Below are 265,332 nucleotides of genomic sequence, written 5' to 3'. Positions count from 1 at the left end.
TAAGGCCTAGTCTACAGGGTTTAAATAGTATCTGTCTATACGGCCTGTAATATATATATAATATCCGGGTATTCAAAGCAGATTTTTACACCAAATGTGTGTTTGAGTTTCCTTCTCATGGGTCTGCACGCTGTGTTTGACATTAGACATCTCTATTCTACAGGATTTTTTTGAATAATACTAAACTCACAACAGTTAAGCTGCTGTTCTTTTTAAACATAGTTTCTCTGCACATTTGCTCTGACGATTACGTTAAGAGTTCTTCTTTTAGAGACTAAGTGTGAATCCAAACTATGCAACAGGGCTCCGTTATAATTTAGAAATTGCATTCATAGGAAGAATTTATCCTTGTATTCAGGGAATTATACTTAAAAAATGACACTGTTTTAATTCCGTTAATATTACAGATATACACGTATATATATGGTAGTATATACATGAGTATAATTTTGCCAGTTATGTTAAAAATACAGTGCATCTCGAGAGAAGCTGCTACATAAAGACGCCAGATGGTAATATATCTATCTATCTAACAGTAATGTGTGCATTAATTTTCCTGGTTAAGGCAGTTCATGAAAAATTAATATCTACGCTTTAAATTGAAAATTAAATTTTACGATGTTAAGCAGAATAATGAGTATTTTTTTTAAAGCACTAGCAGCTTCTGTAGCTAACTCACTACTTTGGCTCCAGTGCCGCCATAATAATAAAAATGCCAAACAATATATAAAAGAAAGCGTAACAGACTGATCAGATCGTTTGCTGCCTGTGTAAAATTAAAAAAAAGAAAAAAAAAAGAAAGAAAAGTAATTGACAATGATACTCTTCGGGAGAAAAAGAATAGTTGAATCGCTTAAGAGAGAGAGAGCGAGAGAGAAAACGTTTTCTAAAGCTTATTTTGTGGATCAAGTGAGAAATGATCTCACTGAATGTTTTGCGATGATCTGCAGCAGCAGCACACAGTCCTGCAGTTGTGTTAAAGAAGGGTCTTTTCACGAAATGTCACGGATCATGTGGTCATCAGCCTCCGTGAGCATGACTGAAGCTCAGTTTAGCAGCCGATACTTGGGGGTCACAGGTCATGAGGAGAGGGGATAAAGCAAAAACACTCAGCCCATAAAAGACACTAAAACTTTGGGAACATGCGTAAAAGCCATTCAGCGCAGTGATAATAATCTATAATTCAAAGAAAGTAAGGACACTTAACGACTTCCGTTTGAGATGACCAATAAGTTATTTCGCTCACTCTTAACCTCGACATTTAGTCATCATTTAAACACACACACACACACACACACACACACACACACACACACACACACACACACACACACACACACAAGACAGTGCAGCACAGCTACTCTGAAAGGTCATATCGAATGGATTTGAGGTGAAAAACCTGATGTAAAATAGGATTCATAGTCGATTGTATTGGGATAAAATGTGTTTTGCAACCGTACAAAATAAAACAGACACGACAGAACGGTTGTAAAGAGAAAAATATAAGCGTTTGACAATATTCAAGAGGCCTTTATTAATTATTATTAATTATCTAAACGGAATGTTAGAAGCATTTTGTCCTTTGATTAAAAATAATAACAAAGATTATACCAAAAAATAAAAAAATAAGTTCAAACTATATCTATATATATATATATATATATATATATATATATATAGATATAGATATAGTCATGTTTTTCATGTTTTAATTTGTAAAATGTGAAATTATTTATATCCCTTCTGCGTGAAGCCTAGCCAGAAGTCTTTTGTCGTCAGTGAGGGAAAGAAAGTTGTTAACGTGTGTGTGTGTTTCCATATAGTAAAAATCACCTATATCACTATTTTGTAATTATGTTTTAAAAAAAAAAACGTTAAAAAAAGACGTTGTTAACCTCTATAAGACAATATATTAGAAAGACTGTCTTCTACCAGTTTCTATTTATGTTAAATGCCAAAAAATAAAGAAAGAAATAAGGAAAATATGCTGATTAAAAGAAGCATTAAAGATTCTGAATTAAAAGCACATAAAACATTTTTTAAGTTATTCAGATATTAACGTTTTAAATTAAGTATTTACAAGATTTCATTAGATTTTTATTTAGCATCTGATATAAATGAAGGAAAATGAAGAAACCATTTATTAGAAAATGTGAAAAAGGACACACTTTGTGATCAACATCACAGTAAATGTGAAAGTGTGAAACTCAATTTCGACTCTTGATCGTTAAATTATGTTTTCGAAATTCTAAGAACAACTTGCCTGAAGCTTGTGGTATCTGCAGATGTGAAGACAGATGTGTATAAAAAAACTAAGTAAAATACAAAAAAAAAAAAAGTAAAAATAAGATTGGTTGGAAAAGTGGGGAGTTTAAGGAGCAATGTAAAAAAAAAAAGTGAATACCTCCCAGGAGGTGCAGAATCTCTCCATCTGCTATTCAGTGTATGGCACAGTGGCTACACTTATCCACTCTCTCTAAAAGGAGCTCCGCTTTCCACCCCATTAAAAAGTTTGGGAACTAATGCCACCCCTGAATACTACCCTAATTAGAGGCTGCTCAGAATTGCAAGGACCTGCTACACAAGAGTGGCTTTGGGAGAAATTCTGCTTTTCCCCTTTTGTAATGACATCGTTTCTTTCTTTCTTTCTTTCTTTCTTTCTTTCTTTCTTTCTTTCTTTCTTTCTTTCTTTCTTTCTTTCTTTAAGCAGAACAAAGCTTTTTATAATTTTTTAAGCTCTTTTGATGCCATCCTACAGATCCAAATTGGTGGTGAAAATCCAGTGATGAGCACACATGATGAGACTTTCAGTTACAGTAACAGCTATAGAGATGGATGAGGTGCTGTTTGACAGAGGAATTAAAGACTCTGGCTCCAGGCCACGTCGCTCCAGACAGGCCAGGGAGGAACTCTGAGCTTTCACCACTTCATGAAGTGCAAGCTTACAAGTCCTTGCACATAATTTATTTAGCTGAAGACTTTTCAGGGGTGTTTTTATTTGTTCTACATCTTGCCTGTCTCACCTCAGTGTGAACCCACCGATCCGGGATCTGCTGCAGAATTATGTTGCCTGCCTCTCACCGCATTTTTCACTTTCTTTTCTTTTTTCTTTTTTCTTTTTTAAGTACTGCACGTGTTTGCTTTGGCACGTTATCCACTCGTGCAAACAACTAGGATCCGTAGCTTATCCATCACGCTTGTGCAGAATGTGATGATAAAATAACAGGCGGCTTGAAACAAACCATTTGTTGCAGAAGGATTTATTATTCTGTCCACTTGAAATAAAGTACAGAGGTTACCTAGACTTCTCCTACTTAGGTTACAACAATAAATAGAACAAAAATTGGCTACCCCCAGCATCTCCGCCAAGTCTCCAATCTTGGTCATTCCAAATACCTCTGAGTCCAGCAGCTGTGTGATGTCACTGCAACATCCGCTGACGGTTTGCATCCTACACATCATTAAGCATCGTTGCATTGCCTTTCAAAGGGAACTTCCAAAGAAGCATTGCTCGCCTACCAGCGTCAGGCCTGATTAGTTACATGCAACAACGCCTTTCGGTCATAAACACTTCACCGAGCTCCAGAAGCCCGTTCATCATCATGACGCCCACAGGTAATCCACACCAATGGCTGCAGCTGACACAAGGCAGACCCCAAACATTTCCTCTGAGCAGAACCTGCCTCTAAACACAGTCTGCCGCTGCACACAGCAAAATATCCCAACATTTTTTGTTCATGTACATCCTGCACTTTTGTATATGCATATGTGTAAATTGGTGGAAGGAGTAAATTTAGCAGGCGGGGGGGGGGGGGGGGGGGGGGGGTGTAGTTCAAACTTTGGCTTCCTCAGGCAGAAAGTTTGAATTTTCAGTCCTCGTTTTCTGCATCATGTCACTGATTTTGCAGCTATGATGGCCTTGTCACTCAAAAGAAAGAAGGAAAAGAAAAGACACATTAAAACTGGAAGCCACCCATGTAGGACCATTCGCTCCTTAGCTTCTTGTCTAAATCTCCTCCCCAGATCATTTTCCTCAGTTTCTACATATCTTTTCCTTCCATCCTCCTTTCTAGCTCTAGCTTCATTGACTCAACCACAAAGTGTCTATAAGGCAGATGCCTTAGATCTCTAAGAGGAACAGGGAGACGCTGGAGCTGAGTATTTAAGTGGTTGATTCAAGTCGCCGCACCCCTCTCTGTGTCGCTGTATCTTCTCAAGCTTTTGGAGGTCTGCCCAAATCTGCCTAAGCATTTGACAGACGTGCTATTCTCACACAGCAATGGATCAACCCCACAATTAGATCCAGAGATGTTAGGGTACAAACACACAAGCCCTGCAACTCATGGATACGGTCCTTGCTGAAATGTATGCCACATGAAACTATCACTCCCTGCAACATATTAGGAGTCTGAGCTCTGATTCCCCGATCACACACTTCATGGTTTTATGAGGTCGGGAGTTCCCTTAAAAAAGGCATATTCTTTATTTGTTAAAGGTCTTCAAAATCACAACTCGGTAAGAGCAAAAGATTGAGCACCAACACAGCTTATGCATGGGTGCATGGGTGTCTCCTATCAATGATATATAATCATCTTAGAGAACTTTTCCGAAATCTTTATGAAATTCAAGAAAAGTTTTAACCAAATCCTTTTCCTTTGTCTTCTTTTTCTTCCACAGGTTTGATTCTCTGAAACAGGGGAATGAAAGTGCATGATCTTTGCGCCACTGTTAAAACTCCCATGAATTTTTTTGAACGGCAAGATCACACCAAAGTAGAAAAAAAATTCTGTTTTATTTGATATTTCCTCCCAAGGCAGCAGGAACTTCCTGTGCTCCGTCACAACATTTTCAGGAGCCTCTATCAAAGTATAGCTTCACCGTCGGGGGTGTCCAGCAACCCCTGTGCTTCAGGGTGGTCAATTCAACCATTTCTGGTGGCTCCACTGGCTGGTAACTGAATACATATTCAGAGCTCAGCAGACTTACTGACATCTAGACTACCGGCATCTACTTCTTGTGTTAGTGCAGGCTAAATTTACCATCTGAATCCTAATGTAGTTTTGCCGCTAATGTAAGCTAAATACACTCGATCAGGGCAAAAAAAAAAAAAAAAAATCTGCTCTGCTACTCAATTCACAAAAAGTGCAACAGTTCACAAAGCAGTGAGAGAGGTCCATCTTGTGTGTTTACTGAATTATCATAATCTCAACTTGCTTTCTGTATCCCATTTGAATCTACAGTTACTCTGGGGGAGGGAGGGGTCCACATGTTTTATCTCCAATGCTTAGAGTGCCTCACTTATGATTCCATTTTGCCCTCTCGTACATGGCTAAGCTGGAAAAGTGGCTTTTACACTCCCACATACCCTCTGTGCACACGCACTCCTAAATGCGAAAACCAAGACTAATTACCACCATCAAATAATGGTAATTCAGTGCGATCATTATACAAGCGGTCTTCTCCAAACAGCAAAATATCTCTTTTACCAGGAATCACTTAAGTTACTCTGTCAGTAACATGCTGATGGCATGGCCACTGGTCAAAGGCACTAATTACCAGCTACTAATTACTTTCATTTGTATGAATTTGTATTTCTAAGCTGTACACACAACAGGTTATAAACAATGATACAGAGGATATACAATAATCATACACAATATTAAAACCACCTCATGTTGTGTTGGTCACCTGTTCTGACCTATTGGGACATGGAAATTGGGTCACTGAGGTATTGTTTGGCATCATGATGTTTGGAGCCAATCCTCTGGGTTCTGTAGGTCCCTCCCTGTAACTAGCTTGTTCTGGTACATCCCATGGATAGATAATTGGATTTGTATCCAAGGAGTTTGGAGGGCTTTTAAAGGGCTTGTGTGCGTCCTTGTGCTCCTTGAACTGTTTGTGAGTGTAGTTGGACACATTGTCCTGCTGGAGAAATCATTGCTAACGTTTTACCTGGTCTGGGAGTTATGTGGTGATTTCCAACAATTTTTCAGTTTGTTATATAGTAACATCCATGTGCACAGTATTACCAAAAGACCTTCCATTAGAATTAATCATAAGCACATCAAGAAGGTGTCAGTGTTTTAAAGGTGGCTGAGTAGTGTATTTATTCTAGTGGCATTCAGAGCACTGAAGACACCGAGGTCATGCTCTTATCGTGTTTTGGAATTTGGTTGATTTAACATCCTGAAAGAGTTTACAAATTAATATGTGAACTCAAAATGTATTTTGAGGGAAATGGAAGAATGGATATCCATCCATGCATTGTTTTAACAGCTTGTCCAACCTGGACCACATACACTCGGAGCCTGACGCTGATATTATGGAGTAGGAGGCGGGGTAAACACCGGACAAGCCATCTGTCTCACAAAGAGACACATGCAGGTGCATATATGAATATTTCTCATCTGAACTGTGGACTTCACTTGTGATATTATTGCTTGTCAAATATCTGAAAACTACATATGAAAAAATACACTTTTAATTAACAAATGGAATGTATAAGTTCAGTGAAAGATTTTTGTGTATTTGGTCAGGTATTCTTACATACTCGTATTATATGCAGCTCTCTGCATATGCCTCATTTCTTTTCTATTAAAAAAAGAATTACTACAATCTATATCTATGCATAATATAAACACTGTGACATGTCCTCATCTTCCTCTAATAATATTTCGGGTGGGCTTTGCTGAACATATGCAACGTTTCACTAATTATGGTCTATTGTATGTGAAGCCTAAGAAAACAACATCTGACGTCTGTATTTGTTTCTTTGGCCTGAGGCAGTTCCTCAAACGATGCCCTGGATGGTCTTCAGTGACTGTTTATTTTTTACTGATTCATGTACAGCTCTGCAGCTCGTGTAGCCAACTCAAACATCTAACAATAATATATGTGGAAACTTTAAACAAAACTGGATTACATGGTGAGCTCTTGCTGTAAAAGCAAAGAAACCAGGTGACAGATAAAAATAGTTTGGAAATGTGATTATAAGTGAGACAGAAAAATGGCTTTAAAAAGAATAAAAGCATCTTATTTCATGTCCTGAAGGTCATCTGAAGGAACCCATGATGCATTAAGTAATAAAAAGTGCAGCTTTATTGTAGTTTTAAAGATATCAAAGAGCCCAGAATGACACTGAAGCATACTGCATGGAGGCCGAGATTCAGCAGTAGCAGCGGCTCTTACAGCTGTGGCCTCTCTTGCCTACATGTGCCGTTTTCACAGTAGCCTAATTGATTCATTGGCTGCTCCGGTCTCCTCTTTTTGATCTCTCCATCCTCTCTCGTCACTCTGCACTCAGGTGGAACAAGGCAGTAGGGGGTCCAGGACGGTGTCTCCACCCAGCACGAGCACATATGTTACACAGATCAGCGTGCTTCCATTTCTCTGCCCGTCACCAGAAGGGATAGAGTTACTGTGTACTGATGAGAGGGGGTGAAATACAGCGCTGGTTGGATGGCAGTAGGACGTCACAAAACAAGCATATATAAATCTTTGCATCTAAACGCTGGTCATTATTCAGCCGTGGGGCTCCTTCTCCTGAACATACTTCATCAGTTCTCTCACACCGTCTTTGGCCACCCTTAAACTGGGTAGTTTTAGACTGGAGTTTACATTTCAGACTATTAAAATGCATAAATGGCTTTCTTCTGCAGAAATCAGAAAGTTGTATTAACAATAAGCCATGAGGTAAAGATAGACCTGGAACTGGTTCTTTAAAATATAGAAAAGGCCATTTCTCTGTTAAGTTAGTGAAATTATGGGCAGTCTACTTGTCATCAAAATGTGACACCATGCTCATCGTCACGTGTTAAGCAGCTGCAGCAAACTTTGTGCATCTATGACCTACAGTGCCACAAAAAAGTATTTGCCCTCTTCTTGATTTTTTTAGTCTTTTTTATATTTGTCACATTTAAATGTTTAAGACCGTCAAGCAAATTTTAACATTAGGCAAAGATTACCCGAGTAAATACAAAATGCTGTATTTAAAAGGCAATTTTATTTATTAATGGAAAGAAGTTTTCCCAACCGATCTGGGCAAATGTGAAAAAGTAATTGCTTGCTAAACTTAATAACTGGTTGTGTCACCCTTGGCAGCAAGAACTGCAATTGAACATTTGCGATAACTGGTAATGAGGCTTTCACATCACTGGGGAGGAATTTTGTTCCACTGTTCTTTGCAGAATTCAATTCAGTTGCATTGGAGGGTTTCAAATGGTTTCGAATGGCCTGTTTAAGGTTATGACAAAGCATCTTAACCTAATTTAAGTTTGGACTTGAGCAGGTCACTCCAAAACCTTAATTTTGTTTTTTTTTAATCCATTCAGAGGTGGATTTGTTGGTGTGTTTGGATCATTATCCTGCTGCATAAGCCAAGCGGCTTCGAGCTTGAAGGCACAAACCTATACCAGACATTCTCTTTCAGGATTTTTTCTTAGAGAGCACAATTCATGGTTCCATCAATTACTGCAAATCGTCCAGGTCCTGAAACAGCACAGCAGCCTCAGACCATCACCACTATCACCACTGTCTTTAACTGTTGGTATCATGTTCTTTTTATAGTTTTATGTCAGATATAACAGGACACAAACCTTCCCAAAAGTTCAACTTTTGTCTCATCAGTCCATAGAATACTTTCCCTAAAGTCTTGGGGATCATCAAGATGGTTTTTTTGCAAATGTGAGACGAGCCTTTGTGTTCTTTTTGGTCAGCAGAGTTTTATTTCCTTGAACTCTCCCAATGGATGCCATTTTTGCCCAGTCTCTTTCCTATCGTTGAATCATGAACACTGACCATAACTGAGACAAGAGAAGCCTGAAGCTCTTTAGATGTTGTTTTGGGTTCTTTTGTGACCTCCTGAATGAATCACTAATGTGCTCTGGGAGGAGTTTTGGTAGGCCAGCCACTCTTGTGAAGGTTCACCACTGTTCCCTCTATTTGGAGATAATGTCTGCAAAAAAGACATTTTGCTGTCTGCTGGGGTCTCAAAGCCTAGAGAAATGGCTTTCTAAACACATTTTCCATCCAAACAGGTTATCTTTGAATAATGTTATAATGATTTGAATATGCAAAATCAACATCAGGAAGAGGGCAAATAGTTTTCCATGGCACCATACTAAAAATTCTAATAAAACATTTGGGCTTTTTAGTCATTACCCAAGTTGTGATGTTGCATTCAGTGGCCTATAAAACAGTGTTATATACACTTTTAGAACATCTCAAATTATTATATAGTGTTTGGCTGTGGGATGCTTTAACTGAATTTAACTTAATTCACATGAGACAGAAACTCTATGAGAAGCAGGGGAAACAGCTTGCCTAAAAAGAGAAATTCTGTCAGCACCCCTGGAGCTAATATAATTCTTTACACTCCCGTGTCCATACAGATTTGAGAGTGCACGGTATCAGTCAAGCAGCACAAAAACTTGAGCAGCAGTTCTGCCCAGGCTAAAACAGGAAGTATGGGAACGCAAACAAAATAAGCCTGAAGTTTCAGTTGTCAAACACATTCATCTTCTCCTGCCACATTACCTCCATGTTAGCAGCTGACTATAAACTGCACGTTTGTTCTTGATCTCGCTGAAGAAAGCAATTCATCATTTAATCACAATCCACTTTATTTAGCTACACATAGGAGGATTTCCATTGTTTTTAGCTCAATTCTCTTTCAGTGTAGCACAAGCTGGCTGTTAAACAGCCTGACAGATTGATACTCTGTCGTTAATACTTAATGACTTTCCCAGTCTAAACAAATAATCAGTCTCTCAGTAGCAGAGCTGGGGGATTCGTATGGCTATCAATTCTGTCTTTAGGGATGCAGGAGGGAGGGCGGGAGGGAACCAGGCTTGATAGCATTGGAGGTGTTCACCAAAGAATTTATCCTCCTGGTTTCTGGCTTTCTGCGTGGTGCTGCTACGAGGGCGGTCAGTGTGGTGACCTCTCCCCAGTAGGAGGGGTCCTCTTGTGACCTCTATATTCCCCTGCATCTCCTTCCAGCCCTGGCTCAATGCAGGCCATTCATGAGTGTGTGTTTATCCTAGTGATGCTCCGCAGGGACAGACTGCTATCCACTGCCATTTTATGGAGCCTGAGGGGCAGAAGGAGCGAGAAAGCGAGAGCAATGGAAGCGTTTAACTGCTCCGCTCACACTCATACACAATAGCATTTCTATTCACCTCTTCTCTATGTGTTTGTTTTTCTTCTTCTTTCCCTAAAATGGTGTTACAATGCACCTGATTCTGGGTTTTCTTTCCTTCAACGAGACACCTTTTGGCCGCATAAATGCAGAAGGATTGATATGCACTGAAGAATAACACAAACTTTCACTCTCTCACACTGCCTTAGACAAACATACAGTTGAGGCGCACCCACAGAGAGCAAGAGGGAGAAAGCAAGGAAGTGCTGAAGTATGTCTTACGGCGCTTAACCAAGTGAACCTTGAAGTTATTTAGCTTCCTTGGAACCACGCATCTGGATCCCCCCCACCCTAAAATCCAATCCCTGCAAACTCCCCCTCACCAAAACCGGCCTCCAGGGACCCGCTGTAGGACAGGGCAAGGAGGAGGAGATGTGTACGTGTTCTGTTTTTACAGCTGAGATCATTAAAGTTGTACGTGCAGGATTAGACAAAGAGCGGAACAAGGTTGGTGATGTCTTAAGGCATATTCACATTTAAGGGAAAGAATCTTCAAATTCATGATGGTCTTTAGGCTGAAATTGTGGAAATATTGCAATAAACAATCAGATCATCCCCCTCTTCTGACCCATCTCTTTTTTAGCCATATGTGAGCTTCTGTCCACAATTTGCACTGTATTTGTTTATGTTTTGTTTCTTGCTTCTTCAATATAATGTTGACTAGATTTTTGCACAATTAATAGAAATACTTTGTGTAAGAAAGATGTGAGAAGGGGCACGTCCATGAGTAAATAATAGCAGCAGCATATAAATGTTATGAGCGGTACAAACATTTACTTTAAGTTGTTTCAGTTCCTTTTCAACGTGGATGCTTTTAGGCAGCAAGATCGTTAGATTGAGGGGAAGATCATGGTTTGAGTTAAAATAGACCCTTTCACAACATTAAGCACATGTTACAATGCTCCATTTGACATTTCAACATATTTCCAAAGGGTAATGAGTCCCACCCATGCAACGCAATGAGACAAAAAGTGTAGGGATCTCATAATTTTACAGCTTTATTGTAAAACAGACTTTATTGTATAAACTGAGGTCCTGAAGACCAAGTGTTTTTGAAAACTTCAGTGTTTTAGTCTTGATTCAGCAGGACTTTGGTGACCCAGAGTGCAGTTTAATACTAGCACAAATACCCAGCATCACTGGGGGAATGGAGGGTGTACCTGTTTACAGGTCAACATGCTCACGCTCCTTTAAGAAAAAAGCTAGTCAAAAGTGATCACAAAGCTTGTGTAGTTTTTTCTCACAGTAGCAGACATAGTAAAAGGAAGTGGGTATTACTGAGGAGTTGCTGGTGGGTAATGTGTTGCCTGTAGTTCTTCATTTTACAGCTCAGTGTATCTGCTCCTTCTAAATCTAGAGCACAAGACCCAGACTTCTCCTACCAATGAACGCTAATCTATGGAGAGGTAATTATATTACTAATGTAAATCCACAGAGTAAAAAAAAAAGATTATGATCACTAATGGTATAAAAAAAATAGGATTTGACGTCATGAAAATTTAAGGGATACTACTTATAAAGTAGGATGTCTAGTTATGTCGGTAGTTCACTGATGATTATAATATCATTTGCAAGAGCAACACAGATGGACAAAGTGCAAAAGCTGTGGGTAGAAACAGAAAAGCCAGTTGTGAATGGTAACATCTTACTGTTTTTTCTCCAGTGCTGCACCTCACTGTGCTGCACTGACTGATTTAACTTCACTTTGACAAGAACACTTCTGCCCACACAGAGTAAACACACACTAATTAAAACATATCTACTTCAGCTGTAATGGCTGAAAAAAAAGTAAAACTGAAAAACTGTGTTTTTCCATTTAGTGTCAAGCTCATATCAGGTATTGGTCATAGGTCCAGTACAGTGTAAGTGTAAAGGACATGCTGTAATGGATTTTTGGGGTGATCTCTGGGGGAGGTTGCTTGTCCGGTGTGTACTGAAGAGTGTAGCTGCCACTGAAGAGAAGTCTTCTGAAAAATACCAAAAGAGCACGCTCACATTAGTCAGCCTCATTACATTGGCTTCCACTTTGGTTTAAAGTCAATTTTTAAATTATCTTACAATTACCCGGCAAAGCCCCCAAGGACATTTTGTCTGTGGTCTACTGGCTGTTTCTCCAACTAAACTTGAAGTTAAAGAAAACAGATTTTGCAGTTGCCTCTTTAAACTTTCCATCTGCTTATTCGTGGCCTTTTCCCACGTACTTTATTGCACAGTACTGTATTTATTTCACCTGCTGTACGTATATATGCTAACATTTTACGCACTAGGTGCATTTGTGTATGTTGCTGTGTTGTAGGTTTATTGCCAGGTTGTCAGAGCAATAAAACAATCTGATCACCCAACAACAAAGCTCTGTGAGTCATCATACCAAGCTAATCACATAGCAGAAGTTCCTACAATAAATAAAGCAATTAACCCATTGTCCATTGCTTTGTAGCAAAGAGTAGGTTGCATCAAGTTGTTGTCATGAATGTTGGGCTTAGTTTAACTCAGAGTTGTGTAAGGAACTTATTTATTCCGGATGTGCCCCCATTTGTCACAAATAGAATTTCGATGAATATATTAACTTAGCTAAAAGAGAAGTGAGGTGGCTGAAGTAAGACACAAAGTAAACACACTGGCCAGCTCGTATACACTGGGAGACCCAGGCAAACTACCCTCTGCTACCCTCTCAGCAAATATTGTCACGGTGTATGTTCAATCTAAAAATTCTGAAGAACTTTTCAGTCAATTAATGTGGAACAGCGGACACCATGCTTTGATATGTTTTTTTTCTACTGGCTAGGTGTGTCAGAACAAAATTCTGTTTATCTGTTAAGATTGCAGTCCTTAGGTAGCAAAAGTTTAGCTCAGTTCCTACAAGCTGTCTAATGAATTTGAACATCCTGGATGAGCCCCCAATTGTCACAATTTCACAATTAGAATTCTGCTGAATACATGAAGTTAGATAGAATAGAAATTAGGGGGACTGAAGAAAGAGACCAGCTAAACACACTGGGCAGGTTTTATAGACTGGAATAACCAGGTAAGTTGAATTTGCTGTTATCATCTTAGCATGTGTAATCAAAGTGCATGTTCAACTTGAAAATGCTGAAGCTGGGTAAAAAGACAGAATCACATATTTACAACAAATAAATTCAAACATAGCTTTTCTGTGAGAAACAGAAATAGATATTTCATTCACAGTTCAATGCTAAAGCCAGTGGAACAGCTATCCTTATTTAAATACATCTCAATCCAAGATAAAGTGGTGGTTGCTGAAACAAACAGGAGATTTGTCATTGTTCCAGGTCTATTATTTGCCAGTCCTGTTATTTTGGTCAATGTGTACACCAAAACTATGATGACTGTAACTTTTTCAACAAGCTGTTTGACTCCATACCCATCGATAATAGTTACAACTTGATAATAGGTGGTGACTTTAACTGTGTGCTTAACATCATGCTAGAAGCATCATTGTACAAACTTCAAGCCCTAATCAAATGTGCTAGAATTATAAATATTTTCATTGTACATAATTGTACAAAAAGTCCAGTCTTCTCATTTATTCCTAAAATTTATAGCCAAACAGGCGTTCCTCTTATAAACCCAGTGGAAATTAACAAAACTTTCAAACAATATTACAGCAATTAATACAGCTCTGAATCTGATGACTCTCTCTCAGCTGCACCATTTCTTTGTTAACTTTATCCTTCCTCCTCTTCCATCTGAATATAATAATCCATTGGGAGGTGAGATTTCTAACTCAGAGATCCTACAGACTATTAAATCCCTAAAATGCAGCAAAACTCCTGGTCCAGACAGTTATACATCAGATTTCTTCAAGAAATTTGGATGAGAATTATGCCCACTGTTACAAGCCATGTTCAACGAATTTCTGTCATAAGGACATCTTCTCACCTACCTCACAACAGGCTGCTATTACACGCCTACCAAAAGCAGGTATAAATCCAATCCAGTGTGCTTCCTGTCTGTCAGGGTTCCTGGGTCGTTGACCCAGTGATTTCAGCTTGTTCATGTTCAGTTTAGTTTGCCACATTTACTTTCTCACTTCCTGTTTTCTGTGCCAGCATACCGCCTGCATATTGTGTTCCAGTTATTTCCATGTATCATTAGTCAGACTAAGTTCAGCTGTGTACTCACTGGTTTCTAATCATTCATCACCGAGCGTGTATTTAAGTCCTCACTTCCATCCGATTGTTGTCGTGTCATTGATGTTAATGTTGATGTTGTGTACGCCGTCCGTGTTTCCTGTTCAGCCAGTTCAGTCATTCCAGTTCAGCCAGCCATCTCAGTTCAGTCAGCCCTCCGTTCCATGTCCTGTTTCATCCGCTCATCTTAATAAATCACCAGGCTTCACCTACCTGCGAGTCCTGCGTTTGGGTTCCTTCTTCCTCGCCACCACGACACCTGACACTATCAGCCAGTTTCACTACTGAACATAGATTATAAAATCTTATTCAAGATTTTGAGACAGGTTTTATTTTAAACTGGCACTCTAGTTCAAATCTTAGAAATCTTTTTAATATTGTTTACTCATCTCCATCCTATTCCCCTGAAATGGTTATATTACTAGATGCTGAAAATGTGTTTCATCATGTCAAGTGGTAATATTTAATTTTTGCCCTGAAAGCATTGGGCTTTAAAGATTCTTTTAACTCCTGGATAAAGCTCCTCTATACCCAGCCTGTCGCCACAGTAATTATCAATGGGCAACAATCTAAATATTTCTCTTTACAAGAGGTGCATGTCAGGGGTTTAGCCTATCTCCTTTACTTTTTGAAAATGCCATCGAACCTTTTGCCACTGCCTTTCGACAATCAAAGGACTTCCTGGGTATAGAATGTGGGGGCCTCTTGCATAAATTATCTCCTTAGGCAGATAAAATTATCTTATATGTTGCAGACCCATTGAAGTCATACCCAGCAATTCTCAACACATTAGCCCAATTAAGAAAACTCTCTGGAGACAAAATAAATTTTGAGAAAAGTGAAATGTTCCCCCTCAATCAAATCATGTCTCAAATTACTATTTCTCATTTCCCATTTAGAACTGTTAGGAAGGGCTTCAAATATCTTGGAGTTGAGATCACACCTGGCTTCGCTTCCCTCTTCACAAAACAATTTGGCATCTTATTTGAAAAATGTAAAAAAGATAAGAGTAGATGGGCCAAGCTTCCTCAATCCAAGGCCGAATTAATCTAATCGAAATGATAGTGTTACCAAAATTCATTTATTTATTTCAAAGCATCCCAACTCTGATATTATTAATATTATCGACCACATCCTCACACCCTCATATCGTAAGGGTTTGATTTCCATTCTTTATAACAGTATATGCAGTATCACTCCTGATTCCTTACAGGATGTTAGGAGATTGTGGGAGATCGACATTGGAAGGGAAATAACAGATGATATTTGGGAGACAGTAATAAAGTTAGTACACTCATCATCCCTGTGCGCCCGGCACAGGCTGATACAACTTAAAATTGTAATGAGACCACATTTGACCAATGCAGGTCTGGCAAAAATCTTTCCTTAGATGGGCTCTTCATGCCCTTGCTGCAAAGGCCAACCAGTAGACTATATAGCAGACGCGTCAAACTCCAGCTCTCGAGGGCCGGTGTCCGCCAGGTTTTACATATCACCCTGGGTCAACACACCTGAATCAAATGATTAGTTCATTACCAGGCCTCTGGAGAACCTTAAGACATGTTGAGGAGGTAATTTGGCCATTTAAATCAGCTGTTTTGGATCATGGGCACATCTAAAACCTGCAGGACACCGGCCCTCGAGGCCTGGAGTTTGACACCCCTGCCATATACACATGTTTTGGTCCTGCCCTAAATTGAATTCACTTTGGCCAACATTTTTGATGCTTACAGTAAAATTTTCCAAAGAGATATTGTTCCTAATCCCATATGTGCACGTTTTGAATTTACTCCTGAAACTGAAACTATTGCATTCACTTCTGTAACGTCTCTAACGCCTCATTCTCCTTTCCTGGACACCCCCCAACCTCTCCAATTTTTATTTTGTTTTGTTTATTTATTTACTTTTTTTTTTCTATTTGTTTAATTATTTTGTATTTCATTGACGTTCTTTTTTCTTTCGACTCAAATGGACAGGAATAGGGTACCTCTGGGCTGGAATGGGCTAGAGTGGGTGGAGTAGATCGGTATGGTGGGCACACCATTTCTTGTTTGTTTTTTGTGATTGACACTTTCACTGTCATGCTGCAAAAAAATAAATAAAATAAAAAAAAAAGTAAGGGCTTTTTTTGTTGGTTTTGTTGTTGTTGTTTTTCTTGTTCTTTTCCCCTCCTCTTCTTTTATTAAAGTGATCAATAAAAATGTTTTAAAAACATTTAAAAACATTTTTTTAAATGCCAAAGAACTTATTCATGAATTAATTTGCAACAATGGACTATAGGCTTTTATGTATACTTGTTTGATGTAATTAATAAATCTGTTAACATTGCAATGTTCAGGTAACAAAAGGGCTACCTGTTTTTGCTTTTTTAATTTGAGTTGAATGTAGCCCTGGACTGCCTGAAAGAAAGCGGGAGCAGCGCCACACTTCAACATCCAACACTGGCTCTTAAAAGCCAGTGAAGGACTACATCATCCTCCAGAGAGCCTGCTGTATATGAAGGTGTTGTGGTGAGTGATGCCCCAGGATGTTTATTTTAAAATCCCCATAAGTGAGGCTGTTGGACAAAGGCAAACCACAAGCAAAGCAAAGGAACCTGCACTTAAATGCTGTTAAAACCCAGGCACAGCACAATGAAAAAACACAAACCTTCCACCATCGTACGCTGCTTTTACGCCAATGTGAGAACAGTGATGAATTTTCTTCTCCTCTTTCCTGCTTGCTGCCATCCTCACAATATACTGTTTATGCAAAACCACAATCATTTTGCAAGATCACATAATTTAAAGGCCCGTGGCCATCACTGTAAAATCAATGTAACACATCTGATATTTTAGGCACCTATCTGTACAAACTTTAACTCATAAGGCCCTCTGCACGTCTGCCTTTGTTGCGCACAAGCTTTTATGTGTACTTTACGGCCCTGCTATCTTTAGTTCCTTGGGAATATCACAAGAATGCCTAAACTGGCTGCTTCCATAAAATTCCTGCTATAGTCCTCCCACTTTGAGGTTTCTGGCTTTAACATGCTTTGACATACTTCAGTAAATATAATTTTCTTTATTTTTTATGATTATTTCTATACCAAACCATGCTCTTCAAAGGTTTTTTAAATCTTTTTTTTTTTTTTTGCCAACCCCCTTTTTTCCTCAGTTGTTGAGTCCATTGCCAAGGAGCCATGACCTCATGCTGTAATTTTAGTCTAATTCAATTTGGACTAGGGGAACTCAACTGAACAGGCCTTTGATTTGAGACCAAAACGGTTAAGAAACTACCACTGGCTAATAGCAGAGGTAAGGATGCTTAAAAAAAAATAAAGATCACATTTTGACCTTCTTCACTTCCTCTTTCAATTGTGGCTCTCAATCATTTTCCCTCCAAAGGGCCACAGCGGCATATGTTTTCATCTATGAGACATTATTATGATGCAGATTTTGCTGTTGCTTTGCAGTCTGGTTAATTTTGCACATTGCATCGGTGCTTCCAGTAAGCATTCACTTTAATGTATTAAAATGTTCTAACCGGGAAACATGAATATTTGGTTTCTTGCTGAGAACTGAATAAAACATCATGTTTCATCAACAGTAGACAGTAGTAGAAGCGAACACCTGCAGCTTTGGTTAGTACATCATTATCTCACCACAACGCTGGATAAAAAGAGGGAAAGAGAAAAACCCAGTGTGTGCTGTGTTATTTCTTGGAGTGTCCACAGATTTAGGTCCTGTACAAAAAATGCAGTAACCTATAACCCAAAACATACACTTTGATATATATTTTTTTCAGCATCTGACATAACAGTGATATTTTGATGTCTCTTTTTTTCATGGGGGTGAATGTGAACTTCTGAAATGACCATTTAATAAAAGTGACTGACAAGAGCAAAAGCGGGTTAAGCATTTAGGTGTGTTTTTCCTGCATCTGGAGTCACAGGACTGTAAGCTGCCTGATTCATTTAGGCGAGATTTCCAGCCATCTTGGCACACAAAAATGGGATGTGTATGAATTGAAGTCTGGGTGTCAGTCTGCTGTAACTGATTCAGCGGTAATGAACCCGCGGCTTGGGAAAAATGCCAGTGAGCACACTGAGCCACTGGCAAATGATCCACTCTGAACTCTTGAGGTTTGCCAAATGATGTGTTTCCTTATTTTTGACAGCTTTTTTTCCTAATAAATGCTTAATGCTCTTGTTATTCCTCTCATCGGGACTCCATCAGTTATGTTGGTGTACATGCTGTCCTCTGAGCTTTGTTGCTGAGAAGTGTGCAACTCCTCTAGGACGCTCGCTTTGAGAGAGCTCACGAGTCAGCACCGTGCCCCCACCCCTTCTCACTCCAAGACAGACAGGTCTTCCAAGCTCCCATTAGCACAAAATCACATAATACCCATAATGTGTTTTGTCTATTTTCATCTCAAACACACATACACACACACACCCCATCTCTGTGACACCACCCTCCTCCCTACTCTTTTTGAGATAGCGGCTCCTCCTCTCCAAAACCCATTCATCTCAGTCTTTTGTCGCCACTGTTTCTCATGCAGTGTGTGTGCCCTCAGCTAACACACCAGGTGAGTAATTCCAGGGCTTTTATCATGACATGAATAAAGTAAGGTACCTTCAGGCCCATTAGGAAGATGTGCAAATGTATCTGGATATCATGAAAGACATGGCAGAGCTAATACTGAGATGTCAAGATGATAATGTAAAGATAACGTTTCTGGCGAAGGAGCGCAGCTAAGGTGCTGTGTAGACGTGTGTGTGTGTGTGTGTGTGTGTGCGTGTGTGTGCGTGTGTGTGTGTGTGTGTGTGTGTGTGTGTGTGTGTGTGTGTGTGTGTGTGTGTGTGTGTGCGTGCGTGTTATGTTTATTTGACTGTGTGGTTATATAGCGAGTCCCATATGAGACATCTCGTGCATTGAGCACACAGGGACACTGAAGCCACACAGAGCATTTGTGAGAGATTATTAGAGCGAAAGATATCGAGTCTGTTTCTCTGGGAGGAGGTTCCTCGAAAGATTGAACCAGAGGATGGAGATGGAGAGCATGCATGCAAACCATAGGGCAGAAGTGTTTTGGGGGAGGGGGCTTTAGAAAAAATATGACTGACATTTAGATGTATAACAGTAACACACACCGCTCTATTGTGACATTAGTGTGGCAGTGATAGATTCAGTGACATTAGGCTACATAAATATACAGATGATGCACTAATAAATCATTTGGGTGCAGAGCGGTGCCTGCTCAGCTTCAGTCTTGAAAACCATCAGAGCACAGTATTGCAGCTGCGTCGCTCGATTCCAAACTTTAACATTATACTAAACAATAAGTACATTACCGGGAAACAAGAAGGCCTATGCACTTTGAAACAGTTTTATACAAATACAGACAAAAATATAACTTAGTGTTGTTTACAAATGGATGCTGTATGTGAGAGCTCAGATTTAATCTCTACAAGAGCACTTTGTGACGTCAACTAGCCTGAAAGCCATTTAAGTGGTACTTAAGTAACTTCCACTTTCACTGAGCAAGCACAACTTTTATCTGGTATTTATATTTTGAATGTTTTTAACATATATATTCATAGATTTCTCGTCATTTGTAGTATATAAAACCTTCCCCTTCCCCACATGTTGCCACAGAGAGTAACTTAAGCTTTCACTTCAGAGTCCTTGTTTCCTAGGTTGTTCAAGTCAGTGTTGTATAATTAAAAATGATCATACGTTTAAGTGTTAACTTTGATGACCATTTGGTGTTAATTTTAACTACTTCATAAAAAGGTAATGGTTTCCAACCTGGGGGTCAGAACTCTTAAATAAGTTGTAAAAAAAAAACAGTGGGAATCTTCTACAGATTACTGAGTAGTCAAGAAAAAAAAATACTACTGAGCTTTAGCACTCTAAAAATCCTTCAAAAATAGCAATCTCACCAGAGAAAAAGCAAGGGCTATAATCCACAACGTTACATCATATTTTATGAGCTCATATTGTTTTAACATATACAACCCTAATCTTTAAAACGCATTAGAAACTATAGATGTCAAATAATATAGAGTAGTGAAAAGCTGCCATGTTCACCTCTGAAATATGGAGGAATGTGACCGGTGGTGCAATAGTTTTGAAACTGGGTGAACTGGGTTTAAACACAGGGCAATTTTACAGTAAACGTACTCACATGCCACTCCTCGCATGCAGTGTTTTTTAATACCTGTGTGACTGCTGGTCGAGAAAAGAGCCACAGTCAGAGCTTTTAATGAAAAGTGGCTCTGCAGTTAGTTGTTACTCCAGCTGAGAGACTGAAAAAAGCAACACTGGCAAGACCGAGGGAAAAGTACATCAATAACACAGCTAAACATACAAAAAACAGCCCTGCTCTAACTCTCCCTCCTTTTTTCTGTCTTTCTCTCTGTCTCTCTCTCTCTCTCACACACACACACACACTTATAAGATAGCACATGCACAGCAATAGTGCCTGTACTCTCCTACATCTCTTAGGTTTAAAAAAAAAAGGAAACATCAGAGAGCAGAGCATGCTTAAGCTGGTGGAGAAAGATGAAGGTGGAGGGGGCCGGGCTGCATGAATGAATGAAGGTAAACGACACTGGAAAACCCAGCCTGAGTCTAAGTGCCCCTGCTCTGAGAAGTTTGCGTGAGGCAGCTCAACGGAACGTCGGGTTGTTTTTCCGCTCCGCTGCTTTCTGGACTGAACCATAAACTAAAGACGACATCCTCTCATTAGTCTGCCCTCTGTAGCAAAGCCAGGCCATTTAGTGTACCCAAAATCCCATTGTTTAATTGTGCGGGTCAAGTCAAAGGTCTAGCAAAATATTGATGAACTTTTTTAAGGAAAAGGAGGAGGAGGACGGCGGGGAGGCGGGCGAGGGCAGAGGTGCGAGGGCCACAAACACAGCTGTACTGAAGCAAAACAGAGCCAGAAGACAGCACGGTCGCAGTTTGCGCAGTAAAATTACAATGCACGGGATCACCAGAGCAGCACAGATACAGTTCACTGGCTCCTCTGTGAAGAGAGAAAGCCCTCTCACTTACAGCAACGCAGTCATAACAGCAAGGGCAGGGGGGAGCATAACGCCAGTGAGACGGCGTACAAACGGCTAAGTGTTGTGGATTACACTGTTTGCTCAAATCCATCTTAGGTGGATTACGCTCCTTCACTAAAGAGGGTTGTTTGGGGGTCAAAGGGCAGTGAGGCAAAGACTGCTAAGAAGGTCCTCCAAACACAGCTATCTCTCTAACCTGAGGGGATTCCTGCAGACACCAATCTTTAAATCCAAGTTTGTTCCAATATATTTAATCCTCATTCCTCAATCCTCACTGTGTATATAACAACTAGCTACCCATTCCATAATTTATACCAACACAATAGAGCAAAGAAATAGCCTGAGCCCAGTTCCCTATATGTGTGCACATGCTTTGGTAAATAAAGCTGATCTAAAACGGCCTAAAGAGGTGTCTGAATGCCTAACAAGAAATAATAATGATAATAAAACTGTTGTGTTTATGCATATGGGTCTATCTCATTCCTTTCCACCTATCTGAGCTTTCAGCTTGTTGCATTATTACAGTATGTCTCTGATGAGGCAGTGAAGTGATTTTAAGCTGAATTTGTGTGGTTTTAATCAGGGCTGAGAGGAAAGGAAAAGGGGGACCCGTTTGGCCCTTTTGGGTCAAAGTTCAAAGAACTGAAATGCATCTTGACGCTATAACCTAAAAATAACATGAAAAAAAACTGCCAAAACTGTGCCAAACTTCTAATAGCAGTTCCCACCTTAAGTGAGCCCATTATTTATTAATGAAATGAGCTACTTTGAGCGCGCTCTCGGTCCCATCAGCCAGCGCAGGAAGCTTCGAGGAGGGATTTAAGCACACAAAACAAAAACAAAGTGGTCACTTTATGCCTCAGGCGCGTTTCTGGTGACATTTAACAGCAAGGAAAGCTATTTCCTTTACCATTCAAAGCCAAACGCCCTTAATTGCTCGAGAAGTCTGCTGCAGTTTGGGAAACACTTTGTGATATTTCTCCAGCTTGATCTTTGCGGTTCACTTGAGTCTGTGTTTATTCCCGTGTGGAGAAAATTGGTTTACTCGAGTTGTAATTTTGATATGACACTAAAATATGCCCTTGAACGCGCACCATTTGGAAAACCTTTGTAGTCCTAATGGCCATTCATTATGGGGTTTCAAGATACGTTTATGTTGCCATTAAATCTGACTAAACACAGAAACAAACACGTCCCAAACGCACCTTATCTTTTTCAGCGGAGTGGCCCGGCAACCACGCTGTTTGGCAGCACAAAACCCCCTCGGCCTATCAGATCACTGCTGAAGTCATCTGTTAACCAGGACCGCATCGACGGGATCATTTCACCGATAACAATCTTGGGAACATTTCTACTCGCAAAAAAAAAAAACTCCAGCAGATCGCTTCTCTGTGAGCGGGCACCCGTGGGCTCCCACAGGGAAAATGGAATTTCCTTCATGCTTTGTCACAGGCTTTAAAACTTAAAATCAGCATGCATCCCCCGAGGGAAAGAGCAAAAAGGAAAAAAAAATCCTCCTTTCTGGACTTCTGTGGGTGTGCGCGCATCGAAAACGTTCACTTTACGAGTTATTTTAACCTCTCATCCACCTCTAAAACTTTATTTAAGGCGAAGAGGGCAAATACACCGAGCGAAGGCTGTCGCTGTCACTTTACGTGTTTCAGAAATTGGAAACAAGTGTTTGACAAATCACTGAAAATCAAGGCACATCACTGCCTTCTGTCAAGAAACACCTGGTGACACTGGTGATAAAAGTTTTTCTTTTTTCGTGTTTTTTCCTTCTCCGCATTACAAACCGTGTAATTACGGAACAATTTTAAGACTGTACTCTAAAATGAAAGCATTTAATTCTAAGGATGATTTTTTTTTTCAAATGACACACTTTCAGTTTTAGTGTAACGATTCAATGCCCTGATTAGAGTCATTTAAAAAAATCAATATTTACATAATTTAATTTCTATAAATTCAAATCCTACTATTAAAAGTATTTAAGTTTTCTACGTAATTCAGTGATGTTTTTCTTAATTTGCTGAATTTACAGAGTTGAAGCGGTCACAGTGCTCTTTTAGTTCAACTGAGGTAAACCTGCTGACTGGAGCTCTTCCAGTTCAAACTCTGCAAACTGGCCTGATTAGAAGGAGTTTAGCAGCTCTTGCCGGAGTGGAGCCAAGCTAGTTGTGATGCCTTTTCATGGATTATTTTCGTGGAATTAATCCTAAACGTAGGGTGTTGCCTGTCCTTGCAGAACTGCAATGTTTTATATCCAAAGGGTCGCTTCAAGAAAGGCTACGTGTACTTTTAGCATCACAATTGCTATTAAAAAAAAAAAAAAGATTTTATTGTGAAAATTCACATCCTCCCTGTGCACAGTATATGGAAAGGTGAAAAGAGCAGATGTGCCCTGCTCGCGAAACGTTTGATTTGTTGTGTTCTTCAAACAAAAACTGTTTAAATAAAGTTTTAAATCGTCCAAAAATTTAGCAGTAATACTTTATTTTACATTATTTTAAAACAAGTGAACATATTTTCCTTGATTTGACGACACGACATCATACATGTCTCTGCTACTATTCAAAGCGGAGAAAGTAGCTTTGAGTTTAAGGTACTTGTAACTTCACTCATTTGATTCTGGGGCACAATGAATGTAGCTGAATAGATTATTTTGACCCAAGATATACTGATAATGAGAAACTGTAGAATAACAGCACACAGCTATTTTAAGCACTTCTTTCTTTTGCCTTTTTACGTGAAACAACAAAATAATACAACAGGCTATCGCTATTATTTGATTGACACTGGGTTTTTTGTTTGTTTTTTGTTTTTCCTTTTCTCCCCCCTTTTTTTTAAGTCATTGGCTTTCCCGGGCAAACACTCATCCCGGAACTGCAGCCAGCATCTCCCATGCGCGACCGGTATATTAATTATTAATCGCTTACAGCTGCTTACGGTTTACAGTTTGGCATCGGCACAAGCTCCTCAGCATACAGCAGACCTTTCCTGTGTCCCTTAATCAGGATTGTGTGTTTGTGCCCTAATTATTCATAATGCCCCGTGGGGGAGGAAAAAACCAAAAAAAAAAAAGAACGAAAAAGAAAAAAAGAAGCAATGCTTTTAGGGCAAAGGGATTGGCAAAAACAAACAAACAAACAAAAAACAAACACACCCTTGTAATTTAATAAATCGACGAAATTCGTTTTTTTCTTCCCTCTCCATTCAGACTCACGCGCTCAGAAGCAAACATATGTGACTCATGGGTCTAAACTGTGTTGCTTGGCTTTATACCGTCACCAGTAAAATATTAATGTCGAACAGTCAAGCTGATGAAAAATCTGTTTAAAAATGGATGTTTTGTTTTGCCGTAGTCTGAAGTGAATATGTTTTGGGGGTGGTGGTTGGGTGGAGGTGTGTGTGGGGTGGAGGGCTTCATGTGGGGCTGAGTCGTGGTGGGAGGTAGGCTAATTGATGAAAGGGACGAGTGTGTTTTGCCCCAAAGCGAAGGAAGCAGTTCTCCTTTCCTTCACTGCCAAACACACTACATGCGACTCACATTTTTTCTCTCTCATCAGATCAAAGACTTGCAAAAGGTTCGAAAACAAACAGAAAAGTACGGCTCCAAGTCTGCCAGACTGAAGGAGCAGAAATGAGATTTTCGATAGAGGAACTTCTTTCCTTTTTCAGTGGAGTTTTATTGTTGTTGCTTTTGGTAACGTTAGAAAAAAATATTGACTGATTGATGTTTTTTATTATTGTGCATGAGGTGAGATTTTGGATTTATTTGGGATTTAATCCAATAATCAAGTGTACACTTGCTACTTGGACTTGGACTCAGTAGCGCGTGTATTTGTACTAAAAATAAACTGCAGGTCTTGTGTCCAGCAGGGAAACTTTTTCTTTTTTTTACTTTTCTGCTAAACCTTTTAACTGAAAAAAGTGACAAACATTATTACGTAATGATATTCTTCCAAATATGTTATTTTCATTTTGGGGTTGCGTGTGCAATAAAATCAAAAATAGGTAGATATTTAGATATATCATTAAAAATAAAATAATAATAATAATAATAATAATAATATTTAAAAATTAAAATGTGACAATAAAGTTAATAGCCACGGACTAATAAGACAGTCACGACATAGGTGGGCTCAGTCTGGTTGCAGGCTTTATCTCACGCATGCCTATTGGCTCAGAGCTGTCGCTGCACGCAATGTTTGTGTATGGTTGCAGGTCGCTTTTTGCTCTGCCTCCTCACTGACTGGTCGTGTTCTTGTAGCTCGGTGTGAACTATGATGTGGAGACCGTGAATGTGGGCCACAGCTCCCCCGAGGGCCGAGAGGAGGATACCGAGAGGCAGAGCCACTTTTCCTGCTCCTCGTGGAGAAAAGCTGAGTCTCTGAAGCTTCTTAGAATGACCCCCTAAAACCAGCGGGTGCATTATGATTAAAATCTCTTCTATCTTCCGATCAACTCTGTATATTTTTGACTGACATTATTTTTTGACAGATTTTTCATATTGATTTGCACAGTTCCCCAAAATTAGCTAAATCTCATTAAATCGGGCCATAAGACTGCCGATGCAAGCAAATGAATGAAAGGCCATTTTTGAGAGCAAAAACAGGCTACACTTTTGTTTGTGCTGACTAATTGCAGTAATGTGGGAACCTGCAATTAATGGGTTTAACACCTAACAGATGGCTCCGTATTTACCTAAAGTAAATTTCCGATAATCCACATGTATTTATTATTGCCTCCCATTAATAATGGAAGTCTAATCACACCCTGCTTCACTGCAGTGCCAGAATGGTGTAGCATGAAGGCCTTTATTGACCTTTTGCAGCTATTCCTTTACATTTTTAACAGGTAGATTACATCACAGAAGAAAATTAAGTTTATGTGATACATTTGTTTCTAAATCACTGCTTTTTTAATTAAAAGTGAACATGTGGCACTGCTCAACATTAAAATGTGAACTACATAATGAAAGGTGATTATGAAAACTCTTATTACTGTGTTCAGAAAATGATCCGATTATAATGTTAATGAAATTCTGCAGACGTGAAACAAAGAAGAAGAAGGAAAAGAAGGAGAAGGAGAAGGGAAAATGCTGCTTTAACCTCTTGAATGGGGTTGGGAACATGATGTCAGACTTCTCCACATCCAAATTAACCTCCAGCCATGGGCATTGATTTGCAAATCACTGCCATGTAGACCTTCAGTCGCTCCCTATGCTATTCAGTGCATCTAAGTTCAACAAGCACTGCTGCTCACCTGCTACTGCTTTGACTGCTGCCAGCTGCCAATTAACACCTATGGCATGTTAATTAGGCCGCAGAGTATACCACTTCAGGAGACTTTTCAGACCCCTCACCACAAGTGCCTTTATTTTCACAAGAGCTCATGTTGCAATCTGCATATGCATCTTGCATGGGGAATCAGGAGGAAGCCGATGTGGGATTCGGCTGAGATGTTTAGCTGTGACATGTGGGGATCAGGTGAAGTTTGGGTTTAATTAAACTAGTTTACTGTTGTGGGCTATAGATTCATGTTTAAGGCAAGAACGAGCGGAAGGTAACTGAGCTAACTCAGTTACCTTCCGCTCGTTCTTGTCATAAATTAATTAACAGTTTAAAGGATAATATAGTGAATGAACACATCAAATAGTAGAACCAAATTGATGTAAAATCAATCTAAAGGCTGAAATTCACCAGCTGAAAACAATGAAATGAAACATCTATCATTAGATAGGAGATTTATCCAGTATCCACATGCTGTTCAGTTTCTGCTGCTCCCTCATACATGAGCACAGATGAGTAAGACAAACAAACCTTGAAAGTAATTAACAAATGGCTGGCTCTTCTCACGCACAACTAACCGTGATTCATCTCCACAAATCTGGAATCAGTCAGCTCTGAATAGCATAAAGAACCTGCCCAAGTGAGTCCAGAGGTAGAGGAATGCCTCAGAAAATAAGACAAATGCACAACATGGCATCATTAGTGCCATAAGGGATACTAGAGGTGAAGTGGGTGTTTGGGGCCAGTGCAGGAGTGAGGGGACTGAGTGCACGTGCTTGTGTGTGTATGTGTGTGTGATTGTGTGTATGCTGGGGATGTTGGTGGTGGGGTGATCATGAAACATTACTCAGAAAAGAAGAAAACCACCTAAAAGGCTTGAGAAACACAATGACACATCAAAAGGGAAAACCTGAAAACCTTGGCATAATAAGACTCATGAATGAGCTCTGATCCCAAAGGAACAATGTGTGTTCAAGTGTGTGTGTGTGTGTGTGTGTGTGTGTGTGTGTGTGAGTGTGATTAAGGTATTACTTAGGTTGTGTTGTTTCTCGTTTCTCCCTTCCTGATTTTCTGTTTTCTGTATGTTTGTCACAGTTAAATGTTTTAAGTGAGAGCCACTATCCACACCTGGCAAAAACACGGAAGATTGGTGAACCTTCCCTGGAGTGGCTGGCAGACCAAAATTACCCCAAGAAAACAGCAACAATTCAAAGGTCACAAAAGACCCCAAAACAAAATCCAAAGAACTTCAGGCCTCACTTGCCTGTTCATTACTCCACCATAAGAAAAAAGATGGGGCAAAAATGACTTGCATGGCAGAGTTCCAAGACAAAAACCACTGCAGAGCAAAAGGAACATAAAGACTCACCTCAGTTTTACTAGAAAACACCTTGATGAGCCCCAAGACTTTTGAGAAAATACTCTGTGGACTGATAAAAAAAAATTGAACTTTTTGGAAGGTGTGTGTCCTATTACATTTGGCATAAAGGCAACACAGCATTTAAGAAAATGAACATCATACCAACAGTAAATTATGGTGGTGGTAGTGTGATGGTCTTGGGCTGTTTTGCTGTCTCAGGACCTGGAAGACTTGCTGTGGTAAATGGAACCATGCCTTCTGCTGTCTACCAAAACATCCTGAAGTCCTGACCCGAATCCGATTGAGATGCTGTGGCATGACCTTAAAAAGGTGGTTCATGCTTGAGAACCCTCAATTGTGGCTGCATTAAAACAATCGCGCAAAGATGATTGGGCCAAAATTCCTCCAAAGTGCTGTAAAAGACTCATTGCCAGTCATTGCAAATGACTGCAGTTGTTGCAGCTAAGGGTTGCCCAACCAGTAATTAGGTTTAGGGGGCAATCACCTTTTTACAGAGGACCATGTAGATTTGAATATTTTCCCCCTTAATAACAAACTTAATAAGTAACTGAAAATAGTTTTTACTTGTATTATATTTGTCTAATATTAAATTTGTTTAATGATCTGGCAACACCTCTGCTGCTAAGCATGTCGGCAGTGTCACACAGCACAAAAATGAGTGTTTTGAATGATGCATGCATTCTTTTAGCATGTGAGATTATTTGTTGCTTTGGTGTTTGAAAGAGAGTAAAAATGGATACAATGAAATAGCAAATCTGTAAATGTTCTTTAATTATAGGGTTAAAGTTATAGTAAAAAATGAAAAATTATCTCTAATAAATAATAATGACTTGCGTGCTGGTACGCTGAATAAACACTTTTGATTAAACTTTGCAGCACCAGATGCTATTGATAAGTAAATACAGAGCAATAAAGTACAGACGTGGAAGAGAAACAGAGTCATCTGGGTTCTGTATGCCCACACAGCGCTGCAGTCCATTAGCTGTGTGTGTGTGTGTGTGTGTGTGTGTGTGTGTGTGTGTGTGTGTGTGTGTGTGTGTGTGTGTGTGTGTGTGTGTGTGTGTGTGTGTATGTGTGTGTGTGATAACCCACTCCTGCTTTCTTACTTCAGTTTTATGATTTGTCAACAAACAGTCTGTTCAGTGTCCACTGTTTCTGAGCTGACCCCACTCTCTGTATATTATGACATCATTTCCTTATTGTTAGGCCATTTCTGCTTTGAATCCAAGGTAAAGTGACACTGTGCCAGAAGTTAAGGGATACAATATAATTCACTTTTCTAAACAACGAGAGGCCAGCTTTGTATAAGCAGAGTCTTTGGACTTGTAAAACAGAGAAAGTTGCTCAACAAATAGAGATTTGTTGAGGATACTAAAATTGTCAAATTGTTCTCAATGAAAAAGTCCTGAATGTGTTTACTGCATGTGTGAGTGACGTAGGTTGTAGTAATGCATTACTCAGGCTAGCACAAGTCATGTACTGAATTGCTTTTAAACCACAGCACTTAAAGTGCATCTGAAGTCCTGTAGTGTCAGAACTACCTTAAACAAACAGGACTGTGGGTCCGGAGAGCTGGTGCAACAGATTAAGGTCACGCCATGTCAAATGTGTTGCATTTTTGAGGAAGTTGTCTTTACACTTTTGTTCTTTTATTTCATGTGATGTCAGTTTAGAAATAAGTGAAGAGAAAGCCTAAAAACTGAAAATAAAACAAGAAGACCCAAGTCTCTCACAGGCACTTGCTTCTCTGTTTTTACTTGATCAGCAAGTTAAATATCTGCTGGCTTCATCGATGCAAGTGGCTTTGTAAAAATGGGTCTGAAAGTTGTGTATTACAGTTTTTAATTGAACACAGCACACAAACCTTAAAACAAACAGTACACAATAAAAGGAGATCACAAGCTTCAAAAACCATACAATTCAAAGAGTCAATATGTCACCATTCAATACTCCAATGACTGAAGTGAAGTAGAGCAGAAAAATATTAGTAAACTGCAGTGAAGTGGAAGAACCTTTTCAAAGACAAAAATGGAAAAAATAATAAAAAAAAAAAACCCCAACAAAAAACAACATTACTTAAAATTCTAAAATGTCAAAGACTAAGTCAGGGGTGTCAAACATAAGGCCCAGGGACCAAAGATTCAATCTGGCCAACAGGACAGCTTTGAAAGATGTGACAAGGAACCTAGATTTTGAACTTTTAACTCTAAACTGGTGAAGAGGTGATGATAGAGACCTCTTCAATGGCATCATATTGCCCCAAAGTAACAAAGTAATAGATAATCAATTAAATTACAGAATAATTCCTGTTTTACAGCATCTACAATAGAAATGTTTTAAGTGTATTTTTTTAATGGTCCAGAATAAAAACTGAAGACAAAAAACTAACTACTGTGAATTAATGTTGACGTTGTACTTCTTTTTTATATAAGGATAACTGAGAGATTTGATGTGTGATTAAACATCTGAACACTGTCCCTGGTCTAAGTGATGTCTCCATTAATAGCTCTGCTTTTTGTCTGTATGTGCTGCCTCATAATATTTTAAATTAGTTGTATTTATTTATTTAGTGGAAAATCAAAATGACAACAACAGTCACATCATAGCTTTATTTGTATGGTAAAGACAGTACACAAAACCTCAACAATGAAATGTCCATATGAGCAAGCACTTGGCAACAGTGGGAAAGAAAAACTCCCTTTAAACAGGAAGAAACCTGCAGCAGAACCAGGATCAGGGAGGGGGAGCCATCTGCTGTAATGGAGAAGAAGGGAGAGAGACAAAACAAAAGAAATGCTGTGGAAGAGAGCAAGAGTTTAAGATAATACTCAAAATATCAAGAAATGTGGTTCTGAATGCAATCAAAAAACTATAAAATGCTACAGTTTATAAACTAAGATTGTTAGACCTTCTGCCCTTTGACTCCTTAGCAGATTTTTAAAACCTAAGGTCCCTAAAAATAAAGATCAAATCATCTATACGGACCATTAATTGATCTGGATGCCAGGGCAGCCAGTAGGACTCAGGCCTTACCCTAGCAGTGCAAAAAAAAAAAAAAAAAGGGGGGGGGGGGGGGGGGACAACCCAAAAAACAGAGCTGGAGCTGGACTCCAGTTCTAACTGAACTTTAAGAGTGTGCTCTTCAAATGATACAGCTAGCAATTTGGGTAATTGCCAGTTCAATAATATCCAAATAGGATTTTAGTAACTCTATATCTCATTTACCTCTAAAAAGGTGCAAGTTGGTATAAAGTAATTTTCATAAGTTTAGGAATCCCTAAAAAAAAACATAAGTTGGATTTTTACCACATTTGGTTCTGATATTATTAATACCCTTATTTTCCTTAGATTGTTGTTATTGTTACTTAACACGATGAAAGGTTGAAAAATTGGTTTATGTTACGGTCTGAGATCTGACAGGGTGCATGGAGTGGAGTTTCCATGTATAAACACACACATACACAGACGTGCACGCACGCACACGCACACACACACACACACACATCTCAAAAGCACAGGACTGGGGACTTAAGTGGCAAACACTCTGCAGGCCTGCCCAATTTTCAAGGCGATTTCCTAACTTGAGAAAGAGCGGGCTGTGAATAATTGTGGCTCTCTTCATGCTTGTGATAATAATGTTATTCTAAAGGGGTGAAAGTGGTACCAATGGTGGAAAAAAAATGCTTAAGAGGAGAAAAAAAGGGAGAAAATAGGATATGTAAGAAACCACACATTCCAACTTGCTGCCAAATTACTCCTTTATCGTGGTGTTTCATTTACTCCGACAATTAGAGCGATGGAGGGACTTTGGTAACACCACACTCTTTCTCAAAGACATCGACCATGTGTTGAGGAACGCTGCTAAACTCTGGTATTTGTTTACTTGTTTATTTGTTGAGCCCCCACCTTTCTGATAAATTGGGTCATTGAAACCCAGACACCAAAACGCTGTCATAGAGAAGAGCTAATTATTTGTCTAAAAGTAATGGTAATGGCTTCTTAATGCTTCTTAACTTGGGTTCACCTTAAAATGCTAGCTGGTTACTTGTTTTCTATAAACTGGTTTTTTGGGGGAGGGGTTGCCTTTTATCTATGATTCAGGATTTTTTTTTTTTTTTTTTTTTGGAGGTGTGTGTGATTGATCACTACAAGGCATAGCTGTAAATCAGATGGTCACGACAAAAAACAATCTATTTCTATGTTTTCATGGACACCTGCAACCTCTTGACTTTTTCCATTTATAGTTGGCTTGTTTTCGGCCAAACACCCGACTCCATTGTGATCTGGATGTGTGTGTATTTTTCTAGTTTGTTCTGCCACCTGCCAGCTATTTTTCACCAGGGCTGTTTAGCCAAAATGCTGGAAAGTTGTTCACAGATAGTATCACACACAGACGTAGTGTCCGAGCCTGAAACGTAAAGCCAACACAGAAATGGCTTAAACCTTGTCACATCTGGCTTAACGTGAGGTGAAACCATAAATCAAGCCGAAGAACAAAAGCTTTTATTTGAAATTAGCAGAACTAAACAAAGTTGCCAGAGAAAATAGGTCAGTCAGTAGTGCTGGTATGTTTGCATGTGTTCTAGTGTGGTGAGTGAGGTGTTGTTTGGGTAAAAAGAAAAACCAAAATAGTTCTACAGCACATGGCAATCAGTAGCAGAGCTGTTCTCCTCTCCGAGGGAGCAAGTGGAGTGAGCTTTTCTGCTGGGGAACACTGGGCCCAATCACTGATCACTATAATACCACACCTACTGAGTACCTGCAACACAAAACATTCAAAAACAACCTGCCAGCCCAGCTGCCAAAAGAGGCAGGGTCCTCATAACCTGCATTCTTTTCAGTAGTCAGCAGGGGGCGATGCCTGTGGCTTGCAGCTGTGGGAAAACGACTGTGTGACTGGACCGTTGTAAACATTTTTTTTGATGAAGTTCATGGGTCAGTCACTCATTTCACGACATACTGACTGAAACTTTAAGTCAATTTTGTAAACTTTGCTAATTTTGCGTTTCAGAAAAGATGATTATCAGGGGTGTGTTCAATGGCTAACAACATGTGACTGGCAGACTGGCAGCCAATGACTGCGTGGTTTAACAGTCAGGCCCACTCCTTTGCTCATCACCTCCAGTTTCAAAACACCAAGATGACAGTGGTCAAGGTGTTCACCTTAAGACTTCAGAATGGGACTTCACAAACCAGTGGGGGCTGTCATAGTAAGAAAGACAAACTTTATGCTGTCTATCAGTACAACACAGAGCCACTCCATGGGTTTACAGCCTATAGCAATACGTAGAGGGTCATTCCAGGAAAAATCTGTGAATGGCTCCCACCTGACCTCTCAGAATTAGCTGGTATTTATTTGTACAGTCAGTTTAGTATATTCATTAAAGCCATGCAAAATAATACCTTAATGTACATGTACAACAGCTTCATAATGAATTTCTAGCTAGGACAAGGACACTTTGCAGAAGCTCAAATAACTGGCAATTTGTTCACATATATTTGTTTTTCTTCTTATGAGAGATGATCTAAATACTGGTGACCTGAAACAGACAGAAAACTGAAAAGTCTGAGCTGTAGTTCTTTGTCTATTGTTCTTCACTGGTCTTTATGTCTGAATGTTGTTTAGACTTTGTGATACTTAGTAATCATGTTACAGCTACAATTACATTGTTACTTGTATTACAAAGATTCTTCAATTATGGGTAGACAGAAAACAAAAAAAAAACATGCCCTTCTCTTCCTGCTCTTGCATTACAAACTGCTGATTTCAGTTTGTGTGCAGAGAGGAGGAAAAAGGTAGTGTACATATTGTGAGGAGTGGACATAGGGATATTGCTTTTATTTTTATTGCATAAAAGGACAAAAGGGTAATGGTAAAGTACAAACTGTATCCAGTTTAGAAACAAGTGCTTTAAACTGCTAACACAACATTGTCCCTTTGCAAACATCTGCACAGACAGCATGCTAATGCAAGACTAACAAAGAACCCAGAGTGAGTGCATGCTGACACCAACCCAGCAGCCAGAGCTGCACCTTCAACAGGTAACAAAGGCAGTGATTAGCAGTCAGTGTAGCATTGTCCATTTCCACCTGTTCATGTTTCTACTGCAGAATCACTGTGACGATCACTTTGAAGTCTCTTCGGGCTGGTTTCCATCTTTGCTTTGTGTTGTCGGCTATGTGTTTATACTCAAACAATAAAATAAAATTGTATGTATGTCCTCATCAGGATAGAGATTTATTTCAGTGTGTGACTGTCACCCATGGTTTGTATTGTAAACTGGTAGTTTGTGATAATGTATTTCAAAGCTGTGCTATTGAGTAATGCAAAAGTGCAAAAGTGTAATGAGAAGCGTAGCAAATTCTTTTCTATGGCAGGTAATATAATGCATAATGTTTTTAATAAACACCTCTAAAACTGGCTAATTACAGATGACACACCAACAAGGCTGATAAGACAATGAGAATAATACATGTAAGACTGAAACATAAAGGTACAAATGACTCATTAGGCATCCTCCATGTCACCTGACCCATCTGACAAAAAATAAATAAAGATGTATGACAGATTTCATAATGGAAAAAAAAGATTCATCAGCATTTAAGTTTGTCTGCACAACTATTTGCTGTTAGTTCCTGCTTATTGTTTCACTAAGTGGACACAACTGTGTGTTGGACTTTGTGTGGGTCGGTGTGTTTGAAAAGGAATGAGGGGAGGCATTTGTGTACACTTTCAATGTTTTGTCTGGGGTTTGAGTGCCCAGGCTATTCTTCCAATCTGTGTGTGTATGCGTGTGTGTGTGAGAGCGAGACAGAGAGAGAGAGTGAGAGAGAGCGAGCGATACCCTAGAGAGTGCTCTACACACTCTCTGTGTATGAAATGAATAGTATGAAATGAATAATGCATCCGGAGATTTCTTTCCTTTCTCTCTTCCCTCGCTTCCTATCCTCGTCTCCGTCACTCGCCTTAATCCCCAATCTTTCAATCATGCGCTTGTTTTTCTAATATTCACCTATAGTTACATGACCCATGTTCTCGTGTCTCATCCTCTGCCATCAATCTACATCATCGCCTTCTCTCACTCCCCCGTGCTCTCCTCCCTCTGTCAGTCAGCCCCTCCCAAGACTACTCATGCGTAAGGCAGTGGGGTGAAAATGCTATGCTCTCGGCGCAGCTTCTGCACGCAACAGTGCTAGGATCGTGTGAGAAGGCCGGCAGACGTGATGCAGCCCCACATGGCTGTGCATGGAGCAATAGAAAAGAGAAGCAGTGCAGAGGGGAGGGGAGGGGTGTAATAATAAAAAGAAAACCTCCGTGGTCGCCGTTATCCACAGCCAGGGGTCTCAGCTCAGCCGAAACCATGGCAACGTTTCACACTGATGAGATTTTTTCATTTGCCACCTTCAGGGTCAATCAAGCAGGTCAAGGTGAAATGGCTGGCACTCACGCAATGCCACTCTTAAAGGGAGGGAGGGAGGGAAGGGGAGAGTGGACTGACAGAATGCACTGAGAAAACAAACAAAGCTGAGTGACTTTCCGTTTTTGTAGGAGGGCTCCTAATGAAAAAAAAATCCCTGGGCATATTTCTTTTTAAACACGTTGATTTAAAGTGGTGATTACTGCAAAAGGCTGAGGGAGGAGGAATGACTCTAAATCACAACCATCACTCATTCCCGTTTGATTTTTCGGGGCTCAATCCTCAAAGGCCAGCGAGCGAGTTCCTTTGACTCCCACTTTCCCCTCGGGCCGCCTGCAGCCACTCTCCACACCTCCACTGATCCCGATCTCATTTCAGGGGCGGGTTGTAATGAAGTCCTCACCCTCTGATGTATGTTCCTCTGAGGCTGCGGGCCGTGTGGGCCGAGCTGCTGAGCAAGCGAAGGCCTCTCCATTACAGACGGGTTAACGTCTTGTGTCAAGCTTCGGTCCGTGCGGCTGCAGTTGTGATAACAACATAATGACTTTCTACCTCTGATTACCAAAGGCTCCGAAACATGCAGGATCAAAGTAAATAAAACAGAGTAGCACCTTCAGCTAGAATAATAAACCCCCCTGAGAAGTGGTGCATGCTGGGAGGATTACTCATATTTTTTCATCTAATTAGGACAATACATCATTTACATTTCACACGGTGGAATGGGGCCAAACACAGAGGCACAGGTTGCTCAACATGAGGTAAGTTAAAATGTGTGAGCAGCCAAGGAAAATGAAGCAAACGTATGAAATATACAGATTGTGTCTAATTATTTTAACAGAAAACATGAACATTTTTTAGTTAATTGCTGTAATTGTAGTCTTAGTTTACATCTCAAGTAATACAAGACCATAAAATCATTCGTGATCCATTTCAGTTTCTTCTTTAAATAGACAACTGCAATGGAAGTGCGTTTGAATGTTTGAATGTAGGGTCCTTGATCTGAGTGCGTGTGTGTGTGTTGCATGCGTGTTTTTTGTGAGATGCCGCAGGTGTCTCTGTGTGTGTGGTCCCGTAGTGGAGGTGCTGGCCATATTAGGGAGGGTCTTTGAGTGAGGAGGCCTCTTGGAGAACCATCACTCGCAGGGTTAATATCTGTTTCCCATCTTTTCCAAGTGGCTCTTGAGGAACTGCGAGTTTCCCCATTTTATTTTCAAAAAGGGGTGAAAAAAGGCTTCTCTTATGAAATTACAAGCACTCGAAAAGATCTAATGTGGTCTTAATTGTCTCACAGCATTTGACAATGGGTGTGGAGGGAGGCCTTGGGCTTGGTGGGGGGGCGGGGGGTGGGGGTGCTTTCAAGTGTGTTTCAAATTACAATTCTTCTATAGAAAATGTGCTCGGCTCTGTTGTGAGGCTTTGTTGTCTTGAACAGGATGAGAAGGTGCAGGCTTTGGTGAGGTACCTATTTAGAAAAAGAACATAGGACATGAAATGACAGGTTTGAATCGAAAGCTTCTTCTGATTGCACAGAATCACAAAAATGAACTGATGCTATCAATACGAGAAAAAAACAGCAGTATTTATTTTGTGTTACAGGATTAATGTTGCTGTATTACCTCTAGTGGCCGTTGACATGCAGAGGTCTCCATAAAGGGGCGCGTCTCCGAGCTAGACACACACCACACACTCCTACCTACATCCTGTCTGTGCCTATTTCATTTGGCTAAAAATTACCCAACTTTAACTCTACCGATAGAAACTGATGCTTTGAGGGATTAAATCAGAAAAAACTCACAGCTGCAAACTAAAACTTTTTACTAAATAAACACTATTGAGGTTACTGTGAGTTTCACAAAGGTTTCATGACAAAGGTTTGATGACTGAGTGCCAAGCTAGGGTGTCAACAATAGGTGGGTGTCAACAACAATAGGGTGTCAACAACAGGTGCTTCATCATAGCACCTGTTAGTGTGTGGAATATATCAGTGAGCAATTGAACATTTTGTTCTCAGAGTTGATGTGTTAGAAGCAGGAAAAATGGTCAAGTGTAAGGTTTTCAGCAAATCTGACAAGGGCCACATTTTGATTGCTACAGGACTCTTCAGAGGATCTTCCAAACTGATCTCTTGTGGGGTGTTCTTGGTCTGAAGTGGTCAATGAATCAGGTTTTTTTTTTTCTCTTTTTACAGGACGTGGATGGTCAGGTGAGTGTGCATCGCTTACCCAGGGAAACACCTGGCACAAGGATGGGAAGAAGGCAAGCTGGTGGAGGCAGTGTGATGCTTTGGGCAATGTTCTCCTGGGAAACCTTGGGCCCTGTTATGCATGTGGATGTTACTTTAACATGTACCACCTACCTAAGCACTGTTGCAGACCATATATACCCTTTCATAGAAATGGTACTCCCTGATGGCTGTTGCCTCTTTCAGCAGGATAATGTACCCTGCCACAAAGCAAAATGGGATGGTTTGAGGAGCACAACAACAAGTTTCAGGTGTTTTACCCATCTGAGCATCTGTGAGATGTGCTGGACAAACAAATCCAATCCATGGAGGTCCCACCTTGCAGCTTACAGGTCTTAAAGGATCTGTTGCTTGGCCCCAGATACCACAGCACACCTTCAGGGTCTAGTGTAGTCCATGCTTTGACAGGTCAGGGCTATTTTGGCAGCAAAAAGGGGCACAATATTGGGTAGGTGATCTCAATGTTATGCCTGACCAGTGTATGATTGAGGGTTGTGTATGAATAATGCAGACATCAATACTTTTAGTTAATGTAATGTTTTGTTTGTTAGTTTTGCTTTATAATAGTTATTTTTGGTAGCTTTTTATGGTTTGTCATTATTAAGAAGGTTAAGTCTGGTATGATAGTTAGAAAAGAAGAGTTGATATTGAAGAAATGCTCCCTTTGTCTCACGCTGAGCTGTTAAGGACATTTTTTGCTTGTCGCATCAGCAGGTTGAATAAAACAATGCCAAGAGCTGCCACTGGCCTGTGGGCTGCTCTTTGAGATCAGTCTCATGTCCCCCATGTTGCATCTACACCTGTTAAAGAGTAACTTTTCTTTCAGACTGTAGATGGAAGACAGCTCAAAGTTATTTTGAGCCATCGCTATCAAGTAATTATTCATGGAAAAAGATGGTGTTATAGAAACAATGATAAACAGTTTATTATTTAGTTAAATGTTAGTTACTTTTCAACCACTGCTGTCACTCTTAAAGTGTCACTCAAGCTCCAGTTTGTCAGCCAGATTCAGTTCATCTAAAACATTGTTGATTTTCGCCACTTTAAAACCCAAAGAATCTTTTTTTTTTTTTCCATTCAAGCGCAACAAGAACCCAATGAAACTGAAGCCAAACTGATCCCCGGGACTAACTGATGAGTTTGACTATGTACGGCCACCCCGGCTGTCAGGTTTCTCCTTTGCCAGCTGCTGTAGCCTAATTAGCCATTTTCAATTTCACCCTGCCAGAAGAGATGTGTTTCGCCGTATGTGAGTTTCCCTCACCAGCCATTCACTTAAACATGTTTCCCACCCTCCGCAGCTAGAAATCTGCATGTGGCGCACATCTGGGCCTTCATTCACGAACATTCAGGGTACTGAGGTGGTTATCTGATGAGAGGAACACACAGAGAAATCTGGCAGGCCTTTTTTGCTTACTGTGTGACCGGCTCAATGTTGACAGAGAGATGGTTTGAGAAATAAATGTGTTTTGGATCCCACGGAGCTCAGTCGGGTTGGTATACACAAGTGCTTTTGTTATTTTCCTGTTTAACTGTGAAAACTGCCTCCACTGCATCTCGTAGCACGAGCTGAAACAATGAGAACAGTTTACAGCGTCTGATTATTTTAAAATGAAATCAAAGTGCAGCCATTACTTTACAAGGGATTTATAGCTTGCAAAAATAAAGAAACAACATGCGCACACGCACACAGACACACACACGAACACACATGCAAACAAACCATCTCTAATTGGATCACGGCAACTCTTTGGGCAGAATCAGTGACCATGGAGGCTCTATTCTCTGATAAGCAGGGATCTAACCAACACTGGCTGTCTGTTTACTGACCTCCACAGTCACTTAGCATCCACTGACACCTAATGCAGCCAGCTTATTCTCCACTGGAGCCAAATGTCTGCTGATGGCAGAGACCACCATCCCCTCTTTAGTTTGGGTGCAGTGGTCCGCGTACACACGGAATAATAAAGTGTGTCACCTTCCACCCACCCACCTCTCATTAGGACGAGACGACCTGTGCAAACGACTCTTGGGGTATTCTATGCGGGTGGTGGGCACAGGGGTTTCCCACTCACTATGTTGCACTGGCTCAAAGATAATAATTAGGCTCAGGGCTGTGCTAAAATACCCTCAGAGTCTGGTTCTGGTTGGATTTATACAAGCATTTAACATTATGTGGCTTTTAAAACAATTTAGAAAAATTATACCCCGGTGATAGTGCTCTTAAGTTGTGGTTTTCCCCATTACACAGAGCATGTGCAAGGCAAGAGTATGTAACAGCATAAACCTGCATGATATTAATAGTATGCACGGCAGCAAATTTGGCAGGGAGGTGGCTACTTCACAGACCTCACTAACAGCAATGCAGTTTTCCCATGCTTCATAAGTCACCCATAGCCTCAGTCATTTCCTCTCAACAGCTTTTACTCTATTTTTGGATTAACCCTTTAATGCCACAGCCAGATTCTGAACAGCATCAGCCCATCAAATCAGAAAAAAATCTAATCATTTGAAAGCACAAAGCTTCACAATTCATGATTTTTTGGAGATACCACATTAATCGTTAGAGTTGTAATCTGTAGTGCTCTAAACTGTTCAGTTACTAAGGGCTGTGAAATTTTTCATAACAAGAGTTCAACAACATGCTTAACAATTTTTAGTCTTTTAAAAAAATGGTTGATACTTAATAAAACTCCAAAAAACTATGAACGAATGATGATTCTTTGACTAAATAAAACTACATGTGTAAATTCATCGACACCAATAAAGGCAATCTAAAATTAAAACATTAATAAATGTAATTTTTAAAATTTCAAAATCCTTTTGAAAATTCATACACGAGGAGTTCGATTTTAAAATACAAGTGGCTGGCTCATAAATTAAAGTAGATCTGGTATCTAAGTGTACATGTAAAATATGTAGGCCTTCCTCTGAATCAGAATTTGAATAGTCAAATTACATTCAGCCATTCACTATAACAGTCTGCATAGTTATTCCTGTTTTGAAGCATTAGCAAAAACACATGCAAAATCTATTTACAAACACCAATTTACACATAACATCGACATCCTACACATAACGCACACGTCATTTCAACAATGTATACATAGCATAGAATGTTAATTTTCTTCTTTATCTCTCCACTATATAAAATTATAAGCATTTGAGAAATTAAAAATAAATTCCAAAAGCTATGTAGCGACTACAATCCCATCAAAGACAGTTTGACAGTAAGTTTCGTTTGAGTAACACATCTATGAAGCTTGAGGGAACAGGATTTTTTGTATAATTATGAAATCAAGCTCTTTTTTCTAATACTAGTCAATAGTCAATAACCACAGGTGTGCTGGGAGAGCAGGGGAGGAGGAGACCACCCCTACCATTTAAACATCAAGGAAACTAAATTAGAGAGAGATGACTCAAGCAAACTTAACTACTATACTTTTACTTACTTATAATTCATGCTATATGAGCAAGGGGAATATAGTAAAAAAAAAAAAAACACTGCAATGAATCCGTCAATCATATGTAGCAGCTATTTTTGCCACTCTCAGTTTCAAACCATTGTGATTACCTGCACTGTTTGGTAGTAAAAACACAGACTGACACTAAATGTTTCAAAGAAGCACAAACCTTGGAAGTTCCTTAATTTTTTTTTTTTAAAGTATTTTACTGGAGCAATGATTGTGGCAGTCTGCAATAATGGCAAATTTAAGTGGGTGTGTTATACAAGGACAACTTTTTGAGTGACTTTTGCTTTGTATTTTAAATCCAACTGCAAATATAACTCTCTGTGCTCTGATGATTATGACTTTATATTGTGTACATATATATATATATATATATATATATATATATATATATATATCTCCATCCTTGTTTCCACCCTCCATGTACCTGTGTGATGCACCTTATGATGATCACCAAGTTCACCATTGGTTGGCATATTACAGTGACAGGTTATAACTATTTGAATACATAATTATTTGAATTCATGTACAATGTTCCTAAATAGGTATTTTTCTTGATCATGATACTTCACCTGCTGGCTGATTGTAGTCTCAATCAAGCTGCAAGTTGCACTCTACGTCTCTGCCATACTGGCCTCTTTCTGTCTCTGTAATTTATATTGAGAACATGTGGCAAAAATTACTTTGGAAGCATATCTGGAGATTTCTATTCACGGGGAATCTAATTGGTCAAACTGTTTGTTGTTCATTTTGACAACTTCAGAAATAGTCAACCAGAGGACTCACACAACATCAAGCACGCCAAGTTTAGATGCAATATTTTTTTTCTTTGTCCCATGGAGGTATGCCTATAGTATGCAAAAATAAGAAACATCTGAATGTTATTTGTCTAACTTTTCACATTAGTGCAGTCACAGTGGTGCCTCAGTCAAAGAGAGCCCGGCTTTCTGTACAGCCTTTGTGTCAAGTGTGCTGTGGAGTTGTTAAAGTTGCAAACACAACAGAAGGCTGATGCTGGGCAGATGTAAAAGAGAAAGAGTGAAGACATGGATCAGCTTTTATATTCTGCAAGGTCTAGGTAAGTTATATTCTCTGACAGCCTCCCATGTCAGCGTATTGCCCTCTAAGGTAGGTAAGGTTCTGACACAATAACATGTGAAGTTATTGCTGGTGTTGGAATTGTTTCGAGATCTATATTTTATGATGTTTAATGGTTCACTGTCATGACTTGGGAAAATGAAAACAACTAGGAAATGAATGTTGTGGAATCTAATGTTCACCAGCAGTAATTGTTTTCAGCTGCCTGGTGTTTGCCTCACAGGTTGGTACAAATAAAAAAATCATCAAACATCCAGCACAACGAGCTGATAGTATAAAGGGCCATCAAAAAGTAATCGACTGCAGCTTTGCATCAGTGTATGAAAGTGCAGCGCACAAGAAAAGGAACAGGACATTTTTAGTTGGAACAGTGGTGACAAACAACCATTGAATCAAAACTTCACAGAGTGGCTGTTAAGTCCTACAGCATGTACACAAACCATCATCAGATGCTGTTTTGTTGCTAGAAATGGGAATTAATCATTTACACTCCTCCTTACTTGAAAATAGCAAGATGCCCTAGCAAGGTTTTAAATGCGATCAATCTGCACATGGTCATCTGACATCGGTCGCGTCCAATTATGGTTAAACAAAGTGGGGATGACGCTCATTACGATGGGTGGAGATGCTTTCTCGATTCCTCTCCTTCACTTTTTGACAGATGCTATAATTCAAAATGTGAGGGGAACATTGGTGCGAGTTAAATACTGAGTGTAGCCCACGCTCTCATTCGACTTAGCTGGTGGTCCGTTTGAATTATGGTTTAGGAAATGTTTTGTGCGTGTGTGTGTTTTTAACTTTTAAAAGGAACGAAAGAGCCGATCTTGACAAAAGCTATCCTTAAAGCATCCATTACGTCCCGCCTCATGTGCTGTCTATGAACACCACATGCTGCTGGTCAATGGCAAGAAAAATATGACTTTCTAAAACACTTGTGGCAAGTTTACAGTACACTTCATTCACTGCATGTCTGTCCTGCGCTCTTTGTGTCTGTTCTTATAAAAACATGCACATAAACACACATATGAAACCGCAAAAAGAAGAACATGCTGTAATGGCTGAGGGACAGCGTTTTACATCACATAAAACGATTACATCTGTCAGCGGTGAAAAAAGCAACATTATTGTATAATATGTGCTTTACATTGTGTTAAAACAAAGTAAAAGGATAAAATGTTCACAGTGGTTTAAGAAATATTCATGTCCTGAAGTTAAGGATATATCAGTGTATCCCTTCAGTGCACTGAATCCCTGTATCGAAAGCTTTTCCTTTTGCTCTGTGCCAAAAAAAAAAAAAAAAAATAACAACTTATATTAGACACACCACCAGTCACGGTTACATAGATCTTAATTTCTACAATCACAGGCCTGGAGTTCTCTTTTTGTGGATCTCAGAGGTATGCTGAAATCAAATCCTGAGGCTGAAAGTAGCCCCAGTGGTTACTCTGGTTTAAGTAACATTTGCTAAAAAACTATAGTGATGATCAAGTTTTTATAGAGAAGATAGTATATATCTTACTTTAAAGATATAAATCCTAAGTGGCAGGTAATGGGTTTTAACTTTAGTGGCACAAAAAGACAGAAAAAAGTTTGTGAAGTTATTCTGAAAAGTTATTCTGACTCTAGAAAACCAGGCCTAATGTTACTACTCCAGCTTTGGTCTGTAGCTTTACCCATTAGCTTTCTGGCTAGCCACACTTCCCCTCTTTTGCATGTATTGACTGCTCCAGTAGGTTAGCAGTTAGCCTTAGCTGAGATGCTGTAGTGGTGTGGGCTTTAAATATACCTTAGCTTTAGGACAATTTCTCTTCTAAATACAAGAAGGCCATTTTGAACTCAACTGCTCCTTTGGCTTTTGGCATGCTAAATACGCTAGCTTTACAAAGACTGCTAAATGAGCCTCATCCTTCTAGGCATCATATTTCCTTGCATGATTCCATATTTTATGAGCTATCTCACCAAAATCTTCGAAATAATTACACCGATCAGGTATTTTGTTACAGGATTCTTTCACCTGTACTTTAACAAATTTTCATTTGCTAACTCTAAATCAGAAAAACGTTTTCTAGCAAGCCCCGTTATTTTACTTACATTCCAAGTGTTGGACAACTGGGACGACTGGAAAAAGCGTTTCAGGTCTGGAGTAATAAGTTTGGTCTTGAAAAGGTGAAGGGCAAAATTAACAAAGGTGTTTTTGTTAGTCTTCAGGTGCACAAACTAATGCATAAACTAATTAGCAACAAGCATGGGGAAAGATTTCATGCAGATATCAGCTGTGTCCCAAAACGTAGGCTGCATCCTTCGGAGGACCTGGCCTTCGCGGTCTACATGGGCCGGGTCCTTCTAAGACCGAGAAGGCTGGAAGTGCGAGGCTGTGAAATGGGACGGTCTAGCCTTCAGATTTGCATCACCGCTGTGTCGGTGGAGTTTAATAAACTTGGCTGTCTGCTCCTTGCTATCTAAAATATAACAGGACACTGGCGTAAATTCTCGACCGTCTCACACTTCTGTTTAATCAGTTTTCTGTTTGACTTTTATTCAGCTGTGTAAAAATCCCGGAGGAAACTACCCGATGGATTAATAAAGTTTTATTTAATCTAATAATCTAATAACTTTGATCTCAGCCAAACCGATTTACTCCGGAATAAATAAAACACAGAAAAAAGCCAAACAATTACATTTTTAAGTTATCCGGGTAACTTATATATCATATTTAACCTGAGTAGCAAAAGACAGCGGGGTTCTGAAAACGATGAAGGCGGGAGTCCGCTGCTCTCGCCGGCTCGAGTGACCATTGAACCCCCCGGCTAGCTATCGAGCGGGTGGGTAACAGACGTCTCCGAAAACGTCGGCGCACTTTTGCAAATATGCGATGTCTTGATAAACCAAGCAGATATTTGAAGTTTACACAGCTACATTCTCGCCTGAAAATATGTTAAACGTTTATTTTGTGACCCAGAAAGAATAATAAGAGTAATATTAAAACTAACTAGCTGCCGCCATTGTTGGAAACTGAAATTGGCTGGGCCGCGCTATGAATTCTGGGATATGGTGGGCCACGAAGGACACACCCGACCCATCCTTCAAATTCGGGGAAATGAAGAACACATTTGTCGGCCGCATTTGAAGAAGTCAACGAATTGGGACAGCCTTCGTCGCCTGGCTGTGACGTAATCGGCCTTCAAATGCGGCCTCCGGAGGATGCAGCCGACGTTTTGGGACACAGCTATCAAGTTATGGAAAAAAAATATCAGGGAAGTTTTAATCCCAGCATGATGGGGGGCTGCTGTTGATTCTTGCAAAGAGAGACAGATGACATAATTTCTCTCTAGCTATTAAAATTAATTACAACTATAGCTATAACATTTAAAGACTGTTCATTTCTTTTTAGGTAAGCAGACTTAATTATTTCCCCCATTATAGTTATATGTTCATATATCCTATCAGCATATTGTCCACCAAATCAACTTTATATGTATAATTGTTGTGTTGCTTTGAATGAAGGAAAATTAACACATCACCATGGAGTGCACTCCTCCAGCTCTGGACTATAAAAAGATGTACAGTTGAGCTACAGTTGCAGCTTCCATGGTTTCTCCAGCCAAGAGTTTAAACTGGTTTCTCAGTTCTTCCTCCCAAAAATTCTCTCTTTCCCCACAGAATAATTCCAAATTTTTATGTTAAGTGTGTGCAACCTCAAAATGAGAGCCAGCCCCACTCATTAAAGAAAAAAAGAATTAAAGTTCAATAAAACTGATAAATCGTCAGTTCAGTTTTACAGCTAAACAATGTTTTGAATCAACCATATCAAAATGAGTACGGCATCTTTGTGATTGGTCCCTGCTGAAAGAGTCAGAGCCCACCGCTACCACAGACCGAGATGGGATTTAAATCACTGTTGCCATGTGTTGAAACACTCCATCGTGAATACTGACCCAGAAAAAAAGAACAACCAAGTGGGTCATATCAAAGTTTGTACCTTTCCCTCGGAGGCAGTTATATCTGTTGCCAGTTATTTTGGCCTCTGGTTGGTGTTTGTGCAAGGTGTTCTGCTAAGATAAATGCCAAGGAAATGTAGGCATGTCAACCATAATGTTAAAAAAAAGAGCATCCAGTGCCTCACGTTACTGTAATATATTAAAACAGCAACATATCAGCATTTCCATAAGATCATCATGAACCTAATAGGCCTTTTTTAAACAGCAGCATTCATTTTGAGTCATGTTCCTCTTAACAAGTGTGAAGCCAGTGCTGACACTGCTGTTAGCTTCAATTTGATATCCACCAGGTGATACTCGGAAAGTGGCATACAGTGGGCTGCTAAATGAAGGCTAGCTTGCTGCTAGAAAGGACTCTCATCAGAGCAATGATAGTGGACTAAAGCAAACACTCAAACAAGCTGGGTGAAACTGGATTGCCACTGCCAGTGACCTTATTTCATATTTTACATCCATTTTGCACTTGCTGATCATTTATTTACCGGTTGTGTTTCTATTGCTTTCTTACAAAGAAAATGCATTTCATACTTAAGAAAAAGTTTTGCAAAAAATGAATTGCATGAGCAGCAGGTAAGTAAGCTGGATGTATAATGCACCCATCAGTGTGGGATTAGCGTCCAACAACATGGTTGCACCCTGGCAGTTGGACTTGTGAAGCTGATATGAAAGCGCTTTTTTTCTTATGGCAGCAGAGGATGATTTCTTTACATAGAAGTTCATGAAAAAGGATCCTACTTACTTGATTTATTTATACCTATTTATTGTCATAGTCCTCGCAGGCCTGCTGTCTTTTGCTTCCTCTCTTTCTGTCCCTCTCTCTCAACTTCTCTCACTGCTTTTATGCCAGTCTGACCTATGATTATGACATCTATGGGTTCAGTGTTCTTCAATAGAGATTTATATTCATTTTGTAATTCATGGCCCCATTTTGAGTAAAATATATAAATATCCGGTCCTCAGGTTTCTCAATGTATTTTTGGGTTTTTATTTTCCGTTTCGAAAGAGTCAAGGCTTAATATTTAATATTTTCAAGTGTTTTCAGTCAGCCTCTCTCTCTTACTACTGCTACACATTTATCAGTGTAGCTATTTCAGTGGCGCGCCCAGTGGCACATTAGACGCCAAGGAAAACTGCAGTTATTAGCTCACAGCTGAAGTTCGGTTTGATCAATCAAGCTCTGATCAGCTCTTTAGGTCATCCAACACTACATTGTGGTATTTCTACTTTCATATTAATTTATGTTTTTGTGAAATGTTAATTATGCTTAGTCGTTTTAGCAAGTGTCAAAGTTTTTACAAGGTGACTGTCTGCTTAGGGAGGAGGTCGGGGTAGATGAGCAGGTCACCCAAACATACGATTTTTAATCTCTCAGGTTCAAGTCATCATCAGTGATAAACCTATCCTATCAGAGTATATGTCTTTTTTTTTCTTTAAAAATAAAATGCTCTTTCAGCTCTTGGCAATAAATAAAAATGGGGCACAGAAAATATTCTTTCTAAATGACACACATCAAAATCTATTTATAGTTTTCTTTTCTTTTTTAAAAAAAGTTGTTGCTTGTCTTTAAAACATACGCTTAGGGTTAGGGTTCAGGGCTAGGCTTGATGCTGTCACTGATGATGACTTAGACCTCAGAGCGACGATATGGTAGGGCTGTATTTGCTTCCTGTTTCCATGTGAGAAATAATTTAAAACGATCAAGTTATCCCAGTGCAAAGGTTATGTGTTCACTGAACTCCTTCTATGGATTGTGTGAGTTATAAAATAAAACAGGAACTAGAGTTGTTGTTAAGAAAAGGTTAACATCTGGAGTATAAATTTCAATAATGACAAATTGATCGGATTATGAAAGAGACTAAGTAGATTTTATTATAGTTATAAATGGACACTAAATTTGCTCGTAGCTGGAACTATGCATATTTCCACTGAACGTGAACTGGAAAATATAAGCATGATGAAGGGAAAATGAAGAAAAGGGACTGATAAAAAGAGGCAATGTATCCCAGCTGAGTAATGCAAGTGGCAGATGAATTGAAAACAATATCCCATCGGCTGGGCTTGCCAAATTCAGTTACGGATTTCGGCTCTAACCTATTGGAACCCCGGAGCTGTTTTGAGGGGAGTGAGCAGGAAAGCAAACAGTATTAATCCTCAAAAAGTTCAAAATATCTTCCTGTCATAACAAAGGATTGAGCCCTTGTTCTGCGCAAAGTCTGCAAAATAATATTAAGTGCAGATGTGAAGGAAGATGGAGGCATAAACACTGGACCCTGTCTTCTATAAATGTTTAAAAATGAGCCCTAATGCAGAAGGGCTGTGGGTATTTGCCCAGCTGTTGGATAAATAAGCAGTGAGATTCAAAGGCTGGATAACCTCCACCAATGCCCATCAAACCAAACAGATGAGAGGCCATAATAATCTGCTCCATCCTCAAACAGGACATCACTGTCTCCAATTAGCATTTTGAACTTGAAATATAAAGGGAACAGTGTTGATCTGCCTTTAATAGCACAGAATGCAAAAATACGTTGCAGAATAACTGATTTTCTTCTATTGTTTAATGATATTTTGCTAACATTTCTCAACACTCTCTTCCTTTTCATCCAGGCCTCAACGCAAGCACAATGTTTGGCCATCTAATGCGAGTTTCCCTCTTTCTGTCCACAACAATTAATAAAAGTAGACGAGCTGTTTCTTTGCAAACACTGACATCACGTTTCGTTCTGCTCAGCCTTTTTTTGCCTTATAGAGGATCTTGAACTGTGATAATGTGTTCTTCTTGGCCAGCTGTTGGCTGAAAGATGAATGATTGCACCCTCGGTCGCATTCAGAGCAAAAGCGCTTTGATGTGCAATAATTGGCAACAGCGTTCTTCTAGAAAAAAAGAAAAAAAATAGGACATCTTTCAAGAGACTCGAGAACTGTTTTCACTGCCTGCTGAGCTCGTTCTGTGCTACGTTGGAGGGGGACGCAGGGTGCGGGGAGAGTAATTAAAGCGAGGTGGAAGAAGTGAGCTGACATTCATCAGGGTCGAAGGAGGAAAGCTGATGCTGAGTCCTGGGCCAAAGCAACAGTCTAATTCTTCATCTCTACTTATTTTCTTGGCCTTTCCACTCTCCGAAGTTTGTTTTGTCATGGTATGGTCTTTTTTTGTAGCCAAATCTCTATTTCCATATTTAATCTGCACTATTTATTGCACAAATACAATTTCCAGAGTTATTATGTAATTAAATGTATGCTTTGCTGCTGGATACTTCAAAAGGCCGGATACTTGTGAAGGCATTGCTTTCTGCTGATGCAATCATTTCCCTGGGATATTGAAAACAAACACATTAGGCCTAAAAGAATTCAAAACCTGTCTCGGACTATAATGCCTGGCTTTTTGATTGGCGTGAGGCACAGAATGCCACTTTTCAGTGGAAAACCAACGGTCGTCTTTAACAGCCCACGTTTTCCAAGCTCCCATGCAGTGTAAATTATAGGATAATAGGGTGCAGGCGATTGTAGACTCTGTTTATTCAATCCATTTCTTCACACAAGTTCCCATTGCCTTTTCCCTTCTTTTCTGCCTTGTGTGTGGCGGTCCTCTGATCCCTGACCCTCGCCATGTGTTTTCACTTTCGGCTCTGATCTCAGCTCTGTGACCAGCGGGGAACCAAATACAAATTGAACAGTAACCATTCACAGGCCACTCCGTTTCATACCTCCGCTAAACCCGCTTTGTCTTCCCAAGGAGGCGCTCGGGGGATAGCTGTCCCCGGTTTGTTCCAAGGCTTTGAGCCTCTCTCGCAGCCATCAGTCATCCGACAACAAATGCGGTTTACTGTAGCTCGTGGCGCAATAGACATCTTCTAAATGGACATCACGGTATTCCCCTCAAAGAATCAACAGACCACAAAACACGGGCTAAAATGAAAATGTTTAAACTTGCTTTGAGAGTGATGAGCGGAGGCCCAGAGAAAACACTAGAGAGAAAAAAGAACAAATCATCAGTGTTTGGGTGGTGTGCTTTTTATTATTTCAGTTAAGGTGAAGTTTTCATTAGACCCATAAGCCCCCTCCTTTGGAAAGCGAGCCCCCCTCCCCACTTTTTTTTTCTCCTGTGAAACTCGCTGGACAGCAGCCGCTCGCAAGTGGCAGGGTATGTTTGTTCAGCTTTTATTGGGAGATGTGGTTTGAAGAAGTTAAAAAGAACCCTTTTGTTGTTCTTGGGGTTCATATTTTTTCTGGAGTTGCTCCACGCTCTGTATTTGCTCCCCCCACCCCCCTCGGCAACCGAAACTGAAAAAGGATAAAACCTGAACGCAATAACTCAACTAAAGTGAAGACAAACTCTCCAAAGACTTGACAGATAATCTCTCAGATAAGATATAAATCAAGAAAAAAACTACCAGCTGCAAGCTTTTTACTGAGAGCGGCTCCCAGAAGTTGTGCCTGGACAGTTCGGCTTCATGCTCCAAATGCCCATCTGAGACTTAGTGAGCAATTTAGCGATCTGACATAAAGTAATCCGCAAAAGGGTTAGTAACTGAACCCAGACCAGACCAAAAGCTTTAGTATTTGATGAAATGATATGGCACAGATAACATCTACGGGCTATTATTGAAATATTAGTCCAGGGCAGGACATGTGGATATGCTACAAGTGCATAAAAACATCCCTACACGTGGGTTTATGATGTGATTTTTTTTTTCCAATAATCTTTTCTTCACCCGGATTCTCCCTCGGAGTCTCTTTATTAGAGTAAAAACACATTCATCACCTGTTTCGCGTTAACGTTTCACGCATGCAGTCCCAGCCTCTTGTATCTTGTAAACTCTGCTTCGTTTACTTAGCCTGGCTTTCATTGCAGCCATTTTGCATGGTTTACCTTTGTTTAGTTTATTAACCCAGGGGGTTACTTAACCTAAACATCCCAGCCGAATGCTTCAGCTTTGTGTTTCAAAGTTTTTAACAAAAGTCTTCTTTTTTTCTTAAACACAGCTGAAAGAGGTGCTAGGTGAGGATGATAGAGGTTCGGTTGCAACAAATAATTTGCTATCTATTTATGTCATCTGGTTACTCAATAAAGCTCACGTTTAAAACACTTGATTCAAATGTGTAACTCAGTGCTGAGGTTTAACGTGCAAGGGTTAGAGTAGTAAGTAGTAGTGCCAATCACATTTAGAATTAAAGCTCTCTCATTTAACTCGGGCATTTTTGTCCTAAAACCAGTAATATTTTACCTCCTATCTGTCTTCAAGGCTGCATCAGTCTCAATATCACATGCCACCAACTCTCAGGGGACTTTCCTTCAACAAATAAAGGCTCAGAGCGGCATTAAACACAAGTACAGCCTAAAACCCAGTGTGCACGCCGAAAGTCGAGGGAGCCTCTCCTCATGTGCTAAACCAAATATATCCCCACAGTTTAAGGACCAGTTCCACGGCTAATGGCAGGACCTGGATTCCCATGCTCCGGCATTGTGTCTCTTCCAGATGCAGCCAGGGGAAAATGGGGGAGGCATGCTCATGGGTGGTCTGCCCCACATGGTCCCACACTCTGCGGTTTGCGCCCTACATCTGACATCTCTCATCTACAGTGGCTCTCAGCTGGGGCGCTCACAGCTCACATTCTCCGTGCCATTTTTACTGCAACAATCTTGAGCTCCGGGACGAGGCTGGAACTGTTTACCATCCTATGTCTTCATCAGGGAGGCACACAGCAGATCTGGCTTCCTAAATACTAAAACTTTCAGTTTTTTCAACAAAGGATGTTGCAAAATTCTTCAATAAGTTAGTGTAGTACTTTCACCGTTAATCAAACAGATGATAGTTCTTAGTGATTATTACTTTTATCTTTTTATCCACTCACCATACGCCTGCATGCTGCCTTTTAAATAATACTTCGACATAATAATCGACACTTTTATCTACTTTTATCGTGCTCAGATAAGTGAGCATTAACTACTTATGCTGCACCACAACCATTACTTTGCGCGCATTTGGCTTAAAGAGACTCTCACACGCCCTTGCTATGGGGGTAACATCGATCATTTTTTAAGCCAGAAGGCTTTAAAATGTTCACACAAATCATGCTGATATTTCAGTAGTGAACACCGTACAATCTAGGTAATAAATGAAGGGGATGTTAGATCATTTATATTGAAGTGGATTTATCCTCAAGCCCACAAATACCACATTTTATTGACTTTCATATGCTGGAAACCTGATGTGAAGTACAGGAGGACAATTAGCGTCATAATAACATTTTATGGGAATAATCGATATAGAGCAGAGCAGAGATTTGGGCTGGGGCAAGGGCTTCAAGTGTGGTCTTACATGCGATGCACGTTGTGAGGCTATGGTTCTCAACTAAGTTCTCATGAGCAGAGAACCCAAATTGTTGCAATCGGCTTTTAACCCAGCCACACACGTAGATAAATACTGACACAGATTTTTGTTTTCTCTGATGAAAAAAATTGTACTCTTCATACTGTTGCACATCAGAATAGGTGACTCTTTGCTTTCATTATGTTGCCTGCTAATCTTACAGATTTTTATTATAAATCACAAATTCAGCATTTTAAAATTTTGTGTATCATAAATTTAAACATTTTAATCTGAATTGTGTGTACAGTGCTGATACAATCTGTTGCATGTTCCATCACAGATGTGTTACATTTGTTACATCACAATTTTGAAAAAAAAAAAACTATAGATACATATATACTGTTATTGCAACTATATATATATATATATATATATATATATATATATATATATATATGTGTGTGTGTGTGTGTGTGTGTGTGTGTGTGTGTGTGTGTGTGTGTGTGTGTGTACCTTCAGTTGTGAAAATTCAGGCCACTGTGCAAGTGCCCTAAATCTGTATTTTATCTAGTGCCCAGCAGGGGGCGACTCCTGTGGTTGTAGAAAGAAGTTCGATTGTATAGCCGTCTATGAGAAAATAACCCTACTATAAACTTGATTTATGACTCTAGTAAACTCAATCCTGGTGAGTTTATTTTCTGAATCATTAGTTTCAAGTCCTGTTTAATACAGCATGGCATTCATTTAGTAAATTATGGCCCCGTTTATTATAAAACAGACAGTAAATCAGAGTATGCTTTAGGGTTACGACTGAGAAATCACAATAAGAGCGAGAAGTGTTGTTGGCTTCGTCTCACTCGTCTTGTCAAGTTTCAACAAGATGATGACACTCAAACTGCTCAACTTGAGGCTTCAGAACCAGGCTCCTTAAATCATTCAAAGACAAAGCAGGGGCTTTTATATATGTTCTGTCCTGAAAACCTAGACTCACATTCTTTCATGGCTGCTTGATCAGAAGCCCTACCTAACAGCACACTGTTTTTAATGTTGACTTTACCTTTTTTCCAGCTCTTTGGTTAGTTAGGTTTGAAGAGAAAATTAAGTTATAGGTTTAAGTACACAATCTTTACACATTTAACATACATGAAAAGGTAAATTTTACCTATGCCCCTTTAATTACAGTGACAGTAAACCTGCCCATGGTCTCATGCTATTTCTTTTAGCCTCAAATTGACTCTATCAGACTGCTCAACATATTGAAAATCTCTTGTAAAAAAAGGATAACCAGTGAGCTACAATGGGATGTCTACAAGTCCTAACAAAACATCAGTATGTGATGAATTGGGAGAGCAGGTTGTGAAGAACATGATCTATAGCTATGGCGAAAAAGTGATGCTCTGTAAATACAACAACTGTGAAAAAAACCCCAGATGCAGTTGTAACACGGCCAAGTGTTTTCGAGTGCATATGTGTGTGTAAAGCAGATGGGCGGTTATAAATTCTTCTACTTCAGAAGCTGTTTTTCAAATTTTTTATGTGCAACATGTTTCTGAGAGACATTCTCAAAAAATGAGCTCCAGAAGATTAACCAAGCCAAAGGTGATATCATTCCTCACACAGTACTGCAACTGTGATGCAGATGAAGATGTTTCCGAGCCAAGAGATGACACTGATTTGGGCTGTGAATATTTCACAACCTTATCTATCTACTAAAGGCATCAACAACTTTGCTGTGAGTCATTTGAACAAGGACATGGAAAAACTCAAGATAACTTTATTGGTTATTGTCATCAGAATAAATCCAGGGCTTACTAGTTTGTTCGGAATACATGTACGAAAGCTACAATTATGGACAGATGGAAGGGATAAAAACATTTTGGAAAATTGCAACAGTGTCATGGAGAGAGTTTAAAACCTGGATACCTTTTTTTCCAGCCATTGTATCAGCTACTAGTATGCAAAAAACTCCAGTTGGACCAGTCAAAAGTTAGTAAACCAACACAAACAAGCCAAATGTGCTGACATGCTCAATGAGTGCAGCAAAAGCATCATCTTGCTTGCACATTAATTCTGCTCGTCATACGCACAGAAGGTTAGAGCAGCAATAATCATAGCCATACAAAATAAATACAAACTATATGCAATTAATCAAATGTAATCTGATGAATGTTAACTGTTGTGTTTGGCACCAGAGAAATATAAGTTGCTCAGTAGCCTCTGTTTCAATTGGGCCTGACAAGAAAAACCCAAGGTCTTATTTGTTACAGCAAAGCCTCCAATTGTTTAAAAGCTTTAACCTTTAAGTTTGGTTAAGACCGCAAAAATAAGAGTAAAAGACCTACTGACATGTGCATATGGATTAAGCACTACTAGTCACTTTAATAGCAACCAAGGGATTTTTATTGATCGGTTGTTCCCTGATACGGTTTCATCTCCGCTGAGGACATCGCAACAAAGAAACCCATAATTAAAGGAACATGCTGAAAAGGGCTTTTTCTTTTTAAAGAGTATTACATAATAAAGAAGCAGGGGAAGATGGCCCCATGCTTGCTGACAGCAAATTAATATCTTCAGCATGAAAGATTAAATGTTGGCATTGTTAGTGGCATTTACAAGAACAAACTTGGAATAAATTTAACGCCCTCCACTTAAACTCATCAGTGAAAGCATAATGAAAAGCAGTGCAGTTAATTCTAACAGAAGTCTCAGTGAATCATTTTGTTGAAGTAATATCTGTACGTATTTAAGAAAAAACATACAACTGCATGTAGTTAAAACTGAGACTAGAATGTTAGAACATTTAAGATTATGACTCCATCGCTGAGCCTGGTTCTGCCAGAAATGTCTTCCTGTTAAAAGGGAGTTTTTCCTTCCCACTATCACCAAGTGCTTGCGCAAAGGAGATCATCACATTGAGGTTTAGAGTAGGTTTATATAGAATGATCTTAATGTTAACCTCGTAAATTTTTAATTTCTAGCTACATTTCTCTTGTCTTCACTCAAAATTTGAAAACAAAATGCCAGCACTGTATAAAACCTGACAAGTGAAGGGTATCGTTTTATACATTGACCAGGAATACATTGTTCTGCGTTGTGTTACAGTCTTTTTACAGGCTTTCAGTAAAAGAAACACTTTCCACCAGAAAAGATTGTTTCAGAAGGAAATTACAAACTTTTTAGTTGCATCAAAAAGAGATGCATTTGAAAGATAATGTTTATAAGATAAGAATGTCACAAGAGTGTACAGCTATGCTAGAGGCTCTCACTAAAGCTGTGCTTAGACATAATGGTGCTTTGCACTAAATGCTAATGTCAGCATATTCTTTAAATTGCAACCAAAACACTGTAGCTACACAAGCACGGGAGCACTAGACTGTTTAAGATACTTCCTGATGGTAGTGATAACCTGCTTTACTGTTAATTATACTAGTAAAAATACTTTAAAATGTTCAATTGCACCTGCGGGAGAAAACTGTAGGTAATTGTCTTGTGAATTCACTGCAAGCGAGTACTGTAGCTTTCATGTGTGCCGCCTGCATAGACTCTGATCAGGCCATAATCTCAACTAAATCACAGTTTCTCAGTAGTAAGAAAAGTACAAACGTCCTGCCTGTGCTCTTTGAGGAAGAAATTAATGTCTGTATCAATATTTTATAGTAATCTAATTGTTGATGCTATCAACCGTTGTTTAACTTGTGGTGCTACAAATTAAAAGTCAAGGGATCCAAACTGCGTGCTACGTCATCTCTTAGAAAGGTTTCACTGGAAGGTGAAATATTAATTAAAGTTAGAGTCCTCCTTTGGACCTTTTTATATCCTTTATCTCCTGTTTATATATATTGTGTATAATCTATACTTCTTGCACTCATTCTACTATCATGACTAAAAAGTACTTATCAATGACTGTCTTATCAGTAGGTTTTATACTAGTTTACTACTAGGTTGCAAATTTTGCATTAATGATGTGTTTAATGCATGAAAAGTCTCTAATTTTTTGCAGTCTGTGTGTATAAGTGTGTGTGCGTATGTATGAGCGTGGGCTTCATTGTACACACACATGCACAATGTTTATATGTGTTTGTCAGAGAAAGCTTTGTTTCTGGGTGTGTGTGGGGCGGGCGTGTTTGATTTCAAAGCACAGCAATTGAAACCTAAAACTTGGGAAAAGCTGACAAAACATACCGATCGCAGGTGGTTAATGGGATGGGAGAAATGACCAGTTGACCAGCATCATAGGCGACCCCATTCTGATGTGCCCTCCTCAGTGGCTGACCCCCATCTGCTAGATATTACTCCTATAAAACTCTTCTGTTTGTCCAACATATGTCAAGGATGGGTGGTCCTGAGATAACACGGCACGGAGCCCTTATGTCATGTTGCTGAATGACACTTTACCTAGTGTTCTCATAACACTGTCAAAACAGTTCTAAAAGGGGGAAAATGGCTGCTGTTGTTGCAAGTACAGGCACAACCTGCTCATTTCTTCATGATGCCACTTAGATGCCAGTTTCTGGAAGGATGCAGGTCTTTGGCAGAAGGAACTTTTATCTCCTTTCAAACTGCCAATTGCACCGTCTCACACAGATGCCTCAAGAAGAAACAAAAAAAGAAGAGTGTCAGAAAGAAATCTATGGTCTGGGAGCTAAGTTGTGAAAGTTCCAGGTGTCAGGGGTGAGAGGTTGAAGGTCCTTGTAATGTGGGTGGTTCTGATGAAGCCCTGTTTGCAGTTAATGAGGGCTAAACAGACATGCTGATCACCCCTTGTAATTCGCAGGGGACTAATCGCTGAATATTCCCTTTGACAAGAGAGATTACACAGAGCCCGAGGCCGGACAATAGAGATTTGCCATGTAATGTCTGTGCTATAGACAGGGGACACAAAAAAAGAGTGGATCAGACCATAGGAGAGAAGAATTAGAGGAGGGAGAGGCAAGGGGGGTGGATGTGACACTGGCCAAGAGGTGCCACCTTTGGAACAATGTGATGACGTGGGTGGAGGGTGGGGTGGGGGGGGACATAACAGCACCAACCTCAGAATCACATGGGTCAATTATGACCTTAAGGAACAGCCGTATGTGTGAGGCATCTTGGCGAACATGAAAAAAAGAATCCTCAGTTGTTCCCCTTTCAAGCAGTGCAGATTCCTTCAGCTCTACACAGTTTTACAGCGTCTTTAATCTTTTTTTTTCTCAGCAAAGAAAAAAGAAAGACAAACCCACTGCCTCTATCTTAGCAACATCAAAGCGCAGTAGCTACACTAAAATCTGATAAAGTCAAATGTCCTCTATAGACTGTATATAAAAGATGAACAGTGTCTCTGTGGCATAAGCAATTGGAATGTGATATCGCATTAAGAAGCCTTGAAACTGAACATACTGGTGGTTTGTTTTATTTGTTTTTTCAAAGCAAAGGGTAATCTTATTTGAGAACTGTTATAAGAAGGTGGAGTGCTAACTTATCTGCTAATGCTAACAGGCCACGCTAGCAAAGTAGATTCATACTATAGGTGCATCTCCTAGATATGGATACCTGGTAAGTAGTGTTACCTAACATACAAATAAAATATTACAATTTCACTGACTAAAAATAGAGTGCAAATGTCTTGAATGACTAGAATAAATGACAGCAGAAAAAGGGTGAAGCTTAGCTTAAAGCTACCAGATAGGGCAGCCTGCATAAGTGCCCTACTGTGAGGATATATTCCTAATAATGCAAATGCTAAGCTTTAGAAAGAAAAAAAATTAATAGCACTTTACTTCCTGGTATAAAATTTGGAATTTTAACATAAATGTCTTGCTTTTGGCCTCGAAATGCAGAGCTATTGCTTAAGCTAATGGGGTTGCAACAAATATGACTTAAAGTCAAAGTTAATATTGCTCTGTTTGTGCAATGTGTCAATAGGCTGTGTTTGTGAGCATGTTTAGCATATAACCTTAATAAGGTGATCACAGACTGCATTTTCTTTTGTCACTTTTTTCCTACTTCCGACTAAAGTAGCCACTAAAAAAAAAAATAGGTGATTTATCAGGATCTACATAAAAAAGGAGAGAATTTCATCAAATAATTTGTTGCCTCATAAGTGTCTATCAGCCATTCGCTCCGTGAATGTCAATTTTGCTCAGCAAGGAAAAACCCAAGGGATGGATCTGGGTCTCAGTCTATCAAACACATGGAAAGCTCATAACTTGATGAGGTCAAGCTCACTTTAGCGGTTTCCAGTAATACAGATGACTTTCACAGGCAAAATTATTCCACACTAAAAGCAGCGTTCACTCCTACATGTGCAAATACACAGTATATACTTACGTTGGTGGTCTGTTAATATACATTACATTTGGACATTTACATAATACTGTGGCCAAATCCAGAGGTTTGGGTTTGTCATCATAGTTTTTAGATACAGCATAACCTTCTGTCTTTATAGAGTAATCTGAGATAGAAACCCATATTTCTGTCAATTCAGAAATTTCAAGCAAGTCGTGTTTCAAATACTAGCAATACTAGCAAATACTACATGTAAAGATATTAATTGTGTGCATAAAAGTGGAACAAATTAATGATGAAATGTTATCGTTAAATAGGAGAGAGAAGTCAAGTGAGGGATAGATAAGAAAGGACGAGAGAAGACATGGAAGCTAATGCAGAAACAAAACAGAGGAGACACGGAGGCAATGTGAACACTTAGAAACATGATAAATGATATCAATTCTTATCAATCAAAGCAAGAACCAAAACTCTAGTACTTGACACCGCACCAGTAACCATGGCAGAAAATGATATGGTTTTTATACTTGCATATAGAAATCCAATGATATGAGAAAACATTATTATTGTTATTAACCATATCATAACATAATCACTGTTTATGCCACACTGTGGAGCCCTAATCTATGTTTACAGAAACATGGATTGCCACCAGTGTAGAATTAAGCCAGAATTTCATATTTACTTTAGCTTTTACATTTTTTTCATATAAAAATCTGTGCCAGTGGCTTTGTGATGCAGGGACAACTCCTAAATGTCGTTGGTGAACTGCAATAGCTACCTAATGCAGTATCAAAAGCCACAAACAACTCAAACAATTGCTCTTTAGGCATTTTTTTAGAGTTTAGAGTGTCTAGCTTTATGTCTTCTGGTCAACATTATCTATAATGAAGTGCAATGTTTATCTCAGTGTAAAAGAAATGGGAATGGCTTTACTTTGACACTGCATGTCATTGCTCTGAAATGGCACACAATTGAAACTCTTAGATGCTGGTGTGATTGTGTACAGTGTGATGTCTCTGTTACTCATTTCAGGGCAATTTACTGCCACGAGTTACGTCCACTTGTTCCCTTAAGAGGGAATAGTAACTTCAGATCAATACAAAGTCCTGAGCAATCATCGTATTCCTGCGATGAATAACTTTGGTCCTGATGGGAGTGATTGCTTCTCCTGGATGAAAATTCCCAAAGGGTTATTAACGGGTTTGATGAGGCTGAAAATGATGTAACTCCTGTGTTTTGGCCTTTGAAGTCACCAGATTTCAACAAGTCTGAGTAACTAAGGGAGATATTTGGACCAACAAGTTAGCACCAGATAGGGAACATCTTTTCACATTTATCATTCCATCCCACCAGCAGACTTCCAGAGACTTCCACCAGTTGTTTTTCCTTTAATTTGTCACTTTGTATCCATATAAATAGTCTCAGCAGGGAGTGTTTGGCGGATTGTGAGAAATACCACGTGACAAAGGTCATGCACAAAATAAGGGTAATAAGTCCAGACTTGCTATTTTTGACCTTGTGTTATTTACAGTGATCTGTTGCTTTAACTCATTTGTTTTCTCACCATTTGTTTTCTTCCTCAGCTTGACGTTCCTATATGTCAGTCATATTCGAGACCTGCGGTTTTCTGTTTTGCCAAAAACATCCTTTGGGGTTTGGCATGCATGTTGAAATGAAAGGATGCATGCAACATGTTGCAAGAGTCTGTGAAGAAGGACAGGATTTTCCTTGTTTTTCAACCCCCCCCTCGCCGTCCTTTAGAAGCTTGCGTGGACCACCAAGGATGTCAGCTCCAAACGCAAATGAATTACAATCTCAGGGATGATCATACTCGTCTGACATCGCCTGCGTGTTTCTGAGCCTCTCATCATGTTTGTGTGCATTTACTTTTAAGCTGTACTCTGCATAACTTCACATACACTGAAAAAGAGCTCGACTCCCAAAGGCTCCATGGTCATGGGAATCTGAAGCTGCACACTGAATATAAACTCCCAGTGGCAGTCTGACGAGAGCCCTTTGGCTGAGAACATGTACAGTATAGTTTGCGAAAGTTGCAGGCCCTGTCATTGGAAGCGTTATCCCCTCTTTCTCTCTCTCTCTCTCACACACACACACACACACAGTTTGGAGATGAAGTACAAGGTGCCAGGTTGGAAAGGGGGGCGGGCATGGATACACTGAAGACGTAAAGGTGAAGATCCTGACTGTGGTGCCTTGATTTAACAGCTGAAGTTTTGAAAGGCCAGTGCATATAAAAGCCTGCCATCAACACATATAATCTCTTAGCTGAGCCCATTGAAAGCTGGGTCCCAGGGGTTAATTCTCCCTTCACTTCATGTTTGAATCAATTCCTGACTCACATTGAGATGAAAGCCACAGAGTCCCAGGACCGAGCCCGGACTCCGAAGGCCCACTGATCCCGGACGACTGGAGTGGATTATTGCGTGTTCATCTCGTCGGACCTCCATTGGGACAGGGAAACTGAAAAGAAAAACAATAATTAGAGATAATTGCTTGTGTCCAAACACAAGCATTAAAGCCCTCCTCCCTCCCATCTCCTTTCGTAGTATGTGAGGTGGAATGAAAGGGACACCCCCCTGTTTTGACAGCTGGGCAGGCGAACATAATTTGTGACAGCTGAACTGAAACGTCTTTAACCGCAGGGAGACAGAGAGAGAGACAGAGAGAGAGACAGAGAGAGAGACAGAGAGGGAGAGAAGGATTTGGTTTGAGAAAGTAATGGTGGGAGAGGGAGATCAGACAGAGAGATCCTTTTCAGCAGAAAGGAAGATGTCAGAGAAGGGCAAAAAGAAAGAGAAAAGAATTAGAAGAAACTGACTGCTGTGTGGTGGGGTGGGATGAGCAAGATTAAAAGAGGGGAAATAGTCCCAGAGTAGGACGAGTTAACATCAAATGCAAGTGTTACAGAATAGAATATTAAAACAACAGGGCTCGGGTGAACATGGTGTCATACCAGGTCTGACACATTGGGTTAATTTGCTGCTCCCTGAAGGTGACCCCTGAACTTCAGGGACACGGGGGTCGCAGAGACCTCAGAGCGAGACAGGCAAAATCATGTCAGTCTGAGAAGCCGGGTCACGGGTCACCTCTGATATTCTGGGTATATAGGCCAAAACAAGGACCATATGTGGACGGAAACACATTTGAAACAAAAATAAGTCACGAATTTCCATCTTCACTCATAACTGGTCACTTGCTTTGTTTCTGTTATTTTTCTCCTCCCCCTCTTCTCCCCTCCTGCCCCAAACATCTCGACCCACCGCAGACTTTCTGCCCTAATTCAATAAAGTCATAAATACCAGCGTAACGGCAAATTGACATAATGTTGGCTGTATGCCCTTTAAATTGTCAGTGACAGAAGTTTTCCCAGAGGTGAAATATTAATACAAACACAGGATTTCTTTTCCAAAATACCCAGCTCCCAAATTCTCCTATGTTTACTTTTCTCCTTGGTCCTAATTTCTGTTAGTGTGAAATGTTATACTTACTGTTGTATTTACTGACAGGGGAGGGACAGAAACCCAGGACCTGGGAATGTGATCTTTATGGCTCAGATTGCTTGGCCAAATAAGGGACTCTCTGTGCTTTCATTTTCACTTCATATAGAAAGTTTGAGCCCTTCTTCCAGCTTCCCTAAAGTATTACGTTACAAAAAAAGAACCTGTGCATTCTGTTGAGTGTCTAAAAGTGCTGTAATTCATGAGGGAAAAGGGCCAAAACATTTTCATTTAAGAACGAGGTTGAGGATCACCACTAGGAACGGGAATTGATAAGAATTTAGCGATTCAAATTCCATTATCGATATTACTTGTCGATTTGATTCCTTATCAGTTCTTTTATTCATTCTCATTGGGTTCTCACTAGCTCCGCTTTGAGAGTTATCACCATCACTAAGTAGCATATCAAAGCATTACATTTGTGCAAATTAATTGCGCGCTGTGTGGTCAAATGTTTGTGCATGTTGGATGTATTTCCTCTCTCTGTTGTGATCAGTGTTGCGTCATTTCTCAAAGTAATGTATTACACATATCACACAGAAAACCTTTAAGTACGGTACTTAATTACCCCAAGGAGAAAACCAGCAGTAAGACACTTCAGGGCGATCACAAACACAAACCTCAACAGGTAGAAACGAAGGATACAGCCTGACTGCTTATCTTTTTGTTACCTGATGAAGTTCAGCAGCGGCGAGCTTCACCGCAGCTCACAAATGACGGCTCACTTGACAGTGGTCCAAGGCTGTAATTGGCATTTACTCAGCTTTAGCATCACTCTAGGTTTTTGGCTAGCTTAGCATTTACATGCTGTCAGCACTCTTGTTTCAACAGGAGTTAATTAAAAAAAATTGCATTCAATACAGAAGTCCTATTGTTCTGTAAGGGGGCATTATGTAATCCTTTATGTAATGTTTTTTGTTTTTTAAATATTTGTATACCAACTGCGACCTTATCATGGTGGAGGGGCTTATGGGTCTTAGCACCTATGTTGCTGTTAGGGTCTCCCATAGCAAACTGGTCCTGGTGAGACAGACAAAGAGTGATTCAAACACCCCTATGAATGAACAGTTCACCCTGCCTGGGAAAGGGTTACCGGTGCCCCACCCTGGAGCCAGGCCAGGAGAGGGAGCCCGAGGACGAGCACCTGGTGGCCGTGTCTTAGTCCTTGGGTCCCGGCAGGGCACAGCCCAAAAAAGGGACATGGGCATCCTCCTGTAGGCCCAACATTCACTGGGTGACTGCAGAGGTGGAGACCCTGGCGGACCCCTGGATGCATTGGTTACCGAGACTAGCGATTGGGACATGGAACGTCACCTCTCTGGTGGGGAAGGAGCCTGAGCTAGACCTAGTAAATACTACCTTATTTTCTGCATTACAACTCCCAGTTCTATCACTAGATATTCAGAGAAAAGGTGTAGCTGGATTGTTGTAGTTCTTGTCTAAATGTCTACTTTTAAAGTAAAAGTGAATCAGTGAATACAAAGTGCAGATTCAATATGGTTTCTCCATTTTTGTATTTGAGAATAATAATGTCAAGTGTTGGAGCCACTGGGAGAAAATATTACTTTTATTTTTAACCTTACGAACGACAAGTTCTGTTATATTTTATTTACTGGTCGGTATTTGAGTCACTGAAACATCTACCCCGAGACAACTGTCTCTAAATATTTACATTTCTATAGCAATGAAGCATAGCATTGTAATCAATCAATCCGTATCTGTATCTGAGCAAACAAAAACAAAGAGTATTAATAGCATGAAGGGAAAGAAAACAAAAATAACATTACAAAAAAGAATTACAAAGTTTGGAAGTCAAAAAAAATTGAAGTCATTTTTTTAACACTAAAACATTTACATTCCACATATTATCCCCAAAAATATAGGATAATAAACTGTTAACATTCCACTGTAAATGAGTAAACACATGATAAAGATCTTCCAAATATATTTTTTAAAAGGACTTCATGATGTCAACTAACTCAAGATTTAACTAAAGTCATTATTATCCTGTAAAGGGATATGGGGATTTGAAAATAAAGGAAAAAGAAAAGAAATTTCTCTGGCTTCTACAATGGACCTTTCCTTCTCACACAAATCCCTGGGAGTTCATTTTGTGATACAACCACATTTTAACACACAGGACTTGTCTGCCTCCATTTATCTATGATAGCCACTATAAAATTTCCCACATCTGGCATCACAATTACTAATGCAATCATGTCATTTTAAAATCTCTGACTTGTGGAAGTAATATAAAATATAAAAATCTTATAAGGACTGCTAAAGCCAAAATTTGATCAAATGCAAAATTAAACAGTGTCCATGAGTGTAATCTCGGGACTCTTTTCCTTCACCACATGATGTGATGTCCTCCTGCTCTCGAAGACGGCACATGTGATTGCACTCAGAACAGAGTCACATCCAGTGCGGTTGGCCACATAACATATACGGCAATTTTCAATAACGCAGCAAATGACCTCGCTGTGTTCTCCCCCAATGAGCTGAACACCTGCTCTCTGAGGTAAGTCAAAGAGGGAGATGGGATTCGTGAGAGAGCAAAAGAAAGAACAGGGGTAGAAGGTTAAACACACAGGGGGGAGGATGGCAGTATGTGGCTTACAGTCAATAAAAATAGCTTGAATATCAAAGTGGATCTAAAGAAGTATGTGTGTATGTGTGTTCTGGGTGCGGTGTTAGCAATTTAGCTGGCTTTGCATACCTCCAGTATAACTGGAGATACCTGTACAGCTCTTTTGTGTGTTCATATGGTGTGGCTTAAAAGTGGACTGTGTGTTTCTGAGCCCAGCTCCACACAAGGATGAGTAAGTAAAAATGGGTTATTATGCTGAGGAGATCTGCAGATGATTTCCTGTGGGCAGACTGTTTATCGGATCTCCTTGAGGCTCATCCCCATGCAAACTTGTGTGTGCATATGTGTGTGTGTGTGTGTGTGTGTGTGTGAATGAATACGAGTAAGAAGAAGTTTGCTCTCCCTGTATCTAAAGGATACAATTAGCTGTAGCTTTGCATTTTTCATCTCTGTCACCACCAAAATGTAGCTGAAACTGACGAAACAGTCAGACCTGTGCAGTCCTTCTGTCTCAGTGGGTGCATGTGAGTTCACTGCATGTGTGTCTGTAAACTTCATGCACAGACACAGATCTGCTCGCCGGGTGGTGACACTGCTGGCGAGCGAACTAAAAACTGCAAACGACAAGAGCTGGAACAACAGGAAGATAATTCAGATTTGATTGGTTTCACGTGTTCTTCATAAACAACAAAAGTTTTTTCCTGCGCCTCCAGCGTGTTTTTTTCCTGCAAACATGGAATCCATTTGTCCCCCCGTCTCCATGCCCTGTAGTTGCCCAGGCTCTTACGCACACACGCGCACAAACACACACACACATGAAACATGCTCAGAGTGAAATGAAAGCAGGCACAGAGTCAGCCCACCACTGTGGCACTGGAATCTTTTGATATACTGTCAGGAACTTACTTTGAAAACAGCCACTTTCAACTGCTAAAAATAATCACAGGGGACTCTGAGATGAAAATGTGAATGAGGTTTGCCAGCTCTTGCTCTCCAGTCAAAATAATAAGAAATGATCTGTCAGACGCTTGTGTACTTTGGTGCCATGTTAGTAAAAAAAGCTTGCTTGAATGCATCCAGTTTCTGCACTTCTTTGTGAGTGACATTTTAAAGGGAACATCCACTAAAATACAAGAAAACATACTTTTAATTTACTTCAGGAGTAAAACCGTTATGGAGGGGTTTGGATTTCTTTAAAATTGAATCAAATTGAGAGATTTGCTTTTGGAGCTCTCATACACATAAGAATATTCTGAAAAGTGTCAGAAGCCATGTTCAGCTATAATATGAAAAATACTCCTCTTTGTTTCAGTGTAAATAATAAGTAAACATTTAATCCATGAGATATGCTGATATTTTAAAAAAGTGTAAAAAGTGTGATTTCAAAAGTACATCTCAGCTTTCTACATGATAAAGAAATGCTGCTGTAGTAAAGAAAGGACAACTCTTTGGACTGAAATAGAAATAAATGTGTAAAATTACAGGAAGAGTTCTGCCAGCTCATTGCCCAGACGGTCCTGTAATTATAAAACAGGAAGTTTTTGTTAAATCAGAGAAAACCTCCTGTTTTTTTCTACTGTAGTCCCATTGTAAAAAACTGAAAAGTCTATAGTACATAGTGAAAAACAGGAACTTTTATGTCACTGAATTGTTAATCAGTTACTTAATGGCCTCTGTGTAGTATGAATGGCTACGTCTTTATTAGTGGGAAAAGTAAAACTTGCTGTAAAACTTATGAAAATACAATTAAATCTCCAACATTTCTTCCTTCATTCATAAGTTCTAAAGCCATTGCAATGGGCTGAATCAGAGTCTTTGCCAGGCCGATGCTTATGTTTCACACACCTGCTGTAATAGAAACTAAGACTTGTATAAGATTGCAAAGATGTCAGCACATAAATAAAAACCGCCAAAACAATCTGAATATAGTTAATGAGTGAATTAGGATATATGAGCCACAGAAGTTAAAAACTTGTTACTGCTGGAGCATGTAATTCAAACATTGCTTTCATTTGTAAAGATTATAGTGCATCAGGATGATGTTTGGAGTATGTACGTAAAATCTTGCACATGATATCAAGATATTTTTTGCTGATTGTGCAGGTAAAAAAAAGGCATGAATGTTGGGGATTTTTTAACTGTTTGAAAATATGATCTCTGACAAAGCTATATCACTGCCCTACTGTTAGCCACAAGATGGAACAAAAAAGGGAAAGTGTTTAAAATGACTGGGGGTAAGACACACAGCTCCTGCTGGGGTAAAAAGCCTCCACTCTACAAACGAGTTCCTTGTGTGTCCTGCACTGAGACAATTTCCATTTCAGCTGTTTTTCTGCACAGAGCTGAAAAAAATCATTTTGGTGGTGGGCGGGAAATTATAAAGAAAAAAAAAGTATTTTTGATAGATGTTGATGTTTTATTTTTACCCAAAACGTTGTTGTATTCTGTTGAGAAGAGAATTGGAGGTAAAAAATTAAATTAAAGAAAGAACTGAACAAAAAACAAAACAAAAAAAGTAGAAGAATCTCCCATGTGCTATTAAAAGCCCCCACAGCTCAGCACCAATGTAATGTTTGATTTAATGATTTAATCATTTACTTACTTAATGCCATTATCCTGGGTTCTTACCTGGATCCATGAATTTGAAATTATCCATCCATGTTTTTAAAACACAGTCAAAATCATTTTTGTATGTGTTGCAATTAAAATAATTGAAATGTCAAAAAAATTACAAATTAAGGTATCAGGGTTTTTTTTTGTTTGTTTTTTACAAAAACAGAAAATAAGTTTGTATAGATAGAAATTGGGGGGTCTTCCTCCCTTCTCAAGATTTGACATAATTTATTATGTCAAATCTTATTTATTTATTTACTTTTTTATTATATACATAATAATAATTATATATATATATATATATACACACACACACATATATAAAAGGCCACATTCAGGCTATAAAAACACTATAAATATGTTATGTGCATTTTTCTACAGTCTGTCATGTGTGCTATAGCTTTTAATAATTCAGTGACATAAGAGAGTTTGTATAAGGAACTGATCTCCAGTTACAGCTTGAACACCAGCTTCAGCTGTGTGTGAGCAGCACAGAGAAAGCCTTCTTTACTCTTATTAGCGCGCCCCATATGGGAGCATGGTGTTGTAACAATGCAAAGACAATATCTCCGTCCACTCACTGCCAGCGTGCAAAGCCAGGTCAGTGCTAATTACACTAGTCTAATGATGATTTCCAGGGATTATCTGAGCCTTTGGTATTTTTTTTATTTCAAAAGGATAAAAAAAATATCTCAGATAGCTGTAGTTTCCAAATCTGTCCACAAATGTTTAGCTGGGAGCGCATTTGGTTTATGAGAGGGCCTCCAGCTCAGGCCTCCTCAAGCATTATCAGACCACTTTAGGGGGCTGAAAACATCACGTGACACACACACACACAAATTCAAATGTAAAAACAATCCGACTGACTAGGAGTTTGTCCAGTCCAGAAGAGATAGTTTTTTAAAAAAGAAAGAAAGAAAAGAAACAGAAAGGAAAAGCACCTGTTGCCTTCAGAGAGAGCTCTACATATTCCAGACTGAGGCAATCAGCTGTTTCATTTGGAGAAAAGTTACAGAAATCATCACGTATTAGGAGATTTTGCAGGCTGCCAAACAATTTTATTTTTTCAAACTCGTGATTGTAAATAATTGATTGTTGCTGCTTTCCTTTTTAAAGACCTCCAGCTGGAATTAATAAAGCGGTCCTCCTTATTATTAACCACAAAATTACTGCTAATAACCCATTCATAACCTTCAAAACTCATATCAGAAGTCATTCTGGGGGGATTTTGTTGGCAAATATAGCCCCTTTTTTTCGCCTCTTCTTTTTTTTTTGTTTTAATTTTTTTTATTGCGGACTTGTTATCGTTCAGCATGTTCCGTAATACTTTCATAAATCGTCTCCAATTCTCCAGAATGGTGAAATAATGGCTCTTGTCGGCCACCCGCATTTTACTGTGCTGTAAAAATAATGAAAGTCATATTGCGCTGCGGTTACAGATCTGCACAGGCAAACGGCACAAGTTTGAAGGAGGTCCCGAGATTTTTTTCCTTTTCTTTTTTTTCTAAATTGCTATGAATTTTCATTTTTGAGACAGTTTTTGGAGAGCTGCTTTGCTGTGTGCGCGCTTTTTTGGAGCAAAGCCGAGTGTAAACGTAAGGAGATGTTTAGCAAGAGTTGGAATAATTATATTTGTACTTATCAACTCCATATTTCCCGAGCTGAGCCTCCAATGGGGAGGAAAAAGCAGAAGAAGTAGGTAATTCAGTTCAGTTTTCACCGCTGCCGAGATTCAGTTTGTGATTCCTGAAGCCGAAATAACTAAAAGCCGTGAGAGACAAATACAGTGGTCATAGGGATACACTAATAAATGGTCTCAACTTTTTATTTGTTTTTAAAGTTTTTAAAAACTCCTTCTAAATAAGCCTTCTAAATTAAGTAAACAAATAAATGAAGGCTTGCATAAATAAAGATCTTTAATGCAATCATTCGCTGAACTAAATTTAAAGTACAGTCTCCCACACAGGGAGACGGTACTTTAAATTACTGCCTCATCTTTAGAGAAACTTTACTGAGTGGTGTTTCCTCTTTTATGCACGTATTTATTAATTTATTATATCATTAACTTGTCCTAATAAGATGAACACCCGGAGATCGTTACGCTTTCTTCGTGGGGGACCTTATATACTTTTCATGATAAGGGAACCGGAAGTGTTGCATATAGTTTACTGCAATATGGCACAAGAAATGAGATATTTAAATAATATTTAACATATTAAAAAACATAGAAGTGGAAAAAAATGATTTAAAAATAAAGGTAAGTGCTGCATATCACACTAAATAAATTTAAGAGGCAAACAAGACGGTTTATTTAAATTCAAATATTAATGTAATACGGCCTAAAATAATAGCAGTAGTAGACACAATAGGCTACCTGCGGTTAAAATAAATAAATTGAGTGACCTGACCCGGCGAAGGTGTATTTGATTTCCTCACCCTTTCTGCCCCCGTGTGGTGCAGTGACTCTTGTGTTTATGCTGCAAACAACAGACATAAACTCTTAGGCTAACTTCAGTGCACACAGGAAAACACGAAAGACGTCAAAGTCGAATATTTTATGATTCTTTTATTTAGCAGTAGAAGAGGAGGGGACACAATTTGTTTGGATCAATTTATTTTGCGCCAGTCACATTTTGCCACAGATGTGTCAAATCTACAGTCTGAGGTAATGGGTTCTGAGGTAACTGTTTCTGAGGTAATTGCTGCTGAGGTAACTGTGTTGGTGAACACCACACAGATATGGGAGTTGTGCAGAATTCGGAACATAATTGTAAAGTCCTGTTTTTCTTCTTCTTCTTCTTCTTTTGATGTTAATTTACCCCAGCAAAGAGCCTGAAGAAAACAGAACTCTTCTAAAGTATACTCTGGTAAACTATCCCCGTGTTTGTTTCAGGCAATAGTTTGCATTTCCTCTGCTAACATTTACAGGGCATGTACAGTGAGAACCAAGCACACGATGAGTGGTATGTGTGTGTTCTGTGCTGAATATAAATGTGTGTTTCCAAAACCTTCGAGCCCTCAGACGGAGGGCTGTCCATAAATCTCGATCTGAATGAGGTTTTCTTCCAGGGAGCCTCGTCTTAGTGGAGCTTGTGATTTCAAACATAATCATTATGTGAAAGCTCCACGATAACACATGTGCCATAAGCCCAGCTGTACTTATTTTGCTGAGGAATGAAACGCCACAGATACTGGGGGTGGCAGGGGTGTGGGGGTTATTTCACAGGACACGATCAAATCAATCGCTTTAACGAATCATCTAATGGATCAGTGAGGAAAAGAAAAATCAAAGACAGATACGACACTCCTGATGTTTCTGGAGTTTCTGGAGAGGTTTATACTCGGCTGCATTTGCCAGAGGAAGGGTTGACGTCTTGGTGCGCAGGTGGATATGAACAGGTGGAGCAGGTCTCGTCACTGCCCCCCTTTTCGTCTCTTGTCTTCTGTGGGCTATGAGAGAGGGAAAAAGTGTGTGTGGGGGGATAAAATATCACACAAAATATTACAGGCAGATTGAAAGGAAGTGAAGCAGTAGTTTACAAATGTTTACAGGCCCAACTGGTGACGCTCAAAGAAAAACCTCAGCGCTTTCTTTAGCTTGTCCCTTGATCGTTCCTCTGTTTGACATTAAAGTTGGGGGTTCATATGAGCAAGGCAACACTTTATGGTTTTCCTAGGTTAAATGTATTTTGCCTGCTGTCTTTTTTTTATTTGACTAAATTGCTTTTCTGGAAGCCTGCTGGGAGTAATTGTCCTAAAACAATGAAAGAAAGTGAAAACTTGTAACTTCCCCGCAAGCCTTAAACTTCAGGCGACCTTTCGGGAATGGAAGGTCACCTGGTGGTTACTGCATGCTGCTGGGATCCTGCAGTTACTTTTCTTTTTCTTTAAAAAAAAATATATGACATATGTATTCTTAAACTGGGCAAATATGCTGACCTAAAAATTCTCACATGACAAAATTACCCATGCATGCTGTAAAAGTGTCTTTTTATCGGATGGGGCAGGAGGACGGTTATATTAAAGGATGAGTAGTTATTTGGGGGTTTAATCATTCCAGTTTCACTAAGACAGTACTAAGTTTACTTTGTGGAAACAAGCTGAAAAAAATCCATCATTTAGTCACTTTTTCAGAGTTACAAAAACCAGCACTCATGTGCCACATTGCTCAGTAATTTCAGCGGTAATCAACACTGAGGTGTCGACTATCAGAGAGACCTTAATTACGCCATAATTGACTTGGGAGTGCAGTGACGGCCAAGAACCACTTTGGGCTGAGAGAAAAGTGATCTTGTGGCTAGTACGAAATGAACCCTGGCACACAGTGTCTGCTTTAATGAGCTCTGCGAGGAGCTGCAAGTTGTAACGCACTGAAATTCTGACATAAGATTCGCTCTGCCTTTTGTTGGTTTTATCCACTGTAGCCTCGACACGTTGCATATGTACCCATCTTCCAAAGCCAGACCTCTAAAATAACAGCATGTTTAAATAATGGTGAACCCCAGCGGGACTACAGCTGTTCTTCTTCGGGTTATATTTCTCACAATAAGCATGGTTTCCTACCTGTTTGCACGATACACCGCATGATATGGAGGCAGTGCTCCATCAATGTCGTTCACGGAGCTGTCAGTCTGGGACCCATTGGCCTGGCGTGCTTCTTGAGTTTTACCAGTTGACTTAACTAGTACTGGCATCGGTGATGTAATTGGCAAAAATGGTAAAACTCGGAAGGTGTGCACCATAGGTGTTCCATCGTCCTGAGCCTTCATATGCAAGAAGAAACCCATGAATAGGAAACCAAGTGCGACTATGGCCAGGAAAGGGCCAATCAGTTGTTTCAGCTCTACTTGGGGATCTTTGAAGTGAATCCACCAATCAATGATAGTGTACAGGATAGCCACTATTAGCATTATGCTTCCAGTGTTCATCAGGTATTCTCCAGCCTTGCTGCACCGCAACTGGCTTGCAGTCATCTTTGTTGGGTCATTAGATTTCCCACTGGGATCCTGTGTAGGATTTCCACCCTGTTTGGTTTTCATTGCAGCCCACTTTCCCACCATGTCGAAAAAATAAAACCCTTCTCTAAACTGGACCACGCTGTGAATGCAGAGGTATACTGGCTGGAAACTGGATAACAGTGAAGACTCTTATAGGGGACAGGTTACAAATTAACTACTGACCCTGACACTAGCCTCTAGAGACCATGACTTATTAACACAAAGAGAGATTCCTGCATAGAAAATCATCCAACCCCGCCACATATCATTTCACACAGACTCATGTGAAACTGGCTCTGCTGTAATGCATTGCTGATAATCAACAATGGCTTGTGCTGAAGTCTTGCATCTTAAGTGGAAAGGCTTACTACAACATCACCCTGTAGTACAAAGATGAGCTAGCTGTCTAACTACTGAGAGTAACTGCTGCAACTGCTCCTCCATACTCTACTTTAGTTGTCCATAAGCTTCAGCAGATCTGTGTCTGTGTGTACTACAGTAATAAAAAAAAAAACCACACCTTTGTTCATAAAATTTTCATTCTGAATGCAAACACAGTCACATGCAAACATGTTTTTCAGTAGAATTTCTAGCAGTCCTTTCCCCCAGAGGGCAGTTTGAATTTGCCTACTCTGAGCGCATCTACGCTGTGTTGCGTGTAACCAGCCTGTCAGTCACAATGCGAGGATAATGCGCCACTGATGGCAAAGCAAAACAAAGGGTCTTCAGTTGGATAACAACGGACTATCAAACACACAATACCAATAGCTGATTAAATCTAACCTGTGTGTGTATCTGTGTCCTCAAATGTGCGTCTGTCTGTTTACCATAGCCTCAGCTCATTTCACTTGGCACTAAAGAACAAGGGGACAGATACAAAGGATCCATATGAGCGCAGTGTTTAAAGAACCTCCCAGAATTTAAGCTGCGCAGATTCTTTCAATTAGCAAACTCCAAATATTTATGGAGTGAACATTTCCTCTCTGGAAGGAAGGAAAGTTTTGTGTGTGTGTCTGTCTCCTGTTGACTCACTCTGGGGTGTATTGATCCCCGGGGCTTATGCTTCATTTCACTTCAGCTCTGCCATCATCCTTCAAAAGCATATCTTTGCAGCATTTAGACTGTCACTTTCAATCAGAAATAGTCACAAAGCGGCAATATTCCAAAAGGCTATCCAGAGAAAAGAGGTAAGAAATGATGCCACGCCCATGCAATGGATTATATGCCCACAGATATAAATAGCCCTAATTCATCCATCCTTCCATCATTTCCTGTCTGAAGTCTAAAACACTTTATAGGGTAGAAAACTGATTCATTTCACCTCTTGGGTCTTTCATTTTGTGCTAATTGTGTCTTCCAAATGGCACTAACATTGCAAACATGGTCAAGAGGTCCAGTTTGGTGACTTGGATACGATGAGTTGACACCTACCACTCCTAATAATACATGATCCTAAAGTTACAGTGTGTAAAATTTTAATAAGTCAGTGACACTCACCTATGTCCAATGACAGCGATACTGAGGTGAGATTTTGAGGATATCCTGAGCTCTTCTGTTGGAAAGCGCTGCTGTTTTTGATGTTGTCAGCTGCTGTTAGCCAATGTTAGCAAAACCTTCTTTGAAATAGATCTAACACTGTTGGACTATGACACTGAATATGATCTGAGAATGCAGAGAATATAGAGAGGTTTATGAGAGGAAACGTGTGACACTCAAGCCTAACGTTAGCTGGCATAATGTTTGCTTATAACTAGCTGCTGTTGTTTAGCTAGCTCGCTGTAAACTGTTTGGAGACGTGAGGTTCGTATGCCTAATCTACTGACAATAAGTCATTTTGACAATACCTTGAATAATACGTAAGTTTATTTACACTAATTAAAGTATATTTATGAGTACAGTATTGTTTTCTTCTTTTAATAATAAATTAAAAAAAACAGCTGACTGTACCTTTAAGTCTTCAAGTTTGTTGAGTTATTTATCAGGATCTGTATTTTTCATACATATTTGCAATGTGTTGGTTGTCTCTTATACCCTCATCTCAGTTACAGGGCTTTTTGGGAGAGTTTTTCTAATCCAAATTAAGGATATACCAAAAGGGACATTTTGAAGATCTCATCCATTCATCCACCAGTTTTCTAACCACTAGCCATTGAGTGAAATTTATAATTTGTGATATTGCCCTATGTAAACTAAATGAGTTTATTTAATCTAAAGGGACAAAGTGCTCCAATATCATTTTTAAAATGTTATAAAAAAGCAAAGAAACTGTGATTGTCCTAGGCCGCTAAAGAAGCACCAGAAGAACTGCAATAGGAATTGAGATGTGACTATTTTTCAGTTTTCCCCTCCCCCACATACACACACTAAGACACACATGCGTACCATGACAAATAGCCTGTGACGTGCCTCTGTGAACATGGCACGAAAGGGCCCACTCCCTTTCCCCAGGGCTAATAAGGCACTGCAGTCTGCTCCTGGGCAGATCTCCCTGCTGAATCCGAATTTTACTACCAATAAAGGAAAAATCTCATGCGAAGCGACGGCTTTATTTCTGTTAGTGTTTGCAGTCGCCAGGTAGCAGAAACACAATCAGTGCAGTTCATTATGTTTTCCTGATCCCCCAGGCCCACCGGTTTGCATGACTCAACATCTAAATGTGCAAAGAAGCAGAAAGGAAAAGGACTCACAATTGGTTGATTGGAATTCTGAAATCGGCCAATTACAAAGCTCAATTATATTACTTCCATCTCACATTCAGGTTTTGTTTGTGAAAGAATGCATCTGTGCGAGATACATAATTGAGATACTAGATACCTATTGTAGCTATACAGGCTCAGACTAAAAAAAGGTAATTGTCTGTTACTGTTAGCTAGATAAAAATTGAAAATTCTTTGTTTTTAGCTTCCTGTCAGATCTGTTATCAAGTTACATTCAATATTTTCTTTGAGAGGGGGAAGCAGTCGACAGAGTTCTGCTTGCTCAGTGGAAAATGTGACAGGTGGCCTCGAATGTGAGTACGACACATTCAGGGTTTGAGTTATTCTTAAAGGTCTGCTGGGTTTTGGTACAAGCACGAGAAGAAGAGGAAAGGAATGCATATTGATGCCGTAAACTTACACCATCCTTGTTTATTCAGATGGCTTTTCTCGTGGTGAAGAGGGAGATCAAATAGGCACATCAATTATAAATTGTGCATAAATGTTACTGATGTGGCTCTCGCTTTTCGGGATACTAGAATAACTCAGCTCTATGGCTCCAGTGGGCCTTTGGACAAACAGAAGTGTGATGGTGGACAGCAAAAACTAAATGCTCCCTCTGGTCTAACGGTTGCACGGGGCTGTTGTGACGTTAAGTTTCTCACAACCGACACCAGACGCAGACAGCTCGATCGTCCAGAGCAAAAAATGTTCTCCATTCTTTTGACCAAGAGGCAGCCCAGAATATAAATCCTTGTATACGCTTGTCTTCTTTCTTTTCCTTCCTTCTTATTTTTCCTATCGAGATATAATATGGTGCCGACAGGGTTTGAGCAGCACTGGTCAAATGCAATTGAGAACACTATCAATCTTCCCATCCAGCTCTTGGTAAGAGAGCATATTTCCACTGTGCTGTTACCCATTTATTTTTGGACCATTGTTTTAAAGGCTTCAGTTTGGCATTTCCACTGCTCCTACTTTGGTTAGCATTTTAAGCCAGATGTGATCATATCTGGAAAAGTGAGTAGAGTTTCTCATGTGATTTCACGCGCACTTGCTCGAGTTGCCCACCATGTTGGACATAATACAGCGTACGGTCACTAGGGAAGTATGTCTACTCCCTGACTCGTTGGCGAATTTTGCTACATCAGGCTGAAGATACTGTTCATGAGCATGGGCTGGGTAAATACACTACCAAAAAAATTAGTCAAACACTCATTTTATACAATGTAGCAACATTTATTTCCATCCAGAGTTGCATTCATTTTTCCATATTGGCGATGGGAGAGTCGGACTATTGCGTAGTCTTCCCCAGCAACTCCCAATGATTCTCAGCGGGGTTAAGATCTCAACTCTGTGGTGCTCAATCTGTGTATAGAAATGTATGTAACAGCTCCTGCTCCCTGAACCACTTTTTTCACTGTTTGAACCCACTGAATCCCAGCATTGACATCTGGGAATATTCCCATGTCATCAGGGAAGAAAAAATCCACTAATGGAAAAACTTGGTCAGTCAATATATTCAGGCAGTCAGTTGACCCAATCTTCTATTCACAGCTTCAGTTAGGTTTGCCAGCCTATATATATTAATCACTAATGAACTATTTGCCTAGTTAAATCCAGGTGGTGACTTTTTTTGGGTCAGGAAGTTTATATAAATTACAACCTGGAAAGTCCTCTAGGCATCACCAGACACAAAGTAATGTGTAATAAGCTAATCACTTTATAAGTGAGCGATGTGTTAATGTGTCCATGTTTGAACTGATCAGATAGTCTGATGGCTTGGCTTCTGCGAATGGTCATTGTTTTCTGGGATTCCAGTGAAGCCAGCACATCTCAAGGCTAAGATTTACATTTTTATCCTCCAAGCATGTTTATGAATAAAGATCTTTTTTAAAAGCATAAAAAATGTCATCAGAGAATAGCTGATGATTTTCCATTGCATTACAACAAATGTCTTCCATGTATTACACTCCACATGGACTTTGTACTTGCATGCAACCAAAGTGTGCTCCAACTATCAATAGCATTTGGACTACAAGTGCACTGCAAAGGCAAACCAGAAAGCTTCAGGTAAAGTTTCATGTAACAAAATGTCAACATAGCTTATTCATATCTATTTCCGGAGATTTGCCATAAACAATTGCTGAACAGGATAGTGCCCACTTTTCAGTCAAAGCTGCAGTGCCTTTTATTTTGCACATTATAAACTTCAATAGAAATTAAATAAATCATTTAAAAAAAAAAAAGACCAAAAGAAAAGCGATTAAGTCAGCCAAACATTGATGTGCCAGGACCTGGAGTTTCTGGGACAGGCTGGCTTCCTTTTTCATTTGGTTGCCACAAATAGGCATTTTTTTTCTCCCTGAAGACATCAAGCTGTTCCCAAGTGCTCTCCCTCTCACATTATTAGTCTTCCTACCTGTTACAGCCCCCCCCCCCATCACACACACACACACACACCCACAGAGAGATCCACTGATCCTCTCTTGCTGTATACATCGTCTGGCCACACACAAGAGTCTACATATGGACCAACACACTTTTTGGATATAATTTCAGATCACATATCTCACTTTGGCCTTTCAGAAAATAACATCATACACAAGAGACCCTAAGATCTTTTCCTCTGTGTCTGAGTGAGGCGGACAGGGGGAAGCAGAGTCAACACTGATGGCTCGCACATGTGGCTGTGAAGCAGGCAGCTCAGAGGCTGTATTTCAAACAGCAAGGAGGAGGTCTTCAGGCAGAGAGACACAAGGGATGACTGAGTGTGTAAATACGCACAAGGTGTTGATGTAGTGTCAAGTGTGTGCGTACAGTCATGCCTGCATCCTTCTAAGCACTGCATAAGGAAGCAATAACGTATGTAACCAGGTCCTTTATCTCATGCTCATCTTGCATCCTGATAGTTTTAATATAAACTTTTTGACATGGATTTTGGTTTTTTCTCTTGCAGTGTTAGATAGATGGGGTAAGGGTTGCAGGCCATTTCAGTCAAAGACTACCTCCTCCCCCGGGCACTGTATTTATCAGTTCAAGTCAATTCAGTGTGATTTTCACATCTTTCAGCCTTCATACTGAGCTCAAATTTCCACTAAAGCACACCCATCTGTCTCAGCACCAAAGAATAAAATGTTCACAGGAGGTTTGCTTATTACTGTGAGAACAGATCATACCCGTCTCACAAGAGGTGTTTCTATTTGGCATTACACTGGGATTTTTCGATAGTTTAATGGTTTGACATTGTACGGTAGTGAAGTTGCAGTAATTATCTAAAGTAAGTACATTTGCCAAATAGAGGCATGCAAATTTAAACATAAGATTATTAAGATTTTCTGTTTTAATTCCAGGAGTTTATCAAAAGCACTGAATTACATGTTTTTATATTTATATATATATATTTTATAATGAACAAACAAAAATAATTTTCATATAACAGTACATTTCTAATACTTGACTGCATTCATTGCAGTCAATGACTACGCAAGCCTAGAAAGAAGACCCAACCGGTCGCAGCAGATGGCCGCCCCTCCCTGAGCCTGGTTCTGCCGGAGGTTTCTTCCTGTTAAAGCAGAGTTTTTCCTTTCCACTGTCGCCAAAGTGCTTGCTCATAGGGGGTCATATGATTGTTGGGTTTTTCTCTGTATGTATTATTGTAGGTTCTACCTTACAATTTAAAGTGCCTTGAGGGGACTGTTGTTGTGATTTGGCGCTATATAAATAAAATTGAATTGAATAGAATCTATTAACATCACCAAATGCTGCATTTCCTCCCTGAAGACATTCTGTCAAGACTTTAATTGAACAGCAAAATCTGCCTCATGAGGCATCGATAGACTGAACTCCTTTATGTCTTATTCCTCACAAATACCAACGCATGACAATAATTTTAAAAAAAGAGAGTAAAAATAACTAAAACTAACTATGCTAACTAAATGCATTGCAAAACCCTACATTCACGCTCACGTGTCAGTTTGAGTAAATACAATAATCAAGAAGTCGCACGGGACACATTTAAAGTAGTCATTTTCATATATTTGTATATGTTCATATATTATACATTTAATACAGGCACAATAAGAAATCATAAAATAGAGACAAAAAGTGGCAGAAATATTGGTAAAAACATATGAGAATCATTTACACAATCTTGCTCTTTTTAAACTCTGTCTGATACAACAAATAAAGAAAAAGAGTGGAAAGTGACCATAAAAGGAGCTTTGTAGGTACAATTTGAGTGTTGTAGGGACAGCAAGAACCAGCTTGCTGATACTGAATGCAGAATCTCCCTACTCTTGTTTTTATTTTTTTAAACCAATGATACAACTAATTCAGAGGGAACACAGTGTGACACGTGATAGTACAATTTCAGGACTTTGTGTAAACTCATTTCAAATGCCTTCAAAATATTTGGCTTATTAAAGAGTCAGGTACAAAATTTATTTCTACAAACACTTAAATGAATGTTTTCCTAATCTATTCAGGAAGTTAATCTTAAAGGCATTAAGAGTCAAAACTAAAAAAAAGATGATTACATGAATCACCCTGGCCAGATATGATGAGTGAAATAAAAGAATCCTTCTATTTCTACAAGTTTTCAAGCGAGACACTTGAATCAAGTATCATCATGAGCCTAAAACACCTGTAAACCAGTCAAAATCTACAATGAACCCGGTTCCTTAGCACTGAGGACACAGTCGTATCTGAGAGGTCAGTTGGCCACGTGTTGCACAGTGTATCAAACTCCTCTCATTAAAGGTTTCAACAATTTTCAATCACAGCTTTCAGGCAACTTATCATTCATTCCTCCAAACATATCACATTCCAACACATTAACCAATTTCAGGACCATGCCAAGGATGAGGTCGACAGGGGAGGGGGGAAAAACCAGAAGAACAAAAGGCAAAATATTTAGTTAAGAAGTAAAACAGCCTCTACAGCACTATCCCTCCATTAGTAAAAGACAAGAATGAAGCACCGAGAGTCAGTTGTGGCCATTTCCCCACACATCCACATGTTCACAGCTACAAGACGCTGTACTTTTCCCCCAGCTTACTCTGGGTGAGAAGCAGGACAGGCCAGTGATGTAAGACAGAGGCAACGGCAGTGCTGTGTGACAGTATCACTAGATTACTTGGTATTAAGTAATCATGATAAGGCATTTCAATCATTAATTTGGCCTCAAGGTGCTACTTTTCACCAACATCGTCTGCTGTGTGGCGAGAATAAGAGATCGGATGAGCTTCAAAGGCTAAAAATTGATAAAAGAGTACACTGATTAAACTCAGTCCAAATGATCATTCGTTTCTGGAAGACACGTTACAAAGCGGAGACGTTTTCCCTTCGATATCCAAATAAAAGAGTAAAAAAACAAACAAAGACACAAATGGCACATTGTTGGTGCTATTCTCAATGACTGTGCTGTAGCATACAAAAAGGAACAGATAAAAGTTAGATTCAGGCACATTTCAATATTAACACAGAAGTATGTTAAAAAATAAATCAGCTCTTACAAAAGCCGCCAACTTCAATTTAGAGAAATGTCCCTTGATTCTTTTTTATATCTATCTATATATAGATAGATATATAAAACATATGACTTTTGACACAATGTTTTACAGTCAATTAAAAGGCTTAAAAAAACACAAGGCATGACTAAAAGGGGGTTTTACAAAGTAAAATGTTCAATTTTTTTTAAATAAGCACACTGACAGCGATAAGGGTGATTGTTCAAAAGGACTCTGTGGTATTCAATCACAGAGAAATGCAGCTTCAAACCCCAAACACTAACAGAAATTTTTTGCCTGTTGTTCCACAGTATAAGAGGAGGCACTGAGGTCAGATCATTATTGGTTTTGCTTCTTTTTTTTTTGCATTTTCCGAAAGCAAAATATTTTATAAAGATTAAGCCTGCGCTGCAAGTCTGCAAGTTCTGTTTAAAGACAGATTTTACCTTCATTGCACCAGTTAAAAAAAAAAAGTGAAAGTGAAGAAGCTGATTTATGAGCCGAGTCAAAGGTGGTCGAGCAGAATATTCAGCATTATTATTTACAGTTTGGACAGAGAAAGAGAGAAATTGTTTTCTTTTATATTCCTTACAGGTTCTTGGAAATTATATATAAGAGCAAAAAGAGCATCTGAAAGGTTGTTAGTGCACTTTTTTTCTGTTTTTTATGATTTCAAATACAACATAGAGCCATAAACTGTTTCTGACTATACAAAAAAGGATTTGATCGGAAAGCATTATTAGACTTATCTACACATTTCCTGAAATCTCATCTTAGTTTTCTTTTCTTTTTAACAGTGTTCAATACTCAGTGCTGTTTAGTTTTGTAGTGAGAGTCTCGCTTCCTGGGTGTGACAGGAGGTGATCCAGAGGTTCAGGGGGCCTTTGCGAGTGAGTCGGCAGGTTTTGCTCTTGGGTTTCTTGGCGACCGCGATGATGGGTCACCTCAGCAATCTGCCATATAACGCCCTGTAGACAAAAGATGTGAAATTTGAGTCATTAAATAGTGCCACCTAGTACATGTAGACCATCAAGCTTTTTACACACCTGTGGCAAATCTCTTCTTGCTGAGGGAAAGTCTGTATCCGGCCCCCTGCAGCTCCATGTCCACTCCTGACAGGGTGCTCCCCTCATTCATAAACTGCACTGCCAGAGTGGAGGGGTGCGATGGGCCATTTGACAGTTCAAACTTGGCCCTCAGGGACCCGGCACCTAGGATCAAACACAAACGAGTAGGCTCACTTACAAGGAACCGATCCAGTTCTAGTGCTTGCTGCAGGATTTTGCACAAACTTTGATGCAAAACATTTATAAACTCAAAAAAGATTTCTTACCATCGTTTTCAGACTTTTCTGAGATGTCAGTCAGCCTCCACAGACACTTACTCTGCTCTGAATTCCTAAAAATGGAATAAGGAAATAACACCCTATAACATCACGCTTTAATGATTGTAGCGTATGTATGTATATTTGTGTGTGTCTTTCTCGTCCTAGATAAGCAGACCAATCTTGATGAAACTTTGCATAAACACTGCCCAGAGCATTGAAAGTGCCATCATCTATATGGTATATACAAATATTTTATACAAATCAAACTATTGTGTATATTTGTACATTGTTTGTTTGTCGACTTTTAGTGTGTGCATGCTACCTTGATTTAGTTTGTGGACGGTCTACGTTTCTTCCACATCGTATTTTCACAGACAATGCAAATTTTTAATCTTCTAATCATCTATATTGATGATTTATCGTTAATTTTACAATAATATTTACATTATTTTGATATATTTTTCATATTACATATTTATATTCTGACAAAATATCCCATCTGACAATCCATGTAAGACTTCTGTGCCATTGCATGACAAAAGTGCCACAACGGTGGCAGTATCATAGCAACAACAGGAGGGGGGTGCAAGTCAATCAATACTGCTGGCCCATAACAATTCCATGTTGCTCTCCTGCTAACGGTGCCAAGAGGCACTACGTCTCACCATATGGAGTTAGGCAGAGACTGCATGTTGGTGACTCCTCCATCAACAGGCACTAAGATCTGTACGTTGGTGAGTGGACCGGGTGAGTCCATGGACTCTGGGTTGTAGCGGTAGTCTATCCGCAGGTCCGTTGTACTTGCTGTACATTTCCAGTATACGGCCAGGTTTAGCGGGGTGGAATGGATCCCATCAGACATCACCTGGACACATCAATAAAGAATAAGTATCAATCTTTTCACAATATTACATCTCTGTGTGTTATCCATTTGTTGGACTGCTATGATGGATGTATGATCATGCTAGTTTTTAAGGAAGTGTTTTTAAAAATGCTCTAAGTATTGGTATGCAATGTTTTATGACCACAGTAACCCACACCTGGGTGACCACCACCGACAGGTTCAGTGGATTAACACTGATCGTGTCGTGATGATGCAATGCTTTGCTGAGAAATGTTGGATTCTGAAGTCTTTTTCTTCTCTTTCAGAAAGAAAAGTCCTAGCCTGAAATACAATGATCATATCTGGTTTATTTTTTTCATGCAGTTCTTGCTGACTGACCTGGTATTTCAGGATGTCTACATTATAGTAGGAAGCTGAAGGACTCTGTTCTGAGGCTTTTCTGAGGTAGGACGTCAGTGCTTGCATGTTGAACCAGAAATCCTTGGAATCTGAGTCACTTTGAGAGGGATCACTAGAAAAAAGCAAAGCAGTCAGAAAGATGAATACACACACATACACACACACAAGTAATAATAATCACAGGCTCAATTATTCATTGCGCTTCTTGGCTTTGTGTGTAGAGCTCCAATAGCTTGGAAAAAATGACTCTGTTATATCCAACCAGCTACTAAATCATGAATTCCATTTGATTCAATTAGTCCTGCCATGTGGTCTGAGGATAACCGAGAGGAACCAGAGCGGGAAATATTCAAATAAACAGAAAAAAGATGTGGTTCTTCATTACTTTTCGGGAACAAAACACTTTTAAAATAGAAGCAACTAATTTGGTACCTTATTGAAGCTTTAATTAAAAAGCTTTGCCTGAGACTGAAGAAGTAAGATGTGGAATAAGATGTTGAACAAATAAAGTGTTGAATGAAGCACTGTCTGTGAACTTTTTTTTGTCCTTTGCCATTTAAGGCATCTTTTTGAAGAGACACAGGCTGCTGAGAACCTGGCTGTTAACGTCTGGTGGAAAATACTTCCCTGACAGCTTAATACTAGGTTCATGTCAGATTACTAATTGAATTTCCTCTCACTGACGCAGACTGCATTTCCGTGATTCTCGCTCATATCACTGAGTCCAAGGTCCTCTTTCACTCCATCACTGTCAAGTTATCGACTCAACAGCTCAGCTAAGATGGTTAATTATAAAGCAAAACAAAATCGGGTTGTACTTTAGCTTTTTCTCGATACCTCACCTGTATAACAGCTGTTGGTTGGGTAGAATCTGCTCCAGCCTGCTGGTGTTCTTCAGCTTGAAGGTGAGGATGGCTGGGGAGGGGTTGGTAGTGAACACCTTGATGATGCCCATTGGAAACGACAGTGTCATGTCTCCAGTGATCTTCACAATGCACCTGTAGAAAACCACCAATGGTTTAGCATGTTAAGCTGAAGTAGACTTTTTAATAGAGACTTTTTCCCAAAGTGCACAACAGTCCCATGTAAAACCAGTAGGACCAACATGGCTCCTAACTTTTTTCATCAAATACTACTATTGTCTTTAATATTTAATTATTTTAAGCTAACAACTTGTTTTGTAATGGTAGTTTTACTTTTAATTAAAAAGTAATTTTATTCATAATTTCAGCTAGCTAATTTACATTGTTTATCCATTAGGTTTAGCAAACTGTTTAATTTGTACACTTAGCTAACAATTTGAATGCTCACCACATTTAATTTTTGGGGGGGAATTTTTGTTTAAAAACTCCAAAAAACTAATGTACTCAATTTCATATATTAAAATTTAAGCTAGCTATTAAATGACTTAAGTCTACCAAATAAAACGACCCAATGTGGTGACCCTTTGCAACAATGGAGCAGCTTTATCCATCAAGTTTAACTAACAATATATTCTTTTTACTCATAATTTTGGCTAACTGTTGATGCCTCACACTACAGTAACAAGGCCCGCAACTTGCGACTATAAAAAAAAATATATTGGTGGCTGCACTGAATTTTTTGCTGTCAGAGACTGACTGCAAAAATCTGTCACCAAAGAAATGCGGCCGACTGCAATCACTCTCAGAAAAACTGGCAAACGTTTGCTGATAATTGCAGTCTATCGATTTAATAAATGCTTACAGACTGCCGATATGTTACATTGGAGTCAGTATGCAGTAATGACTGCAACTCAATAAAGGGACTCAACTCCATTAGTTGCCAAATAGTTAAATTCTGGCTCTATTCCTACAGAAAAGCAAAGCTGCCAAAAAGCCATGTCATTTTGCAGTGAAATTGCAAGTCAAAATGTCAATATTCATATCTGTGAAAGCATACTATTGGCTAACAATTAAAAGGTTGGCTAAATTCTTTGTGAACTATTTAAATCGTTCATTCAGATTTTCTCCACTACATCATTACATCCTCCTAAATAATTCTTCTTGGCCACTACTATTTATTGCTCATCCATTACTGTTAGTTACTATTACTGTTTTTGCTTAGTTCTTCAAATAAATCCACAAAAATGGACCGCACATCACTGCAAACAGATTATGATTTATACAACCATCACCAACACGCCATCATGACAATTATCATTTTAACTTTCTGGTACATAACATTACAGACAGCCCAAAATGAGTTATAAGCTGTGTAGAAGTCCTTGAGGAACATTCATCTTTAATACAGAATTCATCTGTTAGTCTTTTTGATTATTCTACGAGTCACCAAAAAGCTAGAAAACTGAAAAACGAGCAGCCCCCTGGTTTTGTACACCAGCCAAAGATTTTCTATTTATTTTAATCTAATAATATAAAATTTAAAGATACACCTTTGAGAACCTGGAATTAGCGAATGTATTCAATTATCTAATCATTTCTTTAATATAAAAAAAATCTACAATTGACAAATTTAGTCTAGTTGCAGGTCATTCTTTAGCACTAGTAATTCATGTTTTAAATAACCACAATAACTAAAGCTCTATCAAAGACAGGAATAGCTTGCAAACATTTTTTTGTGTAAACCATGTCACAGCTTGGTAAAAGAATATTTTTCTCTTTAATGTATATTCCTGTTGGAGATTTGTGTTTCAGAAATTCTATATACTTTGAGGCTCTAATGTAGAGCCAGTGTAGGGGTGAGAGGTGTATACTTTCAGCAGAAGTCTGGCCTCAGTTGTGGTGGTAATGGCCCACAGTAGGTCTCAACCTTGCACTCCATCTCTGCTGCATTGCTTATGAAATGTTCCATTTGCTAATCCCTGCAAAAATAAGCCTTCTGCACAGCAGCAATTTAACAGCAGTTAACCAATAAAAGGCTGTATGTTTTCTCTGCCCCAGACTATAATCTGCTCCACGGAGGTTATCCACTCTGAAAGAATGGTGTCAGACTAACGCAAAACATTCCACACATGCAGAGCCAACGGGAGATAACACTCAGCAAAACGCAAATCCAAAGGCTCATGGAGTGTGTACTGCACATTTGGCTAGGTACAACCGCGTATACCACTGTGTACTGTATAACTCACAGCACCAACTTGAACATGTTATTGTTCAACTTCAAATAAAAACAATGTCTGTATGACCGCAGGTCCAAGTCCGGGTCTTGGAGCAGCAGGAGGTCATGTGAGACTCACTTAGTGGGATCAGCTCCTTTGAAGTAAGCATTAACCGATTCTGTGAAGGCCACAGCAATGGGCAAAGCATCTTGGGATGCCAGGGTCACAGGGCTGGGACCCCGAGACGTCCCTGAGAACGAGAAAGGCACAGAGTTAGAGGTCTGTTGACTCAGCTGCAGATCAGACTTACACAAGAGTCCCAAAGCTCACATCAGAATTAGGAATTTTTGATCATGCAAAGGTGCACTATAAAATTATTGCATTTCATGAGGTCAGCCATCATACACTGCAAATCAGTATATTTAGTTATTTTTCAATAAGAGGATGGGAGATTGTTTAGATGCTTGTGCTGCTTAAGTTAAAATACTATAAGTAATAAGTACTATTAGGCAGTCAGGACAATCTTAGACAGCAGTCAAGTTATTCCTCCCTATATCACTTTAACAAACAAATATTTATCAGGTTAGGAGCTGATCCTGACAAATGTGAGAATCAGGTTTAAAATGTCAAAAACAAAACTCACAAACAAGACAGAGAACTGCAAGCACGGCAAAGCAAGAGATTGGACTGTCCATCCATCCGGCCCATTCAGCAGACTGGTGTTAGTTTTAGCTAAGAGCCTGCTAATATGAACTTCAACCATACCTGCTGGAGTTTCACACCGCTTCTCAAAGGTAGGCAGCTTCGCTATGAACATATCATCCTCTTTATGCCGAATTAAAGGCATAAAAGAGGGAAAAGAGGAGATACACAAAACCCAGAGAGAAGAAATGTGAGGAAATGATGCAAAGCACACTTCCTATATATGTGATGATGGCAGGTGAGCCCTGAGCTGATCAGTCTGATATAACTGCATATAAAGATGATAAAAGTCAGTGCAATGCATGTAGAGTAAACCCACAGTGGTAGGAGGCAGGAAAAGAAAGGAAGACTCACTTTGGTTTAGTGGAAAGAAAGGAGAGAGGGAGAGCAACTCTGGCTCTGGGGAGGAGAGGGGGAGAGCAAAGGTGTGCTCAGCTCCTGTAAGGAGAGGAGTGAATGAAGGAAAGCGAGGGCGGGGGTGGGGGGATGACAGTGTACACTGTACTGCAAAGACAAAAGAATGTGACAGACTGGTGAGGAGCTGAAGAAAAGGAGGATAAAAGAAAAATTATTACAAGAAAGAGCCTTTAAATACGTGTATACTGAGGGAGCGTTCCTACCGACAGTGGGGGTGTTGCCAGCACTGAGTGAGGCGTTGGAGGACAAAGAGGAAGAGCTCTCTGCCCGGGCGAGGGGTGCAGTCGGAGTAGGGCTAGATGCTTTAGGTGGACTGAATGGCCGTACCTGCGTTAAAGGGATTCAGATAGATGCCTTTTAGAATATATGGATATAATTTGAACAGCAATAAATGTATGCAACACATATGTTTCCATTACAATTTCATTGATTCCTGTGAGTTTTCCAGCCGGGAGTTTGGGCCTGGAGGAGGGTCGTGGAGGAGGTACTAAGGCTCCAGGTGCCAGAGGGGTTGTAGGTCGGTTTGGTACTGGCACTAAACACAGAAACACATATTTGTTCTGGTCAGTGCTACTTAAACTGCTGAAAACTGGGTATGAAAAAGCATCTTTATATGGCGTGAAATTCATACAGTTAGATACAGCAAACTCATGCAGCATGACCTCTTTTTTTTTAAACACACAAGTGCAAAAAAATTAAAATTAAATACCAAAAACAACAGAAAACAAGTAAAAGACATTCCAAAATAAATGGCACAAAAATAAACCCAAAGACAAACAAGCAAACGGAGTCATGAGTTACACAAAATAACAGAAAACATTTGCAAATAACATGTAACCTCCACGCTTAATCATAAAATAAATGCACCAAAAATAAGAACTTACATTTAAATAAAAAGAAAATATCAAAATAATCCAGCAAACCTCAGGCAAAAGGCAGCAGTTTCTAGCAGCAGTTACCATTGAATATTTTGCTTGTTGGAGCTGCAGCCCTATCTGTAATCCCAGAGAAGACATCAGTGAAAGAGAGGCTGCTGTCATCTCGGTTGCTCGCTGCTTTGTAGAAGGCATCAGCAGACTCATCGGACAGGAAGTGACCTGACCTACTGGAACCTGACTGTGGTTTTTGAAGCTCCTTCACAGATGACCCAGAGCCCTGACAGCGAGGTGGAGGTGGAGCAAAATTATCACTGAAGGCAATCCACTGGCTCTGGGCCCAGGAAACAGAGGAGAAGGTGTCTGCGCTCTTTGGAGGGCTGGGTGTGTCTGAGTTTTTGATGGGGTCGACTGGCTCAGTTGGCCGGGTGATGGGGGCGCTCTGGGCCCTCGCCGGTACGGGCTTAAGTGCTTGAAAAGGGTTTTCTGGTGAATCCCAGGGAGAGGACGTAGATGACGAGAAAGAGTAAACATCTTTGGACTGCTGGCTCTCTGCCAAGGGAGGGTAGCGCTCCCGTTGTGGCACTGTCTCAGCTGAAGGGGGCAACGTGATTGACAGCGGGAGGGTAAACATGACAAATGCAAAGTGGTTGGGTTTAGACAGACAGACAGCAGATATACAGTACTCTAATGCACAGTTAACAGTAATAAACTGCCTCAAATTGAAATATTTTAACAAAAATCAAATATAAAATGTTACAGTTAACAGGTATTTGTATTATTTTTCTTATAGTTAGAAACAATGTGAGAATAGGACACACACACACAAAACATACCAGCATGATTTAGTATGTGTTCAAAGTAGCATCAAGTCAATCAGCTGAGAATGGGGACATTATCTATGCATTGCGATCTGAACAATAACTTGAAATTGAGCAAATTTTAAAAGTTTTGTTTTAACTGTTTTTTCTGTCGACTGACTAATCAGACACACTGAGCATATCATTAGTTCACGTTGGACATTAAGTCAGGCTTAGCTGATCACAATCCCAGCCCACATCAGCTGATGGCTCAGCTGATACCAATCAGCATCCAACTGGCAAATCTCATTACGACACTCTGTATAAGCTGCTTTACCATGATGCACACTCCGAGCTGCTTTGCAACCCACCCTGACCCCAGCTCCTCCTTTCATGCTGTGTCTGACTTCATCACTGTCAAGATCTGATGTCATTGTCTCCTTTTCTGTGCTGTACTGTGGCCTTGCTGCTCTCTTCACCTCCAACTTCAGATGTAAGTGCCTGGATGTGTGGGGAGGTCTCAGGACAGAATCAAACCACCAAATAAATTACTGCTGGTGGAAATAAGTAGGTTGTTTTGACTATAGAGGCCCTGACTGAACATTTGGCTGTTTTGTGATGCAATCTTGTTCCTGAAATAAATCTTTCTAAAACTTTGCATCATGTTAATGAGACCACATGGGCACTGGGGAAGAAATATAGGAACAATGTCATTGTACCTGTATATGATTGTTTAACCATACAGCAAAGAATACGGAGAGACTTATTTTGTGTAACGGCTCAGACACCCAGGAGTAAGACGAAAAACAACAACTTTCTTGCAACAAGCAAAAATTGGGGGTTGCACAGCAATTTCATTGAGGTTTTTGTTGCTGTTGCCTGTCTCATTGGAATGGGGGACTCAGCTTAACTGGCTGACAATTATGTGTTTTCTGGTTACCTTCTTATATAAAAGTAAGGTTGCCAAGCTCCTGTGTCATCTTGCCATAAATTTTGGTCATGCCACAGCCTCCTATCACTGTTTTCCATAGTGTGACTGTAGCACAACGACCTTTTATGCCTGCTGTGTGGTCCCTGGCGAGTTGCACCATACAACAGTCAAGTTAACATTAAATAATGTTACATTGGCTGTCACAAGCTACCATTTCAGCTGGTTGCACAACTCTCGATTTTTCTAACCTGGCGTGATGTGCTGCTGCCGACAAAGTGGTGGGTATACCAAGACTTTAATGATCCAAAATGAAAAACTCATTTTAAAGTGTAACCAATTTAAATTTATGCTGTCTCTAGATTCAATGATCTTTTGACACATAACGTATTAACTTGTGAAAGTTAATGCATATCTTTTCTTCTCCTCAAAAGAGGTGATTCATCTGCTTTCACAAGTTAATACATGACTTTTTGTTGACATGAAAAGCATCTACAATTGTTATTAAGAATTACATCTATTTACAGTTGCTTAAAATTTTAGTAAATTTCAATTACTAGAAGACAATCTACTGGCTATTGTTACATTCACTTCAGTGTAGCGCTAAAAGGACTGTGAATATTCACTATAGCTATCAAAGAGTTTTAGTTACACAGAAACTCTGTGTATCCACAGTCTGTAGCCTAGCCTGTTGTCGCATTCTTACAGAAATACCAGGCATATTTGAAACTAAAACATATCCTCTTATTAGCAATAAATGTGCCAGGTGGTGACCCTGATTTTAGATAAGCTTATGGAAGCACATCCTGATTATTATAGGCAGCAGGAGTCACATGTGAAGTAGAATGCACTCCAAGGTTTAGTTAAGATGAAATGAAAAAAACTTATATAAACATATATGCCATGCAAAAAGACAAAAAAAAAGTGGTTGATGTCTGGTGCTGTTTGAAAAAAGAAAAAAAAATAATTTCAGCTTCTCTCTGATGAACAGGGCAAACAAACTTTACCTGATGTCTCTGGCAGAAAGACATCTGAGTCTGAGTCATTCACCAGAAAAGGTGGAGATGGAGGGATTGAAAAGAAGATAGAGGCAAGGTCTGACAAGAACAGGTGAAAATAATCAAGCCAACAATAAAGCAAGTCATTTAAAATAAAAATGTAAAGATGAAAAACAATATAATAAAACAATAAAAGGAGAAAGTAAATGGACAAAAAATAAAAACACACAATAAAATCCATGACCACAAAATAAACAGACACGTGCCATATATATTTACATTAAAAAATAAAATAAAACCCTTTAAACACTTTTACTAAACACCTTTAAACTCAGATTACACTTGTTTAATGTGTCATGTGTGCATATGGGGTTGGTAATACCACTGCAGTGTACACACAGAGATTTAACATGCTGAAAGCTGGGACTTAATTCCCGTCAGCGTATCCTAATCAGGGCACTTTTTGATGCTATTTTGACTTTAAAGCCGAGACCTTTGACAGTAACAAGATTCTGTTTGACAACATACGTGCCAGCGAGCTTTATATCTGACCCTCTGACCCCAACTAGGTGCCAATTAACTGTGGATTATGCTTAACCTAGGCAATGGGTCAACGACAATGTCACTCTCTTTAAACATTGGTGTTGCACATGTAAATCCATGAGAAACAAGCTAAATGTTGGTGAATGTGGTGATGTTAAATGCACTCAAATTTCTTGCGGAAGGGTGGAGTGACTGCTTGATTTGTAGAAAATGGTGAAAAATTACACCGGGAAAATGCAAAGTGGGGAAAAAAGCCTACAAACTCTAATAATTTGGTAATTTTAGGCTTCTGTTTCTGGACTAAACTAAAGGAGAGGCTTCGAATTAAGTAGCTCGGAAGAAAAAACAGAGTGACAAGTTAATGAGTAAAAACCTGAACTGTTGTAGCATAGCTGCTTGTTGAAGTTAGACTACTCAGATTTTCATGTAACCAGAGGTAATATTTGAAAAGCATTCTCAGTCTGCAGCAGGCCCTGGGTTAATTGCATGCAGAAGTTTTACTAAGAGGACTGGCATTTCTCTAATTGAAATAACAGTCAACTGCAACTTTTTTACCTTCGTTATAAAATTATAATATGTTTTATCTTTTATTATGGAAATAAGGCAGTGATAGTCATATGAAGCCAGACCCCACCCCACACGGTGCCCGCTGGACAGCCAACCACTGGAACAACTGTTCCATCACTACTCATTTGCCACTCACTATTACCCAGTTTCTGTAATTTAATATTTGCAGGAAGTGATAAGCTTTAATTATATGCTTCTGCTGTAACAAATCCTTTCAAACACAAGCTGTCTGTGGGTTACCTGCCGATGATGACACAGCGGAGGAAGATCCGATGGCCTGAGCTGGACTTAAAGGATCCAGAGACAGAAGGTCGTTGTTAGTCAGCCTGCCGTAGTTACGAGAGAAAGAGAAAGTCAAATAAACGGACGTCACCTTTCTAATATAAAGCAGCACATTTGGATTCAGAGTAAAACAAGAAGCACTCAGAGAGCGCGAAACCTCCACCAATGCAGCTCACTCTCTGGGCAGTGTTTACTTTTAAGGGAATAGTATTTTATTTTGGATATGTTCATTTTGTTTTCTTTGTTCTTTTGTAGTGCGGTAAAAATCAGATAAGAGCAGCATGACAGATTTTAAATAGGTCTATATAGCATTATTTATCACTTTGATCTTCAGATCACAATCTACTGACCTTGAAGGAGAGGTTAGAGGTCAACTGTGACATGATAGTTTAAATCTTTGCATGGTACTTTCTATATGCTGCCAATACACACTACACTTGTAAGAAGCATAGTTTCTTTTTGTCAAGTTGACCTTTTGGTGTATGTAAGCCAACTTTCAGTGGATGGTTAACATCACTCCACTCTACACTGTTAGAAAGTTTTACAATAGTTCCTTTAACACTTTTCGACCTATTGTGTTTACAGACAGAATGACACAGACATAAATGCTACCAAAAACATAACCTCCTTGGCAGAGGTAATAATAATAATAATAATAATAACTGAAATGTTCACAGATGGCGCAAACATAAAGAAAAATATGATCATTGTTTTACTCCAGTACTCACTCGAATGATGTTGGCACTCTGGGTTTTCCTAGCTCATCACCTGAAGCAAGAGAAAAACAAACAGAAAAGTCAGGCCTGCAGTTCTTAACAAAGTGGTGACAGCAAATACACAGTCACAGCAAGTTACTCAAAATCAAATTTAAAAAAAGATATTTGATAATTAAACCTTAAACCAGATTTTTTCCCCATAAAAAAAAAAAATTAAACCACCACCTACAGTACCACTGAAAAAATATATATTTGCAGTAAGGTTAGATAGAGGTGTTTAATTTTCTTATTTCTGCTTTGTAAAATGTTTTTTTGAACTTTCATCCAAATACTGCAAAAGAGTTAACACAGGAGGTTATGCTGTATGTTCAATATGGTGGTACCACTTTAAAACAAGGGATGAAGCGACTAATCAGGAAATGCTCTGTTCTTTTGTTCCCCTGCTTTAAAGCGCTACCTTACATTGAAAAGATCCATATAAGCGACCTGAAGCAGCACTTCAAGCACTTGAAGTAAAAAGGTACTACTGAGAGGACCCAGATTTAAAACCACACGTGTATGTAAGTCAGGGGTGGGCAATCTCAGTCCACGAGGGCCGGTGTCCCTGCAGGTTTTAGATGTGTCCTCGAACCAACACAGCTGATTTAAATGGCTAAATTGGCTCCTCAACATGTCCTGAAGTTCTCCAGAGGCCTGGTAACGAACTAATCGTGTGATTCAGGTGTGTTGACCCAAGGTGAGATCTAAAACCTGCAGGGACACCGGCCCTCGTGGACTGAGATTGCCCACCCCTGATGTAAGTCCTTCAAATTTAGAAACTGAAAGTTTTCAGTGAGTCAGTGATGTTAGCTGGGGGGTCAGCTGGCTTCAGAAGCTGTATGAAAGGCTCCCAGGAAGGGACAGCGATGAGGGCTGTGGAAGACATTTTAAAAGTGGAGGGGAAGGAAGGGTTGTAGGCCAACTACTGTAGTGAAAAAATACTCACCGAAACCCTTAGTCTTAGACCTTACTGTAGACACTCCTGTGATCCCTGAGCGCATGTAAAGTATACATCTATCAATGCTACTAATTTTTGCAAATTGATGTAAATGCTATCAGTGTGTGGGTTGCAGAAAGCGAATGGGATTATCATTAAGTCTCATACAAACACTGAATATAAAAACAAAGTAATAAAAAGAAAAACAAGATAAAAAGAAGATTAAAAAAAACTTTCTGGGTGAATAATCAGTGCTTTTACGCTTCTTTTATCAAAGACCTCGTGGAGTAAAACAAACACGTTTTCATAAGCTCTTGGGGACATACACAAATTCAGCAAAACTCCCACAACTGTGCCAGCTTGCAGAAGGGAAAAGATCATTTCTGACATGTCCAAACATAAACAGTTAATTAAGCAATTAATCTTATTTGTACCATTGGAGGGAAATATCCCCCGAGCTCAGATTTATAGAAGGGAACAGTTATTTACTTTTTCTCGGGATGTGTTGGTTTTGGCTAGATTTCTGGATTTTCCCTCTTAAAGACAACCCCTTTAAAAACAACCCGGGCCAGGAAAAACGTGGTCGAGGAGTTGTGCAGTCGAGCCCCCCTCCACTTCATCCTTCACAGTCATGTAGCAACACAGATAAAGAAAAGGTCAGGAAGAAAAAAAATACTCACTGGACTGGTTCCTCCGCATCTGTCCCTGAAAGCAAAAACAGACAATGATTAATCAAAGATGCATATATCCCAAAGCCAATTACTAACCGATACATGTCAGAACTTTGTTTACTTGTTAACAAAAGGACAAAAAGGACAAGAAAGAGGTGTTCGCGCTCTTCAAACTGGACTTCACGAAGGGAGAATTGATCTACAAAGTGCAATGCGGTGCTGAATGGATCCCTAACTTTCTCTGGGGATTAAAAAAAAAAAGCAAATACCTATTAAAATATGTGTTAACACTGGTCAAAATTGTATTATTAATTATTCCCACTGGCAAAGGGAATTTTTTCCACTTAGAGTTCAAGACAGTAAATCACAGGACTACTCTCGACTCACACATACCAGACATTAAACCTAGGGTGAAAAATTCAGCAGCGCAAAACCGTGTACGTAATCCCATATAACGATCAGTCAGAGACAGCACAGAGCGTGCCTCAAACTCTTCACCAGCTTCCTTTACAGATTCTTTTTTTTTTCTCCTTTTCCTGCGACATAAATCTTCCCGGGTCCAACTGCGTTAACACAACCTATGTGAGATGCACTCTTCAGGTCCAACACTTTCGGCGAAGAATTTATTTCTTACAAGAATAAAGGTCAGGTTGGAGACGGGGGAGACAAAAAAAGGAAACAAAATGGGTTTAAGGAACATAGCAAAAGCATTTAACCACCGTTGAGCTGTGAGGCCAGGGTTTAGTCCCACAGGCGCTAAGCGGCAAATGGGTTCAATTATGGCTATTGCTGGCCACACACACACACACACACGCACACGACTTCCATTGCTATTTCAATAAAGGGAACACCGTGGAGGGGAAACGAAACAGGAGGAGAAATGAAAAAAAAGAAAAAGACAGAAAAATGAGCACTGATGGGGGAAAAAATCTATCAATAATTCACACCAGATGATGCAATGTTTGTCATCATCTTGGATGGAGTATATGTTTTCAGCTTTGTGTAAATATAAAATAGGCAGAGGGAGCAGAAAATAAACAAAAGGAGGGCATATACAATCTAAAGACTTTGCTGGTATTTCAATTCAAATCAGTAGTGACAGAGACGAGAACGTAATGGTGGGTTTAACTACAAATCGGTGACAGACAAGGTTTAAGGTTAAAACTCCCAATCAAAATTATTTATTTTTTTGCACTTAATAGAAAAAACATCTCTGTAAGCTTGAAAGTTATCTTTATAATTAATGTTGGTGGGGGGAAAAAAAAAGGAAACATTTGTCAAAACTACGTAACGAACTCCATAAAGTATTCATAAATAACCACAACAGAGTCCTGTCTAGAATAAATGGCTTCAATAAAACCCAAAGAGTAAAACCAAAGAAAGAAACGAGAGGGGGAAAAACAGAGTGAGGTACAACGCAAATGGCGAGGAGGAAAAGCAATGAGAGCTGAGGCTGAGAGAGACAGAGAGAGACGGCCAAAGTCGGGAAAGAGGATGCCGTGACAATCGGTTAATGGTGCAGCCAGGGAGCGAGGCGGGTGAAACCCACTAGACCCCCTTAGCAACACTGAGCGTGCCCCTCTCGGCCGCTCCACAACACCATTAACAACAACAGCTCAGTGCACACAGGCTGCACGTTTGCACACAAGCCGTAGTGGTTTTAAAGTTTAACGACAGTGGCTATTTTCATGGAGCGCCAGAGAGTGATTCAGAGACTGAGAGATGATGAGGGACAAGGAGTTGAATGGAGAGCTCCATGACTGAGGTCACAGATCGTGTGTGTGTGGAGACTGCAGAGCATTGCTGTAAAACATTCCCTAAAGAGCTGAGAGTGTGTGTGTGTGTGTGCGCGCGAGAGTAAAAACCAGCAACATCACACACGTAACTCAAAAATTGTTTCTGAGTCTTAATATTTGGAAAAAGCAGATGAAAGAATAAGTGATCCTAATGTTGCTTGATACTAAATTCTAAGAAAAAAAGAAAAAATTGCACAAACATGAACCTCAATGAATAAGAAACCAATATAGCATGTAAAATAAACATAAAGCTTTTCAATGTAAAAAATAATAGCTTCAAGAAAGAGTAACCAATGGGAAACACCTTTGATAAATGGCAGTTTAATCTGCCCTACGAGAGGACGTTTTTACATTCTCGTGATGCCCTCTAGTGTTACACAAGCAGAGTAGCCTCCTTCTGCAGCAGGGCAAGGTAGCAACAAGTTTATCATTGAGGATTTTACTATTTGGTGTGTTATCAGAGTGTCACGAGCCGTACCGAGGTTGAAGGCGACAGGATGATGTTTCCAATGGAGGCCTTGAGCTCATCAATGTTGGCTTGGTTCTGATGAACGCCGTTGTTTGGCTGAACGGGCTTGATCTGCACGTGGAACTTCCTGGGTTCGTCTTCGTCCTCCGAGTCGCTGGACGAGTAGAAGGAATTCTCTTTGGCATGTGAGCAGAGAAGTTAAGGAGGATAATGGCAACAACCTCAGATCAGAAACATGGGCATAAATCTGAGTTTCATTTAGCCTTGTTTAAAAAAAAAACCAACAACTCCAACGTGTCTAACAAGCGAGACTGTACCTACGAGAATGACTGGCGCTGAGACAAACAAAAAAGGATATCGTTTTCATTTACTTGTGGTCTGATGCAGAAACCCTCTTCATCAACTTGAGGAACATTCTGCAAAAACACAAGCAGGATACGATTTTTCTTTCTTTCACAATTTATTTTGAGTTAACACAAAGTTAATTTTACAGGATGAAATCCTTTGTTAACACACCTTTTCTTTATGCTGCTCATTTCAAACTAGATAAAAATAACTTTATTTTTATTTATTTATAGTAATTCATTGTCAATTTGTTCAGAAAATTGCTAAAACTTCATGTTAACTTGTAAATTATACATTTTAAAAAGAAGGTTGATTAATACCTAACTTCAAAAGGCAAAAAATTCAGATTAAGTCTAAAATTGTGTTTTTGCTTAGATATAAATTTGTTGTAAATGAATGGGTACAATCATTTAATGTGTTTGTTCAGGCTTTAAATAATAAAAAATATACTACAAATGAAAATCGGTACACATATTTATAGATACATAAAACAACCTAAAACAAATAAAGACCGGGTTAAAGGGGTGATATTATGGTGATTTTTCACTATCTCATCCTACACAACCAAATTTGAGAGCACTGTAAATTTAGCGGAATCACACAACACCTTATACCATTAGGGACAAGTTTTATAGGATATTAAGATTTTTAATGAAATGCATTATCTATGTCGGTATGAATATTTGCTGCGCATGTGTTAGAAAGAGACACTATGTGTAAGAGTGAGGTTAATAGCTTGCTTACAGCATTCTGGATGTCTGCAAAGTATCCAGGCGGAGCACCATTGGCGGTGTTCTACAAGCACAGAGAGGGATAAATACATGAATACGTGAACAAGCACATCCACAAAAAAACGAAACGAACGGGAACAGAGAGATGGAGAAAGTGACCGGAAAATCATTAAAACAGAACATGGCGATAAACGAACGAAGATGTTTTCCACCTCCTGCTGTCTGAAATCAAGATAACACAACAGGGTGAAACTCAAAGATTATAGTCACGGTCTGCGTTGGTGAAAGTTATACTCACAGCAGCCTCGACTTCTGTCGACTCCCTGGAAGACACAAATGGTCACGTGATCATGACTAAGAAGTGAAGATGAGTGAAGATGCATAAATTGTGCTGTGGACTGGAAATACGAGTCTCTACTCACGTAGAGTCTGTGTCCTTGTCTTTCCTCCGACCTGGGATTAATAGTTTTCTTCTTCTGGGTTTGGCTCCTTAATATATATTAAAAAAATGAAGAGCTTTAACCACAGATTTTTTTTTAAAAAGCATCAGTTTTCAGACATATTTAATATTTGTGTCCCTCAAATGTGTTTCTTCTTTTACAAAAAGGCTTACCTTCAGCAGCAATAGCTACATTGCACTCCTCAAACTCAATGGGTCCTAATGAGACCAAAAAAAAAAATCATTTAGGTTCATTTGACATACAAAGGGTCAATGACCCACTGCTGTGAACGTTGTGAATGTGAATCACGCAATGATCACACACACACAGACACACACACACACACACACACACACACACACACACACACGCAGTCTGGCGTGCAATGCAGCGAGTGTATACAAACAAAGCTAGGCTGCTCCCAGAGGGGAGACCGGGTCAATAGCAGAGTCAACTGTGTGTCTGGTGGCCCTTACAGAGATGGCACAATCCCTCCTGGTTGACACGAAGCCCCACTCTACACCGTCACATAATCTTCCTCACAGAGAGACGCTTCTAAGCACAAAACCTCACCGCAACCATGAACCAATTCCAAATCCTTACAGGAGCTTGGGTATTTTCAGCAAGCGGCAGGTATGAAGGCTAAACTGCGGTGAAACTAAACCCGGCCGCACGACACACGCACAGTTACTAAACCCTACTACAAAAAAGACAAGCAAGTGCAAGATTACATGCGCTGAAGTCTTTAAAGACACTCAGACAAATCTGCTCTTGAGCTTTAAGTAACGCCCTTTTCTCCTTCACTCCCACATGTAGAAAACGGTGAGAGAAAGAACAAACCATAAACAAACAAACATGATCGACTGAAATCGCTGCAACATCCTTGGCTAACAGGGAAATCCTTAAATCGGTTCCAGCAATTGATCAGTGCATCATTTGGAGTGAAACCAGCCATGAATTTATATGGACAAAAACAACAGCAACAAAAAACCAAATAGTTTTTGGCTATTTGGACACATCATTTAAATGATGAGAAAACAAAAAACAACAACGTTTACGCCTAATTTACTCCTCGTCAATTATGCATATTTGCCTCTAAGGCCCTGCACTTTGATTGTCACGCCGAGTAGGCACTCACACACACACAAATGAGAAGTAAGGCATGCAATGCGTGTACGTGTCAATCAGCCAAATCCACTAGATCAGGCGGTGCGTGCCTCTGTATCCGTGTGTAGTTACAATCCATTTAAAAGACTCACGCCTTCTTAGGTACACAATTAAACAAACAGTGGTTAATTAATGATTTTAAATGGCAATGTGACTGTGACTATGACTATTAGCTCTTAAAATGTGTGACATGAAAGAAATGGGTGATATACTGCACATACCTAGAAAGCTTAAGAGTGTACACAAGATTAACAGGAGGCACAGAAAGATATAGAAAGAAAGAAAGATGGGGCAGGACCCTCCGGCGAAATCTGCAATGCACTAACAGGACTTGACCTGAAAACAACAAAGCTAATGATATTTTAACTCAAAATATACACAGCAGCAGTCCAATGCAGTCCCCTGCCCCCCACCACCACCAAGAAGAGGCCAGTCGCGAGCAGAATTGACGCATTGTTCTGAGTGTGCGATGCCGACTGAAGCGCAGGGAAGCGGCGAGTCACGAGAGGCATGCGAGCAAGTGGAGTGGATAAAGCACACCGATGACCGATCTACTCTACTGTGCAATATCGGGCTTCGGCACTGCTGGCAAACACACAGCGGCGGCACGGAGGGCTGTTGTGGGTTTTGAGTGAGTGAGAGCTTCGTGCCAATCAAAGCAGCCCTGGCGTGCTCATTCAAGAAGACTCACAGAAGGAGGCGAGAGATAATTTCATCATCCCTGTTTAATCAGCTTTAAGAACAGGTGAATATATGTCGAGTGTTGCTTTTTTTGGTGTTTTTTATAAGGAGAAGAAGAAGAAACACATCATTAACTTATGACATCAGTGTTTATTTACCCATCAGTGGTAAAAATAGTCAAACAAAAGTAGTGGACAGGGTTGAAAGATTACTCAGTGCGATCTTTACTTGAGCCATCAGGATGTTTTTTTTAAAAAAAAGGCCATAGGAATCTGCATGAGACCCAGGCGGAGCAGGAATTCTTTGCCACCGGCATCCTGCGATCCCATCTGACAATATTTATCCACACAAACAGCCGAAAACGTCTAAACACCAGACGCATGAATATTACCCAAATCTGGACAGACATTAGGAACTGTTTAAGCATCTCCTAAACAGACAGACGACTTTGTTTATACAGGGGAAGATGTTTCTTTTCTTTCTACTCTCTGTGAGGGAAGCATGCAGTCACGCATGAGAGGAAGATGGATTTTTTTTTTTAAATTGCATATGCTTCACATGGCAACTGGGAGCCAGAGAGAGGGGCGGAATGGTTTGCGTGTCTGGCCCGCCGCCAGTTGACAGCTCAGCTGGATATCGTTGAACACTCCGAACCCCCCTGCCTCGCAGCGTGTCACTTTGGGATTGTTTCCGCAATAGAAAGTTTATTCAACCTCTCTCTCTCTCTAAAGGCTCTGGACCGGCCATCCGTTCAGCTATTTCATCACGGGGACAGACGGGTTATTTTTCTGACAGGGCCAGGGCTGGTGAGCAATTCCTAATGAACGCGTTTGATACGGGGAAGGAATTTTCTGACCGTTTTTTTTAAGCGTCAATTAATACTGCTGTCCAAACAAATGAAGGCCACCACTTCTTAGATGCAGCGTCTGGACACAGGGGGTCACCGTTTGTGTACACACAAACACAGCAGAGGTGACCCCTCTGCGCCCGTGACCTGACGTGATGTAGTACAAGTACAAGGGCAACTTGTAATATTTCAGACTGGGTTTTGAGCTATGTTGCATGATGAGACTACAGAGGCTAATGCCAGAAAAAAAAACAATACGTCAGAGACGCTGTAAAAGAAGGAAAATATCAACCAAGGAGATAAGGGAATGAGTGCGTGTGCGTGAATGAGAGGGAGGTGAGGGGGTGGAGCCAAAAGAGTCTGTGGAGTTTTCCCTTGATTATTGTGGCATGGCAAAGTTTACACAAGAGTTATTGTTGAGCCCTGACCTCCTGAAGAAGTTGGTTATGCCTGCTTAGCCTGTGAACACAGCAAAGCCCCCCGTGTGTCACATGCTTACTGGAATGCCAAGCCTGCCTACCTTTACAGCAGATTACTGTGATTGACTCTGATGGCCCTCTCTCCTACCACTAATTGCCCCTCTCTATATACCCCTCCCCTCTCCACAAGCCTGGGTTAGAACGAAGCCCCCCATACCCCTGGCAACAATTTATTAACACACAGTACAGACACTGACAAATATTAATTACTCTAAATAAAACATACAGGACCCCGGCGCCTTACCTGGTCTCTCTTTCCCCGTTCCTTTGCTTTCAGCCAGTTTCTGGATTAAGCTCTCCACTGATGTGTTCTCGATGTTCCTCACAAATTCATGGTGGACCTGGAAAGGTTCAAAAAGAAATCAGATTTACCGATGATCTTAAAATTTATAGTCTTCTTTAAATGAGGTTGTGGTGATTTTTAACTGATATAGTGCTAGAGCGAGAAGTTGCTTGGTTAACTAATGGTAGAGTTTGTTTGTTACTTGTATTATTCAGTGCAACAAATTTTTAAAAGAGGTCATTTGGGACCACTTGCTAGGTAACATTTCTCTTAAAGTGTGATAAGAAGATGATGTGCATATTTAAGTGCTGCCTGCAAAGCCAGATTATATTTTCCTCTAAAATCTGGCCTGTTTTTTCACTGTGCAGTAGCTACAGCTCAGTTACAATGTACTACTTAAAAGTTGAAAAAAAGGTCTTTACCCTCTGCAAGCAAATACCTACACAAATGAAAAAAAACCTCAGTATCACAAGCCAAGCATTGATCTTTACTGTAGCTACAGCACTGTTAGAACCCCCTCTCATCTCAGTGATTCACGTTATTACCTCCATGCAAAATGAGGGGGATGTGAGCGGTTTGCTTTGTCTGTTTGTTTGTTGGCACAATTATTCAAAAAGTTTTGATTTACATGGAAATCTCATAAGACCCGGAGCTTGGCCCAAGTCAGAAGTGACTTTTGGAGCCCATCGGAATGCAGGAATCCAGAAAGCATTTGTTGCTTTTCACATCATAACTTTGCAGACAAATACATTTAATAGAGGGAAAAAAATGGGAGAGACAAGTAAATATCACAGAGGTGACATCCTTTTGGATCCAGAGGCTCAACTGATGCATGCCATGAAGGTTAATTTACTGCCTTGGCAGACGTATGCAATTTTGGACTCCTCTTGTTAAACATTTTCTCTGCATAACTGAATCAATTAAACAAGGAGAAACTGCTCTGTTTGATAGGTCATTTATAATGAGGCACATTAAACTTAATGACTGCTTTTAATGTCAATATGTTTGATTATAACATGACAGAAACCAGTGTCATTCGCTTAATAATCTTTATGAGCACATATCTGACACAAGTAACAAGATTTATGAGACTGGAGGTTTTCTGGGTTTCAGCAGCAGTCTGTTTGTGGTCCGACTTCTACTGACAAGTACTGTATGAACACACCAAGAAGCCTCGACTGAAAGCCCCAAAATACTGACCGCTGCCCCCCAGATGATAGGAATGGTTAGCAATAGGTTAGTGCTGCCACTTGCTTTATGATATACAGGAACGGAGAGCTTCCTGCTGTTCCTCAGTAATATGAGCTGCGTTGCCTTTGGTCGGCATTTAAAACCATTTGTTTTGTTTATTTTGCATGTGGAGAAATACTGTACTTTACTGGCATTCTCTTGTGTCAGGTTGCATCATTGTTGCTGGCACTGAGATACCCTTTGGGTAGTGTGAGAGGAAGGATAGTGTTTGCTTGTTTGTTTTGGATGTGCGTATGTGCTTGTGTGTTTAGTGAGGGGGAAGTGAAACTGACTGACTGAGCCATCTCAACAAAACCATTTAGATTTGCGTGATACTGTAAGCGCAGAGTGGCTCCACTATCGAAAACATGCATACGCACACATATGTGTTTGCCCCCCGGGCCCCTGTGGCGAGGTGGAGTGCATTAGCCTTCTGTGCCCTGGCAGGAGAGGATGTTGGTGGGGGTCGGGTTGAGGAGGTGGGGGCAGGGAGGTTGCAGTGGTGAGGAAGTGTGCTTAGTACAGTACACGCAATCTGTCAGGTGCTGCTGCCATGATGGAGGCTACTAATGTCATCAACCCTCCTGCCCCTCTTGCGTCTCACTCTCCCTATCTCTATCTCGCTCCCTCCCTCTCTCTCTCGCTCTCACACACAGACAAACAACAAAACTCGTCCCAGAGAGTCTTTCGCCCACATGCTCGAAACATGTATCTGCCTTGAAGGTATCCTCGCTCGCACACAAATGCTCACTTACCAAAACAAACACAGCACGCACACAGACAGACGCAACTACCCTTATGTGAGTTCAAAGCTCTCTGAACAGCAAACCACACTCAAATATGAACCAAACATACCTTTCAAATCTCCCATGCCTACCCAGCTTGTCTGAAGAAACTTGTATGTCTAATATTATCACTGCGGTTTTTGTGTGTTTGTGTGTGTATGTGTGTGCTAGTCTCTTTGCTGGCATGATACAATAGCAGTGCCGGTAAAGAACATGGTCCCTTCACCAGGCTTGTACCATCTGCGTCCAATGATGAGCAGGTGGCAACTGTTTTTCTTTCTTCTTCTTTTTTAATTTTTTTTATGTAGGACAGGTAAAAAAAAAAAAAAAAAAGAAGTAAAAAACAAAAAGCTTAAACAATAAAAAATGTATTTTAAAGAAAATGGCAACAACACTAACAACTGTAGTAAGTATGTTAAACACAGACACACGGAGTGCTGTGGAAAAAGTATTTGCCTGATTTTGTTGTTTTGTTTTGGGATTTTTTTAGCTCAAACAAATGGTAAATGGCCTGCATTTGTATAGTGCTTTTACTTAGTCCCTAAGGACCCCAAAGCGCTTTACACTACATTCAGTCATTCACCCATTCACACACACATTCACACACTGGTGATGGCAAGCTACATTGTAGCCACAGCTGCCCTGGGGCGCACTGACAGAGGTGAGACTGCCGGACACTGGCGCCACCGGGCCCTCTGACCAAACAAATTTCAATATTAGTCAAAGATAACCAGGGTAAACACAAAATGCACTATTTGAATGATGATTTCAGTTATTAAGGGGAAAAAAATCTATTCAAACCTACCTGTCCCTATGTGAAAATTAGCCCCTGTGAACCCTTGTGTCACCCTAGGCAGCAGGAACTTGAATAATACGTTTGCAATACCTGGCAATGAGTCTTTCATACTGCTGTGGAATTTTGGCTCACTCTTCTTTGCAGAATTGTTTTAATTCAGCCACATTGGGAAGGTTTAAGTGTGAACGGCCTGTTTAAGGTCATGCCAAAAAATCTCAACTGGATTTGAGTCAAAGACCTTGATTAGGCCACTTTTTGAACCATTCAAAAAGTGGACTTACTCCTTCAGGACTTCCTGGCAGAGAGCAGAATTCATGGTTCCATAAAGGGCTAAGCCTAACCCCTAACCCTAACCCTTATGGAAAACCATCAAAGTCCCAAAGCAGCAAAGCAGCCCCAGAACATCCCAGACCATCGCACTACCACCACCATGCTTGACTGCTGGTATGATGTACTTTTTATGAAATGCTATGTTAGTTTTAGACCAGATCTAACGGGACTTGAACCTTCCAAAAAGTTCAGCTGTTGTCTCGTCAGTCTACAGAATATTTTCCCAAAAGTCTTGGGGATCGTCAAGATGTTTTTTGGCAAATGTGAGATGAGGCCTTTGTGTTCTTTTGGTCAGCAGTGTCAAATTGAACTCTCCCATGGATGCCATTTTTGCCCATTATCTTTCCTACTGTTAAATCATGAACTCTGACCCTAACTGAGACAAGTGAAGCCAGCAGTTATTTAGATATTGTTCTCGGCTCTTTTGTGACCTCCTTGTTGAGTCGTTGATGTGCCTTTGGAGCAATTTCGGTAGAACAGGCACTCCTCGGAAGGTTCACCACTATTGCTTTGTAAGCCTTTCCCAGCTGACGATGCCAATGACTGTGTTTCTCGGCTATTTCTTTTGATAGTGGCATAATGTGTTGCTCTCTGAGAGCTTTTATCTTACCTCACGCTTTGTCAGACAGGTTCTGTTTAAGTCATTTCTTGACCCTAGAGGTCTAGTGAAGTTGAACTCAGCTTTTTTTTCTTTTTTTTTTTAAACATGTGGTTACGGTAATTACAGTTACTTCATGATTTAACAGTTGGGTCAATTACTTTTGCACACATGTATATTTAGATAACCTTTTCCACTTAATAACTAAATTAATATTTTGTATTTACTCGGGTTATCTTAGACCAATAATAAAATTAGTTTGGTGATCTTAAACATTTAATTCTAAAAAATGTGCAAAAACAAAAAAACCTGAGAAGCAGTAGTTTTTACGTCATATGTGCATATCTTGAATAGTTTTACACACTCTTCTTCTACTAGCAGAAGCCTTGTAGATATTTGTGAGCATGTATGTGGGATTGTATACCTGGTGATGACTTTAACAGGCCCCTGATGGCAGTATGACTGGTGGTGTACTAACATAAACAACTGATCAAATCCTTTATGAAAGATTTATAAACACCTGTTTATATTCATAAGCAGGTGTCTGGCTAACCGATGAACTGATAAACATAAAGGTTGCCTCATGGTAGGGGTTAGATTAGTGGAGGTGCAATGCTGCGGTTCTGCCCATCACCTCTGTATCTACATCGTGATGAACCCTAAAGAGGAAACAGTTTCTAACGTTTGACTTTAGTTTTGTGGTTTTCACAAATGTTTGAGGCTTGGTTCAATACTACACCCCCTTTAGAATACAGTTTTAGAACTTCTAACTGAGAAACACTTGTTTAAAATCAGAGAGTTCACAACTCGCAGATTTTTGTCATCGTTTAAATGAAAATGTGAAACAGTTCTTTAGCTGCTGACTTTCAACCACAAATATAATTTTTTTCACTGTCATTAGTAATATTATTGCCCTTTAAGAAAAATTGCTCCAACTAACCGAAATGCTTTTATGTGGAAAAACATTTCGATTTGTAACTTTTTAAAAAATATGTGCGTATTGAAATAAAAATTTTTTATCAAGTTGTCCTGAGGCTACAATGACACGTCAATAAAATGGCATCCAACAACAGAAAATAATGGCACTAAAACAACTTGAACGGCACAAATAATTTCGATTTTAAATCAAGTTATATGCAAACAAACGATGTTATCTGCACGTCTGCTTGTCAGCATGAATCCCTGCAGACCCGGTGAATAAGTATACAGTGATGAAAGCTTATTTCGTGCTGCCTTAAACCTATGAGACAATGTTATTCCCAGCCGTGTACACTGAAGAGGATTTCTTTTTTAGACTGTCCTCAGCTAGACTCTGATTCTCTTAGTGGAGTTGCGTCGCCCTCTACAGATCTTAAGGGAACTACAGCAGCAGCGTTAGCAAAAAGCAGCTACAGATTAATGAAACAGAGCAGCAGATTGTAGTTAGGTATTCTGTATGGCACTGCTAAGTATGAGTGCTAAATAAATAAATGAAAAGCAATCTCTGGTTCACGCTGAATACTGATTGATGTAGTTCTGAATGATGTTTGAAAGCCTTCACAATTGTGCTTGATGCCAAACCCAAACCCAAACACACTGCTCCAGAGAGGAAAAAGAGGCCCGTGCAGCACTTTTTACTACCATACTCAGTATTTGGCAAAGTCTTTGCTCTTGTGGAGGTGCTTTCGATAGACTGAGAGGGAGTTTTGATCTGAGAGGGAGTTTTGATCAGTTTCTAATTGCTCGGCATAAAAGGATGAATGGACCATTTCCTGCTCCTCGGTTAAATTATTAGCGAGATCAAAGACGACACTAATTGATATGACGCACAGTGAACCCAGTGAGCACAGCCTCAGGTCAGCGAGACACCTACTACACCCACAGGAATGTCTGTGCGTGTGTGTGTGTGTTTGTGTGTGCGTGTGTACATACTCACCTCTCCTATCTGAATGTGTGTTTCATCCACATACAACGAGTACGACTGAATGATCTCCTTCATGTGGAGAATGTGGTTTTCTTCGATGTCTTGGAATTTCTGTAAGACAGGGTTATGATATTAATGGCACAGCGATGTCACTTTAAGAAAGCTTCACCTGGTTAAGAATTAGTATTTGGGGGGATAACTATGTATATACAAATATGTGGTCAGCATACATTAAAGGAAATAGGTTCGTGCTACGTCATTTAACAAAAATCTATGGACATTTAGTTCTTTCTAACCAGCTGATGAACCAAAAAATATATATTTTTTGTCTCTTACAGGAATTTGTTTGTGCAATCTGTCTCTATGCAGTAAAAAAAAAAAAAAAAAAAAAAAAAAGCTTCACTGAAAACAAATTAATTGCATGCCAAAAAATCTGTATAAAAAAACTTACAAGTCAAAGGCCAAATGTGAGGCTTTGCTTCCGTATTTGGTTCCTGTGACTTTTGTGTGTGTGTGTGTGTGTGTGTGTCTGGGTGGTCTCTGGCTCAGGAGCACATATAGCTCCTCCCACCAAGACTCAATTCTGGACGTGACATATAGTGATGAGGATTCATTTCAAGTATGGTGTAGACCACAAACTTAAATGCTGGTACTTACTTCCATTTGTGTGTGACTCTGGGCTTTGGGGGTAAACCGAGGAGAATGAGTATAAATAATCATAAACTGGAAAATCGCAGGGGGACCGGGGGGATTGAGCCTTTCTGACCACGAAAACACCGGATAAAGAGCATCCGGCCTCTGCATCTACACTTCAGAGACTTGCATGCAAAATAAAACTGCGCTTTTGTCTTCTGCCACGATGACAGCTCGCGCAGGCTCACACACAGACAGTCAAAGGGAACACACATGTCGGAGACACAGTGATGTCAGAGAGCACATGTGTTCAGTGTTTATAATACACGTCTACATGTGTTGCACTGGAGATGAGCCGTAGACTGTAATTCAGGGGAAGCGGCAATGCTGCCTTCTATAGGGGAAAACAAAACCACTGGGCTAACTGGAACCAGCTCTGGTGGCAGCGCTGCTGCGGTTCAGGAGGATACTGAGACCAAATTCTGTTGATCTGATTTTAATTTGGAGTTTATCTAATCAGCGCTTCAGATGGATTCAATTACACAATGATTCCGTTAAGGGGGAAAAAACACAATCTGGAGATGATACAGGGCTCAAAGCCTGGAACAGACACACACATGTGCGCACACATACAGGACTAACAGATTTACCAACAAAAGTGTTGCATACCACAGAGATAGACAACAAACAGAGTTTGTGAGCATGCATTTGATTAAAGCACATGCACAAAGAAGGAGGGAGAACCAGCTAATAAATACCTGTGCAGTTTCTGTCATCTTCTGTTCAAACTCAGACTTAGCTGTGGCATATTTCTCCACGTATGATTTGTAGGTCTCTGTGGCTTTTTTGGCTTTCACTCCAGCCTGCAGAGCATAAACAAACAGATAAATGACTATCAAGTGTTTGTATATTGGAGACAATGACTGTCAGTCTTTCAGGCTCCTCTGACAAAATGGCAAGAAAACCGATCTCCACTTAACATCTGAAGCCTTTGGGGTTGAACTTTCAGTATAGACTCCTCTATTAAAGCACTTCATCATGCCTTATTACCAGACCATGATTATGTGCTAGTGTGTACGTGCGAGTGTGACCTCCCACCTTGTCTACATCTCTCTGGGTGGCCCCCTCCTTGCGGAGGCGTTCCTGCTCCACAATTTTGGCATTATAGTTCTCCTTGGACTTCTGCAGAGCCTGGAAGATGCTCTGGATGTTCTGGACGGCCTCAAGGGTAGACGCCACCTCTTCTTTTGTCTGAAAACACACGTCGTATAGGGTAAGCCTAATAACAACACGCCTTGTTTAAGATGCGAGTTTGAATGTGTCTGTGCAAACTGGCTGCATGTGCCTTTGGCACAGTATAGCAACTAGCAATTAATAAACTCAAAGCATCTGATCCATTCTTAAAGCCTTTCGTCATTCACATGGATATAAAAAGAGGTCTATAATGGAGGGTAAATGCTTATGAACACTAAAACCACATAAAAAACCTTGCTTGATCATCTGTTTTACTAATTAGCATCATCCCTAAACCCTCTTATGTACTCATTATGACACCATTATGTTGTAATGCACACATCACTGGATAAAAAAGAAAAAATGTAAAGTATTTTATCATATTATGTTATGAACACATTTATCTAAATACAGTCTTATATTGTTTTAGCAAGAGAGCCAAGAAACATAAACAGCTGAGAGGAGCAGGGAGTTGTGGGGAAGTGACCAAGAGAAACTGTGACAGCCTTTTTGTCATGCTCTAAGCACAAACACAACTCCCCTAATGCCGAGCTCCTATTTTACATTGTGCTCCGTGGCTTCATGCATCAAATATGAGTTCATCCTGCGTCTCAACAAAACGAGGAGGCAGAGTGAGGTGTAAAGAAATGCCTCGCAGAACGACACCACGAGCACATCACTGTGGTTTTGTCAAGATGGAATCCACCAAAACTATATCCCCTCTCTTGTACATGGCTTACTTTCAGCTTCTTTGACTCTGAGGACAATCACTAGAGTGTGAAACAATTTGTAATGGTGGAAGGTTAGAATGGGTTTAAATTTAAATAGTTCATTTTGTTCAGTGAAGACGAGTTTGTGTCAAAAGTGGAGCAGAAAACCACTGTAATCTAACTGAAAGAAAAACAGCATCGGTGCAATGCTAGTATCAAACCTCAATTAGTATTTACAGGAATGTAAGTATCAAAAATGCATGGTTCAAAATGTTCTCTTACTGTGCATTCATGCGGTGTCAGAGTAATAGGAAAATACACTTAGAACAACTTGGAAAGTTTGAGAATATTTTGATGCAAGAGTTGGCTGAATGTGACACAAAAACACAGCAAACATGCCACATAAAAGTAATCATTGGGTTGATGCTAAGAAACTTTAGCTAACAGTTTACTGTAACTGCTTAATGTGTGTCACTTTCAGCTATCTTTTAGTTAATGAATTAGTTAATATCACATCAGGTTCCAGTCTCTATTTGCTGTCTGTACAGTTGTGTAGATTAATCAGAAAGTGAAAAGTTGTTATTATTATAAGGAATTCTGACAACACGGGATCTGAAGCAATACTGGAAACAGCTACAAAGGTTTTCTACAAGTGATCTGAGAAAGAAAAACACTTTTTTTGTACTTGTCATTTTTAATGTTCCACTTTAAAAGCACGCAAATAGAAAATCAGAAGACTGACTTCATCATATTGCACTGTATCAGTATTTGGTTTCTCCAACACCAAATGTCCTTACCTTTTTGTGTGCTTTGGACTGCTCTTCCACATATTTCTGAACCTCTTTTATAAGTTCCTGTAGTTTCCTCACTAGTTCCATGTGACAACTGGCCAGCTTCTCTGTTGAACCTTTAAACACATCCCACATCGGAGCAAATGTCCTGTGATAAAGGAAAGAATATTTACATATTTAAATTCATATGAATTCATTCAAGCATCTTCTTTAGAAAGTCATATGCATCGAGGTTATTATATTTAACTTAAACCAAAAAAATTAAAAAGTAAACTAATTGAAAAGATTTTTTGAAATTGTAAAACTAAATAAAATAAAATAATCTAGAAAATATCCTACATATAGTTTTGAGAATGGATCATTTGGTAACATTTATTTTTACAAACTACCTGATGAGGCTTTGTCTAGAACAGGGGTGGGCTCAGTCCACGAGGGCCGGTGTCCCTGCAGGTTTTAGGTGTGTCCTCGAACCAACACAGCTGATTTAAATGGCTAAATTAGCTCCTAAACATATCCTGAAGTTCTCCAGAGGCCTGGTAACGAACTAATCATGTGATTCAGGTGTGTTGACCCAAGGTGAGATCTAAAACCTGCAGGGACACCGGCCCTCGTGGACTGAGATTGCCCACCCCTGGTCTAGAAGAATGTGAGTCAGCTGCTTTTAAAAAGCTGATTGCTTTTTTGCTGAATTTCCTAAATCCTGGCTCTGGCATTTGCCATAAATACAATAATAATTAAAACATAATAAAACTAACACTGAAATGAATAAAAACAAAACATTTTCAAACAATAAAAACTAAACTGAAACGAACAAAGCCACTTTGCAAACGAACTGAAACTAAACTCAATAAAAAACAAAAATTAAAAACGAAATCAAATTAAAACTAACTAGAAAACACAAAACAATGATAATAACTTAACTAACCCAAGCTGAGAAAAGTTGCCAGCTGACTTGGCAAGTTTGGTCATTGACCTGGCATAGGCCTCCTCAATAGTACTCCTAGAAGAGAGCAAGAACAAGAAATTAAACACAACACCACAATATATAAGCATGACTTTAAATAAACTGTTCAAATAACCATGAGTTTATACTATTATCTCAACAATGTCAAAATAACAATTATTCTTCTCAAAACTAGAGGATAGTGTTGTAGAGTATGATAAAGTTTTTCCAATTCACTTGCAACTTGGCTGCAGCTCAAACGGGGCACGTCGCTAAGAATCTGCACATCCAGGCCAGAAACACCCTCTTAGAACTCGCAGCATAAATGTTTGACCACATGCACCGTGTGTGGGCAAATAAATGTGGTTTGGCCTGGGATTTGTTCATAAACCTCATGCGGAAGATGACAGAGTATGAAAGCTAGTGTTTGAACTGCATGCTTCTCTCAATTTCCCTTTTTATTCCTGTATTCTGTAACAAAGTGACAGTAGTGGGGGGAAAAAAACTGCAGCGGTGTTGTAGTGAAAGCGTGAATTTTGCATTTGTGTCTCCCGAACGAGGTCAGCCAGGGGGAAGCAGGTCAAATGTGCACATAGGCAAATGCACGCACCCAGCCTAGGCACACGCGCACACACATAATCACGCACAGGATATTGTGACACTGTCTGCAGCACGGTGGAGATGCCTGCACTTCTTCTTCTGCATCTTTCGATAGCCTGGGTTGGGAATTTGTTTTTTAAACTTTATCATGTTATAAATGCTCCCAAGCATAACTACAGCCTTTACATTAACCCTAAGGAAGTTCGTGTTTGTACTTCTGAAATAGGGCATGTGAAAGGTAATATTTAAATTCTGTGCTTACACATTGTAGATGCATACAAGTTTGACAACCATTACTATTACTGGACAGCTCCTCCACCACACTAGACCTCAGAATACCTTTTAACTTCTTATTCAACGACATACGTCAATGGATTTTTAAAAGTGACTGTTGGTTGATTTTAAGTCCTTTAAATGAAAATGTAGAGCATAAATTGTTAAAATAATGTGTCATACATTTGTGAATAAGTCTACAGTGTTTGACGCTTTTTGTGTGACACACATGACAGGGAAGTGAATTTAAATTTAAAGACATTAGATACTTTCTTTTCCATATTTGATATCCATTCTCTCATGGTGAATAATTATAAGTTAACAAGGGTGCTTTTTGTTTCTCGCTTTACTTCCTCTTCTGCTGAAAATGAGAAACGGACTCCACGCCGTCTCTTTCTCCTTTCCCTCGTTCAGTTTTTTAAGCTCAAACAAACGTGAAAATAGGCACCATATTCAAGCACTGGGACCTAACAGCTGCTAGTAATGGACTGGTAGTATTTTTGAGAGCCAAAATGTGGATCACTCTCATTACTCCACGTGAAGTTTAATTAGCAGACACTGTTGTGTGTGTGTGGTGTGTGTGTGTCCCTTTAAGATTTCATTAACTGACAGACACACAGTGCACATAGCTGCTTTCCCCAGCAGAGGAAGCCATAGTGCAGATTTTGAAACACTCTGTGAAATGTAAAAGACCAAGCTGACTATGAAGCTGGCACAAAGCAGCATAACCACACAGTAAGTAAAACACTAACTGACCTTCTGTCTCCTCCATGAATAATGCATTGATTAATTTTAGTGTACTAAAGAATAGCACACCTGCAGAGTAGGAGGAGTGTTAATATTTAAGCAAAGTCAAAAATCTGAAAGATTATTTATTATGTTTATTACAGGTCTTTGTTGTAAATGAGACATTGAGTCTCAATGGGACTAGCTGTATAAATATAGGTTAAATAAATAAAAACATCAAAGTGAGACTGGATGCTTTAAAAAGTGCAGGTGAGCGTCACAATTGTTGGAACAGCTTGTGGCAAGAAATATGAAGGTGGTGGTTTTCCTATCAGCAAACCTGCCACCAAAGAAATAAGAATAATAAAAAGATGTGGAATTATTGGAAAAACAAACATGTTAAATGACTGTGCTAAGTAAATAATTACTTAATTGTTGTTGAATATGACTGGTAGCATGATTGTTTTAGAGATATTTGGAAATGTTTCCACTGTGAATCTTTTTGGATTAAAATAATCATGAAGTGGGAATCTGATCATGACGGCGCAAATTCTATTTTTATCCTTCAATAAAGTAATCTAATCAACTCAAAGCGAGTTGAGTGCATTCCTCAACAACAGGAGGAACAGACAGTGGAATCCACAGCTGAATTCCAGAGCCAGCTCATCCGTCATGTGGCAGGTTACAGACTCACACCTCTTCCCACAAAGAACTGAGTCATCGTGGAGGTGGTAAAGGATGTGTAAGTTTACAGCAATATGGACAAATGAAACAGTTGGCAACAATTAAATCATTTTCAAATGATAGTCACATATAAATGGCTTTTTGTGAGGTTTCACCTTCACTGGTTTATTTTTCTTATTTGCTTTCGCCAACCAAAAAACTCACTGAACTTAATCACTCAATCGATTATGACATATGAAGACCTAATAGATATTTCTGGATGATTAGTCGAAGCCCTTTAACACCCCAGTGTGGTTCAAGGTTACAGTGTGTAAAAAACTTGCAAATTCAGCGTGGATATTCATGGAAGTGTCAGCAAAGAATGTGGGTGTTATTATACGCACAGTATGAGGAACTGGACGTGCAGGTTATAGCCTTAGAAAGACTTTTAAATACCAAAAAACCACATGGACGGGAAAGACATGTATTGAAGAGCTAGACAGAGTGCAACCAGTTAATTAGTAATGTGTTTAGTGTGTTAGATTAACCATATTGTGCCCTTGATGCGTACCAGAACACTGTGTCTTACCTTTCTCTGATGAAGTCTGTCAGCTCCTTAGTGGAAATTTGACCATGCTTCATGTTATGGTAGAGCACATCAAAGCCATTATTTTTTTCCCCCTGTTTGGCAGACAGAAACAAAAAAAAACGTGGAAGTTGATGCTCAGTCACTGCAAAAACCATTAAGTGTAGCAACACAAAGTCTGCTATTGATTACACATTACCGTTAAGGCTTTTTCTAGCAGCAGCGTTCTCATTTTTTGCATAGCTTCTATCTGCATCTGCAGCAAACTCTGGTCGACCATATTCATCTTGGCCATGTTTAAGAGCAACAACACTTAGAAACTAGCAAATCAACAGAAGACTGGTCGAAGGCTAAAACCTACAATGAAAGACACACCTGAACAGCTTTCTGTGCTGCTGTAACCATGCCACTGGACAACAGTGTCCAGTTGCACTTTAAAAATGCAAAGACATTCTAAATAATTAATCTAGATGAAAAACAGCAGGCTTTATTTTAACCAGAATTATTGTCTTCTAGGGGTAGCGGAACAATCGATAACCCATAACGTTGTGATATTTTGTATCAATACAGGAACACACCAAATATCTACATTTTACTGAATAAAATTAAATCTTATGAACAAGAGGGCCCCTCTCATACAACACCATCCTGAGACAACATTAGTCAGCAAACTTACATTAAATTAGCTCAAACGAAGAACCGTCCAACACTGGACACACTGAGCTTGACAAAGTTACATGAGTAAGAATAGGATGGTTGTCCAAAACTTGAGGGTGTTGCACACTCATTACCACTTCTGATTGCTAAATGATTGCAAAGGTTGCTTAATAAGAGGCAACCTTTCGCAGTCTGACTTGGACTGGGTGCAATCACTCTCAAAGAGATTGCCAAATGTTTGCAAATAATTGTTATCTACTTTATAAATGTAGTCAAGATTGCCAACATGTTGCCATTAGTCTAAATGAGTCTTTGTCAATGAGCAGAACTTGACTCAAGTGGCTGCCAGCTGGTTGTATTCTGGTTACATTCCTACAGAACAGGAAGGTTGCTGAGTGCAACTGTAATAGTAGATTTTCTGTCTATGCAGACAGCAACAAATATCTTTTTTTTAACTATTTATCACAGCTAAATGCTGTATTATCAAAAACCGATTGCATTTAATTACCAAATTGACTCATGTAATTGACATTGAAATGATATAAGACTTCATCAGAGTCCATCTAATGCCAACAGGAGGTTTTATTGACAATCTCATTTTGCAACAAAAAAAGAACTTAAGTGAGATAACTTTAGCTTATTGTATAAAACAGATACTGACAGAGTTTAACTTTGAAGACATAACACACATCACAACACATCTTGAATCTTGAATAATTTGCAGCTGAGGAAAAATCACAACATATGTTCACAATATTGGATCGCCAGGTGTCTGTTTATTCCCACCTCTATTTTCTGTATAATTCCTAAACCACTGAAATTACAGATAACAACTTTCAACACACATCACACCACATGTGTACAGGCGGTTATATTTATAGAACATTTTGCAGGAATAGAAAAGTTCAGTATCTGATCAAATGTAAACTATGTTCGCATTGCCACTTCTATTGCAGACTTATGGAATTAAAACATGCCCGGAAAAAAGGTTCTGTAAAACATTAGGATGTCACAGAGAAGATTAACTTAACTTACTGTGTGTCTAATTCTCCCAAAAGCATAAAAAGTAAACAAAAAAATGAGAATTCATGACATAAAAATGTTTAGTGAGGTCACAGTACAATTCTTTATCTTCATATACAACTATATGAGTCATAAGCTTTTGCTGTCTGAAGTAACTCGTCTAAAAGGGCATCCACACAGGAAGTGATGCGCTCATTGCATATTATTTTGCGGCTCATGGCTGGTCACTAGCTGACCTTCCAGGCTCCGATTGTCTGGACAACCCTCCACCCCCCTATCAAATGTCAATTGTCTGGGACTTGACATTAAAGTTGAATAAAGTTTAAACATGGGACTTGTCCTGGTTATTAATTTCACTAACTTTTGGACACACCTTCAGTGTTTCTGAAATTACTGTTTATACTGTTTCCACTTTAGTGTACAAATACAAATGCCTTCTGAAATAGGATCAGGAAAACATGCATTAAAATACCACCTTATACAATGTGAAGCACATGAGAAAGCTGTATTTTGTAGCTTACTGGCTGCAAATCTTACATGGATTTGTTCACGCAGCTGCTAGAGGATATTTTAAAAATGGAGCCTGGGACAAGCTAGACTCTATAGCTGAACTTGACCTTTGACCAACAAAGTCGAGCCAGTTCATCCCTGAATGAATGATTGTGGCACATGAGTCCCCTCCAGGTGATGCTGAGATATTACATTCATGAGAATAGGATGAACAACCTGGAAACATAATGCCTTTGGCCAAAGCAGCTGTGAGTAACTGGGGTAAAATAAAAAGATTGAACTTGTACTATAATGGCTGTAGTGCATGTATGTCTGTTTCCTATCCCCTCCAAGACACGTTAATCAATCTGGATAAAAACTGATATATCAACTACCCGGGTAGCAGTATTATCAACATATATATATCTTTTGGTAATTATTTTTATAACCCTAAAATCCTTACAAATTACATATATTATGTGCAGTAGCTGATCTCAAAACGAACAACAACATTAAATGTACACTACATGTACAGTGTTGTCGACAATACTTGTACATTTCTGTTTGTAAATATAGTTTGCTAAATTTTAGTGCAGTGGCACTTTAGGGTAACTGGAATGTGTGAAATTTACGAGCAACTGGGACAGTTAGTTAGAGGTTAACACCAGATCAGCCAAGGCTTGTTACACATTACAAAACCATTTGAAACACAACACTGACTACAAAACCTAGCTTTGATTGTACAAGCAAATGTGTGGCTCTTTGAAGCTAATACAATTAGCCACCAACTAAAGAGGGGGAGATTGAAGTGAATTGGACAGCCTGAGAGCGATTCCAGTAGAGAGCATTACAACCTTACAACCCTTTGTGGCAACAGGGACAAAGAGGACTGAACTGAGCTACTGCACACAGTTCATATATCAGCACATGATATCTGCATTAGGAGTGCAGATTTTATATGTTTATAAAACTGCTGTTGTCTGACATGACTTATTTCACATTGGCTTGTGTTAACTAGTTTATAGGAAACGACAATGACGTGTTTTTGCAGCTTCACGGCAAAAGAAAGCTGCACGGGACAGCCACGGCCAATGTCTTACATATGCTTGAGCAAACCGAGAAATGAAATATTAAACACTAGAACTGATAGAAAAGTTGGCTTGTTTAGACCACTGCAAAGGCAGCATAATCAATCAATCAATAATCCATCTGATGCCATCAGATGTGGCGGAATAAAACTGATTATGATGGGTTTGTATTTGCATGATTGGTCTTTGGAAAATAGATCTGGTCCCGATTTCTAACCCTGTGCAGGGGTTGCAAATCTATGGCTACAGAAACATAAACATGAATATGATATGAAAATAAACTATTTCTAGCATTTTAATTTGTTTTGGTTGTTGTTATTGTGGCTTGCAGGTCTGAGTACTTACTGCTATATGCAGCTAAAGAAAAGAAAATGAAGACCTGCTCCTACTGACTTGGACTTCAATCAAAATGAAATTCAAACTAGCCAATGTCTTTATTTCTTTTATTTTTGCCAATTTAAAAGCTATTAGGCCGCTTTTATTTATTATCAAATGAGTCTACTTTTTATTTGATTAAAACATGTGGAGGACAGATTTTTCCTCGACTTCACATTTGGTCCACGTGCCAAAAGATTTTAGTTTTTCACTCCTATTAGCAATGTTGTCATGCTAATTTATAATTAATAGGACATGTCATTCTGTATGATGCTTAAATTTGTTTTAGGGCGTCACAAGCAGTTCTTTGGTCAAACATTTCTATTAAAAGTGAGTCTTTTGACTCCTACTCTAAAGCAATAGCTTTCCGACACTGGTAATAACCTTCTTTAACATATTTAAGCTAAACTTGGGCATACAAATGTGAAAACAGCATAAAGATAGATCTTTTGGACAAAGTTGAATAATTTTACATAGACAAAGACGATAAAGATCCAGACTAGAGAACGTCATCAGATTTATTTTCGATTTAAAAATATCCTCTTTTTCCAGCTTTACTTCCTCATTGGCCTTCTTGATTGCTTCAGCTCAGGAGGACACATGCATTACTAGAAGCCTCAAAGGATGTCAAAGGAAAATCAATAACGGTAACATGACTAAGAACACTTTATTGGCAATTTGTTGTGATATTTTGGGAAATGAAATGAAAAAGCGATAAATGCTGATAAACCCGCAGTTGGTGATGAAACTGCTGTCTGATGTCACATACAAATAAGAAAAGTTTAACTAAAATGCATGTCACAATACGGGAAGACTCCAGTTCACCAGAGTTCACCATCAGTCTTGTATTAATCTGCAGTCCAGCTTAGTTTCCCCTCGAGCCGAGGCCATCGCAGATATTTCCTAGTTCCTGAAGCAATCCACTGTCAGCAGTTTAGCCTAAAGGCTAAAGCATTAACTAATGGCTTTAGTTTTCTTTTTCCACATATGTTCAGGAAGTTTATGTCAAGAAGCTCCAAAATAACTATATACAAATAAAATACACACTAAAAGGAAAGCGTTGTTCTCCAGGTCACAGCTCACTGGCCAACATTTACCCCAGTGAGCAGACCACTGAGGTGTGCTTCCTACTGTAACAAGAAAACAGTTAAAAAAAAAAAAAGTTTAGCTGTTACCCCACTTAACAGCAATCATGACATGCAAACTACTGCATGCATTAGATGTCAAAGATATAAGAAGATAAAGCACAGTTTATGAGACCACATGTTACGCAACACTTTAAAACACAAAGAGAGAGATTTAACAACTGGCCAATCGTACTACAAAACAGGGAAGTGACGAAAGTAAGTGAAAACACAGAGCAGAAAGGCAACAGGAAGAGAGCCCATTCTGTTCAGCTCCTGTGTTCAACTGGTACCTGATATCAATGAATACAAAAGAAAAAGAAACACGGGAAACAGCTAAGGGCGTTTTTTTTTCACAATTGCTAAGGCTGGAATCAATTTCTAAAGCAGTAGAGAGAAATGTAAAAATACATATAGATATATAAATAATATGTACATTTTAGATAAATATATAATATAAGTGATACCAGAGTGATGCAGTTTTTTTTCACACTCATGTCTGTGATGTAATCAATGAAAACACTGTTTGTTTAATATTCTAACCACACATTAAATGTGCCCACCCCAACTGGACGATAACCTACTGAGAATTTAGCATACGTCAACAGTGGTTTGTTTGAGCAAACAGTACAGACGAGCTGAGACAGCTTCCTATGAACTGACTGAATTCATTAAAAAAGGGAAGAGAACAAGCTGTGTCAGCTGGTTGTACCATAATTACAGAAACAGGTGCTAGAATGAGAAAATCGTGCTACACTACACTGCACAGACTACAGGGAACTAAAGAAAAAGTTGTATGCTTTAGGCCAAAAAAATAGGTAATACTAGTTTCACCCATGAGGGGAAAGAAAAGAGAACTATTAAAGCCGGAATTAAATCTAAAGTCAGTGGAAATGAGCCAGATGGCTGATGGAACAACTGCCCAAGGAGAGAATAATTATACAAACATTGGTGACTAATGGTTCTGTGACACCTTTCCTGCACAACATTTTAAACTTTTATTTCTAAACACCAGTTTATCTTTATTTGGGGTTACTGTCTGTGAAATTATATAAAATTTAATCTCACTCAGAAGTGGGCTGCTTTAAATATTTTTGACTTCTCATAGAGCAAACAGCCAAATTGATTTTTATATTTATCATTAATTGCTTATAAAATTCAGCTTTTGTTTTAGCCACCACTTATATCTTTATATTCTGATTCCAGTCAACCAGACTTTGTCATTTTTTGGTCTTCAGTGGTTCAAACTGTTGAGCAACAGTTTGAACGTTTTTCTTTAGACAGTGGCCGTTTTCATTCATTTTCACTTCAGGTTTCGTAACTGACACCTTTCAGAGAAATTTGCTTGGTAAGTCACTTAACACTGACCTATGAATTGTTCAATGATAAAAAGGCACCTAACTCAAAGGGATGAACTAATGTTGTATATACACATGTAACAGACAACTTAGCAAATAACCAATTTTAATTTAATCTTTAGGCACTTTGGCTCTAGCAGCCTGTCCCAAAAACAGATATTCTATTTCTTTACTTGAATCTATGAAAAATGCCAAAGCTCACACAGTTTGACAGACAGAAAATAACATTTTGTATCAACAAGCTAATTCCCAAAGAGGCTTTAGCTAAGAACAGCAGAAGAAGTGGCAGGCAGATGAACGATATGTCAAAGTCATGTTCTTAAGAAACAGGAAAAAATCCAGCAAAGACACAGGACACATCTCGCCCTTCAGGGGATCCAGCTACTGTTCACCAAAGCCTCACCAGAAATGGTCTCAGTTGAAGGGTGACTGTTGAGAAGCTCTTAAGAAAGGGAAACAGGGAGAAAAGGCTGAGGTATAGCCTGACTGGACTGAAAAACACTGGCAACAGATCTAATGGAGTGATGAATCCAGACAGAACATTTTTGGTTCAGTTTGTCCAGTTTTCATTTTTCAGTGTTGGAGTGGTATTGTGAATACAGAAAAGTACCATCAGCTTTTGACCCACCAAGCAATACTACCTGGAAAGTGTCTGATTGGCAACAGCTTCATTTTTCAACATGGGAATGATCCCAAACACAATGTCAATGGAGTAAAAGTATACCTGGCTAGAAAAATACACAATGGAACACAATCAGTCATGGACTGGCCTCCCCAAAGCCCGGACCTTAACATTGTTGAAGCAGTGTAGGATCTTAACAGAGAACAAAATAAAAGGCACCCAACATTCAAAGAAGAGCTTTGAAATGTCCTTCAAGAAGTCCAGACAACGATTCCTGAAGATCACTTAAAGAAAGTACCAGAAAGCATGAGTGCACACTGTGTTTAAAAATAAAGATGTTCATACCAAATATTGACTTACAAGCTTATTAGAACTGCACAAACTATTTTTTATTTTTTTGCTTTATAAACTATAATCGCATTTATGTTTGCAGATATTTCCAAAAAATCACTGCACATATTTCCACCGTTCTAGCAAAATATAAAGAAATAAGAGGTGGCACAAGACTTTTGCAATTTAATGCGATGTAAATTATGAAAGTAAAGAAGAATGGTCAATAAAGAAAAAAAACCCTGTCAGATAGAGTGAAAGAAACTCTTTACATATTATAACAGTTTATGTACTAGACAGAGTACATGGCTTTCTCACCAGCAAACAATCTATTTGTTAAGTCAGTAAGAACATATCTTTGAAAACCATGCTTTATATTTACAGCAATTCAATACTGAGCACTGAACACAAAAAGAAACTGACATCTTTAATCTTAACTACCACCTTAAACAGGAAAGATAAACCAAACCACAGTGCTATGGTTTATCATGTAACATCTGCTGCACAGAGATGGACAGGAATTCATTCTCCTCCAGTCAAGACTACAATGCAAGCTTCAATATCCTTTATGTAGGGAATCAAGTGGTTGTTGCCTATTGTTGTTTGTCATACTGCATATTGTTATACTATACCTTCCAAACTGCAAAAGAACGCTAAAAAAAACTAAGCCTGGGAGTAAATGAATGCTTACATTATTTCAGACTATTTTTGTTCGTAAGGTTGTCTGCCTCAGTAAACACTGATGTTTGTGTGCAATGCTTTTTCAGTTAAACAACATATATGTAGGACATATAATAAATGTGCTTGAGTAAAAACTTACAATTTAAAATTTTCTAATGTGCTAAATGTGTGAAGTTGGGAGTATGGGCAAATGAATTATAGCACATAGGTGCTGAGTGTGTAAATCTTTGGTATGCAGGCAGGAAAGTGGCACAGTGTAGCAGTTTACCTAAGCTCTAGGGGAAACCTATGAAAAAACTTCATAGGTTTCCCATGCTTGTTATTACAGCACTGATGTTGTGCTTTAGGAAGGGGGAAACAATACACAGGATTAGAAGTGTCTCAGCTGACACGACTTCTTCTCCTGTTCCGGTGTGTGCTCAGGTGAGAGCAGTGGAAAGAATTGCACGCTCTCCCTGAGGAATTTAGACAGAGCCAAACAACACAGTGTCTCTCCAACGCAGACTGTAAACGGTGGCCCGGTACAGCCTGTAGAGCACACAGCCATGAGCTGCGCAGACGGCGCCTTGACATCAGAGTGTCTGGCCTCAGTCATGTGACCAGAGAGGTCTGGGAGCGGTGCACTGAGCTATCACAGCTCATCACAGACAACACACACAGCTTTAGTATGCGGTATGCACACAGAGGCTGGGCTTTGTTTGTGGTAGAAACAAACGAAAACTTGACCATTACTTAACTTGTTAGGGATGATAACGCCAAAACAGGTTTGTCTAATGCAACTAAAACCGACTCATTTAAATATAAAGGGAAAAATGAACAATAACCAGCAAGAGGCAGGATGTTTGTTTCACACAAAAACCATAATTAGTGTAATGTTTTCACTCTCTGGTAATCTTAGAAAATTGCTACTGATTCTCAAGGCTGTTGGGTTGAACCACCACTCAATCCAGTTACAAAACCTCAACAAGCCCTTCCTCTGAAGGCAGAGCCATACTGGTTTGATTTGAGAGACAGCTGAAGAAAATTAGGCAGCCAAAAGGATGTGTGTCACTCCTGTCCACCTCTTTATTAGCGTCACTCTTTGCCATGTCAGTTGGGACACTGCGTGTGAAGTGTGGGACAATATATAAGACAACATACTGGCTGTCTCTATACTGCCTAGTCAGTGCTAATCTGTTGAGACTCCATGTTAAACATAAGGTCATCATAGTTTTGCTACAACAATCCAATGACTCAGGCATTTCAGCACATAGGCCACATCTTGCACTTTTGCGCCAGAACTTCCATTGAGAAACCAAACTCTTGCTTAGATTTCGTACAGAGAAAGAAAAAGGAAATGAAACAAAGCCTGCAAATAAATCCAAGGAGTAGAAATGTTGCAGCTGGTGACCAGTCCAGTGCTGCAACTATGACAGATAAACAGCACTGCCTGAATTCCTAAAGAACTTGTATATTCAGCTGAGGAGATCCATTTTGTATAGATGACAAACAAGGGGAAAAAAAACCCCCAATGAAAACATCGAAAAAAAAGTGAAAGAGCATGGGATGTGAATGGGGAAAACCTCTCTGCTTAGCAATATAACAAACAAACTGAAAAACTCAATACGTCTGATAGAGATGATGATGATTTGTAGTCAAGTCAAAAGGGAAATGGATGCATCTCCTCCCAGTGCCAAGTATGTGCGCTCATGTGTGTCCTGCATGTTAAACACACAGCTGATCGCGACCATCACTGGATTCTCTTGTGGCTCACAGCAGGGCACAAAGGGCAGATTGAAGAGTCAGGAGTGTCTCTGATTGCTCCTCTTTTTGCCATTTAGATATTGATGAACTCTCATTTAGGAACAAAAAAGGCATTAGTGGGTAACAGCAGTGTTATTGGTAATTACTTCAAGCACTTAGCTTAATGTAGTTTTCCACAAATATTCATTACAGCCCCTTTATAAGCCCTGGATCACCTCCAGAGTTCAACTAAGGCTAAAACTTAAGGATGTGTTTGTCCACCTTAAAGAAGACAAGAACAGATTCTGATTGGCTGTTTCAAGCTGAGAGTCCTGTTGTATTATATATAAATGAGTAACAGATTAAAAAAAAAAAAAGAACAGAAAAAGAAAGGGGGGAGTTACAACAGTTAGGTACAAATTTACTCATGGGTTTTATTCAAAACTATGTCGCTGTAAGAATTTGTCATTTTAGCTATGACGCATAACCAATACTTGCCGTAGTGTTATAGTGCAATACATACACCGTCTTGACATGGAGGAGTAGCCCTAATAAGGCCAATACTGTTCGAGTTTCACTTCTAATGGCACTATCTTTGTGATTTCAGTGTAGTGCAACAAGTAGTAACGGCAGACTTCTACTTTCCCACCTGCTTTGACACAGCCACGTCAAATTATTATCGGGAGAGAAATGACCTTTAGGCAGTACGCAGAAAGCGCTGAGCTCAGCTTAACACAGCCAGTGCTCTGCGGCACCAGCTGTACGAAATAAAGTATCGCTATTTAGGTTGGTATTGAGGCTTTTAAATCTATTCTAACTTACTAACATCTGGTATCTCACTGAAACTTTGTCACGGAAGAAAATGACGCGTACGACCAACGGCTATGACTGACAGCCGAGGCGTCCAATAGCGTTCAGGGAACTGACCATATACGTTCCAAGCGATCCTGACCGAGCCAATTGACAGAAAACAGGGGTGGACGCTTCGACGTTTCAAGTTAGATTGGTTCACAGAGGCCCAAACCCCGGGGTAGCAAAATATTTGCCGAAGGAAATTAGCGGTGGCCGCGGGGTTGCTGACCAGGACACTGCGACTTCAGAGGGAACTAAGCTTGTGAGCTAGACGACTTTCTCTGCAAAACGAATAACACTTGATTCCTGATTGGCATGAACATGATAAGGAGGGAACATAGCATGATAATAGCACCGGTGTAAACACCGTGAATAAAAAAGCACCACCTACCCAGAAATTCTCTAGGAAGTACGGCGTTATCATCTTGCTTTATTACTCTTCGCCACAACTCTTCAATTTGTTGTAATGCAACTTTTGAAGCGTATATCATCCACCGTCCTCCCCCCGTTTCTCTTGTATCTGCCTTTCCCCGTTTTCCTCCTCTCCCCTTTCTTCTCCCTCCCCACCTACCTACAGACTCCACCTCCACCCGGCGTCTCTCCCCTATGGTTTATTCCCGTAGAAATGTAGACGTTCAGTGGGTGAAACAGCGCTATCAATGGCGAAGAGAGACACCACAGTCGCCGGGTGAAATGCTGCCTTCAAATGCTTTACGAAAATTCCCACATAGAAGGCCGAGATTGACTAAAATACACATAAACCATAACGCAGCTATGTGAAAATAATAGTATATAAAAATAAATAGTAAGATATTATTAGCTATATTACTGTTTGTTTTAGTTAGCATTACTTATGAATTCAGCATCTACAGATATGTCTCCCTGTTTAATAAATCTATGTGCCGATTTGTTGTGCCCTAGTGGGTAAAGATTATTCATACCCGTTTAAACGTCCTTTTTCCAGTGGGATTGTTTATTCAACACACGTTCCACAAATATTGCAAAAGCAAATACTCTTGTTACGGTTGTGATTATTTAAAGCATAAGAAAAGGTCTTCCAACACCAAGTCTATGAATAAGCCTTTACATTTATTTAAATTGATTTAGCAGTATGTCACTTTTTAAGGTTTTGCAAATAATCATCTGTCGGGCAACAAGCATCTAGGTTTTGGAATAAATCGTCTTTCCACGTTAGACAGTTACATTGTTAATTTTTAAATCTTGTCTTAAACACCTGTAAACTGCCTGGCCTTCGACCCAGTGTGAGACATTTATCTTACTTGTTTTTATTGTACGATAGTTGTTTTTGTAAATGATTGCTTTCACTCTACTTATTCACTTTTGTGTACAACCACTTTGCATCTGCTGTGGCTGTTTTAAAGTGCTTTATAAATAAATATTGTATTTAAAGGCCCATTTACAGTCGGCACAGTGGACAGAGTCTGCTATTTGTGTAATTCAAATTTCACAAAGCCTGATAAAGTACCAGTGACATTGCAAAAAAAAAAAAAAAAGCCTTGGAGAAAATACATGATAAAGGCCCACAATAATGTAAACAATTTATTGGAACAATGTACAGATTCAAGCAATGGTAACCAGTCACACCCACTATATCATCTTACAAATATTACAAAATTACTACAGTACAATATAGAGTCTTTGCATGATCCAAAATATTTGGTGGCCCCAAAAGTATTACTTATTTTTAAAATTCAGCAGCTTATAAAAAAAAGAAGAAAAATCAAAACATGTCTATGAGAATGATGTTTTCACTTTCATTAGCAAAAGGATGAAGGCAGACAATCTAATCAAGTTTAAAGGCTAATTAAACTGTAGACTACTAGAGCTCCTTGACTAGACATTCCTTAATATTGATGGGTGCTTTATAAAATACAAATTTTTCAATAAAGCTTCATAGAAAGTCAAACCTATATTTGCAGAGTTGTCAACATATGCAATTGCTTTTAAATCAGCTTTCACCTGCATCTCTACATACAGTGTACTGTACTTCTATTGCAAAACCCCAGCAAAAATCCTCAAAGTATTTGCATTCAAGGCATTGTGCAGAGATTACACCATTTACCTAAGCCTGATAACAATCACGTTTGACAATAAAGATGTAGAAGTAGGAATCGTTCCTACTTCCTGGTTTCCAACTGTAATCCCACTGTTCAGCTAGCAGTGTTGCATGTATTAATGCTAATGTGAATTAACACCCATTGATGATGGGGTGGCTTTTTAAACCAATCTTTCTTGTTTGAAGAGATGTGGAAAGGTGGAGACATGAGGAAATCGATTAAAAAAAACAAACAAATAGAAACACACACACACACACACACACACACACACACACACACACACACACGACAAAAACACAACCTGAGGTTAACACAAAAACATATTCATACATAGTGAAACACAAGTACAATGTATAGCAGCAGTTACGTCAAAATTATAGCACAGTAGTAATTGGGATTGTTGTGTGTTTTGTAGAACTACCATCTTTTGAAGAAAGAACAGAAGTGTGTGCACATCCACCCCGTCAAGCTGCAATTACTTCATATTTTTGCAAGCCAAACAGCTGGAATGTGACAAGACAAAAATCACTTCTAAACACATAATGATGTGACACATACAAGTATTTGCCTCTGTATTCCATGATGCATTATAACCTGCATTCACCGTGTATGTCCTCAAAAAATGTTTAATCTAAGATTAGTAATACATTTCTTAATGTGGCAGTTGAGCTAACACATTAAACTACTTCTACACTCTAATATCCCAATTGGATCAAGATGCTTAATGCATTAAGGTCCACACATTTTAGCAGCAATGCTCAACGACCTGTCAGGTCATATTCTAAAGTGTTTGGCTACATCATTCATTTTAAGCACTTGCTAAGTAAGTAGGTAGGTAAGTAAGTACATTTTAGGTGCATCACAAAGGATTTAAATACTGCAGTTATTACTCTGGCCAGCAGAGGAAGAATGGATGGGCATAAAAAATTAAAATTAAACAAAACAATAATATAAAAATAAAAATAAAAAATAAAAATCCATCATGGAATACATTCAGGCCATCTGCAACTTAAACATATAGATTTAAAAAAAACAAAACAAACAACAACAACAACAACAAAAAAACATAACACTGCAACACAAGAAGACAACAACATGTAATTTCACAGTATTTAAAATCTACATATCCAACTATAGGTGAAAGGTGAGGAAGAGAACACTCCAGCAAGATTACTGTGAAGTCTTTAAAAGTCACAGTGATGCTGAACATAAATGGTTGCTATAAAAAAATAAAATAAAACCAAAACTTGATTGAAGCTCCTGCAACCTTCCCACTTTAAGTTGGGGTGTAAGGGGCCACCAACATGCAAAAGATGAAAGTACCCCACAGTGACAACCACCCAAAACATTAGAAAGTCATCCTCAAGATCATGCTTTTAGCACAAAAATTCCAACAACCAATAACAATAATCAGTACATTGAGAAATTAACATAGTTAACATTGATTTGATGGTTTATATGGTTCTGACGACCAAAGTCACAAAAAAAACCCAAAATTTAAAAAACAAAAAACCAAAAAAAAAAAAAACCAAAAAAACCCCCATCACTGAGACAGGATTTGTGCCATTGTGATATTTACGTCCAAAACACAATGACATAATAATCAACAAACAGGATCTTGTTATCCTGCATGCTTCCCCTTCATTTGTCCTTTCCGAGGCTCAGACAATATAAAAGGATAAAGTAAGCATCTAAAGCTTTGATATGCCTGCAGATGAATGTCCATGTCACATTCACGCCACAAGACCAAACAATGATTCACTCGGACATCACACCACAGCCAAGATTTTACACATTTTCCTAAGTCAGTGTGTGTAAAGCCCGTCATGCTACATTACAGCTGATTGCCGTAAATCTCCAGTAGAAGAAAACATGAGTACTGTAAATACAAGACCCAAAAAAACAGAACCTTATCAAAGCTCAACGACAGCTGTCAACACATTTCACTACAGCTTTTCCACAATGATATACACATGCTACCCATTTTCAGAAAAGCTGCTCATTTAAAAAACAAAAACACCCCCCCCCCAAGAAAAACAAACCCCAAACAAAACAACTATGTGCTCCCTTGTGACAAAACAGCCTTTTCTGTAGGAACTTTAAACCATCTCTGTACTTACAGGAAATGTGTCTCAAAGAACCTTCAGCTTTACTTCATAATACTTCTCGTTTACTCTTATAAACGCATATCTGAGCAGAAGACCTACATTTCTCCTTGTCTAACAAAAAGTACAGGGTTTTGTAAAGATTTCTCAATTTTTTCCGCATTCATTTCTTCTCAGTAGTCCAGAAAACAAGATGTTTGGAGAATAAATGGAGAGGAAAAAGCAAAAAAAACAAAACAAAAACAAAAAAAACCCCAACAACCAATAAACTACAACTTCTGATTCAGATATGATTAGATGAATTTTCCTCCAGTGATAAGGTTGTCATGCCAGTCCCTTTTGCCCCTTTGTCTGCGCATAGGGGCACTGAGAACTGTAGCTATCATCTCCCTCCCACCCCATCCACCAGGTCAAGGAGGGGGGTCAGCACCCCTTCCCCTTCCCTCAGCAGGCAGACCCTTCCCCCCAGTAAAGGGTAACATGCTCCCTGGGATGGTTCCCGATATTGTCTCCCATAGTGAATGACCTGTATATAGAGAAAACCCTGATTAGAATGCAACATTTTGGGTTAAATAATAAAAATTATTTTCAGAGTGGAACCGACCCCAACGATGAGGCACGTACTGTGGAAACAGTTACACCCCATAAAAGGTTGCCAACCGTTCCTTCAGTGGCATTGGAAACTGATCTGCGAAGCGTCTCCAGTTGTCGTCTCCCACCTGGTTCTTAAACCCATGAAGGATCTGAAATTAAACACCACGAGATGTTTATACTGAGGAGTGCTTTTCAAAATAAATCCTGTGCATATTAAAGTGTCAACTGCAAAAGCTGCCATTCCTGAATTTGGTCACTAGGGAGCAGCAATAACTGTTGATAAGCAATAAATGGATTAAAGCCTGAGTGCAAATTCTCAAACCAGGCAAAACTGACAGAATTTATTCAGCGATTTTTATTGTTAGTGTTTTTCAGCTTTTACCTTGTAGAACATGTCTCTGAGGTCATCCTTTGGATTGACCCAGGAAGCCACTGCATCACAGAAGAATATAAAATCCTGTTCCAGAGAAAATAAATAAGGCGATGCTTCAGCTTCCAGAGTCATTAAAAACAAAGTGGCCACACAGTCATCTCTCTACTGCATCTCACCTGCACTACACCTCCTGGATTTACACTAATCATAGTGCAAATTCCTCTGAATGCGGAATCCTTCTCCTCGTTGTCCCTTATATTTCGCAGACAGGTGCACCTGACAACAGGGACGGCCACATTTAACACCACGCTTATCTAAAGAATACTCGAGCAACAACAGAAACCAGCATAAATCTGCAACTATGAAGAACTAGTACAGAAACTCAGATGCATTCAGTATATGTTACTAAACTGACATGCATGTTTATAATACCAACTTTAAATGAAGCCAATTACCTCCTTTGACACAAATGTGTTTTCATTATCAATACTTTTCTTCATATACTCTAAAGACAAATTACATTTTTCAAATGTGATCAAAATGTCCTGCAACAACTAACCCACAAAAATGAAGAACCACTCCCAATTTGCATCTGATCAAGGTTCAACTTCAGTGTTTTCTCTTTGTATGCCTCTGAACTGCTTCCAGTAACACACTGCTGACACCTCCAAACCTGCACTTTTAATCAATGCTAGCATGTTTTCTTGACATTTGCACAGTAATGTATGGTAAAGTCAAGCGCGGTGCAGCTGTCGTACACATAAGTCACTGGGAACTGTTGCAGTGATGCTTAAAACCTTTGTAAGCCTGTTGGTTCTCCACTCAGACTGACCAGGAAGAGTTAAAAAAAAATTGATAATGACTTAAATATCTCTTTAAAAAAAATGACTTTCCCTACATTTTTCATTTCACCAAGGAGATCCATGAGTCATTGCACGTGTGCAAGTGAAAAAAGAAAAGAAAAAGAGCATAAAGGGAATGATTTAAAGGATCAGCAGCTCTTGAAAACTTTCTAGAGGTGCACCAGGAAGCAATGCTGAAAAGGCGATTGGTCAAGTTTGCCATGATTTGTTTGGTTTTTTTAAAGCCACAGAACTTTTTGATCACTTTGCACATTTATCTAAATATGAAATTGTTTCCCGATTTACAACAACACATGAAGCATGCACACAAAAGAGATTCAAGTAAACAAATCAAGCATTTTAAAATATTTAAAACTCAGAAACTCTTCTAATATCTTCACTGATGTCTTTGAGCAGTGTGTTCAGCAAAACCTCATCTATAGCACCTTGAATATAACATTACTTTTTTTATTTTGTTTTCGAAGATCTACTAGAGAAGGTTTGGGGTCGTTTTGGGACAGGCACATGCAGCTGGGTGACTACTAAATGAGAAAGGAATTTAAGAATGCTCTTTCTCATTAAAAGACTGCATCCTTTCTCTGTTGTTGAACCAGCAGGCATGTGACAAAAAAATCTGATCCCATGCATCTTTTAGGTTGTTAGCGACAGTTTACAATGACAAAAAAACTAGAAATTAAACAAATTAATGTATAAAAAACACATGAAGGTGCTACTGGAGGCAAAAACAAATCACAAGTAGGACCTAAAAGAGGACAGGGTTAGTCACACGGTTGGCAATGATTACAAACTGATAGGAAAAAAAAAACAAACAAAAAAAAAAAACTGAAAAAAACCAAAACGCTTTTGAGAAAGGAGAGTGAGGAGGGGAAGAGGAGGAGAGCTACAGGGGAGAAAAAGGGAAGAACAGGCGACAGACGAGAAGATCAGAGGAAAGCAGAGAGAAGATGAATTAAATAAAAGATTGAATAATACACACCAGGGTCTTATAAACTGCTGTAGCATGGGTGCCACCTCTTGAGGACAAACGTAACCAAGACGACCAATTGTTATTGCTAAGGTAACGCAATCACGGTTACACACCACCAAACGCCAACCAAGACATGAGCAATGAGGAGGGGGGAGGAGAAAAAAATAAAGAAAAAACAAACAACTCAGAGACAGAAATCAACAGAATCTGTGTATGATAATAAACAGAAGATTTCACTAGCGTTGATTATTACTGCCCCTTCAAGTCAAAAGGGAGGAATGTAAAAATATGACACTCTAAAAAAAGACATACAACACGTTTAAGGGAGAACACATTGACAACTCTGACAGGACATTCATAGAAAAGGCAAACAATGGCATCTGCTTCCAGGAATTACATGGATTAAAAAAAAAGCTATTTAAATTGATCAATTTGATGAAACTGTACGTGCCAAGACACAGGCTAACAAAAGGTGTAGCATGTGTGACTGTATGGCGTAAAACAAGAGCAGTTCAGTGGGATTTTTTTTTTTTTTCCCCTCTTAGCGATTTCTCCCTTAAACTCACAAATGTTAATTTTCATAAGAAACAGAAATGTTTTTTGTTTTGTTTTTCTTTTGGAAAAGAAATGACAGATTACTCCAAGCCAACTACATGGAGGGAGACTAGTATCCAGCACAGCAGGTTCTTATGAGGCAGAGAGGAGGGAGGACCTAAGTTTAAGAAGACACAAAACTATGCAACATTCTCATTAACAAACAGGCATTTATGAACAGTCCAATGACACATGCAGAAAGCAGATGGTATGCTCATTAAAGTAGAGTTCAGTGCAGGATCAGCTGATTAGAGGCAAACTGAAGAGTGCCGCTGTGCGCGCCGAGAATTTACAGCCACCTTAAACTGTGGTATTATGTGACCTAGTTTAAAAATAGTTCCAGTGGTACGCTGGCTCTCGTGGAAACATCTATGTTAACGGAATTTACACATGGCTGTGTTTGCTAAGGTTTGATTCACTGTGGCGTTGTCAATTTATAGATCGATAACATGCAAGAAACTGTTAATGGAAAGGTTGATGATCTGATACTTCAAAAATTGAAGAAGTTGTATGATGCCCAATTGTTAAGACGTGGTTATTGATTATCATGTATCCTGCATCAAACATTGGCCATTCTTAACAACATTTAACATCTATTGGCAGATATGCATCCACATTTAAAGAACAGTAAATAAAAGCAACAAATAAACTGACAGCAAACAAACAGGAACACATCTATAGAGTCCCTAGTTTTATTGCCTTTTATTTTGGCAGGTCACACTTCACCCTTGCATGCATAATTTTGATGCAATGTTCACTTGACTCATCCAATTCGAATCTCCAATGCATTTGGTTCAAACAAGAGTAGAGTGTGCAACCTAAAAATAATCTCAGCTAGGTGCCCTACTTTTAGTCAGTTTAGGTGTCATTTGGGATTAGTTGTTTAGCTGATCAGTAACTATGTGAGGCTATGCAGTCATCTATCTATAATTCTGTGTAAGCTTTGCATTTGGTTTCATTACAATATTGTACTTCACCTCATAGAGCAAAGTCAGTCGACATTAGTTCATTCCAAGGCAGGGCTCTTACACGGTTTGCTCAGTTGAAGAGTGTTAAGAATTTCACACCAGGGCTTGCTCAAGGCTTCATTTTAATTTTATCTCAACTTACAGGCCACTGTGCCAGGCTGCAAATCAATACCTGAAATATTCAGCATACTTTGGTGAAACAAGCAAAACTAGTAAGGCTCATACCTTGGGAAAGGCTGAAATTAAAAGGGAAAGACACGCAGTCTAATAAGTATAGTTAATCCTGGCTAAGTGGACCTGAGTGAGTGAGTGTGTGTATATGTGTATACGCCTCCCTCTCTCTGTGTTTGTGTGTGTGTGTGTGGCAACCTGGCTGGCTGACGGGCTCAGCACTACCACCGAGTGGTACCTGTGTTCTCCAGTAGTGTCTTTGGGGTATTGGGCCTGTTAATGATCTCCACCAGTTGGTGCAGCACCATCGCAATGTATGGCTGCATTTCAGGCCCTAAGGGTGTAGGTATAAGAACTTAAGTTAATTCAGATTTTAAATGTGTCACTGTACATCGTCTTAAAAGAAAGGCACTCACCCATTTGTATAGATATCTCTCCAATTGCCCATGTTGCATTGTTGCACACTGATATTAACTCTGGGTTTAAATTTGTACCCAGTATGGGCATAAAATCAGCTGAAAGGAGGAAAATAAATATCTTAGAAACTGACTTGGAATTTATTGTCACTGGTGCTTCAGAGTCAAGTACACCGAACGTACCGATGCATGGTTTGACATGCTGGAAACAAGCCTTGGTGAGATCCCCTAGCAGAGCAAATGAACTCTGACGAACTTCTGGCATTTTGTCCTGAACAGTTAGAGAAAAAAGAGAGGACAAGGTGAGACATGCAATCAGTTTACGTTTGTTTTTTTTCATGTTAAATACTTTTACAGGGCCTTACCTGCATGCACTGGTACATGAGGGTGAGGATATTGCTACGAGCCACCAGCTGCTCAATGGTGCCTCCCAAACCTTCTGCCAGTCCACTAAGAAGATCCAAAGCCACAATCATGAAGTCTTTGTCAGGGGCCTCATACTGTTCTGGTTGGGACTGATGAAGCTAGAAAATATAACATGACTTAATTTAACAGTAATAAATATTAAATAAGAAGTTATATGGCTTCCATCTATGGATCCACCCCACTGTGGTAGTGGTTAAATGTCCACTAAATACCTTGTTTACCACTTGGGGCCAGTGCAGCAAATTGTAAACAATACTAACAGATTGTTAACTTAAAAAAACAAAATAAAAATAACCATTTTTGTTGTTGTTTTGCTTTACATCGAGTTCTACTTGACTACGCAGAGTCTTCAGCAGGTTTAAATGTTTTCATTTTGTATAAATAGATAACAGAAAATGCAGAGAAAGTCTTTAAGTTGTCCATTCTAGACATTCTCACCATGGACTGAGCGAGGGTCTTCTGGACGAGGTTGACACAGCGTTGGTACACGGGCTCACAGTAGGGCAGGAAGCCACTCTGCAGTGCTGTGGCTACAGATGACAGACACTGAGGAAGGCAGGAATTGTGGGTTAGATACAAAAATCATGGATATCATGCAGATTTTTGGCACCTTTAAGTGTGCATGAGAAACTCACTTCTAACAAAGGGAAAAGATCTTTGTCTTCATCTTTTAGTTGGTTCCATTTCTGGATCAAGGGTGGCATCAACATCTGGATGTACTCCTAATACATATCACACATTGAATGCACTGATAACAATGGCTGCCAATGTATTCTATTTTACATTCAAACAAATACAGCTTTTTTGATATGCGGTCTACTGTCGTCCTCATTTTACAAAAATAAGTACATGACAACAGCAGTATTAATGTTAGATTTACATAGAAATGTGAAGTGAAATCCAGCAAATGCTTCTGTTTTGCATACCGGTTTATTGAGATGGTGGCCCACTGAATCTGCAAGTGTTCCTATCGCGTCATAAAGAATTAGCAGATTTTTATGTTGGTACTTGCTGAAAGCAAACACCAGTGTGTCCAGGATGAATGCCAGGTAGGGCACCAGCTCTGTACAAGCCTCCTCCTCCAAAGTGGCAAAGGCACTGGCAGGGAAAGATTAAAAATAGGGGGGGGGGGGGGGGGGGGGGGGGGGTTAAAGCAATGTGTGAAAGTAACTACTCTGAAATTTGGATGCATCTGAATCCTTCAGGGGAATATGTGGGAAATACTGATGCAAAAAAAAAAAAAGTCAGAGTTAATGTGCTGTAAAATGAGAGACATGGTTTTATCATCTCGCTCACCTGCAAGCAGCCTCCTGCACACGCTTGTTGCTATCCAAAATGCGTTTGAGCAGCTCTGTCATTAAAGGCTTCAGGTAAACATCCGGAGGCTGGCTGACAACCCAGTGTGCATAGCGGCTCAGTGTCCAACAGGTGATAGACCGCACCAGGGCTTTCTTGTCAGACAAACACTGGATGAGATGAGGGATGAGCTCAGGCAGGTATGGGATCATTCCTTGCATGCAGCCTTGAGAAAAGGGATAACAAAAGTATTGTTTCAAAGTGGTGCTTCTTCTGATTTTATATTCAAAGAGGGACCTCCCTCTCTTCAATTTCTCTTCATTTCCCCCTTCTTACCTTCAGCTATAGCCCCCAGCACTAGGATTCCAGACTCTTTAACTACCCACTCTGGATGGAAAAGCAGCTCTTTGAGAAGAGGCAGAATGTGCATCAACAGATCTTCCCTGAACACGTTGGCCAACACGTCGAGCGCTGCTGCTGAACACTTGCCTAACAGCACACACATACACAGAAACAAAGATCATACAGATGTAACAAGCACAATACAAACAAGCAGAAGACAATTAGTACACCATCTGCTTTTTGGGACTGTTAAAAAGGTGCACGATGTGGCATTTTCGTTCTACTGATTGTAAAGTTACATAAAACCTAAGAAAAATGAGACCTTCCTCTTCTCTATTAGCCGTTTGGACTACAAGACAATGCAGGGCTCCTTTCAGTGGAGTTCATGGATAAAGAGCCACTATGAATTATTTTGAAACAACCATCACAGAGCAATCTAGACAGTTCAATTTAGATATGCACTGAACTCACGCAGGTTCCAGTCAGAGATAGTATCATCATCATCTAGTTCGTCATCTTCATCCTCCTCATCCTCAATTCCATCACCCTCATGCTGTTGGGCAACAGTGCGGGAGCGATGGAAACGTGGTCTGATGTCTTGCTCGTTGTCTGGAATGGCCTCATCCTCTTCAATGTCTCCCTGAAAATGAACGTATGGTATAAAAATTCTTCAGCGTGTAGGCATTAGCATGAGAGTTCAGTCAGCTGAAACCAGAAATTAGCCATGCATTTGTGTTGTAAAATGTATACAACTCTAATTTGTTTGTACATCACAAACAACTTAACTGCATGTCAGCTTGACTCCTGGAGCAGTTTATCATTGTACCTTCACGTAAACATATTAGGCAGTACAAACTGACCTTGAGCAGAATGATGTCAATCTCAGAGTACTTCATCCCGTTGACAAGCACCGGAGTGAGCCTGGAGCAGAAGCGGCGGGAAAAATGATGAGAACAAAGGGCAAGGTTAGGGCAGAACTCACAGGCAATTACTCACATTTGGTCCCTGCTGTGGACACAGTTTAATGTGACAATTTGGTGACAGATGTTAAACCTGAGGTCAACTCTTAATCAGCCACCGTGAGGTGAGGAAAAATAACACCCTAGTACAAGGTATTCGCTGACTTGCTGCCAAGGCTGCTATGAATCAGCTACTTTCAAAACCAGCATAAGTCTGTACATTACATTTGGCTCTGTGTGTGTGTGTGTGTGTGTGTGTGTGTGTGTGTGTGTGTGTGTGTGTGTGTGTGCGTGCGCGTGCGTGTATTTTCTTACTGGGAGAGGTGGCCACACAGCACTTCCTTACACACCGGCTGCTCGGCCAGTGTCAGCCAGAACTCACAGGCCTCCAAGGCAACATTCTCGTCATGGTCCTGAGTCCTCTGTAGCATGTACTGAATTAAAAAAATAAAACAAAACATACAAATAAACAAAAACATTTTCACATACAAATCTGAATATTTCATCCCAAAGGAAGGAATGCAACCAAATCTAAAACCTGCGGTGCAGGTTCAACTATCTTTTCAGAGAATAGTTCATTTCATTCTTGTCTTATTATAATGACCATGGAGTATGTTTGTCTGTTCCCCAACTCCTCTTAGAGGCACTGATCAATCTATATCAAACTTACTACATAAATTCTTATAGTACCAGGATCATCAACATCTATACAGCTTTTGGAAATTATTTTTACCTCACAGATAATATAAGTGTATGAGCTGATCTAAAAACGAACCACAACATTATAGTACATCAGTGCGTGCCTGTGAATTGTCCTCGTCTTTAACGTTCATGAGTTCAGTACACGTTGATTATGTTTTATAAAGGTCAAAGGTTTACAAGAGTCTAAATCAAGCAGTGATGAGAGTAACTGTAACTGGTTACTTTGTCTTCTATAATGAATAGCTCACAAGGAAGAAGAAGAAAGAAAAAGTATTTCTAATTCGTTTGTTTGGTGATTTTGAACATCCGTTTTTGCCATCTGACTACTATGATATAATGAATTTAAAAATAATAAAATGATAAATTCACATAAGGTGTTCGTATTTTAATACATGAGTAAAGAAAGTGAAGCCAGTAACACAACTAAAAACACCCATGCATGTCTATTGTTTAAACCAAACCCATCAGAGAAAAGCAAATGGGCTGATAAAGAGTAAGCAATAACTTTTTATGAGAAACTATCATTTAATAGATTTAGTGGGCAAACAAATAATTATTCAGCAAAGTCATGTTTGCAAAATTGGGGGGGGGGAAATAAATAAAAAACCAGCCCTACTTTATTCGGCCATGTTCATCAGAATGACATAAAACGACCTCCAGTACAACAGAGTTGCTTACTGCTGTGTTATTAATAGAGGTTTATGTCATATGTCATATTTACTCAGGGTTCATGCACATTCTCCATTTCAAAATGTCATATTTGTCTACACTCCTGAGGTTTATTGAAGAAAAAAAAAAAAAAAAAAAGCACCCTACATTTAACAACAAGCTACATGATTTTTAAGTATCTAACATGCAAGTTTCATTTTGAAGAGCACACTGTTATTTTTTCCCCCATTTCCTTTTTACATGAATACATTGGGGTGGTTGTGGCTTCTCCACTAGCTGACTCACTAATGTAAGTGATTCAATCCTGGCTCTTCAGGTATGCATGCCAAAAGGGCTTTGGGTAAAGTGTTTTTAGTATATGTTTAAAAGGTGCTGTATGACTCTCTCTGTGTGTGTGTGTGTGTGTGTGTGTGTGTGTGTGTGTGTGTGTGTGTGTATAAACATGGCTTGTGCTGCAATGCACATTCAATGGTTAAACGGACTATAGTAAGTGCCAAATAAATGATAGTCCATTTATGTTACTATATAATCCAAAAATGTTCTGTCAAGCTTGACATTTGACCATCTGAAATGCAGACTTAATATAATTCAAAGACTGTAGAGGGAGCTGTGTGGAGTCGTGTGCATTCGGGTGCAGGCTAAAGTTGGCCTGCTCTCTCACATAGTAGTATTTTGTCTGAGGTGCCTGCCTTCCCCAAATGCTATTGAAAAAACACTGCAGAACACAGGGAGAATCTAGAATTACGCTGCCTCTCCAAACCTTGAAAACCCATTTCAATACTGCACCGATTCCCCGATTATCAGCTTTTAGGCTTCTCCCTTTTAGTTAATATAGTCATTCTTCATCTTTACAATACACTCACCTCTATGATGTTATGCATGTGTGGCAGGAGACGATCGAGGCGAACCTCAAGCAACATAACAAGAGCTCTACAAACATTCTTCCTCACTTCTGGCTCATCATCTGTTGCCAGTGCAAAGAGATTCTACAGAGGGCAGGGCGACAGCTTAAAGTTAATACCACTGTTGGCAATAACATAAGAATAAATATGATTGAGAGAGGAATAGTCAATACAGTAATGCAGAACATTACAGATAATGTACCAGTGTCTTAGATGTTTGTGAATGTACACAGTTCTGCGATTTACTGTATGTATAATCTGTAGCCATTTGCTTTAAATGTCCTGTTTACTATATCAAAATGTTAAATATATACCCCATATCTTTAAAAGACATAACAAAGAAAGACATACATTGAGTTGCTGCACCATCTTATGGTACAAACTGGCATTACAGAAAGGTACAGCTCAGCCCCAGCTTGACTTCAGTTGAGTTGTCTTCAGCAAAGTACACAAATGTTTCGGACATAAAGTCATAGCTGTTCGATTTATGACGGCTTTAGTTCATTTATTACACTTTTAAACTATTAATTGCTATTAACTATTCAGTTTTTTTGTGCTTCAGCCTCTTGCTATTGCCAAATATCTGACTTCAATTTTCTTATTATTAATCTCTTCTCCCAAGCCCTAAATATAAATAGTATAAGAAAAAGTACAGGAAGAAGAAGAAAAATAATAATAAAAATAATGGTAAAGACTAAACAAAATCACCAGAATTAAAAAAAAACAACAAAAAAACAAAGTATTGTTTTTTTTCTACCAGGATGTTTGTAAACATAATTTTAAAAGGTATTATAAATAAAGTGAAATAATTTGCAATAATTTGCATGAGGCTTGGCATATGCGGCGACTGATTGCAGAAAGCCACAAACTGGAGAGGTAAATCCCAAACTGTCAGAGGAATAGCTCGCCTTATTGAAGTGACCCTATAGTAACTTCTGTTTCTTTCTTTTGGGGCCAATGATTTGTTTTGCATATAGATACACTTTAAAAAAACCAAAAAAAACCAAAGCATAATAGATAATATAAAGGAGTATTAGAGTCTGACTTGCCTCAATGAAAGGATCGATGTGAAGCATAAGAGCCTGAGTCCTGCTGATGATGAACTGATTGACGCAGGCGATGGCATGAGACCTTCAACAGAGTAACAACCACATTAGTCACACCGACATGTTTTCCTCACATGCTGCACACTGTGAATGTAGCCTCTGTATTATTATTTGCCCCATCTCCTCCAATCTAACCTCCAAATATGAGAAACCTCTCTCTCTACAGGAGTTTTACACTGCAACAGACACTCGTTGTGTGTCGTCTCTAAGAAATGTAAGACAGACTGAAAATGTACATACTGGCTGTGTATTCAGATTTAGACTAGACATTTTATTGTATCCAACAAATGGAGAATAGTTCAGGCAAGACACAAAGTCACACAGTTTTGGTACACCAGCTGATATCAGCTGGAACGTCAAGTAAGTCCCAGTAGAAGTATTTCATAAATTTTAAATTACTGAGGAGGAAAGGAACAATCTTCATTTGCTTACAGTAGTTTTAACTGAAAAGTATGCACCGTCACTAAACGGGTATAATAAACAGCATTCACAGACAATTTAAATGCAATGCCATGCACGTTGTAAAAGACTGTAACAGACTAGGCCATTTCAAATAATAAAACATCCATGAGTAAGTGAAAGGTTCAAAGGACAGTGTAACTTAAAGTCAACTTCAGTCAGCAAAATTGGAAAAAAAGAAGTATTATGATACCTAATCTTAGGACTGCTGTGTTTGAAAAACTGCAAGAACTTGGGGATCATGATGTTCAGAGGACGGTCCAGCATGTCACTGTCCAGGATCTCAGCAGAGTCCTCGCAGATCTTCTGAAGAGCTCCGAAAGCTCCCTGAAAACAAAGAGAAAAAAAAAATGGCATAAGGAAAAGACAGCAAAGTAAACAATGAGAAAGAAAGAGACATGATGGAAGATTTAATTTTTCTGCTAATTTATCAGGAAGTTAACCCCAAAATACTGAGACACTGAAGTAGACAGTAGGAATAAAACGTGTTTGGAACTGGTCTTATTTGCCTGATTCTCATCTAACATTGAGGCAACAATTACTGTATAACAACATAATTTGCTTCATTGCATAGTAAGAATAAAGTCTGCAATCGGAAGCACTCATAAGAGCCAAAGGCTTTACATGCTTTAGAGCCAAATATGACAGGTACAATGTATGAGGCCATTCTCCACACAGTGAAATAAATAAATTGCCCTTACACTATAGTCATATTACAATCATGCATATTTAAACCCAAGCCCAAAACAAAATCACCCTGGTTCTATAAATCCACATACTGTGTATAAGCTCTGTAACATATGAGACATGGAGGATCATAGTGCTAGTATTTGCACAGTGAAAGCACTAAATAATACATTCCACCTTCTCATCCATGATGTTCAATAGGATTCATCCACTTCTGCTCTAATAACCTTCAAACAGTTGGCAAGCAGTCACACACACACACGCACGCACGCACGCACGCACGCACACGCGCACACACACGCACACGCGCGCACACACACACACACACATTAATATAAGCTGCTTGACAGATGGTTAGTATGCATGCTCACGATATGCTGCAGACTTCAGTCTCTCTCACAAAAAAAAATAAATAAATAAAAAAAATTGCAGCCTGAGAGGCAGATACAAGAAACGGCACAGCACTGACACCAACGCTGTCTGAAATGTGTTTCTATGGAAACCACTCCCATGTCGGCATTCCTTTTAGAGGACAGATACAGAGCCATCTCCACAAGAAAAAAAAAAAAAAAAAAAAGGGGGGGGAAAATATGCTCAGAACCGCAGAGGTGACACAAGACGAGGAGGCTAAGGTTAAATCAAGGTCACAAACAAGAAGGGACAAAGGAAATTTATGAAGGAGAAAAAAAAAAAAAAAAAGGCATTTCTTTCATCAGACTGAATCTTGATGCCAGCAGGTAATCGGAGACAGCAATGGAAATTTCCTTTCGGAATTTGGAGATGACATTGAGATAACTGCTAATGGCACCTAGAAACAGACGAAAGAAGACAGTTGGGAGTTCCTTTAATTGTATAAGACATGCTGCTATTTAAGCTAAGAATTGGAAATACAAACAAAAAACCAAAAAAACAAAAGAGATGTAATATACATAAGTCATGATGTAAAAATCTCATGACAGCCCCCAAAATGTCAGATTTATCTTAATGTTGAAAAACATGACTGGGTTACTAATGAGCTATTTAGAAGAAAGACTTGTTCATTTTTTCCCCTGCTATCCATATATATTCAGGATCACTGGGGTTTAAATGCTGGCATGGCATGATATGTTAACACACATCACGACTAATCAAGAATAATGACCAGATTAACTGATAATGCAACTGCTGGTTGCGAACCTGCGTGGGAACCCAAACAAATATTTCATATTACGCACAACTGTGCTCCAGCGCTGCACACAGTGACGTCAAAACATAATACAGGCATTTGTGTGTGTCAAGAGAGAAGTGCAAAGGAATGGGAGTGGCCTGCAAGTGTTTCAATGATATGCAAGTATCTAAAGTGTAATCTTCCTTTCAAGTCCTGCTACTGAAGGTCGTTCACTGTGAGAATGCAAGTCACGCAGATGGCTATGAGCCAGGGCAAAGAAGAAAAATAATAATACACATGTAGTCGACTAAACGGCTCCTTCAGAATCCTGCCCTTGAAATGTGAATAATGCTACAAATGAGCACTGAGGTGGCAGAGCAGTATCATAGGTGATCGTTTTCCCCTTCGAGTGGCATCAACACCGTTATAGCCACTTGTCAACCTCTATTAATCAAAACACAGCCATAACCTATATTAAGCCGTCCACCAGCATTAAACTTGGCATCCGACACACCTGCTTGTTTCTTTATATAGAGCATGCAGAGAAGGGCACAGCGTGGTGACACGAGGAGCTCTTCCAGCAACCACTCGTCTTAAACCACAAACAAGGCAGGACTCACTGGTAGGGCAGTAGCTCCTTATGTTACCAAAACGGATGTGTGTTTTGATTTTTCTGCGTTTTGTTATGTGCATACTAAGCTTAAAAACAAACAAACAATCTATGACATCATTACTTGAGAACAGATTATTTAAAGCTAAAAACAGCATGCTGCAGTTTCACCATATACAGAAGCTTGTCTTTATACACAGCGTCAGCAGACATTATGTCTCAGCGTGGGACTGTTGAGCAATCAGAGGGAGGATGATTCACTGGGAGAGTCACGAGGATCATCTTGCACAGATACTGTAAATGCACAACATATATTGATCAAATGGCCCAAGGCCAACATGCATTTACACGTTTCTCAAAGCGTAGATTACAGATCGGAAACTGTACACTGGCAGTCACTAAATATACTCCCAAAATAGATATCAAAGTCATGCTGATAGAAATAGTGGATTATTTTGGGGAGGCAGTGGATGCTCAGTTCTTAAAGAGTACTATATGGCTAATCAAGACTACCAACGGCTCTCTTCTAAAATGAAGAAGGTGCCAGATACTACAGCAACAATAATAACATCAACATCAGCAACAAGAAGAAATACTGACCCTTTAAAGTGTACTTATTTACTCATTTTCAATCAATATTTAAATATTGGACTCTAGACTAGCTGATTCACTTTTCCCAATAGCCCCCATCTATCTCACACTAAAACTCTTTACACACCAGATGTATACAATGCGGGCAAATATTTAGTGTTAATATTTTTCGAACTTGCCTATTTTTACATGCAGCCCTTCAAACCAACTGCATAATATCACAGGACAAATGATTTTTCTGATATTTTGCATGGAAATAAACAGATCTGACCAATCAGAGGACTTAATTTGGAAACAACTGCGTTCGTAGCTCAAAAAAAATGCACTAAGCTAAATATACAATGATGTTGAAATAGTAAAATAATCCTATTTTACCTCAGACACACAGCTAGATGCTGCTCTGGGTCACGGTTCTCTGAAGTTATCCTTAAATGCGGCCTCAACTCTGCCAACGAGAGCTCAAACTACCCACTGACATCCTGACATATGTATGACAGCATCTCTTCTGACTGGCTACACTAAGGTTTTTATTTCAAACTTTGGCCTGCTTATATAAACATAAAATAACTGGGTGTGCACTAGAAGTTGGTGGGGATGGTCTCTGCTGATGCAGCTAACCTTGGAAAAACCTGGAAACTATTCTAATGGTTGTCAAACCACATCTTCATTGATATATACTGAGGTGTCAAAACTCATCATTAAGGTTAGAGGGGAGGTCATCAAATGTTGTGCTTTTGGAGGAAAGAGATATAGTAATGATTATTTGTTTGCTTCCTAGTTATTCACAGTGCAGCAACTTGACCATCTTCAACAAGAAACATTAAGAAGCTTTCCAACCCTCAAGCTTCTTTTCAAAAAACATAGCTGGTCTTATAAGGAGTTTCTACATTTGGTTGCTTGAGTGTTAAGCCTCTTTCTCACACACACACACACACACACACACACTGCAGACCATCTTGAAGTGTGTAACTACCTGACCTAAATCTCAGCTTCTGAACAAGCTTTACAAAGGAGGCTGGCAGTGGTGCTACACAGAGATTTATTTTTTTTTATGTCACACCTATTCCTTAAATTACTTCAAATCACATCGACAAGTAATAATCCTGTCAGCATGTATTTTTATTGCCCTAAGACACAGCTGAATTTACCACGACACTTTAACATGCCGTTTAATTTATTAATTCTGATGTCATGGGCAAATCCAGCTGACAGAATACTAATGACCTGGGAGTTTATGTGAGCTTGAATATGGTTACACAAATGACTGTACTGTCATTTTCGTGGCTGCTGCAATGGAGCATTTAGAAGAACAAGCACTTGAGTTTTATTCTGCAGAACATTCAGAAAAATTAAAGATATTAAAAAACAAAGAGTGGATCATGGTGGCCTGTAAAAATGAAATATGACCCAACAGCATGTAGTTATTGGCGATTTGAAAATCAAAGCATATTTGGACGATGATCAAAAAAGAGAGAGAATAAATGAGTCAGAGCTGAATAATCTGCAGTCTGCAGCGGCTGCTCCAGCTGTGAGAATGTCTTTAGCTCATCTGGCCAGCAGGATACCATCCAGATGCTGCTTTATAGCTGAGCCAGCTTTTCTTTCCACAATAAATTAATTAATAAACAAATAAACAGTACCACGCACAACTGTCTGTGTGCCCAGACAGGGAAACATGCTTAATTACAGCACACATGGGCTGTAATATACAGTCAGAAATATGTGCACACTTAATCTCAGCACTCCCCACCCATCTCCATCACAGCTATGGCAAAAAGCTGCCTCTCATTCTCATTCTCACACTCACACACACGCTTTTGTTAAACTTCTGATGAGTTGAAAGCACAGTAATTAAAGAGGAAGAAATCGGAGTCGTTGGCAGATGATAATATTACAAAATGACATTAGCGTCATGTCCATATCAAGCAAAGTAATAGCTGCTGCCATATTAACGCTGAGCCCACTGCATTTCATGTTGGATTCTTTAAGCTGGTTCGGGACTCTTTGTGTGATTTTTTTTTTTAGTAATGAAATGTTGAATTTTGACACTTTCCTGCAGAGCACTATTCATGTGCTACAGAGTGACTGAAACATGAATACATCATGGCTACTCAGCTGCAACATTTGGGTCCATCTTAACCAAGTCAGTTTTGTCAGAAGACATTTTATTAAAATCAATCTCATATTTTTGATTACTGCAGAAGATTTTAGAGTCACATTGTATTTGTATGATGCATTTTCAGTTCAGTGTGTTACAAGATAACTTTAGATTTTTAAGAACTTTTGAAATGATCTAAGTGATTTCCTGTTTATATATAGCTTGCTCATTTGTAATTGGGTTAGTACATACATTTCTGTGGAAACACGGTGTTAGTGGATTATTACAGGAAACATCATCTCTAGAACCCTTAAGAAATAGTTTTCACATCTTTCACCCATATCAACACATTTGTGACACCACCAGCAAACATCAGCTTAGTGCCTAAAAGAAATTAATTTATAAGCTTCTGATTTGTTTGTCCTCACTTCACATGTGTTGTAATCCTCAGAATCCAGCAGCAGGCAGAGTTTGGGTAACAGCTCCGGCCAGTTTTGTAGCTCTCCCTTGGAGGCAATTGTAGTGATGAGGATGCCTGTTATCAGAGTGGGTTGAGTTAGTTGATTAAACCAAAATCCAAAAACATGCACAGGATATAATGAAACACAGACATTTAATATTGTAAAGCGCTTCTGTTTATAATCCATGTGAATAGAAGCAACAGAAATGCAGCACATAAATAGCTTCAAGTTAGCTTAAACAGCAGGATGACCCCTAATTATGCAAATGTTAATATCAAGATTCTGCAATAATAGCAGGGAATGCTTGGGAGACCAAACCAGCATTTAAAAGCTGGCCTTTAACATTCTGATACAGTAGCCTATTGAGTTAAGGAAGACTATTTAGAGGCATTTAAAGCCAGTGTAGGGCTTTGCTCTCACTGGATTAAAAATAAATAGATTAAAAAGAAATTCACAGTAGCCTTCAATCATACTGTAACTGACAAGGTCTGAGAGATAATTGCACCGCCTCTAAGCTCTGTTTTCAGGCTTCACAATCTTGAGCCAGGTCCGTTAGGCCAGATTAGCCAAGCAGCGGTGAAAACCTGAGAGAGCAAACTTTGAGTCCCTGAAGTCAAAAGTCAGCAATAGCACGCTTTTGACAGCAAGTCTATGCGTTCACGCTAATCTGGTGGGAGGGGTTAAGAATGGAGAGAGGAGAACTGCAGGAGTAGGGCTGTTTATTTCTAAGGATTTCTTCATAGATTTCTGCCCACTGGATAAATAAAGAAATATAAACAACACAGAAAAGCAGATTCATTTTCTACTAAAAACATAACCATATCCCTAAAAATAAGAAAATAAATTAGCTACTATCCCAAATCAGTTTCATCGGTTTAATTAGTGTAAATAATATACAACCATCACAACCAATAATAAGGTGTTGTGTAAATATTCATTGTCATTTATTTCCCTGCTTTGTCTGCGAATGCTGATTATGTTCCCAATATAGTGAGCTGTAGGTTTTATATTTCAGCATGTAGTTTAAGTAAATAAGGAAGTTATTTACAGGAACAACAAAGCAACGTACATAACAACAGAAAACATTTAAACATAAAGGTATGCATGGATGCAAAGGGCAACATTACAATCAGAAGACCGAGAGGATGAGACTTACCAACAGTGGCCCGAATCAGAGGAGATGAGTCTCCGATGTTTTGGAGGCACTCACTCTTGATGAAATCAGACACGCCATTAGGGAAGTTCTGATAGTGAGCTTTCACATTGTTCTTCAGTATCAGCCCGCTCAAGGACCGGGTCGGTTCATCTTGGGAGAGACAAGGCCAAGGAAGGAAATATGAAAATTCCACTCTAGCTGTGATCAAAATGAAGGCTGGTGACTCAGACATTAAATTGCTTTCCTTTCATTTTTCACAAGCAGAGTATTACAGAAATTATGTTCAGACATTTATACTAACATTGTGGACAAACTATTTTACTGTTTGCTTAAAATGGGTAAGTAATAAATCAAATAAATTCTGTCATTTTTTTTGTTTAAACACTTGTGGCTTGTTGCATCTGAGCTAAGGTCGTCATGCAACCGAAAAGGTCTTAACACCACTTAACATTTGGGTCATCTGCTGTGCAGACAGTCAAGCCAAAAGTTGAGCAGTGCCAGGATTTAGCTTTAAAATTAGAGTGACCCATATTCTGTGTGGCACATCATTTGCAACAAAGATGCCATCAGGTCACCCAAGTCGCGGCCGGGCTGACCTGTCAATAAGCAGTTACATAAAAACGACAGCTCTGACATTCACCCGTGCTGCCCAGGTACTATTAGATGATCTAGGAACACACCACAGACACAACAAAATGACAGAGCGAAGGAGAAGGGCGGACAGCTTACCTTCCGATTTCAACTTTGTCAAAACAAATATCAAATAGTTGTTAAAGTCTGGATACTGATTCAGCTGCTCGAGTCTCTGGGAGAAATGGTTAAGGGTTACAAATGTACGAAGAGCATGTCAAAAGGCTGAAAGAACATCACTGCATTCTGTAATCTGATAATAACAATAAAGCCAAAAACTGATTTTTTTCCCCTCCTCCTCATATAAAGAGGAGTGGTCTAATCTAACAGCATAATGATGGGAGCGTATGTCAGAGTGTGTGAGTGGACTGGGTGTATGCTTGTAAGGGGGTCATAAATGTGTCATTTGGCATGACTGTACTGGCAGATGGCATCTTTAGGGCTATAACAGCAGCTAGTCTATGAGTTAATGAGACAGTCCGTATGAAGGGTTACATAAGAAAATTATTAAGGATCTGCATGAAACCAGACAAAAACATAAGGACCAGCAGCTCTGAGCAGCAGATGATTGCTCCTCAACTGCATTGTCACACAACACTGTAGCACAGTGTTGTGTGACAATGCAGTGCATGAGCTACAGAGGAAAGCTAATAAAGCACTTACATGTTAAACCTACCCTTTAGTGCTTGCCATTTAATCTAGCCGGAAGAGGTCACCTTAATACGGTTTTGTTTGATAATCCCTGGCACCCTTTGGAAAAGTGACATAGAGTAAAGTGTCACAGCAAAAATGCTTGAATAATGATGGCTTCTTATCCCACTCCATTAAACTACTGTTTTAGAACAGGAGATTTCAGATGCTGTTGCACTAGTAAAATCCAGCAATTTCGTGCTTTCCATACACTTCTGTGCATGCAAGGCACGGACAGATGTCTTTGGGGGGGGGGGGGGGGGGGGGGTCGGTCACAATTAACACCATCACCATTACATCATTATAGTATGCACAGAATTTCTAATTCGAATGTCTACTTAAATTAGTAACATAGCATGTTTCCGGTAAGCATAGCTTTAATTGAGGATTAAGTTGCAGATGATATACCGGGGCTTTAAATATGTTTTATTATGATGTTCTGCCGAAGCAATATGCAAGGTGAAGGTGTATAGGAGGAGCAATTAGAAGCTACCGTTGCTTATTGTATTAACCAAGCAAGACAATTTATAGCATTTTTAATGTCAAATGATGTTAGCACGACCTGCTCCGTTTGTAGCGCGTGCAAGCGAGACAAAAAAAGGCACGAGCGTACCTGCTTGTAACTGTAACCACCCAGGCTAGTATTAGCTATCGTTAGCCTGTTGAGTCTGTTTTGTTATTAAACCACTAACAGATTATAACAGATAAGTTATCATCCATATCTGGCTCAAAAAGGATACTTGCTGGACGGATCTCTGTGTGGACGTATCAGGCGACTGAGACTCCTTCAGCAGCTGTAAAATTTGTTGAAGTCCTTGCTCGTCTGGTTTCCACTCACACTCCATCTTGCTGCTGCGGATAAAGAAATAACATAAGCTCACACAGAGGACTTGTCATCGAACGCCTCACTAATGCTGCTCCCTACGAGGCGGAGTGATTTCGGATAGAAAAAAAGGCTTTTACCTGTTCTGGCTTTGCCGACCTGTGCAGTTGACTTTCTGCTGAAATGTGACCGTCTGTTTGGGTTTTCAGACATGAGCCTGACACGACGAGTCGACCCGTTTTCTCCCAACCCAAGCTGAAAAAAGCTTCGGGCTACGGTCTGGCGTCGCATATAACTGGCTGCATCGTCAGCTGACACGGAGCTGGAGGGTCCTAGTGCGCCACAGGTTTTTTAAAGCCTAAATAGTCAAACTAAAGATGCTTTTTTACAGGAGGAAGATAATTAGAAGGACCAAACATGTTTACATATATCTATTTAGTCGTATCATTAAAGACAAAATGAGGTTGCCCTTTGTTCAGAAAAGGTAAAGAGACGCTGTAAGAGGGAAACTATACTGAAAAATCTGGGAAATGCCGAAGCTTTTCCTATATTTCCAACGGACATGAAGGCAGCACAGATCGTGACACTGGCTATGAAATTTCCATATTTCCATTTTATATTTTATATTTGAAAACAGCTCCATCTTCAGGCTATATTTTTTATCGAACAAATTCAACAGCATTTACCCTGCAATTTTAACTTAGCTAGCAGCACCAGTTATAATAGGCATTTTTCAATCGCAGTTAAATAAAAAACAAACAAAGACATGTAGCCTAGGCTATTATAAATATCAGTGAATTAATAATTAGAGAAGAAAACATAAAAAACATAAATACTGAAGCATACGCCAGTTTCGTAAAATATGTTACTTTATTTTTCAATATAATATATAAAAAGTAGCCTACATGTTTGCTTAAAATGTTCCTATTCAAAGGAAAGAACAGTAGTTCTGACCCATTTGTTCCACTAGATGGCAGCACACAGTAGAACTGCGTCTTCTCTGCCTTCAAGGTTAGATGAAGAAGTGAGTATTGCAGTCAGTGCGCTGCTGCCTCCCAGCGTACAGCAGCTAGTAGATTGGTCTGTCTATAAAATACATCTGTTTCCCCCCCCCCCCCTTTTTTAAAACTAGTGGGTAGTTATTTCTGTTAATATTTATATTTTTTCGGATGTTTAACAAGGACCGCACGACTAAGCCCGAGAAGAACCGAGGAAGTGTGAGGCTTTAGAGTTTTTGGCAATCCTTTTGGGCTGCCTTTACTCTGCTTTTATTATCGGCTGTTTTCCAAGAAGGGAATTTTTTCGGCGACCCGAGGAAACATGAGCTTTCTTTTGTGAGTTACAACCTTTCGATACACGCTTATTTTGTCTTGCCATTTAGCTTCGTGTTTGGGAAATGCCAGCTTTGCTGCAACAGCTAGAAAGTTAGCTAGCCGTAGCGTTTCAAGGGCTTAGACTACTTCCTGGACGTACCTCGGACTGCTCTATTTGATTCGCATTATTTTCTGTAGCTTTCACTTTAAAAATTGTAATCAATACTAATCGCATATTCATCAGTACTTTAAGGCTAGTGGTTACAGTTGACCAAAAGAGAAATTTCACCTGCTTAGAACAGGTCCACTGACAAATTGCCTCAAGAGAGATGGAGGGTTTTGATTGTGGCTTGGATATTTGCTGGTGTAAACACTTTGATGCCACCGGCTAATCTAACACAGCCCTGCTACCGCTAAACGCAGCAGTCTAATCAAAGCAACACCACAGTATGTCGTCGATATTTAGCCAGCTATTAAAATAATGTTTGTTTGAGGTAAGCTGAGAAACGTCATACACACCTACTGTGATAGTTTGTAGTTAGATTGAAGAAGATGAGGTCTAGATTTACTATTGTTGTTGTTGTCATCTTTCTTTTTGTGTACTTGATATATATGGGGAGGCTCGAAGGAAATGGCTAATGAAGAACAACAGTATCCTGATAATGGCACATACTTATTTTGAATTACAGAAACACTATAGAAGTGCTACAGGATATTTTGGGTCTGATCTTGCCGTTAGAGGATGCTCTAATTAAACATTTCTTTTGTGTGTCCAACCCATGCTGTGAGGACTCACAAATTCTTGTTTAATGGGGCAGTGAGATCAACTGAATACAGTACCTCTACAAATAGCCTCATTATACAGAGAGGGGCCACACTGTTCACGCACACCCACTTACATTCTGCTAAACTCAAACGAGCTTGAGCTCCCTTTGACATCTTTTTAAGAAAGTCACAACTTTTTGTTTGAAAGGTCACCTCACATTAGTGTTCGGTGACCTCATGATTTCTTATCATATCTTTCTGTCTTTTTGTTTATTCTACCTTTTGTCTTGCGGTTTTATGTGTGACTCACACAGTGGAAATCGTTCATCCAAAACATTCAAGCCCAAGAAGAACATCCCGGAGGGTTCTCATCAGTATGAGCTGCTGAAACATGCAGAGGCTACTCTGGGGAGTGGAAACCTGCGCATGGCAGTCATGTTGCCTGAGGGTGAAGACTTAAATGAGTGGGTCGCAGTCAACAGTAAGCACTGAGTTTTATTTATTTTTCTTCTCTCTTGATACACCCTTTTATTTTAGGTTTAGATTCCTGGCTAAAGGGGCTCAGCACACTTTTGAAAAACATTTAATATCTTTAAGTCTTGTTCCTGACACTTAATTAGTCCAAATCATGAGTCGGTTGCAAGCGAACTATCAAGCTGTAAGATCTTGGCATTGCTTCCAAAGACCATGTGCATTCATGCCAGAGCAGCCACCGTGAATGTTAAATAGACTTTATTGTCTGCGCTGTGAGCGCCTTGTTTACTTTCCTCTAAAAGGAGACAAATGGTCAGTGGATGCTTAAGTCCTCATGCGTCAAAAAGCCTTCAGGGTTGGAGACGATCACTAGCCCAGCCTTTTAACACGTGATTGTCTGTCAGATGCTTTGTTAAGAAAAATTTTTTAGGCGTGCCCAATTTCTAGCTTTGTTAACTGTGCCTCTGAATTGCTGCCGCCACCGCTGCTGCACTCCTAATATTTGTGCTCTCCAGATTCACAGAGGGTTAGAAGCAAGGTTGGCTAGTATTGCACAAGCTGTTGCAGCTTGCACAATGAAGGGAAGTCAGAATAAAAGTGCTGTGAGCAATAACTTCTCCCACCACCAAGCACAAATGACTTTTCACATGATCTGTGTTCACGAGAAGCAGTCCACTTCATGTTTTTAAGATTGTTTTGCCTGTACTGGATAGCAACACAGTCCTATGGCAGCTGTTCAACCCCAGATGGATGAATGGATGGATAGTGACAGTAGAAGGAGAAGTTACTGGCATGCAGTAAAAGGTCTCCAGGTACAATTGAACATGGGGAAATAATCTGACCAGCATCTTAACCAATTACCTAGCTGGATACCCATCTGTTCCCTTTAGGAACTATTTCATAGTAACTGTTGGAGGTAGTACCCTCTCTTCTCCAGTGTCTTCACTTAGAAATGCGTTATTGTGATCCTTTTGAGACCTTTTCCAAGCATAAGAGGAACAGTGAGTAACACAGTGGACAGAAAAGCGCTAATGTTGGTCAAACATTGGCTACAGCAACTCTTAACATTAGCCCTGAAAGTGGAACCATGCATGGAGAAATGAGTTGACAGTGAAGTCGTGTCTTTGAGTCTTTGAGTGGAACGAGGAAATACAATACAGTTTTGCCTCGCCCAAGCATTACATTGAAATCTTTTCTAGGATTTCCCCCTCAAATTGCTGTTGGGTATGCGTGACACAATGAAGCAATGCGGAGTGAAAATAAAGAGGCTGAAGCAAGATTACAGGAAAATAAAGGACCACAAGAAGAGATAGCGTTTTATCACTGACTGTTACATCATTTTAGGGTTCTTATTAGCTTTATGAATAAAAACAGAAAAAAGGTTTGTGAGGTTCATCTGTTAGAGCTTAGCATCAGGTATTCCCCAGACTGTTTGGATTTTGGCTTCTGAATTTTCAGTCTGTTTTATATCATTAAGATAATTCTGCTTTCTCTCACTGGAATAGGGCTGGGTCATATCATATCGTTCACGGTAATACCGGTATAATGTTGGGCAACGATAAGAAAATGAAATATCGTGATAGAATATGGGTAAAATGCGCATGCGCAGTGCCTTTGTTTTCATATGCACATGGCGGAAAAAGCATGGCGGCGACGGAGAATGAGAAGGGTGAAAGCGGATCGTTGAATGAAACGGATGAACCAGAATTGGTTTGTAAAAATGCTGCAACTTTCAGTGGTGTGGAACTGGTTTAGCTTTCGTCCGTCAGATACACAACAAAGTACTATTTTTGGTAGCGCATGCTAGCGGGCCGTCGTTATTACCGTGTGTTTTGGAAAATACGGCACACTTAAAATCGATCCTTTGATTTTTCTGAAAATCGACAGCGCCCCTTATAATTCTGCCTGCCTAATGTATGAATTCTGGTTGTGTTTACTGACCTCGAAAAGATTTTATATGGTACACAGCGCTCGAAAATCTGTCAGATGTTTTAGTACGACTTTGCTAAGCTACAAACCCGCACCATTTGATGGATTGTCGGAGCATTACGGCTACCGTAGGCAGGAGCCTCGTGGAGTGATACGTACTGTGCTTCAACATAATATTACTGTATTGTGTGTGTATAACCTCTTAAGTTTTGTGGATATTATACATGGTTATGCTGAGGATATGTCGGCCAATTTCCACTGGAAATGCCATTTGGTTAAACTGTCAGCAAGGAATTTGCATTTGCACTGTTAAATTTTTATATAACTTTAATGCACATAAAAAAACAGCTGCTTGTTTAAGTGAAAATACATTGATGGGGTTTTTTTTTTGTTTTTTTTTGTTTTTGCACTAATAAAGTTGTGGAGTTGTAAAGTATTTTGTCTAGTGTCAATTATATCGTCAGTTATATAGTTATCGCAAATTTTCAAATGTATATTGTGATAAATATTTTTGGTCTTATCGCCCTGCTCTACACTGGAATATTCATTTCTAGGCTGTAATCACATCAGTATGTTTGGTGGCATAAACAGGAATTTGGACTATTGGCTTTGTACAGCAGCATACAAAAATATTCTATCAACTATGATTGGACAATTTATTTTGTTTTTAAAGGGATCTCAAAGTGAACCTGACAAACCACATGCCATGACAACTGGTCAGTATGGGGTTTCTTTTTTTGTTTTTGTGTTTTGTTTTTTCAATGAGATTTTTAAGTTACACTCTCAACTCAAATGCTGCCAGTGCTTAAAATGGATCTCCCCAACTGATGGGAAGCCAAAGTTGGCTGTATGCCCTTGGGAATGAGTTGTAGCACAGTTTGTGCCAGATAACTGGACTGTGCACTGGTCTACAGTTTGGCCTGGGCGGTGAAACAGGGATAGGCATAGTGCTGTGGGGTAATCTGATGCCAGCAATCGGTGCTGGCAAACACTACAGTTGGTGTCATATAGCTACACTTTTTCATCCCCAGGGCCAGAAACTGCCTTTCTGTTAGCTAATATTGTCCTTGCAGAAATGTCCTCAAGTAACCCTTTTCACTGACGCACTATTGGTGCCCAATTTATAACTAGTCCTGCAAATTTTTCCACCCATGATGATGATGATGATGATGATGATGATGATGATAATAATAATAATAATAACAATAATAATAATAATAATAATAGTGCCATTACCAAAAAGCTGGAACCATTGTAGGAACAGAAAATATAGTGCCAAAAGTTAAAAGTAATGAAAGGCAGTAGTACAAACAGTATATTGCTGAAGGAGGTGTGAAAGTGTCCTTTGGTGTCTGTGCCTTAACACCAAGGTGGTAGTCCCCACACTGTTTGACCATGGTTTGTGTCCAAGTGGGAGTTTTGTGTTCTGTTCTGTTTTCAGTTTTTTGCCTCCCACTTTCACATGCTGGTTAAGTTTAGACTCTGGAAAATTATATTTAGGGGTATCAAGTTTGTTTAGCAAGTGTGCACATGTGAGTGATTGGTTCACTATTATAACTACAGAGTAGAGGTGAAAGGAGGCCTTCTGCAAATCACTAACACAGGAGTGTGTGATGCACCAGAAATGAAAAAAAAAATGCCTAAACACCATTTTAATATTTTTCTTTATTTCACATTTTTCCAGCTGTGGACTTCTTCAACCAGATCAACATGCTGTATGGCACCATCACAGATTTTTGCACTGAGGAAAGCTGTCCAGTCATGTCTGCTGGTCCTAAGTAAGTGATTAAAACTCATAAACTAGGGCTATTCTTCAGTCTTTGTTGTGTGACGAGACTGAGCAGGGTCAGGATTTGGAAAATGCACTAGTCTTCATAATTGTATACACCCTGTGACATAGATCTTTTTGTTTTGGACTCCCGCTGTCACGCTGTGTAGATTTGCAGCAGATGTCTTTTATGTGCTGATAAAAATTTAGATTTAATTCTACAAAGGAAAAAATGCCTATTAGAAAATGTTTGGTGACTAGCATCAACTCTTACTCATACCAGGACCACTTGTATATTATCTGCTTATTGAGAAAGACCACTTTGCTACAATTGATTACATCAGTGTTGAATAAGTCCAGATGGAGACCATAACAGGGTTTTTCCTTGCTCAGAATGGGCCTCTGGCTAGGGACTGCTCGCATAAGCGTGATTAGTGCTTGTAGTTACTGAGCCACACAGCCCAGTTTGATCTCAGCTGGGCCATACTAATAAAACAATCGCGCGATAACATACCTTTCATTTAATATACAGAAGTTTACATTTAAAGATCCACCTATTAACAAACAAAACACACGATTATGTGTGCATTAGATGTGCAGAAATCATTTTTCTCCTGTTTCTGAGAATTTGATAAACATGAATATTCATTATGCTCAATTAAGCTTTTGTTATAACACTCGGGATTTTCTTCCTTCTCTTTTGAGTCAGCCAAAAATTCCTCTTGGTATAAATGTGCTCAGTGTGTTTTTCATTGTTATTTCCTGTAGGTATGAGTACCACTGGGCTGATGGAACCAACATCAAGAAGCCCATCAAATGCTCTGCTCCCAAGTATATTGATTACCTCATGACTTGGGTGCAAGACCAGCTTGATGATGAGACGCTTTTCCCTTCAAAGATCGGTATGATTCACTTTGTAGTTTCTACCAGCCTTCACCTCCAAAGAAAAGTTATCTTTTAATGCACATGTCGAACATCAAACAGTAAGGTGTGTGGAGATTCAGAATACATGCACAGCCTTTTTTATTACCAGAGAAATCCAGCTCCCACGCAAAATGAATGCATGCAAGTAATAGAAATGATGAACTTAGCAGAAATGTGAACTTTTCAAGTTTTCCTTATTTAAATGTAGCGGTGCATTTGTCTTTTTTAATTTTATGTAATAACCTAACACATTTAGAGATCTTCCTGGATGACAATGTACAGGATTGTTAAGTGGTAGTATTTGCATACCTACACAGTTATCAGCCTCATAACTAGTTGTGGCGTGTGCAGTCTAAGGTGGAGTTTTATTGCTATTGAATGGCAGCCAGCATAAACTGCAGTCTGATAGACCCAGTACATATCAGTAGAAGTGGTGAGTGTGCTGCCCTGGAGGTACACAATTCACTCCATTGCCTATGATGTGTTGTTCACTTGGCCAGAAATAACCTCAAAGCCTGCCAGCATCTTCAAGGTTCCCTGGAGGTGTGTGTTGTGATGAAGTACCCATTGCACACATGTTAAAATCAATTCAGGGCTCAATAAGCGTGCATTCATTTGTTCAGCATCTGAAGCTTTAATTTACTCGTCCTGGTGTCTATATTGACTTGTACGGTAAGTGGCTCTCTGTAGAAGCCTCTGTGCTCTGCAGCAGTTTAGTTTAGTGTTTAGTGTTGAAACTAAAACTTTCTTTCCTGCAGATGAATCCTCGGCACAGTGAACGTGAAGTGTTGCTGTGTTGCTTTCATGACTCTTTGTGCTTCCCTAAGATCATGCTGTGGCCTGCCTGTGCAGACTGCAGCATTTTCACAGGCAGACTGTAATGTAGCTGCATGTCGAGCTCTCTGGTGTTTTTTCGAAACACTTTCCTTCTCTTTCTTTTGTTCCCAAGGCGTGCCCTTTAAGCGTAATTTTATGTCTGTGGCGAAGACCATTCTGAAGCGTCTGTTCAGGGTCTACGCCCACATCTACCACCAGCACTTTGACTCCGTCATGCAGCTGCAAGAGGAGGCCCACCTCAACACATCATTCAAACACTTCATCTTTTTTGTTCAGGTAAAGAATCCCTGATATCTGACTAATGCGGCATGTTGCTAACAAGGGCTGTAACGTGTCGAGTCATGGAGTAATGCTTGCTCCTTTTTCTTTTGTCTTTCACAGGAGTTCAACCTCATTGACAGGAAAGAGCTGGTCCCACTACAGGAGCTGATTGAAAAACTGACAACCAAGGATAGATAAACAGCCATGTAATCCTTATTTTATTGCTCTTCTAGTTTTTGCACAGATACCCACCCACCCCCACCCTGGCTATATGTATGCAGTATGTACTATTTCCATTTGGGGAAATGTTTTTAATAAGGCCAGGAAGAAGGAAGGGTGTTGTTAGGTTAAAGGCACCAGGACTAATGCTATCAGGGATTAAGTTAATTGAGCAAACCACAGATTAACATTAGCTGTATGGAAAAAAAAAAAATTCCCTTATATTCTATCATGGCTTACTTTAACATAAGATAGATATATATGTTTATTAATTTTCTACCTGACTGCACAGATGTTTTGTTTTTGTCCCACTTGAATTTAAGGTAACATACTATTAGGTTCCAGCTCCATCACAGAAGAGAGTAGCGATTAAGCAGAGATGCTGTATCATAGGGTGGTGTGATAAATAACTGAATATTATTGGTTTATTTTAACATAGAAGGATCTTGATTTGATTTGATCTAGGTTTGCTACTGTTCACATCTGTAATATCATAACATCAGTCACAAAAGAATCCTAAGTGCCTAGCATGGCTCATAATTGCCCTAGTATATCAAAGGCCATATAACACTGATGTGATTGATTCATTCAATTTTCCTCACCACGTCCCTTTTAAGTTTATGTGCTTCTTACACCCCCACCCCTATTTTTTTCCTATGTGTCCTGTAACTTGGCTCAGAATTATTTCTTTATTTCTTCTGCTCCTCGTCGACTTTATTTAGTTATAAAGTCTCTTGGCCAAGTTTTATAATGTGCAGGCTACGATAAATGAATGTGTTGTGAAGGACATAGAAGTGAAGCTAGAATAATGTTATGCTGTAGCAGGGACTAAGAAATGACGAATCTTGTAGCATGGTCTAGTAACATGTCCCTGTGTACTAGTTTTTCCCCTTCAAAAACTTTGAAATAGTAACAGGTTTTAGAAGAACTTTGAAGTGATGGAAAACCTGAAATTGTAGGGAAATAGATGTAGAAATCTGTGTTTAGACTCCACTGTTTGAGACATGCTAGCATTATGAATTGGATACAGCAGAATCCCTTGTTATCATACTAGCTGTAAAGCACTTTGAACAGTGTTTCTGATCTCTATTTTTTGAATGTTTTCTTCCTCCTTGCCCCATGCCCCACCCCCACATGGATTGGCTGTGCTTTGGGAAAAGCTGTACCATGTGACTGACCATAGTTTATTTCATTTAACTCCCTCTTAAATCAGCTGAAAGGCACAAGTGAGACTTCTTATTGCTTTCTTTCTTGACTGGTTTGTTGTTGTGGTGATTCGAAGAGGAGATTCATGTACCTTTCTCCAATCGCAAAGTGTAGTTTTTGACTATGCAATAATTGACACAACACTAAAAGGGGATGCCAGTTGGCTCATTCATACTTTATATCCAATATTGAGATTTCTTTATAGGTCTTCTGTTTGGGTGAAGGATGCATACAGAAGTGCTTCTCTGTCAGGTTAAGTTAAAAAACAAACAAACAAAAAAAAAAAAAACACGAACGGTGACATGAATATTTTATATCTGAAATTTGTCAGAGGTATAACACTTATAAAGGCACACGTGTAAATACTGAGAGTTAGACACGTCTTGGAAGTTTCAGTAAGCATGGAGTGATAGTTTTTGGTTAAACGAGTGCATTTATACTTTTTAGAGGCTGCTTCCTTCTCCCTTTCTTTGGATATTAAAATCTTGTTTGTTTTGATTGTTCAGTATCTTCTCATTTCCAACTTACTTAGCTTATTATGATGAATGTTACTGCTCACCAGATATCTGAAAATGTAATAGAATATCGGTCATCCTGCAAGCATCTCATCCTTATGAAATGCCCTTAACATAGCCTGTTGCCTACGGTTTTTCCTCCTCGACTGAAGTAATTGGTGAATTGTCTGTAAATAAAGGCTTGGTAGGGGTTTTCAAAGCTACTGAATTGATTTATGCTGTTTATAAGGCAAATAAAGGTGGGCTTGACTCTTTGAAAAACTTGTATGTTCATTATGTACTGTGAGCTCAGCGCTACTGGTGATCAGAGTAAAGCATTTAATAAAGTACTGTACTCAAGTACAGTTGTAACCTTTTCTTTTTTCACTGCTTTATGCTGCTTTTCCAGGGTGTGTGTGTGTGTGTGTGTGTGTGTCTATATAGATATACATTTTTCCTTTTTTTTTCCCTCTTTTTTTCTCCTTTTCTTTTTCCATCCACATTTGTATATGACCACCATCTTGAGTTGCATTTGGGGAAAATCAACTTTAAAAAAAATAAAAATAAAAAACCCAACTATTATCAAAATGAAACTTTCCCGGTTAGGTATTTTGAGTTTCTGAAATTTTTAAATCGCATTGCTTTTCACTCATGGCACCATTATTGTGCAATAGCAATAATAGTATTGCAGTAAAATGTACTGCAATTTATCTCTTCGTTTGTCAATATGTGTTTTATCCAATAAGACATATTTTACTCTTTATCAAGGTGCCCTGGTCTTGTGGCTGTTTTTCAGCACAGGACCTGGGCACCTTCCAGTCATTGAGTTGACCAAGAACGTCCCTGAATACTGAAGTATTCTGGAGTCATATGTGAGGCTGTGCAGCCAGACGATGATCCCAAGCTCAGCAGTACAATTACTGAAACAGGAAAGAATCAAGGTGCTGCAATGGCCCAGTCAAAGTCCAGACCTCAACCTAACTGTGATGCTGTTGAGAGGCGTTAAGAGAACTGTGAATAAATGTAAATAAATGTCTACAAATCTCGCTGAACTGAAGCAAGGTTGTAAAGAAGAGTGGGCCAAAATTCCTCCACAATAACATAAGCGAATGATAAAGTCATAAAGAAAAAGATTGCTTCAAGTTATTGCTGCTAAGAGTGGTTATACAAGCTATTCAGTCAAGGTGTGTAACCTGGAATAACTGCATTTAAACTATAGTACAATGCATACCTAATGTTTATTTTGGACAATGTTCTCAATGAAAGAAGACATCTAATAAAACTTAAATAGCCACAAGTCTCTAAATTGACCTGCACCGCTCACATTAATGCTGTGCGATGCTGCAAATTTTGTTATCAATCTCATGCAAAGTACATACAGGGACAGTCTTGCCGTCTATAAAGGCAGTTTATGTAGGGGAGAGCAATGTGTCATGATTTAATAAAATAGATGTGGCAATCAACACGAAAGGGTTCAGACAATTTTCATAGCGTGTTTGATGGGGGGTTTTTTTCACTGCCAAAAGAATAAAAAAAATGTAATACAGTTCAATGGGCTAAATATTGAACTTAGAGCACAGAAACAAACCATCAGTCTGATACCAATACCAGCGTTGTTATCGATATTATTGGTATTTGGATCGATCCGCTGAATGACTTATTCATGGACTCTGGTTCCACCCACTTCTACCTCACATTGCGTCTTTAATGCAGTTCAGAGAAATGTTTTGAACCTTTTTACTAAAAACATGCAGGTATTTATACTAAACAAATTTTACATATAAAATACAATGAAATTAGATATTTGAAAATACTATTGGACTACATTATTGTAGATATCAGCATAAAAATAGTTGCACAGCTCACCAGTTACAACATTGAACTCGTGTTTACACATCCATACGTGATTACATAATACAATAATTCAAAGCTCAAAGGACTTTACTTTGGGAAAATGAGCGTAATGCTAATTTATCTGTCTGTTTCAGTGGGAATTACATTTGTTTCTTCTTCTTTTTTTAAATTATTGACGTAAGCAACAGCTGCTTCCGGGGCGGATACACGGCTGTGCTAACTTCCGCTTCCTAACGTTGAGCGCGAAATCTAAACCAACAAGCTGACATCCTAGCAGCTGCCGCAACATCCTAAGGAATATTTTAAAGATCATTTTAAAAATATTTAATAATTTTTGCGAAGATGTCTTTTACTCCAAAAAGGCCGTGCCCAGACCCAATGAACGACTCGATGGAGAAGAGAATAAAGCGGATTTCTATCGAGGGGAACATCGGTGAGTGCTGCAGCTTATTGCAAAAGTCATATTTAACAAAACAAAAAGTTCAGTGTAAAGGTTTAATGTCCGCAGATGGATGTCAGGTGCTGCTCGGGGTACCTGTGTGTAACAGTATACAGCTTCAGACGATGTACTCCTAATGTACTACTTTTGCCGCCAATTTGCTACTAGAGTATTCTTCTTCTAAGAAAATATTAAACGATATTGCACCTGTGTGACACATAGCTAGGTCGATGCAGTACGCTATATGACACGAGTGAACTTTAATTTGTGCTTCTTTTGCGTTCAGCGGCAGGCAAATCTACCTTTGTTCGCCTCTTGGAGCAGGAGAGCGCGGACTGGGAGGTGGTACCAGAGCCGATCGCCAGGTGGTGCAATGTTCAAACAACTGGCAGCGACTTTGAGGTATTAAAATAAAATGAGATTCTATATTAGAGTCGTTTAAAAAAACTTTTCTGATGTTTACATAAAATCTGCTTTCTTGTCAGTTTATGGCAAATTTGTGAGTAATTTAATAACCAGCACATTATCGTGCATGCGTGCATTCAGGAAGACGTAATAACTGGGGAGACTCCCCATCTGTATTTAGAGTGCAGCTGCTGTCTGCCCTTATACAGTATCTGCGTGGCCACACACCCAGAGGGACAGATGGTCCCACTGTGGGCGGATGAATGTATCATCATCAGGCCAAACATCTGACCTCCCACACAACTGGAGGCCTGTAACCTCACTTTCAGCCTAATATTCATCGTCTCTACATGCCATAAGGATCCCCCATACTCTTCTCCAATATCAACCAAAGATGCTTAAACAAGTAACTTAATGGAATGAGAAGCAGACTGGTGTGTTGCATTTGCACTGTTGTTATATTATGGATGACTGGATACAAGTTACCAGTCATCCATAATAAGTTAGTTAGATTCTTCATTGTGACCAGTTTTCATTCAGCCCAGCATCGCCAGCAGAGGTGGGAATCATCAGACAACCCAAGATATATTACTACAATATGATATTATTGTGATTTTTTAAAAAATTATTATTTTGATTGTATTGCAGTAACATATACTGCGATTTATCACCTTTTTTCAAAAGTGATGGCCTCAAACGAGTGAACTTTAATTTGTGCTTCTTTTGCGTTCAGCGGCAGGCAAATCTACCTTTGTTAGATTTGCTAGATTTGTTGATAAAATTGTCAGTATCTGTCTTGTCCAGTATTTTCACTTTGTGCTGCAACACCAGATTGTCGAGTATACCAACACTGTCAGTAAAACCTGCCAGAAATGTTGCCATAAGATGGACAGACTAGGGTCATGGTTGCAATTACATGCAAACTGTTTGTGATCATCCAGCAATTAACTGTGGAAATGGTTGAAAGCCACACATCTGTTGCTGTCTGCGTAGACAGGAAGTCACATTTAACTTTTACATTTGCAGAAAGGTTGCTTCCTATCAGGCAACTGGTGCAGTCGCCCTGCAGTCAATCAAAATTAGTTGTGAGTGTGCAACACCCTTAAGCTCAGGGCGGCCATTTAGTTACCACATTCTGCAATTTGTTGCAGAATGTGGGAAAAAAAATTCCCCCTACTCCTAGTGGCCAGTTTAAAGAAGGTAAACACTTCAAATAAAAATATATCATATCAGCTCACATGTACACTTTTTGTGGGTAACCCAATAAATAGTGCAAAATGGTGTCGGCATGCTGTAAAATGATAGTATGGAGGCATTATCAGAATGCACTGCTTCTGCTGAACCATTCAAGGATCCTCAACAAGTCTCCACTACTGCCACAACTTTTAAAGGCAGTGGTCAAAGCGCCCTCTGCCAGTCATTGGACAAAGTATTTTTGGAGAGCAATGCCGGTGAGGAACCCATCAAATTTAGAAAAATGGGTTAGTGCTTTTCTTATTTTGACTAAATGTGGGCTGAGATGTTTATGGAAAAGCCAGCTTTGTTCAGCAAAAGACAAAGCTTGAATGATTTACAATACATGGGTAAATAATAATAACTATCACTCGTATATGACACATTAAACTGTATAAAGCAAGATGCTTTGGATTGTCTTAAAGGACGTGAGTTCAGTGCTTTAAAAAGACAGCATATACAGCATAAAGTTGTATTCTGATATTTGCGAGATCTAAAAATGTTTATTTTGTTGAAAGGTAAAGAAACATGTGCAAAGAGTTTGCATCAGTAGAGCTTTGTTGGTAAAAAATCAAATAGCTGCTGGTTTACCCATGTATTAGTCACATGCCTTCTTTTTTTTTTTTAACAATGGGGGCCTATGTCACAGCTTACAGTGATTCATTTATTCACATACCTTTTTGTTTCACATGATGACAAAAGGCTGCATTTATTATCTCTAAGTCGTGAAGGTGGGTTAAATTAAACAATAGGATTTTTATATTCTAGGAGCTGACCGCATCTCAGAGGAGTGGCGGAAACGTCCTGCAAATGATGTACGAGAAGCCAGGGCGGTGGGCTTACACTTTCCAGAGCTACGCCTGTATCAGCCGGGTGCGTGCCCAGATCAGATCAGCCAACGGGAAGCTCAGAGAGGCTGAGGATCCTGTGCAGTTCTTTGAGCGGTCCATCTACAGTGACAGGTATCGGGCCTATTGATGAATATGTACGCTTGATAAAAATATTTTTCTCATTAGACAGAATAATGGTGCTGAACTGTGCAAAAGTGTTAAAATGACTACCCAAAAAATACCTCTTTTTTTTCCCCCACTGTGAACACAGTGTAGGAATTTTTACCAGGCTTTAGAGACCTTTGTAAGAATTCACTTCTTTCCCACTACAGAAACCAGCCTCTGATTTATTTAACCCCTCAAAAAAATTACAATTTAAAACATTCTGTGAAAAATAAAACAGAATTGCTCATCCTTTTTTTTTTGGATTCATTATATCTTAGGTACATCTTTGCAGCCAACCTATATGAGAGTGAATGCCTGAATGAGACCGAATGGTCCGTCTACCAGGACTGGCATGGGTGGCTGCACAACCAGTTTGGCAAGCACATCGAGCTGGATGGCATTATCTACCTCAGAGCCTCACCAGAGGTAACCTCCTTCTTTGTACTGCACATGTTTATACCAAAATGACACTGTCATTTAATAGAAAGTTCTGCAATTTTCATCATTTATAATTTAAAAAATAATAATAAAGCTCACACTAAGCAAAAAGTTCACGGTGTTCTTCTTCTTCGGTGTACAGAGATGTTTAGAGCGGTTACACCTGAGAGGCAGAGAGGAAGAGCAAGACATCCCTCTGGAGTACTTGGAGAAACTTCATTTCAAGCACGAGAGCTGGCTGCAGCACAAGACCCTGACGTAAGCAGACTGTTCAGTCGGAAACTGTGTGCATTTATATGAGGAAAATAGATGTACTTGTATGATAGGAGAGGCTTTGAATAAGCACTGGAAACCCCCTACTCCCCCATTGATGCAACAGCTTGAGGGGGGAAGCGAAGGCTCGAACAGCGATACATGTGATCTTCATCTGCGTCATTGTCTTTGTGTGATGGGCTGTTTCTTTGCTCCATCATGTGTACATTTCCTTACAAAGTTTAATGTCTTCATTTCATTAAAAATGAAGACATTAATGGGAAACTATAACATCTCTAACTGCATGTGCTATATCATGTCTTCCCACAGCATGGAGTTTGAGTATCTCAATGGCGTGCCGGTCATGACGCTTGACGTGAATGAAGATTTTAAGGGCGATAAAATCAAATGTGCTGACATGATCGAGAAGGTTGGTACCGTTTAAGCCTGCGCAAAGATCAGAAATCATCAAGTAATGCTTTCATTACTTTTCATATACTGTATTTCCATGTATGTTTTTGCACGTTTCAATAAATCGCTGCATCTATGCCTCATTTTCCTAGCAAAATGGAAATAAACGACGAGTGGCTCAACAGGTTTGAGCAGCACTGTGTCAAAAGACACTACTGTAAAAAGATGTTTCAAATGTATTCACTTGCTGTTATAAAAGAAGACAGTTTGGGCAAATGCTGCATGAGACTGAGTTTCTTGTGCTTCAGGGCTCAGTGATGCAATAAAATGTACTTGAGCACTGGCTTTGGTACTTTTACTCGAGTAAACACACACTGCGCTTGTTCATGTACCAGCTTCATGTTGATGCTATCAGCTGTGGTTAACTCAGGCACTTGTTTTCACATTAGACACAAATAAAACCCTGTTCCACACACAACTTGGTGCTGTTACATAAACCCAGCTGTTATCCAAGGAGGGGGGAAAAAAGAAATCCAAAGTAATGATCTGTGCCTTTGTTGGTTTAGATTTTTATGCTAATTTGATGCCCCTTTTTCTTTTTTTTTCTTTTTTTTGCAGGTTAAAGAGTTCTTGAGCACGCTATGAACGCCGCCACAAAGAAAAGAGTGAAGGCTGGATGGCTTTTAAAGCATAGACAATGACAATTACTTGTCTGTTCAATAACTGAAAAGAAAAGGTATTGGGGGTTTTGGTTGGTTTTTTTGTTGTTCTTTTTAAGTGTTGTGTATTTATCAGCATTAATGTGCGCAAATGAGATTGTAATGTATGTCCACTGATAACAATGACAGTAAACTTGTTATTTTTTCCCCCACCGATTGCACAAAATCAAGTGTCACACGTGGTCTTTCTCGGCTCCAAATGTTTTTTGGCACTCTGTGCAGCTCTTCCAGGAGATGTCGCCAGTCTCCATTAAAGCTGCCCGGCTATTTCTGACCGCTCAGCCTGCCTTTACCTGGTAGCTCCAATAGTATTTGACTAAAGCTATCTGACATTAGCTTCTTTCATTTTTACTTTTAATGCCTTTTTAAAAAGCACAGAGGAGAATGGATCACCAAGGTGGAAACATCTAATGACTTTTTTGTTTGTTTTTGCTCTTTTTGGCAGTTCCGGGTCCAAAATAAATACCCATCCTCAGCAAGTGTTCAAATGAATTATTTAAGTGTAACTTTTAGAACGTCGTTAGCAGGATTTGTTTATATATTTCCTGTTAAGCAATAAAAAAAAATTATTTTTCATGTTTCTGTCTGTGGTCAAAGTTCTTTTAGTGAAGTAATGGGGAGCCAATTTGTCAAGTTCAAGTCTTCTGCGCGCCTCCCAGCGCTAATGGCCTGACCTCCGCCCCCGTGGCGTCACGCAGGAGGAGGGATGGTACTTTAAATATGGGGAAAGACACGCTACACACAAAGACTCCCGTGGCACTTCCAAACAGGCGCTTTGGACAAGATGTTACCTTGGCCTTGCGTGTGCGTTTCCATTTAGATATGTGGATTGTTTGTTACGCGTTAGGTTTGATTTGTAGGGTCGAAGAGATAGCCGCAGCTCACGTACTTTAGTTTTAGGCACTTTGGGAGCGCAGCAGCTCGATTAGGCAACCGTTCTCAAACACGCACGATTCGAAACTGACGAGGAGGACAGGTGGACGCCACGCCGATCAGCCGCGAAGGGGAAACTTGTCACCATGAGTTCCGACAAGAGCAAGTAAGTGTCTGATCGTCAGGTGTTAACTTGTGAAACTAAAAGCTATGCACGTTTGAAGTTTTACCTCGTAGCTTTCGGTCCTCGGGTTTTTGGGGAGATTTGTTTTGCTGTTTCCTTCCAAGTGTTGAGTCGGTGAACGAGGCGTCAGGAATGTCGCTCACCAACAAACAAAGTAGACACGTTCAAAGCATTGTGCCAGTGTGCGTAAAGCTGGAATTTCTGTGGTTTCTGAGTTTAGTGGATCGCTGATGCCATGCCATAGTAACGCCACGTGCAAGCTATTTATAAGAGTACTGATCTTTCTGAAAAGCGTTCATTCATTCCAGCGACAACCTTGGATAGATAAGACACACACTGTGGCTATGAACGGGCTAATCTATTTTCCAAGAAGCTGTCGCTATTAATTAGAGAGGAGGAGAGCGCAGGGCAAGTGTCGGAGATGTATTTTGCATTGCATCTTTATGAATAAAGCCGTGCGTAGTGCGCGTAGACTGCACTATCCCCGTGGTGGACTGGTATGGACCGACCCCCCCAAATCCACTGGGCCCAGTTGTGTAGACTTCACAGTACTGTCAAACAGGGAAGATTCACTGAGTCTGCACTTTCCTTACAAGCATCTCATTCACGATAACAAGTTATTTTAGATTGATCTTTTTGGCTTGAAAACGTAATTGCATCGGAATAGGCGAGGCACAGTCCCTCAGAGCGAGCGTGACGCCCTCTCCAAGTAACAACGAACGAAACCTGAAATGACCTATTGTGCCGTGCCGTAGCTTGTCAGCAGAAACTATAAAAGTGACAGCCGATTCCTCGTTCTTGTGTCTTTCCCGGAGACAGACGTCTGGTTTTGTAACAGGGAAACGTTTTCTCTATTCTTTTTGTTCTGTTTCACCTGCACCTCTGTGAGCGCCTGCTGAAACTTAAAATGCTCTTTTGTGTTCTTCCCATTGATGCTTTGACCAATGTGCCATTGAAGGAAATTCCAAAAGTTAAGGCAGAGCTGAAGGGCACCGAGCTAACTACTGTTTGGTTATTACACAAGTCAAATAACCTCTTTGATTGTACTGGTGATATGGCCATTTATTTGTTTACCCATTTCACTTCACATTCAGGCTCAGCAGTGGTGTGGTAGTGGAAGTCACAATAGCCCCACTTGAGCGTTAATTGGGTAAAAGTAGGTAATTGGTATTGGAAGTGGCTATATATGAGAAATATTAGGCTGAAAAGTATGTTGTGATAACAATACCAATATAATGGTTGTATTATTGCAATACTTTGATTAAATATATATAGGTATATGCTTCATATTATGGCCTGCTCTCAGCCTGAGAAACTGCCAAATGGGCAATTATCAAGTTATATACCTAATGCTGATCACCTATATGTCTTCCTCTGTCCTTCAATGGTGCAGAAGTTAACTGCAACCAGCCAAATCTGCTGTTTTATGCTTACCTGTTAAACTTTCATGTGGGTATTACCGCCCAGAAGATCAGCTGTAGCTCGAGTATCACTTTAAGGCTTGAAACTCACTGCTGTACACCTTTTTTTTTTTTTTCTTTCTTTCTTTCTTTTTTTTTTTTTTGCCCTGATGGCGCTGAGGGCATCTACCCTCATGGCCAACCTGGCTGGTTGGACTGGGTGCGTCATTCTGTAAAGAGATGGGGATGATCCCTGATCCCAAACAGCTGATCCCGGCTCCTCACGCACTGACAGGTTTATCCAGACGCCTGAGGTCACCGAGAACTGAAGCAGAATGGAAAGTTCAGGAGTGAGAAATGGAACTGGTTGCTCAGATCTTCACCCAGATTATTATTCTTATTATTACTATTATTATTATTGATTAATCAAGCAAAGAGAGCCATAGAAGGAAATGGAGGGGGGGGGGGGGGGGGGGGGACAAGATCAAGTAGATTTCCTGCATTTAAAATGACTTGAATGAGGAGATGTAGGATCCGATCGACTATTGACCTGATTTTAAACTCGGCGAGTCATTTTGACTTTTCTGAGTAATACCAAAAGGCAGATTTAAAATTTCTACTCTCTTTGAAGCACTTGCCATATTTCTTTTTCCATTTGACACCCAATTCAAAAAAGGAATGATGCGCTCCCCTCCTGCATCCAGGCTGTCTGTAAACCACCTGTGGCCTGTTTCTCATGGTTAGTCGAGCCCTGTCTGAGGCCGCAGTGTGCAGTGATTAACACGGCTCTGTGAACTTGCTTTAGCCAGCAGTAAAACCTGAAACATGAGCTTTCTTTGGTCTTCTGTGTGCTCACCGGTTTCCCTGATGACCCTCTCTCTGTGCTACATGAGCTGCCTTCATGCATACCGCTGCATCACCAGCTCTTTGGTACCTGCTGCAGAAGTAAATACCCAAGCTGGGTTCTTAGAGAGATCCTGAATCGTAACTCCTGTCTGTACAGCCATTGTGCAAGAATGAATTTAAAGGGCCAATCTCATGTTTTTATAGCGTGTCTCTTCTGATCGTTGTTAATATGTCTGCTTAGGTACAAGGTACAAAGAATACAGCATGGCAGAACCCAGCTCTTCTAAAGCTGGTGCTGTTTTCTGGATGCTCTGTCCTGGGATGGAAGAAGATGAGGACAAGCAGAACAGAACACTCAAAGCAATCAGGGCCTAAATGATAGTGTTGACTCTATGTGCACGGTGCAGTGTGGAAACTTAACCTTGGTCACTTTTATTTGATTTTTTTTTTTTCGTATTTAAGGAAAAAAAAAGAGTACAGAGGTTAAGGATTGCATATAAACTTGGCACTAAACCCAACCACTCCTCGACACCCATTTGGTCTGGGAGCTGGTTGCATCTGTTATCATCAGTGTTGTGCTCCTATGTTCTTAGGGCTGAGATCATATCCACTAGGGAGATCCAGATGAGCTCGGAGTGCAATCAAAGGAACGCGTTGTATCCTTCCTGACTTTGTTTATTTAGCGGTTTTGCGCACTGCTCCCATCCCTTCTGTGCTGTCTCATCGTTGGCCTCACATTGTTCAGTAGCAAATTTAAACTGCTCACGTGTTTATTTCGCATTCTTTGTATGCATCCTAAAGCAAATATTTATTTTTTGTTTATTGGGGAAAAAAAACTGCTGCCAAAGCAGCTGCCAGAGCGGAAAAACACAAATTTGATTGTGACACGCATATTTAGTTTTACTGCAGTTTGACACAGTAAATTGACACACAGGCACAGGGTAAGTAACGTTTATAGCTCAGCACAGTGGAATATAAAGGCAGCCTGTTTTTTTCCGTCTTCTTATGGTAAGAACCAGGTGTATTGGTTTCTGTATACAGTGTTGAAAATAATTATTTGATCTAACTTTTGGGGTAGTTTGATTTTAATGGAGAGAGATGGAATATCAACAGCAGCACCAAAAAAAAAACCAACCCAAAAAAATCCACATTACGTAAAAGTGTGCATGTCACCGAGTGAGCTAAGTATTTTATCCCCAAGCAAAACATGACCTGGTGGAGCAACCCTTTTTGGTAAGCACAGCAGTAAGACGTTTTTTGTAGTTGGTCACCAGGTTTGGAGACTGGCTAGGTCACTCCATGACCTAATGTGACCTATCCATGACCCATCTTCAGTGTTCTAGCTGAGGGAAGTAGGTTGGCACATGGCCCCATCCATTGGCTCCTCAAAGTGGTGAAGTGGTCCTATACCCTTTGCAGAACAATAGCCCAAAGCATAATGCTTCCACCTCTATGCGTGACTGTGTTGACGGTGTTCTTTGGGACATACTTAGGATTTCTCTTCCTCCAAACATGGCAAGTTGAGTTGATGCTGGTCGGGGGTGGAAGTACATTTACCTTGTTGAGCAGGGGGAACCTGCGGGCACTGCAAGACCTTGATGCATTATATTGTAGTGTGTTCACCGATGGTGTTAATTAACAAGCTCTTCCTGTGTAGTTTTGGAGTGATCCAATAGGCAGTAAAAGTTGAACTCTAAAGCAAGTGCCAATCAGACCTTTTTCACGGTGGATCAAAATTCGGAAAAAAATGGGTGCTTTTCTGCATTCATCATTCCATCACTCTTGACAAAGTCTCCAACTGTGTTTTACAGATGGCTGTAGACACTCACTGCTGTACCTCTCACATGACCTCTGATGTACATATTGATGATGATTTGAAGCAAAAATTTCAAATTTAGATTCATTATTCCATAAAACCTGATGCCAGGTTTTTGCATTCCAGTTCTCATGTGATTTGGCATATGCCGGCCTTTTCTCCATGTTTTCCTTCCTTAAGAACAGCCTCTGGGGAGCCACCCTTCTACTGAGACTTTTTTTTATTGTTTCTTAAGGACACGACTTTCAGATACTGTTCATCTGCTACGGAAAAAAGATTGGGTGTGCCACTTTTTCTTTTGCCCCGCATTTGTCTTGTTTCCTCAAATTCTTTAAGGACACACTGCAGACCATGCAAAGATATGCAAAGACTTTGGCTGATAGCTCTTTGGACTCAACTTGTTGGTGCAAAAACACTGTTTTATGCCTGTAACTTTCTTATCTTTTGGGATATGGGGACAAATGATGTGTTTTTGCAACAGACTGTTAGCAACAAAATGCCCTAAAGATACATTTTAAAATTGATTCTTTGCTAAGTTGTCTGTTATGTGTACACACAATACTGTTTCATCTTTTTTTTTCAGTTAGGTGCTTTTTTATGCTTGAATGATGCATAGGTCAGTGTTAAGTGGCTTGCCAAAAAACCCTTCCAATAAACATGGTCAAATACTGCACTCAAATGAGTGAAAAAGCAACCAAAGTCCAAAGAAAACCTTTGAAAGACATTAAGAAATCCTGGTGAATGATTGCTCAAGAGCAACAAAGTCTGGCTCCTTGGAAGCAAAAGTGAGGGGCAGCTTGAGACTTTATGCACAGTACTGCATCCCTATATAAAACGTCACTACAAGCCTGAGTGAAGTTTATGCTAACGTCACAAATATTCATATTAATATCCAAATACAGTGTTAGTTTAATATCCAACAACATTTCACAGCTGAATAGGAATCCTTTTCCTCAGGATTGTGTTTCACAGTAAGCTTGTGTGTAAGCAGGATATAAAAGTGACATTACAATTAAAACATGGCATTAGCTTAAGAATCTGAAATTTCAATTAATCTAAAGATTTGTTTCTTTTTCTTTTTGTACTTTGGAGATAAAAATTAGAGTGGCTGAGATGGTTTGAACCTGTGTAGAGGAGGGATAGTGGATACATTGGTCAAAGGATGTTGAATATGGTGCCATAAGTCATCCTAACCCATGTCATGATCTTTATGTAACATTTGTATTTCTTTCTTGTCCCTTTTAGAATGGAGGATGAAGCTGTCTTGGACAGAGGAGCCTCATTTGTCAAACATATCTGTGATGAAGAGGAAGTGGAAGGTAAAGACACATTGCAGCCCACTATCTTTAGCTTTAACGTGATAAGCCTGATGTATTCCCGTCTTTTCCACACATACTATATGCAGCCCTGCGCAAGCAAATGTGAAACCAGTCATTTCTTTCACCCTCCAGAGTATCAGTACAGAATTAGACATATCGGATAAATACTATCCAATTCGTCTAAAGTTTCTGTACAGGAAGATGTCTCTTCAAGTTTTCTAATCCTGTCCAGTTCTGGCTGTCGGCTAAACCGCGAAAGAATGCATCTGGAGACACCCACATGAATTTACTGAGGCATCCACATACTCCACAAAACCACCGCTTTTAGATGAACACAAAGCAAAAAATACTTGGGGATTATGTCGAGCTGCTTGTGTGTAAGCAGTAGTTGCAAGAGCCTTTGCTCGCCTGCACAGAGGCCTGAAAGAAGAGTGTGGTTTTGTGTTTGCTTTTTGTTTTCTACAAGGAAACAAGGCTAACCGTCAAGTATGAAAGATTATTTAACCCTAAAAGAAATGTTTGTGAAATGCATGGTTGAAGAGAGCTGCATCACTAACTGGATCAGTTAATCCCAGTCTTCTCACACCCACTATTCTATCTAATTACTTCCTGGAGACATTAAATCATCATTTCCTGTACGAGTCTCTGTGTAGGAAGTCGCTGGCATTTCTTTAATTTTGCAATTTGATGGCATACTGTGAGAGGAAATAGAAAAGTTTTTACATTTCACACTACATCACACTACACCTGCAGTTTTTCTCCTGCCGGTGGACGATGCAGATTACCCAGCTATCGGGATTAAAGTGATTTTTTTTTTCCCTTTTTAATCGTGTTTGTGATCTGATCTGCTTGCTCTCTGCTTTATGTTGTGACAGGTCATCACACTGTGTACATTGGTGTCCACGTTCCCAAGAGCTACCACAGGAGGAGGCGCCACAGACGCAAGTCTAGCCACAAGGAGAAGCGGGAACGACCTGAACAGAGTGCAGAAGGGTCCAAGTCCGACGGGGAGAATGTAGACGTGAGCGTCCTCAAACCTCTCAGTGAGTCGTTTTGACACTAACATGACGTTTAGTAAAAACGGTGTGCATGAAATCATCTATGAGAGCTACGGTGGTGATGGATAAATCGCTCCTGAGATGAGCTTTAAGTCAGCTGGATCAAGTCCAGTGCAAATTACAGCCTACAGGATATCAGTGTGTCCCTAGTTAAGGAGGCAGAGCAAGGAGGGGTGGGTGGGGTGCAAGGGGCTCTCTTTCTTTAAGCAGCAGCCTGCACTCAAGTGAATAAACGGAGCACTGGAATGGGAACATGCTGAGCACTAATCTGAAAATGACACTGGAATAACTTAATGTGTGTAAAGTAAACAGAAGGGGGGGTTATTTGTCACCTTGATGATTAAACACAGCACTCTGAGATTTGTGGGAAAGGATTCTCAGAAGCTAAGTAGTAAAACGGAAGATTCAGCACAAACGGCAAGATATAGAGATGTTAAACAAGATACATAAGACCGAACAACAAGGAGCACTCATACGGTGTCTGTGTGGATGAAAGAGGACTGCAAGGTTGTCATCAGAATCCTAATCTTACTGTTGCTATAGGGAAAATACACCCGTCTGTCCCTATAGAGAGGCTTAGAAAGCTGGCATGGTTGAACCATTAATCCCCTGATTGTTTTCTACAGCCTGAGGAATTATAACAGACAGAAATCACATTTAATGAGGAAGAAGGGAGATTTTTTTGAATTAGGTAAAACAGGTGGGAAAATGCTGAACCCCGCAGTCTTCAATGGCAACACTGTGATTTGGCTTCAGTGTACAGTAAATAAGTGTAATTGTAATAGAGAGCCCCAAAGTTGTACCTCCTCTTGGGTAAATAATTTTTGTTTTGTTTTTAAGAGTCCCAAAACGTTATATCTGGTATTAGCAAGATTCACAATTATCGTTACTGGAATTCACCATTAAAATTATGCTGGAAACTGGTACAATAAGATGGTGTATTTGTTGTCTGTGGCGGTATCATATACATTTGAGCAAGGGCTTTAGCACTTGACTCATCAGGGCATGTGTGAACAATGACAACAGGGCCACAAAGGCCAATAGGATCAAGGTAAACTGGTATTTCCACTGATAGTTAAAGTTCAGATGAATCCTTAAAGAGTACCTGTTCAGTTTCATATATTAAACCTGAGACTCCAAATAGTTTCTTTAGGTGATCCAAAGTTCAGAATAACCCTTATTTAACTCATTAGCAGAAGCTAGTTTTTTTTTGCCAGGCTTGCATCAGATTTGGTACAGTTAAAAATTTTTTAGAGAAAATTTAGAGACATATTTAATTTAGTTGCTGTTCTATTATTTTTAAATGTTGATCTACCTGCAAATCATATACCTAATTAAGTTAACGACTTCTAAATTGCTGCTAAATATGATTTTAGAAGTGCACATTTACACAGCCAGTAAAATAGGAAATGGCACGACTTTGAACATGTTTTTATAGGTCAGGCACTTTAACTCACATTAATATCAATCATAGGGGCTTTTATTGGAAGCATAAATTTAAAAGGAAAAGAATGAAAAGGCAAGGCAGAACTTTACATCAAAGGAATGAACGGCCCCACCTGCGATTCACAGCGACTACTTGTGGCCTTTTATGTTGATAATGGTTCTTTGGACGTAGCAAACAACCATGTGTTGTGACACATCTTTCACCCTCAGTTAATGGTTCAGACCAGTACACGTGCGGCAGATAGGAAATAAAAACTTGCCATTTCTTAAAACGTAAACCCTGTAGAGAGCGTTACACGTAAGGTGCGTATTTGTCCAACAGTCACCACAAGGCACAAATGGAATTTCTCAAACGACCAGTAAATAAATCTAAATCTAAAACCATATGAACATGCAAACGTGTGCAAAAACTGGCCTAGATCATGCAGTTTCTGTATGGAAATGCACAGAAAAAGAAACAATACTTTTAATTTGAAGTAAATATTTGAATCAGTCGCCATATAGATGTTGCAAATCATGGTAGCCTAGGTAGTTTATAGACTAGGTTTCATCAAGAATAAACCAGTCGTACATACCGTATGATTATCCTAGTAGGATGATGATGATGATGATGATGCTGGGCTTTGGTGTAGACCCTGAGTTCATACATTGTGTGGAACAAGCTGATTTAGCTCGTATCTTAACCCTTAGGTCAGCTTTCTTCTTGACTTTGCATCATACATGTAATTTTTGAACAGAGGGTGGGTGGGTGCAGTGCTCACGTAACCATGTAAAGGATATCCCCTTGTTTCGACATCAAATATCGCCCCCAACCTCCTACACACAGACCGCAATCACAAGTTGTGTAAGCATTCAAGAGACTAGAATCAAACAAAAGTTCAAAGACAGTGAGCAGAGTTTCATAACAATAGGCACCTTGTGTGGACAAATAATAGAGGTGAAGGTGTATAGAGTGATACTGTGATTTGGAGTGACACCATTTAATGAGGCATACTGGAAGAGGCGATGCATCAGGAAACTCTGAAGCATTCCAGAATTATTTGTAAGACAGCCAGTAGATTCATTGTTGTTCCTCCAACTGTAGAATGAAAATAGAAACCTATTAGTTTGAGACACGTACCACAAATATTAATTTTCTGTGTCACTGAAGGGCTAGTTTGGGAATTGTTACCTTCCTTCTAATCAGAGGGTTGTGGATTGAATCCCTGGCTGCTCTGGTCTGCATGCCAAAGTATAACTGGGCAAGATATTATAGATATAAGAGTGCTCTGAGTGCTCAAGCAGAGTAGAAAATCACTATATAAGAAGGAGTCCATTTACCATTCCTTAAAGTACAGCCAGTTCCTAAAAGTAGACACGAGTTGGAGATTTAAAAATGAAATGCACGACTCGGGGTTGGGCTCCATTATCAAGAAACAGGAGAGAGTCTGAAGGGATCTACATGAATGGGTGAATAAAGCATGAATAGATACAATGGTAGGCATTGTCCATTGACCACTTTTTGGTTTTGTTGACAATTTACAATTGCAACTTTCTTGGTTTTGCTGGCGTAACATCGAGCTGTCTTTTCACAGGCTCTCACAGCAGCCCCACACCTGAATAATCTCCTCTCCTCTGACGCTGTAATCCTCTGTTACACCTTATGCTCAGATGTAAACCAGCCTGAGTGCTTAGTCATTCAAAGGTGCCACAATATGAGAGAAGCTTTGTTCCCATTAATCTCTCTCTATCTACAGTAGGTGTCATGGGCCCTGCCTGATTACTGTCTGAGTCATGCAAACTTTGTTTACTTTTCCACCGACTTTAAGTAAACGCGGAAAAAACTAACATCTGCTTACATCAGAATAACTTCTTCATCAATTAGTTGCTTTTTTTAAATACGCTCAGACTTGTGACATAAGGTAACATAGAGACAGATATGTCTAGAGAATGCAATCAGAGACTAGTTTTTTTTCTCAGTTAGTAAGAACTTTATTGCTTGTTACCTTTGGATAAAACTTATATAGCACCAAATTGCAACCTGCCCTCTCAGGACACCTAGCGTAGCAACTAACGTCATGACCGTATGGTTTTATAGAGAGAAATTGCTATGATTCTTTTTGCTGGAAAGAGGCCAATGGCAAGAAGCAGCCTCGGGGAACATCTGTCACTGCAACCGGTTGGGGTGAGGAGAAAGTGAAAAGATGAGCACATAGCGACAAACATTCACTAGTACAGCAAGTAACAACAGATCAGGAACATGCAGCTCCAGAAGCAACTATATGTGCAGAAAGGGTACACGCAGAGAGAAGAGAAAAAGTTAATGATATGCAGTAGCATCATAAAATCCAAGGGAAGCAGATATTATAGGAGAGTTGCTAAGTGCATCATGTGAGGCCTCACGGCGACTGGGCCTAATGCAGCAAAACTTATCAATGAAACTTGAACAGAAAAAAAGTGTTTGACACCTAATCTTAAAAGTGAAAAGAGTCTGTGTTTCTTAAACCAAATTAGGAGCTGGTTCCACTGGAGAAGAGCCTGATAGCTGAATGCTGTGCCTCCCATCATACGTTTGGAAACTCTGAGAATCAGAAATAGGGCTGCACTCTAAGAGGCATGTGCTCTTTTGGGAATATAAGGTGCTACGAGGTCTTTAAGACACAATGGAGGCATGGTTATTTAGGACTTACTCAAGGAGAGGAATTTTATATTTAAATCTTGATTTAACAGGGGGAGCCAACAAAGACTAACCAAAATGGGAGGAATCTCCAGAGAACGAAGAATTACAATTGTCCCGCCTGGAAGTAATAAGTGCAAGGTAGTTTTTCACCATCACCCTGAGAAAGTATGTTTCTAATTTAGGTAATAGTGAGAAGATAATAGAAGGCAGTCCTAGAGGTTTGTTTACTGTGTGAATTTTCTGAACAAAAAGTACCTGATGGTCCTTCCTAGTGGTATTGGAGTTCAAGGTACTTCCATCCGGAGAAAGTATTTGGTTGGATGCCATGTTTCCTAAATCTTTATAGCTAAATATGATTGCTTCAGGATTCTGAATTTATTAGGAGAAAAATACATGTCCTCCAAGCCCTAATGTCTTTAACAAATAGTCCAACTTATTTGCATCTCCTGGTTTTATAGATGTGCAGAAGAGTATATACGGTGAAAATTATCAGTTGTATCCTTTCTAGTGTTTGTCATCTTTGATTAAAGCCATAATTTCTGATAGCAGCTCTTTTTGCTTTGGCTTTGCTCTCTTTGCCAGAAGGACAACATCATTTGTCATTTGTAAAATGCCTTTCTTTGGTTACACCATTTTGATCTACTGTGATGTTATTTTCCTATCTAAAAATGAATTTAATGCAATGTTCATTCTCAACAGCTAGGCCACTGTAGGGATTTCATTTGTAGTGATTAAAAACCTTGAGCATTCAGATAAAAACTGAGAGTAATGACAGGGGAATGATACATGGCAAGAAATAAACTTGTGAAGGGTTTTTCAATTTGGGTGTGAGAGAATGAGAGTAACACTTAAAACCTGGTTTAAGTCTTGGGTTTTACAAATAACTTGAGTGGAAACGTGCAACCACTTATCAGGCCCCATCTTAACTTACAAAACTAATAGCACCTTGTCACCCCAAAAGAGCACTTTGCTCTCAGATTTAGGCTTACTTGTGGCTCCTAGGGGATTTACAAGTAGAATGGAAGGCAGAGCCTTCAGCTTTCAGGCGCGTCTTCCGTGGAACCAGTTCCCAGTTGGATTCAGGAGACAGATGCCCCCTCTACTTTTAAGATTAGGGTTAAAACTTTCCTTTTTGATAAAGCTTATATTTAGGGCTGGATCTGTTGACCCTGCCCCCTCCCCCGTTATGCTGCAATAGGCTTGTGGGCTTCCAGTGATGCATTTAGCGTTTCTTCTTCACTCCCCTTTTTACACTCTCTATGTGATTATACGCCACTCTGCATTTAACCATTAGTTATTATCAATCTCTGGCAATCTTCCACGGTGTGTCTTTTGTCCTGTCTCCCTCCCCTCATCCCTAACCGGTCGCAGCAGATGGCTCCCTCTCCCTGAGCCTGGTTCTACTGGAGGTTTCTTCCTGTTTAAAAAGGGGAGTTTTTCCTTCTCAATGTTTCCAAGTGTTTGCTCATAGGGGGTTCCACAGAGTTGATTACAGACTGGAAAATCAGTGGGCAACGGGAGAGCAGACCTAACACAGAAACTCAAACTGAATCTGTCATCCATATTTAAATGTCCCTTCTAGCAAAGACACAACACACACACATAAACAAACTCCCACTTTCCCATACTACTGTATCTCTCTAAAAGATCTCAACTGCAAACAGTGTTTTAAGGTTGAATAAGAGGGCAGACCCTACTGCGTGATAAGCTGCTCTGGGCATAAACATCTTTTTTCCCTCTTGAGTGAACCACCTTTTATATTTTTTTGTTACCCTATTAAATGAAGGTGGGCATGTTTCCTCTACCTGACATGCTTTACTCTCCCTGTTAGGAGTTTTCAACTGATGTGTGCAAATGTCGAGCAGTGCTTTGGCTATGGGGGTTGCACTGTCACAGAACATGAGCATACAGTGTAACAAGATTGTCCCAGACAACTAAAGTCCCAGTTGAAAGTGCACATACTGACAGACAGTGCATACGTAGCCCTACACTTGTAAGATTTTCCGCTGCTTTGACCAATCTAAATCCACATAATCCTGTTGATTCTGGCAAAAACTGTAGAGCAGACCACTCAAAAGTTGTGTGTAACCACAACAAAGGTTGCATCCTTGCTGAAGGTTCATAACCATACGCATGGGATCCTAAAGGTGTTTCATGCCCCTTTGAGTCATTGGTCTTAACCTTCACATGACCTATTATTAGATGTGCTGTCTATATTAGAACAGTTCCAGCTGTACTATTTTAAAAACAATCTAAATTAAGCTTTGGTGCGCTGTTTCAGGATTAAAAGGTTACAGGTGCTGTTACGTTCTTAAGCTATCAACCTGCAGAATCCTGACTGGTACAGTAAATCAAGGCACCTTCATAAATAGCCTCTTGTGTCTTGCTCTTGACCTCCACTTCGTTGCCTTACTTCATCGTTGCACAACTTTCGCAGAAGAGTTAACAAGAACAAGCAGTTCTCACATTTCATTTTGTCAAGATTCTTGTTAAACCCGGAAATTACCGCTTTATTTTTGGTTATAAGAACAAGATCATAACTTGCATAAATAAACACTGGTTACATAATTTATAGTGAATAATAAAAAGAAAAATATATATGCCTAGGCTGTCCTACTGTGGAGGTCACATCACCTTTCATGACGTCATATTCCTTCATGGTCTTCATGTTTCTGAATGGGGAAATAGAAGTAGAAGATAAACATTCAGTGGAGGTTATCAATGCGTGAGTGGGCTGATTTAAAAAAAAAAACAAAACAAAAAAAAAATCTTGGTAAACTTTCTCAGAAGGAAGTAAAATGTATTTTTGCTGAAAAAATTTTCCTCAAGCGGATGTGTTGTCAGGGTGTTTCCTTCCAGCTAAGATAACACTGTTCTTTTTACAGGGTCATGTGCTTTCACCTTATTTGCAGCACAAACTGTCCCCCACAAAATATTTAAAGCTACCTGAAATGCTAAAACACATACTATGTAACATCCCAACCAGGCTGCAGGTGTATGGAATAGTAATTAAAACCTCTGATGTTTCTCTAACAGTGAGATATATATCTTGAGCAGTTGCAGTGGAAACGAGCCTGATATGCAAGATATACTGTGGTCTCATGCTTACAGAAAATACTGTTTTGATGTCAGACAGATGCATGCCAGATTGTCAGACCAGTCAGCTGTTTGAGCTTTCTGTTCTGTGCATGACTATGCAGCTGCAATTTCTTTCCTACACAGGAAACCTGAAGTTCTGCACAGCAGGCATCTATGTAGCTTCACACAATGACAGCAACTACACTGCTGATTTGTTTGTCCACTAACTCAATTCTTTCTGCTTGCAGTTTCTCCTGCTGAGAGAATCCGGTTTATCCTGGGAGAGGAGGATGATGGCCCACCACCTCCCCAGCTCTTCACTGAGCTGGATGAGCTTCTGGAAGTGGACGGGCAGGAGATGGAGTGGAAGGAAACTGCCAGGTGAGCTGCTAAGGCAAATGTGCTTGCAGCTTATCCCCCCCCCCTTTCACTTTAAGAGCTATGGGAAGTGGCTCACCATCCCGTGACTGGAACACAATCCCTTATAAATAATCATGTTTTGTGTGTGTAGGGAAATAGGCAGTGCCCTAGTGAACTCCCAGTCTACTCTTATCTGATCGAGATCCATAGTACCTGCTCTGTGAGACCCGGAAAAGGCAGCAACTCCCACATGATCAAAACAGGCCTCAAGTATACAGGAACATGCGAACTTTTGGCATGTATAAGTGGAATCACTAAACTTGTTAATGTCCCCTGTTCAGAGGATTTCTGTTAATTCACCTGTGGGGTGTTCAGTATTACAAAGGAATCATCAGTTATTCCAGACAGTCAAGCTAACATTGTGCGACGCTAAAGTCCTGCTCAAGGAATGCCGCGGAAGGTTACAAATGAGAACTGGCAAAATGTTAGCGCTTTAAAAATCCCATACTAGTTTCAGTTCTCTAATAAATGAATCCATTCACGTAGGATTATTATTTTCAAATGTTCCTGGAAGACTATCAGTAAATCTTATCTTAAACCTGACCTTCTCTGATTTGACCCACTTACCCTGTTCACTGCAGTGCTACTGATTACAATGGGGGGGGGGGGGGGGGGCGGAACGTGTTACCTTGGTATAACTTACAGTGGTTGATTTTTGTTCTGGATTAGGAGGTAGTACTTTATAATACACAATGGTGGTTGTTGTTGTTGTTATTATTATTATTATTATTATTATTATTATTATTAAGCTAACAAACAAGCAGGTATACAACATCATGAACGCTTTAACCTTGTCTTTTCTGACTAAATCTGATCACTGAACAGCAATTAAATCAAATTTAAGACTGATTAGTTACTTAGTATTTGAGGTAATCCTGAAGTAATGATTAATGTCACCCACTCTGACCCCTCAAGTAAAATGAAGGTTCATGCTGAGGACTACCTTGTTACTTCAGCATTACGTGTCCGTTACTTGCTATTCCTTTGTCCGATGTAACCAAGTAAAGAAATTCAGTGAATTCAAAAATCTCAGCACCTTTTGTCAGTTTTTGCACAGATAAGTGTTGTGTCAAGCTTTGTCTATGGAGCATTCTTTGAGAAGCATCGAAACAACGATAAGGAGCTGTTGTGTTTTTCTGATTCTTTGTCTTGTTTTGTAAAAAGAGCGATGGGGTTACACCGAAGGACATGTAAGTGAATTCCTTAGGACTCACATTGTCTCCGTGGCCAAGCTCTACCCCCAGCGAGACGGCCCGTCACAGACACGTGGACCGCAGCCAACCAGAGAGATACTCTATCCCTAGCGGAAACTCCATCCCCGGGCCTCATGAGAATGGTTCTTTGTAGTGGTGACATCTGAGGCATTATTATTAAAAAGAGTCCTTGTCCTGAGCCTTACCTTCGAGGCAGAGCTTATCCGTGGCAACAAAGTTGAAACGTTAAAATGGGATCCTGTTTGAACGCCGTTTCCGAGCAATGTGTGGTCTAAAGGTTGCAGGAAGGCTGTCACCATTCCAGTGAATAGTATACTTTCTAAAGTCTAGTGATTTATTTTTTATTTCTACGCTCTTCTGCATCCCACATTTATGCGTTGTGAACTGTGACCACTTCAAAACATTGCACTGCTGTTTTGTAAAGAGGACAGAATCCATATTGTCGCCATTTGTTTGCCGCCTTTGTTTATTTTTAAACCTCCGTTACCTTTGATTTTGACCTCAACCTTCAGGAACCCGTCAGAAGGAAGGAAAAAGAAAGATGGATCGTACATTCTTCTGCATCTGAGCACAGTCAATTGTCCAATTCCGGTATGGTTCACGCATATTTTGCCTCTTCTTTTTTTCTCCCACTCTGACCAGGTGGATCAAGTTTGAGGAGAAGGTGGAGAAGGGAGGTGAACGCTGGAGCAAACCTCATGTGGCCACGCTGTCCTTGCATAGTTTGATGGAACTGAAAACTTTTATTGAGAAGGGCACGATCATGCTGGATCTGGAGGCCGCCTCGCTGCCGCAGATTGTCGGTGCGTGAGGTTGACTAGATTGAAAGCGCTCCTGAAGGTTTAGAAAAGCCCGACTGCTACTTACTCTTGATTTTCAATCTATCCCCTCTAACAGAAATGGTCACTGACAGCCAGATTGAGAGTGGTCAGTTGAAGCCGGACCTGAAGGAGAAGGTCACATACACCTTGCTGAGGAAGCATCGGCACCAGACCAAGAAATCCAACTTGCGCTCTCTTGCAGATATTGGCAAGACTGTTTCCAGTGCAAGCAGGCTATTTTCTAGCCAGGAGAACGGTAATACAGAAACTCTTATTTCTCCTTATCAACTCAAACACCTTCTCATTTTTCTGTTCATTTTTAACTCTAACTACTGTTGTAGGCTTTTCTTTTTCTAACACCAACCTGTCCCTTTTCCTTTCTGTTTCTCCTCCCCCTTCCCCCCATCTTACTGTACTTCTCTTTTTCTCTCTTTTTTTCTTTCCTCCCACGGGGGTCTGTACTTTCTGATTTCCTGCATTTGGGGTGCAACAGCCCGCAACCCCCTCGAGCACCCTGTGCCTTGTTTAAACCCACAAGACTCAGAGGAACCATGTGAGGTCATGAGGAGCTCCAGCATGGGATACCTCTGTAAGTGAGGTCATAGCCCTCCAGCTGAAAGCAGCATTGTTGGAATGTAGTCCCATGAAAGACTTGTGTGAATGGAGAATTATGAATTAGAGAGGAAAAAATGCAATAGTGTTGAAGCTTCATTAAGTCAACTGTTTTTTTTTTTTTTTTGGAAAAAAAAAAAGGCTTAATGTGTTTATTCATGAAATCAGCCTGGAAACGTATGTGGTGGACAAAAGCTAAATATTTATTTGGCTGTAAATAAAATAGTGATAGACTAATGTTCTCCACCATTGTCAGTAGCAGAATTTCTAACAGAGTTCCAGAGTTTACATTCTCAGTCGTCTGCCAGCCGTTGCTCAAACAACTATTAACGTGGATAAACAGCAGACCTAAGGCAGCCATCTATCACGCTCTCTTGTCTCTGACTGTCTGACATTTGTCCTAAGTCTTAAGCCCTGACACATTTAGCTTATTTCTGAGGTTTCTGTCTCTTTTCAGCCTCTTTCTCAGCCAAAAATATCAATTTTTTAAAAGTTCTGCGTTCTTGCCCGTCCTCTTTGATCCTGACAGAATCTCCCCTCTCTGCAGGTAGTCCAACTACAACCCACCGAAACCTCACCTCCAACAGCCTGAGTGACTTCTCTGATAAGCCGGAGAAAGATCAGGTAATGTGTTTGGATGTGTTATTTGCATAGAGTCATATGGGTTTTGCGCCACCACTGTCAATGTTCACAAAGCAGCACTAAGAAAAAAGGGCATCTACTGGGCTGTATGAGTGCTTGAGCATGCTGCAACATAGACTGGAGACTGACCCCAGGGTATGTAGAAACATTAGCTTTATTAGCGGTTATCGACACTTTGTCAGGTGTAGACAATTGGCAGTTAAGCCATGGCAGCGCCCAGATTCTCTCGCACTGGCACTGCAAGGTGGAGGGTGTAACACATGTGAGCCTCAGATGCTAATAAATAAGACACCTTCCATTCTTCTCTCTGGTCTGAGTAACAACAGCTTACTGTCTTTGTCGTGTGAGTTTCTGTCATCCACTGTAGTTTCTTTCACCGCCGTGACTCATGACAACTGTAAATGGGCTGTATTGTCTGAGTTTTTCTGCAATCACAGAAGTAGTTAAACAGTAACTGAAATCACCCTCAAGCAACTGTTTATAAAACTGTACATTGGTCAAAATGGTCCGTTTTTCTTTCTTTCTTTTTCTTTAAGATTTTAACAAGGGCTTTGTTAATCATCTCCCTTAGTTGACGTAAGTTTTTACAGGCTCAGTTTAGATCTCTATGAATCCAGACTGAGGATGTACACTGTAGTAAAGTATGCTTATTGGACGGCATAAAATCAAACTGCTGTTCAGCACATAATTGTAGGAAGGGCAGGTACTGCCTGTTCCTACACACTTATACTGACACCAACAAAGCACACCACTAGGTTTGCATGTACATGATGCCCCGCTCACTTTTACAAGAGGAAATTTTTGCATACATTGTTAAAATTCAGTCCTGCTTTACCCCCCACCCCCCCCCACCCCCCCTATTTTATGATTACAGCTGAAGAATAAGTTCATGAAAAAATTGCCCCGCGACGCTGAGGCTTCAAACGTGCTGGTCGGGGAGGTAGATTTCCTGGAAACCCCCTTTGTGGCTTTTGTCCGTCTGCAGCAGGCTGTCATGCTTGGGGCACTCACTGAGGTCCCTGTGCCCACAAGGTAAAATCATCCAGGTCCAACTTGCAACATTTGAAACACTGATCAAAATCTATGAGATTCTCACTTTGTCACATCTCATTTTCTCATCTTTGTTTAGATTTCTCTTCGTCCTTTTGGGTCCCAAGGGCAAAGCTAAATCCTATCATGAGATAGGAAGAGCCATCGCTACCCTGATGTCAGATGAGGTATGAAGTAACTTCATATTTGTTGGTTTACTTTCTCTTGTGGACTAAATTTTGAACTGATTGTAATAATCTGATCCACAATGGCGACTGACTGATTACTTGAGTTTTACAGTTTTAACACATTAGATTTAACTTAACTAGCCTCTGACTGGTTGTGAACCTAAGATGATGGTTTTGGACTATCCAGTTGCATTCATTAATGTTAACCCTTCCTGTTGCCGTTTGTGGTTGGAGCCAAATCTTTGTTTTCCTTGTATGATTTAATTGTCTCAGTGATGGGCCTGTCCAACTGAGAGGCTAATTGTTAATCTCTGTGTTAAAACTGTTTGAGCCAAGTTTGTTTTGGCATAAGCAGATCATATGCAAAGAAAAATGACTGACAGTGTCCTTTGTTTGACTTCATTATTGCCCTTTTTTCTTTTTTTTTTTTTTTAAACCTGCTCCACCTTTAAACATCTCTGTGTCTCTGCTGTGTAGCTTCACTCCTGGCTTAACTTCTCAGTGTTGTCAGGAATGTTAGCTGATAGCTCATAACATTCTTAATCCTGAGATCACCTGGTGGGCAATTTCCCACAGGCCTCAGCTCTTTCCAACATATCTCCCGAGTAAACACGGTGAGATAGGAAGTGTTTTTCCAGGATTTCCTCAAGTTAGACTTTACTCTCTCTTACCCTGTCCCATGAAAACTTTATGAGCTGTTCTCAAGTGTTTGTGTTTTTGAGTCATCACCTCGTAGTACTATCCAGCATGCCTGTTTCACTGCTCGTGAGACGCACAGATACTGATTCATTATTTGGGTACATGGTAATCAGAATATTATGGACATTTTGTTATGTTACTTTGTTAGAGTTAGGGGACACAGTGAATTGTTGGATTACTAAAGCTCCACTTATGTTTGTGTGCTGGCAGGTATTCCACGATATTGCCTATAAAGCAAAGGACAGGCAGGACCTGCTGGCTGGTATTGAGGAATTCCTGGATGAGGTCATTGTCCTGCCCCCTGGCGAGTGGGACCCTGATATCAGGATAGAGCCACCAAAGTCCCTGCCTTCTTCAGACAAGAGGTCCGCTGCTAATCCACCTAATCCCAATGAATGATGTCGCTGCACATAAATCTGTTAAATCTACTAAATGTTACATGAACATAGACGGTACTTATGCAGACGTAAAAATAAAAGGGGGGTTGAGGGGTATTAATGTTTGTCCAACAGTTTGTCCAACATTATTTTTTTTCTACTTTGGTGCTGTGCTGATGTCTGCATGGCTTTCTGTATGTATATCAGTGCCAGGGGACTTAAAAGCACTGTGTTTTTTTGTGGACATGGGCAAGCAGCAGCAAATCAAGAGAAGGTGGGCTTTAGAGAATCCTGAAATGCACTCAATGCACTGGAGTGTCATGGGGCACTCAGTGCATCCCATCATGCACTGAGTGTCACTGTATTTAGACGCCAACCAACAGCAGTTATTATTAATCTCTGGCTCTTTTACACAGCCTTTTGCCCTCTCCCCTTTCTCTCAACAGACCATGGCAGATGGTTGCGCCTCCCTGAGCCTGGCTCTGTAGGAGGTTTCTTTCTGTTAAAAGGGAGTTTTTTCTTCCTACTGTCTCCAAGTTTAGCAGTGTTTTAAAGATGACAAACTGACAACAAACTAGGATCCTTTGTTACACAGTTATACATAAAGTTTCGACATAAGCTGCAGGCCAAGTGCAGGTCAACCTAATCAGAAACCGAGAATCACACTTCTCGCCTCAAACCTTACATAATCTCTTATCTCACCAATGTGATTAACGACCTTTGTAAAAAAAAATGTATGCAGCTCGTATTATATACGTACTATGGACTTGTACTTAATATGTGCAGTTGCATGTATATTTAATAATAATGGATTACATTTATATAGTGCTTTTCTAGGCACCCAAAGCGCTTTACAATTCCACTATTCATTCACTCTCACATTCACACACTGGTGCAGGCAAACCACAGTTGTAGCCACAGCTGCCTGGGGCAGACTGACAGAAGTGAGGCTGCCATATCGCGCCCCTCTGGCCAACACCAGTAGGCGGTAGGGTAAAGTGTCTTGCCCAAGGACACAACGACCAGGACGGAGAGAGCTGGGGGATCGAAACGGCAACCTTCCAGTTACAGATGAGCTTCCCAACCGCCCGTGGTTTACGGTTTATTTGCCATGATTTTCTGTTTTTGATGGTAAAAACATGACAGCGTGTCTTTTCGACAGAATTCCTGCGATCTTATCTTCATGCTTGAGTTAACTGAAAGCTTGGGCTTTTATGCGTTTGCTTTCTGTTTTTAAAGGAAGAACATGTACACTGGATTAGAGGCACCTCAGATGAATGGCGACACTCCCCATGACACAGGACATGGAGGGGGTGGAGGACACCAAGTTGGAGAGGAGCTTCAGCGCACTAGAAAGTAATTGTGAAAATACTCTAGTTTTTTTTTTTTTTTAAAAAGGAAAGAAAGAAAGAAAACACAGAGGAAGTAATAGTAATTCAAAGCTATTTGGTCTACATAAATAAATACCTGGGGAAAAAAAATGCTATTGAGTGTCAACGTAAGTCTTGCAGATGAGGGCTTTATCATCATATTTATAATCCTTGTGGTGTTCCTTTGTGGTAAAGTAAAACAAGTGAAAGTTACAACTAAAAAAAAAAAAGGATTTGGCACTAGGTCTTCGAGGAGGTTTCCAACAAGGAAATATTCTAAACACGAACTTATCAAGTACACACAAAGCACTTCACTGTTGAATGACTTTTCCCCTGTTATGTAAATGTTATGTCACAGTTTTAACCCTTTAAAGCCTAAACTATGAAGTAATTGCCATAAAACTATGCGTTTTATATAATATATATATAACTTTCAGGTAGTATTTTCAGGATACTAATTGAATCAAATTATAATCCAATTAGTGAGTGAAGACTGTTGTTGCGATAAGCGAATGAAATATAATGCTTGCTAACTTTAATGTCTCTTACATGAAGGTTTTGTGGAGGTCTCATCTTGGATGTGAAGCGGAAATTGCCCTTTTTCGCCAGCGACTTCTATGATGCGCTCAACATCCAGTCTCTGTCTGCCATCTTGTTCATCTATTTGGGCACAGTCACCAATGCGATCACCTTTGGAGGCCTGCTTGGAGATGCTACAGAAAACATGCAGGTAATGCCTCCCTCATCCCTTCGTCTTTAAACCCAGCATTCACACCACTCTGGCATTTCTAAGACTGCTAAAACCTTTCGTTAGAGCCTAATTTGACATGCTTGTGTTTTATCGGTGACATGAAGAAAGTCAGACTCTGATGATTCAAAAGCTTGTGTTTGCTCCCTGCCGATGTCTCATCAGTCAAAAAATCTCAGCAAAAACATTGCAGCATTGTGTGATTTCCTTTTTATGTGTATTTTTCTTTCTCATGGCCGTGGCTCTCCGGCGATGCTCTGTGGAATGCTGGTGTTTCTGCTTTTTGTTGACTTTATATTTATGCTTTTCCTGCCAACGTGATTGCCTCACTGTTGTTTGTTGCTACTTGTCTGTTTACACCGATACATTGTGTCACACAGTGTACTCCTCTGTTTTGAAGCAGTCTATTATTTCAACATTTTCAAAGAGATTCTCAGCTGCCTAATACTAAAGCCCCTTATTGTTGCTCATGCACAGTGCGAAGGTGACAAGGTTAAAGAGCTGATAAACAATGATAAACTGTCTCGATTTCCCAAATCCTTGCGCAACTCTGAATTTCTTCTCAGCTCACATGTGTGGGATTTGTCTCTTGCATTCTTCTACTTCTCACTCTCATAGCACATATTTCTGTCTGCCGTAAGCAAACACTGTCCATTTATGAGCTTCAGACTGAATTTATTTGCAGGGTGTTTGCTGTTGTCACCGTCATCATCGATTTAAACCTTTAAACTAACACAACACCCTGCAGCAGATAAGCCATAGTAATGTTGAGCTCAGAGGCTCACTCTGCATCCATCTGTCACACCTGCTGTTAGCAGGAAGCGTCATATGATTGTGATATGTCGGCGTACAGCGCCTACCGCATCCACCCCGATGCCTCTCACAGCACAGTGTAGAAGTATAAAAGGCTGAATGGTGATGAAGCCGCTTTCTTTGGCATCTCATGTGACAGAGAGAGACCTAAGAGGGGAACCAGCCTCAGGAGATTTGCCCGGGCTGTAAATAACTACAGATCCAGATTAATCAGCTACCGTAGCCTCGTCATGGCTGTGTTTCTAATGACTCCTCCACCCACCCCTCCCTTACCACCAGTGGGTCCTCAATAATCCTGCGTCGCTACACCTTCCCACTCAACAGAGGGAATCCCTGCCCTCGCGTGACCTTTCCCCATGTATGCTCACTACTACAGCATTGTCATTATTAGCTTTTCATCCAGTGCAAGTTGCTTTTTAAAAAAAGTATTGAAAAAAAAAACAACGTAAAGGGAAACTAAACAGGCCTGTCCTGATTGACCAGACCTGCAGCTGTGTATGGGAAAACACTATTCCTGTGTAAGTAGGAATTACGCAATAATTAATGGGGAATAAAATGAGAAAGGATGCAGAATATTGTGAGAAGTGTTGTATGTAAAGTTCTCACTCTTTTTTTTTTTCTTTTTTTTTTCCCTTGCATGTACCGTGTCGTAGGGAGTGCTGGAAAGCTTCCTTGGAACAGCACTGACGGGAGCAGTGTTCTGTCTGCTGGCTGGTCAGCCCCTGACTATTCTCAGCAGCACCGGACCGGTGCTAGTCTTCGAAAGGCTCCTCTTCAGTTTCAGCAAGTGAGTATTTCACGGCTAAAAAGTCACTCGGCTGTACACAAGGGTTAAACAGAGGTCAAAAACAGCAGCAGTAGATTGTGGCAGATATTTATAGATTACAGTCTGTCCCCAACGGACAGATGCTGTGTTTATAAAGATCATTGTGACCACTACAAGAGAAGTTAAAAATATAAGCACGAGGAATTCAGGGAGATTACTCACATTTAGTAGTAGGCTGGTGACTTTGGGCCAAAGGTTGCTTCACTGGAACTTTTTATTTATTTAGTTTTTGCACTTACTGGTAATAAATGATTGTCAGCTGATTGTGTTTATGAGCTTTCATCTGTTTTGCCTTCCGCTTCCCGTCTACACTATGTGGAAGTGCCTAAATTTTAGATATACGTTATTGTGGGGATAAAATGTCATTTCACTGCAGTTCAAGGGTATTAAATACTGCCTACTCTCACTTCCTTCCAACTACACTGGCTCTCTTACCCCCAAAGGAGTCTTCTAGCGTTACCAAAAACACCATGCTGCATATGTTCCATTATTAATAATTCACTCTCATTTAATTTTATGCTGTGACTGAAGAGTGTTGTGGCGCCTGTGCTCTCTCATTGTTTTCGTGCTTCAAGTCGACTGTTGCTGAGTCAGTGGCAGCTGCTCACTACAGCTGTTGTGAATGCATGTTATCCTACAGCTGCCACAAAGAGAAAAACCTGCTGCTGTTCTCCCTTGGAGGACCCCAGCGCAATATTTATATACCTCTGAGCGCCTTGTATTCTCTGAAAGTGCTGTGAATTCTTGGGTGGATTGTAAAATAAAATAGTGAGATGTAGGAGTTCCCTTGCTCACTCTGTGTGAAATGTATCCTCTCCCTCAGAGACAACGGCTTCGACTACCTTGAATTCCGGCTGTGGATCGGCCTATGGTCAGCCATATTCTGTCTGGTGCTGGTCGCCACAGACGCCAGCTTCCTGGTGCAGTATTTCACACGCTTCACAGAGGAAGGCTTTTCGGCGCTCATCAGCTTCATTTTCATCTATGATGCTTTTAAGAAGATGATAAAGCTGGCCCACTACAACCCGATCAACGCGGATTATGATCCCAACCTCGTCACTCAGTACGACTGCCACTGCATGCCTGGTGCGTAGTCATTATTATAGCTGCTGCTGCAGATGGAGAGAAGATACCAGAGTAATAGGAAGAGTTTTACCCTTAACATAAGTGGTGGTATACCTCCACTCTGTTCTAAACCATGTTTTGCCTGAATTTTGGGCTGCTTTTAGAGCAGGGATTACTCACTGTACATCGTGGGCCACATACAGCCCACTTTGATCTAAAAGGATTTTTTTTAATATAGTAGTAAAAAAACAAAGGTTTCTGTTATTTCTTTGCTTACCTATTACTCTGATGTAATATGAATGAATGAATGGCCACGGTGGAGGGCTTTACGGTCAAAAGTAAGAAACTTATGCCCCTCCTTTACTTGAGGCTTTGCTGTTCCAATTTTGGTCCCCCCAGGCCTGATGTTTGACACCCTTGCCTTAGAGTTTCAGGAACAGTGATGCCATGTGATGCTGAAAGTTGAATAGTCATATATGGTGTTTGTGTTGGATTAATTTGTCTTTTAATTTAGCTTCAAGTTGATTTATTTTTTGTCTTCACAGTGGAAATGACAAATGATAGCAGAATGTGTGACCCTGTAGATATCACTTTCTCAGCACTGCTGAGACACTGTTTTTGTGTCGTGTGACTTGCCAGTATTCTTTGATACAGATTTAAAATGGCAAATTCATTTATTAGAAGATGTTTTCTTGTTTTAGTGATAAGATATTATGTTTTTTCTTCACTAGGCAACTCGTCAGAACTCTTTGATCTATCTGCCCTGACAAACAGTACTAATCTGGTATGTAGTGCCCTTGTGTTCAGTAACAATGAGTCAGAATTCACTGCTTCAAAAGTTGTTTGTTTTCTTTTTTCAGGCATTTTTTTGTGGGGGCTGAAACTGATAACCGTTTTTTTTTTCTCATCTTTTTTCACTCCAGCCAGTAAATGCTACCTGGGCATCTCTGACCAAGAAGCAGTGTATGAAGTATGGAGGACAGTTAGTTGGAGAAAGCTGTGGCTACGTGCCTGACATCACCCTGATGTCTTTCATTTTGTTCCTTGGGACCTACACCTGCTCCATGTCTCTGAAGAAGTTCAAGACGAGCCGCTTCTTCCCCACCCGAGTGAGTGACGATTGCATCGTTTTTCCACATCTAGATGAGTTTTAGCCAGCGTTGTAGTGCAGCGTTTAGCACTGTCACCTCACATCAAGAACATTCTGGATTCAAGCACGTACATGGGGTCACACGTGCATTAAAACAGTCAATTTTAGTCATTCATGCTGCATTATATTTATCTAACTGTATACATATTTTCCCAGATTTCCCAATTACATAATATGTGACCACATTTTTATATGTTTCAGTTGCATTTTACTTAAAATTATTGATTTGGGGTTATTGAGGGTTGAAGAAGTCTTTTTTTTTTTTTAAAAGTGCATCTTGGTTGGCATGGAGGTCTTTGTGAAGTTTGCACGTTCTCCCTGTGCCTGTGTGGGTTTCCTCCAGGTGCTCCGGTTTATTCCCCACAGTCTAAAACCATGCTTGTTAAGTTAATTGGACGTGGGAGTGTGCAGTTGTCTGTCAAGCTGTGTTTGCTTGCCTGCATTTGTTTTTTTTCAGCACACAAAGAAAAGGGTCAGCACACTTTTCTTCCGAACTTCTAGCCCCACAAACTCAAAGACACTGTCAAACCCTCCTTAAACGTGTCCTCCTCTTTCTAGGTGAGGAAGCTCATCAGTGACTTTGCGATCATCTTGGCCATCCTTCTCTTCTGCGGCGTGGATGCCTTAGTTGGTGTGGAGACTCCAAAGCTCTTAGTGCCAAGTGAATTCAAGGTACACATCTTCCGGAAGTTTGTCAGTGTACTAGAAAGTCTTCATTTCATCGTGACATTTTGAAATCATTGCACTGAATTGTCTTTCAGTGGTGCTCTTTCCTCCGATTACACCTATAATGAATCATGTTTCGGCAAGAAAGCCTGTGTAATTCTTCCAAATCCAAGCATAATGCTTTTCTTTGTAGCACACCCAGGAGGACCCAGAGCTTGATTATAGGTGATGTGAGAACATAAACTAGCTCTTCGAGTTGCATCTTTGAGTTCCAAGAACAGAGCTACCTTTGTTTGATCACAGAGTCTTAATTCACTGTTTTTCTGTCATGTAACGATGCACCGGTAATTTCAGATCTGTGTTCTGTTTGAGATGATATCGGGGCCAGGATAGTCTGGGATAGTCTGTCCCCAGTGTTTTAACAGTCCCTCTTTTTCTTAATTTTCTCTTAGCCCACAAGTCCACTGAGGGGCTGGTTCGTTCCTCCTTTTGGGGGAAACCCTTGGTGGGTGTACCTGGCAGCTGCACTTCCTGCTCTGCTTGTCACCATTCTGATATTCATGGACCAGCAGATCACAGCTGTAATTGTCAACAGGAAAGAGCACAAACTTAAGGTTGGTGCACCGCTGGAGGGTTTTAGAAGAATGAAATGACTGAATAAGATCCGTAATAAAAAAGTACAGAAAAGAATCCAAAGTAAGTATGTTAACTTTATTTTTGTAGCACATTTAAAACCAAAGTGCAGCCAAAGCATCAATAGGTAAAGCCAAGTTTCATGAAATAACAACAAGAACTTGTCAGTGAATTTCTTTTCAGTACAAGTGCAGAAGAATACACAACGTCAGGAGGATGAAGGGATATATGGCCAAAATGTTGACCACAAAAAGCCACTAAATGGTACATAGAAGACTAGTTAAAAATGGACACAGGAAGCCAAAATAAAAGTATAAACAACAATAAGAAGATTCCAACTTCTTATTGTAGACTAAGACTGGACTGAACAAAAAGCCACGGAGCAGTAGTGATAAAAAAAAAAAAGTCTAGAAATGTATCTCACCTGCAGTACCAGGAATGACATGCAATGAAATACCTTTTATTCCTTATCTGGCTTTAAGCATTCAACTGTAGTCATTTACACTGCATTATATGTATACATATATTCCCAGACTTCCTGATATATTATTAATATGTGACGCTCAGTGTGCTCTGATCACACTATTGGGCTACAGTACACTATTGCAGCAGCACATGATCTGTTTAATATCTGGAGTGTGGGAACCACTGCATTTATGTTCATGTTATTTATTTTTTTAAACTCCTGTTAGAAAGGGGCAGGTTATCACTTGGACCTGTTCTGGGTGGCCATCCTGATGGTGATCTGCTCTTTCATGGGCCTGCCGTGGTATGTGGCCGCCACTGTCATTTCCATCGCCCACATCGACTCTCTGAAAATGGAGACTGAGACTTCTGCCCCTGGAGAGCAGCCTAAATTCCTGGGTGTCAGGTGAGTTAAAGCAGCTGCTGGACGCCGTGTTTACGTCACTTAACAATTAAATTCATTCTGACATGGTGGTCTCGAACAAAGGTGTCTCCGTTTTCCCAGAGCGCTGTTATTATTTGACTGTGCCAGCTGGTTAATTGCATTCATTTTGGATTCAAGTGTTTAAAAAAGAAAAGAAAAAAAAGAAATCACTCAGGTGGTTTGCATAATGCTGTGTGCAGTAACTGATACGCACACACTGCAAAAATACCTGCTGCATGCGTAGTCCTTTCGTTAGAAAAGGAAAAATCATTTTATCCAAAAAGGCAATTACTCTCCAGCAACAACAGGAGGAGGGGAGGAAATGGAAAGATTCAATTAATCATGAATTAGACAGTCAGGAAGGAACAGAAGAACACAGAAAGAGAGAAAACAGTCTTGGAAAATGACAGAAAGGGGGTAAATCTACACAGAGCTCTCTGTGTGTACACGCAGATATAAATACTCCTACAGTTGTTCTTTAGAGAGAATGACTTCACTAAAAAAATGGAAAAATGAAAAGGAAACAAACTTGTCAGCGAGGTGGAGGTCAGGAAAAAGTTTCTTTTTTGTTACCAAGTCTGCAAAGACTGTGCATCATCTTGGATTTGTATAGCTGATGACAGGGATTTCCTCCCTGTGGTTAAATGATTGGAGTGTGAACCGTCCAGATTTATCATGCTCATTGTTTTTACGAACGGCAACTTTTGCATATGCAACCATTAGACGTGAAGCTCCAGCACACGGGTGATCAAAAAGGTGTGTGTATGATGTAGATGCCTTGCTGTCTTTTGTGAATTTTGCCTAGAGGAATAATAAACATACTAAAAAAACAAAAGTTTAAACTTCTTCGAATCAGATCGGCTGATTAATCTGTGTGACGTTTCCCCCTCCAATTTCAGGGAACAGCGAGTCACTGGTATCTTCGTGTTCATCCTGACGGGACTCTCCGTCTTCATGGCTCCTATCCTCAAGGTAGTGCTCCAACTTCTTAATTCTTCAGTGGAATTATGGATTACTGTCTGCCCGTTTTAGGACAAACTCCTGTCATCCCTCTTAAATTTAAAATAATTTCACGTCTTTTGTTCATCCAATTAGGAGCTTCTATAGCTGAAGTAATATGTTGTGAAATAAGAATGTGCATCAGGGCTTAAGCTCCAGTTGCAGCAGCTCGGCTTCTCAAATTTCCATTTCTTTGTTGAGCTGCCCATTAGCTGTGAAGACTCTGAGAGGTGATTGTTGGAGCTGGTACTCCCCCTTGAGGGGATTTTCTATACTGTGTTTCTGATTCTCAGAAATAGCATTTTGTTTTTGCCATCAACCAGATTATAATGGCATAAAATACATTTTTTTTCATTTATTTCTCAATTTTTGCTCTAAGTTGCCTCATTTTAGCAAATTTTCTTTCATATATTTTATATTTTTTTAATTAATTAATTTTTTAAGCTGACCTAAGAGCAGGTACTTCTCAGTCCTGTACAAGCTAAAGGCCCGGTCACACTGATAAGCTCAGTAAAAAGAACATTCTTAGAAAAGCTTCTTGTGGACTATTTTTAACTAAGCAGTGTGAGCCAAAAGAAGTCATGTTTCTTCTGAGAGGGAAGCTTTGACGCTGTGTTTCACTTTCCTCTTTTTTTTGTTGTTTTTAGTCACAGTAACACGTATAAGATTAATATTAATATTACTTTTTACTGCCTTCTATGTTCTTCAGTTCATTCCCATGCCAGTGCTCTATGGTGTGTTCCTCTACATGGGTGTGGCATCACTCAATGGTGTCCAGGTGAGTCACTTTGCCCTGTTCACTACCAATCCAAAATAAATAATTCCTTTAGGTTTGGCAACTTTGAAAAGAAATATTATAATTATTTATTAATTAAAAGAATTTTTAATAGGCTTAAAAGGTGAAAATGAAAGTATTTTATCTTATTTTATTTTTGTTGATGTTTAAAAACACATTGAAATGCCCTTAATACCAATAATATTTTAAACAAGAAACACTCTGAGAGTACAGACCTCTGCCAAAGTAGCTCACTCTCTGGGCAGTATTTACTTTAGGATAACGTGACAGATGTTTACTTTGATTAAACAAGTGTCATGTAGGAGTAGGTAATGGAAAATGGGTATTGATTTGTAAATACCTGGAGATGAATAACTTGAGCTTAATATATAATGTTATAAGAGCATATATTTCTGACTAACTAGGCAGCTCATTGTCTTTCTCTTGACAGTGTAATGTCAAGAGAAAAATAAATAGTGTGTGTGTATACGTGAAAATATAATGTGAGATTCAGAATCCCCATATACCATGTAAGCATAGTTTCATTATGCTTATATAATGACCGTTTTCCTTGATTTGACCTTAAGGAAGAGGTCAGAGGTCCAAAGTAATGTGATATTTAGAATCCTCTATGTTGTCAATACAGTATAAACCATAACAGTAACACAGTTTTAAATAGCATAGATCAATATTACCACTTTGACCTTCAGATCAATCTATTGACTGTGAAGGAGAGGTCAGAGGGAAGTGTGACAGGATATTTTAAATATTGTTACGATACTTTGTATATGTTGACAACAAACACCACACTTGTAAGAATCATAGTTGCTTTTTGTCATTTTTCAACCCATAAATTATTAAGTTGACCTTGAAGACGTTGGTGGATGGAAGTCAAACTTTCACAGATTGTTAACATGAGTCTAATCTACATCTCTATGAACTTTGATCAAAATTCATTCAAAAAATATAACCTCTGGGGGGGAGATAATTTATCAATACTGGGTTTACATTATCCTTTGGTGCATTGTTGGATATTTTACTAGGAAAAAAACCCCAGTCAATATAGAGGTTTCTGGTTAAAGAGTAAACATCTTTGATGACTATTTTATTAATAAGGAAAGGTATACCTTAAATTGTGAGCTTTAATTCTTTATTGTGAGACATGACTGCTGTCTCAGAGTATCAACCAAAATTGGAAAACGAAAAGTCATATAGGAGTATAAAATCTGTGAATCACTGCTTTGCCTGAATTGTTTTCCAGTTTGTAACTGCAGCACATCTGATCTCTTAACCAACTTAACTTTTTATCTGTTTGCTTGATCCAGTTCATGGATCGCCTGCAGCTGCTCCTCATGCCTGCCAAGCACCAGCCGGACCTGATCTACCTGCGGCACGTTCCCCAGAGACGCATCCACCTCTTTACTTTCATCCAGGCCCTGTGCTTGGCCCTTCTGTGGGTCCTCAAATCTACTGTCGCTGCCATCGTTTTCCCTGTCATGGTGAGGCAAGGCTGATGTGACCAGTCCCAACTGCACAGAGCTCAGTATTTTCCCCTGAACATTTATTGATTCAAACTTTTCCTCTCTTTATAAGGTTTTAGCATTGGTTGCTGTTCGCAAAGGAATGGACTACGTGTTCTCCCAGCATGACCTCGGCTATCTCGATGACGTCATCCCAGAGAAAGACAAGAAGAAGAAAGAAGATGAGAAGAAAAAGAAGAACAAGAAGAAGGGAAGCATTGACAGTGAAATTGAATTTGTAAGTAAATGTCTATATTGTGTTCAAAAAAACAAAGGCATCATACAGTTTCATGAGTCCATTGCTGTCATGCGATTGTGCCTCGTCCAGTTCCCCACATCAAAGTAATCCATGAGTGTTAATGTTCTCATTCCCTCCTCCCGCAGTCTGACTACCCCTACCATGCAAATAATATCCCCAGTATAAAAATCTCTATGGATATGATGGAACAGGAGCCCATGTTGGGAGATAAATCTTTGGATAGTGAGTACTAGTCAGGATTTGCTTTGCTTTAGCTTCAAAGGGCCGCTCCAACTAAAGACTTCCTTTTCTTGTCATGCTAGTCCTCTTGCATTTCACTCATATGACATTTAACATCTTTAAAGATCATCATGCTTTCTTGTCTGTTTCTAATGCTTCTCTGAGCTTTGGGCTTTTATCACTAAAAGCAGCTTTGCAGTGCTTGTTTTTCTTTATTTCCCCCTACTACTACTTCATTTGAAATTCATGATTGTTATAAAAAGTTTTCTGTCATATTTTCCCCCCGCCAGGACCTCCATCGTCGACTTTCCTTCACCCCCATTCACCGTGCTGAGCACTACTTTTTCTCTCCGTCTGTGGAAAAGTAAGTGACACCCTGCCGTCATCTGAATATTTGTACAATCAAAAGGCAAAATACACAAGTATTACATACTGTGTGATTTTTAAAGTTATTCCTAAGGCGTCTCTTCCTCTTTCAGTCTCAACAGCGGTTCATACAAAAAAGGTTCACCTCAGATTCGAATATCCCGGGACTCTGTGGACAGCTGTTTCATCTACAAGAAAGGGTCCGAAAGTGTCCTGTGAAAAAACATCACTATGCAGAAACCACACCCATTCTCTCTCTCTCTCTTTTTTTTTTTCTTTGTACTGTAATACTGCCTCATAACAGTGTTTTTTAAAATGCCACATGCGAGGATTTGAATCTGATTAGCTGGAAAAGTATTTGTCTTAACATTGAAAGACTTTGGTGGTACTGAATTTTAATAAGGGCTGACACAAGACCATTTGTATCATTTTACTTCAGGAGACAAAAGGGCTTCACAAGGTCACACAGTTTCTTGCTAATCTTCCCAATTTGTATGTTAATAACTGAACAAGAATCAAGCTAGAGTTGTAGTAGTCATCAAATAGACCCGGGGATCCAATTTTGAGCTTCATAACACGCACACCCCTTTTACTTTTCACTCTGTACATATCAGATCATTTTTAATGGACTATTCTTCTTAATAATATCCCACATAACCAGCCTCTCTTCCTAAGTACTGTGTTTAGTTGTTATTTTTTTACGGTTTTTAAGGCATAGCTCTTGGAACCTTGACATTCAAACACAGTGGAGGTACTGCACAGAGGATTCAGAGTCCTCCTTTAGTGAACAAAAGACTTCAGATCATTTATGCACACTTACACGAGGAACTTGATGTGAAGCATCCATCTAAAGATGCGTGTTCATAAACACACCCAGAAGAATAATGCAACATGCTTGAATGTGGCAAGAAGTAAATGGTTCAACAACATGCCGACTGGAACTACTATATTTGTTTCCTAATCTTCATTGTTGCTCCCCTTTTTTCTTTATTTATTATATTTAAACTCATAAAGGTTGCTGGTTGGATATTAAATGCAACTTAGCCATTTAACCTTTTGTGGAAATTTGAAGTTTCTGTGATCTGTATCCACTCAGCTGTGTCGTCCCCATTGTGGGGATTTATCCATGTACTATACCTGTATGTAGCGCTACCTCTTATATACTGTAGGTGCCAGGTGTGATATATTAATATATCTGCTGTGCATTGATTTGTGATCAAATACTACTTAAAAAAAACAAAAAAACAAAACTAAAAATCAAACGAACTGGCACTAGGATCTCTGAATCATTTAAGATATATTTTATTTTGGCACAACGTTTAATTACTATGTGCAAACTGCAATGATTTAAAGGGGCAGCATCACCCACATTTCTTACCAAAAAGCAAATATTTTAAGAATATTTAAAATTTCTAAATATGTTTATTTAACAATTTGAGTTTGGATGAATAAAATATTAAGGAGAAAGAAAGTGTTGTTTTCCTCCTGATGGTCCAAAAGCTGAAAGCTGAGAAGAGCTGAGAAGTATTTGGCCCATCTCATGCTTCATATTCCAGTACACTTAAGTATCAACATGTTACTGAGTCTAATTCAGTTCAATTTTAAAACTTGTTCAAAATATGTTAACTTAATCAAGTTTCAATCTTTTTATTGTATTGTGTGTTATATATATATATATATATATATATATATATATATATATATATATATATATATATATATATATATATATATATATATATATATATTTGTTTCGTTTTATGCAAATCAACAATCACTGTGAGATTATTACGATAATGCAACTTCTGGTTCTGGAACAGCTACCGCTTTTTTGGATATTTTTCTGAGACATTGGCGTCTATGCATTATCCAAATTTAATTTAGTAACAGCTGGATGAGCAGTGGAATATGCCAATCACACGTTAGACAAATGACTTGATCATGCTTGTTGCTACTTATTGCTTATTGAAGTATACACTGGTAACTTTAACTGATTCGGTTTTAAGATGTCGTTGCGTATCTGAATGTAATAAATCCTAATGAACTGAAACATAGATGATCCTTGAAGAAATGGCACGCACAGTTGGTGTCACTTCTGATTTTTAGTGCAAATAGGGGTTTGATTCTTGCTTTGAACAATCGCTTCCATGTGCTGTCAACATGAAGTTAGAGTAGCTTTTGTGTCAAAGCTACTCTATTGTCTTCCACTTTGTGCTTTGAGCTGCACATCTTGATCTGTTTGGACTTTCTGGTTCTGAATCTGCAATTATTGTAATATTTTTGATGTTAACAATTTTATACAAGCATCTTATGTGATCAAATAACCCTAGGTTACTCAGAAGGAATGAAAAATCTTTCCTTTTTTTTTTTTAATGAAGTAGCATTTGAAAAAAGAGCAATAAAATGGTCCAAATGATTCTTAATGAAATTGTTGTGTTTTTCTTTCACCATCAAATCTCTGTATCTTTGCCCTGCTTTGTTTGCCTGGCTGTTCTCCAACTATTTTGGCAACTGGAGGAGCATTTCTTATATTTCATCAAGAGTTCTGCTCTGTTGCTACCTTTTCCTCTGGAGTGACCACTGTCTGCTTCACAAGTGTTAATCTGATAGATGGACGAGTACAAACATTTTGTTTGGTTAATGTTTTAAGCGACTTCCCTCACTCACAAGGTTTCGATTATGGTTGTGCAGCTGATGAATCTGCAGCAAATGTGTGATGCTAGCGTGTCAATCTGGACCAAAATCTCATAGGAATGGTTCCAGCAACTAGTTAAATCAATGCTGCAAAGAATTAAGTCACTTCTGAAGGGGAAAAATCCAGAGCAACCCAGTATAAGTCAGGCATTTAGATTTTGCTGATATTTAGTAAAATCCAGTTGTTTCTGCATTTGTGCATTTTTTTTTTTTTTTTTTTTTCGTCACACTAAACTGCAGCTCCCACAGTCAAAAGTATGATCTATCCACCTTCATGCTAATCTGAAAGGTGCCCCCCCTCCTGTTTAATTAGATGTTTTTTGTTTATTGTGACCAAAGAATGCTGTTTGACAAAAACTTGACAAAGTCTCTATCACTGAACTAGATAAGGTTAAGGCCTCAGCCCACTAACATTTGAAGAAATGCTTGTTTTCAAATATCCCTGTGCTCCAGTCATTTTCACTCAGTTGAGTAAAAGAAAAAGTCAACAAAATGTGCCATTTTCTCAAACTTTCTCAAACATCTTCACATTACAAAAGGTTTACCTTCTAGACAAACATAGCAAACACTGGAGTAAAATGAAACACATCCCGCTGCCAGCGCTCAGTCACAGGGCAAAGAAGGGAAAAAAGGAAAGCTGCATATTTTCCATGATCATAGGACTCAAGTTGGCTTAAATGAAACAAATTGGCTCATTGCTGTGAGACACTGTTTTCTTTTACTTGCCAAAGAGGGGAGGGGGGGGTAGAGAAATAACTGCCTCCTCCACCGGTGCAGGAGAGAACATCATGGTTTTTTTTCCCCCCTCCTGATATCTGCTCAGGTTAATGCTGCATAATACTTAATATTACTGATGTTGTCCAAGCAACCAAACATGAATGATGGTGTGACTGTAAAAGGTCAGGAAGGTATCACCTGACTGATCTAAGAAGGTGTTCTGAACCTCTGCTTCACATAACAGGAGACTTTTTCCTAATAATATGGGCAACCTAATATTAGATTGTAAAAACTGGTCAGTGCATGCACTTTGACATTCAACCATTAAAACAATAACTTCAGTAAAACCATGTGGTGTGATTTCAGCGTTGCATTTTTGCATTTTGCGCAAGGGGGCAGTAGTGACTCTTGTAAAAGCCATACGCATGCTCAACACCAAAAGCTCAAAATAGAAAATGTGATGAAGACCTTCACAGCGCTGCATCAAGATACACAGAAAAGCCTCATCTGTAAGAAAACTGTGTGTGTTGGAAAGAGTTTATAGCCAATTGCTTTGGTTACTGCAGGTAAAAGATAACGCTTCTAAGATCAGCAGCATTCAGAGTATGCAGCCAGGTTAGGAAATCCACTTTGGCAATCTAAATGTGGTTCTTATTCCTTATGACTAGAATTTATGAGTAAATGATCCTCAAAAAAAAAAAAAAGGAAAAAGAAGATAGGAAATACTTATTCATCCCATATTTGGGAAACGTAATGATGTTTGAATGTTTTCTTAGCCAAAATAATGCCAGCACATTTCTTGAACGTTCACGTCGTATCTACACTTTGTCCAGATTATTGGCGACTCCCTCATTAAAATGTTAAAGCTCGATCTCAGGAAAGCAAACAGTTCGTGCCGCAGGTAGAAACAAATGTCCTGCTCAGTTACTGCCCAAGCAGCTTTTATTGCTCATAATAAACTGCTGGCCCTCAGTGCACGCTGTTCATCTCTCCCTTGACATGGGCTCTGAGGTTCATAACAGTGTCCTGTGATTGCTTGTCCAGACTTTGCTCACTGTTTCATTTCCCAGTCGAGAGAGGCCATTAGTGTGTTTTCCCCAGGGGGCATTATAGGGAGTTCAACAGGGTCATGCTGTTGGTTATTTATTTATTTTTTTCCATAATAAAGTATCTTTGACTCTGCCAAGCAATGCAGTCATTTGTTATTAGAATTGTCACATCTAATAGAGCCAATCTGTATTCACTTTATGATTTAATTATAACTGTTATGTGTCAGCTGAGGAATGTTTCTTATGAAAGTAACAAGATGCTAAATGTGTTATAGCAGCGGGCACCAGGATGCTGGCATGTAGCACAAACTGTGCAGTGTGGGTTCAGCAGCATGACAAATGTGATCTGTTGACGACAACAGTGCTTTGTAATTATGCATTCGTCGCCGTGTGAAAAGTAAAACAAATTGTTTGCAGCAGAAAATCACATGTCATTTCTGTTCTTTTTTGAGATTTCAATGATTGTAGAGCATACATCTTTAATTACTTTAAAGTGAAGCAAGTTTTAGCTTGCTATGAACTAAGTGGGTGCTGACCAACAAAGAAGCCCCTGACTGAAACTTGCAGCTGCCTGCATGGACAAGCCAAATGTTTTTTGGAAAAAGGTTTTATGATCAGATGAAGACAAAGATTGCGCTATTTGGCCACAATGATAAGAACTTTGTTTGGAGGAGTAAATGTGGCGCTTTTAAACCTAAGAACACTTCACAAGCTGCCAAACATGGTGCTCTGGGACTGTTTTGCTGCCAGTAGTACTGGTACACTACCTCCAAACAGCCAGATGGTTGAAATTTGGACACAGTCAGTAGTTCCAACATGAGAATGATCCCAAACACACATCAAAACTGGTTTTGAAATGGATAAAGCAGGCTAACATCTAGAATGGTGTTCCCAATGCTCTGACCTCAAACCCTATTGAAACTCTCTGGACTATGCTTAAAAGCGAGTCTTTGTCAGGAAACCAATCAGTTTTGCCCCCCAAAATCAAATATCCAATCATAATTATTGTTGATGGCTACCAAAACCATCAGGTCGAGGTGCACCTTGCTAAGATTTGACTCTGTAAGTATACTTTGACTTTTGAACTTGTGTGGATTATAACAAAATCCCAAATAAATTCAAACTTATGCTTAAAATGTATGCTGGACAATCATTTCACCACGGAAAAACAACAGTTCAGAGAAATCATCAAAAGCCCCAAATTACCATGTCATTCATTCCCATGATGAGATTATGTAAACTTCTGACTGTACATACTGCACATAAGAAATATTTTAGTCCTTTATGTTTATTTGAGTAAGATTTTCAAATCATCCCATATTTTCCTGTGAGATTAGCTTTAGATGAGATTATGCAGAAGTTTGTCTTGCCCTCTCATTTCTTCCATGGGTTTACACCCGAGGACAAAGGGGCGTATTGTGTCAGATTAAGCATATGTTCCATTATTCTCACATTTTTCATAAGGTTTACAATTTGCCACTGTTCTAAGACATACTATGACATTTTAACAACTTCATGTAAAGTAACACTATGGCTGTGGACTTTTGAGAAAGTGAAAACTAAAGGCAAAAAAGAAGCCAGTCTGCCCGGCCATAACAATTTCCCCTCTCTGACTTCTTTCTGTGGTCAGAATCCATAGAGATTTGAGATATAATCATTTTAACGTGTTAATTATACAACCTGAAGCAACTGCAGGTAATGCCTGAAGTGTTTTTCTTACACTCACAGTAATGAACTATTTTGCAAGGCAAAAACATTAGCTGGCTTCCTCCCTTCTATCTCGATTTCTACTCAGCATTCCACTCGCGAAGCACAAAAACTTTCTGCACCCTGGTCAGGTATCGCTTTGCACAATCACTCCTCACACACTTTCTTCCTCATCTCTCGATCTTGCATTAATCAGATACTGACGACTTTTAAATCCCTCTTCCTTGCTTCTCTACAGTTGATGTATTTTCCCTTATTAGTTACCTTCAAAGCACATTTTTCCATTAATCATTAATTCTCTTTACAGTGTTTTTTCCCCTCCTTCTGTGTATGTCCACCTATTGCCGAACTGACAATAAAGTTGACTTTGACTTCAGTTAAATCTAATGCAGTTGCACAGACTTTCATCACTTAGACTTCACATTTTCTCCACTTATGCAATGTAAGTGTGAAGGGTGAGTAGCAAAAAGTAAGATTTGACTAATGCCAGACTTAGTTAAATCCAAGGCTGATCCAAGACAAGCGATCACTTTAATCAGCACCTGTTTATCAGATTAATGTGCGAAAAACACCAAAAAACAAAAATCAGATGTCTGTTCTGATGGCCACCGTTGGAGCTCACTTGCAAGGAGTCCTTGATTAGTGTGACATCTGTTGTAATGAGTTCACACAACGCCCAGGGACATGTATTGCTCCCAGCCCCTGCACCATCCAATCTATCCCTCCCAAGCGAATCTTGTCTGTGTCATTTATAAGTGCCACAGCAGTCTCTGCCTGTGCAGGCGCACTGAGGGGATGCAAGGGGTCTCAGTGTGCAGCTTGTTGCTCTGAGTGAAATTTCTGTCAAATGGATTTTAACCACCTGTAGAGGCAGAAAAAAGGGAGTAAAAATCAACTGTTTAAGGTAAGAACACAAGGGTCTACCAAAGTGATTTGGTGGGCTTTTAGAAAAGTAAGTAAGTCTTTGTCAGAATATTAGTTTTTATCAGTTCTGGCTTATTTATCAGGAACAGAGTTGTAGTTCAATTATGGATCTGCATAAACTAATTTTTAGTCCCAGCTATTTCAGTTTATAAAAATCTAAAAAAAAATGCTGAAATAATTTTGAATGTGTAAAATAAATTTTTGCATTTTAAATATGTACATGAGCACAAACAAGCTACTTTTAACAGCTTCTGAGCTTTTATTGTGATAGATATTTATCTTTATCTAAACATAACGATCTCTTGTTCTTTATTAGAAAAAATAACAGTGCTTACTTGATCTTTGTTTAAATAGTCTGGATGACAGAGCCTTGACCTGATTCTATAAAAATAAAAGAAAAAAAAAACTACAATGTGTAATGATGTGTTCTATTAATCTCCTGAGATGCAAGCTCTTGCTTGGAATACAAGTCTGAAAAGTAAGTATCACCTTTAAACAGTGTTTTTTCAAAATAGAAAATACTTTGTTGAGCGGAAAAGCCAAAATGTGATGCTCCATTAAGAGGGCGGCCTCAGGGGGCCTCAGGAGGTTAAAATACCTATGCATTAGATTTTTAATCCATGACACAAGGACACAGTTTGAATTAACAGTTTATTAAAAATAGCTGAGTAACTGAGTTCAACATTGAAGTCTTGGGAGAAATATGAGCATAGCTTTGGAGAATTAAAAAAAAAAGATCAGAATAAAGGTAACCTTCCCAGACTGCTGTCTTACAGTAACTGCGCTAATAATCCACAGGCCAGCAGGTAGTGATTCCCACTGCTCCCAGAACAGATGACTTTTAATCAGTCAGTGTGAGCATCCACTGAATCAAGCCACTTGTACTGACCCAAGAATTGGTTTATTGATTACTGGTGAGGTTCTATTGTTCTATGTTATTACCAATTGATTTCTTCTCCTGGTAATCAGGATTGCCTTCCCATCGGGAGGACCATGTTGATCTGGCTCATGATTAGTTGACTTTGTTTAGAAAAGCTGTTGGAAAACATCGCCTGAATGGCCAATCCCTTAACAGATTACAGTACTGCCTGACTCTATTCCTCTCTCTCTTACATCCAGATATCACCATGACCCTGAATTTTGTTCTAAACACGACCTCATGGGAAGGCCTGAACTCCATTTCCAACTCCTCAGGAGTGCACAAAAATCCTTTGACCTTCCAAAACATCACTTATGTTGATTTCTACCTCCACAAGCCCTCAGTTGCTGCAGTCTTCACTGTGTCCTACCTGCTTATCTTCCTGGTGTGCATGGTGGGCAATGGGGTGGTGTGTTTCATTGTGCTGCGCAGCAAAAACATGCGCACGGTCACCAACCTGTTTATTCTCAACCTCGCCATCAGTGACCTGCTTGTTGGCATCTTCTGCATGCCAACCACACTGGTGGACAACGTCATAACAGGTAACATGTTCTCTCTTTAACTATTTTTAAGGCACTTAAACACATGGAAATTCAAAATTTTACCCTAGAGTGTTATTGGAGCACATTACAGGATGTTTTTACTTGTGACTTTTTTTATGCTAAAATAGAGAAAGGTCAACAAAGTTGTTAATTTTAGCAGTAAGAAGACCAATAAAGGCAATATAATCATAATAAAAACTGCTATAAAGTAAAAAAACAAACAAACAAACAAGACATTGTCATTGTGTGAATGACAGTTCAAATAATCAAATGAATAATCAAATGAAATACATCAATGACTTTATCTTCTTTTGTCTTCTTTTGGGCAGGCTGGCCATTTGGTCGGGTAGTTTGTAAGCTAAGTGGGATGGTTCAAGGCATATCTGTGTCAGCATCTGTGTTTACTCTGGTGGCAATAGCTATTGATAGGTAAGAGCTGTCATTTCTGTAATTTCTGATTACTGTTCACTTGTCTGTTTTACTCTGAAAGATTTACTTCCTTTATACATCTTCTTTAATCCCCTTTTCTATCAGGTTCCGCTGCATTGTTTACCCTTTCAAGCAGAAGCTGACCATTGCCACCTCAAAACTAATAATTGTCATCATTTGGGTCCTGGCTGTGGCCATAATGTGTCCTTCAGGCATCATGCTCCAGGTCACAAAAGAGCAGAGGGTGCGAATAGTCCTCGGCAGCACCAACGACACCCGTCCCTTCTACTGGTGTCGCGAAAATTGGCCCAATCAGGAAATGCGGAAAATCTACACTACTGTCCTCTTTGCTAACATCTACCTTGCTCCTCTTAGCCTCATTGTAATCATGTACGCTCGCATTGGTTACACGCTCTTCAAGACCACTATCTCACCTGTTAGGGGCAGTGGGAGTGAGTCTCTAGAAGGTAGTGGCAACAACAAGTCAAGCATGGAAGGTCGTCAGACAATCACAAGGAAGAAGAAGCGAGTCATTATGATGCTGCTCGTTGTGGCTCTGCTCTTCATCTTATCCTGGCTGCCTCTGTGGACCCTGATGATGCTGAGCGACTACATCAGCCTGACACAGCATCAGTATCGTGTCATTAATATTTACATGTATCCCTTAGCTCATTGGCTGGCTTTCTCAAACAGCAGCATCAACCCCATCATCTACGGATTCTTCAATGAGAACTTCCGCAGAGGCTTCCAGGCAGCATTCAAATTCCAGCTGTGCTCTGCTGACATTCTGCGCCAGAGGACTTACTCCCATCGGATCAGAGGAAATGCTGTGGTCCCCCTACGACCTGTTGCCCCCAGCAGATCAGGCTCTGGAGTTGGATCGGGGTTAGTGGGAAACAGGAAGAGCTCAAGTCAGGAGGAAGAGTGCTTGTCTGGTAAAAATGACATCAAAGAACAAGATGTGATCATGGAAGACCTGAAAAGGGTGTCCAAGATTTAGGCAGACTTTGACAATGTGCAGTGACTGCCCCGTTTCACAAACAAAGAGGTTTCTTTAATTTGTTCTAGATGAATTTAGACTACTTTAATTCCTTGTAAATCTAGATATGTCTTATGGTGTTATGGTGTCTATGGTTTTATGGTGTATATGGCAAAGTATGATATAAGCAGAGACTTTAAAATGACTGAAGACTTGGAAACGTCTCTACAACATTTCAAGAGCACCTATGATTCCTGCTTCCTGCTCATTATTTTTGTTCTCGGACAACTGCAGTAGAGAGTCCATCCATCTATCCATCCATAGTCTGGGATGCAGGGGTAGCAGTCTAAGCAGAGATACTCAAATGTTCATTTCCTCAGCCACCTCCTCTGGTTCTTCTGGTGGCTGGGGCACTGAGGTTTTTTCTCAAGTCAGCTGAGAGACATATTCTGTCCGCTGGGTTCTGGGTCTACCATGGGGGCTTCTCCCAGTTGGACAGTTGTCCAGGAGGCATCCTAGTCAGCTGCCATGACCACCTCAGCTGACTACTTCCAATGTGGAGGAGTACCAGCTCTACTCTGAGTCCCTCCCAAATGACCAAGCTCCTCAACATGTCTCTAAAGGAGAGCTCAGCATTTTGTCTGGGAAAGCTAAAAACTGCCGCTTGAAAGCTAATATCTGCTTCAATCTCATTATTTTGGTTATTAGCCATAGATGAGGGTGGGAGGGCATGAATCATCCTTAGAATAGAGAGTGTTAATCCTTATTTATCCTTTACTTGGCCTTGGTTTGGCCCATGAACAAAGATAGGCTGAAGTTAAATGGCGAGAGAATAATCTTTTTTTATCTCCTCTACCTTTAAACCAGCTTTTTTCTAAGTGGCTGCCACTTGAAAACAAAAGAGTTGAAAAATGGATAAGTGAGGCTTATTATAATCATAGTAAAGAACATCTTTGGGACATTAAAAAGATTCAAGAGTCTAAAAGAAAGTAACTGCAGCTGAGTGTTTAGAGGCATATGAGACCCAAGCCTTTGGTTTTCAGGGATTCCTTATACATATGCAGAAATCATTATTTCAAACCTTGTTTGAAATGAGAATCTAGGATTGTAATAGATCCCCCATATTATTCATGAATTGAAAAAAAAAAGACTGAAAAATCTTAATTGGTCTCCATAATTAATGCTGCCATCCTTAAAATTGCCATGGTTACAGCAGGCACTGCAAAATGCTCCCACAGTTACTTTGCGAGAAGTACAAAAGGAAAACAAATGGTGCGCCTTCACAGCAGAGGCACACAAAGAAATCAGTCAATAGTGAGTAACAGCAGGCCCTGCTATTGTTTCGTGCTATTGTTAACACAGATTTTTTGCCTCATGAACATTTGGTATGGATATAGTTTGATCACATCTGGATGGCAGTACACTACTAGCATAAGAAACTATCTTCAGGTGCTGTGCAAATATTTCTCAGATGTTGGGTCATGGGCAGATATGGCATTTTTAACTGAAAAAACAAAGACGTCTTTCATAAGAAGTTCCCCAAAGAGCTCCCATTTCAGCAGAAAATTGTAGTTTTACAATTTAATAAAGAAGTACAAGTGCAGTATCTTCAATTCTGTTTTTGTTCACATTCTAACTCTATACACTTTATACAAATATTTAAAAAAATGATTTGCACATATTTGACACATGTTATTTATGGTCTCTTCTGTGTATGCTGGTAACTGTGCGCACTGTCTGATTGGTGTGCATAACATCCGTAATGTAAAAAATGTGTTCTTTAAGGATAAATGGTGTTTTGTAGGTGTAATGGTTATAAAATTGCTTTCAGTGGTTAAACTGGGAAAATACATCATTGATATGCTGTGTGTAAAACATAACTCATCATGGGCAGGCTTGTCTGTCTAATCTTTTTTTTTGATGAATGCTAAGCTTATGTACAGATATAGGATTTTACCCATGTTCCTCTATAACCTCAAAGTGAATGTAATGAAATGCGAAATATTGTTCTGCATATTGTTACAGTCTGAAAGTGGAACTTACATATAACCAAAAGTGTTTAGTGTTTTCATATAAAGAAAGAAAGAAAGAAAGAAAGAAAGAAAGAAAGAAAGAAAGAAAGAATGAAACAAATGCATACATATGATATAAATAAAACTGATTTTTGTTTTCATTTTGGATTATACCTGCCAGTTTGTAAAATATGTTATACTGCTTGTTGATCAGCTTGTTGCTTGCTGGTTTACAGTGTTGCCCCTTGTTATAAAATATTTATCCTTCAGTATATTTTAATGGCTTCATAAGTTTAAACTCAATATATTATTTATATCATTCACTGTTGCGTCTTATTTAAAAAAGGGCTCAAAAATGATTCAATAAAGAAGAAGAAGAAAATAACATTGCCACAACAATTAGCTACTTTCTGCTTTCTCTCCATATAGATAATGTTTATGGTAGGGATCTTAAAATAAGTGAGAGACAGAAAGGACAGACTAAGACTGTTCATCTCTGCTTTCATTTTGGTAATGGCAAAAATCATAAGGTGCCCCCCACACATTTACCTTACATGAATTTCATTTCAACCGCTAGGCAGTAAACAATAATGAACTCCATACCAGTCAATAAACACTAAGAGTATAATGGCTTGAATGAGCATTATGTGGAAGCGGCTGAATAACTATTGTATTGCTTCTTCTGCCAATAAGAACTACTGTGAGAAAGGGATTAATGGAAAATCTTTAACACTACCAGGTGACATTGTCTGGGAGCCAGCAGACCATGACTGGTCCTCTGATTTGCCTTGATTTTATAGACCCTGTTTACAGTTCGGAGTTTCCTTGAATTCCTTTAGTGCACGCGCAATGTTGCTGCAATTTAATATCAAAATTCTCATTTTACATATGAATTCAATATTGTTTATACAGGCTAAGAGAGTGGGCGGTTTCCTGAGCAGGTTTTGATGCTTGTTTTGCAGTGATGTTGTGATATGATATGTGTCTCTAGTAACATTTATAATAAAAGACCAGTGGCTTCCCCACCTTTGATTAAAGTGAACACTTCAATACTTTCACTTCAACTTCATAAATTACATGATCAAATGGTAACTGTGTGGGTCCCTACAATTGTTTACCTGCTAATTTTTGTGACCGCAGGGATTTGTCCAAAGATACTTTACATTAGAATGCACCAATTGCACATATGCACCAGCTGGCAAACTTAAAGTGGACTTAGAAGAAGTATAAAACCCTTTTTTAAACAAGTTTCTCATACCACAAATATTGTATATGTGAATTTGAAATGACAGATGCGAATAAATACCTGCTTTACAGCCAGGCACACATGACTAGAATAACAGATAAAGTCTTACCTTGAAAAGTCTAACAAAAAGCCAGTGAGTCATCTTTTTAGACCACAGGTGAAGAGACAGCAGGTTGATGAATACCACAGGTATACTAAATTGCAGTGTTCAATAACAAGTGGACCTTGGAAAAGGTCTTTCAAGTATGTTAAATCATTATATAATAATTACTATCATTCAGGTTTGTGAAGGGGATGTGCAATTCTTATAATATTATACTGTACTTCAGATTTTCTATTTAATGGTAAGAATAACTAAAGCTTGCTAAAATGCATGTTGTCAAGTCACAATGCTTCTTGCAGAATGTCCTTTTCTTAAGTTCAATAAAAACTATATTTTCATTTTAGTCTAGTTTTAGTCATACCCACTTTAAATTGAGATCATTTAAATAAAGCTGCAAAAGGAAACATCCTCACTGTGAAACACGGTGGACATTTAATGGTGTTCTGGGGTTGCATTGTGTGCCTTGAATTGATGAAAAGCACAATTATATTAGAAAATTATCAAGGCATTCAGGGATGAAAAATTCTGGTAGTGTTGGAGAGTTCATTCCTGTCTAAGGTCACGGCTCCAGTAGAATGGTAATGATTCAAAACATGTCAAAGACTGACAGAGAAGAAAACTATCAGCAGGATCAAATACTCGTCAAAGGTGAAAGAAAAAAAAAAAAACTGGAGCAGTTTACTTAAGGTGAGTGGATCAGCTCAGAAGTGAGGAAGTCTCATCTAAAGCTACAGAAAGTTCCTGATTGCACCGCTTTCCTTAAAAGGGTCAAGTAGCAAAAGCAATTTGGTCTAGAGTCTCAAAAATGTTCAGTCTGCCATTTTCATTTGTTATGTTATTTAAGAATAGAATATTAGAAGAATAATATGCTACACTGGGTGGGATTGCTGTTAATGGCAGAAATGTTTTTGTACAGGTTAATGCTAAAACAATACAAGTTAAGCTTTCTGAGATCACAAATTTAAAGTTACTATTTGTACTCTGTGAACCAGAGAACTGCACCATCAGCAAAGGAAAAACAATAAAGGTGCTACTAACGTTTACATTCAGATCGTTACTGTTCGCGCTTCTGTGTGCAGTAATACCACATTTTTCCTTGAAACAGCAGCGGTATTAGGTGAATGATATCATTTTCTATATACTGTGAAAGTTGGCAGCAGATATTTTAATATGGTATGTTTAAAATTCACCTGTCAGCATTCTGACAGTGTTCAAACTTTATGAGGCAGAAAAAAAAGCAAAACAAAATGTGTCACGCAAATGACAAGAATTTCAAAATGATCCAACTTCATTTTAAAGGCGCTGATGTTGACAGAACTTTTTTTTACAGTGAGCACAATGATATTAAATGCAGTTAACTTATATAACAGGTGATTAGTGAAAGCTATGATAAATGTGGATCACTCTGTCTGTTAAATCGGTGTCCTGTGGGTAAAGAAAGAAAAACAGATTGTCTTCTCAACAGATTAAAGTCACCTTCTGGAGCTGCGCTAATTTGAAAAAACCATTAGCGCAGCTACCTTCAGCAATATCTCTATCCTTGCACTTCCATTAGGTTTATGTGTAATTTTCTGTGAGGTTTTCATCACAAAGATATAGTCCTATGTGCCATTTTGTTCCCAGAGCTATTTATTGTAAGAGCCTACACCTTTTAGCTGCTCTGAGGATGTTGTTAATCTGTAAGTACCTGTAAAAAGCTTTGTACTTCTGACACCTTCCAATTTATTAAATTTTGAAGAGCAAATTATTTCACCTAGGAAACAACTTAGCTTTTTGTAGCTTTTACCGAACGAGATCAATGGACACTATACACTATATATGTAGATATATTTGTGTGATGTAACCCATTGGTTTGGGGACTACTGACGTGAAGCCTTCCGTGATATGTTGGAGCACTAACTTGTCAACTAACACCAGACAAATGACTGGGGGTAAAAGAAATAAGCTATAGAAATGAGGACTGACTTACTTTATTAAACAGCATGAAGTGGTAATTAGTGGAACTGCACCTTTGGTACTTCCATGTTGGCTGTTTTGTTAATTTTAAGGGTGTATGATTGAATTCCAGTGATTTATATAAACCCAAAACCTTCCTTTTTGCTTCACAGTGCAAAACAGCATAGGTAATGTAAAGTGTTGGTTGGCAAAGAAAGCAGAACATCTTACAAGCTAAAGAGATGCAACCTGATCTTTAAAGAACCTTAATCTCCCTAAATTAATATGAAAGAATTAGAGAAAAAAGTTATTTGTGTTAATGAAACTACAGGCAGAAGATGAAGAAACAGATGAACGTAACATGACACAGAAAAGCACTACTTTTTGTTTTCTGTTTATTTATGGGTTACATGAAAACATATGGAGTTGATCATTGAGCTTAGTGAGCAGTGAGTAGTTGTATATCTTTAATTTTTTTTGGTTTATTCAACAGATATGAGCCTGCATCAGTCTAACTTTCTGCATGAGAGCACCCAGCTTTGTGTCTAAAGCCTTGAAATTCTTTCAGTAGCTAGGGTAAATTTCAACATATAAATCAGAGAAGGCTTCTATGCTATTTATATTTGTTTGCCGTTTATCTTTTCTAAATTGAACGTCTTCAAGATGGGCGACTGGGTGGGCACAGATAGGCTGTGACACTGCCACAGATGGGCCCATATGTAACTGCTGTAACACTGGAGAACATGACTGAAGCATATGCTAGAGCTGTTGATCACAATTTACCGTCAGCTATACCTGGTTCCATGAGCACATATGACAAGAGAGCTAAGAGCTTGTGCAATTTGTGCATGCCAGTCATAAACCCACTGTCCATCTCACAATTTTAAAGAAACTATTGATGAAAAAGTGCAATATCAGTGTGATATTTGTTTTTTTACATTATAGCTGCTGTGACTGTAACTATGGCTACATCTTTACCTAATTTCTCTTTGGACATGTGTGCCTTCTTTCTCTCATTTGAGGCAGATGGCTGCCCCTGCCTAAGCCTGGACCTGCCAGAGGTTTCTTCCTGTAAAAGAGAGTTTTTCCTTACAACTGTCGCCAAGTACTTGCTCACATGGGAATGTTTGTTTTTTAGGGTTTTCTCTATATTACTGTACGTTATTGTATGCTCTTTACCTAATAATATAAAGCACCTTTGGCGCTATAATAATAACATTAAATTGCACTATATGTAAATATAAACTTAGCATTTATCACATTTCTTTGCATTTATTTCTTATACTGTTTAAACTGCTACATGATATTGTACAATGTGATATTTTAAGGAATTCTGTCTCACTCCGTCTCTGTATAGACAGAGATCTAGACAAACAGTTCTCTTGCACCATCTATTGGCAGATATGGAGTTAAATCAGGGCCATAATGTTTGTTAGTTAAAAGAAAAATTTGACAGTTCAAATACATAAACATTTTTACATCTCGTTCTGTTCACTGGGTTAAAAATAATCGATACCAACCAGTGGGACTTTTCGGTAAAATTTATTTTGCAAGTGTTTAAGTGATACAGGTTTTTGAGGGATTGTCTTAACAATGATGTCTTCCATCCTCCCCAAATAGTAGGAGAGTAAATGAAAAGAAATTTTGTTATTTTTCACACAAACTGTACAATATGTGAATATACTGTAGCACAAGGGATACAAATGTTTGACTTAAGTACCCTTGGTTAGATCCAAACTTATTCCATCAAGTATCAGAAACAGACAAAAGGCATACTACCAGTATTTGTCACGTCTTTTTACTTGTATCCACTCTAAAAATCACATTCAGAGACTTTAAACAAATTTAATTTGCTCATCTCCGATTCATTATACAGACCTTCCTGTGTGCTTCGATGCCCTGGCCCTGAACACATCATCATCAGGTTTTCCTCTGGAGGAGCCAGCTTCAGGACAGAGATACATATCATGCTCCAAAGACATATGAAGGCATTTCATACAATCAAATATACTGATTAAAAACAGTCAATGAAACTGGTGCTTTACATTATATCTGCAGAAGCTATCACGGGGACTAAAGCAGATAAAACGTAAATCATAATTCTTATAAAAGACCAGCTAAATGAGAAGAACAGCACTGTGCAGCAAGATGTGTTTGAGTGATGTGAGTCATCTAAAAAAAGCACTGTTTTATAAGTGCTTCACATTGAGGAGTCCTTTCATGGTTATTTTCAAAGAGCTTTCTTTTAATTAAAAAAAAACAACAACATAAAGAAACCAATGAAAAGGGATGTGGCAGAGAATAGACATGGACAAGAATACAAAAAGAGCAGGGTCTTTTAGTTCAACCTTCATCTTTTGTGGTGTTATCCTCTAGATCCTCATCGCTGTCTAAATCACTGTGAACCCTCTTGGCCATAGTATTTCTGCTTCTCTGCTCCTTAGCCCTCTTCTTGATCTGAACTGGTAATGGTTTCACTGGTTATAAAAAGGGAAAGAAATATATGATAAGTCTAATGCAAAACACTACTGCAGACAAACAAAAATGATACTCCTTTTTCTCCATTCACCCTAGTTATTAAAACACAGCCCTCACCTGCTGATGGAACAAACTGGTCTTCAGCTCCACCGCCATTATTGCTGTGACTGGCGCTAACGGTCTCTTTCTGTTCTTCATCTGTGACGATTCTCTGTCTCGCACTCTCAAAAACAGACTTAATGACAATAGAATCCTCATAGATCTGCAGTGATTTACACACACAAACACACACACACAGACACGCGATCAGAGTTTTTATAACAGGAACCGTGGAGAAAAAGTATTTTGCTGCTTGTGAATGAAAGAATTCCTCCTGAGATCCCTTCACCTGAGATCCCTCCAGATTATAAGTCTGAGCATTGTGACACAGAAGGAAAATGTCCTTCTCCAGATCTCCCACACTTCTGTACTTGTGATTGCGAACACGTTCCTACAAAATACAGTAATAAAAACAGACAAATAACAACAACAATAAAACTATAAACTAATTTGGTTCATTATTTATTTTTTAAAAAAAAGGACAAAAATACAAAGATACTTGATTGTCTCCTGAACTTTTCTAAAAACACTTATTCAGTTTTTTGCTGAGAATTAAATGAGAAAAAAACTCACTCACTTCAAGTCTGTACACTAAATAAGAAATTAGACTTGTCAGTCATCTTAGCATCAAGACCTCAAACAAACGGAGAAGGTAACAAAATAGCTACCAGCACCGTCACATGTCACATGACTACTGTTAATCTTTTTGCAGCAAAGCCAGAATGTAGACACAACAGGTTGTGACTTTATGGGAAGTTTGGTGCGGAAACTACATTTTGGCTGGCAAAGTGATATTCTGGAGTTGGTGCAGTGTACAAAATCTCACCACTAGATGTCAGTAGATTGCACATTGCAGTCAACTGAATTATGTTTTCTTACCTCTCCCAAGTGCATAAATCTAGCTATGGTGGCTGTTGTAGGACAAACAAGTCTGGTCGCCATCTGTTTACTTTACTCACTGACCTCAGCTGTCAGTATGTGTCCATGTCTGTTAAATTTGGAGGAGGGTGTAAAGATTTACAAAAGGAGTCCAATATGACTCAATTAAGCTAACTTCTGTCCAATGACGGCGATACTGAAGTGAGTTGTTGAGAATATCCTGAACTTTTCTGTCGCTAAGTGCTGCTGTTTTTGCTGTTGTTAGCCTCTGTTAGCTGCTGTTAGCCATTGTAAGTACGAGTTTCTTTGAAGTGGATGTAACATTGCTGGACTTGGACACTTAGTGAATAAATTCTCCTACGCTGTGAGAATGAAATCAAACTGTTTGTCAGAGGCAATGTTTGATTTTTGGGACATTCGAGCCTAACATTAGCTGGCATAAGGTTAGCTTATAACCAGCTGTTGTTGTTTAGTCAACTTATTGTCAGCTTATTGGAGGCACTAATCTGTTGATAATAAGTAATTGCAACAACATTGGGTATAAATGAGCATGTTTGTGTTTGCGTGTGGTTTAGTATATTTATGTGTACAACATTTGTTTTTTCTAATCTTCAAAAATCAACTGACTTTACCTTTAATGTGTAGTTGGCCTTTGTTGGTTGTTTGTATGTGTGTATTACATTAATTTAAAAAAAACAAACAATTTTACACCACATGCTGTATTTTCTACAGTCTGACTGTAAGGATGATGGGGGGAACATGGTAAACCTACGTGCTAAACCATCAGCTTGACAGAAACATGCTAGCGTTTAGCTCTTACAATGGCGATAAATAAAAAAGTTCTAGTTTTGTGGACTCTGTTAAGCATAAAAATACTAAGGCTCTTTCTGTTCAACCCATGCGTATTTAAAATACACTGACATATCTGTATTATATAGTATACCTAAGCTCTAATTAAGTCCTCTTAATCACTGTTTACTGAATGAAGGTTTTGAATACTGAATACAGACTCCCACTTGCCATTGATGTATTATGGTTCACCCCCTTTTCATTCAATTTTATCTTCGTAGAAAAGGTCACAGTGAAATCTGTATTGTGTCGGAGTTGTGAGGGTATTCAGTGACACAAACCCTGATCCTTCTGAAGTCCACAGGCTTTCGGATCAGTTCGTAGTACTCAGGTACCTCCTTCTTAGAGGGAAGCTGCACAAAGCCTTTACTGATCTGCCGTCCCAACCTAGAAACACAATGTTTCTTTTAATCTTGTGACAACAGGAAAAATGTTTAATTATTCTGTGAATATCTGTAAGACATTTTGTTTTCTTATTCCTGATAATGTTTTCTTGCAGTCCAGACTTACATACAATGTCTTTTCATGACTAAATTATGAAGGGGGCACAATCCCAAAATAAACTGCTGATTGATTCAATCTTCAGCATTCAAAACTTGACAAAGTGAGTAGCTGCACTGGGATTTTAAAGGCAGGTTTCCCTGAAAGCCCTTTGAGGTATTAGGTTAGACTAGCAAAACGTTTAAAGCTGAAATTTTTGACTTCTGCTTCAATCCAGCAGCAGGGGGTGAGAGAAATAAAAGTGTTCTGGTTCCTCACTGAGTCGCTAGGCTAAAAAACTCTCTTGTTAAAACTCTCTTGTTAAAATATCCCACTGCACAATCCATACATCCATCCATCCGTTTTCTGCAATGCAAAGATCATGCATCATACAGAAAGGTCCAGCTGGCTTCTTGCTGAGGCAACAGAACTAACCATTGCACTACAGTGCTGTTGTCCCTGGATAGACCAATTTACTTAAATATAATACTTGCAATAATAATGATAATATCAAAAGAATCCCTTAATCAATCAGCTTTAAAGGGGACCTACTACGGTCATTTCTAATTCCGTGTTTTTAGTCTTGAATTCAGCTACAGTAGCTTGTGCCATCATCCTAGACCCTGGTGCAGTACCACAGTTTATTCACTGTATGAACCAAACTATTTTGGCCGCTTCCTTTGAACCAGCTTTGTTCTGGCTGGCTGTTCCTTGCAAACAGAAGGTTTGAACAGCAGGTGGGTGGGGGCCACTGGGCCTACGATCAGAGCTGAGTGCCTGAAATGACTGCATCAGGGATATCCCCTCGCTTTGACACCATACAAACACAAAGAGCTGAAAACTCTGAGTGTGTTTATACTGAACCCTGAGCTTTGGCTTTTGGGATTACTTACACATATGCTGACTTCATTATACAAAAATTTGTCTAATAGGGTATAACAGGTCCCCTTTAAGCCGTAATCAGGTGTACAGTTTTGTAGGAATTGCTGTAACTACAAGACCATCTCAAAAAATGTAATTTTAGAATCTACATGTGTTCTCTATTTGTCACAAGTGAAATATTTCAAGCCTTTTTTGTTCTCAATTTGATGATCATGGCTTATAGCTCACGGAAATCAGAAATCCAGTACCTTAGATTAACAGAATCTTTTTCTTAAAGTTTAAATAGTGTGTATGTCTCATTTGAGTTCAGTACATAATGCCACAGTCACAGGAAGGATTGCTGACTTCACAGTTGTCAGAGGGCAATCATCAACACCCTCCACAAGGTCGGTAAGCCACAGAAGATGATTAGTGAAAAGGGGTTGCTATATACAACGTGCTGTACTAAAGTATATTAATGGAAAAGTTTACACAAGAACTTGGGAGAGCTTCACAAAGAGAGTCAGAGCCACTATGCAAAGACTTTCTTCAGGAAAGGAGCTACAACTGTTGCATTCTTGACATCGGCCAACTGCTGAACCAGATACAGCATCACAAACGTCTTACCTGGGCTAAGGAGAAAAACAACTGGACCGTTGCTCAGTGGCCCACGGTCATCTTTTCAGATGAAAGTAAATGCCGCATTTCATTTGGAAATTGAGGCCCTAGAGTCTGGAGGAAGAGTGAAAAGCCACTGAATCCAAGGTGTCCAGTGCAAAGTTTGCAGTCTGTCTGCTGTATTTTATCAAGGCTAAAGTCAACACAGGTGTCTACCAGGAGATTTTTACACCACTTCATGCTTCCATCTACTCATAAGCTTGAAGGGGATCTGGTTTTCCTTTTCCAGGAGGACTTGGCAGCACAGGCCCAAATCTATTTCCCAATTGCTCGTAGAATACATGAGGTTTCGTCAAACAGAAGATGAGAACCACCAAACCCCAAAATACAGGCTAAACCCTGCTGTCAAAGCTACCCGGGCTTCAGTCGCACCTCAGCAGTGCCCCAAGCTGATCACCTCCATGTCGTGCCACACTGATGCGGTATAAGCCATAATAGTCAAAATAAAAACAAAAAAGCTTGAAATATTTAAATTTATGCATAATGAATATAGATTACATGGAAAAAACTAAAATCAATCAGTATGAATGAGATCATGCTTATCAAAAGTTTAATATTACCAAATAAAACATTATATTAATTTTTTTTTTTTAATTAAAAAGAGATCTAAAAATAGTGACTTTTTTGACACAGCCCAAACATCTTTCACATCCCTCACCCATCTTTGTAGTTCATGACCATATCCACCAGTGTGTTCAGTGTTCTGGTGAGTTCAGGTGGATTTGGAGGGAGTTTCTCAGCTGGTGGGCGCCCTCGCTTCCTTTTGACTTTCTCGCCAGTTTCTTGCCCAGCCTTCAGGTCTTTCACTGCTTGATGATCACCTTTACGCTTCTTCAGACTGATGTCCTCCTCCATGTCCTCTAGAGAACCGTTCTCTCTTGCCTCGAGCTGTGGGTGGGGAAATCTTGTAAATGCACATGTATTTTCTTTTTGTTTAGTTCCTACATCAGCAACACAAAGACTGTGAGGAGGAGAGAGAATATTTGCTAGAGAATGGGAGGAAAGAGTTCATTTCAAAACTTCTATTTTCTGTTTATTCTAACTTGGCCTCTTTGATTTTCATGTCAAAGCTCTCGGGAAAACGCACAGTACATGTTTTTCCCAGACGCAAACCTGAAGCGCTTAAGACGACAAACTGCAGATTCTAAATTTAAAACCTCCAAATTAAAGCACTCTAAGTCTCCATCTAATTAGCAGCTGGAATTCAGGCATTCGGAATTACAGAGCATGGTTTTGTATTCAAATGAATCAGGACTCATTTATTTATTACAATAGCATCTGAATTTACATGGGCTGAAGCAACCCAGTGCCGTCTCTGCAAATTTAGGACAGATTATTTGATCTGTGGGCTTTGATGTGAGATAATTATTGAGGGGATGCTTATTTTTTAATGCACGACGAGTCGGAATGGATTCGAGGAAGCCCTTTTCTGCCAAAGCACAGAGTCTAAAAATGCTATTGTGCCATAAATATGAATCTATATTTTGCTGCTTTGCACTCAGCCTCGTGCATGCAAGAGACAGAAAAAAAAAGAGAGAGCCGGAATCATTATTTTAGGTGTGTGGTGTTTGACAAGGGTGCGTACTGCATCCCGAGTTATGTTCAACCGTTTCATCCGCTCCTTTTCTAATATGCAGCGACCACTGTGTTTTCCACAAAGGCAATTAGAGGCCAGAAACAAGAGTGAGTGTGCATGCAGCACAAGCAGCTCTTGCAGCAGCAGCAGCAGCTGGAGAGGGGGGGGGGGATAGAGAAGGCATGCTGTCCAATCTGAACAGAATATTGATGCATCAATAATACAGTATCATACAGTACACACATCAGCCTTCACATCATATAATACAGCACGCCTGCTGATCTCTCAAGGACGCAAACTTAAGATATTTAACACACACTGATCCAAGGAGCAGTGAACGGCGCCATGCAGAATTATAAAAAATGGAAAAACAATAACAATACCCCCCCCCCTTCAAAAAAACCAAAAAAAACAAACAACCCAGGACTGATGATACATGCCTGCACTTCCAACCATAAAAAAGACATAGCAGAAAGCTGACTTAGAGGAGACAACAGCACTAGAGACAACAATAGAAATCCTGCTCATCATTGTTCGGGGCTCAAATGTAGGCTTTGAAAAGCCCCGCTACTCCCTCTAAGGGGAAGCAATCGTTCCAGCAGAATACTGGAGGGATAGAGGGTAATCCTCAAAGATGTATAACACAGCTGAGAGCTGCCTGATTGACTGTGCATGTGGAGTGGAAGGGTGTCAGAGTGTGCATGTGATGCTCCATGCCTGTGCTATCTCCTAACAAGCCTGCCTCTTCCCTGACTAATCTGGCAAAGATTCCCTCTCATCTGTTACAACACACACCTACACACTCTCTCTCCCTGCCTCTTACTCACACACGCGCGCGCGCACACACGCATACACTCTCTCTCTTTCCTTGGCGTGCGCGCACACACACACACACATAGACACACATTTTATCCTTCTCTTCCTCTCTTCCCATGCGATGTACCCTGGCTGAATCCTGAGCCTGTGAAGAAAAGACATGGAGGAGGATATTTACCTGACTGCAATCTGCAGGCTGGCTATCGGGATCGGCTGCAGCTGTGGGGGAGAGAATTAGCAAGCCAGCATAGCGGCGAGCTGCTAGTCTCTTCATCAGCTGATCACTCAGAAGCAGAGCCCAGAAGGGGGGAGAATAAAAGCGCTATGTTTTCATATACAAATCATTGGGCAGGGGGAAAATACAAATGCCATACCCATCTCCCGTCTGCAGCTCTCCGAAGTCTTTTTCCTGACTCTGGAAGGCCCCGAGCTTGTCTCCCTCTGCATGTTTTTAATATCGACTGTTGCCAGACGTTATTATTTTTTTCTTTCCTCTCTCTCTCTCTCTCTCTCTCTCTCTCCCTCTCTCTCTTTCTCTCTTCCTACCCCGCTGTTAAAGTTGTCGGGTCCTTTTTTATTGTTATTATTTCTTAAAAAAAAATCTGCACTGTATTTTGGAGGGATCGTGCTGTTCGTTATCAACTAAGGCAAGCAAGAAACTCCTGCTGGAACCAGGAGTCCAAGCCTGAAAGCAGCACGGACATTCATGAGTTCACTCGAGAGCACATTTGAATGTGCAGCCGCCTCGGAATTCCAGCAGGGTGATTAATGCATAAATATTGACTCAGATTACACTTAATTCCTCAGCCGAGACAGCAAGGAAAGAAAAAAAATATCTCTGCAAAGTCCGAGCCGCTGAGCTGCAGCAATTGCAGAAAAAAACAAAAAAAAGGGGAGTTTTTCTACTTTAGGCTAGTATTCAAAGCCATGTGGTTTCTGTAAAGCAATTAGAGTTTTCTTCTTAACATGTGCACAAAAAAACAAACCAAAAACGCTGCTGCTGGATAACATGTAACAGCACAGAAAAATATATGCAAAAAAACAAAAACAAAAAGTCTGATGTCAGAGCAACATCGTTTTGTCCAGTGGAAAAACTTGTGAAGTGGAGGATCTCAGCTGAAAGGAATTCAGTGAGAGAAAATCATAATGCACGAGTTACACAGACAGCACAGCGCCAGGCCATTTGTCATACCATGCTACCCTATTACAGTATACATACACTCCTATATTCGTCCACTTTATTAGGTACGCCTACTCTTATGCGCCCTAACGCGAACATCTGGTGAGCCAATCACATGGCAGCAACTCAGTGCATTTGGGCACGTAAGCATGCTCAAGGCGATCTGCTGAGGTTCAAACTGAGCATCAGAATGAGAAAGCGTGATTTAAGTGTCTTTGAATGTGGTATGGTTGTTGGTGTCTGATGGGCTGGTAGGAGTATTTCACAAACTGCTGATTTACTGGGATTTTCCCACACAACAATCTCTAGGGATTAGCAAATGGTCCAAAAAAAAAGGGAAAAAGAAAAAAAAGAGAGAGAGAGGGAAATAGTTCTGGGGTGAAAGTGTTTTGTTGATGCCAGAGTTCAGAGGAGAATGGCCAGACTGATTTGAACTGACAGGAAAGCAATACCAACTCAAATAATCACTGCTTATAAGAAAGATGGCAGAAGAGGATCTCTGAAGGCACATCACATTGATCCTAGAAGTAAATGGACAGCAGCAGCAGAAGACCACAATGGACACAATCATTCAACAATGGAAGAACACACACACACACACACACACATAATATATATATACATATATCTGAGTTTGATCGGTTTATCACCAAAATATTGATTATAGCTGTTTTATATCAAACTGATTCAGGGAAATATGTGACATCACCTTTGCCAAAAAACTCCCACCCACTTCAATAAACCAGTAAGAGGAACACATGACCAATGGCTCTGAATGTGCGGTCAGCATAAAACCCAATACATGGTGCCGCATTTGATTTAACTTATTCGATTTGACTTGTCCACAGCAAATCAAAGTTCCTGCACTGTCTTTTCCAAATCCAACAAATGCATTTATTAGTTAATTTAATGTTTGTGGTTTGTTGGATCTTGGTCCCAAATTGACAAATGGCCCAAAACATCAAGAATGTTTCACAGACATTGTTGCAGCGACTGTTTTTCAAAACCTTTTAAGTCTCAGTTTTATGATATGGCACAAAACTAATAATTACTAACTCTTACAGTATTTTTATCGCCCAATATGTAACCTGATTTAAATGTGAGCCTTATTATGACATAACTGCACAGTAAAAACCCAGGAACCCAAACATATACACTAGGATGGTCTGCACCATGAAATAATAAATCATGAGCCATCTAATGTAGAAGTCCATACATGTCACGTGCAACATATTGTACTGAAGACAGATGTACCCTTCTGACAGAAACATCCATATCTTTTGATGGCATGTGTCAGTGTACAAAGGGCTTCACTGGCACGAAACTGTGACTGCTGAATGTCCTTGCATGCCAGCTTCATATGACATTCATTAGGGTTTTACAAAACAATTTTGTTTTGCTTTCAAGATTGCTTACATCAGCATCTATTCTACTAAATAACATGGTAGCGGTGACATTTCGGCTTAAACAAACGGGGAAATTAAATGAACGGATTAGCTAACCTCGGTGAAATAGAGATATCTTTCCAGACTAATGTTCCCAAGAATCACTTGCTGAAAACTGCTGACTGTTACCATGGCAACAGCAAATTTTGATGGTGGACCTTGTATATCATTGTGTTTTATTGCTGTTGCTGGGAAATGATTCAGAGTGCTCTCAGTCACACAAGCTCTCAGGAATTGGAGACAGAGTGGTACACTGGGGAAACGAGTGCAGCGGGAAGCCGAACAACATAATTTTATAATCTGTCTTTTCATGGAAGCTTTCTGTCTTGTGCACCCAAGCACTGCTTTAAAAAAAAGCTCTGGAAATGGGCAAAATATAAATCACATGAGTAGATGAAGAAAACAAAAGGAAAAGGAAATACAACAAACTCACTGTGAGATCGCATGTTTCACTGATGAAAATATCGTACTTCGTAAATGGTTAAAAAAAAGGTTGAAAAAACTCGAGATACCCCTTAATCTGTTCTTTCTTTTATTTTATAACTCGTCACATGTTCACTCACCAACAGTGCTGTAGCGTAAAATTAAACAATGATAATCTCTGAGCTGCAGGACTGCTGCAGAATTGAATTATCACCACACGCTCTCTCTTCTCACACCAATGAAGCTCGTGGGGAATATTAATTAAAATGGTGAGAACTGTAGGGCACAGGTTATTCTGAATGGTTGATAAATGATTTACAGCTCATTCAAAGCTGAAATTCGCTTTTAATTTCCAGTAGTACAAACGCCAAGAGAGGCAAGACTACTCTGATGAGCTATCAAGGCCAGGTTTTGCAGTGTAAGGTCACAAACTCGCCTAATAATTCAGTCATTAATAGTCATCTTTTGAAAAAGGTCTACATAATCTTGCTTATAGGGGGAAAAAAGGCAATGGTACTTTACTGATAGACATCATAGTCAACTGAGAAGGGACAGGATGAACACTGAGGGCAATACCTGGTGAGGTGGTAGAAACAAGGAGGTGAGAATGGTGGGTAGTTTCTGTGTAAGAGGAGAAAAGAGCTGGGTGTCAGGATGAAGAAAAATTGATGCCTGCCAAACCAAAAAAGGAAAGAAGTGTTCGTGCCTGGCTGAAGGCTCAGCTGATATTATTTTTTTAAACGGTTGAGATACTTGAGGTGGAACAGTGGTAAGCACTGCTGTCTCACAGCAAAGAAGGTACTGGGTTTGAATCCACCAGCTGGTCGAGGCCTTTCTGTTTCCTTGCACTGTGAAACCCACCTTCCACCCCCCCCCCCCAAAAAAGTTGAAAAATCTCTTACACAATGACAGAGCTCACGTGACCCTTCTTTTGTGTGTGACTAAAAACATTATCAGAGGCTCCATTTTTCCTTTCCTCCAGCAAATGTGTAACACATATAACACAATAACGTGCTACCTTAAAATTCCTTACTATTAAACAAACATGGGACTAGTATTAATCTTGTCATCTGTCAGACTGTATTTATTTATTAAATTGCTGATATTTATTTGTACATTTTGTCCATGATTGGTAGAAAAAGATGTGCTACAGATATGTAGTAGTTTATGCTGCATCTTCTTTCCCTGTTTACATAGTATAAAGTAAAAGCTTTGACAAAAAATAAACTGTTTTTAAAGATTACAAAAAATGTAAATAAAAAGGCCACTTGGGTTGAATTGAACTTTTGTTAGAATCATGAACAAAAAGGGTATTTTGACAATTACAGTAAACAACAAGTAAACATGCATTTCAATATAATCTATAATCCTTATGAATTTAAAATAGTAAACTATGTTGCCATGCATCTATATTCCTGTAAGTTATAGTAATGTACACAGTATGGTGTCAATAACTTTAGTATATTTAATGAAGCCATGCAAAACTTTACTATGGTATCATGGATATTTTCTGAGGTACAGATCCTTTAAGTACGAAGGGCTGGGTCAAGATTTTGCACTTTGTAATTTTTGTTACTTTTATCCCAGCACATTTGAGCCCTGTGACTTTACAAATAATATGAGATATAAAAATAGTACAAAATTTCACCTTAGCACTAAGCAAAACCCAATTCCAAAAATGCTGGGATGTTGTATGAAAAATAAACAAATAAATAAAAAAGCTATGATTTGCAAATCTCTTAAACCAATAACTTTTCACAATAGTACATAAAAAATAAATCAAATGTTTAAATAAAATGTACTATTTAAATTATAATTTGATGGCAGCAATATAACTCAAAAAAGTTGGGAATGGGCAACAAGAGGTCAGAAATTTAGAGATACTAAAAAGAAACCGCTGGAAGAACAAAAGATTAACTGAGAATTTGTCAGTAACATGATTGGGTAAAAAAAGTGCAGAGTTTCTCAGAAGTGAAGATGGGCAGTATCTGCAAGATACAAATTATGGAACAATTTCAGAATGATATTTATCACTGTAAAATTGTGAAGACTTACTCATCATCTACAGTACATAATATAAAAGGATTCCTGCAATCTGTAGAAATCTCTGTGCAGAAAGGAACAAGTCTGAAAATCCAATAGTGGATGCCTGTGATTTTCAGGCCCTCGGGCATTGAAAACAGCCACTATTTGGATTTGAATTTATTCTGTTATGGAAATCACTGAATGGGCTCAGGAACACTTCCAGAAATCACTGTGTGTGAACACAATTCACTGTCCCATCCATAAACGCAGGTTAAAGCTCTATCATGCAAAAAAGAACCCCTATGTAAACATGATCTGTCTTCTCTGGTCAAAGCTCATTTTAAGAGAACTGAGGCAAAGTAGAAAGCTGTTCTGTGGTCAGATTTTTTGGAAAACATAAATGCTGCATCCTCCAGACTAAAGATCAGAGGGATCGTCTGGTTTGTTATCAGCACACAGCTCAAAAGCCTGAATCTCTGATGGTATTTTGACATTAGTATCTATGAAACTGGCAGCTGGCACTTCTGAAAAGGCACCATCAGTGCTGAAAGGTATGTACAGGTTGTAGAGGAAAATATGTAATGTCTTTGCTACTGATATAATCTTAGTATACTTCATATGCTGAGACAATGCTACTGCATCTATTGCAGCAGCATGATTTCATAGAAGAGTTTGGATGCTGAAACAACAAAGACGACACACAACTGTTGAGCAGTTAGAATAGCCTATCAGATAAGAATGAGACAATTCTCCTCTACCAGAGGGTCCAGCAGCTGGTCTCCTCAGTTCCCAGATGTTACAAAGAGATGTTACAGAGTGTTGCTAAAAGAAGAGGGGATGCCCCACAGTGATAAACATGGCCTGTGCCAAAGTTTTTAGATATGTTCTGGCCATCAAATTCAAAATAACCTGATTTAAAAATAAGAATAAAAGGTTTGACATGTTTTCTATGTTCCACCTTCAATAAAAACATGGGTTGAAATGATTTGCAAATCATTGCAATCTACTTTTATTTCCATTTAACACAGCATCCCAACTGAAGTGCATCTTAACTTGGGGACTTTGGATAATTTTGCATGCTCTCCTGAAATATACACACATGCACTATATTAAATTTACTGTAATACACATTCAGTTGTATGAAATATGAAATTACCAGTGTTATCTTATACACATGTATGCATACCGTGCTACTAGATAATGAAAAGCATTTTGTCAACTGCTGAATTATGACAGATAAATATTCAACTGTATTCTCTTGATAAGATTGAAACTGACAAAGTTATACACAATGTGGGCTTTGATATTGAATCATCTGAAAATAAGTTTCATGTAGCATCAAATCAGAGTTTGGGGCATCCCATCATTCAAAGACGTGTCTATCACTGGAAGAAGAAAGAGACCTGCCACTGTGACGACCAATTGCCTGTTAAGAAACACACAAACACAAAAATACATACAATGTAAGAAGAAATGCACACACACATTTATATTGTGTGTTAATGTAAAAATTGACTCACATACCCCTGCGTGTCCTTTGGAGAAGTTGGCATGAGCATAAAGAAGCACTGCAATGTCATTGTGTCCTGCCTCTAATGCGATGGACATGGCTGTGCTTTCATCCTGTTTACGCACAAAATACACCACAAGAGCTTCTGTTGTTTATCGCACAATAACAGACAGAAAATAAACAGCCTCAGTATAATTAATTACATACCATTTCTATCTCTTTTGTTTTCTCCTGACACACTGAATGTGTCTTCTGTAACAAATGGTTACTCTCTGCTTTTGTAATATAATATCTAAAACAAAGTAAGAGCGCTTCTGCTTCACAGCTTGAGGCCACCGGGCTCACAGAAGCTGCAAAGTAGAGGCAATGACTCACATACACTGTCAGTCAGGGTGGCATCGCACTCCGGCTGTGCCAGCAGTAGTTTAACAATGTCAGCGTGGCCATGCTCGCTTGCACACATCAGCGCCGTGGAGCCCTCATCATCTTGGAGATTGACCTCCGCCCCTTGTGCCAGGAGTGCCTGCACCATGTCCATCCTGCCATGGCTCACAGCGAGCATCAGAGCCGTCTGACCGGCCTGGGCAGCAGAAGGCGGGAGTCAAACACAGGAAGAAACAGGGCTAGTAATACTGAGTCACACATCTCCAAATATAAAGATACAATCAGTAGACTGGGGAAAGGAAAAAAAAATGAGCGGGACTGTGAAGCTAGTTCAGTTATATTGATTCACTGAATTTCAACTAAACAACACAAATGTAGCCACTGGATGAATATTTTCATCTTTTTGAAAGTTTACATTTAATTTAATTATTTGCAAAATATTCTCAGTCTCATGGTTTGTTCTCTCTTCTTTGGGACACAGGAAATGTAATCAAACATAAAAGGTTAAACGTGCATTGCAGATTCTAGCTTGTGATTCATGCAGTGAATGGCAGTCGGCTTAGGACTGATCTTTTCGCGTAGGAGTGTGGCCGCTCCTCTGTATCAGCATATCACAGCAGCTGCGCCATCGGTTGCTAAGCCAACAAGCCTTGGACGTAGCATTTCCTCAGAGGTGCATATCCAGTAAAAATGACAAGTTGCAGATCTCAACTTTGTGAGGAATTCTGACGCACATAATCAGGCGTTTGTTTGGCAGTGCTGTGATATCTGCAGGATTTTTTTAAGCAGCTAAAGACAAAGGAAAGACTGTTTTCATTGTATTTATATTTATGCAAGCAGTTACATTTATCTGTCTACATAAAATAAACTCCAAAAATTATTAAGAGTAAAATCAGAGACATCTTATAAGGAAAGTTGCTTTAAAATAAAATAGTTGCACACAGTTCCTCGTATGTTTCATCTTCTGACATCACATAGGAGAGTAGATTGAGTGATGCATTAAATCATTTTGACAATACCCACATTGAATGAAAGCCATGAGAGCTGCAGCAATTTTTAAAAAATTGTAAAACTAGTTTGTAAAAAACTTAAACTATAGTGTAATGTGAGAGCCAGCTAACCATTCCTCACCCACAACCTGAGAACATACTGACCTGGCTGGCCTTGGCGTTGACATCTCCTTTAGTGAAGAGCTGCTCGACTACTTTCATGTTGTCTGGATTATCCACAGCAGCAAGTGCAGCCAGCATGATGGGCGTGTAACCTGCTGAATTCTGCTGATTCACGTTGCACACCTCTGTAGTGATTGGCGGTCAAATGGATGGCAGTGGAAAAAACAAGCAAGAGGAAGAAGAATGTATATTATTTTGTACTGATAACAATTCACACTTGTTTTAATCATACAAATGCCAAGTTTTATTTTGTAAGGAAGACCTGTTCCAAATAAGCTTTTGTGGTGAGTGACTAAAAATGACAAAACTGTTATGCAATATAGATTCACAGAAAAAGGCTGGCGCTTAGAGATATATATTCTGAGTGATATACATACACAGAAGCTGTTCAGTCGGGCACCCAGTGCAAATATCAAACTGTCCTGACAAACTAAATAATTAAGTGACTGTCCAGAATAGTGTTTCTGCCTTTCGATCCCTTTTATACTCATTCACAGCTGGAAAAATGGTTGAAACAAGTCATTATGATTTTCAAAAGGCAATCTCCAGCACATAATTTCTTATTTAAAAAAAATTCGTATTTTCCAAGCTTTTCCAAAAAAACCCCCATCTCATTTATCAGCTACCCAGCAGTCAAAACAATGTATTCTGTTGCCCATGCTGGTTTAAGAAACCAGGGTCTTCTTTTTTATCAATATTTTCCAGTTTTTGACAGGAGCACTTTGTATCTTATCACACACTGGATTCGCTTGCTGCGCCACCTAGTGGCTATTAGAAAGAATACCAAGATGTTCATATGATATGACAAAACCAGATTATAAATGGGCTTCTGAGCTGTACAGCTGAATTGCACAAGGCGTTTCCGCCCTAAAAAACTGTGAGCTTGCTTGTTTCTCTGATTTGCTGGGGGATTCAAATTAAAAGGACAACTCTTGCGGCATTTTGCAGAAGTTAAAAAAAGCCCTGGCAGCATAATTTGTCTGTAATCTTGTTTTAAGCATGTCCAGACTGCAAAGAAATAAACTTAATTCTCGTGACATAGAGGGACAGAGAAAAAAATATGTACTTGGGGTGGTGTGGTGATGTACCTGCATTAAGCAATTTCTTCACAATGCCAAAGTTCGAGTGAGAAACACTGTAGTGTAAAACTGTGTTTCCATTGCCGTCAGCCATATTAACTATGTACTGCAATACTGAAGGTGAAATGGCCTGAAACGTAGATAAGTAGTCCTCTACAGTTTCAGGAGATGCTGACTTGTGGCTGGACACAGAGAACCACTCTTGCTGGAGTGTGTGCAGACAGTCCTGCTGCAAGAGGAAAAAAGGATGCATTATATATGCAAAAACAGCACTTCTTTTTTCAAACACATACTTCTTGCCATAAATTAGTTTAGTAGAGCAATCAGGACTGAATAGACACAATCTTCCCATAATTACAGGGATGTGAATGAAAGAAGACAGACAAACAGCATAAAGCAACAATTCTATAAAAGACATCATAAAAGAAGAGGGATCTGTCATTATTTCAAACATAAAAAGGCATGTCGAGAGTTCTTGTTATTCTTTATAGTGTTTCAGCTTTCACAATGGAAGCTGTCAAGAGTTACCTTGCTGATATACTTCCTTTGAATTCCACTTCTTCTTACCCATTTTGCATTTTACTGTGAAAGTGAGTAGTCTATTTCACATAGAAAGAAAAACATTCTCACGTTGAAGCAAATGATATGGCTAAAAATTCTTCTACTGAGGAATTCTTTTCATATCCAATGGCAAGGATACTTCTTTAGAAAAGACATACTTTCACACACCATGGCCCAGCATCTCTCCACACCCATGCTAATCAAAACACGTACAGACAAACAAGGCCCGTGGTGACTTTCAGTGGCTCTCATACTGAATATAGTAAAACAAAACATACCATTTCCCTGTTGGATAAAGCTGTGTCATCACTCAGGTGCGTCTTTAAGGCTTGACAAGCAAAAAACATCCGTTCGCTCATCCTACGCCTGAAAATAACCAAATTCTATTGGTTACTAGATGTCAGTTCAGACTTGAAAGGACTCCCACAGTAATGCAGACTGCTGTTGCGAAGCTTTTTATTGTTGCAGTTTTATTGGCTTTGAACCCTTTTAGACTTCTCCCAGATTACCTCTGCTGTGTATACACTCTCGCAGCTCCTTTTGATCCCTTGTTGTCTTTTTCCTTTCGTGATTGGGCAACATCTTGAGGAGATTCCCTAAATGTTCTTTTTATTTTTCTGTCTACATCATCATGCTCATAATTCGACACTGGGTCCAGCCTAAGGACAATAAAACAAGAGCTTAATATCTATGAACATACCACATCCATCATCCATCAGAAATAAAACATGTGTTTAGACATTAGACACCTACCCTGTAGTCACACCCATAAACTTCATGCTCTGTCTGTTGCTACTACAGCACTGGTTACCATTCTGTTTCTTTATTACATTCCTTGGCTTACCAGCATTATCTGACCTGTCTAGAAATGAGCACAAAGCACTTTTAATCTTAACACAAATCACACAGTATGTTGCATTAAATGCATGTATAGCAAAACAGTTACAAGGCTAGCTAGGTCACATTCAGAGTATATGAAAACACACAATTCTTTATGCATTCGTTCACATCTAAAAGCCTCGGTGGAAAAGAGAAAGCATTCTTTTACACCAGCTCCTCCCACAAAGCAGTTCAATTTTAGATCTTAAGCCACAAAGTGCTATGTGGCACACAACGTCTTCCAAAACCAGATATCATTCCACACATCGCAAATGCATCCCTCAAAAAGGGAACTTGCCAAGCTGAAGCCAGCCACTTCCCCTGAACCTAGTTCAAGTTTAAACTGGGCGCCGGGAGTGGCTTCAAAATAAAATATTTTTATACTAAAAGATTTTTGAACTTCCTTCACTGAAACAAAATTCCTACTAACTGGATATTTACTAAATATCTCATGAAAAAAAGGATTTATAACTAAACATAAATAAATAAAAATATTACCTTGTAAACCAGAGGATGTCTGCTGTTCTATCATTTTAATCATTCTTTTCACCTCTGAATCATTACTGCTCTGCTGACACAGTCCTGCACTTGCTTTGTCACACTTAGAGGAGACAAGTGAAAGTTGAGACTGGGACTGAGAGTCTTTGTTTGCTGCATGAAAATAAGACAATAGTAGACAGAAACATATAAACATAACATTGCAGATTTGAAAAAATTGTTAATTGCATCACCTACTTTGTGTAGAAAACAGGGTTTTTTTTAATGTGTAAAAATCTGGAGCTATGTCATTCTATACAAATGACAGCAATAATGCAAGTAATACAAGCGCAAACTGTTCAACCTATTCAGAATGTATAGTAATAAATTACCAGGAAATTTGGTATCAGCTTTGCAAATGTTTTATGAAGAATCAATGTTTTTGGTTTGCTGTGTTACCTGCTGGTTGAGAACTGAACATGTGGATGTCTGTCCCTCCTTGTGCCATAGGCTTTCTATTGTAGGAGCTGGGATCTCCTTGGTCACTGTTATGATCAGGACAGTCCTCTGTGAGCAGGTCCCCATGCTCCATGCTGAGGAGCCTCTGCAACTTCTCGATGTAATGGTTCAGCTCATGGTCCCACTGTAACTGTGCAGATTTCTGGAAATTCTGTCCAGGTGTCCTGGATGAAACTGAAAAATCCCGTATCCGCCCTTCCCCTACACCAACACTCTTTGTTTTGACAGGGTCAGGTAGATGGGACGGTCCGGATGCCATATTTCGAGTTTTCAGTCCAACTAGGAAATTCTCATTAATGTCTGTGAATCCAACTCCAGTGTCTCGAGTTACCCTGGTGACCGCTTCTGGTGTTTGCTTTGAAATACTTTCTACTGTATTTGCAGTTCCTACACCGATTGTTCGGGTCTCTGTGGTGCATCTGACGTCTCGGACCCTATTGCCTACAGATACTGTCCTAGTTGAAGTGTGAGTGGTGTTGGTGTGCTTGTCTTGGGTGCTGAGGAGTGTATTCGTGCTGGAGTCAGTGCTGAAGGCGTGCTTGGTGTTGGTAAAGCGAGACACTGAACTACATACAGTGTTGGTACGCTGCGATGCTGTTTGGGGTGATACCATGATTCCAAGCTCAACTCCTCTGACTCGATCTGTAGTCATACACTGTGAAACTGCTTCCTTTGCCTCGCAAATGGTCACATCAACAGAACAATCCCCACAAGCCACTGAACAATACTCTTTCTTGGACCTCAGATTTGCCAGTGGCGCCTCTGTGTTGCTTTCTGCATCACATACCTTTATCTCTGTCCCAACTCCTTGTGTGTTTGTAAAAACTTGCATTTCTACAGCCTTGTCGCTGGTCTCCACTCGCTCCCTGACCTCCCAGAGGCTCATGGGTACATCCAGTCCTGTGCAAATACTCCTCATCATAGGTGCACAGGATACTCCTACAGTTTTTACCTCCTTTTCCTCGCCTGTGGAAGCATCTCTGAGCTCTGTGTGATTACCCACTCCCTGGCTTTTGGTGTGTGGCCTTGCATCTGAGCCTATGCTTACAGTGGACGGTCTGGCACAGCAGGCCTTGTCAACCCGGTTCCTGGCTCCTGCAGCCTGAAGTTCTAGTTTCAGACGAATCAACTCTGTCTCCAGAGCTGATTCTTTCAACTCTATTTCTAATTGACAAATTCTCTCCTTTAAGGCACTGCTTATTAATTCTTGGGCATCAAGCTCTGCCTCCTGTGCTGTGTAAATTCCCAGACTGACTTCAGATACTTCTGTTGCAATGGACCTCATCTCTGCCTGCTCAGTGTATGCATATTTGTTTTCTTTTGGTGGCTTAGACGAGATGATATCCATATCGTTGTCAGTTCCCACAGCGACTGACCTGAATGTTTTGTCATGAAGAGGGTTACATTTTTCATGCAATGTTCCCAACTGTCCCACTTTGATGGACCTTTCCAGTTCTTGCATGTCTTTGGTCAATTGCCCAACCTCCTTCAGATCTGTGCAGCTACTTTTAACTTCAAGATCTTTTTTGGTATTTCTGTTTATCTCAATTTCAGACCCTTCAATGGTATACAGGCTGTTCCAGGTTACATCATTGACGTTCTCTCTCTCAATCAAGTCCTTGAGCTGACAGCTTAGTTGCCTCTTTTCCTCCTGAAGGACTGAGATCTTTACCTGCAGGATTGGGATGATTTTCACTTGCTCCTCTAACTCTTTCAGTCTTTGTAGCGCAACCACCATTTGGTCACGAACATGTTGCAGGTGCATGGGGCCAAGACTGGTAACTGGAGTTGTTCTACCTGAGCTCTGTGGACTTACTCTCAGACAGCCCGTGCTGCCTCTACTGCCCAGGGATGAGCCGAGGTGTACCTCGGGTCCAGTGCCAGTAGGCTTATTGCCATTATTGTTCTGATTATATGCACCCAGACCAGTGAAAGGTGAGAGTGACCCAGGGGAGCTCACACCTCCGAAGCTGGCCAGTCGTCGGCGGGGATAGGGCTGGGGTGGAGATTGTCTTGTCACCTCCTGATTCAAGGGTTTGTGGGTCTCCAGAAAGGCCCTCTCCATCACAGGGCTTTGACTTTGGAAGAGAGATCGTGCAGCTGGCTGAGGCTTTGGCTCAGTTAGTATCTGAGAGGTTCCCAGACTTTCATTTCTTTTATTATTATCCAACAAGGAACCATGTGGTGGAGGAAGAGGTGGTCTACCTCGAGCTGCAGAGGACATGCCCAGTAGTTTTGAATCATCACCACTAGATGATGACAAGGACTCTGCAGAATACCACTGACTAGATGAAATGCCACTCTGCGTTTTGTCCACATTATTACCGGCCACCCTGGGCCTCCTTTTTAGGCTTAGTCGCTTAATGGTGGCGGCGTCTCAGAAACTGTCCACACGCTGGATGCAGTCCACTTCAGACTGAGAACTGTAATCAATTTCAAGGTAGTTAGGGAACCAGTGCTTTGGCCTGTTAAATAGTTGGACAGCTGTACTTTAATCTTCCTCCCTGAAAAGAGTAGTCAGAAAAGCAAAAGAATAAAAATAAAAGTGAAAAAATCCAGACCAAACATTATGCAGAAAGGTGGAAAATCTTTTTTAAAAAATACACACAATTAAATCTTACAGAAAATAAGAAGTTATTGTAAATTTAAGTTTTAAATAACATTTAATCATCATGAATCATCATGAATACACAGTAAAATCTTGAAGGCTTTAGGCTATATACTCTTCCCTTTTCTTTCCTTACCTTAGTAAGTGTTGATCAGTGACCATTTCTCTGAGTCTCAAGCCTTCCTTCACTTCAAAATGTTTCTGACTCTAATCTCTCTGAGCCTGTCCCACAAGGGGAGGAGGGAGAGAGGAGTGTCTACCAATCCTGCAGACACTTTTTTCAGTAGTTACTTCTCTCCCAATGGTATGTCTCTCTCTACATAGACTGAGCCCACTCTATAATTACTCTGCAACTCTCCCTGTAAATGCCCAACCATTCTCTTGGCAGGACTTCTCAACCACAAACATATTCCAAGTATTTTAGCCACTGAATATAAAAGCAAAGAAAATACCTAGGACAACACAATTCTAACCTATAACTATATTTAAATAGTAAATGTTAAATGCATTAAGCTGGAATTGCAATAAATTCCATCATACAACCCCTATTATCAAAAAGTACATTTCGTGCATTACTTCCAGAAGCATGTACAAATTACAAACATTTTTGTGACTCTATAGCATTTAGGTTAGTGGTAATTATATCAGTTATCATTACCTGACATATTCCTCAGGACTTAAAAACCTTGAATGTGTTTCAGAATGTCTCAATAATGATTTAATTCCTTTTTCATTCAGTCTAAACTTTGAATAAGTCTGCAAATAAAAGAAAAACACATCAAATTAACTTTGAACCTTGGTGTTGCTGTCTCATTCGTATGAGCTCCTTCTCTCTCTCATCCCAGGTCTGACAGTCGATAACAGCTAACATTACAGTGCTTGCATAAAGGAAATGCAATACTGAGACATTATAGTTATTTCTGCACAACTACAGGAGGATGGGGCTTAGCCTCAACACACTGTCATTGCAAAGCTATCCCCTATCACATTTTCATTGATAAGCACCTTTCTGTTCTCAGCATGCTGGTGTTTTGAGAAGGCTTCCTCTCTTGTTCTCCCTTCATAGAAAGTCAGTTAGTTTGAAGAATTACTGAAATCTATATCTAATATATATCTATAATACAACAATCTACTCTAATATAATCTAATCTGGTATAGCATTTATAATTAACATGTATAAAATGATGACTTATGTGAGGAGTAAGCCAAGTGGAGTAGGATAAGGAGGATTTAACAACTTGATATCTTTTTTGTAAGCTGTCTGCATTTTTACATTTTTTAGAACTTGATACCCCGAAAGAGTCAAAACTAATGTGATGCCCAGCAAATGTGTAAGTAAATTGGTGTGTATAAAGTCAATCCAAACTACACATCAAAAACACAGACAAGCTGCTATTTGCATACTACTGAGACATAAACAATCTGAAAAATACTGTTTATTTTGCAGAACCAATGAAAATGGTATTACTATGAAATAAATTACAGTTTTCTCTGGCTGGAGTTAAGGTTGACTAATCATATGCTGATTCAAGTGTTTGTGGGTCTCTGTAACAGCCTGTTCCATCACAGGGCTTTATCTCTACAGCTGGTTCATCTGACTTGACTCATCTGTGGCTAATCTGAGGTTGCTGGTCTTCTCAGTCTTTTAGTGTTATCCAATGAGAAGCCATGTGGTAGAGGAAAATCCACCTCTAGCTGTAGAATGAAGGGATCGTCATTCTACAGCTAGAGGTGCTCCCTTCAGGATTTATTAGTTTTTCTTATTTTTTATTAAGGAAAAAAGACTATCCAACTCCACCTGGCACTGTGTGAACAAGTTCTTGCCCTAAACTTAATAACTGGTTGTGCCACCCTTGACAGCAGGAACTGCAATCAAGCATTTGTGAAAGTGGCAATGACTCTTTCACATAACTGTGGAGGAATGTGGAGGGATTTTGGCCTACTCTTCCTTGCAGAATTGTTTAAATTCAGTCACACTGGAGGTTTTTGTGACCAGGAACATCCAATTAAAGCTTCTCAATTGGATTTAAGTCCAGACTTTGACTAGTCCTGCTGCATAACCTCAGTGTGCATCAGCATCATGGCACAAATCGATGATGGGCGGACATTCTCCTTCAGGATTTTCTGGTAGAGAGCAGAATTCATGGCCCCAGATCATCACACTACCACCACCATGTCTGACTGCTGGTATGATGTTCTTTTCAAGAAATGCTGTATTAGTTTTACAAAATATGTAACAGGAGACAACCCTTCCAAAATGTTCAGCTGTTGTCTCATCAGTCCACAGAATATTTTTTCAAGTCTTGCAAAAAATTTTGGGAAAAGTGATATGAGCATTTGTTTTCCTTTTAGTCAGCAGTGGTTTTCTCCTTGGACCTCTCCCATAGAAACCATTTTTACTCAGACTCTTTCTTATTGTTGACTCATGAACGCTGACCTTAACTAAGGGAAGTGAGGCCTGCAGTTTTTGGTTCTTTTGTGACCTCCTGGTTGAGTCGTCATTGCACTTTTGGAGTAATTTTGGTAGGCCAGCCACTCCTGCCAAGGTTCACCACTGTTGAAAATTTTCTCTATTTTTGGATAATGGCTCTCATTGTGGTTTGCTGGAGTCCCAAGGCATCAGAAATGGCTTTATAACCCTTGCCCTACTGATAGATATCAGTGACTCTGCTTCTTGTTCCTTTAAATTGTAGCATGATATGTTGATTTTTAAGACCCTTTAGCATATTTCATTTTTTCAGACAGGTTCTATTTAAGTCACTTCCTGATTCAACAGGTCTGGCAGTAATCAGGCCCGGGTGAGGCTAGTGCTATCCAAAAAATGTTATCAATCACAGTTAACTCATGATTTAACAACAGGGCTTACTTACAACACATTACTTTTTCACACAGGAGCAGGTAGGTTTGGATAGGGGACTGCAGCCTAAACACCAGCAAAAAGGAAAAGCCCTACAAACGCACACAAAATACAGAAAACAAAACATGGAGGGTTGCGCCGACACATTTCAAAGAAGCAGCGATTCATCGGTGATGTGAGGGAGCAAAGTAATGTGTGCTTTAATTGCACGAGTCACATAGTACTGTAGTTACATTTCTGCTATTAGCTATTTACGAAGCTCGTCACTTCCACAGCTGTTTACCAAAAAACATGTCCGTTTTGTTTCACTGTTTTGTTTTGTTTTTGTTGTTGTTTTAGCTTTTGTGGCATTTTCCCTTGTTTTTATAGAAATTCCGTTGGGTTTTGTGCCTTTTTTCAGCATTTTTCTATTTGCTGGTGTTTTCTTCAATTACAGTGCGTTTGACCTCTCAGGGCCACCATACAAATCTCACTGACAGAAGTGACAAGCGATTATTAATAAAGGGTAAAACTTTGTATGACAAATATATAACTAATATTATTATTTGAACTTTTTATAAATTGACAGATAGCTGCAACCCTTCCTCCTCCCTTACTTCAAATTGAATGTTTTATTCCGTCGTGTTATAAAAAGTTAGCCTCTGTTTGTTTAACATGAGAAGAAGTAAATCACCTGTGCATTAGGAGAAGAGGTGGACATATACAACATGCTCGTGTGATGCAGAAGTTAAATATTATGAATATTATTAACAGCTTACCTTATCAGTTGGCAGGTGTTTTTTTTTTTTAACAAGACCGCGTGTTCCCCTTTTCTCCTTTCTCATTTATTTTTCGATATTAGACGAACTTTTCCTCTGCATCCGTGAGATGCATACCGCGCATGCGCGCAGAGCTGTCAACGCGCACAGCAGATGCTCACGGGAATCAGTCATTAAAATATTGATGAGGCGCTTTCCTCTGTTGACTCGATTACACAGCATAAACACCACATCATTTCGGCCTCAGAATCTGGTTTCAGGGGTAGTAATTACCGAACTAATTACCTGAGTTATTTTTTTTTCCAGTGACATAACCGGGAGATAAAGTTAAACCGTCATCTTTATGTAGTTTGCATATATTTAACTGTAGGCTTAGGATAATGGCACCTGCTAAAAATAAGTCACTCTTACATCCTGCAGGGTGGTGCTGTTTTTAGAGCTGTTTTAATAGTGCTGAAAGTTTAATCGATTCGGAGCACCAGAGAGCTCTTATGGAATATATCTTTTACCAGACATTCCACATTTTCAAGCTGAACTGCGACATCATGTGGACATAGTGCAGCAATACATCCTGCACTCTAATACACTTTGAGCCCAAAGTTGTTCCTTCGGCGTTTTTGAGTCATTCCCACGCGAAAAATATTCCCCAAATGGATTAACTGACTGATGCTTGCGGACAAGGTGTCTAGCGCCTGCTGCATAGTTTTCTCACACGCTAGCCTTAAAAAGTCTCTCTGAAACCTCTTTTTTTTTGTTTTTGTTTGCTTTTTTTAAAATCATTTATTGACTTGAAAGCATGCTAACGTGCAGCATGTTACTATCCACCACACATTACATTACAGTGGAGGTTTTTATCATACCTGCTATCTTTTAAGCTCAAAGTTTAACTTTGGGTTGTGAAACAGCTCTCTAACTCGTTTTGTGTAAGCTTAACTCAAGCAGCCCCATTTAAAAAGTTTGATGATTTCACAGACAGAGACTACCATAACCTAATTATCTGCATGCAGAGACACACTGACACGTAGACAACACACTCCACCAGTTCATGTGAATAAATGTGACTGTTTATTTCTCGTACATAGTTGTATTAACCCATGGAAAATAAACACAGAACATAAAGTCAGGTAAGATTGCCTGGGACAATGAATCCTATCATTTGAACTTTGCACCTCTTCAGGATCACGCAGGGAAAACATGTTTACATGCTTGAAAGTGCTGAGTTCGTTGATCCGGTGTAAGGTGTTCACCAGATTTTCTATAATGATCTGAAGGTTTCTGAGTAACAGAAGTCTATTAAATCTCACAAACTGACAGGGGCAAAACTACAGACAATACATGATCGGTTTAAAAGAGCATATGTAAATGAAATGAGCTTGGTGCTGAAAAGCTTAGCTGTTTCTGTTAAAAGATCTGAGTGCAGTTACGTACTTCAGTGAAATGAATGCAGTTAAACAAAATCAAGTTGCACTGAGACTGAAATCCACTTTAAAATACTGAGTTGTGCATACTGATAAAAAAAAAACTTATCAGGGATTAAATCACTGAGTCAAGATTGATTTAATCTAGTTACTTTAAAACTAAAATGTTCACTATCTTTGAACTTTGCTCTTCAAACCCACAGTCACAGAAGTGATCAAACCAGCCTCACAGCATCAGAAAGGACACTTGCGATTGGTTAGAAGAGTTGCACACCCCTGTCCCTTCCCCTATCTACAGTCCACCCTTTTTAAACTTCGGTGAAACACTTACCTGTTTCACTCAGGGTATTAGGTCTCAGTCCCACGCCTGACAGCAAGATGTCTGACAAAGGAGCTTTTGATACCAATGTGCAGACCCTTACCAGGTTTGTTCTGGAGGAAGGCAGAAAGGCCCAAGGAACAGGCGAACTGACAAACCTGCTCAACTCCATCTGCACAGCTGTCAAAGCCATTTCCACTGCTGTCAGAAAGGCTGGGATTGCTAACCTGTGAGTACTACATTCTTTTTTTTATTCAGACTCTGAAAGGTAGCAACCCCCCCCCCCAGATACTTCTGAATATTCAGGAAGTTTTCACTGTTTAGCCCTGCAACCAGTGGTTATTTATTTTTCTTACTGAATATACTGTACAGTTTAATTATCTTTTGGTATTTGGCTTTAGTGTAGCTACATGCACTGCAGCATGCAATCCAGTAAGCAGTTTTAACTTAGCCCCAGGCCAAAGGTAAACCTTGCACACAGTGTGCACAAATCCACCTGGGGCAGAGGACAAGCAGATAATAGGTTATAATAGAATATTGTTATCATATTTATTTTATTGAGTTCTTAAATAGCTTCAGAGTGAATAGTTTGTATTTGTGCTTTGAAGATATGGCATTGCTGGGAGCACCAACGTGACAGGGGACCAAGTAAAGAAGCTGGATGTTCTGTCCAATGACCTAGTCATCAACATGATCAAGTCTTCCTTCACCTCCTGTGTGCTGGTCTCTGAAGAAGATGAGAAGGCCATCATTGTGGAACCGGACAACAGCGTATGTGGACTCACACCTATAGATGTATATTTATGTCTGACTAGGTCTAATATGTGTTCTTTTGCTTTGAGAATTAAAAAAAAATCCTCTTCTCACCTGACAGGGAAAATACATCGTTTGCTTTGATCCGCTCGATGGCTCCTCCAACATCGACTGTCTTGTCTCCATAGGAACAATATTCGCCATCTACAAAAAGGTCAGTGATGCTGGTAGTGCATGCAGATTCCAAGCACATCGGCCTGTTGTTGTTCAACACTGTAGAGCGGTGTCCTGATCAGCCCTGAGTGAACTAACAACAATTCGAATGACATTTATCTTTGCAGAGAAATAACTGGTCGCAAGAGAATTAAATGTACTCAGTATGCTGACATACCATAAACATAACAGCCAATTCAGTACCAGATCAACACATATTGCTGTCCCAGGGTTAACTGAGAACTAAATAACAAGAGGGCATATGTTTATACCGCTGCCAAGGTGTCCTTGTCCTTACCTGTCCTAACAATATGTGATAGCCTGTGGTTCCAATAATAACTTTAAAGTTTGTGATATCTTTCCACATAGACCACAGATGGGGAGCCATCTGAGCAGGATGCTCTGCAGCCAGGAAGAAACATTGTAGCAGCTGGTTATGCCCTGTATGGCAGTGCCACCATGATGGTGTTGTCCACTGGTCAGGGAGTCAACTGCTTCATGCTCGACCCTGTAAGTTAATAGATGTCGTCAAAACTGTCACCTGACTGTATATAAGACAGTAGTGATCTTTTTTTTTTTTTGGGGGGGGGGACTAATAATATCATTAATGTGGATTTTTCTCTGCATTTTTTTTCTCTGTTTTCCAGGCAATTGGCGAGTTCATCTTGGTGGACCAAAATGTGAAGATAAAGAAAAAGGGAAAAATCTACAGTCTGAATGAAGGATATGCACAGCACTTTTATCCAGATGTGACAGAGTACCTACAAAAGAAGAAATTCCCAGAGGTAAAGCCAATAAAATAAATAAATGAGAATCCTAATGTGGAATTGACCACCATAAAGGTCAATCTCTAATGCTGCATTGAGGAGTAATATGAAGTTAATCTAAGCATAAATTCTACATTTATTTGTTTTCAGGATGGCTCTGCCCCATATGGCAGTCGATATATTGGATCAATGGTGGCAGATGTTCATCGTACTTTGGTGTACGGAGGAATCTTTTTATATCCCGCTAATGTCAAGAGCCCCAAGGGCAAGGTGAGGAGGTGGAGCTTCTAGAAATGGTCATTTAAAAAATAAAAGAGAAAGATTTTCTGATACCTCATATTCTTATCATGTCACTACTGTTTTGTTTTGCTTTTCAGCTGAGGCTGCTTTATGAATGCAACCCCATGGCCTTCATCATGGAGCAGGCAGGAGGCATGGCCACTACTGGAGCCATGAACGTTTTAGACATCAAGCCCACGAGTATCCACCAGAGAGTACCCGTGGTCCTGGGATCCCCTGATGATGTGCAGGAATACATTGCCATCTACAAAAAGCACAACAAATGAGGTACTTGTGTGATTTTGCTTTGTGTACTCATGACAGGATATAATATGTAGAACAATAACTGCATTTTTTTCTACTTCCCCAAATTTATCAGGTCAAATGTGGTGGTGAGCAGCCTAAATCAGCAATGACAACACAATCAAGAGGCTCAGTCAGCACATTCACTGCATTTTTCTCGGTCGCTCTGTTGCACTGATGAAGAAACCAGGGGCTTCAGTGGATCTATGAACTCGTACTGTGCTGATTCTGTCCTGTTAAAGGGTGTTATTTGTGGAGCATTACCCTGTATTTTTTAAATAAAAACAAAATGAAAGCCACATTCTTCTTACTGAGTTTCCAAAGTCCAGTATGTGCGTATGGGTTGTTAGGTATGTCTTCATGTAAAAACAATATTTTTTCCTATAGGGACAAAGGGCACATTTCAGATCTGAAAGAGAAAGAACTGCTGAATCCCACACACAGCCTCAAGTATGATAACGTTATCAGTTTACTGAACAAGCCCAATATTCTGGAGTGGACACTTACACATATTTACATGACAAAGAAGTCCAGTACATCAAGATTTTTGCTTAAAAATGTGCTCAGTGATGGTAGCATGGGCAGAGCCTGCTCTTTTTCATGCTCTCCACCCAGGTTTGAGTAACCATGCGAGGAATGCAAGCAAACTGCTTCTTTATGAGCTCTGACTTTTCCTGAATTTGAGCAGCTTGTGTCATTTATACATAAAAACAATGGTTTCCTTTGATACCGCTGTTAAAAATGCTAAGCAATCAACCCATTTCATTACATCTTAACTCTAACTAATGGAACTTTAAAACTGAAGTCCGGACTTTCCAGGACAAGGAAAATTATCCAATTACTTCCCAGCTGTCTAAATACCTATAAATCAGTGAGGAGAGGAGTTGATCAAATGTTTAAACAAACCAAAGCAAAAATACAGACGAGAAATTTAAGATAAACCATCCTGGAAGAGACCACTCCTGTGACGATAGAAATGTTCCATCTTAGGATAAAGGTTATCAGAAGAACTTTCAGTTTAAAAAAGGATTACTTGGGAAGAAAGTTTTTAATGAGGTTTTCTGGACTAATTTGGGATCTTTTTGATGTCACTGATTACTTAACCCATAACTATTTGGTAACAGCGTACAGTAATACACTGACTTCATTATTTACACCTTGCTGGCAGCAGGTTGGATTCCCTTTTAGCTTCAGAACTGCCTTCATTCTTTGTGGCATACACTTATTGGATTGAGATCCAACAGAGCATATTAGACTCTGAAGACCACTTCAGTACTCACTGTCGTGTTCAAGAAAGCAGATGATTTGAGCTTTCTGACATGTATATTCTTGCTGGAAATCAAGTCATTAGAAGATGGGTGCACTTTGTTCATAAAGGAGTGGATATGTTTAGCAACAATACTCATGGAGGCTGTGGTGTTTAACCCTCAGATGATCCTTAAAAATCCTGACTCTTTTTACCCGAAGGACAAAAAATAGCAGCTTCCCAAAAATGCTGTAAAAATATCACACAGTAATATTTTTTTCACTTTAAATGACACAGTCATTTTAAAACTACTTCAGCCTGAAATATAAATATCAAATATTAATTATAGTTTGTGGACTCCACCTGAGGTGGAACAGAGGCTGCAAATGGACACACCGTGGTTTTTGCAAGTAAGCGTCCCAGATCTTCTCTTTTTCATCCGTGCATAAGTCACACTGCCCTTACATTGGCTGATGAAAGGGACTTGCAGCAGCACCCTGCAGATTTGAATTGATTCGTTTTTTGACCTGTAAACACAGTCCAAAATGAGCATCCCTACATAAGCCTGCAGTTCCTCTGTGTCCACATGAACCTCTAAGTGTTTCCCATGCAGGTTTGCCTTGGCCAGGATTTCATTCATCGGCAGCAGTGCATAGCTGGTGGTATGGTGTGTAGGTCCCAGAATCAAACCTCTGTCTGCTGGGACGTAGCACAGCGCTGCAGTCTTTGTGGGAGACCAAAATATGCTGATGACCAAAATATAGAGATGGAGAAGTCTATCCTGTCACTGCTTCAACCATCTCCTCTCCACTCCCATCTTCAGATGAGTCAGAGTTGGATTCCAGCTGGTCTCTTTCTTCATCTTCATACTCATAGTGCACGATCATTTCCAGAGCCTGCTGTGTGCTGTAGTCTTGCCATCTCCAAAATGAGTGCATGAGTGCACTACTGCTCATCACCAAAAAAAAGTCCAATTTTGTTTTGGTTCTTGCTGCTGAGATATCTTTGAAGCTCTGAAAGGTTGTTTTTTAAATTATTGAATTAATTTATAACACAGACTGTGTTATAAACTAAAGACTCAAAGGTGGACGTCACACACCCGCACACACACACCCGCACACACACACACACACGCACACACACACGCGCACACACACACATGTGCGGGTTTGCTATCCTCGTGGGGACATCCCATTGACATAATGCTTTCCCTAGCCGCTTACCCTAACCCTAACCATCAAAAATGAATGCCTAACCCTGACCCTTACCCTAAACCTAACCATAACCTAATTGTAACCCTGACACTAAAACCACATTTTGAGTGTGAAAATTGCTTTCTACCCCGTGGGGACCTGGACTTGGGTCCCCACGGTGCAGAAAGTCCCCACCAGTATAGTAAATGTCAGGTTGTGGTCCCCACCAGGATAGTAGAAACCCGTACACACACACACACACACACACACACACACACACACACGTGCATACACTCATACACCACTATGGCAAACTCTTATCATTTCAGTAGCAAGGCACCCTTGCAGAAAACAGAATAAAATTTGAAATTTTGCTTCAAGCTTTGAATGGAAAAAATAGTGCCACCTGGTGGAAAAATAAAAAAAAATTTAAATTGAAGGCCAGTAGTTCAAAATAAAATCTTAACATAAAGAAATGCATTAGTTGATGTCAAAATAAATGTGGGATCAAAAATTGTATTTTGAAATATTTTTGGCCTTAGGATAAAATATGCCACAAAAATAACAAAAAATAACAATATCCTCTGGGAAATATCAGATATATTCATTCAGCACAACCAAAATAACTTGAAAATAAAAAAACAGAATGGCACAAAATATCCCGAGGATCCCTAACCCCCAGGTTAAATGGTGTTCAGTTAGTCCATTATTGTAGGGTCTACCTGACAACATAAAGTACCTTGAAGCAACCGATGTTGAGACCCAGGCTAGCTGTTTGTCCCGGTTTCCCCTTTTTACGCTGAGCTAAAGTAACTGGCCACTGGCACTGACCTCAAATGAAAACTTCTGTTTTAAAAAGTGAGCTTTAGCAATGAACGGGGAAGAATTTGACACATTTGAACAGGTTTCCCCTCTTTATGCTAAGCTAAGCTAACTAGCTTCTAGCTCCAGCTAGAAGAGGCACACTTGAGAGCAACAGCAGTCTGTACAGACCCTTTTATTATTCATCCATATTCCTGAGCACGTTTCATTTCTTTCGCCTTTGTGGTTCTTTGCTAGCTCCTGATGATCTTTGGCAGCAGCAACATGCTGACAGGCTTCAGCAGTGCCAGAAATGTTTGAGCTTTGCCACAGCACTAATGAGCCATAAAGACTCACAGAGAAAAACAAAAAGATCCAGCAGAAAACGCCTCATTCAATCAATCAAGTTTATTTAGAAAAGCAGTCACTGCTGTGTGTAGAACAACAGCGACTACAAAGTCAGCATATACAGGCTGAATTATAGCCTACAGTAGCTTCCATCACGGAAAATAAAAATAAGTATGTCTGGAATACATCTGAATGAACTGAACACTGTCGCAACACAATAATAACACGGTTGCGTGCATCGATGGCTGCTGATGTCACTTGGAAATTTACTGTAAAGTCTAAAGATCCCCTGAGAGCATAATGGAATTATTATTACTTGAATTAAAAAATAAATAAGATGTGAGAAAATTGTATGTGACTCATAAAAGCTAACTGTTATCAACTTAAAGCAGATGTTTGATCAGAAGCTGAAGGCCCGGTGCTTTTGAAGGAGCTCTTTTGTATACAGAATGCAGAATAATTTATGTAGCCCTAGTATGCTGGGTGGAATCCATACCGTCTGCTTTTCTCTGAAATCTAAACCACTTCCTTTTTAATGTGTGTTTGTCAGTGTCAGCATTCAAGGGCCTCGGTGCCCATGAGACCGCCTAACACTTACACATTTCAGGCACTCTTGTTTATTTCAATTTTGTTCAGACTGTGTATGATTATAGGTTACAGAGTCAATATTTAGATTCTGCAGGAAAAGCAAAACTCAGCCTGATCATTTTCCCCTTGCTACTGTTTGTTTGTGTGTGTGTGTGTGTGTGTGTGTGTGTGCGTGCGTACTGTTTGTGTTCGCTCATGTATAAGACAAAATAACAGTCTTATTTAGTTTGAATGATTGGAGTATGTTTGGAACAAGTATTTAAAATGTGTGAATTACTGTGTTTTTAAAGAAATTTGTTTCCCAAAAAAGAGTTATCAGACAAAAAAAATACCACATTAACAGAAGGTTGAAACAGCAATGTTAGCCAACATGCAAGAAAATTTCAAATAAATCAGGTGTCACTGACATTTCTGATTTCAATTTTTTTTCCCGTTACATTTTGTTTTTGCCTTTTTCCCTCCTTAACCACAGTGGGCCACTAGCTGCTGTCTGCTTTTGGAGTCACTTCACTACCTGACTGACATCCAGCCTATGTCCAGACAGGCTCTGTTTATCTTACACTCTGATGAAGAGTGCTATAGTTGTGTGTCTGTGGTGCGTCTGCGGTGCTGACAGCTTACTCAATAAAATCAACATCCTTCCCCCTCTATCCCACATCAGTTTTGCTTGTGCCGACAATCACAAAAACAGCAGCTTCTCCAGTTTATGTCCCTGCAGAGTAGCATGACCAGAGTGAAGCAATGATAGCTACTCTATTCAGTCAGAAATGCACAGGACTGACTGGTTTTAATCAAATGTGGTCCACAGATGAGAAAAAATGAAGATAAAGCACTTGCGTCGGATGTTATCAGTCCATTCAATGTGCGTTGTTAGTAGAAATCGATAAAGTAGGGTTTATCTTTAGATCTTAGCATGCTAAAACAGCACACTACTGACCTTTTGTAATAGTTTTTGAAATATTATTTCCATCAGGTTGTGCAACACAAAGAAAGAAAACATAAAAACGTTTTAAAACTTCTTCCATGATGCTAGATATTAGACCTGCCATCTGACTGGCAAAGCTTTTCTCTGCACAGTGACAGCACACAGACCCAGAGAGCCCATGTTTAAATTAAACAAACTCTGTGTTCCCAGACCACCCTGACTGGAGCTGTCACTGCAAATACTTAATCCCCCATCCAGTAAGAATCCATATTTGTACCCAGTACTTCATTCATCAAATACTTTTTTTTCTTGGAGTTTCCATGGTCACTACACATGAGACCCCATTTCATGTTCCCACATCTAAAAGCCAAAAGCTTCAGTCTGACATCCGAGTGACTGTAGTACAATGAAATACCCACTCCGGTAATCCATCCAAAGCTTTTTTTGTAACTATTGCTTTTCTCTTGTGTAAGCTGCCAGAAAATGCTTTGGCCACTATTTCACTAGGAAATATTAATGCTCATGAGCACAGCATGACCAAAAACACATAAGAGATATAGAGTATATACATAATGACTACTTAATGGCAGGAAAATAGTTGACATGGATCAGTACATCAGGTCAAAACATTATCCTGCTTGCGTATCCTTGAAATGATTGCCGGATTCTGCAGAAAGGTTGGTGTCTCTTATTTTTATTTGAGGTGGTTCAAATCGAGTACCAAGGTCTTTTGCAGCATTTGTATACAGAAGCAGAAAAAAGAGTCTCCTCAAATGCTCTTGATTTATTCTGTGGTGTCATGGATGAGGACAATTGAGCCAGACCACCACCAGTGCTGCGCCTTAAAAAGGGTGGTGTGTTTGGATTAAAGGCATGCATGTGGTTACTGTCACTGAAGATAGCCTCATCTGAGCTCTGACCACAACGTCTTCATTAACTGGAGTCTGTATTTCTTCTCCTTGTAGGGTTAGTATGTATTGTAACAAAAGTAATTGTACATTTGTAGATGTTTTTGTACGAGGAATGTCTCACTGTCCTAACACTTATTGTGCATGTCTTGGTCTACACCATATAAAACTTTGTCAAATTGAGTTGTACAACAGAAACTGCTGACACTCAGCAGGATCTCAGAAACCAGCCAGTATATATTTACTATGTCTAGCCCCAGCTTTCCAAAAATACTCTGCCAGAATCTTCTGGGAACAATGGCCCATGCCACTCATACAGTGTCTTTAATTCTCAACATCATTGTGATTACTCAGGCAAATGTTAGGATAGGCCACATCTTGTCTTCGGTCTCCTGAAACAGCAGCTATGCCTGAAAGACTGAGTTTAAACGTGCCTCTCACTGGCAAGATGCCAGACGGAAAGGCTTACATGTACAGAATAAAAACTGGCAGTTCTGCATCCTTCTCACAGCCCTGCAGAATTCATGACCTCTTTTTAATTTGTGAGAGGAATAACTCATCATTTCTGGAACTCGGTCAAGGATTAATGATGAGAAAATGATGAGCTACCACAGTCATAACTTTATGTCCTTATAAATGGAGCATTTCTGGAGTTTTACCAGTTAAACTATTACTTTATATCTCAATTAGAAGACTGCAGAAGACTGAAGTTTATTTGCTGAACTATTTTTTGACTACTAACATCAGTTCTGCTTAAAAAATATGTTAATGAGGATTAAAATTATGGCTCAGAATTTCTGACTGTGTATTTTTTTTTTATTCCAAATAGGAAAACGGCTTATTGTATTATTACATGTACCATCAGAGTACAACTGAAAAGTCAAAAATCCATCATACACACCTAAATAATGCATAATTATGTAATATGATTGGAAGGTTAAGCCACTCTATAGTATGGTCAGCACCTCTAAAATCACTGTGTATTTCCAGGTCTTGCCTTGACCTTTGCTTGCTCTAGGGTTAGACATCATTGTTTAAGATCGTCTTCAATTTGCTTTATCCAAGTCTTCTTGGGCGCGTCACGCTTGATTCTCCAGTGGGAGGGGTGCTGCTGCAGCAGAAGGCGATATGGCAGGCAATGGTTGTTCATGTGGCAGATGTGGCCAAACCATTACAGTCGTCGCTTCTGGATCAGCTCCTCCATTGAAGGCTGCTGGTGACATTGACTACGTATCGTGGTGTTGCTGAGACGGTCACAGAGGGACACTCAGAGAATCTGATGCAAACAGCGCATTTGGAAGACCTCGAGCTTTTTGAGGTCATGCTTGACAATGACCCAGGTCTCAGATCCATAGAGAAGAATGGGCAATACCAGTGTGCGGTACAGGCGGATTTTGGTGATGAGGGTGGTGAGGGTGTCTTCTTCCAGATGCACCATCGGAGGGAGGCGAAAGCCACCGCCACTTGACCGATTCTTGAGTGCATTTCCGCCATTGATGCCACTTTGTGATGGCAAAACGAGTGTCTACTGCCCTGTCTGAAGCTTAACTCTCTGTTCCAATCAGTTTAAGAGGCCCCATTTGATTTCTTCCAAAATTGTCAAGAGGAACAAAAAAAAAGAAATAAAAAAGAAATAAACAGAACACAAGTCTTTTCTAATGTTGGCTTACTCCCTGTGGTGTTAGTGTGTTCCATAAAGCAAGCCAAAGGAATTTTTAAAGTCTTGCTGATGGGAAACCAGAACAGCAAAACAAATCTGTTATTCCTCCCATCACACACCAGGATGACCTGTGTTTGAACTTGTAGTTTTGTTCTTGTCTTTGAGTTCAAAGTCAGTCAAATCTTTTTTCCTGCTGTGGTGCACCGCTTCCCACACAGGGGTGCAATAAATCACAGAAATGTGGCATGATCCTAAAAAATTTCTGGTGTGATAAGAACAGGGGGTGTGCTGGAGTCTGGACAATATGAAAAGAGAAACAATATTCTGCAAGCATATTGATCAACATGCCTACATATATAAAACTATCTACAACCATGCAGACAGGTCTGTGAGTACATAGAGTAGGCATTGCAGTGGGTTTCTCTAATGCTAATTCATTATGTTAGGATGAAATCTAGTACAAGTTTACCAACAGAATCATCTTGGGCCCTCAGGCCTGTGTATTCCCCAACTGGTTGGAAAGCGGTCGCTTGCATTTGCTGTGAAATCTATTGCTAAAGTCCCATTCACCCAGGGGTAGAGAATTTTGAAGGTTGACTTTGGCAGTCAGCTAGAAATCATAGCAATGACAAGGAGCCTTTTGGTACAACACCTTTTATGTGAATGATTTCACATGGTGACAGCCAGTAACCTCCAGCAACTGCTTGCAAAAAGGGTTGGGGAGTAGACATTTTTTTCTAGTAACCGGAGACTGACAAGCGGTTGCTGACTAGTTTCTAGGCCTATGTGACTGAGAGCTTTGATAAGCAAAAATTAAATTCATTTCAATTCAAATATATGTACATAGTGCAAAATCATATCAACAGTTGTCACAAGGCACTTTATATTGTACAGTAAAGACCTTAAAATAATGAAGAGAAAACCCCAGCAATCAGACAAACCTCCATGAGCAAGCACTGGAAAGGAAAAACTCCCTTAAATATCAACAACTAACTAACTAACTAAGAGGTCTTTGATTATAATTAACAAAAAGTTTCTAAAAATGACTGAAATTCATTTATTTAACGTTCATGGTCGCACTTCCTGGTCTGAAATGTGAGGTCAAATCAAACCTCCATTAAACCTCCATTCTCTCTTATGGCCAGCAGGGGCAACTCTCCTTGTGAAAAGAAGTTGAAATGTTCAAAAATTATGATCCAATTTCTCTGCTTTTAACTTGATTTATTGCCTCTCTGAGCATATTCCTAGTGAAATTATGGTTCTACTTACTATTTTCAGGTCTTCTTCATTAGAGCAGGATTTTTTATTTTGTACATTGTGGTCGTATTTAAACTTAAAAAATGATAAAGCAGAGTATCCTTACGTGTGTGGTTCCTTTAATCCTCTGGGAACCATCGTTTTCATGGCACTGGATCCAAAGTTCTTATAACATCTCTGATTCTATGCCACAGTCATTGTTTTTTTGTTTGTTTCTTTCATTGTGTGCCGACTTTGCTGCCATTCTGTTAGCAAAGCTAAAATTACTGCAATCCCTGAGATGTGATCCCTCTCGTGTAATCTTTCAGATGCAGACCAGGAAAACCAAATGACTTGCTGTGTTTTCACCCTAATTTGAGATGACACTTATACTGCATATGCATGTCAAAACTATCCACCATCAAGACAAAGCTGTTTTCTTGTTTTCACAAAACTCTTTAATTCCTGCCTTTTGTGTAAGAACCTCTGAATCCAGCGTATTTGAGACAGACATCTGAGAACTTTCCAGAGGCAGAGCAAAAATGAAAAAATGTCGGCAGCAAAACATTTGGCAGCTTCTTAATACTGACTCCTTTTCTGCCCCCCACTTCTTTTGCTGCCTCTCTCAGGACTTGGAAGCACTTGAATACAAAGTCCAGTTAATTGTTCTGGCAGTTCAGCGTGTGTGTAATGACTTCTGACAGCAGTGGAGACAAACTGAGGAACATGTCTGTCTCTGCATGTGTATTTACAAATCTACTCTGGGGAACCACATTCCAGTTCTGGAAACACTATTACATACAAATCCCCCTGAACTACTGCATGTCCACGATCTGGGGATACTCGTTTGAAATAAAATGAACAGAATGAAAAGTAGGCCTCGTATTTCCATCGGAGCAACGTGAGAAGTTTTGGTATAAAAGCAGAGAATGTAAGTGATCTATTGGAGTAATTTAGGAGGTACAGTTTGGGGGAGAGCATTTGCCTCGTCCATCATACAGAGCGGCTGGCTCCACTGAATCTGGCTGTTGTTCCTAACTGGCTGTAATCCAACACGGATGGGAGTTGGGTTCTGCTGTGCATTATGAACTCCTTTTAAAGAAGTGAAACACAAGTGTGACCAGGCTTTTTTCTTTAATTTACGCTCAAAAAACCATTTGTAGCAGCTTTGTATTTCTGAGAATTCTAACCGAGCTTTGCACATAAGGAACAAACAAACAAACACATACAGTATTGTGGGTCTGCAGCATTTCGATTTCTGCTAAGGGCCGTGTTTTGCCTAAGCAGTCCTGGATAATATCAGTTTCTTTGTAGTTAATGGGAATCCTTGAGCACTTCACCATTTGAGCTTTCTCTAACCTCCACTTTGATGTTGCTCTAAATTGAGTCTGTAGTCAGCCTGTTGCTCTGGAATGCCAGCTGGATGAGGCTGAAGGAGGGTGTTTGGGTTGTTTGGCTAAGAAACTATTCTGCACTTGTCTTGACTCCTTTCTAATCTCTCTAATTGGAATCGGGGGGTCCAAGAATTGAGAGCTGCCAGATCTTTGTGGTCATCGTTTAGTGAAGTGACGAGGTCAGACTTGGCTTCTTTCCCTATACTTTGTTCTCCTGGCCCCCAACAGATCTATTCTTTTCTTATTTGTGGAGCCTGCACTCTTAATGTTTGTTTACATTGCATGTGCCTGCAGTTTTTAATCCCTCTTCAGACTTTTTTCCTTGCTAAGTGTTATTGTTAGGAAATAGGAAATACCCTTTACCAAATGGTAAAGAACTGGATTTTGCACAGCTACTTGCTTACACTTGCACAGGATGGACTGTTGAAACAAAAAGAGCCATATCTAATTTTTTTCTTTTACTTTTTTTTTTTTTTTTTGCTGTGGAGGCATCTGGTACTTTCCCAGCTTCATATGTGGAAACCATAGCTCTAAAATCTCTGAGCTGCAATATTATTACTAATGCGTGTGAATGTGTTAGTACAGAACTCTTGGGTATGGTGTATCATATGGACTCCATGCTAGTTTTATGATGGAAAGTGTAAGACAGGAGCGCTGCATGTGCTTTAACAGCTGTTGTTTCTGCCTGCAGGGAGGCTGCAGAACTCCGATGTTTTCCAAAGACATTCTGCTTCATTGTACCCAAGTCTCATTGCAGGGATGAGCAGTTTTGAATGACTGTGAATTATGCATATTTTAAATTCTAATTTTGATCTAGGGTAATTTAAGGCTGCAAAGCAAGACATTGGTACAGAAAGCGCGGAGAACATAATTTCCATAATAACTACAACGTGTGGTTTCCTAAAACACAAATGGGCAAATATTTACCTTTATAAGAATTTTCACTAGAGGTGGATCCAAACATCAATAGTATCGATACCAACGCTGGTATCACATAGATACTAGTATAGTATCGATACTTTGCTTCTATCGTCTAAGTTCAGTATGTAGCCCATTGAATTGTCTTAAATTGTGCGTGTGTGTGTGTGCGCGCGTGCGCGAAATATGAAAAAATGTACCTCAAATATGCACTAGGTTTTGTTGTGTTGATTTGTTATTATGCAAAGTATCATTAAAATGTTGAAGATTCATCTCTATTTAAATCACGACAGATCTTCCCTAAGAAGGCTGCCTTTATAGTTTAAAACTCATAACGTATTTACTTTGTATCATTCCAAAATTTGCAGTATTGCACAGTACTCATTTCATCACAATGAGATGACAAACGTGTAAAAGTTTCCTCCACATGCATCAATTATCTTCAGCGGTCTGCGTCACGACCGCGTGTGACGAGCGAATCATAACAGTTTATCGGACCAATGGGACGCGGTCCCTGCGGAACCTAGTCACCCCACAACTACACAGCCCGCATTTCAAAGCGGTTGCAGCTGGAGTGGATGCGGATTAATAGTGAAAAGAGTGACTTTAGGATCGAGTGTTCCCAGTTGCATGTGGAATATACAAGCGATGTGGGTCTTTCTTTTTTCTTTTCTTTTTTTCCCCTTGTAAACTTCACCAAAACTTTTTTTTGTGGACGACAGATGCAAACGTGAAGCCACTACAGAGGAATCGCACGGACAGGAAGGGGAGGGGGGGAGTGGAACTTTGTTATGGATTTTGGAACTTTTAGGATCTTAACGTGATGCGCTTGTTGTGCCTACTTTGTGGCGCACCGCTAACTTCAAGTCACCGACTTGTGACGTGATCTAAAAGCATCAGGGAGTAGCTCTCTGAACTGTTGATGCGACAGGATGGAGTAACGCTTTTCTAAGATTCATTCTCGGAGGAAATGGGAAGTCGTGCCACATTGATGGAGCGAACAGCGGTTTTTATATACGGCGTGTTGATCCTAATCCTCGGTCTTTGTGTCGGATCTCCCAACCACAGCCACCGACTGGTCTGCTGGAAAGCCATCCTGAAGTGTCATGCAGAGCCAGAGTGCCATTACGCCTACGATCAGTACATCTATGCCTGCGCGTCTGTTTTGAGCGGGGAACGCAAAAAGTGCCCCAGTCACTGCGTGTCCTCTCTGATTCAGCTCAATTTAACCCGGAGCGGCCCGGCTCTGGAGGACTGCGACTGCGCCCAGGACCCTAACTGCAGAAACACCAAACGGACCATCGAGCCGTGCCTGCCGCGGACTAGCACCATGGGCTGCACCGAGGCCCGGCTGCAGTGTGAAATGGACCCGCACTGCAGCTCTGCCATGGGGGATTATTTATATCACTGCCGCAAACTTTTCGGTGGCGAAAGGTGCTCAGATGCGTGTCGCAAAGTGATAGCCAACATGCGTTCCATACCTAAAGCGCAGCAGCTGGACACCTGTGTGTGCGACGGCACCGAAAGGAACATATGTGAGTACATCAAAGTCAGCATGAAAACTTTCTGCTCCGACTCCAGTGACAGGTACGCGGGAAGCGGCTTCTCAGACTCCGAGGAGGACCCTGAGAATGATTATATGGATCTGGAGGATGAGACATATGTGGAAAACTCAAGTGACACCGCACATTTTCAGACTGCTGTGTTCAATACTCTGACTACCATTCTGGTTTTAGCCAAAATTATCTGAAAAGAGGGGGGGGGGGGAGTGCCTACTATCGGGGACAGTTAGACCAGACAGGAGCCTAACCCGTGGGAATGGACGCCAGAAACAGAGACCAAACTAAAAAAATTGTGTTCTTCTAATCAGAACATTCTATTTTATAACTCAACCAAAACCTTCTACTTCATGTCTACAACAATGTATTTTAAAAAAAGTGTTTATGACGTTTGTCAGTCACTGTTGTGGATCAGATAGTAGTTATATTTCAATTACACATTTAAAAATAAACATCTTATACTGTTAAAGGAAGCTATTTTTGTATGTTGGTATACATAAATATAAATTGTATAGTATATTGTAAAAAAAAATATTTTTGTCTAAATATTTGTTTGGGTGTTATATATATAGAGAGAGAACATGAGATTTTGCACTGTATCCAAAAGAAAGTCCTGTACTGCATTATCACCACAGAGGAAGGAAATGTGCTTCATTAAAATCCAAAACAAAAAAAAGAAAGCAAAAATGCCTCAAGGTCGGTTTTATTCACCAGCAAGACTGTGAAAGCTCCACAACACTTTCACTTAAAAAAAAAAAAACCCAAAGTTGATTAAAACCACTAAAATGTGTTTAAATCCCAAGGTGGATAATGAATCTGTGTAAAGAATCTCTTGACCTTGAAAACATGGTGTTTGCTTAAGGTATAAAGTGTTAATTCCAAACTCAAACAGACTGGAGAAGGCCAAAACCCTCCTCCTTGGGATTTGTGGAGAAGCATTCAGTCGGTTTGTTTATCTTCACCCCGTGTGTTTGTCCAAAGTCTTAACAAAGGCACACTGATTATAAGACAACGTGTCTGTGTTTGGGTGAATGAAGATATTAAGTGCCCATTATGAACACAGACCTTTGAATGTACATGCACATTAAATAAATAGCATTTTTAAAACTATTTTTGTCTTTGGACTTGTATTTCTGTATTTCTGTGTATTTCTCTAGTATATAGAATAGAATAATCCTTTAATTGTCCCACAAGGGGAAATTTGGGTGTAACAGCAGCAAGAAATACACATATACAAACAAACAGTACACAAGACACAGAACAGAAACATACACAATTTTTACATCAAGGACAATGGTTACCAAAAACAGAGTACCGTACCGTTATTAAATTAAATAAAATTAAATACAGATAAGAGGCAAACCCTGGTTATAGTGTGACTCGGTTGATAAAATAGTGCAAGTTACAGCGCTGATGTAAACATCTATGTTTGTTGGGAGCAGTTCTGATTGCATATAAGCATAGTTTAGGCGTTGTGTGTATTCATCAGAGGAGAATGCTGAAGTGGTTTATTCACAGTATTCTGTTTTATTTTATAACATAAAATAACACGATTTATAGTTTTCATTCTTCAATGTTGCAAGTAATCATTTCATTCATTCATTGGTCTGCATTTACACTACTGGTATTTTTTTGCTATTTAAACCATACCTGAGTTGCAATATTAAGTGTCAGTACCACTCAGCAAAATCTAGAGCTAACTTAACCCAGATTAAAAGGTCAGTGGTATCATAATAACCTGTAAAAATCCATATTCTGTACTGTGTCGCAATGATGTTGCCCAGAGTCACTGAATTGTTTGTGACAACTATGTTATAGGTTTTTTGTATAAAGGTTTTAATCAGTGATAGCAGTGACACATGCTGTCTGTCTACATGCCTGTGACTCATGCAATGAGTCAGTCAGCTCAGTATACTGAAACAGCCAGTGTCCCCTCTTTCTGGTGTTTTGAAACCAATAATGGCAGCCATTTTGCTTTTAAAGAAAACGAGATGGGCCTATTGATGAAAGAAAAGTCAAGTGGCACCCCTATTATGCAGAGACACCCCCCCCCCCACCCACCCACCCCACACACACACACTCACTCACACAATGGTGCTGTGGCACAATACGAGTTGCTGCACTTCATTCACTCTGTCCTAGTGTTTGGGAGTGGGGGGGGGAGCATGAAGAGGCAGCTACCTCAGAAGAAGAGAGAGGGGTTATGTGAGAGAGTTTAGCTTCATGGCTCAGTCTAATTCCTGCTGACGCTCTGTTAACAGTTCTTCATCTGTTTTTATAAATAAGTATATAGTCATTGTCTCCAACTTCTATCAGAGGCTGGGAGGATAAATTCCTTCAGATTTGTACACTGACTACACTGTGGAAAACATCAGCTGTTAATTGACAGCTGTAAACAGAATAACCCAAATAATAAATCCTAGAAAGGTCGTAACTGTTAAAAAAAAGTTATGCAGAAGGGGCCTTTCTGGGTCTTTGTTATGAAAAGAAAAAGGCTGGCACTGGCACTTTAAGAGAGCAGGCCTCCAATCCAACCATTAATAATTGTAATGCCTTTTTATTATTGTTGGGGATAATGAAGGGATGAGAGTCATACGGGGGCCCCCGACAATACATTGCCCTGAAATGTTTTCAATTAACTTTTGGTACCAGAGAAAAATGGGAAAGTAGTGTTTCATTCCCTGTGCTGAAACAGAAAAGAGTCAACAGGGGCTTTTTTCGTGCATGGAGCACAACCTCATTAAAATTGCCTCATCATAACTCAAACTGTTGCTCGGCCATTCTCCCCTCTGGCCCACCTCAAATCATTCGACCTCTAGAATATGCCGTGTCAAAGCAAACAGGCAAATTTTTATTACTTTTATTGTTTACTTTGCAGACAATATTCAGGCAGTCCACGGTCATTCATATGCAACTTCTCATCATTTTGTTATTTTTATGCTTCAAATGTTATTGGCTAAAAATAAAAAAAGAACATCTAAACTATGAAATATGTTATTTGAATTCAACGTATTTGGCCCAATCCCATGGTTTATTTTGATGTCCCAACCTGTTTCTTAGCTCAGTGGCAATAAAATAAGTCATTTCCTGTTACAGTACCACTGGTCTTCTAAAGCAGCTCAGCCGCCAGCCTGACTTTTTTCTGCTGAGCTTATTTGGACACTCGCAGTCTTGGAGGACTGCTTCTAATTCAATTATGCTCTAGTTTGCCTGAGGTGAACCCACAGAAATGAAGTTTAAAGGGACGAAACAAAGAAAGTAAGAAAGTAAAGAAAGAAAAAGAAGTTTCGAGGGCAACAAGTTGTTTTGTATAAGAAAGCCAAAGCTGGAATAGACAGAGGTAAACAAGAAGGAAAAGGTAAGCAAAAGCAGCAGAAACTACCACTGTTCTCCCTTTTATTTTGAAACCCATGCAGACTCTCAAACAGGTCAGTGAGACATCTTACTTGGTTAGACATTAGACATCCCTTCTATGGAGGACCACAAGAGCCACGCGCATTCATTATTTAAGCACAGAAATTTTTATTTCGATGCGCGTGGCTCTTGTGGTCCTCCATACCCTTCAGTCTCATTAAACACATGTAAATGATTAATCTGAAAAAGGATAATAATAACTAGAATCATTTGTTGTAGCTCTGTAAGATCAAAGTTTGCACCTGCAAAAAATCAACATGTTCAGTTTGAGTATTAATGTAGCATAACCCTAAACTATAGCTCGCATAGCAGCAACAGATTTGGGAGAATCTATTGTAGCAAAAGGATAGTTTAATTTTTTTGTGAATTGCATACAAATTGCCAAGAAGTGACAATAAAACTCAAATGAAATGACTTGAATTTATTGATTTATTTTTTGTGGGAGGATGATTGTGTGATTTCATTTCCAAAAAGCTACAAGCATTAAAGTTTCGAAATGCCTCTTTAGATATGGGCAAGCCTTTAGCTGTGATCAAAAGTAAACAAACTTACTGCAACAGCAATGTAAAGTGAATAAACCCCAGTGACCCACAACAAGAAGAGGTTACAAGATGAGCCTGAGGAAGGGAGTACCCGGAGCTTTAGAGAGGTTGGGAAGGTGGAGGAGGAGGCTGATTTATGATTCAGGGTTAATGGGGGAAGGGATTGGACTGGGAGGGGGCGTTGAATGTCAGGGGTTTTCTAGCCTCTCTGAATTATGATACAAAGAGGGAATATTTATTCAACCAATCAGATCAGGTTCTCGAGGATAGCCAGAGAGGAATTGTCCTTTGGTTCCCTCCCCCCGTTTCCCTCCCGCAGTCCTGCTGAAGAGCAAGTTCTCAAGGAGTTAGAGAGGGAACACAAAACATTGCTGACAAGGGGTATAACTTCATTTCCACGGTGCTGGGACAGCTGTGTGAAGTAATCTGCCGTAGCAGCCCTCTAAAATTTCAATGCATTTAGTGACCCAGGGAAGAGGGGTGGGGGTGACTTCAACTGTGTTAGTCATTTAAGAGTGCGAGGCGGGGTAGTTTCACACTATTCTTAGGGCTTTTTGTTACCTATTCCTCACTGAAAGCAAATGTTTGTGAGATTCAAAAACAATGCCACAGAAATGGAAACTGAGTATTTGTTCTGCAGCTTTGGAGAAACAAGCAAAGTGAAGAACTTTCTGATTTAAGTTGAATTTTTATCAAGTAGAATAACTTGCATGTTATAACTATATGTAGTTATTCATACTTGATGAAAGTGAAGTGTATTTTATTTAAGTGACCCCAAATCTTATTTCCCCCCATTGTGAATAACCAGATCCTTTACAGACCAGCGGTCCCCAACCCCCGGGGCACAGACCGGTACCGGGCCAAAAGAGTTGAGGCTCGGGTGTGAAAATTTATGGTTTTCAGAGTTTTTATCAGTTTTTATCGTTATGTTTTTTAATCATTTTTATCGTTAACTCGGTTTCACTGGGTCTTTTCCCATGTGTTATGAATAAATCTTCTCTTTTTTTGTACCGGTACTGGTTTTATTTTGTTGTATTTATCCGCGACACCTTAAAGGCTGGTCTGTGAAAATATTGTCGGACATAAACCGGTTTGTGGCTCAAAAAAGGTTGGGGACCACTGTCATAGACTATTTGACTAAGGAAAAGCATATTATTATTTAGTATTTATCACAGTTCCTTCATAGCACATCAAATACAGATGTATATGAAAATATGCAGTATGCAGTTTAAATATGCATAAATATTGTCCCTCTACAAAAAAATGACTACAACATTGTAGAATTTAAACTATTAAGTTATCCAAATGAGTTCTTAGAGTGCAAATTTTCACATGGCCCCGTGTGACTCAGTATGTAGTATGTGTTTAATATTTGTTAAAAAGAAAGGAAAAAAAGAAAGAGAGAACTGGGCAGTCTATTGATGAAGAGGAGTTCATTATTTTCTGAAAATGGTGCTGCTGGGGACGGAGGTAAGAACAAAACGTTTTCGACTAAGATAATGGCTTGAGGCTGGGTTGCTGACTGCAGTGAATGGAGTTTCCCTGGAGCTCAATAAGGTCCCAAAGTTTTACTCCATTATGCTGACATCCTAAAGGCCAGGGGCCACCACCCCCCATGGTTATTTCTCAAGTATGCATTCATTCCCCCACACACAACCTTCCAGTAGACACACACCCATTTACTCACACAGAAATGTACACACATGCACGCTCACACGAACACACAATCTTTTGGACTTTTAACTTACTCTTTAAGTAATGACAGGAAGTGATACTCCCAGAAATCTGATATTGGAAAAAGCAATACATACAAATTACTTCACCACAGTATGTCCAAGATTCTGGAGTTGCATTTTAGTGCTTGAAAATCTTCAACAGGTTTGTGGACATTTCTAAATATTTTATGAGTTGTACACTCATCGCAGTTTTACTGTTTGCCTAATGAGGCCTTCTGCAGCACAATGTTGGAAAAAACTCCCACTCCAGTGCCAGTATTTGACAAAAGGACGTGAAAAAGGCTGAGGTTGGGCACTGTACATTACAACACTGGACTTCTGACTTCTCACATTATAAAAAGCACAGGTGTTTGTAATATTATTGGCAATAAGATTAATGCTTTTCAAATCTCCTGGACAGCATGCACGGTGCCAGGAAAACCAAAACACATTTCATTGACATTTTTCTCTGATTTTCTCCCCTTCTCTGTACTTTTTTCAGGAAAATTTCAACCGGGATGCAGCGTTCTCCTCTCAAACATGTACGTATATAACAAGCTGCATACCGAGTTGCAGGTATATAAGTAAAATGATTAAAGTTTTGATCCCAAATCCACAATGGATGATGTATTCTCCAGGAATGGCCGCATACAAGGTGTATTTTTAATTTTCAATGGCACTCATAAACAGTATTAAACACAAGAATTACATTTATTTCAAGTTCCACATTCAATAGCTTATGATCCTTTAAGATTTTAAAGATATTTTGGGGGCTTTTAATTACATATAAACAAAGTAGAATGGAAATATGTCATCCTTTATGTTTGCTGTATGTCCAGCACCTCCAAATCTCTCGTCTCTGGCCACTGACGGTCTCTATTTGTCCTCAGTTGTCAGTTTTCT

The 265,332-nt window shown here is 39.6% G+C and overlaps 10 protein-coding genes across 19 annotated transcripts; 6 read left to right on the top strand and 4 right to left on the bottom strand.

The window, feature by feature from the left end:
- Window positions 1-79,306: 79,306 nt before the first annotated feature.
- Window positions 79,307-125,816, bottom strand: fcho2 (FCH and mu domain containing endocytic adaptor 2). Of its 6 annotated transcripts, XM_063478133.1 has the most exons (30): window positions 125,675-125,816; window positions 114,966-115,057; window positions 112,097-112,171; window positions 111,178-111,319; window positions 109,536-109,688; window positions 109,196-109,300; window positions 107,817-107,915; window positions 102,124-102,220; window positions 98,879-98,923; window positions 98,688-98,754; window positions 98,564-98,588; window positions 98,279-98,329; window positions 97,548-97,605; window positions 97,199-97,374; window positions 94,934-94,958; window positions 94,263-94,307; window positions 93,290-93,329; window positions 92,520-92,605; window positions 91,179-91,268; window positions 88,528-89,037; window positions 87,988-88,103; window positions 87,772-87,895; window positions 87,215-87,274; window positions 86,588-86,699; window positions 84,213-84,368; window positions 83,350-83,482; window positions 82,793-82,992; window positions 82,134-82,198; window positions 81,847-82,011; window positions 79,307-81,768 (listed from the first exon to the last, which is right to left on the bottom strand). In XM_063478133.1, the coding sequence occupies exons 1-30, from the start codon at window positions 125,705-125,707 to the stop codon at window positions 81,746-81,748; spliced, it is 3,168 nt and encodes a 1,055-aa protein (XP_063334203.1). In that variant the 5' UTR covers window positions 125,708-125,816; the 3' UTR covers window positions 79,307-81,745. The 6 variants fall into 6 exon arrangements, with proteins under 6 accessions (XP_063334203.1, XP_063334206.1, XP_063334207.1 ...); XM_063478136.1 differs by lacking the exon at window positions 87,215-87,274; XM_063478137.1 differs by lacking the exon at window positions 91,179-91,268.
- Window positions 125,817-126,830: 1,014 nt separating this feature from the next.
- Window positions 126,831-150,448, bottom strand: tnpo1 (transportin 1). Of its 4 annotated transcripts, none has more exons than XM_063478131.1 (25): window positions 150,307-150,448; window positions 150,084-150,195; window positions 148,753-148,828; window positions 148,024-148,173; window positions 146,835-146,941; window positions 141,467-141,600; window positions 140,758-140,839; window positions 139,670-139,792; window positions 137,751-137,869; window positions 137,337-137,397; window positions 136,948-137,116; window positions 136,471-136,623; window positions 136,135-136,360; window positions 135,765-135,936; window positions 135,474-135,560; window positions 135,277-135,384; window positions 134,778-134,936; window positions 134,596-134,683; window positions 134,413-134,511; window positions 134,235-134,330; window positions 132,273-132,348; window positions 130,610-130,709; window positions 130,443-130,517; window positions 130,071-130,209; window positions 126,831-129,992 (listed from the first exon to the last, which is right to left on the bottom strand). In XM_063478131.1, exons 2-24 carry the CDS (start codon window positions 150,186-150,188, stop codon window positions 130,102-130,104), a joined length of 2,673 nt encoding a protein of 890 aa, XP_063334201.1. In that variant the 5' UTR covers window positions 150,189-150,195; window positions 150,307-150,448; the 3' UTR covers window positions 126,831-129,992; window positions 130,071-130,101. The 4 variants fall into 4 exon arrangements, 3 of the variants coding, with proteins under 3 accessions (XP_063334201.1, XP_063334200.1, XP_063334202.1); XM_063478130.1 differs by having other exon boundaries at window positions 130,091-130,209; XM_063478132.1 differs by having other exon boundaries at window positions 130,091-130,209; window positions 150,084-150,192.
- A 757-nt stretch (window positions 150,449-151,205) lies between these two features.
- On the top strand, window positions 151,206-160,733 carry LOC134630651 (MOB kinase activator 1B). The gene is made up of 6 exons (XM_063478129.1): window positions 151,206-151,500; window positions 152,559-152,725; window positions 156,332-156,425; window positions 157,184-157,317; window positions 158,289-158,452; window positions 158,558-160,733. The coding sequence occupies exons 1-6, from the start codon at window positions 151,487-151,489 to the stop codon at window positions 158,633-158,635; spliced, it is 651 nt and encodes a 216-aa protein (XP_063334199.1). The 5' UTR covers window positions 151,206-151,486; the 3' UTR covers window positions 158,636-160,733.
- A 1,745-nt stretch (window positions 160,734-162,478) lies between these two features.
- On the top strand, window positions 162,479-167,616 carry dck (deoxycytidine kinase). Its single transcript, XM_063480586.1, has 7 exons — window positions 162,479-162,643; window positions 162,936-163,051; window positions 165,056-165,249; window positions 165,561-165,708; window positions 165,863-165,978; window positions 166,303-166,402; window positions 167,002-167,616. Exons 1-7 carry the CDS (start codon window positions 162,553-162,555, stop codon window positions 167,026-167,028), a joined length of 792 nt encoding a protein of 263 aa, XP_063336656.1. The 5' UTR covers window positions 162,479-162,552; the 3' UTR covers window positions 167,029-167,616.
- Window positions 167,617-167,827: 211 nt separating this feature from the next.
- On the top strand, window positions 167,828-201,747 carry LOC134630650 (electrogenic sodium bicarbonate cotransporter 1-like). Of its 2 annotated transcripts, XM_063478128.1 has the most exons (27): window positions 167,828-168,141; window positions 173,467-173,540; window positions 174,416-174,583; window positions 182,030-182,162; window positions 184,058-184,218; window positions 184,313-184,492; window positions 184,730-184,825; window positions 185,396-185,472; window positions 186,365-186,522; window positions 186,620-186,707; window positions 187,617-187,771; window positions 189,023-189,139; window positions 189,709-189,883; window positions 191,368-191,501; window positions 192,364-192,626; window positions 193,337-193,389; window positions 193,529-193,714; window positions 194,314-194,427; window positions 194,874-195,035; window positions 195,747-195,925; window positions 196,843-196,915; window positions 197,652-197,720; window positions 199,043-199,216; window positions 199,311-199,475; window positions 199,622-199,718; window positions 200,006-200,079; window positions 200,195-200,305. In XM_063478128.1, the coding sequence occupies exons 1-26, from the start codon at window positions 168,122-168,124 to the stop codon at window positions 200,047-200,049; spliced, it is 3,315 nt and encodes a 1,104-aa protein (XP_063334198.1). In that variant the 5' UTR covers window positions 167,828-168,121; the 3' UTR covers window positions 200,050-200,079; window positions 200,195-200,305. The 2 variants fall into 2 exon arrangements, with proteins under 2 accessions (XP_063334198.1, XP_063334197.1); XM_063478127.1 differs by lacking the exon at window positions 199,622-199,718 and having other exon boundaries at window positions 200,195-201,747.
- Window positions 201,748-208,299: 6,552 nt separating this feature from the next.
- On the top strand, window positions 208,300-210,062 carry LOC134632004 (neuropeptide FF receptor 2). Its single transcript, XM_063480584.1, has 3 exons — window positions 208,300-208,633; window positions 208,963-209,062; window positions 209,168-210,062. The coding sequence occupies exons 1-3, from the start codon at window positions 208,300-208,302 to the stop codon at window positions 210,060-210,062; spliced, it is 1,329 nt and encodes a 442-aa protein (XP_063336654.1).
- A 6,809-nt stretch (window positions 210,063-216,871) lies between these two features.
- LOC134632003 (probable global transcription activator SNF2L2) lies at window positions 216,872-224,535 on the bottom strand. The gene is made up of 6 exons (XM_063480583.1): window positions 224,232-224,535; window positions 222,320-222,549; window positions 219,924-220,029; window positions 218,204-218,305; window positions 217,933-218,077; window positions 216,872-217,814 (listed from the first exon to the last, which is right to left on the bottom strand). Exons 1-6 carry the CDS (start codon window positions 224,325-224,327, stop codon window positions 217,681-217,683), a joined length of 813 nt encoding a protein of 270 aa, XP_063336653.1. The 5' UTR covers window positions 224,328-224,535; the 3' UTR covers window positions 216,872-217,680.
- A 5,954-nt stretch (window positions 224,536-230,489) lies between these two features.
- On the bottom strand, window positions 230,490-240,460 carry LOC134631690 (KN motif and ankyrin repeat domain-containing protein 1-like). The gene is made up of 11 exons (XM_063480248.1): window positions 240,377-240,460; window positions 235,648-238,066; window positions 235,210-235,353; window positions 234,586-234,694; window positions 234,342-234,491; window positions 234,111-234,198; window positions 233,281-233,500; window positions 232,175-232,317; window positions 231,016-231,216; window positions 230,651-230,749; window positions 230,490-230,552 (listed from the first exon to the last, which is right to left on the bottom strand). Exons 1-11 carry the CDS (start codon window positions 240,458-240,460, stop codon window positions 230,490-230,492), a joined length of 3,720 nt encoding a protein of 1,239 aa, XP_063336318.1.
- Window positions 240,461-243,725: 3,265 nt separating this feature from the next.
- On the top strand, window positions 243,726-246,167 carry fbp1b (fructose-1,6-bisphosphatase 1b). The gene is made up of 8 exons (XM_063480582.1): window positions 243,726-243,896; window positions 244,276-244,438; window positions 244,542-244,634; window positions 245,003-245,143; window positions 245,281-245,418; window positions 245,551-245,670; window positions 245,778-245,967; window positions 246,059-246,167. The coding sequence occupies exons 1-7, from the start codon at window positions 243,727-243,729 to the stop codon at window positions 245,964-245,966; spliced, it is 1,014 nt and encodes a 337-aa protein (XP_063336652.1). The 5' UTR covers window position 243,726; the 3' UTR covers window position 245,967; window positions 246,059-246,167.
- Window positions 246,168-257,773: 11,606 nt separating this feature from the next.
- On the top strand, window positions 257,774-259,847 carry gas1b (growth arrest-specific 1b). The gene has a single exon (XM_063480580.1). The coding sequence runs from the start codon at window positions 258,170-258,172 to the stop codon at window positions 258,947-258,949; it is 780 nt and encodes a 259-aa protein (XP_063336650.1). The 5' UTR covers window positions 257,774-258,169; the 3' UTR covers window positions 258,950-259,847.
- The last annotated feature ends 5,485 nt before the right edge of the window (window positions 259,848-265,332 follow it).

This window comes from Pelmatolapia mariae, linkage group LG7 (assembly GCF_036321145.2).
Source record: "Pelmatolapia mariae isolate MD_Pm_ZW linkage group LG7, Pm_UMD_F_2, whole genome shotgun sequence".
NCBI classification, from domain to species: Eukaryota; Metazoa; Chordata; class Actinopteri; order Cichliformes; family Cichlidae; genus Pelmatolapia; species Pelmatolapia mariae.
Note: the sequence above shows the minus strand (reverse complement) of the source record. Positions and strands in the feature narration are given on the sequence as shown.

Excerpts from the sequence above, each read along its gene's own strand:
- fbp1b (XM_063480582.1), top strand. The coding sequence starts at position 243,727 with ATGTCTGACAAAGGAGCTTTTGATACCAATGTGCAGACCCTTACCAGG. Across the intron at positions 244,635-245,002 it reads TATTCGCCATCTACAAAAAG|ACCACAGATGGGGAGCCATC; the intron begins GTCAGTGATGCT and ends CTTTCCACATAG. Across the intron at positions 245,144-245,280 it reads ACTGCTTCATGCTCGACCCT|GCAATTGGCGAGTTCATCTT; the intron begins GTAAGTTAATAG and ends TCTGTTTTCCAG.
- LOC134630650 (XM_063478127.1), top strand. The coding sequence starts at position 168,122 with ATGAGTTCCGACAAGAGCAA. Across the intron at positions 185,473-186,364 it reads ATAAGCCGGAGAAAGATCAG|CTGAAGAATAAGTTCATGAA; the intron begins GTAATGTGTTTG and ends TTATGATTACAG. Across the intron at positions 187,772-189,022 it reads CTGCCTTCTTCAGACAAGAG|GAAGAACATGTACACTGGAT; the intron begins GTCCGCTGCTAA and ends CTGTTTTTAAAG.
- LOC134632003 (XM_063480583.1), bottom strand. The coding sequence starts at position 224,327 with ATGAAGAGACTAGCAGCTCGCCGCTATGCTGGCTTGCTAATTCTCTCC. Across the intron at positions 220,030-222,319 it reads GTCATGAACTACAAAGATGG|GTTGGGACGGCAGATCAGTA; the intron begins GTGAGGGATGTG and ends TTGTGTTTCTAG. Across the intron at positions 218,078-218,203 it reads ATAATCTGGAGGGATCTCAG|ATCTATGAGGATTCTATTGT; the intron begins GTGAAGGGATCT and ends AAATCACTGCAG.
- dck (XM_063480586.1), top strand. The coding sequence starts at position 162,553 with ATGTCTTTTACTCCAAAAAGGCCGTGCCCAGACCCAATGAACGACTCG. Across the intron at positions 165,250-165,560 it reads CGGTCCATCTACAGTGACAG|GTACATCTTTGCAGCCAACC; the intron begins GTATCGGGCCTA and ends ATTATATCTTAG. Across the intron at positions 166,403-167,001 it reads GTGCTGACATGATCGAGAAG|GTTAAAGAGTTCTTGAGCAC; the intron begins GTTGGTACCGTT and ends TTTTTTTTGCAG.
- LOC134632004 (XM_063480584.1), top strand. The coding sequence starts at position 208,300 with ATGACCCTGAATTTTGTTCTAAACACGACCTCATGGGAAGGCCTGAAC. Across the intron at positions 208,634-208,962 it reads GGTGGACAACGTCATAACAG|GCTGGCCATTTGGTCGGGTA; the intron begins GTAACATGTTCT and ends TCTTTTGGGCAG. Across the intron at positions 209,063-209,167 it reads GTGGCAATAGCTATTGATAG|GTTCCGCTGCATTGTTTACC; the intron begins GTAAGAGCTGTC and ends CTTTTCTATCAG.
- tnpo1 (XM_063478131.1), bottom strand. The coding sequence starts at position 150,188 with ATGGAGTGTGAGTGGAAACCAGACGAGCAAGGACTTCAACAAATTTTA. Across the intron at positions 141,601-146,834 it reads AGGATTACAACACATGTGAA|GGAGCTTTCGGAGCTCTTCA; the intron begins GTGAGGACAAAC and ends CTTTGTTTTCAG. Across the intron at positions 135,561-135,764 it reads GCCACCATCTCAATAAACCG|GAGTACATCCAGATGTTGAT; the intron begins GTATGCAAAACA and ends GATATGTATTAG.
- LOC134631690 (XM_063480248.1), bottom strand. The coding sequence starts at position 240,460 with ATGAATTCTGCTCTCTACCAGAAAATCCTGAAGGAGAATGTCCGCCCA. Across the intron at positions 238,067-240,376 it reads TGATGCTGATGCACACTGAG|CGACTAAGCCTAAAAAGGAG; the intron begins GTTATGCAGCAG and ends GCCACCATTAAG. Across the intron at positions 234,492-234,585 it reads TTTATGGGTGTGACTACAGG|GCTGGACCCAGTGTCGAATT; the intron begins GTAGGTGTCTAA and ends TATTGTCCTTAG.
- gas1b (XM_063480580.1), top strand. The coding sequence starts at position 258,170 with ATGGGAAGTCGTGCCACATTGATGGAGCGAACAGCGGTTTTTATATAC.
- LOC134630651 (XM_063478129.1), top strand. Across the intron at positions 156,426-157,183 it reads GTCATGTCTGCTGGTCCTAA|GTATGAGTACCACTGGGCTG; the intron begins GTAAGTGATTAA and ends TATTTCCTGTAG. Across the intron at positions 157,318-158,288 it reads GCTTTTCCCTTCAAAGATCG|GCGTGCCCTTTAAGCGTAAT; the intron begins GTATGATTCACT and ends TTTGTTCCCAAG.
- fcho2 (XM_063478133.1), bottom strand. The coding sequence starts at position 125,707 with ATGATAACGCCGTACTTCCTAGAGAATTTCTGG. Across the intron at positions 94,308-94,933 it reads GATGCGGAGGAACCAGTCCA|GGATCACAGGAGTGTCTACA; the intron begins GTGAGTATTTTT and ends ACATGCGCTCAG. Across the intron at positions 84,369-86,587 it reads AAAGGAGCTGATCCCACTAA|GTGCATTGTGAAGATCACTG; the intron begins GTGAGTCTCACA and ends GGTTTTCTACAG.